Source organism: Emys orbicularis, chromosome 3 (assembly GCF_028017835.1).
Source record: "Emys orbicularis isolate rEmyOrb1 chromosome 3, rEmyOrb1.hap1, whole genome shotgun sequence".
Classification (NCBI taxonomy): Eukaryota; Metazoa; Chordata; order Testudines; family Emydidae; genus Emys; species Emys orbicularis.
In genome coordinates, this window is record NC_088685.1 from 122,376,707 (window position 1) to 122,652,622 (window position 275,916).

At 43.6% G+C, this 275,916-nt stretch overlaps 1 protein-coding gene across 3 annotated transcripts; it reads left to right on the top strand.

Moving 5' to 3' along the window:
- Nucleotides 1-4,133: 4,133 nt before the first annotated feature.
- On the top strand, nucleotides 4,134-237,076 carry TULP4 (TUB like protein 4). 3 transcript variants are annotated; one of them, XM_065401694.1, is made up of 15 exons: nucleotides 4,134-4,385; nucleotides 146,211-146,339; nucleotides 147,250-147,411; nucleotides 183,876-184,056; nucleotides 187,715-187,849; nucleotides 197,484-197,650; nucleotides 214,998-215,222; nucleotides 219,936-220,170; nucleotides 220,653-220,797; nucleotides 222,423-222,567; nucleotides 224,008-224,101; nucleotides 227,356-227,499; nucleotides 232,301-233,387; nucleotides 233,490-234,879; nucleotides 236,960-237,076. In XM_065401694.1, the coding sequence occupies exons 1-15, from the start codon at nucleotides 4,134-4,136 to the stop codon at nucleotides 237,074-237,076; spliced, it is 4,608 nt and encodes a 1,535-aa protein (XP_065257766.1). The 3 variants fall into 3 exon arrangements, with proteins under 3 accessions (XP_065257766.1, XP_065257765.1, XP_065257764.1); XM_065401693.1 differs by having other exon boundaries at nucleotides 232,301-233,384; nucleotides 233,487-234,879; XM_065401692.1 differs by having other exon boundaries at nucleotides 232,301-234,879.
- Nucleotides 237,077-275,916: the final 38,840 nt, after the last annotated feature.

Consider the following 275,916-nt stretch of genomic DNA (forward strand, 5'->3'; position numbering starts at 1 on the left):
ATTGGGCATGGGTTTGTAGCCATGGAAGAGATGATACAAAGTCAGCCTTGTTACTTAACTGTGGAATCAAATTGGAAAAACTATAGGGGAGTGGGGGAGTGAGTCATTTAAAAAAAACAAAACTATTAATTTTCGTAAGTAGCAGACAAGAAATTATATGAAAAACCTGTGCAAAGCTATGTATGCTTGTCTGTGGTTTTGAAAATCCCCTTTTAAAAACATGCTATTCATGCAGTTCAAACAATTGCTATCATAAGTGTTATTTGTGTCTCTGTTATTGATGTTTCAATGACACCCTTTGCAGCATATTAAAAGCAGTTCTGTTGTCTGCCAGTATGTTCTGTTAAGACCTGCATCATAGTACAGGCCCCTGCTGTCAACTGAAGACAAGGCAAAGGGAATACTGTTGAATTTAAATATGTTATCTGTTAGGAAGAGCCTGGCAGGGGATGCAACTAATAGCTCTGATTCACGATTTCAAGGATCAGGATTGTTTACAGTACAAGCAGAGAGTTTCTCTCTGAAGCCATTGCTTTCTAAATTCTGATTTGAGTTATTCTTCAATGCCATGTTCATTCAGCATCTGGTTCAGGAGCAGAATTGAGAAAACATAAAGTGTTTTTTTTTTTTTAAATCCTTACCATGCTATTATGAAAAAACTGTTAGCAACCACCACTTTTAGACCAGTTGTTGCTAGGCAGGTTCTGGTACTGTCTTCCCGACTGGCATGAACAGACTATTTCCTAAGAAGCATGCTAGCTAATTGTGTTGTAAACTACTCCACCTCCTCACCAGGTTGTCCAAGGCATGGATTTATAAACTCTTTGCCAGACACTGTTGACTCTCATGTATCTGTGCTAGACCCCATTAATGGCAATTGTTCTAAATGTGGTGTTAGCACAGTTTAGTGCAGTGGTTCTCAACCTATTTACCATTATGGTCCACATATGCAGAGGGTTGCCAGGCGTCCGTTTTTGGACTGGAATGCCCGGTCGAAAAGGGAGCCCTCACCTCCTCCTGCACCCCAACCCCCTGTCCCAGTCCAGTGAAAGTGAGTGAGGGTGGATGAGGGATGGGAGATGGAGTGAGTGGAGGGAGGGGCCTTGGAGAAGGAGCACGGTGGGGCCTCAGAAGGGGCGGGGCAGGGGTGTTCGGTTTTGTGCAGTTAGTTGGCAGCCCTACATATGTGGCCCACAATGTGTTACATGGGCCGCATCCAGTGCTACCTGTATCGCCCTGAGGATGTTACGTGGGCCGCAGTTCTGTGCTGATTGGGCCACCACTGACCCACAGGCCACGGGTTGAGAACCACTGGTTTAGTGTGTAGTGTAGGCAAGACTATCTTTGCAGCTGTAATACTTTCTTTAATGGAATACTGAACCAAAAAGAGGACAAAATTAGTGTAGACACTAACATTTAAATGCATGTTAAACACATGCCTTTTATCTCATAGTTATGCTCATCTTTTATAAAACTGAATTGAATTGCTTGGTTCTTCCCCCCCCCCCACCCCCAATTCAAATGTATATTTGTTTGGTGGCATCTGACCCTTTTCAGTTCAAGACATCAGTTGTCTTTAAAACTCATGAATATTTACCCGAAGTTCTAGGCATCCTGTTTGGGGAATACTCAGATTTCCTGACAGGTTTCAGTCCCAGTGGGACCAAATCACTCCTTCATTTTTTGGAGGCAGATAAATGGAGTATTGCGCTATGTAGTTTGTGTGTCTCTTACAGGTGATACCTTTTTAAAAACCCTACTTCTGTCTCCTCTGCACTTACAAAAGAGTCATAGGATCTTTATTGTAAGAGTGGGAGTAACCTTGTTTCCCCCCCCCCCCCTTCTCCCTCCAAATTTCCCCTTTCCCCAACTGTGGTGTAGTGTGCTGTGCAGTAGTTAATTGCTCCCTCTCCATTCCAGACCTGGTTGCATTTTATTAGGTTTTGGATGTGTGTAGACTGTGAAAATGTTTGTGATCCTTTGAATGAAAAAAGCTATATACATATAAAATATTGAATCATAATGCTGAATCACTGCCACAATAGCTCTCATATATATCTCAGACTACATTGTTTTGCAGTCTTGTTTTTACATTGTCTTTTTTGTGTGTGCTTTGTTTTACAGAATTGGAAGAATCCAGGATGTTAAGGCTTTGAAAAATAGACATCTTATTAGACTACCATAGTGAAGCTGAAAAGGTAGATGCAGTTCCAAGTACCAGGTTGAGTGACCTTGTGTACACCGTGTGTATGTATATACCCACATATTTCCATAGCCACGCTGACTTGTTCTTGCATACTCCTGGGAGTTTCGCAATTGATGAAAATTAACTTAAGAACCAGATGGAGGAACTTGACAGCACAGGGATCAAGAGCCCATGGAAAGACACCTGCCACTAATGGTCCGCTTTCCACATGGTCTTCACGGGTGAAAAAGGTTTGCAAGAAGAGGAAGAAAGAACACCCTCTGCCACAGAACAAGCCTCACAAATACCTCCACAATCTAAAGGAATAATTGAGAGAGAGGCAGTGTGGGGAGGAAACTGACTTAGATATTGCAAAAGGAACAATGAACTGTCTTTGGCACATTTTTTGCATTGAGCTCAGTAAACTTTAATTGAGTTTAATGTACTGGACTAATAAATAGTGACCATTTATTGTGTGGTAATGACTGGAAGAAAGTAAGTTTAGAAACAATGGGACAAGTTTGGGCATTGAACTGACAAACCTCATCCTCTGTATTGAGTTAACCAGGTCATTGAACGTACTTTGTCCCTTCCTTTTCTTTTCTCTTTCTGCTTAGTATGGTATAAACTCATAAATGTTATTCATCTAAAACCATCAGAACACTACGTATGTTTCCTTCATGTACAGCTGCAAATGTGGTCTTTTGGAACTATGAATCTGAGCTCTAGACAAGCCTCAAGAAGGAAGGAGCCCATCAAACAAGGAAGGAAAATATCTAGGGAAATAGTGAAACTGGGAAGTCAGATTTCTAGTGCTGCTCCTCTTTTTTTTGTTTGTTGATTATTTTTCTTCCTTCCTCGAATCCTAGAAGGTTTGCAAATGAGTGCTTTCTTGACATGCTTTAATTTTGGCACTTGTTTTTGCAGCAGGGTGAAAAATCTGATTCTTTTGTAGCAGGAAAAAGGGAAAAGGAAAAGAAAAACCGCCTGACCTGCAGCCCTGTTCTGTAGGAGCGAGAATTTCATGGTTCACCTGAGGCAAACTTATCTGCTCTAAAAGCTTTAGAGGATTTTTGATTCTGCTAAATGAAAAGGGGTTTTCTTTTTCATGCCTGTGTGGCAGCGAGAAGTGGGAAAGCAGGCGAGATAGCATGATAAACAGTTCAGGTTGTGTTGGGTCTCTGGTGGAAAAAAGAGCTGCAATGAAAATAGGACTGTCTTTGGATTGCAAAAACCATTGAATCCACCGAGTAGATTAGTACCGAGAGGGATTTCCCATCTGGCCTGGCACGGTGGTGCCTGCACAAGCTCGGATCTGTTGTTTCGCACGGTTTGTGTGCCTTTTTTTCCCTTTATGCAATCTCTTTCAGCTTTAGCAGCAGAAATTCGCTTGGCGGAGAAGTTATGCCAGAGGGCAGCTTGGGAAAGATGAATGTCATATATATCTACATGTATATGTGTGTGCGTGTTTAAATTTCTGCGACTGAACTTTTGAAGAAAATCTGACTGGAGGAAATCTTAAAGCCTTAAGTTACTTGAAATCTACACATTTGCAACTCTTTGTCTCTGGAATTGCATTACGCTAAACTGGAATCTCAGGCTGTATAAAGATTATATCAAATTGAGCAAAAAGACGACTTACCACTTCTTGAGCGCCTCTTATGAAGTAGCTGTTTCTCCAAAGGATAAGTGCACCCTCACTCTAATGACTCAAAGACAAAAGGAACCTGATTTTTTTTTTTAAGTGTTACTTTTTCTTAGCCAACTGCCATTGTCTTTTATAGAAGAATTTTTCACTATGCATTTGGTGGATATTTATAAACACTGATCCGTGTTCTCCCCTCCAATGATCTATCCCAGATCAGTCTTATCAATAAAAAAATAGATTTAAATTTTGTGCACTAGACATATTACTTTCTTATGTCAACAATTAAAGATAAAAAAAAGCATGTATGCAGCGGTGGAACATGGGCCTGTTCTCTGCAGCGATTCCAACATCCTCTGCCTCTCCTGGAAAGGTAGAGTTCCCAAAAGTGAGAAGGAGAAACCAGTGTGCAGGAGGCGGTACTATGAAGAAGGCTGGCTGGCAACAGGCAATGGCAGGGGAGTTGTCGGAGTGACTTTCACCTCCAGTCATTGTCGGAGAGACCGGAACACCCCTCAGAGGATCAACTTCAACCTGAGGGGACACAACAGCGAGGTAAGGGAACTACATGTCACATGTAAGGCTTGAATTTAAAGCTAGCCTCGGCAGCAGAAGTTAAATAGAGGATGCAGCATTTCTGCTTAAAATTTGGCATGACAGGGTTGGAGACTTGGGGCCTGAACCAAATCCCATTGGAGTCAGTGGAAGACTTTCCAGTGCCTTCAGTGGATTTTTGGATTAGGCCCATGGAGAGAAAAGGTCTTGGGACACTGCAGGGAATGAATTTATTTTTGTTTGCTCCTTTCTCCTCTTCTTCTCCCAATGTATTTTAATCCCTAGGCTAGTTCAATAAATAGACTGTGGTGGATTTAAAGGCTGTGGTAGTGGTGCTTTACATAATGTTAAACTCTTGCTTAGTAGCCTAGTGAAAAGGAAAGCTATTGAGGATGGAGCGTGGCTCTCTCCTAGAAACTACAAACCGAAGTGCCCTGCAGCAGGCTTGAGTGAGAGATGATGACTGGGGACTTCACAAAACACCCAACTGGTGGTGGAAGATAGATGGGTTGTCCAGAATCATGCAGAGATGCTCTGCGGTAATTTCATGTAATTCCAGGATGGAGAGCATCACCCTTACTCTAATGGCCCTGGGATTTTTGCATTTATTTTTTGTTAAAGGGATATTTTTTGGTTGGTAAAGTTGGGAATGCACAACTGAAACACCACTCTTTCTGGCACTTATTTGTGCCACTGCATCCTGCCTCATGCCACTGCATCCTGCCTCATGCAATCCCTGCTGGGGAAATGGCATGGCATGGGCCACTGATGCCCAAGGGTGGGTACAAAGAGTGGAGTGTAAAGTGTTGAGAGCTTTTGATTATAGATTAATCCTGTTTTTTGATTAGGTAACGGCAGGAAGTGTCCACTGGATAATATCTGCTGGAATTGGAAACTCCACTCTACAGTACAGTTCCACCTAACAAATTATTTCCTATATCTAAAATCCAAGATATTATACTATTTTAACTGTTCTTAGTGATACTTGTTAACTTTAGCTCTAATATGCACTGCTCTTTTGACAGAAGTGTCTTCGAAGACTGAACTGGCATAATCTTTTGTGCTTGTTAGTGTGTAAAGGTGAATGACTATGTTCTTTTAAAAACAAGTTAAAAGATTTAAGATTGTAAATCATTGACACATGCAGAGATGGGGGCTGAACCATAAAGTCTGGAGCAAGTCTGGGGGGGTGTTTGTATCCAGGATTTTGGTTTGAGGCCCATAGCTCTCTGTGTGCTCATGCATATGGCCTTCAATTACAAATACGTTTTATATTTTTAACATGCTGTATGAAAAGCCCTTCTACTACCCACGTTTTCTCCTTCTCCATCTTTCTTCTGAGTTGTCCCCTGCTGCACAAAGGGAACACTTGAAACAGTGCAGGACATTGTATTTTGTGGACAGTGAAGTCCAGTTGTTAAAGAAGAAATGTGGAAACCTGGGACTAGGCCTTGATCTGTACCAGTATAATGAAGAACACACTTCTCCCCTCCTCCTCCTCCTCCTCCATTCTGAATTACTTCCTTTGGCCATTTTTCCTTTGTTTACCCAAGTGGCTGTGGTGGAGTATTTTCTTTCTGGGTCTCTGGGCTGTTTGACTTTGATTGTAGCTGTAGTAACAGTAGCACATTCTCCCAGTTACCTGTAATTGGGCACTACAGAGTCTCACAAATAAAATTAACATGTTTTCTTTGTAATTTTTCTTATTTGGGATCTTAAACATGTTGGGCCCGGTTTGCCATTGGGTTTGTGCTTGTGCAAATAACGGCAGAGATCCCTGGTGCTGGAAACTGAGTAAATGACCAGGTTCTGGGAGTGCATATAGTCCATAGCTCCATTCAGGGCCGCCCTGGGGGAGGGGAGGGGGGCGGGGAAGTGGGGCAATTTGCCCCAGGCCCCATAGGGGCCCCGCGAGCCCTGGCCGAGAATCCCTTTCCTGGCTAGAGGCACCTTTTTAATTTTTACTCACCCGGCGGCGGTCCGGGTCTTCGGCGGCGGGGGGCCCTTCAGTCGCTCCAGGTCTTCGGCGGCATTTCGGCGGCGGGTCCTTCAGTGCTGCCGAAGATGCGGAGCGAGTGAAGGACCCGCCGCTGCCGCAGACTCACAGCGCTGCCCGGTGAGTACAAGTGCCGCAGCGGGTGGCGCCTTTTTTTATGTCCGCTCCCCCGTTTTGCCCCAGCCCCCCTGAATCCTCTGGGCGGCCCTGGCTCCATTTCTATGTTTAGGGTTACAAAATGGGGCAGGGCAGCATTAGAAGTGCCTGGTCCTGACAGGAAACTGGGAAGAAAGTGGCTTTGGGCAGCTAGGATTCTGTTGATTCAGTGGCTGTCATTAGAAGCTCCTGCTGGCCTAGTACCCCGAATGCTGCCTCTCTGGGCTTGGCTAGCATGGGAACTTCTGTGCCAGATTTGCTGCATTTGGCCTTCTTTAATTTTACTCTATTGGAAAATTCTATCTAATTTCCTAGGGATAAAACCAATAGGGCTCTACAGAAATTATTCTAAAAAGCTATAGGATAGAATGGAGAATGAGAACTTTTCTATAGTAGGTTGTGGTTTTTTTAGGGTTTTTTACCTAGCCTACAGCAGGAATATACTACTCTATTAAATTCTATAGGATGATTCAAAAATATTTATAGAAAATAACTTTTCTATCAAGTTAGACTTCTTTAGTTCCACTTTTTAAATAAATGAAATTGTTAAACCGTGGAAATACCCAAAATATTCACATCTTTAATATACACTTATGAAACATTTGGAATAAATTTTAATTGCAAGATTTTACTTCAATTGATGTATGGCAATAAGTAGTATGAAACCTTCTGCAAAAGAGGTTTCCCAAGTATACAAGTAGGATTGAGGGTGCAATCTGTGACATTAACCCTGCCTTGTGGAGTGTTTGGAAATCTCTCAGCTCCAAGATATTTTCTTCTCTTTCCTCGTTTTTATGCTGTCATCCTTTCTCTTCCCTCCCCCTTACACAATGAGCTGACTGCTGATTTTGGAGGCATATCCTACTGTGTACGTGTATCTCTAATTAAACCTACAACTGATGCACAAAGTGTGTGTGATGGGAAGGGATTGACTTCAAGTTTAAGCCTCTAGTACATAGGCATGGTTATTGGGAATTCCCTTGTCCCGCCCTTTGGGTATCATCTTGTCCCTTGATGGTGGTGATAGGCGTTTTTCTAGATACTCCCATTGGGATAAAGCTAGTGCTGTATGTCAAGTTTGTCGTCTTCCTGACATGCACTGCTGCTTTAATATTATGCGCTGAATTATAAATGTATGGATTCCTGTAATGAATAGAGTGTAGGAGGTGAAAACCTACATAGACAAATGCTATTGATTTGGGTATAATTAATTTCAACAATGTATTATTGGCACAGCAAATGACCCAAAGTTTCAATTCTGCGGCTTTTTATTTACGGAGGGGAGTGTAGAGAAAGTAAATATAATAGTGTGCTTTGGGGGAGCACATGAGACCGTTGTTAAATGAATAGAGGAACTGGATGCCATTGCTGTGTTTTTTGAGATATTTTTGATGATCATTGAAAATGTTCATTTGAAAACCTGCTTTTTTTGTATCCAGTGTTCTCTTTCTGATTGTCCTAGCATTCCTGTTAGTGACGAGAGTGACTACCAGGGGAGAGTCTCCAGTAACAGGTTACTGACGTGCATAGAATGGTGGCTTATTTACGCACTGCTTAAATGACTCATGGAATCATACAACAATTGGGTATGGAAAGGCTCTTTGGTGTGAGCCGTGGCTGTGTTTTATACATTTTCTACTGTAAGGTAACTGGAGATTTAAGGATAATTGTTAGAATTTGAAACTGCAGAGTGGCTGCCATCTTACTCTGACTAGCAATTAATGTTTTTGCAGATGCATAAGAAAAAAGTGTATAATGAAATAGCCTGGTCCCATTTATTTTGTTTCAGAAGTCAGCATGTGCAAATGGTCTGTTTTGTGACAGCTTTTGTTACCTTGGGATAAAGGAGACGGGCCTGATTCTCACTTACTCCAGGCTCCTTGACACTACTCTGGTACTACAAAGGGAACTTAAAATGGACTTACATGTAATATATTATAGAAACAGAAAGGATTTAATGGTGAGATTTTTCTGAAGTGCTCAGTGTTAACCTAACTCAGCTCCCATTGACTCGTGGGAGTTTTACCATTGACTTTGGTAGGAGCAGTGTTAGGCCAACTCTGAGCACTTCAGAAAATCCTATCCTTACTTTTGTTTCTATAGTAAATTAAGGGCCAAGGGTGAAATCCTGGCATCATTTAATTCAGTGGCAAAACTTCCATTGATTTCAGTGGGATATCACCCTAAGAGTCTGAAACGCACCATGCTGAATATCCTACAGTTCCATTCTGACCACAGAGGCGCTGCTGTGGCTACTTCCTTTAAGGTGTGTCTACACAGCAGCGGGGTACATGCTTCAGCACAGGAAGACAGATGCATGCTAGCTCTGCTTGATCTAGTGCACTAAAAATAGCAGTGTAGTGGTGGTGGCTTGGGCTAGCCACCCAAGTATGTACTCATGGGGTCGGGCAGGCTTGTACGCTGTGGCTAGCCTGTGCTGCCGTGGCCACGTTGCTATTTTTAGTGCACTAGCTCGAGCAGAGCTAGCATGTGTCTGTCTACTCACGCTGGTGTATAGACATACCCATAATGCACACCATTGTGCCTAGTATAGGAGATGCTAGTGAATTTCCTTGCGTTCAGTAGTTCTTATATTCTTTTAAAATAGTTTTGTATTGTGTGTGTACATTTTTCTTTTTCAAATCTGCAAACTGCAGAGTGAATTTCAAAGCATTTAGCAAAATTTTGTATGTTAACTAACATTCCAGCGTGATAGAACTTTAAAACATAGTGAGGATAAGTATATTCCCATGCAGTGAATCCAGACCACATGTTAAATACCTTACACTTTCGTTAGTCAAAAATTGCTGTTTGTGTTCAGTAAAGTAGGGCAACTCGTTTGTTTTCATTCCTTTTCAAAATATCAGAAGTAATTAACTTCACATGAGAGGCTTTAAATCAGTGTTAAAATTCTAGTTTAAAAAGACAACTGCACCTGTTTTCTCACCCAAGTGGTTTGAGAATTAGTAGAGAATCCCTGCTCAGCGGGACTGTAGCGTGAAATGTATTTTCATATTCAGATTTTAAAGGGATACGATCCCAAATAAAAATAAAATAAAAAAAACTCTGTCCCCTTTTGCTGTCTGAAGGACCCAAACAGAAAGGAAACTGACTCTTCCCAAAGGGCTGTTTCATGCAGAAAGTAAATAAACCGAAAATGAGAGAAAAATAGTTTTTTCTGCAGTTATTCAGTGTTAGTAATTGCAGGTGTTACTTTTAATCTATTGTTACCAATGTTAGACCAGAATGTAATTTTTAACTTGTCCTTCTAAAATTAGAATTGGCATTTTTGAGCCCAAGCATTAGTCCTGTTACTAAAAAGAAAAGATGACACAGTTTCTAACCCTTGACAGGGTCGATGGTTGGTACCAATCCTAACCTGCAAATAGTGATAGAACAGTTCTAGGATGTGAATAGTGAGGAAGTGGGGAGGAACCATAGGGCTGCCTGATGGCTCTAGAAGTTTCAGATGTGCGGCGGGGGAGTAGGGAAGGTCTCTCCTTGACCAGCAGCTCATTCCTGGAGCTGTTCTGGCTCAGCAGGAGAGAGGCAGAGACCGAGTACTTCTGGGGACAGAGGGGATGGAGAGGGAACTTGTAGGGGAGCAGCTCAAGTGTCTGACCTGACACTGGAGGTGGGCACAGTGGCCTTTCTGGTGTGACCAGTAGTGCTGTGCTTGCACTCAGGAGGGATGAGTTCTGGGATTGTAGTCGAGGGAGGGAAGGGGATCCCTGAGCCTTCTCCATGCCATGCACCTTGCTGGGGAGCCACAGTCTGACTGGAATGTTTTTAATTTTTTAAACTCAGTATTAAAGCACATTAGAAACTGTTTTCATTCTCTTCTGTCAAGTTTCCATGCTGCCGGTGTCACCTGGGCCAACGCTCTTTCTTCTCAGCAAGCTGGCCACCCCAGTAATGGGCTTGGACTTGCTCATTGCAGCTGCAACAAATACTTTTCAAAGCCCTTTTATTAGGAGAGTTAACTTGTGCTCTGTTCATTTTCTCCCACCCCAATTGTTAAATAACTCCGCACCGATCCTGTTATTCCCTGTCCCCACCCCCAGAGAGCAGCATGTGAATGCCAGGGATATGGTCCAATCCCTTCCTCTTCATCTCTTGTCCAGTGTGACACCCTCCAAGTGTCATTTCCCCTCCTGTCTTTGACCTCTTCTTGAGTCATGGTCCGCTTTTGCCTTTCAGTCCCCTTCAGAAAATTCTACCCCCGTCACGCTCGCCCTGCATGTTAACATCTCTGCATGTTAACATCTCTACAGCTTCTCTTTGCCTATTTCCCTCAGCCTCCCCCCCCCCCCCCCATAAACTCTGTATCTCTCACCTCTTCCCTCTGCAAGTTCAGATGTTTTCTGGCTGCTACTGCCACCACCAGGGATCTCTTTTTGGAACCTAGAGCCAATTCTCCCTGTATTGATAGTATCCTCTTTAGCGTGGAGCTTAAGGCTGTAGTCACACCAGTAAGGGACTCTGAAGGAAAGGGAGTGTGATGCTCCCACATTCTATGTAGGCGCTAACCTATTGTCTCCACGATTGCTAGACTCCTTGGCCTAGTATGCCAGCAGGAGATCCCACAAACTGACAATAAGGCAGGCCCTAATGCAGCATTCCCAACCTCAAGCGCTCAAAAAGAATTGGGTGTCTCCCCCCCCCATCACAAAATTTAAAACAACAACATTTTGAGTAATTTTATTTGCCTCCTGGTTTCTGAGCCTTTAGGAAGCACTCAAGTCAAATTTTCAATCTTTTCTCTGCAAATGTGAGGGGTAAAAACGTCCTTTTAAAAATTGAAAGTGGAAATTCTCCCCAATCACATGCTGGGGCTTTAAGAAAAGCGCTGGATATCTGTAGACTCGCAATAAAATCACAAGAGCTGGCAACACTGCTTTGCCTTGTTGATTTGAAATTGCTTTTGCGGTACATGCATATAAAGCATATTTCCTGCGGACTGTTGGCCACCTAGTCAATATTTTTTGGTTTAAAAATATGTTACCAAAAAAAATTCATTTTTATGCACTGGGGGAAAAGAATCCAAGGAGAGGAAGTAGAGAGCTTATATGATTTAGGAATAGGATTATCAGGTTTTAGAAATAACTATGTTTTTAAGCAGGTTGACATTGTCCCTTTAGATTTCACTGTGCAGTAGTGTTGTTAAAAAGTTCTTACTGGCAGATAATGGATTCTGCTTAAATAAGAACTTTAGAACTGGAGTCAGACTCAACAGCTTTTCCGTAAATGAACCTGAAACCTTTGTTCGCATCTGATTGTTGAAATATACATATTGTACCTTTTAAGATTTCAGTGCCTGGAGGTTTTTTCTATCACTTAAATGGCAATGAAGATTTGTTACCGGGGAAATGTACATTATTTGTCATGGATGTTCTAATATATTCAAAGAAAATGTACTTGTTTGTTTGAAGGAGGCTTATTAGGGAGCCAGCTATAAAACTAGCAAGATTGCTACCAGATTGCTGATGTGTTGGCTCTCAGAATTTTGATGATAAAGGTCACTTCTAACCTCCTCATGTAACTTTGTCTTGAATATAAATATACTCAAGATACATTGAACATTCAAATGGCAGAGGAATGAGGTTTATGAGCTATGGTAATTATTAAGATAATGGATAAGATGCCCATTAAAAACTATAAACACTTCACAATGTAATTGCAAAGTAATTGCCTGTCAAGTATAGCGGGATTGTTCTAGGACAGACAAAAAATTTATAGACACTTGTCTCTGGGCAACCAACAACTGACTTCTGACAGCATCTTTATGTGCATGTTTAAACTTCTAGGAGAGAGATAAATATTATGTTTGGTTTAGGTACTGTTTTAAACAGAAATAGACTTCCTTTTTAGCCTCCCAAAAATGGGCGAAAAGAGAGGATTGAATCAAAGAAACTACTGTTTCATTTGTTTGTGGACGTTCACAATCAAGTTGCAGTTTTAACTGTAAAAATGGAATCAAGATACTCCAGTTGGAATTACTTGCCAAAAGACTATCTTGTAGTAAATAATGCCTTTTATTATATTCTCCATTCTTTCCATGTTAAGGAGATAAAATGTGCTGTAGAAATAAAATAAGCACGGAGTTGATTATGGTATACAGTACTGGGACAAATTTTGCTCTGTTACCTAGCATAAATCCCACTACCTTCCAAAGAGTTATTTCAGATTTACGCCAGTTTTATTGAGAATAGAATTTGGCCTGCTTATTATAAATATTTTTTTTATTATAAAACAAATTAGAATGTAGAGTGACAGACTAGATTAGAGTAGTGTATAGTCAGATTAGTAAAGTCTCCATGATATAAATAGCACACCCAGTTAAGCCGTGGCATGATATAACACAGCTGCCTTAGACAACTAGGCTATTAAATTATATGTACTAAAGAATCAAAATTCTGCTGATTAAATAGTTCCAAATTTGGCTTTGTCACAATAATATTTATTCTTATCTGTATTACAGTAGTGGCTTGGGGCGCCATTGTATTAGGCACTATAACAGTTCTTGTTTATAGAGAGAGACAAGGTGGCTGAGGTAATATCTTTTATTGGACCAACTTCTGTTGGTGAGAGAGACAAGCTTTTGAGCATACACAGAGCTCTTCTCCAGGTTTGGGAAAGGCGCTCAGACCAGGTCTACACTAAAAAGTAAAGTTGACCTAGCTATGTCAGTCAGGGTTGTGAAAAATCCACACCCTGGAGCAATGTAGTTAAGCCAACCTAACCCCTGGTGTAGACAGCGCTAGAATTCTTCCATTGACCTAACAACTGCCTCTGGGAGAGGTGGATTAGCTACAGTAACGGGAGAACTCCTGTCGTAATGAGTGTCTACACTGAAGTGCTACAGCAACACAGTTGCGCGCTCCTGTAGCCGTTTAAGTGTAGACATAACCTCAGTGTCACAGCTAAACACAAGGTGTAACAGATTGTTTAGCATGAGTAGTTAATGCATATTGTAAGTGACCATTCAAGATGAAGTGGCCAGTTAGCACTTCTGCAGTTATGTGACAAAAGAGGGGGGTTAGTGGGTTGCTGCTTGTTGTATTAAGCCAAAATTCTAGTTTATATAGTCAGTGGCTTATGTATTAGAGTCTCTGTACTGCCAATTTGAGATGTGATTTATCTATTTTTATTTTGTCAATGCATGTACACCTCTACCCCAATATAACGCTGTCCTCGGGAGCCAACAAATCTTACCGCGTTATAGGTGAAACCATGTTATATTGAACTTGCTTTGATCCGCCGGAGTGCGCAGCCCCGCCCACTCCAGAGCGCTGCTTTACCGCGTTATATCTGAATTTGTGTTATATCGGGTTGTGTTATATAGGGGTAGAGGTGTATTTTCATTGCTTCCCTTTAGCTCTTTTAGACTACAAGTTTCCATCATTGTTAATCTTCCTATAACTTTGATTCTTAATATTTAATGTGACAATAGATAAAATCTTCACATATTTCTAAAGAAAAAAAATTAAAAATCTGATCAAAGCCAGTTCATGTGGCACTTCCTTTTATTAGAAAAATTAACCATGTAAATAAGCAATATACAAATAGATTGAAAATGGACAGCTGTTGAAAGGGTTAAGTTAAATAAGTCTGTACTACAGAGAAATAAACTAATGAATTAAATGAATATGTCTATCTGGGGACTTCAAGTAGCTCTGATATGGAGTTTCAAAGAATGGTGGATTTATTATACAGTTAATGCTCTCCTCCCCTTATGGATGTTATGGAGTACACTATGCAAAACATTGGAGTACCACTCCCATTCATTTCTCCAGAGTGAGAATGGCCACCAGGAACAGTTCAATTAAATGACACTAATGTAACAAGAACTCGCAGCTATTTTGGCTTAAGGACAAAAGGCGTGATCGGGAAACAGAGGGTGTGTGTGCACGGTATTCAGCTCTCCAATGAAACAACAAAAAAGAAGCAGCTGGAGACAAAAAGTTGTAACAGCAATTGACAATAGGGATTGTGTAAAACTAGCCACCCCATCCATCCCTTTTCCCTGAACTTTTCTCTGCAAAATAAATGTTTATGTTGTGTTGTGGTAGTGTCTAGGGGCCAGAGCCTTATTGTGCTAGGTGCTATACAAACATGTAACAAAAAGATGATCCCTGCTTCTAAGGACTTCCAATCTCTGTTGAATATTTCAACACCTTCCCTTGTTCTTCTGGCTGATGATTTTGCCTCTCATTCCTTTACTTCCTCCCACCCCATTCCCAGTCTCATTTCTTCTCACAGTCTTAGCGTGTGCTTCCTCCTACCTCCCCCATGTTCTGCCTTTGTTATTCCTCTCTTGTTCATCGTCTTGTTCTCTCCTGCTCCTTACCCATGTGCTTTTTGCTAAGCACAAAGTGAGGGAGTGTTGAGAAGAACACAACACTTGTGCTTATTCCATGTGCTTTAATGCTATCGGCAGCGTGTTGTGTTGTGGCAAAAGCACGGGGGTGCTAATATCAGAAAAGCTGCTTTGTATGAATCACATTTAATAAGGCCATAAGCCGTAGGTTGACAGCTTTGGTACATGGAGCTATAGAAGGAAGATTATCCTTTGCAGCAATTGAGGCCCTTCCCCCATAAATTATCAAATGGTACCAACCATTATATGCAGCACATTTGTCTGTTTACTCAGAACCTACCAAGGGTTCAGCTGCTGCATAATGGTAGAGTGAGTGAATGTGATTTAGAGAGTTATCACAGATGAACCAGAAGCTATCCTAAGTGGAATCAGGCTATGAACATCATTAGCTGAGGAAAGTGATTACAAGACAGAAGTCCGGTGGTGGTGGTTAGACAGTCAAACATTCCATGAGACCTCATGTTCTGATTTCTAATGGCAATCGTGAAAATCTCACCCCACTGATGCTGAGGAGCGTGAGCGTCTGTGCGCTTGAAGCACATATGTCCGTCAGAATCCACTATCCTCTTATGAGAGAAATCACTTGTATGGAGCTATACATTTACATGGCACTTCACAAATATACAGTAGATGAGAGATGCTTTAAATAAAAGGCCTAAACTATTTTGATAGTGACCCTGCAAGATTCTGATGTTACATGTAACAGAAGGGTCACATTAAAATCAGTAGGGAGGTGTGGCATTGGTCATGGGCATCAGCCTGAAATACTGAAAGAGTAAGATTATTTCTTTCCTTTTTTTGGTAATCCCTGTATTTTAGCTTGTTCAGCAGGTATATTAAGAAAATTTATCTTTTGTAATATGGATGGCTGTCCATGCATTTTCCAGTATTATTTTTTCTAACATCAGGAAAGAATAGTACTACTTTCCCCATCTTTACTGCTTTAAAGATGCATAATAATAGTTCAGGCAAAACTAGAGACACTAAGTGCACCCAAGGTGAAGATTACCACCGTATAGTAGTAGCCTTTTGCCATCTCAGCGGAGACATTTTATATCAAGATAGTTCTTTCTAGTGAAGCTTTTATATTGAAGCATCTTGAAAAGTGCAAATAAATTAAGAAGCAAATATCTCCTTTCTGAAAATTGTAAGATATAGATTTAAATAGCTGTTTTAAAAAAATTCAAACTCCAGGCCATCCAAAAACTGAAAAGTCTTGGTCAAAGTATTTGTATCAAAGCCCTGCCTCCTCTATATGGGTGACTTTTTAAGGCTACTTATAGCTTGCCATTTAAAAAATAAAAAAAAATCAACATTTCCGAACAGGTACCATGCAGTGGTATGGGAGACAACAGTTGTTTCCTATTCTGTATGCTTGGGGAAAGGGAGGCGCACTGGTATTTCAGGTACTACTGTATAAGAACAGTGGGCAAACATATTTTTAATGGTGAACTGCATTTACTGTTGCTGGGATTTATTCAGTTAGATGTCTTGCTAAATCAGTCTGCAGGAATCTAATACTTGTTTATGAGGCTTCAATGTTAATTCCCTCCCACCTCCTGAAAAGATACAATGCTTTATTATTACTGGATTTTGAACTGCATTTATACATCAAAAAGAAAAAACCCTACTTCTTAAAATGGGATTCATTCCCATTTATAGGATAATTGGGTTACGAACATCACTGTTTGTATTTATAAATCTTGACTTAAATCCAAAAAGTTGACCAAGTAAAAAGCTCAGGGGGAGCGAAGGTCTTTGGTCCAGCAGCTTTAGAAATATAGCAACCACTCTTCCATGTAAAATACAGAGATTGCTCATTTTTCTTAGAGTGCTGTCGGAGTTGTAATAGAGATGAGATTTCATCTTGAAGAATGACCAAGATATGGTTGTTTATCTTCGTGTTGATAGTGTACTTCATCCTTAAAATGGCACTAGGGAGTCTTGTGGCCTAGTCTAGATCCTGGATGTTGTGCTTAAATAATAAATCCATTTAATGGATTTAGGAGGATTTTTTCCATACCTTGAACTTTGGAGTCTATGCAGTTATAAAAACATCTGCTTCTAAACTTTGCAGAACCTAAGGTGAATTGTTAAACGTTTTACTTTAAAAACAAAACAACCCCCACCCCACCAAAACAAACCACACCCAAGTGACTGGCAAAGGAAAGAAGGGGGGAGATTTTGTCTGTGTGAGAGAGAGAGAGATGGGCTTTTGGTTTTGTTCATTTTATAATGTGCAAAGAAGGCCTCAAATGTGTTCATTGAAAGTTTTTTTCCTACTTTTTTTTTTAAGTATTAGAAATTTAGGTCCTGTCTATGTAAAGGACACTTCTGTACTCATGGCCTAATCACTGCACTATACAATAAGCATCATGAAGCAACTCTGAATGGGGTAGAGAAAAAGTTTCATTCGAAACATCAGTTTCAGAACATTATAACTACATAAGCCTTCCCTACCCGGCCCTCCATACAGTTGCGCAACCCCGATGTGGCCCTCGGCAAAGTTGTTGTTGCAAAAGTTTGCCCACCCCTGAGCTAGAGCCATGGTTCTCAGCCTTTCTAGACGACTGTATCCCTTTCAGGAGTCTGATTTGTCTTGCGTACCCCCAAGTTTTACCTCACTTAAAAACTACAACTTCAACCTCGTTAACATGCTTGCATGCATCAGTAAATTACATAAAATGCATGTCTAGTATAGTGCATGTATGCATGTTACGTTATCGTATAATATAGTATATAGAGCAGTATAAACAAGTCGTATGAAATTTTAGTTTGTACTGGCTTCACTAGTGCATTTTATGTAGCCTGTTGTAAAACTAGGCAAATATCTAGATGAGTTGAAGTATCCCACTGGAAGACCTTTGTGTACCCCTCAGGGGTACGCATAGCCCTGGTTGAGAACCATTGTTCTCAGCCCTGCTAACGATTTATGTGGGGGTCAGCATGTTCCACATGATAGGAATTTTTGTTGTTGTTGTTGCAATTTTAAGTTTTTAAAAACATAAGACATTTCATTAAAACAACCACATTAAAAGAACATTAAGGCTGCAAGTCGAGCACCCAAAACATTAGGAAATGCCAGAATTAAGGTTGATTGTGCAATCTTAATTTGGTGCTTCTGTGCATATTTGTGATTAATTAGATGATCACAGGTTTTCCACAGGACCCAAGCCTCATGTCATGCACACATAAGCTGGTGCTGAGGAAATGAATCAGGGTTGTGTAGTGAAAGAGGCTGTTGTCTGTTGGATCCCTGACTCATTTGTTACAGAAGTTTGTAGATGTGTAGTGAATTACACAGGGGATCGTAGGAAGAGAAAGGATGGTCTCATGGTTAAATAAGTTGAATGCTGGCCTGTATTGGATTCTAGCCTGGCCTCTGCCATAGTTCCTATGTGATGCTAGGCAAGTCACTTAAGCCAGACTTTTCACAGGTAGTTAGTATGTGTAATAATTAAGCCACCTCACCTCACAAAGGTGTGAGGAAGATAAATTCATTAATGTTTGTGAAACAATCAGATACTGTAGTTATGCACTGGCAACTTTAATTCTGGTGTTTCCTAACTTTTGAGTTTTTCAAAAGTCTTATTTTTCTTTTAATATAGCTTTCTGGTTGTTATATAGTATAAAGAGGGAGGAGGCACTTTTTCTCTTTTACAAGTCACCTTTTGAAACAAAATTTTTAATTTTGTTTTTAAGAAAGGTCGCTCATCTCTATCAGGGTTTGATTATGTGAAATGTACAGTTCCTCATACCCAACAAAGCAACATTTCTATGGTCTGCATCTAAAACTAGTGTGTGTTGGGACAGTCCTTGGATTGGGCAATATCATCTCCTTTAAAAAATATGGCCTCAGATGTTTGGTTCTCCTGGGGATAAAAGAGCTCCACGGACTGCTGAGTTGTGTTTTATATGTGAGCTTATTGTGGTTGTGTCACTGTTTGACAGTTAGTGTCTGGCTTGTTTTAAAAACTCTAGCCAAAAAAGCAGCATAAAGTCAGCTTCTAATAATGCCAATCACACTCTAGTGGTATAAAATAAACTCTCAGCAGAGGTATTATATAAACTGACTATACTGTTGTTTGTAGTCAGGGAGATATCTGTCCTTACTTCACCCTGTTGTACCTAAGTTTTGCAGGGCTCTCACAAAATTATATAATTTTCTTATATGCTGCACTGATTGAGTGAGTTAAGGCTTGGAATGACAGCTTTTAAAAGAATCTCAAACTTTAAATTGTAGTTTTCTGAAAAGTGACTGTAAAAATAGCATGGTGGAGTTCCGTGTTCATGATCTGTCAATGATTTTTCATAAAAAATGTGGTCAGTTTACAAAACTTTTTTCTTTCTTTCTAATTGTAAGCACTGCAAACCCCCACCTTGGCTCAGACTCAAACTGGGGTTTTAATCATCATCAGCAATAAAGGTTCTGTAGGCTAAATTAGCCCTGGTCTACACTACGAATTTAGGTCAAAGTTAGCAGCGTTAGATCGATTTAACCCTGTACCCATCCACACGACGAAGCCATTTTTGTCGACTTAAAGGGCTGTTAAAATTGATTTCTGTACTCCTCCCCGAAGAGGGGATTAGCGCTGAAATCGACATTACCGGGTCGAATTTGGGGTAGTGTGGATGCAATTCGACGGTATTGTCCTCCAGGAGCTATCCCAGACTGCTCCACTGTGACCACTGTGGACAGTACTTTGAACTCAGATGCACTATCCAGGTACACAGGAAAAGCCCCGGGAACTTCTGAATTTCATTTCCTGTTTGGCCAGCGTGGCAAAGTCAGCAGCGCTCAGCAGTACAAGTGACCATGCAGTCCCCCCAGACTCTTTCTACATTCCCCCTTTCATCTCCGTCCTTGAGGTTATCGCAGATTAGAAGGCCAAAAAACGCACTCGCGATGACATGTTTTCCAAGCTCACGCAGTCCTCCCGCACTGATAGGGCACAGCGTAATGCATGGAGGCATTCAGTGGCAGAGGCCAGGAAAGAATTGCTGTGTTTGCTTAACGGCAAAAGTATCATGCCTCGCTAACGATCCTGCCTGAGCCAGGTTGCTGTGTCAGCCTTGGGCAGGGGCATGACCGCTTTGTGAGCAGGAAGGCCATAGATATAGACATTGCATTAGGTAGCTTCTGTAGCTAGAGAAAACATTCCTGTGCATTCGGCAAAGTCTGTGGCAAAAAAAGAGAAGCCCCGTAGTGTAGTGGTTATCACGTTCACCTAACACACGAAACGTCCCTGCTTTGAAACCGGGCGGAAACAGGTGACTGTTCCTTTTTCTGACTCCCATCCTGCATTTTTAGTCTTAGAACAGACCGCGCTGTGAAATTTTACATTGAATTATATCAATTATGAGTTAAATAATATGGAAGCTCTCTCTAAGTTATAGTCCCGGGTTCCTTACCCTTTCAGCTGCTCTGATAAATTAACATTTTTGTTAGGGGCGGGGAAAAATTTTCATGAAGCCATTTATAGTGACTAATGCTATCTAGGACTCTGAAATAATCTTAACATGGCCCATAGAGTGCAATCCTTCGTTCTGGATTTGTCATTCCACAAGTTGAACTGCTCCTTACTACTGTCCAGGCTTCATGAGCCATGGGAGCAAGGGGCAGGCTGGGGTAGGTGTGACCGCGTGGTGCTGCCAGCTGGGAGAGCAGCCTGAGGCAGAAGCCTCCAGCTCGTATGATATTCCAGGCAGGACTGAATCTCCATGAGACGAAACTTAAAGAAGAGAATGACCTGGAGTCACTCCCATTCGGTGCTCTAAGAGGAGGATAGCCATGTCTGTCCAGGCACCTCTGATCGACCTCACCGAGGTCTGCCGGCTGAGCGGGAACCCGGCTGGCAGGAGCCGACGGACGGAGCCCCAGACTGGCAGCGGGCTGAGCCGCTCACCCCACTGCCAGTCTGGGGCTCCGTCCGCCGGCCCCGCTCAGCCCACTGCCTGCCTGGGGTTCCGATCATCCAGGCAGGCAGCGGGCTGAGCGGGTCCGGCGGACGGGACCCCGGAAAAAAGGCACAAAACGATTGTCTGCCGTTGCTTTCATGGAGGGGGGGAGGGGCTGACGACATTTACCCAGAACCACTCGCGACAAAGTTTTTGCCCCATCAGGCATTGGGAGCTCAACCCAGAATTCCAATGGGCGGCGGAGACTGCAGAAACTGTGGGATAGCTACCGAAAGTCGACGCTAGCCTCGGTACTGTGGACGCACTCCGCCGACTTAATGGTCTTAAGTGGGGATTCACACAATCGACTGTATCAAATCAATTTTGAAAAAAATACTTATATTAAATCAACCTAATTTCATAGTGTAGACATACCTTTAGTCCCAGAGTGCAACCCCATTGCCTTCAGTGGGCTTGCACGTGTATAATTGAGTGGCTTTTAGGCCTGGTCCACCCCTAAAACTTAGGTCAGCCTGCTTGTGTTGCTTAGAAGTGTGAAAAATTCCCGAGAGAGATGTAGTTAAGCTGAACAAAGCCCCGGTACAGACGCCCCTAGGTCAACAGAAGAATTCTTCTGTTGACCTAGCTACCGCCTCTTAAGGGGATGGATTTACTACAGTGATGGAAAAACCCCTTCTGTCATTGTAGCAAGTGTCTACACGACAGTGCTACAGCACCATAGCTGCAGCTGTGCTGCTGTAGTGCTTGTAGTGTAGACATAGCCTTATAAGTAATTCTTTTGATCATGCCGAAGAAGGAATAGAATCCAGCTTTTCTTCTCTCGGCTGTGTTGGCTGTGCAGCTAACAGGTGTAAAAAAGCAATAAAAGCTTACCTCTGTCACTAATGTCGGTAGCGGTGACTCTGAATACACACAGGGAGCAGATCTATTGAGCAAGAAGTTGTTCCTTTTATATGGCGCACTTTTCAGGGTAGAACTACACTTTAAGGGCTTGTCTATATGTAAAATGGTGCCACTGGGCCACGGTAGCACTTCCCTGAAGATGCTACTTACTCCAACGGGATGGGTTCTCCCGTTGGCATAGGTAATCCTCCACCTCGAGACACCATAGCTAGGTTGACGAGAGAATTCTCCAGTTGACCTAGCATTGTCTATGCCTGGAGTGAAAAATCCACATCCCTGAGCGACGCAGTGAAAACAACTTAATTTCCATGGCTTTAAGGCTATGTCTATGCTACAAAATGATGTCAATTTAACTTGCGTCAGCATACAACCACCACAGTTATTAAATCGCTTGTGTGTGCGCACACTTGGCTCCGTATGTTGTTGGTGCGTGTCCTCATTGGGAACATTGTGGGATGGCGTCTGGGAGCCGGTAACAATCAATTCAAGTAACACGGTGTGTACATTGACACTGTGTTGACCTAATCACATTGACTGTGACTCTACGCTGCTTGGGGAGGTGATGTTATTATATTGGTGTAGAGAAGCACTTATGTCGGCAGGAGCCAAATTTAGGTGCAGACACTTCCTCAGCTGCTTTGCGTCAACCTAGCTTACGTCGACCTAACCCTGTAGTGTAGACCAGGCCTAAGTCTCTTATTAAATTTTTTTATACTGAATTGTGTTATCCCTTTGCACCACTCTGGCAGTGTGAAAGTGGTTGTAAGTGTAATTTAAATCCACTTAAAGGCTGTGTACACTGCCAGATAAGTTTAAAGGGGCCTTTGTCTTTGTTCCTGCTGTCCTGGACAATGTTGACTTCTATTTTCCTGAGATTTTTTTTTTTTTTTTAAAGCTGTTTAGCATGGGTGTCAACTCTATTTCACAGTGCTGTGGCTCTTGTTCTCTAGGTAACATCTTTCTGTCAAGAGCGCTCTAGCTAAAGCTTGTCAGGAGACCGGGATTTTTCCAGCAGAATTTGACAAGGGAAAAAAGCTTCAAATTTCTCCCATGGAAGAAATCTGATTTTTCTGAGGGGCCTTTGGAAATGAAGCGAAAAATTTAATTGAAATGTCCACTTCAGACAAAACAACAAATTTCCATTTTGATTTGGGGATTTGGAGGCACCCCCTCTTTCCTTCTCCTGACCCCTCCTTTCCCCCCAGGAGGGAAAAGTTTTCTAAAATCAAAAGAAAGTGGATGGGGAAATTTAACTTTTTTTTTTTTTTTTTTTAAGTGAAAAAGTTTGAAGATTTCCTTTTAAATATTTAGGGCATGTCTACACTACAAACTTAAGTTGATCTATATTAGTAATTACTGCAGTGATTCATGTCCACACTAACCTCCTTCTGTCAGTGGTGCGCATCTGGGAGCGCTTCCACCGACCTAAGGGGGCAGTGTGGGGGGGCTAGGAACCCAGCTGCCCCCTGCCCCCCCACCTGCCCCAGGGTGACAGCCTGATCTGTGAGCCGGGCTTTCTTGTCAATGTCATGGCTCCAGCGCAGTGAAATTGACAAGAATGATAGCCAACAGCTGATGTAAGTAACCCGCAGTGTGTACACAAACACTGCGTTGCCCTAACTACACCGACATAAACCCTATGCCTGTCGTGGAGGTGGAGTTATTATGTTGATATAGTAGGGCACTTACATCGGCGGGAGCAAGGCTGTAGTGTGGACACTGACACTATAAGGTCAACATAAACTGCTTTCCGTCAGCCTAACTCAGTAGGATAGACTAGGCCTTAGAAAGTCAGAGTAAGCAGTTTCACTCATTTCTTTAAACAACTTTTTTCATACTTTCAGTTACAAAAATAAAAAAGCGGGCTCTCTCCCCCTTTCTCACTTATTTGACTTCCCCACCCCCATTTTCCTTGTTGGGAAAGGGAGAAAGAAACCTCAAAAACGCCCAAACCAAAATGGAAAATTGAATTTTTTTGGTTTCCAAAAACTTAAATAAAAATGGTCATTGAAATGATCAATAAAAATTTTAGGTCAAAATTAAAAGTTTTTTGTTTGAAATGTCAGTTTGATACACAGTTTTCCATTTTGATTTTTCCATTCAGAAAATCAAAAAATGTTGATGGAAAAAGACCTTTTCTGTGGATAATATTTCCACAAACCCACATTTTCCTCTAGGAAATCTTTTCATCCCTCTCTAGCCACAGCTATAAATCTACAGCAGTTTGATCAGTGCACTGCCCTCCGTCAATCTTCTGTTTGAGGGGTTAGCGGAGATATAGTAACTGAATTTTAGCAACTGTTTTCAAAATCCTCTTCCCAACTCCTTCCTACCAGTGAAAGTTGTAATGATCTGTATAGCCTTTGTGAAGCAGACCAGGCATTTATATCACCTTTCCAATAAGACGCTGGTGATGGCAGTATGTATCAATCTAGACCAGTGGTTCTCAACCTATTTAACATTGTGGGCTGCATATTCAGCTCTCTGTGTTATGTGTGCTGCATTCACACAATATATATAGTACCTGTACATCTACAAAAAAATCAGGTTTAGTATTTGTTATATGACAGTGATACAACTCAAATAGATGTAGTACCTTTCATTTCAACACTGGCAAATGTCTAAGAGCATTTTAAATTGGCAAAATAAGTCAAAACATTAACTATTAAAATTAATTAATTTACTGTAAGGGTGTCATGGCATGGTGTATTGCCACCCTCACTTCCGTGCTGCTGCTGGTGGCATGGCTGGGCTGAGCGCCTGGAGAGCACGCCTGTGGAGCCTGCCTGGTGTGGGGTGCCCCCCCCCCCGCCAGGGACTGTCCCCAAGCACTCTGCACCCCAGCCAGGGACTGTAGCCCATGCACCCAAACCCCACACGCAGGGAATGACTTCCCCGCCCCCAACATGGAGAGACAGAGGGCCCTGTCCAGGGCAGAATGGCTGTCCCAGGGACTACCTCCTCCAGCATCCAGTTCCCCACCCAGGGGCAGCCCCCCAGCAACTGCCCTCCAGCCACCCCAAGGACTGCTTGCCAGCACTCAACTTCCCCATCCAAGGACTGCCCCCAGCCACCAGTCCCCCCACCTAGAGTCTGTCCCCCATGCACTGGCTGCACCCACCTCCCTGCGGCCCCAGCCCACTGCATTCTCTCCCCCCTCCCCGCCCCCACGCCCATTGATCTCCTGCCTCAGCTGCATGTAGCTCAGTCCTGCAGCCCACCCGGCCTGCTTGCCGCTGTTGTCCTAGTGCTGGGGATACTGCTCCAGCCAGGGTCACTGGACCCTCAATCCTGCGGGGTCGGGGGTGCCGGACACCCTGGCCTCCTGCCGATGCTGCTGGGCCCGATCTTGCTGGGGGTCTGAGACTGCTGGGCCTAATCCTGTGCTTCCCCATTTTTTTGCACCGCCCTCTTCCCCCTCCCCGACAGCTCTGCACCTGGGGCAGGTGCCCCTCCCGCCCCATCCTAGTTGGGGCCCTGAGGACGTCACAGGGGCCGCAGTTGTGTGCTGATCGGGCCGTGGGTTGGGAATCACTGATTTTAGACCTACATAGTAGGCTCATAGCCATGTTTTGATAAGTGTGATATGAATGTCTAGCTAGTATGCTTTGTAAAGGCCATGTGGATGGCGGAGACCCGAGTATACTTATGGCTCTTCATCACCTTTTGGTGATGATGGGCTGATGCTACATAATGCAATTGCAAGAGCCAAAGTAGTGATATAATGGCAGTGCTCAAGGTAACATTTAAAACAGTGCAGTCTAGCAATGAAGCAGCTGTTCTTGAAACACAACTGCAGGAGACCTTTCATTTGTCACCCCGATCCAGCTGTACATTGTCATCAACCAGGGATCCCAGTGGGAACAAGCTGAATACAAGCTGCAGGACACACAGGTATTGAGAAGAGATCTACCAATCACAGGGATATCACGCAGCTGTTAAATATTGCATGTATGTGACAGACTTGTACAAATAGCAGGCTACACTTCTTCGAATATTAATTTATTTATGATTGCTTTCTTTTATTATATAGCTCATTTGTAGAGCACTCCAGGGTCCATTCAGATAAAAGGCACTATATAATGGTACCTTTGGATGTTTACTTCTTGTCTGGGTCTGTTCATTCATTTATCACTGAAATGGTATATTGTAACAGCTCCATCCTGCCTATACATCATGTGATACCATTAGAATGTCTCTCTTAATATTTATTTTAGCTCATTTATAAGGTCACTATTGTGATGTGTCTATAAGCTGAATAAAAAACAAATGCAAAACATTAAAACCAAATCCCTACCTTAAAAAGCCAAATAAAATACACAGCCTGACAAGAGTTTAAAAAAAAAAAAAAATTGGCACAAGGACAAGCTCAATAGACCTTGTACAAACCACCCACAAAGAGATCAGTTCCTAACCAGCAGAGAAATGAGAAAAACATGCATAGCAGATATAAAACCGCGGGGTGGGGACCCAAAAAATAGTTTAAAATAGGTCATCAGAAATAAACAAGACTTGTAGTAAAGACCGAGAAGAAGAACTAGAGAAGTACATAGTGAAACGTTACACAAAAATAAATTACTGCCCATGGGAAGAAGACAGTTTACAAAGTTAGGCCCTGATCCCACAGTTGATTAGGCGTGGGCAGAGTGCTGTGCCTGCACAGAACCCTGTTGACATCAGTGTACCTGAACAGGCCTCATAGTCAGCCTGGGAAAGAACAATGGCAGAATCTGAGACTTCCAGAGTTCAGACTGGGATCAGGGCCTTAGGACCCAATTCAGGATGGCACTTAAGCATGTGCTTAATTCTCATTTACTTAAATGCTTTGCTGAATTGGGGCCTAAGATTGTGGTGGTGGTTTGTTGTTTTTTTTGTTTTGTTTGGTTGGATTTTTTTAGAAAGACCCATCCTATAGAGATTTCATTATTTTCCCAGCCTTGCTACTTGTCTTTCCTTTCCAAAAAAGCCTTTTATGTCTGCCAGGTTCCTATTGGAAAAGTCTAGGTGAGTGCAAATGCTCACCCAGAACACCGTCTTTTAATAGGAAACTTCTCCCCCAAATGGGCTCAGGCTATTACGCTGATTTCAGTTGAATGATGATATGTTCCGGTTTATAATCTGAGCCTAATTCTTTCACCTGTGTCTAGTTAGGTCCAGAAACAGGTTAAATTATTTAGCAAAAGGGAGGGAAGTGAGAAGCCTGCACAATGCACAATTTGGCATTTCTGATGGGATCCACCCACGCTCCTAGCTCTGAACTTCCAAAACAAACGTGTATTAGTTTCAGTGGACATTATGCTGCTGTTTTATTGTACCTTCTGGCAACCAACGTTTGGTTTCTTCTCTGTGTAGTTGCCATCTTATGGGATTCTTACTGTTGTTTTTTCCACTTGGCCTATTTAGGTCTTTGTTTAATTGTGGTTTAAAAAAAAAAAAAAAAATCTCCTTAGTACTGTAGGCTTTTCCCTGGGCCTAAAGTAACATTCCCTTTCTCTCTCCCCTCCCCCCAACCTCTTTCACAATGAGAATTGTTCTAATTTGCATCCACTTTACTTTTTTCTTCCCTTGTCTGTTCCTGAGTGGTGCCAGATTGATTGTCCTGGAGATTCTGTTCTGTGGCTAATCAGAGGGGCACTAGTGGCAATAAAAACTTCCCCATGTTGCTCCACTACTGTGCCTTCAGCCGGATCTATATAGATGGTGTGTGCCAGCGTTTGTGTAAACATGCCTGGAGACTGCCAACACAAGTACCATGGCTTTGTCATGTGGGCTGTGTCTACACAGCAAAGAAAAACCTGCAGCTGGCCCAGGCCAGCCAACTTGGGCTGCAAGGCTGTTTCATTGCTGTGTAGACTTCTGGGTTCCTGCTGAAGCCTGAGCTCTGGGACCCTCCCGCCCCACATGTTTAGAATTTCTGTGTTGCCCCCCTTCCTAGTATCTTCCGTGTGGGAATTTTTTTAACAGCGTTGAACAGAAATTTTACCCTTTTTCGTTGTTAATTTCCAGAACGACAGAGAAGAGTGTTCCGTAGACTCAGGTCTGGTTTCTCATCACCTGCCAGTATTGCTCAGAACCCTCAGTCTTAAACTTCAAATGGTTCTTTGCCTATCTCTGTTTTTATGTCTGTGATCTGGCGAGCCTTAACTACACAAGCTGCAAATCCCATATAGTTCTCACCAGTAGTTCAGTTTTACTTTTTGGCTTTCCAGACTGATGCCCATTGCTTGCCAATGGTCTCGCACAAACAAGATTTCCACCTTGTTCCCCAGTGATGACATGCTGCAAAAAATCTCAGAAGGCCTCAATTGATCCATGGTCTGAGGCGTTAGGTCTGGAGTGGCTCTGTTCCAGGAGGTCTGTATTCTAGAAGCGGATCTGTGGGTTTAGCCTGCTCGTTTTCTGTCTTTGCTCTTCAACATTTTTTCTGCTCACAACTGCAGCTCTATATTCCTAAAATGCTCTTGTGTCAGCGTGATGACTTAATTATGCTTTTTTAAAAGCCTAACACCATACAATATGTATTTCCCCAAAAGGCTGAAACAGTCCTTAGGGAGCCTTTGTCCACTGGGTAAGTTAAATATTTATTCAACACAGAGTTTCTCAGAGGAAAACACTGCAATTTCTCAGATTTAAAAAAAAAAAAAAGAATTTATTTGAGGTAGGGCCTAAATGTATATTAATCCAAAATGGCATTGTCTTAGATAACTGTGTTTTTAATATAATATCAGGAAAGACTTTTAAAAGTAAAAAATGTAAAGCTACTAATTGTGTTTAAAACAAAAAAACTGCAATAAGCCACCAATATTATGTCAGACAAAAACAAGGAAATTCTAAGTTAAGATTCTCTTTTGTTCAAGGTTGCAGGACTGTCCCATTGGTACTTGTTGGCTCTACGGGGCATCAAGTGAAACAGATGAAAGTGACAGCATGTTGGCATGGCTTCTGTCAGGGCTCAAAAAGACAGAGACTCAGGGTGGTGGAAGGAATTGTAGTCGAGGTCACCTCTGCTCAAGGCAAGAGAGAAAGCAGGTTAAAAACTGAGGCGGGAAAGAAACCCAACGAGTGGTGTGAAGGGAAAGAAGAGACTTGAAAGGCAAGGCTAATGATCACAGCTTTTTGGGGACAGAGAGACAGAAATGGGACAGAATCTAACAGAAATACAGAGAAGGTGAAAATTAAAGCTGAGGCAGGCAGTGTTCTAATTCATTGGCAATGGTGTGTGACTCGTCTGAGGCCATGTCTACAGTGCCACTTATGTTGGCAAGAAAACACCCCCCTGAGCGACATAAGTTTCCCCAGCATAAGTGGTAGTGTGCACAGTGCTATGTCAGATTCTCCCACCGACATAGCTACCACCGCTCATTGACGTGGTTTACTGACGTCAACGGGAGAGCTCTCTCCCGTCAGCGTAGAGCGGCTACAGAAGCGATCTTACAATGGCGTAGCTGCGTTAGTACAGCTGTGCTGCCCTAAGCTCTCTAGTGTAGACATGGCCTAAGACAAAGGTAATGTCCGTAAGGTTATGCATCTCAAAAGCTCTGTCTAAACATCAGTTTTTCTTTAAAAATTTCCACTGTAGCTACCGCCAGTGCATCTCCACGACTGACAGCTGTGGTGAATGTGCTAGTGTCAACAGTGCACCAGCTGCACAGTGGTTAAAATGCTGGTGGCTGCCAACACAGTGTGCACACTTATATCTCCCACTATGGAGGTGTAGGAGGGAAATATGAGAGTAGACAAGGCTAAAAGAGTATATGTAACAGTTGCTCCCTGCCTCCCCACAGCCCGCTCATCTCTGGTTGGCTCTGCTTGCACTAGCAGAATTAAACCTAGAATTCTCCCCCCTTGAGGCTATCCATGCGAGCACTTCCAATGTCAGAATTCTAGTCAGTGTCTAGCTGGTAGTGGTCACAAAGCAGGGGCAGGAAAAGCATAATGCAACAAGAAGGATAACACATGAACTGGGAAAAGATGACAGGCAGAAGGACAAATGTATTGGGAAGTAAAATAAAGTATCACAGGGAGAATCATTTAACTCTTCACGCAGGCAAAAGCCCACACATTTCCTTGATGTTTTAAGTTTCCTTACATGTTTGTTTTACATTGGAAGTTTGTATATGTTGAAACTTCTGACCTGAGGTATCTTGCAGGTTGGTTTGTAGTGAACTAGAATCTGCAATCTTCACTGATTTTAGGCAGTGTTGATATTCTTTCTTTAAAAGAAAGCCAAGGACGGGGAGGTTATTCTTGCTCAGGGAATCAGTCGTGGAGTATGGAACATGGCCCCCAATACGAATCCTCCTTCCCTATCCCACTTCCTATTTTTAAATCTCTGATACAGTAACTGTGAATGATGTCATTGTATCCTCAGAATGGGAAATTAAGTATTTAAGGGCTGACAAGGTCACACACACACACACATACACACACACACACACACACACACACTTCCTGACCTGAATAGCTTACAAACTGAGTCTGATAAAAATGTGATTACGATAAAATATGTCCAAGTTAAGTTTGGGATGTTGATGGTACATCTAGAACCTAGTACTTTGATTTATTTGTGTGTGGAAGAAGTGGAGTTTTTGGCCAGAATAAGAAAAAACCCTATTGCAACTTTCCCTCCCTTACCGCGGCTGTATTGCCATGAGCAAAGCATTCTGAGCATCCTAGCTTGCTCTTTGGGATTATGTATCAGTGAGAACGGGTTATGTTCATCCCTACCATCCTGTCCGCATGAATATCTCCAGTGTTTCTTCATGTTTTGGGATGCATAGAAATCTCTTCATTCATTGGCAGTGAATCTCAGAAAATGCTGACTCTTGCACCCTTATCTAGCAGTTGGTTTATTGTTATTTCCAAAAGAGGAACTAAGGTAAATTCAGTAATTTTGCACTGAAACTTAACTTTTCCCCTTCTAGTGGTAGTTGGGTGCATTACTGTTTTGTCAAGTTATTTTTGGTATATTTGTTCTTATAAAAGTTTTGATTTCCTTATGACATTCGCTTTTTCCCCCGATGTGGATTTTTATAGGCGGGCCAAGGTGTAGAAGTGGCTTGTAGGAAAATATTTTGGTCTCCTTTCCTAGAGGATTGCCTTTTTCAGGTCACATCACTGACAGATCCTGATGCAGGAAAGCTGTTGTCAGCTTGCTCAGATTATGGTCAGTGAACTAACCTGTTTTTCCTTCTGGTATCTTCAGGTGTTAGCATTCATAACAATTAAAAACAAATTCTCACTTAAGGAATGTTGGTCTGGATAGTACAAAATGTGCTGCCGTCCCTCTAAATATTGTTTCTTCCCTAGGTTTGCTTTGGAGGGGATGTCTGCTCTTGTCATTAGTGATGGTATGAAAAATAAACTGTAAGAAGTGGCCCATTTGGTGGTAAATTTGAATAGACCCCACAGAATGTTCTGTTCCTGAGAGATCTGTAGTGACTGGCAGAGTGTCAGTCAACAGGATGAGTGACAACTGACAAAGTTGAGACTGGCTTCACCTGGAACCCTCCCATTGCAATAAGCATCTGTCAGTCCAGTGCCCCACTCATATCCCTGGTTGTGCATGAGGAGGAGACCCTCTGTGTGTATATCTCCTCTTGGCCACGTTGAAAGGGCAGTCTGCTGCCTTGTAGCACCATTCCCGTCCCTGGACTCTACAGAAAGCTCTTTGCAGTGCGAGGGCTCCATGCAAGAGGAGAAGATGGGCAAAGATGTGGGAGGCTGTGAGCTGAGAGCTCTGTGCACATTGTGCCTGCTCCAACCCCATTGGGAGTCCACAGAGAAGCTAATGAAGTTTGAGACTAAATTTAACTTTTTCAGTGGAACCCACAGGTGGGGAAACAGGAGGAGAAGCAGCAGGCAGAGGAGTCCACCAAGCCTTGCTCATGCTTTTGGAAATGGCAAAGCAGTCTTAATCACCAGTAACAGGGGCCCCCTTGCTGACAGCCATTGTTAGCAATGATTCATTTTCCTCATGTACGCAGGGCCTAAGTGAAATAAGGAGTTTCTAATATTTTTAATTGATTCTAAAGAACGTTTTGAGCACAGTCTAGGGACAAAAGCCCATGCCTCCTAAGAGTGCAGGTGTGATAAATGCTGGGAAGTGTGGGGATTTATGGAAGAGAAGTAACAATGAAATTAGGAAGTGTAATTGGAGTTCTGCTTCTCCAGATCCAGTATTACTGGATCTTTTGTGTAGGAGGAGGTACATGCCAGTGCTCCGGATCAACACAGGTCAACTAGATAACCAGTCCCAGGGAAAATACATTCTAGTAGCCTGTATCCTGGAATTATGGGAGGAACTTTTAAATGGCGTTAAAGCCCTATGGCGAAGCAGAACTTGCTTTTCAGTATGCTAGAAGGTCTGATTTTCCTCCATGGGTTTTTGAATTTTTGAGGGAGTTAATTGGAATAAGGTATTGTCCAGAAGAGCAGGAGAATTTTGCTTATAGTGTGTCTATAGCATTTATGCAAATCGTTTTAATTTTATTGGTTATTCTCATTTAATCCTTTCATAGAGTACAAATCTGAGTAACTGGTTTGTTTAAAATTGTGCTCATTGTTTAATTTCTTCTAAAGTGTTCAGGCAGGTGGGATTCTTGAATTTTCTTTTCTTTTCTTTTTCTTAGACAAATAATATGTTTACATTGTTTTGCCAAGATTGTTTCAGGGTAATTTCAATATACTTCCATCTATCCTCTGGCAACAGCTGTTATTACTGCCTCCATGACAGGAAGCTAGTATGTAAGAGGTGAACCCGTGGGTGTTATACAGAGTCCTTCACTTTCCCAGCTTTTATCATGCTGCATTTGACAACTCAAGAACAAAACACCATTACCTCATAGTAAGGCTACTGGAGTCAGCCTTTCAATTGGAGTCTATTATACATCACTTAATAATTCACTTAAATCCTCCTTGAGAACCCTGAACGTTCCTTAACAGGCTTATAAGAAAGGGGTTAAATGGCAGATATCTGTACAAAGGTTCTTGACTTCAGTAAAGCAAATGTAAGGAAATGAAGGGAATTAGTGAGGAGGATCCTATGGGAAGAGATATTAAGATGTAAAGGGTAGCTGAAGGATGGGGAAGCCTTCGGGATACCAGAGCAAAATTATAAAAGAAAACAATCATAAAGAAAAGGCCAATATGGCTATAAAGAGAGTTAGTTTAACGTACTAAAGCTTGCAAGCGAAACATTGTGCGAGGAAATGGAAACGGAGGAAATTCGCAAGAAATAAAAACATTAATATAAGTGAAGTTCTTACAGCTTTATTTGTGACCTACATTTCTTTAAATATGTCAAAGACACTTGTCCTCTCTGACAACTAAGTCCTTGGGAAGTTGGTAGTTTAAAAATGAACCTTTTTCTGAGTAAATTGCTGAAAAAGCCTTTTAATTTTTAGAAAGGAATATTTTTGTTCTCATTTGCATAACTTAAAATTTAGTTGACACTTTCATAAGAAATGTTCACCTTTGGAATGAGGAATTTCAGCCAAAAATACGTGTTTGAGACAGATATGAAGGAGTTGACAAGAGGTTGAGAATGGAAAGGACCTTTCAGCCTATAGAATACTTATGGTCATTGTAATGTCTTTTTGGGTATGTCTACATTGCAGTTAGACCCCCGCAGCTGACCCGTGCCAGCTGACTTTGGCTTGAGCTAAGGAGCTGCTTAATTGCAGTGTAGATGTTTAGGCTTGGGACCCTCCCACCTTGCAGGTTCCTAGATCTTGGGCTCCAAGCCAAGCCTGAACATCTACATAGCAATTAAACAGCCCTTTAGCCCGAGCCCTGCAAGCATGAGTCAGCTGGCACGGGCCAGCTGTGGTTTTTAATTGCAGTGTGCAGTGTAGACATACCCTTAATGTCTTGTCACTCTGACAGAGAAATTGTAGTTTTTAGATTCCTCAGGGTCTGAGGGAATAAATGATTGTCGCAAATGTTAACACATAACACTAATTATATTAGTTAATTAGGGTTAAAAACAGCTAATTAAACAGCTATGTTCTTCTTCTTTTTTCTTTTTTTTTAACCCTAAGTTTGGGAGCTTGCAACTAAACTAATCATTTTCAGCAAAATCTTTGCAGGCCACTTTTTAATGAAACAGTACGGTTGAGAATTTACATGTCTACAAGGAGGAAATGAAAAGTTATGGTTTCTGCACTGATTTATATGTACCTGAAAAGAAAACCTAAACAAACCAAGAGTCTAATCTTGCAACCTGAGCAGACCAGGCAGATCCCCATTTAAATTAATGGAGTTCTTCATGAACACAGAGGTCTCTCTGCAAAGATGAGAGGAAGGTTTGCCCAATGGCTAGGGCACTAAGTTAGGAGTTGAGAGACCTGGATTGAGTTTCCTGCTCTGCTACAGAGTTCCTGTGTGAACTTGGGCAAATCATCTAGCCTTTCTGTGCCTCATTTCCCCATCTCTAACATGGGGATAACATTTCCCTACCTTTACTCCTGGGAGAATTCTGTGCCACTGCGCACACACATAATCAATGAGCCGTGCATATTTTTATTTTTTGTGTGCAGAAAAAAGCTTCTGCAGGAAAGTTGCTGCAGTTCTGCCTTTTGCCCACCAGAGGGTGCTGTGGCAATAGAACAGAGCAGCAGCTCCTAGCCAGCTAGGGAAGAGAAAGAGCTTGCCTTCTTCACAGCACCTGTCAGTCCAGGTCAGGATATAGGGACTATGGGGAGACAGACCGTGTGGGGCTACTGGGGGGTCAGACAAGGGCTCATAAGGGCTAGTGGGGGAGGACAGATTGGGGCAGGGGCTGAATGGGAGTGGAGGTGCAGGGTCACATGAGGGAGAGAGGTGCAGGGCCACATGGTGATGGGGAAAGGGTTGCAGGGCCACATAGGGACAGGGAGTGGCTGAGTGGGGGCACAGAGACACATGGAGCCAGGGGAGGAGTGCAGGGCCACATGAGGATACGGGGAGAGGGTGAGGAACACATGTGGATGGGGGTGCAAGGACACAGGGGGTGCAGGGACACCTGGGGACAGGGGCAGATGTGCCTGACTAAATGGGAGAGTCTAGGGGTCAGCCAAGGTCTACATAGGAGACGCTCCCTAACAGTCCCTCCCTGCCACCTCCCCCTCCCCCCCCCCCCCAAATAACCCTGTTCCATATTTTTCTCACCCATACCCAACAACCCTCCAAGTTCACACCTAGGCTCCTTCCCAGCAATTATTTCCATCTCCTTCAGCTCTTCCATTACCCCTGACTCCCCCAAGCCTTTGCAGTGCTTTGGAGGATGTTCTGTATTGTAGTTTAAATGAATTATTATTCAGAGTTCTGTATTAATATGCCTAGTAAGGAATCTATTTGTCAAAAAACATTTCCTGAATTTTTATTGTTGTCTGTATTGTTACAGACATACTTGCTGACAGGTATTTTGAAATAAATGACCAAAAATAATTGAAACTGGTTACATTGTGTTATTTTGACAAATAAAATATGCAGAATTTTGCAGAATGTGAAAATATTGTGGGCAGAATTTTTAATTTTTTTGGTGCAGAATTCCCCCAGGAGTACTATCTTGCAGGGTTGTTGTGATGTCAAAAACGTTCAAGATAATGAGGCACTCGGTATGGTATTGGGAGCCATGTAAGTACCTAAAATAGTTCAGCTTTTGGGATTGTGCCCAAATGAGGATTACACTGCAACTTTACATTAAAATGTTCCCTATAAGGGAGAATACTCAGGGCCGGAGTGGGGGTGGGTGGGCCGGAACCCATAAAACCGTGTCAGTGTTTTTTTGTACTCTCATATGTTTCTTGTCTTATATTTAGATGGTAAGATCTTTGGGGGGCAGGGACTGTTTTTTTTTGTTTTTTGTTCTGCGTCTGTACAGCACCTAGCACAGTGGGGTCCTGGGCCATGACTGGGGCTCTTGGGGTGCTACAATAATAGAAATAAATTGAAGAAAGTTAGGGGGTAAATACTTAACATACTATTGTGGATCCAGAAGTTCATAATTTGTAAGCATCATTCATTCTGTATAGGGTGACCAGATAGTAAGTGTGAAAAATCGGGACAGTGTGTGAGGGGTAATAGGTGCCTATATATGCAAAAGCCCCGAATATTGGGACTGTCCCTATAAAATCGGAACATCTGGTCACCTTAATTCTATAGCTCATTATGACATATCAGATGTGAAGTCCAATTGTTCTGTATAATCCAAAAATTAAATTAAATTTTCCTAGTCTTCTCCAGTTTGAGTCTTCATAAGCCATTCTATCTAGAGCTGCTGTCTAAGGAGAAAATAAGGCTCCTTGGTGTATATGCTGTAGGAACATTTGGTCAGGATGGGTTCTGGGAGGATGTACAAATATTTTGATATTTTCAGTAAAATATTTACGGGAGATAAAAACAAGGGTTGAATTTAGGAATTGGAATACATTTGACAGAATATTTATTTTAAGAATAAATGACCTCGAAGAGAGAGAGCAAAGACGTTTCACCTTCTCAAATCAGAAGGTACTCTGTGTAAAAAAGGTTTAATGTCTTTGACATCTGGTTTGTTAGTGGGATACCCCAGGTATTTTAGATTTATGGGGACCCAGTGGAAGTTCCAGTGATCAAATGTTTTTCTCATGCAACCTTGAGATAACAACATAGAGAGTAATCTGACTTTTGTAGTTCAATCTTAAAACTCATCAGGGATCCAAAAGCATTGAATCTGAATGTATGGAGTGGACACTTCAGACGGAAATAGAGCATCATCAGCACTTGCTATTTCCAGCCTTACGCCGTTGATGCTGTCGGGTGCTAGCTGCCGGGGGTTCTAAAGCTGTGACAAACAGGGGCAGGGACAGGGACAAAGACCATCTTTGTCATATACCACAGCCTACATTAAAGAGGATGAACATCAGGCTGCTATGGCCTATTGGCCTCTGTGTCAGTAAAGAAAATACTAATCCAGCTTCAAAATGTTAATTTGTTTGCAAAAATCAGATGATTCCAGTCCATTCTGCCCAAAGCTCTTTTATTCTCTAAGTAGAAAACCACCAAGGAGTTATCTGGGGTTTGTGAAATAGGCATCACATTTATTAGTGGTCATAAGTTAGTTACCCAGTAACTCTGCTTGATAAATCTTATCTGATTATGGGGAATAAAAAGAGCAAATTTTGAGTCGTCTGGCAATTCCTTTTTACTGGGCTTTTTCTGGCAGTTTTGAGCAGAGGTATTGGGTGGTAGTTACCACATGGATCTGAGGGCTGGTGATGCCTCATACAGTTCTTAAGTTTTTTTAGAAAGGTCATCTCTTGAATAAAACTGGAATAGGAGAACTGCTGAAAGATCTGTACAAAGCACTACTAGATTGGATTTTTTGTTGGTATAGCTGTCAATTGTAGATCCATTGGTATGGGTGAATAGACTGAAATGACTATTATATTGCTGTATGCAGTGTTGTAACCATGTTGGTCCCAGGATATTAGAGAGACAAGGTGGGTGAGGTAATATCTTTTATTGGACCATTTTCTGTTGGTGAGAGAGACAAGCTTTTTTCGGGTCTGAAGAAGAGGTCAGTGTAAGTTGAAAGCTTGTCTCTCTCACCAAAACAGAAGTTGGTCCAATAAAAGACATTACCTCACCCACCTTGTCTCTCTTTTTATATTGCTGGCATTTAGAGTATTCGTATTTAGAATTATCCATATTAGGAAATAACAGAAAAAAATCCATTCTTCAGTACGAGTTGTGGACTGAAGAGATCAGAATAGTATCTTGCTGTGGGATACAGGTGATATAGATGGAATGTTCTATTGCGGGATGGTCATTGCTAGAGGCATTTAAGAATAGATGAATTAAAACACTTTAGGGAGTAGAGTGGAGGAGAATCCTACTTCCATGCAATTCAGATAGATTGGATAACCCAAGAGGTGAATAAACCAAATGACTGACCTTCTTGAATTTTCTATTAGGTTTGGATTGAAAGGAAGAAGAGAGTTTTACAGTTGAAGGAAATTACATGTCTAGCTCTTTGAACTTTATTCTGTTACTTGCATTTGCAATTACCAGCCTAGCTAGAGCTGAATTATGATGCCTTAAGGGCAGAGTATCTTGTGGTTCCAAATAGTTAATGTATGTACAGTGTTTTTAATATGAAAAGTTCTATGTATGTGCTAAGAATTGTCGTTATGTTTTAGACCACTGGTCTTAATCCACTCTGATTATTTTTGTGGCCCAGTCCAAGTCTCACTGTGATTTCCTTTTATCTTTTTCCATTTGTATTTGTTGGGAAACAGATGTTTTAAAAATCTTTATCTTTTGTGAGTGAGTGATGCTAGAATTGTTTCCTATCACTTTCCATGGTGTCACTATAATTGCTGCTGCTGGTGATGATTTCCGTAACTGATGCATTTTTTTTTTTCTTTTCGTGTTCTAATCTTTGAATTGTGCTCCAGTGGTTTATTGTAACTTCTAACACTCACTTTCTATTTCTGTATGTGCAGGAGTGACTGTTCTAAATTAAAAAGTTGTGTTTAGAAGACATTTAAAACTGTATCTTTTTTTAATCCTATTATGGCCAACATGACAGTCATCAAACATATTGTACCTAAGTCTCTGTATGGCATGGGTTTACATAACATTTCAGGTTTCTGTGGCAGTACAGATTAATAACATTTAGACTGCATCTTTGCTTTGATACAGAAGTTATTGCTTTTCAGAATATGAAATCTTGTTTTTCATATTGAAATTTTTTCATATAGCTAAAACTGACATCTTCAAATCCATCTGCAATTCAGATAAAATTATTCTTCCATCTTACCATATGATGGTAAAATAAATTTAATTTCTATGGAACAAACTTGAAACAATTTTTTTTTTTTTTTAAATTGAGCTATTTTGAACTTAAAAGGGAGGAGGGAGTTGTGAAGGACAGTAAAACTGCCTTTTCTCCTTTCTTTCTTTATAGATACATCAGCAAATAAAAAAAAAGTATATATATATATATATGGCTGTTGTGAAGGAGCGAAATTTATGGACCATAGTGTGAAAGTGGAAGAGAGCTCTAAGCTGCTATGCAAATGAAAGAAAGCAAATGTAGCTTTCAAATGCCAAGAACTTGCTTACCATTTATTTTTATTTGTTGATTTTACGAATAATAAGAGTGAATGCTGTAATGTTCACATACAAGAAAACTTTATATCCTGTGGGTATTTTTAAATAAAAGCAGATTAAAAATATTCACAGCATTGAAACTGGTCTTTATAAAGCTACATGAATATTACCCCCTGTGTCTAAATAACAGTTCCCAGTCTTATTGTAGTTATTTGTTTAAAGGAACCCCATATAGGAGGTGGCTTCAGAATTTTACAAAGAGCCAATCACAAAGAAGATGTTTACACGGAACCTAAACAAATTTGCTTATTTAAAAAAATTCTACAGAGTTTCTTACTGTCCAGTGACGCATGTTATTAGCAGAAGAAACTTTGCTTAGGAAATCAGTGGGACTGAGGCTATGTCTACACTACAGACCTTATAGCGGCACAGCTATACCGCTGCAGCTGTCCCCCTGTAAGGTCTCCCGTGTAGCCGCTCTATGCCAGTGGGAGAGAGTTCTCCTGTCGGCATAATTAAACCACCCCCCAATGAGCAGTAGCTGTGTCAATGGGAGACGCTCTCCTGCCGATATAGTGCTGTCCACACCCCTGACTGACAGAAGTTTTGCCGACGAAAGTACTAGTGTAGACAAAGCCTAAAGCCTTAAGTACTTTGCTAGGTGCAGGCCAGAGTGCTGACTGTCCCTGTGTGGAGCCGCACCAGTGGCAGTGCAATGGTGGAAGGATCCTCCAAAAATGTAGTCTTAGTTCAGCATGGTGATGTTGAAGAAAAGGAAACAAAATGAGGATGGCGAAGTAGAAGGAAGAAGAGATGACAGGAAAAGTTGGTGACAAAAGAGAAATGGGGCAAAGAGTGGGAATATCAAGTGAGAACCTTCTCCATGGAGGTATTTAAATCAATGTTGAAGAAAGTGCCTGGGGCAGGCAGGGGAGTGGAGTCTCTTTTTTTTAAACTATGCCTTTCAGGAATTCCCAGTAGTGAGTAAATGGGTCTGGAGTGCTGCTTTTTTAGAGCCAGAATCTAGTTTCATTATGATCTATTTTAAAAGCTTTATTTTCTTTAATTCGCTTCCTTTCCCTCTGAGACACCTTTAACAGTCACATTTTCCTTGGCCACTGAAGGCTCTGTTCCATTGTTTCAACATTTTATTTTAGTTTTTTGGTTGATGGTTGAAAGTTATGGTAGCTTCTTGTCAAGAGGCCACGCTGCTTGCTGGCTAATGTTCACGTTAGGCTATTTCAGTTTTCTCAGAAACCCTTTGCCAGCCCAATGCTATGTAATTCTGCCAGCATTCTTAGGAGTGTAATTTGAAGACTGCTCCAGGAATAGAAAGAGAAACTTTAGGGATATGTATGTATTTAAACAGCATTCAAGATTTCCATCTTGCCCTTCGCGATGAAGACCTAACACCTGACTCCAGCTTCAAGGTGATTTATATAGCATTTAAAAAGAACAACTAGAAGTTACAAGAATAGTTAGCAGGCCAGGTGACATGGTCATTATGATAGCTCACGTTTACCCTGAAACCCACTGTGCTTACTTACATTGCTTCAAATGTGATCCTGTTTCCTTATGTAGTTGATGAGCTATGTACACGGTGTCAGCATGAACAAAGTGACAGAAGTAATGTTCAGTCCCAGAGTCCATGTCCACATTTCAATTTAGGAAATTACATTCTCATAGATTCTTATAACTTAAAGCCAGAAGGGACCATTAAATCCTCTAGTCTGACCTCCCGTATATCATACACCATTAAATTCCACCTATTTACCCTTGTATTGAACCCAATAACTTGTGTTAAGCTAATGTGATTGGCAAAAGCATTCTGCCCTTCTGCAATTTTGACTGGAAGAGCTATACTCTGCTTGTTTTGTAATGGTGTAAGCTGTTAAATGGCGGCTTCCTTTTAGCGATGGATGGTCTGCAGTTTGAAAACCGGTTTCTGTGAAAATTGTGAAGTCTGTTGGGATATGTCAGGATGAGTTACTAAATAAATGTTCAGTTGTTACACTGTTTACATCTAAAACTATTAACCTGTTGTTAGGTAGGTAAGGCAGGGAAGGTTACTAGAGATCGAGACTTAGCCAAAGCCATAGAAGGAGTCATTAAAACTCTGGAGCTGCTGGTTTCTAGTCCTGTGCTTAGATAATTTGTACTCCGCCTCTCTCATTCTAATGTTGATATCCTGAAATCAATATTTAGTGTTAATGTCAATCTGCTTCTTTTTTTATTTTATGAAAGACCACAGCAATTGCAATAAACCAGTTATGTCTACATTTCCTTTTTGGGGAAAGAGAGGTTAAAATATAGTTTGATGTGATCACTGAGTTGCCTACCAAATGCACCTTAGTTGAATCTTTAATATGCAAAAGCACCTCTATGCAAGCTGTCATATTTCTGCTTGAGTATGTATTGTGGAGAGCCAGAAATATAAATGCAAGCCACTGAATGTGGTCCGAGCCTTGTACCTTTTTAAAATGAATGAAATTCAAGAATTGATTTGGCTGTCCAATGGTTCCCAGAATATTAACTTATTCAGGTAGCATTTTTAAAAAGAAAAAGGCTGGGTATATAATGGATGGTCATGGAATCATAGAATCATAGAAGATTAGGATTGGAAGAGACCTCAGGAGGTCATCTAGTCCAACCCCCTGCTCAAAGTAGAACCAACCCCAACTAAATCACCCCAGCCAGGGCTTTGTCAAGCTGGGCCTTCAGAACCTCTTAAGGATGGAGATTCCACCACCTCCCTAGGTAACTGTGACATTATTGACATGAACTGTGACCATATAGATCATTGTTGCAACCAAGGTCCTATAGTGGTACCAAATCTTGTACAAAGGAGGTCAAGTAGGGTGTCTATGAAAAGGAGGTCAAGTAGGGTGTCTATGAAAAGGTTAGGATTTGCTGGTTACGATTATGCTATCTGTATGCATGTATCATTTTTGTATTTAAAGTTATAAGTATTGGCTCTATACTGTCTGTATTTCAAACTTGTGCTATGCTTCTGGGTGACACCCCAGACAATTTGTAAAAAGCAACAAAGAGTCTTGTGGCACCTTATAGACTAACAGACGTATTGGAGCATAAGCTTTCGTGGGTGAATACCCACTTCGTCAGTCGCATGCTTATGCTCCAATACGTCTGTTAGTCTATAAGGTGCCACAGGACTCTTTGTTGCTTTTTACAGATCCAGACTAATACGGCTACCCCTCTGATACTTGACCCCAGACAATTTGGCATCAGCACTGCCTAGCCCGCTTGATGGCCCATTAAGGACCATCAGCTATACAATTGACCCATTGAGAGAAGGCAGATATGCCTTGTGACTCAGCAAGGCATGCTGGCACATGCCTATGGACAGAACTCTAAGGTTTTTCCACACCATGTGCTGGGTAGCTTGTGTTTGGAACAAAGGAAGCACAAGTCACATGGCAAAAGGACTATAAAAGGCAGCTGCATCATCTCCATTTTGTCTTCAATCCTGCTTCTTACCTCTGGAGGAACTTTGCTACACTGAAGCTCTGAACAAAGGACTGAATGACCCATCCAAGCTGTGGATGTACTCCAGAGATTTGATTGGAACCTCCAGTTTATTCCATCACTGCTACAAGCCTGAACCAAGAACTTTGCCATTACTGTATGTAATTGATTCCATTTAACCAATTTCATCTTTCATCTATATTTCTTTCTTTTTATGAATTAGCCTTTAGATTCTAAAGGATTGGCAACAGCGTGATTTGTGGGTAAGATCTAACTGGTATATTGACGTGGGTCTGGGGCTTGGTCCTTTGGGATCAGGAGAACCTATTTTCTTTTACTGGGGTATTGGTTTTCATAACCATTCATCCCCATAAGGAGTGGCGCTGGTGGTGATACTTGGAAACTGGAGTCTCTGAAGGAATTGCTTGTATGACTTCTGGTTAGCCGGTGGGGTGAAACCAAAGTCCTCTCTGTTTGGCTGGTTTGGTGTGCCTTAGTAATAAAGGACACCCAGCCTTGGGCTGTGACTGCCCTGCTCTAAGCAATTTGTCCTGAATTGATATTCTCAGTTGTGTCTCACCAGATGCCGCATCGTTACAGTAACCTATTCCAGTGCTTCACCACCCTCCTGGTGAAATAGTTTTTCCTAATATCCAACCTAGACCTCCCTGTAGCGGGGTGGTCACCCGCTCTGTCCCAGAAAGGTTTAAAGCCAGCCCTGGGAGAGGGCTGAGGCTGGGAAGGGAAGCCTGGGTTGATTGGGGAAGGCAGTAACAGCTGGGGCCACACCCCCAATCAGGCCCAGCTGGTCCCTATAAGACGCTGCAAGCCAGAAGCCCAAACAGTCTCTCTCTGCCTTCAGAGAGAGAAGGGCCTGGCTGCTGGAAAGCTCAGGGTGCCTAGAGTGAGGCAGGGCTGGGGAAAGGCCAGAGGGGCTGGGGAGCTCCAGGCTGGCAACTCCCCAGGCTGCAGGGCCTTGTCCAAGGCCCCAGAGAGGCACTGGGTTCCAGAGAGGGGCAGCAGGTCCAGACCCAACCTTGCCTATGATGAGTGGCTTATACTGCAGTCTGCCCCAGGGAGTGGGGCTAGATGGTGACTGGCAGTAGCCGTATACTGAGTCGAGGTGGGGATAGAAGGTTGGGGGTTCCCCTGGGAGGGGAGGCCCTGAGAGAAAGGGGTTACTGCCAGGGGGCAGCACCCCAGCTAACAGGGCACTGGAGTCCAGGGAGGGACACGGGGGCCAAGTGGTAAGGCGGATCACTGGCCTGCAGAGGGCGCTCCGGGCTGGAAATCAAGCTAATTCCCATAGATGACCAGCAGGAGGCGCCGCAGGGGTGAGTCTGAACTGCTACACTCCCCCATTGCAACTTGAGACCATTACTCCTTATTCTGTCATCTGCCACCACTGAGAACAACCTAGCTTCATCCTCTTTGGAACCCCCCTTCAGGTAGTTGAAGGCTGCTATCAAATCTCCCCTTTTTTCTTCTGCAGACTAAACAAGCCCAGTTCCCTCAGCCTCTCCTCATAAGTCATGTGCCCCAGGCCCCTAATCATTTTTGTTGCCCTCCGCTGGACTCTCTCCAATTTGTGCACATCCTTTCTGTAGTGGGGGGCCCAAAACTGGATGCAGTACTCCAGATGTGGCCTCACCAGTGCTGAATAGAGGGGAATAATCACTTCCCTTGATCTGTTGGCAATGGTCCTACTAATGCAGCCCAATATGCCATTAGCCTTCTTGGCAACAAGGGCACACTATTGACTCATATCCAGCTTCTCATCCACTGTAATCCGCAGGTCCTTTTCTGCAGAACTGCTGCTTAGCCAGTCAGTCCCCAGCCTGTAGCAGTGCATGGGATTCTTCAGTTCTAAGTGGAGGACTCTGCACTTGTCCTTGTTGAACCTCATCAGATTTCTTTTGGCCCAATCCTCCAATTGGTTCTAGGTCACTCTGGACCCTATCCCTACCCTCCAGTGTATCTACCTCTCCTCCCAGCTTAGTGTCATCCGCGAACTTGCTGAGGGTGCAGTCCATCCTATCATCCAGACCATTAATGAAGATGTTGAACAAAACTGGCCCCAGGACCGACCCCGGGGCACTGTGCTGGATACCGGCTGCCAACTAGACATCGAGCTGTTGATCACTACCCGTTGAGCCTGATGGTCTAGCCAGCTTTCTATCCACCTTCATCCAATCCATACTTCTTTAACTTGCTGTCAAGAATACTGTGGGAGACTGTATCAAAAGCTTTGCTAAAGTCAAGGTATAGCCCGTCCACCGCTTTCCCTATATCCACAGAGCCAGTTATCTCATCATAGAAGGCAATCAGGTTGGTTATGCATGACTTACCCTTGGTGAATCCATGTTGACTGTTTCTGATCACCTATATTGCAAATGTGCACAGAGGCAAGGGGTTCTTTTTAGTCATAACTAGTGTTTTAGAGCTTGGAGTACATATTGTCCAAAACTGGTATGTCAAAAGGAGGGAAGGGGTAACTTTAAACTCCTCAATAATGATCTTGGCACTTTTGCTTTTAAAACTGTTTGTTTGCTTCTATGGCAGACAGTCAGTCTTGTTGTTTTTTGGCTGTTCAAAGAACAGATTAACTTGGTCTAGGAATAGAATGTCCACAGACTAGTACGAATGCTGTAGATTCTGATGTTTCTAGTTTTAAGACAAGTTTTCCAAAACACAATATGTAATGAAAATTAAATCCAAGCAATGGTTGGATTTCATTTGTTTGGATTCCAAATGAAAATCTATTCCATTCTTGCTCACTCTACTTAAACTTGAGTTACAGGCTGCCTGCAGGGTGGCACCATTGTTATTCCTTTTAATAGCATAAAACCAAGCAATTAAATTTTGAGTTCACTTTACAATATCTCTCTCCAATTAGTCCTTCTTACAGATTGCTTGTATTTTTGCTTTGCTTTTTTTTTCATTCTAGCCTCGGTTGAATGGATGGCACACGCTGCAGAGCCTGTCAACATTGATTCTTAATCAGCCAGAAGGGTGGCTGTTGAACCGGGGACAGGGCTAAGGGTCCTGCCTCCATGGCATTGCCAAGTCCCGCAAGCCTGGCAAGTGAGATGCTGAGAGGGCTGGCCAAATTTTGCACTCGGATGGTGAAAATCTCGAGTAACTCCACTGAAGGCAGTCAGAGCTGTGGCTGCTCAGCAGCACCTCTGAAAATCAGGTCACTTATTCAGGTGCCTAAATATGGATTTAGGTGCATAATGGCCAAGTTTTGTGTAACCATCAGTGTGATATTTGTCATAGAAGAGAGGAGGAGAGCTGCTGATTTCCTCCCGCAGCCCCTCCCAAGCAGCGGTGAGGACAGGATGTGTAGTACTGCACAAAACTTGGCAGCTGTGGTTGCTGGAGTGTGTCTGGGGATGGTGAAGTTTTGGGGTGGTGCCTGATGGTGGAGGGCTCTTGGGGGTGGCATGGTACTGGATGAGGGTGTACTTCAGTGACATTACAGGAGGCTGGGGGAGCCTGGGGCCCATATTGGGCCCCTCCCCTTCTGCCTCTGCTGGCCACAGGTTCCACGACTTGCTGCTGCCGCCTCCTCTTTAGATGTTCCGTCCTCATTTGCCTCTAGCAAAGGGAAGACTAAGGGGCAGCAGAGAGATTGCTGGGCTCCCTACAGAGCCGAGAACACACCAGCCCCTGAGGACCAAGAGCAGCAGTCATAGAGCCATCCCTGATGTGTGAACTTCGAGCTGGGCTGTGGAAATGCATGCAGCTCTGCCTAAGTTTGAAAATTGTGGCCATTAAAACCCAAACAATGCCATCTTAAAGTAAGTGTGGGGGGCTGAACTCTTTCCATCAGAATAGAGTATAAATGTGATTGCCTCATCCAGATCATCTGTGGTTGGTTGGCTGGTTACAGTTTAAGTAATCCTGGAACTCTACAGACATGCTCTAAGTGGCAAATATATGAATTAAGGATATTGGATCAAATCTTGGTCCCACTGAGGTCAATGACAAAATGCCTACTGATTTCAGTGGGACCAGAATTTGGCCCAATCATGTTTTAAACTTTATAATAAATACCAGAATGTAATAAGGTGCATGCCCATAAAAATGATTCTGTTCAGGTATTGGCAATTTTTTCTTTCATTTGTTTATTTCTTTATTTTCGGATAACCAGGAGTCTTATTCTTACTGCAATCTTATATCCTGTTTTCCCATGGACCATTCATTAGTGAAAAATATTAATGATTGTAAAGGTTTTGTTATGACTAAGTGTAATGTTGGATTGAACTGCCCTTTTTCTAGGATTTTTTGGCTTATTGTTTAGAAAAAGAAAAGCTTTGGTCATATTTCAGAGTAGGAAGATTATTATTAAACATATGTCACAGATACTTTTGATCCTATAATCATACTGCATTTTTGCCTCAGGGAGGCTGTGTAATAAATACTTTGCCAGCAATGAGGCTTTAGGGCCCAATTCAGCTTTTCACTGAAGTCAGTGGAAACACTGAAGTTGACTTTAAATGGAGTTGTATCAGGCACTTAACTATTACATTGCATCTGTTTTTAAATTGTGTGTGTGTGTTGCACGCACAGTATCTATGTTAAAAGAATAGTAAGGTTGCAAAGTGAAGCACTTAAAAGTTAGGAGATGCTAGAGCTAAGGTCACCTGTGCAACTTTAATTCATTCCTGTTGTGCGAGTGCATTATGATGCAGTCTTTAATAATATGGCTACATACTATTTTTTCCATAGGACTCTTGCCTTGTGTAGTACAAAAGTCCTGATCTGCCTGTGTTGTTTTTTTGTGAGAGCCCCCCAAAACTGGCCTGAAATCATGACATTTGACACAGTAGCAAGAGTGTTGGCAACATTCCCTGCTGCAAAAAGTGAAGGTGTGAGAGTTTCTCAAAAAAAACGTTGTAGGAATCTTTTATAATGGAAAGTGATAGGTCATCTAAAGATAAGGATAACTACCAGCTCCACATATATGTTAAAGTCTCTAGCAAAATATCAATAAACGCCTAAATGCCAAGCTGGCATATAGCAAGGAGTTTATTACAGAGGTTCAAATAGTATCTACATAATATTGCTACTTTTACACTGTAGATAAAATATCTTTTCAAAAATAGAAAACTAAGTGAAATTTGTGCATAATTGGAACCATTAAAGCAAATCTGACTGTGTCCATTTCACATATGAAACTTAATTACTGGAACAATAGGAACAGCAGCCTGTTGATTTCCTCCCCCGTCTACTTTTTATGTTAAATTTCAAATAACTGAGAATATAGAAGATATAGGATGACAGTGAAGTGTAGAGATATGTCCATATGGTAGTGTTAGAGCTGCATTCATAAGGAGAATGTTAGGCCCAGATCCCACTTCTGACTTCGTGCAGGTGGAGACAAGTAACTGCTTGCATGGAGCCAGTTCCTGGATCCTGTCCGTAGTTTTTAAGTACTGTAATGAGAAGAGAGTTGCTAAGGGTATGTCTACACTACCCATGTTACATTGTGGCAGCGCTGTGACGTGGGTAGTGTAGACATACATAAATAAATAAATAAATAAATTAATGGAGATATCCCATCTCCTAGAACTGGAAGGGACCTTGAAAGGTCATCGAGTCCAGCCCCCTGCCTTCACTAGCAGGACCAAGTACTGATTTTGCCCCAGATCCCTAAGTGGCCCCCTCAAGGATTGAACTCACAACCCTGGGTTTAGCAGGCCAATGCTCAAACCACTGAGCTATCCCTCCCCCCCCATGCTTTATTGCCAGGGGAGAGCTCTCCCAGCGATTTAAAAAAAAACAAAAAACAAACCCACCCTGAACGAGCAGTGGTAGCTTTATCAAAGCGCTGTCTATACTGGCGTTTTTCAGTGCTAAATCTTGTCGCGCAGGGGTATGTTTTTTCACACCCCTGAACGAGACAAGTTTTAGGCTGAAAGTGGCAGTGTAGACACTGCCTAAGGCCTTGGCTACACTTGCGAATTACAGCGCAATAAAGCAGCCCCGGGTGCCGCACCTCACTCCCCGTCCACACTGGCAAGGCACGTAGAGCGCCCTGACTCCGGAGCTACAGCACTGCTGGTACTCCACCTTGGCAAGTGGAATAACGTTTGCTGCACCCCCGCTGGAGCGCCGTGGCGCCAGTGTGAACGAGGTGTTGTGTTACTGTGCTGTGATCAGCCTCCGGAAACGTCCCATAATCCCCTTAAGTTAAGTGGCCACTCTTGTCATTGTTGTGAAATCGGCTGCAGGAATGCGGAAATGCCCTTTCAAAGCTCTGTTTCGGAGAAGCTGGCTGCTTATCAACTCCGAGAAAAAGCAAACATTTACTGTTTGCTTTAAGTGAGTGAGAGAGAGGCGGAGCGGGGAGGGGGGGGAAGAGGGGTCTGAACACACTCAGCACCCCAAAAACCCACTCTCTCTCCCCTCCCCCATTTGAAAAGCACGTTGCAGTCACTTGCATACTGGGATAGGTGCCCATAATGCACCGCTCCCAGTGCTGCAAATGTGGCCACGCCGGTGCGCTTGAAGCTGTCAGTGTGGACAGACTGCAGTGCTTTCCTTACTGCACTCTACGAAGGCGGGTTTAACTCACAGCGCTCTACATCTGCAAGTGTAGCTATGCCCTAAGTCAAGGACGCAGAAAGGTAAGCGACATGGGGAAAAGAGTTATATCAAGGCTATAACTGTGTAAAATTCAATTGAAGACTGCTGATTTGCATTCAACCCTGATGCATAATAGATATTTTGGATGCAGTATGAGGAGTGAGGTTCAGGGTGACATATCGTTACCACCCAAACAAGTTTCCAAAAGGTGGTAGCACATGGGGGAGAAGGGACAGAGTGGTACCTATCATGACTGCCCTTACTTAGATTACTATCCAGTGCATTAGTACGCTTATTGCATGTATGAACTCTTTGGAGCAGGAATGATATTATCTTCTATGTGGACAGCACCTAGCACATTGTGGGCACTTCTGTAATACAATAATAAATACCAATTTAAAAACTAGTAAGATAATTGTTTTGCTCTGCCTGACACCACTCAGGCCTTATTTACAGAGTACAGGGTTCAGTTCTTAATGAAAACTGGAAAGAAAAGGAAAACCATAAAACCATTGTGACACTGGACCATTGAGGAAAGGTGGAGTGTGTTGGATATCCGCATCCTAAAGAAAAGGAAGCTGAAGGAAGACAGTCATGAACTACATGTGTGTAAAAGGGTTTTATAAAGATTAGGGTTTACATTATTCTAGTTGTTCAACAGGGTTGAACAAGTAGGAGTGGGCTTAAACACAATCTGGGAAAATAAGCTTAAATACTAGGGGAAAATAACTTAGAACTGCAACAACAGTTAGTCAGTGGAAGAAATTGCCAAGGAGGTGGTGAAATTACCATAATTTAAGATATTAGAGTAAAACGAGACACACATCTCTACTGACAATAAAATCATTCCTGCTACAATGCAGGAGGACAGATTAGATGACCAGCTAGAGTTCTCTTCTAATATTAAAAAATGAACACTTTGGACACTAGCTACCTGAGAACTACACCAAACGGGCTTCTCGTGGGGTTCAGAGTAAGCCTGAGGGGCTGTCAGCTGAGATGTATCTTCAAAAGCCTCATTTAGTAGATTTAGGTGTCTTTGGTAGAATGGAGAAGCTTCACCTTATTTTATCTTTCTCCCTCACCCTAATTTTTCTCACCCCTGTGAGAGGGAAAGCACCGCACTTTCTCTCACATCCTTGCAGTAAATCATTAGCTTTCTCTTTCCCTTCCCAAGAAGAGTTATGTTCCTGGTGTCTTTTCAGGCACTTCATTCCCAGCTCTTTCAGGCCCCAGAGTACCACATAACTTCTCCCACAAGCCATCAGGAACCCCCAGTGGAATGTGTTATTTAGTGCCTACCATAGAATCTCATAGAAAAGAAGAATGATCTTGTAGGTAAAGCATTGGACCAAGACTCAGAGCTGATTTCAGTTCCTGGCTCTTCCATAGACTTCCTGTATGACTTTGGGCAAGTCACTTAATCTCTTTGTGCCTCAGTTACCCCTCTTTAAAATGGGGGTAATTGTACCTCCTTACTCCCACGCTTTGTCAGGCTTGTAAATTAGGAACGTAAACTCTCATGGTATGTCTGCACTGCGCAGTTAACCTGTGCACCTGGGCTGGCCTAGCCCTGGTGTGAGCATCCCCACAGCAAAGCCCTTCCTGTGTTACTGTATCCTCACTGTTCCTGCACTCACCCATGTTTGTCTGGGGATGTATTCCATGCTTATTTGTGCTGAGATACTCCAGGTTTCTTTCCCCCTCAGTTGTGTTAATTGTGGCAGAACTTGTCTGACTTTCAGGGGGAGTTGTGGGAAGGGCACTGGAGGGTGTCAGCACTTGAGCGATTGTTTTCCTGTGTCTTTGCTACAAAGAGGTTGGGTTCCAGCCTGAGTTAAAACAGAGCCCTGGTTCTTCTGTGCCCCTGTTGCCACCAGAGTGTTTGCTAGCCCAGTCCTAGAACACCTCCAAACTTGGTCAGAGACTCTTCTGTGTGGGTTTTGGGTGGTGGGGTGGTTGTATGCAGGTGTGGTTTGCGGGCATTGGGCTAAAACCCAGGTAAGAGCTCAGGTTAACTGTGCAGTGAATACATGCCCTTAGGGACTGTATATCTTTGTACAGAGCTGAACACAATGGGGCCTCAGTCTCAGGGTGGCCTCCAGCAATTACCATAATACACGTAATAATAGAAATAGTAAGCAAGCTCCATTCCTCACTCTTCTAAACTTCAGGAAGAGCAAGAGTGCTCCTGAGACTGTTGCTTTACATAAGACCTAGCAAAGTGCCGAAGGCAGTGTTGGAGAAAATGCTGTCATGCTGTGAGTCAGGAGTGGAATGCACTAACATGGACAAAAATTTAATTTAGTTATTCATTTGTCAACTTCAATTTAATATTCCTAGATAACCTCAGTATGATGGATTTAATGTTGAGAGATACACATCAGTACTTTAGGTTAAAGTTACCTGGAATATATAAATATCCCAAAAAACAGCATTACCCAGGAAGTTCAGAATTAAGGTTATATTTAAAAAATGCAAATATGTTAAAAAGTATGGAAATTCACAGTTGAGGCACTTGGACTAACCTGAACTTCGTAGTGTTCCCATGTAATAAACAGACAATTATAATTCCTGGATAATAGTGATTGTGGTCCCAGATTAGATTAAACTTGTGACCTGAGGTGCCTAGGGTAGCCCACACTGAAAATGCCAAGGTCAGGGCAGGCTGCAAAAGGAGAACCGAAACTGGTGGTTGTAACATTGTAGTTAGATTCACCAGCTAGTCACAAACTATGCCTCTGATCCCCCACACTGGTTGTCAAGAAGCTGAAAAAAAGAAATCACACAGCCCCTTTTACTGCATTTTCCAGTCTCTGGCTCCCAGTCAGCAAATAGGTCCAGTAAAGTGAGAAGTTACTTAAAACTATACAAAATGTTCTTCTGATCACAAAAAGGGCCAGCCACCTTACCAGATCAGTACTAATTTGGATCTTACCCAAAGTACCATGCTGCTAGCTAATCCTTTAGTATCCAAAACCAAAGGTTTATTGTAAAAGAGAATGAGAAGAGAATTGTTAAATGGTCAAAGCAATCAGATGCATACATATGACTTCAGAGTCCAAAGTTTTCAGAGTTTTTAGTAGCATTGGTGAGTTTGCTCGCTTGTAAAGTTCCTCTGGACTACATCTAAAGCTTGGATGGGTCTATCAGTCCTTTGTTCAAAGCTTCAGTTTGTAGAGAAATTACTCCAGATGTGAGAAGCAGGATTGAAGACAAAGTGGAAATGATGCAGCTGTTTTTTATATCCTTTGCCATGTGGCTTGTAAATCCTTTGTCCCAAACACAAACTCACAGCACATGGGCATGGAAAGGTACTTGGAGTCCCCTGTCCATAGGCATGCCCCTATATGTCTTGCTGACTCATAGGTGTAGCCCCTGGCTTCTCTCAATGGGTTCATTGTACAGCTGATTGCCCTTGATGACCTCCTGAGTTCCCTTCCAACCCTGATATTCTATGATGGGCCATCAAGCAGGCTTGATAATGCTTATGCCAGTCTGCCTGGGGGTGTCACCAGTTTGAGATATCAATATACCACACGTTTATAACTCATAATTCAAAGATGATACATATAAACAAGCTTATCATATTTAGTAAATCATAACTTTCCCACTGATACCTTACATACCATATCTTTTATAAGATTCATTGCAATTTTGTAATATTGGTATTGATAATATTATAAATGGTCACCCATATTCCATTCAGCGTTAAAAAACTGATTTTAAAAAACCTAATAGATTATATTTTCCTGTTTCTTTTCCCTCGTGGTGTCACTACAGGACAAAATTAAGGTTGTCTGGGTGCACTAGCTGTATATTTCTAAACTGTGCATTTTTTTCACAGAAGTTATCCCCTAAGGGAAGAGAAGATACTGGCCATTGTAAAAGAAGGTGCCCCATCTTCCCTAAGAATAGACTCTGGCTACAGTTTCCATAACACAAGAACTAGGGGTCACCCAATTAAATGAATAGGCGGCAGGCTTAAAATAAACAAAAGGAAGTATTTGTTCACACAATGCACCGTCAACCTGTGGAACTCTTTGCCAGAGGATGTTGTGAAGTCCAATACTATAACAGGGGGTTCAAAAAAGAACTAGATGAATTCATGGAGGATAGGTCCATCAATGGCTATTAGCCAGGATGGGTAGGGATGGTGTCCCTAGCCTCTGTTTGCCAGAAGCTGGGAATGGATGACAGGGAATGGATCACTTGATTATCTGTTCTGTTCATTCCCTCTGGAGAATCTGGCATTGGCCACTGTTGGAAAACAGGATACTGGCTAGATGGACCTTTGGTCTGACCCAGTATGGCCATTCTTATGTTCATTAAGAGTAGGAGATGGCAGACTTTTTGAAATAGGGGAGTTCTTCTTGGAAATCTCTGTAACAGAACATTATTTATCAGTCTTTGCTGAAGAAGAAGCTTTCCGTAATGAAGAATAATGGGGAAGGGGAGAAATATTAATCCTAAAAAATAAAATAAAATGTAATTTATTTTCAAATGTAGCTAGTGCATGATATTTCAGTGAGTTTTAACTTTATGGGATGTTTGAAGAGGCTTCATTAAGATCATTTGGAACAAATAAATGGGGTGACACAGGGTGCTATGATCTTAAAAGACCCATTTTACGTTTAACTTTAACTCATAAACTAATTAACAGATTTACCTGTGAGTTCTTTTAAAAAAAAAAAAAAAATCATACTTTGCTCAAAGACTGAGTGCTGTAATTTTGGTAGGATATGTGGTGTTCTTCACATATAACAAAGCGGTTGATTTCACATGCAGAACGTAACCCACCCTTAACTAACTGCTGTTGGCTTCCATAATGAATATTATGCATGTGGGAGTATCAGTAACTGAATGTATGAATGCAGGTGTATACAGGGCTCCTTTTTGCTATAAGTTGTGTGCGTTTCTAGATACGCATCTTATAATATCCACTACTGCAGGGGTGGCCAACCTGTGGCTCCGGAGCCACATAAGGCTCTTCAGAAGTTAATATGCGGCTCCTTGTATAGCACCAACTCTGGGGCTGGAGCTACAGGCGCCAACTTTTCAAGGGGCCGGGGTGTGTGTGTATGTGTGCTCACTGCTTAACCCCTTAACTCCACCCCTTTCTGCCCCCTCCCCTGAGCCTGCAGTGCCCTCATTTCTCCCCCCTCCCTCCCAGAGCCTCCTGCACGCCACGAAACAGCTGAGGTGCGGGGAGTGAGGGGGGTGTGCTGATCGGCGGGGCTGCCGGTGGGTGGGAGATGCTGGGAGTGGGGTTGGGGAGCTGATGCGGGGCTGCTGATGTATTACTGTGGCTGTTTGGAAATGTACATTGGTAAATTCTGGCTCCTTCTCAGGCTCAGGTTGGCCATCCCTGCACTACTGGATTAAGTGCCCACTGTGACTAAACATATTAGAAAGCACTTTGTTTCCTGATGACTAATGCTTTTCTAACTACAATATCTGAGCCGACAGGTTTACAATTCAAATTTCATTTGTCTGGTTTCACCACCAGCTCCATGTCTGACCTTTATAAATATACTTGAATAATCTCCAGTTTAGCTAAAATATCAGGTGCCCAGTGGATAGATTCATTTAAGCAAGCACCTGGGAAGACCTTCAGATGGTTTTGCTTATTTGACAGAACAGAGGTAATCTACAGAAATAGAGTCTGAAAGATCAAGAGAATGCTCAGAATGAAGCTGCAGGATTATAGTACTTCTTATTTGTATGGAAATTTACCACCTATCTTCCTGATTTTGATCTCAGAAAGCTGTAAATATGGAAGAGTAAAGGACAGAAAATCATTCTTGGAATTGGTCCAGACAGATATGGTTCAGGGCTATGTAGCCAAATCATGATTTACATAGTTGGGGATTATCTGAACTATCTGCTCATTTGAAAAAGCAGGTTGACTGCTTTGGAGACTAATGAGGTGCAGCATCTGCTGTAATCTAGACTAATGGCCCTGTGTAGCTTTAAATCATGTAGAGACTTTCAAATGCTGGCAAAGGGGTACCTATTGGATCAAGTGTAAGTACCCGCATTTCAGGTACTGAACCTTGTCATTTAGCTGTGCAGAAACATTAGCTGAAGTAATGAAAATGTTATTAATCAAAAGAAATATTTTTATTCAAATTAAATCAAACTTTCTCCGAGATAACTGTGTGTGTGTGTGTGTGTGTGTGTGTGAGAGAGAGAGAGAGAGAGAGAATTGGTAACAGAAAAATGTTGAGTCCCATGAAAATTCACCCAGAATTGGCTGAATTTGTGGCCTTTGAAAATATCCGTAGTTTGTAGAGGCTTGTAGCTAAAATCTCTGAATGTTCAGTTTGCGCTGATTGGGCTCCAGCCCCACGCAGCTCCCTACATGCTAACTGCTCTGAGCATGGATGTGTTTTGGGGGCTGGAGTATGCTCCAGGTGGAGGAGGAGGAGAAGCAGCAGATGCCAGCCCCTGGAGATGTACTGGTTTGTGAGCAAGGATGAGACTGAGTTCTGTTCTCAGAATTAACTGATATTAAATCTGTGCACTTTACAGCACTTATTACTGAGCAAGGTCTAATACCCCAATCTTAATAAGCAGGCAAATATAATTCACCAAATCTACAAATAAGGTAATTAAGAAAACTTGGTTGATGCTTTGAGCTGAGATGTTAAAGGGGAAAGATGGTTTATGGTATTTTTTGTACTTGATGCTTGTGCTTTGCAGGTTGCTCTGTAATACTGCATACTAGAAAAATAGTAATTATGCAAATAGCAAGATAACCACTTACAGAGACTTGACATTTCTTATTTTTTCAAGTGTTGCATATTAGCTTAATGGTGTCTGTCATCAGCGATTTTTAAGTATAAATCCACTTAAAAGCAAAACGGCTTCTTTGTTTTTCAGCCAGTAGAACTTTTAGAACTCTTCATGGTGCGGTTGCAATAATCAACTTCCAGAACTTGTGCTTTAGTTACAGCTCTGTAGATGGGGGACATTTTCTTTTTCAATTGGGTATTGTTCTATGGTACTTGGTGTAAGATAGGGAAGAGCCATCTGAAAAAAGGCATGCCTATCTCAGAAGAAGGAGGAGTGCCAATATATGTATTTCATTGTATTTTTTAATCATTCTATGGCATATTGCTGTCTCCATTATCTATTTGTTCACGTTACAGATGTTCCAGTTAGTTCTATCTGTTCTCTTGCTTCCTGGCAAATAGAAGCCCCTACATAATGAGGCAGCAGCCAGGAAGTGGGGGAAGGAGGAGAAGTAAAATTAAAATATTTTATATTTCTCTGTCCCTAAAGTTAAGACCCTAATTTAGTAAACTTAAAAAATTCAGTTGTGGGTTAAAAACTAGGCTAAACACACTTCAAGTTATTACATTTATTTCTTTACTACCTTTACCACAACATGTTTTGTGTGTGATGCATACAATATTTGTATGTGTTTGTGTGTTTATAAAATATTTTCATAGGGATATAGAATCTTTTATAAAAGATCTTCATTTGCTTATGTGTATGCCAAAAATAAGTCATGACAAACACATCTAATAGTTGCCTTTGTACCCTCTGATTTACACCCCGATCCTGCAAACACTTACGCATGTGCTTACCTTTAAGTCTTTAATAGGCTAATGACATCAAGCACGTATGTTAAGTGTTTTGGATCAGGGTCTTTGGTACATAAAGGCAGTGCAGTGATGTAGAGTATTGGGAGTCAATCAAGGCAGAGAATATAATTTCTAATGCAGTTATCAGTTTACAGATCTGGAGTGACTCCCCAGTAGGTTCCATTCCTCCACATTGCTGAGTTTGTAGGTGTTTTGGCCCAGTCTCAATTCCCTTCTAAAAACTAAGTGGGTAGTTTTATAGTGTGTATTTTTGTTTTGTTTTAAAATAGAAAGTGAGTGAAAAGCGACTGGACAGCTGCAAACTGCTGCTGAAAGGGTGGCTAATCTCATTGTGAGGGCAGGTTAAAAATGCTGACAGACCATAGGTAATGCCATAGATCATCTTGCATTTTAGATCTCCAGGACAATTGCAATAAAAATCCAAACAGCTGTTGTGTACAGACACAAGGGGCAATGGGGAACCCTAGGCCAACTAGGGAGGCAACAAGGTTCAAAATAGAAAAAATGAGGTCAACTTATGTGCAGTAAAAGGTAAATTGAATAAAAATATTGATTCATAAGGTAGGTGGACAGCTGCCCAAGGACAATAGGAATTGAGCAGCTCATTGGTCTAACAAATCTTCAACAGGTGGAATTGCCCTCACAGAAATTGTCTTTCCCTGCTGCCCCCCCCCGAGCAACAGAAAATGCAAAACTATATTTATTCTGACACTGGAAACACAAGCCTTGTGCTTCCTTACATCTCTGCACCAGCTACCTGTGCCATGGGTAGCAGTGTAGAGAGAGAAAGCAGACTCTGCAGAGCAGGTGGGAGGGAGAAGGCCAAACAGGGTGAAGAGTGGTGTGAAGCCCTGGCTGTGCCTCCCAGCTTGCTGGCTGGTTTAGCTGCACTGGTGGGCTGGGGAACATAGGCTGTGCTGGATCCATACCTGGTACAATTTACTCCCTTCATGCTCCTGGGCTGCTCCTCAGGCATAGATTATAGACTTTAAGACCAGAAGGGACCATTAGATCATCTAGTCTGAGCTCCTGTATAACACGGCCACGGACTATCATCTGTTTATTTCTGTATTGAGCCCACTAACATGCTGCTCCTTACATTTGCCTTGTTGAACAGCCATCATTGAACCCATTGTTGTCAGACCAGTGAATGAATGCATTTCCTTCTTTCCCACTGATTTTTTGTCTGCAGAATTTAATCTATATTATATCCATCATCATGGTATGTAGGCACTAAAGGAAGCAAGAAAAATATTAAAAAACAAACAAAAAAAAGAATTGAGCAAGGGATATGTCATTGGCATAAACAGGCTAAAAATTTGGAGGAAAGGTCACATTAAAAAGTGGACTGACTCACTTGATGATTTTGGAGAGTGATATACTTCAGTTCAGTATAATGCTAAGTCCTTGGAGGCGAGGTGTGGGCAAGCATCAGTGGAATCATGAGTATAGAAGATTGACAACTGAAGGTGTGAATGTAGCGGGGGGAATTTTATCCCATATTAGGATGCTGAAAATCCATATTTTCTGCATGAGATTTGAGTGGGGTTTTAGATGAGTTTTGGATTCTTTTATGATTAAGTTTAAAACTTACTCTTAAAGGTGCTGTGGAAAAAGCATACACTCTTCTTTTTGTGTGTGTTGCCGTCTGTCTGTCTGTGTTTAGATGTGTGTATAAATTTGTCCCTTTGAAAGGGCACCTCCTGCCCCTAAGAAGTCATTTTGCTTAATAATATAAGTAATATGAAGTCTTTTCTTCCCTGGCTTTGCTGGATGGCTAGAGAACTGTAATGGGAGCTTTTACAGCCTTCCATGGAAGGGCTGACGGTGTCTGAAATTTTAACAAAGGAAGACTTTTCTCTCAGCTGTTATCAGGTGTTTGAGTTAAATAGATGATAACTAAAACAAAAAAATGAAATGTTTTAAACAGTGTGAGTAAAAAGCTCTTCTCTTGTCAAATCTTCAGGTTTCAGTCTCTCAGGATGGCTCTAGTTCTCCAGTATTTTGACAGCCCTTCAGCTAGCATAGGGTAGATCAGACCTGGTATTTCTGATGTAAAAATAAGTGGGAAAAGAAAACTTTTATAAAAACAGAACGGACCCCAACCACTCAAAAATCAGATCACCTTGTATAGTATAAAGGGATGGAGGATGGGGGTGGGAAGAACCATAAACACAACAGATTTGTTTTCTTTTGCAGATCTCCTTTATATATCTGAAAAACCAAATTGGAATGAATATAGGGCCTTATGAATATAGGGCCACTCTTATTCAGATCAGTAAGTACATGAATACAGGTAACAGAACTGGTCCCATAAGATACTGTAGGTTAAACAGGAGGAGAAATGAAGAACAAGATTTTATGGCCCCAATTCAGGGAGGCATTTGAACACATGCATAACCCACATTCAAGTCAGTGGGATTAAGCACATGCTTAAGTGTATTGCTGAACTGGGGCCTGTATAAACATTTTCCTTTACAGGGTATGTGAACATTGCAGCAGGGAGTGAACCTCTCAGCCTGAGTAGCTGGTCTTGAGCTAACAGGGTTCAAACTAGCGTGCTAAAAATAGCAGTGTGGATGTTGTGGCTCAGGTTGCAGCTCGGGTTCTCAAGCCTAGCGGGCTGTGCGATCTTGAGAGGCCAATTTGCAGCCCGAGCCAGAACATCCACATTGCTATTTTTAGCATGCTACCTCAAGCCCAGCTACTGCAAGTCTATCTACTCAGGCTGGGAGACTTGCTCTCAGCTGCAGTGTAGACAAACCCCCATCGCATTGTTTTGGTTCCTTATCAATTTTGATTTGATTAACTAAACAAAGGGTACAGTCACAGCTGTGCAACAATCAAAGGCACAATTGACATCCCTTTCTTACTCCATGAAAAGGAAAATGTGAATGATATATATTGGAGAAGATGGCTTACATTCTGCACCCTGCCACAGCTGTATAACCCCATTGGAATCAATCAGTTGCATGGGTGTAACTAAGGGCAGAATATGACCCCTTGTGTTACAAAATACGGCATAGATATGTAGAGACACAAGGTGGGTGAGGTAATATCTTTTGTTGGCTCTTTTATTGGACCAACTTCTGATAGTGGGAGAGACAAGCTTTCAAGCTTACACACAGCTCTTCTTCAAGTCAGCTCTGTTGTAAGCTCGAAATCTAGTCTCTCAACAGAATTTGGTCCAATGAAAGAGATCACCTCGTCCACCTTGTCTCTCTAATATCCTGGGACCAACATGGCTATAATAACACTGCATAGAAATGTAGGCAGTTAAAATGATTGCATATGAAAGGATGTCATTTTTATACTAGGCTTATATAAAGTGTGTGCGTGCGCAGTAATGTTGTAATTTTATATGCAGAATGTATTTACATAAACTGTTAAAAGAGCACTGAGGCTGCATGCAGCAAGAGTGTATAGTAATCTTGTCATACTTAAATCTGTTTGCCAATGCACTGCTCCGAAAGCTGTCACCAGGGATATTTTCATCTTGTTTTGCTCATGTCCACTTCCAGGGCAGCCCTGGGCAGACCTCTATGAAATGAGATGAATCGGCTTTATATGTAGCATCACGTTTTATTGTTGATGAAATCAGCTGGCCTTGTGGCTATAACTTAAACAGCAGCTCTTGTTAAGTGGATAAAATGAACTACAACATAGGACAAAAGGGGATAATTGTACATTGCCTTTGTTAGAAAAGTGACCAGCCCCCTAATGCAAAGGGTGCAGTCTGTTCCTTATGAAACACACAGAACTTTAATGCTCTCTAATTAATTCAGTCTACACCCTTCATGCCCAGACAAGTAAGAATATAGGCAAACCCCAGGCCACTCTAGAAGAGTACAGAGAGCCAATTTCATTATTGCACATGTTTAGTCGGCTTTCCGGTGCACCTTCCTGTCCAGAAGATATTCAGATTAGTCAAAATTGAAGGCCAAATTCCACTCTGATTGATTTAAATCCTATGAAATCCCACTGCAGTCAGAGAGTTTGAATGGGGTATAAATCAGGGCAGTATTGAATCCTGCATCTGTAGCTTTAATCCCAAAACAATCTACATATCAGATTTACCTGCTATATGTCATGTTGCAAAGTGTGGCTGCATAAGACTTAGGGACATAATAATAATGTTCCTTCCTAGGCAAAAGGTGGATTTCTCTCCTCTCTCCTCCTCTCTGAATTGAAAGTACAAACGTATTCACGTGTGGATCAGGGTTCTGTATGTAACACTAACGACGCTTGCCTAAAAATTGTGGTAGTTTAGCATGCGTAATGAATATCTCTGCATAATCCTTAATCTTGGAAAAAATTAGGTTTTTAGAAGTCTTGACTGATTAGCTGATTAGATGGAAGAGGGGGTGAAGTTACATGTGTGCTTCTTAATGGAGGTCAAGTGTGATCGCGTATGAAATACAAACTTGTATAATTAGCATGTGAAAAGTCATCCTCCCATTCACCTTTCTCAGAGTGCTTCTATCTGGAGATGGAAAGCTGTAAATTTGTCCCTCTTAATAAGTCTTATTTATTGTTGGTAACCTGATTGAATTGTCCGCATGAAGGGTTCGCTCTTCTAATTGGCTTCCAGTATAATTCATGCTCTGTGGAGTTCAATTAATCCTGTAATATGGCTGTGTGATTTAATCATAAAAAAGCAGGCACTCTTAGAGTGAATGATTTTACAACTATATAGATGTTAGATAATAAGCGCACACCTACAGTGTATCGTTGTGAGACACACTCCTGCTTGTGCACTAAGATGCCTGACCTAAATTTCCTTCTACAACAGGGGTAGGCAACCTATGGCACACGTGCCGAAGGCGGCACGCAAGCTGATTTTCAATGGCACTCTCACTGCCTGAGTCCTGGCCACCGGTCCGGGGGGCTCTGCATTTTAATTTAATTTTAAATTAAGCTTCTTAAACATTTTAAAAGCCTTATTTACTTTACATACAACAATAGTTTAGTTATATATTATAGACTTATAGAAAGAGACCTTCTAAAAACATTAAAATGTATTACTGGCACGCGAAACCTTAAATTAGAGTGAATAAATAAAGACTCGGCACACCACTTCTGAAAGGTTGCCGACCCCTGTTCTACAAAGTTCCCATCAAGGATTTATTTTGTGCTGTTTCTTCTTAAGGCTAGCCCTGGCTTCTCAACACGTTCCTTTATTCTCTTACAACTCTTTGTTTTTTTTTTAACCAGTTGGCATATTAGACAGTGTTCACTTTGAAAGGCAGATTCTTAGGGATGAATGAATCAAAACTGGGAAAGCACCAAAGAAATCATTGATAGATTCACTGTAAATAGGTTTAATTTGTATGAAAGGAAAGAATTAATGATCACTTCTTTATTATTAAAATGTGTTGTTATTTTTTTAAATTCACCTTACCCAAAGGCTAAGACAGAACAATGTTAGAAAAAGAATGGGTTTCAAAATCATTTTGCTGGAGGGAACTTTTTACAGCTCCAATTCAATTCAACATAGGGTTGCCAATTTTGGTTGGACGTATTCCTGGAGATTTAATCATGACATCATCTTTAATTAAAGATTAATCTTTAATTCCTGGAGACTCCAGGCCAATCCTGGAGGATTGGCAACTCTAATTCAGCAGCAGTTCTTAGCAATTTTGGGTTCTGCAGCCTAAATCCATCGCACAGCTTCTGAGACCCTGATTTTCTTATGACAGCCAAAAGAATAAACAATAAGTCTACGAAGGGGATGGTGTGATGAGACTGTCTACAATGGCATGTAGCCGATCTGCGATTGCTAATAAGAAATATTTCCAACAGCTAGACACTAGATGGGGAGAGTTCTGAGTTACTACAGAGAATTCTTTCCCAGGTGTGTCTGGATCTTGCCAAAATGCTCAAGGTCCAAGTGATTGCCATATTTGGGGTTGGGAAGGAATTTTCCCCTGGGTCATATTGGCATCTCAGACCCTAAGGATTTTTTGCCTTCCTTTGAAGCATGGGGCCTGGGTCACTTGCAGGTTTAAACTAGAATAAATGATGGATTCTTTGTAATTGGAAGTCTTTAACTTCAGTAAGACAGCCGGAGGATATGGGTCTATTACGGGAGTGGGTGGGCGAGGTTCTGTGGCCTGGAGGTCAGACTAGATGATCATGATTGTCCCTTCTGGCCTTTAAAGGCTGTCTATGAACATGCATCAAAAGTAATCTCAGTTTTCACTGAGCCCAGTTCAGGGGCAGATGTAGCCTCCCGCTTCAGTGGGTGCACTATGCTAGGAAGTGAAGGATAGGGGTGCTCGGTTGGAGAATGGTGGTTCCGAAAGGGTAGCCGGGATGGGGGGGGCTCTGCCCTGTGGCCAGGGGGGCTGCTCCCGGTCTTGCTTCTCCATGAGCCAGCAGTCCTCATGAAGGAGGAAGAGAGTTGTGCTGCCGTTAGTTGCAGCACTTGATGGAGGTGACTGGGAGGGCTTTCACAGGCAAAGATAAATGTAAGAAGGCAGGGTGTCAGGCCAGGGTCATGGGGGAAAGCCCAGTGTATAGTTTGCTGACCTCCTTTCAGCAGCCAGCATGCTGCCTCTGAACACTGCTGGAAAGACCCTGCTCTCGGCATCTGTCCAGCAGGACTCTTGATATATATTGAATGAAAGAGGAAAATAAATGTATAGATAAATGCCGGTAATCACTGAATGAGACCATGGTTCTTCAGTGTAGATAGAAACCGCAGAGACTATTTTCATAACTTGTGTGTGTGTGTGTGTGTGTGTGTGTGTGTGTGTGTGTGTGTGTGTGTGTGTGTGTGTGTGTGTGTGTGTGTGTTTTTAAAACTATTGCTTCATGTTGCCTGCAAGGCATTTGCAGCATGTTGACATTTAGCTGTGCACCAGGTTGAGAGCTGTTTCCAAATCTTCACCGTGAAGTTCCAGAGTGACTGTCTAGATGACAGGTGAGACTTCTGACCTGACAGCCTAGCAGACATTCTGTCAGATGAGCAGCAGTCTTGCTTATGAAATTGTGCTGTTTTCCCCCTTCGGCCTGTGAATCTAGCTAGAATTCTACCTCGTGATCCATAAATCTAAGGCCAGCACTGGTTCACTGACTCATACGGAGACCTTTGCCAATATGAACCACTTTGGGCAGTGTTGGTACGTGGCCAGACCCAGTTGTCTAAGGCAGTAAGCAGACAAAAAAACATCAAATACAGTTATAAAACTATTGGATTGTCCAAAGGGATCCTTGGAAAAATCAAGCAGAGGCCTTAAAACTTCGGTATAGGTCAAACTTCTCAACTGGCCCAGCATTATTATATTTGTTTATCATTTTTATTGGTTCAAAGCCCTAAACTGTATTAAACACTTTGCAGAGAACATAAAGCTATATGTCCCTGCCCCAAGGATCTTACATTTTAATGTTAAACATGAGACACACCCACAGAGGAAAACCATTACGGCTTTACTGGCCCCTCACACCAGCTTTCAGTGTTGCTATGGAGGAGTGACATGCTATGGATTCAGCATTCCCGCTACATTTTCTTTGTTCTGAGCTAGCTACAAGACCTGCTGAGCACTACATGTTTGTCCTGGGGCAAACTTACACTTCTTTTTTTAGTCTTCTTACCCTGTATTGCATTGAGAAGGGTAAGATATTGTTAAAGTGACATGTCAGTACTGCATATCCATATGGGGGACACTGGCACACAGCGTTGCTTTTGAGTACCTATTGACTTTCAAGAGTTTGAGAGCTAAAATCCACACACAGTTTAAAAACCCAGGAAAGCAGGAGAACCTGTCTTTCCTCCACTGAGCTCCTACACCACCGCCTCCCAGGAGTCCCTGCCTCCCCTAACCGGCTCCTTACCCCTCTCTGCTGGTTTGAGGCTTTCTTGGGGGAAGGGAAACTCAGTGCTGGGCATGCTCCCTCTCAGGCAACTTCTTTTGCCTGGGCTCTCTGTCCCTCCCACCACACTGGTTCTGCTGCTGTTTGGGGCTTTGTTAGTCAATAGGATTTGCCCTTCAGTGTTTGAAAATTCTCTACCTAGATACTGTTAAAGCCAGACACAGCCCTCAATCTGAGATCATCTGTGCAGTATATTTTAAAATATTTTTTCTGGGATCTCATTATATGAGTACCATTTTCAAACCAAAGGGGACAGGTTTTGAAGAACAGAATTCTGCCCCTCTGCCAGAAGTGAGTTCAATTTGCTCACCAGTTTCCTAATTTAGGAGGGCTGTTGTTCTGTCTCCATATTGTTCTTATTTGTTTACCAGTCTAGAAAGCCAAATAGCAGTATGAACAATACAGTGTATCATTATGATTAGGAAAAGACATGAAAGTACCCTCGCAGGTGCCATTGGGAGGGGGGAATGAAATATGCTGATGACTTCTCAGCAACAGAATAAAATACCTACGTGAAAACAAAGACATCAGTAATACCTCATCTTTTTTTTCCAGCATTCTTTCTGGAAACCAGTTAGTGGTAATTCCACTGTGCTTTGCAGATGTGAAATTGGGTTTCTATGGGGTCTTCAATAGAAAACCCCATGTGCTCATCCTATCACGTGGTTAAGTAGCTGCGAACAGATGCCCAGCAGCGAGGAGCAGCACTCCCCTGGGAAGCAGTGCTCTCAGTGTGTCTATGCAGCCCAGGGAAAGAGGAAGCAGCAGGGCTGCTGGCTGTATTATCATAGCACCTGGGAGCCTCAGTCATGGAGCAGAACCCCATTGTGCTAGGCGCTGGCTGCTGACTGAGCTCCTCCCCTGGCACATGGGTTCTGCTTCGCCTTCAGTGCTGCTGGAGTCCCACTCGTAACCCCTGACTCACCTCGGCGGATGGTCTGCAAAGCAGGCAGCAGCACTGGGACTCCAGCAGCAGAGAAGGTGAAGTAGCCCCATGTGGTGGGACAGAAGCTCAGCTGGCAACCAACCACTCCCCTGCTGCATCCTCCCTCCCCTGGGCTGCAGGAGCACAGGGAGAGTGCTGCTGTCAGGGGGAACTCTGCCTCCTTGCTGCTGGGCGACCCCGCCAGAGGTGTCCCAAGTAATCTGGGGGACACGTGACCCTGCATGCCGCCCCATGTCGCCTCTGTAGCCTCGGGCAGGTGTGGAGTGATGGCAGCAGGGGCTGCGCTTCATGGTGGGAGAGCTGATAAAGTGGTCAGCTCTCTGGCCCCTTCTTCTCTGCCCCCCCCCCCAGATCCCTAAGAACCCCCCAGGGAGCCTGGGCTGCTATGGGAAGCCCCGGACCCTCCACCTGCCTGGGTGCTGCCCACGGGGGGCAGGGACACGGGCAGGGGGCTGCTCTCTGGCACCCCGGCCAGGGCAGGTGGCGGATCTGGGGCTCCCCACAGCGGCCCAGGCTACCTGGGTGGCTCTTACCTCGGCCTGGCTCCAGCTTCCGGTGTGGCCAGGGGGCAGGGCTTTAGGGGAAGAGGAGGAGCAGGGGCAGGGCCAGAGTTCTGGTGCTGGTGGTCCTCCCCATTCTACACAGGTTCCGGCGCTCCTGGGGCCCCCAAATTGGCCAGAGCCCTTGGGCATAAGTCCTGTGGGCTTGTGCATTAATCTGCCACTGGCTGCAAGGATAAGGGGAGCACAAAATTGGGAGAAAGAGACTGACAGCAGCAGTAGTGCCAATCCCAAATGTTCAAATATCATGAGTCAGTCTCAAAAAATCATGAGATTATGTAAAAATAATAGATTTAGTATTCTTTTTATTTACCTTCTGCTTTTTGAGCCTCTAGGGTGCACTGGGGTCCCATTTTGAAGCTTTCTCCACAGCCATGAGGGCTAGAAATTTATTTTTTCTTTAAGAATGAAGGCTTAAAACATCACACAGCCATTTGACTCCAGGAGCTGGGGCTTTAAGAAAAACAATAATTATAATGAGACTCATAACAAAATCAGGAGAGTTGACAGTACTGCAGGAGATGGAGGGCAGATGCAGAGAGCACAGACGTGAAACTGAGAGGGAAAACGTACACAGAACTGAATGAAGAAAGTGTTAGGTAAAAAATTGTGCACTCCTCAAAATTTCTTTGAAGCTAGTATCAATTTATTTTGCAGTGTGAAAGGAAGAGAGGTGGCTGGAACTAGCAGGGTTCCCTTTTTTTTTTTAAAAACCAGGATAAATTTAAGTTAATCTGTTTGTTCCATTCAATGAAAAGTGATCCCTCGCCTCCTGAATGACTGCATTCCATCATTATTATTAAAAGGGTTTTGCTCCATACCCCTTTTCTTCCTTGCTCTTTTCTCTGCTACTGTAGATGTATGTCCCTTGTCACCTCAAATGGTGATAGTGGAGCAGTTTTCCAGTTCTAAACATAGTGTCTGAAATTGTGATTTGGGAGCACTTTATATATCAGAGGCAATGCAGTCTGTCTTTTAGCTCTTCCAGAAGGATGCCTTATGCATTCTTGCAACCTGAACTCTGAGAAGCTGGGCTATTTTGCCAATGTGCGTTGGTAAGGGGAAGCTTGAAACAGCAGAACCCTAAGGCAACAAGCCTCTTAGAATACTTCAAATGCATATTTAGACTTCCCATCATTTATAATTTCTGAAATTCTGTAGAATTGTCCTTTATTCTTATGAGATGGACGGAGACAAAAGGTGCTTTGTGGTGTGAACAGCATAGGATGTAGCAGTCAACTCCTTCCCCCAACAGGTCTGTTTCTTGTCCAAATAGTGACTTAGGTTAGAAACTGTAAATAACCTATGGGAGTTAGGTACCCACATCCCATTGAAATGCATATGAGTCTGCCTCCACAAAACAACTTGCAGGATAGGGGCCTTATCTGCTAGTCTGTGGTTAGGCTTTGCTCACCATTGGCTTGAACCTGCTCCTGTTGAAGTCAATAGCAAAATCCCGGTTGACTTCTGTGTGCAGGAGCAGGGCCCTATAATAGAAATCTAAAGGTATGTCTACACTACGGGATTAATCCGAATTTATATAATTCGAATTTTGGAAACAGATTGTATAAAGTCGAATGTATGCGGCCACACTAAGCACATTAATTCGGCAGTGTGCGTCCATGTACCGGGGCTAGCGTCGATTTCCGGAGCGTTGCACTGTGGGTAGCTATCCCATAGCTATCCCATAGTTCCCGCAGTCTCCCCCGCCCATTGGAATTCTGGGTTGAGATCCCAGTGCCTGATGGGGCAAAAAACATTGTCGCAGGTGGTTCTGGGTACAGCCTCACCCCTCCCTCCATGAAAGCAACGGCAAACAACCGTTTCGCGCCTTTTTTCCTGGGTGAACACTGCAGACTCCATACCACGGCAAGCATGGAGCCCGCTCAGCTCAAGACAGCAGTCATGAACATTGTAAACACCTCTCGCGTTCTCGTGCAGTTTATGCTGAGCCAGGACCAGAAAAACGAGGCGAGGAGGCGGCGGCGACGGCAGCGCAGTGATAAGCGTGATGAGGACATGGACACAGAATTCTCTCAAACCGCGGGCCCCGGTGCTTTGGAGATCATGTTGTTAATGGGGCAGGTTCTATCCGTGGAACGCCGATTCTGGGCCCGGGAAACAAGCACAGACTGGTGGGACCGCATAGTGTTGCAGGTGTGGGACGATTCCCAGTGGCTGCGAAACTTTCGCATGCGTAAGGGCACTTTCATGGAACTTTGTGACTTGCTTTCCCCTGCCCTGAAACGCCAGAATACCAAGATGAGAGCAGCCCTCACAGTTGAGAAGCGAGTGGCGATAGCCCTGTGGAAGCTTGCAACGCCAGACAGCTACCGGTCAGTCGGGAATCAATTTGGAGTGGGCAAATCTACTGTGGGGGCTGCTGTGATGCCAGTAGCCAAAGCAGTCACTGAGGTGCTGCTACGAAAGGTAGTGACTCTGGGAAATGTGCAGGTCATAGCGGATGGCTTTGCTGCAATGGGATTCCCTAACTGGTGGGGCGATAGATGGAACCCATATTCCTATCTTGGCACCGGAGCACCAGGGTACCCAGTACATAAACCGCAAGGGGTACTTTTCAATGGTGCTGCAAGCACTTGTGGATCACAAGGGATGTTTCACCAACATCAACGTGGGCTGGCCGGGAAGGGTTCATGATGCTCGCATCTTCAGGAACACTACTCTGTTTAAACGGCTGCAGCAAGGGACTTACTTCCCGGACCAGAAAATAACCGTTGGGGATGTTGAAATGCCAATAGTTATTCTTGGGGACCCAGCCTACCCCTTAATGTCATGGCTCATGAAGCCATACACAGGCAGCCTGGACAGGAGTCAGGAGCTGGTCAACTACAGGCTGAGAAAGTGCAGAATGGTGGTAGAATGTGCATTTGGCCGTTTAAAAGGTCGCTGGCGATTGTTACTGACTCGCTCAGACCTCAGCCAAACCAATATCCCCATTGTTATTTCTGCTTGCTGTGTGCTCCACAATCTCTGTGAAAGTAAGGGGGAGACCTTTATGGCGGGGTGGAAGGCTGAGGCAAATCGTCTGGCTGCTGATTACACGCAGCCAGACACCAGGGCGATTAGAAGAGCATACCAGGAAGCGCTGTGCATCAGAGAAGCTTTGAAAACCAGTTTCATGACTGGCCAGGCTACAGTGTGAAATTTCTGTTTGTTTCTCCTTCATGAAAACCCGCCCCCTTTATTGACTCATTCTCTGTAAGGAACCCACCTTCCCCCTTCCCCCAGCTTGCTTTCAAAGGAAATAAAGTCACTATCGTTTAAAAATCATTTATTCTTTATTAATTGATTATAAAAAGAGGGAGAGAACCCGGGTGGGGTTTGGGAGGAGGATCGGCGGGAAGGAAAAGGCCAATAAAAAAAGGTTAAAAAAATGACAGCCTTTTGCTTGGGCTGTCCACTGGGGTGGAATGGGAGGGTGTACGGAGCCTCCCCCCCCCCCCCCCCGCGTTCTTACATGTCTGGGTGAGGAGGCTATGGAACATGGTGAGGGGGGCTATACAGGGGCTGTAGCGGCACTCTGTTATCCTGCTGCCGTTCCTGAAGCTCCACCAGACGCCGGAGCATGTCTGTTTGCTCACCTCTCATCTCGAGCGTCCCTCCTGTCCTCACGTTGGTCCCTCCTGTCCTCACGTTGGTCCCTCCTGTCCTCACGTTCACTGGCTTCTTTCCTATACTTTGAAACCGTGTCCTTCCACTCATTCAGATGAGCTCTTTCACTGCGGGTGGATTCCATGATTTCTGCGAACATCTCATCTCGCGTCTTCTTTTTCCGACGCCTTATCTGAGATAGCCTTCGGGACGGAGGAGGGAGGCTTGAAAAATTTGCAGCTGCTGGAGGAGAGAATTTTTTAAAAAGATACATTTTGCAGAACAATGCTTATACTCTTTCACGGTGACCAACACTATTCACATTACATAGCACATGTGATTTCTGTGCAAGGTCGCATTTTGCCTCTTAATATTGAGCGCCTGTGGCTTTGCTGCTAGAGATCACAGACGCAGGTCCGGGCAACAGAATTCGGCTTGCATGCGGCCATGGTAAGCCATTGTCTTTCGGCTTCTGCGCCCTCCTTTCCCACACACCAAGCAAAGCCCGTTGAGTGCTGCGGTTTTCCTGTTAACCTTCAGCAGCAGAAAACAAACTACCCCTCCCCCCCCCATCCAATTCTCTGGGATGATCGCTTTACCCCTCCCCCCACCGCGTGGCTGGTATCAGGGAAGATCCCTGCTAGCCAAACGCAAAAAGCTCTGGGCCAATTTCCCCCCCACCCCCCGCGCTTGGCTAACTGCATGGAAGGATTTCTTTTCAGCCACAGGCAAACAGCTCAATAGGAATGGCCACCTCTGTCCCCTTAATTAAATTCCCGTATTTCAACCAGGTTACCATGAGCGATATCACTCTCCTGAGGATTACACAGCGAGATAAAGAACGGATGTTGCTTGAATGCCAGCAAACACCGGGACCATACGCTGCCAGGCTTTGTCATGCAATGATACCAGATTACTTGCTGCAAGCATGGCGCGGTCAAGTGTCCTACCATGGAGGACAGAATAAGGCTGCACTGCCCAGAAACCTTGTGGCAAGGCTTTTGGAGTACCTCCAGGAGAGCTTCATGGAGATGTCCCTGGAGGATTTCCGCTCCATCCCCAGACACGTTAACAGACTTTTCCAGTAGCTGTACTGGCCGCGAATGCATCCCAAATCCTCAGGGCAAAGTAATCATTAAAAAACGCTTGCTTTTAAAACAAGTTTTATATTTTAAAAGGTAAACTCACCTGAGGTCCCTTCCATGGGGTCATGGTCTTGGATACTGTCTTGGGAGGGTTGGGAGGGTACTTCAGTCAGGCTGAGAAAAAGATCCTGGCTGTTGGGGAGAACGGAGTGCTGGGTGCTCTCCGCAAGCTCGTCGTCCTCCTCCTCCTCCTCCTCTTCCCCGTCCGCAGAATCCTCAGGTGTAGCTGATGAGATTATCCCCGCCTCGGAATCCACGGTCAGAGGTGGGGTAGTAGTGGCGGCCCCCCCTAGAACTGCATGCAGCTCGGCGTAGAAGCGGCATGTCCACGGCTCTGACCCAGAGCGACCGTTTGCCTCCTTTGTTTTTTGATAGGCTTGTCTGAGCTCCTTGACTTTCACGCGGCACTGATCTGAGTCCCTATTGTGGCCTCTCTCCATCATGCCCTTGGAGATTTTTTCAAAAGTTTTGGCATTTCGTCTTTTCGAACGAAGTTCTGCTAACACTGAATCCTCTCCCCATATAGCGATCAGATCCAGTACCTCCTGTACGGTCCATGCTGGTGCTCTTTTTCGATTATCGGCCTGCATGGTTACCTGTGCTGATGAGCTCTCTGTGGTCACCTGTGCTCTCCACGCTGGGCAAACAGGAAATAAAATTCAAATGTTTGCGGGGCTTTTCCTGTCTACCTGGCCAGTGCATCCGAGTTCAGATTGCTGTCCAGAGCGGTCACAATGGTGCACTGTGGGATAGCTCCCGGAGGCTAATACCATCGAATTGCGGCCACACTAACCCTAATTCGAAATGACAATATCGATTTTGGCGCTACTCCACTCGTCGGGGTGGAGTACAGAAATCGATTTTAAGAGCCCTTTATTTCGAAATAAATGGCTTCGTTGTGTGGACGGGTGCAGGGTTAATTCGATTTAACGCTGCTAAATCCGAATTAAAGTCATAGTGTAGACCAGGCCTTAGTGAAGAAACATGGTGTTGCTACAGAAGACATGACTGGAGTCAGGAGGTCATGGCTGTAATCCTGGGTCTATCTCTGACTTATTTTTTTGTGACCTTGGGCAAATCTCCTGACTGGTCTATGCCCTAATTTCTGTGAACTGGGTATAGTGATAGTTGCTTACTTCACAGGATTGTTGTGATGCTTAATTAATGATGGCTGCGAAGTGTTTTGCAATTTTGTGCTATGAAGTTGCCATGGGTGTGCCCAGTATTATTATTATTATCATCAGAGATGCCAAGAGTTGGCTGTCCGCAAGAGTGAGATTTACAGTCACAAATAGTGAGACTTTCCAGGTGGAGTGTTAGCTCACTGCTTAAGACAGGGACTCTCATCTTTGGTCCTTGGCAACATCCAATAGTCCAGGTTTTTAATCCAACCAGCACTTAATAATTTGGTTTAAAATGTTCACTGCTTAATATTGCATATGAAACACTTAAATGTCCTAATTCATGCTAAAGTCTAGGGTAGGCTTGCCACCTTTCTAATTGGTGGTAACTGGACCCCTGAGGCCCTGCCCCCTACCCTGTCTCTTCCCTTGAACCCCCGCCCCCTGCTCCACCTCTTCCCTTGAGGTCCCACCCCCTTCTCTGCCTCTTCCTCCAAGGCCCTGCCCCGTCACTCGCGCCTCTACCCTGCTCCCCCCATCACTCACTGGATCATCTCCACCTTCCTTCTCTTCCCCCCCCCCCCCCCCGGACTCCCTCTGCGGGTTAATGATTTTTGGTGTCCAGTCAGTACATCTGACTGGACACTGCCAGGTTCCCTTTTCAACCGGGGTGCAGGAGGGCGTGCAGGGTCTGGGCTCTGGGAGGGAGTTTGGGTGTGGGATGGGGCTCAGGGCTGGGGCATGGGGGTGGGAGGGGGCGAGCGGTGTGGGCTCTGACCAGATGGCACTTACCTCAGGCAGCTCCCAGAAGCGACCATCATGTCCGACTCCTAGGCTCGGGCAGCCAGATGGCTATGTGCACTGCCCTGCCGGCAGGCATCGCCCCTGCAGCTCTCATTGGCCATGGTTCCCAGCCAATGGAAGCTGCGGAGTTGGCGCTTGGGGTAGGGGCAGTGTGCAGAGATGACCTGGTGGCCCCCGTACCTAGGAGCCACAGGGCGGTGCTGGTCGCTTCCGGGAGCCATGTGGAGCCAGGGCAGGTAGGGAGCCTGCCTTAGCCCTGCTGTGCCGCCAACTGGACTTTTAGCGGCCTATTAAAATCTCCTGGATTGCTTTCAATAGGCACCAGGAGATTGGTGCCGATTCCAGTAGACTCCCTGCCAATCCGGGAGGGTTGACAACCCTAAACTCTAGTCTAGGGCATGTGAGAATTGTATATGCAGTGCAAACCAGTGGATTTTAATAAAAACAATTATTTGCGGGTTGGAACAAAAACCTAGATTGTTGGAGATCCATGAGGATATAAAGTTGTCCAGTGTGGTTTAAATTTTGAACTGTATTTTGCAGAACCCGCAAACGTTTGATCAAGTCTTCCTCGTTTTTTGGGTGAACTCATATTTTTTTAACTGTCAAGTGGGTATACACACACACACACACACACACACACACACACACACACACACACACCCTGTGTAGGCTACACATGTGCGTGCATAGAACAAGGGCCTGTAGTCTCCATGGTTACCACAGTACACCAATTTCCAAGCTCTGAGCCCCATGCCTGAGGCCCTGGATGAATTGTTGTCTCTTGCAGTGTCTGAGAAATATCCGAAGAAGTGGGTTGTAGCCCACGAAAGCTTATGCTCTAATAAATTTGTTAGTCTCTAAGGTGCCACAAGTACTCCTGTTATTTTTGCGGATACAGACTAACACGGCTGCTACTCTGAAACCTTAAATCTTTATATATTTACTCAAAATGAGTGAGATGAGCTTAGGAATGTGTTTCAGAGTAGCAGCCGTGTTAGTCTGTATCCGCAAAAATAACAGGAGTACTTGTGGCACCTTAGAGACTAACAAATTTATTAGAGCATAAGCTTTGGTGGGCTACAACCCACTTCTTCGGATGTGTGTGAGAGTGAGATGGCATGCTAATGAGAGAGTCTCACACCCAGTGAGTGAGATTTGACATGCCTGTATTACACATGGATTTGTAATTCTTTAGGTGCACACTTAGCACTTTGGTTGATGTGGTGGTTCACTAGGGCTGCAGTGTAGATAACAGGGTGGAAAGAAGTTTGTTTAAAATAAATCAAAACAGATTGTTTTTGTTTTTAAATTGGGTTTTTTATTTAAATTAAATACATTTTTGTTTTTAAAAATAAACCTATTTAAAATTAAATTTGAAATTGACAACCTATGGTAAGACCTAAATTTACTCATCTATTAAAATTATTTAAATTACAGTCAAAGAAATAATATTAAGTAGTATATGTTTGCTGCCAAAGTGTCAAAGAAAGTCAAACTGGTGAAAGTCCCTGGCTGAGCACCTAGAACTTGTGTTTGTTGAAACACTAAACTAGCTTTTGACTGGATTACCCTCTTCTGCAGGTGCATAGAGACTATATAATTCATTTTGGTTTATTCAGCTGGTTCAGTTCAATGACTACTTCAAAGTTAAGAAACCGACTGGGAATTGAAAAAAGCAGGAAAGCTGTTTCCTTTTCCAATCTATGAACACAAACAAGGTGTGAGATGATGAGATCTGCTAGTTCTAAAATCTTGAAGGACATGGTGACCAGAAACAATTAGTTCAATTCACTAACTATGTATAATACTTCCTTTGTTCAATAAATCAGTTAGTTTTAAATGCAAAACAGGTTTTGATAAACTTTTTTCTTGCATATCCACCATATTTAAGGTAATTTTATTTAACTAATACAAAAATTAAAATGCTGTTTTTGCAGATTTTTAATTGAATTCCAATTTCCCTCCAAATGGAGCTTGACTCAAATCACAAGGAAAAAATTAATCATGATCTATTAGAGTGAGAAATGCAACATTCACCATTTTCTAACATTATAAAAAATGTAAAAATTAAGAATCTGAATAAGTGTGTGTTAAACTATCTAGTTACTTAAATGTATATAGCTACAGTGTATCCTCCTGGTTAGCAAAAAGAAATACCAAATGTAGTATAAAGGAAATATTTATTTGCAAATTGATTGTTTTAACAGTTACTAGCCAATAGCATCAACTTTTCCTTAGGAAAATAACTAGAAAGTACAAAAGTTCTTGCTTGCTAACTTAAATCACTTTGATTTAAATCAATCCAAATGGCAGATAATTGTTAAATACAGAAAAGCGATATTTTAAAATATAAACCAAACCATGCAGGTTGTGTTCATAGATTAATAGATTCCAAGGCCAGAAGGGATCACTGTGATCATCGGGTCTAATGTCCTGTGTAACACAGGCCATAGAACTTTCTCAAAATAATTCCTAGAGCAGATCTTTTAGAAAAACTTCCATTCTTGATTTAAAAATTGTTAGTGATGGAAAATCCACCATGACTTTTGGTAAATTGTTCCAGTGATTAATTACCCTCACTGTCAAAAATGTATGCCTTATTTTTATTCTGAATTTCTCTAGCTTCAACATCCAGCCATTGGATCTTGTTATACTTGTCTCTGTTAGATTGAAGAACCCATTAATAATTGTTCTCCATGTAGATACAGATTGAATCAAGTCATATCTAACCTTCTCTTTGTTAAACTAAATAGATTGAGATCCTTGAGTGTATCATTAAAAGGCATGTTTTCTAATCCTTTAATCATTCTCATGGTGGTTCTCTCAACCCTCTCCAATTTATCAACATCCTTTATGAATTGTGGGCACCAGAACTGGATACAGTATTCCAGCAGTGGTCACTTTAATGCCAAATACAGAGGTAAAATAACCTCTCTGTTACTCAAGATCCCCTGTTTATGCATCCCAGGATCGCTTTAGTTCTTTTGGCCACAGCATCACAATGGGAGCTCATGTTCATCTGCTTGTCCATCACGACTCCCAAATCTTTATTTAAAGTCACTGCTTCCAGGATGGAGTTCCCCATCCTGTATGTATGACCTATGTTCTTTGTTCCTAGATGTATATGTTCACATTTAGCATTTTTAAAACACATGTCCTTTGCTTGCGCCCAGTTTACCAAGCAATCCAAATTGCTCTGAATCAGTGACCTGTCCTCTTCATTGTTTACCACTCCCCCAATTTTCGTGTCATCTGCAAATTTTATCAGTGATGTTATATTTTCTTCCAGGTCATTAACAAAAATGTTAAATAGTTCAGGGCCAAAAACTAATCCCTTTGGGCAGGGCCGTCTTCAGCTTTTTTGCCGCCCCAAGCGGCGAAGGGGGGGAAAAAAAAAGCCGCGATCATCGGCACTTCGGCGGCAGCTCTACTGCGCCGCTTCATTCTTCGGCGGCAATTTGGCGGCTGGTCCTTCCCTCAGAGAGGGGCTGAGGGACCTGCAGCCGAATTGTCGCCGAAGACCCGGATGTGCTGCCCCTTCCCATTGGCCACCCCAAGCACCTGCTTCCTGCACTGGTGCCTGGAGCCGGCCTGCCTTTGGGACCCATCAGGAAACACACCAGCTTGATGGTGATTCTCAGTTTAAGATTGCATTTTAAGACCTATGATTTAGCCAGTTTTTTAATCCATTTAAAGTGTGCCATGTTAATTTTATATTGCTCTAGGTTTTTAATCAAAATGTCATGAGGTACCACATCAAACACCGTACCTGCTAGCTAGAGTAGTTTTTTTTTTTTTTTTAAACGAATGTTAAAGGAGAGATGCACCTTGTATCTTCTCAAACAACTCCAAATGGAATGGGGAATTCATAATGTCATAAGTCTGAAGAATTATTTTTAACACCTACATGCTGTTCTCCAGAAAACGTCTTAAAGATTGACAGGGCCTTGCTGCCCTCTCAGTATTTGTTAGCTGTGTGTTGGGATTTTCCTTCTTGTCTGGTCACTTGATGCCATCACAAAGAACATCCCTTCAGGCTTCCTAACAGAGGAGCTCTGCCTCACGATTGTTCTGTTCTTTCACTCAGAATCATGCGGGTGTTGAGGGGACTGCAGCTGTCCCTCTCATCGCCTGGTTATATGCCAGCACTGTTGCAGTGATACTTCTTGAAATCAGACAGGGCTTCTTGAGAGCAGCAAACTTCTTTCCTCTTTGTGAACTTGATTATGGATTGTATTAAAATGATCTCAGTTCATATTTATACTAAGCTGGGGACTTTTTCGTTTCCAAGGGTGTTTTTAACAACTGAAAAATCTTCTAACTGAATGATTGCTGGATTTGTTTATTTATATTTTAGACATAATGTTGAACGAAGAGCTGCCAACATTTCAGTAAATAGCTTAGCGAAGAAGCCACCATATGGTTATTTGCTTAGTTATGGAGATGGAGAGTAAAATTCTGTTTTCATTTACGTTGTTGTAAATCCCAAGCAGTTCCCTTAACTTCAGTGGAGTGACTAGTTTTACACTAGTATATCTGAGATCAGAATCTAGCTCATAGTTTTAAAAGTTTGGTTTTTTTTTAACTTCAGAAATATACCGTTTAAAAAAACCAGCCAAATATGTGACAAATTCAAGAACTTGTCTATAATATTTGGCATATCTTTCATCCTGGGGGAGGCGAAAGAGGGTGTAACACAGCTGTGTATTTCTTCAGTAGCTTATTCATGTAATGTAGTTACTGTGGATTTATACCAGTGTAACTCAGGTACTGCTTTTCTGCTTCTATTACTTTTGCTTTCTTTTTACATTATCTTTATAAATTGAAGATGGTATTCCTTAGACTATGCCCCATGTTGATTAGTGGTTAAGTGGGTCATTCCAAATGGCACCAAAGTTTAACTGAAAGGAAAGCATACATGTGTAGGTGTATTTGTGTGTGTACAAATACAAACAATAATGTGGAGTGTGTATACAGAGAGAGCTCAAAGGGCAGATCCTCGGCAGGTGTAAATTGTCATAGCTCCACAATATCATAACTCCATCATTAAGCACTCCCTGAGGAGATTTTAAATAAGGCTTGAACCAATACTGGAATATTCACCAACACCTATTGCTGTTGTTTCTCTGCGACAATAAAAGTCCATGTTTTGTCAATTTCAGATGAATATTCCCACTTCCCTGGCCTGTACATGCGATCATACTTTGCACTTTTGTAACCAGTACTCCGTTAATTTCCCAGGCACCAAGGTTTCTCTCTCCATGTTTTGCAGTTGTTACCAGCTGAAATGTGTTTGTATGAAAATGACTGGCTGCTGTGATATTTTTTTCTTTTTGCTGTTTCAGCATTTCCAGATCTTGAATAAGCCAAAGTAAATTAGGCTGTTTTGAAAAGAAAAGCAGCACTATTTTGTGTTGGAAGCCAAAAATAGCTTGAATAATATGCAATACTCCCATAAGTTAGTCATAACTATGCAGAGTCGGGATATACAGAGTTGATTATCCACATCAGAGGTGGGCAAGCGATAGCCCGCGGGCCACATCCGGCCCGCGGGACCCTCCTGCCCGGACCCTGGCCCCTCCCCTGCTGTTTCCCCTCCCCACAGCCTCAGCTCACTGTCCGCCAGTGCAATGCTCTGGGTGGCAGGGCTGCAAACTCCTGCCGGGCAGCACAGCTGCCTGGTGCTCTGTGCTGCGTGGTTGCGTGGCTGCCTGTCCTGGTGCTCTGGGTGGCGTGGCTGTAGTGCCGCCAGCCACCGGCGCTCCAGGCAGCGCAGTAAGGGGGCAGGGAGTAGGGGGGTTGGATAGAGGGCAGGGGAGTTTCGGGGTGGTGGTCGGGGCGGGGGTGTGGATAGGGGTCGGGGCGGTCAGAGGGCAGGGAACGGGGGGGTTGAATGGGGGCAGGGGTCCCGGGGGGGCAGTCAGGAAGGCGAGGGAGGGTTGGATGAGGCGGTGGGGGGCAGGGATTCCGGGGGCGGTCAGGGGACAGGGAGTGTGGGGTGTGTGTGGATGGGGCAGGAGTCCTGGGGGGGCCGTCGGGGCGAGAAGCAGGGGGGTCGGATAGGGGGCGGGGGCCAGGTCACGCCTGTCTGTTTGGGGAGGCACAGCCTCCCCTAACCGGCCCTCCATACAATTTCAGAAACCCGATGTGGCCTTTGGGCCAAAAAGTTTGCCCGCCCCTGATCCACATCTTGATCATGTTGAAACAGCTCAGAGGCTGCTTACCACTTTTTCCATTCTGTATTGATGAACACTTGTGACTTTATCCTATGTTGATTGCTGCCAAACTCTTTCCTCACTTGAAAATTTAGTATTAATTGTTATGTAGCGAGTGCCAGCAGCATACCCAACTTTGTTCAAAATATGAAGCAGGGCATTGTCATTGTCCCAGAGATCTTGAAATCTATGGGGCTGATTCTGCATGAGTGCCCTCTGAGAATCATCTCGCACTGAATTCACTGGGAGTTGAGCACTCTCACCATTTCCCCAGATACTAATCGCAGTGGAGGATCATGCTGAAAATGAACAATACAATTCAGACACATAATAGAGCAGGTGACCAGGAGAGGGAATTTACCTTAAGGCAGTTCAGTGCAGATTCTGCTCTGTTACATCAGAGTAAATCTGAACTAACTTCAACTTCATTGGAGTTTCTCCAGATTTTCACCTCTGTAACTGAGAGTGGTGGGAGAATGTGTCTACTTTTCAGTAAATTCTTACACATTCAGTCATCTGGATTTTGATACAGCTGGATTGCAACTCAGACTAAGCACTCATGGCCTTTTATTACTGGAAGTTGTACTTGATCATATCGAGCTGTTATCGTTGTGCTTTCTTTACACAAGGGGCTGTGCTAAAAACTGCAAACTGATCTATTAAAGTTTGCTCATCATCCTTATATGGGGCCTGGGACTTTTGCATTGACTTAATTGGGAGCAGGAACATACTTAAAACTTCAGTCATGCGGGTTGCATGTAGCTGAGCATTCTGAAAGCACTTTTAAGACTGGTCTCAATCATAGTTATAGTCACAAAAGCTTTATTGTAATCATTAAAGGACACATAATGAAATCCTCTGAGAGTGATTTTTCATTTACATGCAAACAGGAGTTCACTGTCAGGGGATGGCTGTTCTCTCTCCCCCCCCCCCCCCCCCCCATGTGTCTGAAATGTGCAAATAACACACCAGAGCTATGCTGCAGACCAGACACATGTATCTAGGTCATCCACATCCTTATTATGCATTTAGATTTAATTTATTTTACTCCCTGTAGTCCTGGGAACATCACCTCTCAACGCAGTTGGCTCAGACAGTTGTTCTAGGAACCAAAAGCCATATTTTCAGATTCATGACAAATTGCCAAGTCTGTTTTAATTGTAAAGATTAATTAAGTGAGAGGGAGAGAAAAAGAGAAGGTATCTTGTTGATTGTAGATGCCAGGATACTTTCTAAAGACCCTTTCTAAGGGTCTGATCCTCTACCACTGAAGGCAATGAAAGTCATGACTCGGACATCAAGAGTGAAGGATCCTGTTCAAGTGCAGGGTGTCACAAAGCTACTGGTAAAATATCTACCTGAAAATAATGAAAAGCAAAAATAAATAAATAAAACAACACACCACAACAACAACAACAACAAAAAAACATGATCGGGGGGAGAATGGTAGGAAGAACTGTGGGGGAAGAAATCAGAGTGAAATCCTGGCCCATTGATGCCAATGGCAAAACGCCCATTGACATTAATAGGACAAGGTTTTCACTGCTAATGTATAAAAAGAGAGGCTGCATGGTCTCTCTAGTGGACTGATCTCTGGATGAGGAAAGAGGAACTCTTGAAGCCCTTTCACTCACTGAGTAATTATGGTCAAGTTTCTCCATCTGTGAAGAGGATAGTAATGCTTTCCTTGTAAGGCTGTGTGTGTTAACACTGTATTTGTAAAGTGATGTGAAGATGTAAAGTGCTGTGTGTTATTACTGATGGATGGATCTGTGTGGAATCTCTTTGGAACAGGATTATCTGGAGGTGTCTTTCTTTATGAAATATTGTCCCATGTTATATGCATGGCACATATTAAATGCACAGCAATTGTGTCTGAAAAAATAATTGTGTATGAGAACATTTAGGCAGAACAACCTCAGTCTCTTTGCTTTCACTTGCAGAATGTGATTCATGGGTTGTGACACACGAATGAATGCTCAGCCTTTGCCAAGGTAGCAGTGCTGAGCTAGCTTCTTAGACAACGCCAAGGAGTCAGCTAGAGTTTGGGGAGCAGAACAGAGGGGTGATTTGGATCGAAGCATTACATAAAATAACAGGCATCTTTTGAACTACAGGGTTATGATTCTATATTAGGACACTAACTGCATTCATGTGTTTTGTGGTTAATAAGCTTTTATGATTAATGTTTGTATTACACTTTTATATATAAAGCCACTCTGTAAGTTGTAAGTATTGGTGTTACCTCAGCAGAGCATCCCCACAGAATTATATCACTGTCAGTCAGTTGCCTTTGTTTAATATATTACTTGGGTGTAAATACCCAAGGCAGCAGTTAGCTTTGAAACGTTTTGTGCTACCTATCTTAGTATGAAAGATACCATCAAGAAACAGTTTTATTTCCCTTTTCCTTCTGATAGATATGCTTTTGGGAGATTGTGACGGGATCCTTGGGGTGCAATCTGGACTATGGGACCGCTGAGCATCTGTCCCACCAACCTGCCTGCCTCTCGCACTGTGAGGCTGATATCAAGCTACAAACCTCTGACAGGCACTGCACTTACACAGACGCCCACAGGCAGGGACACACCCAACTGTGTTACATGCATGGTCTCTAGCCACTCATGAACCATCAATAGAGAGGCTCCAGCCAATTCCCCCCAGCTCCCCAGTCTTGCACCCCAGAACTGTACCACCTTGCACTGGTCAGAAACCTGACCAGGGTAAGTTCATTGCCTAGTTCGCCACTCCGACAAAAGGGTTGTGGACGTGCAACAGCCCTTGTTACCTGAGCTAAGATTTCCCAAGCACTTCAACCAAAACACACTGTTTTAGGTAAAATATAAAACAGATTTTTTAACTACAGTAAGATAGATTTTAAGTGATTATAAGTAGCAAGCATAGAGATCAAAGTTGGTTACTTAGACTGTGAGTTTATTTTTGTTTCTTAAGTTCTACAAACTAAGCAGGATTTGAATCAAGCAGCGTCTCATCCTGACCAATGGTCAAGCAGGTTACAGATCCTCAATACACAGGCTGGATACCCTTCCAGCCTGGGACCACCCTTCCCCAGTTCAATTGTCTTCATCTTCCAGACCTTCCTCCAGGTGTTGAGATTTGCCGGGTGAGGAGAGGCCAAGTGATAATGTCACTGTCTCTTTTATATTTTCTTCCAGCTTGCTGGAAAGATTTTTGCTGTGACGTGGATTAGTCCACCCCCATGATGTATGTGCCTCCTCTGAAAAATCTATAGGATAGTGGATTGTATGTTGATGAGCCATTAACGCCGTGTGGCTATTGATGGCTACTCCTTTGTTGTAACTGAAAGACTGGTTATGGGTGTTCCCAACCTCACAACATATTTCAGTAACACATATAGCAGTATTTAATAACTTCACATACCATGATAATACATATAATCCAACAGGTTATTAATGTTCAACAGATCAAGACTTTTAAAATGATACCTCGCAAGGTATACTTTGTACAAAACATAATCATATCACAGTAAAAAGCAACAGAGGGTCCTGTGGCACCTTTAAGACTAACAGAAGTATTGGGAGCATAAGCTTTCGTGGGTAAGAACCTCACTTCTTCAGATGCAAGTAATGGAAATCTCCAGAGGCAGGTATAAATCAGTATGGAGATAACGAGGTTAGTTCAATCAGGGAGGGTGAGGTGACACAGTAGTGACTATGGGGGTCCCAGGGTGCTACTTTGAGGTACAGTGTGTCACAGAGATACTATGCTAATTCAATAGACAAATTTTGGCTATATTAGAAGAGTACTGTATGTGTAGGGTAAGCAGTGAACTTAAAGAGAATACTCTGCATGGTGCAGATTTAACCTGCAGTAGCATCCCACTAGTCTTGAGGGACTATTTAGCTTTAGGATCACAATTGTTCAGGTTTCAGAGTGGTAGCCATGTTAGTCTGTATCAGCAAAAAGAACGAGGAGTACTTGTGGCACCTTAGAGACTAACAAATTTATTTGGTCATAAGCTTTCGTGAGCTAAAACCCACTTCATTGGATGCATGCAGTGGAAAATACAGTAGGAAGATATATATATATATACACACAGAGAACATGAAAAAATGGGTGTTGCCATACCAGCTATGATGAGACTAATCAATTAAGGTGGGCTATTATCAGTAGGAGAAGAAAAACTTTTGTAGTGATAATCAGGATGGCCCATTTCCAACAGTTGACAAGAAGGTGTGAGTAACAGTAGGGGAAAAAAATTAGCATGGGGAAATAGTTTTACTTTGTGTAATGACCCATCCACTCCCAGTCTTTATTCAAGCCTAATTTAATGGTGTCCAGTTTGCAAATTAATTCCAATTCAGCAGTTTCTTGTTGGAGTCTGTTTTTGAAGTTTTTTTGTTGGAGTATTGCGACTTTTAGGTCTGTATTTGAGTGACCAGGGAGGTTGAAGTGTTCTCCGACTGGTTTTTGAATGTTATAATTCTTATGTTATAATTCAGGATGACTGGCTATCAGCTGAGGATGCTGCAGGCTGAACATGTAGCAATCCATTCCACTTAAGGAGTTAGAAAGCTAGTATTTAAGAAAGTTAATGAACCAAGTAGTCAGATGTACATGACAGCTGGTCCAAAGTTGAAAGCTAGGAATGTTTACAGGACAGAATTTATAATGCACATAGCATTGAGTTCTCAGTTGAGGACAAAGCTGTCTTAAATTATTAGATATACTGTATTTTACATTCCCCCCACCCCCCACCCCAATGAAGGAATAACTGAGAGGAGAATGTTAGCTCATGTAATTCGAAGTCATTGATCTGCTGGAACTCTGCAAGAATGCTGTACTAATCAGGTACTAAGCACTTATCAGTATGGTTGATTGTATAGTTAAGTCAAATACTTGCCCCCTCATTAGAACACCATTCTGAGTTTTCTGATGGGTAATTTCCTTTACACCAGCAGTCACACTGCATACTTTTGACAGCAATGAGATAAGCTTGCCTTTTCTCTCCCCTTACCCTTCAAGATCTAATTAATGTACTTGGAAGTCAATAGGTTTATATCAAAGATGTATGCTATTGGATAGCTTTAAAGTGAAAGAGTATATCTGAAAATGAGTGTCTCTCTTTTGTTCAGTAAACTAATCACTGGCAGTTTGTAAACCAAGAACTGATACCACTATTCATTGCACATAGCATGTATCATAGACAGTCTATGCTTTGTTACAATTGCAGTTAGGTTGTGAAATCCATATTGTAAGATTTAGATGCAGGTTGTATCTTTTGTGAGCAAAGTAGTTTGACAAATCTTCAGCCAGTATGTGAACCATAGTGGGACTGGACAGCAGGCATTTCCCAGATGTGTTCAGATTTCCTCTTTTACCACTTGGAGTTTGTATGGATATGGTTATCCGATTGTAAACTCCCCTGGGCAGAGAGCTGTCTCTTCTTATTTTCCAGTAAAGCACCATTCACACATATGGTACTATTATACAAGGGGCTAGTAGCACCAGCTATTATTAAGGCTGTCTGACACTTCCCGTTGTAAGACACTGTCGCGACTACACAAGCCACGTGAAAGCGCTGCCGCGGCAGCACTTTAACGTTGCCAGTGTAGACAAGCCCTAAGGCTGTGCTGTCAGTTTCAACGGTGATAGTGAACCGGTGAAAGAAAAGTGCTGGTTTTCGTACTCACTCACTTCCACAGGCGTCAGAGAGTGCTTACATTTGCAGCACTTCCATCGCCAATGAGAGCAGCGCACTGAGAGAAGCTATCCCACAGTGCAGCTCTCTTCATTTTGACAATAGGTCTTTTCTGTGTGTGTGTGTGGGGGGGGGGTGATCGCGGGGCATCCTGGCTCACTGTACAGCCTCCTCTCCCCAAACACTGATCAGCTCCAGTAGCTCAGCATTTCTCCAAGCAGGGGATCCTTTGCTCTGTGGAGCAGGCATTGTCACCTGGCCAGATAAGTGAGCACTTGCCAAGAAAACAGGAAGGGGAGTTTCAAAGTTCCCGGGGCTTTACAGGGGAGGGGTGGATGTCTCTTTACCTGGAGTCAGAGCAGCAGAGCTGCTGGCCAGAGTGGTCACCTAGGCACTGTGGGATATCCTCTGGAGGCTAAAAGCTCTGTAAACAGGAAGAACGGGTCTTCACTTGCACAGCACCACAAAAGCATCACCAGTAAGAGCTGTATGCCTCTCGTGGAGGTGGTTTTCTTTTTGCAGTGAAACTCAGAAGTTTCACCGCAAAATGTCATTGGCAAGTGTAGACACTCCCACGGTTTTTGCACAAAAAAGGGACTTTTTCCACTTTAAATGGCAAGTGTAGACATGCCCTAAGATTGGATAAGGAGTGGGAGTTAGTGGAGTGGAAAGGGGAAAACGGTGTGACCAAGGAGCTGGGAGGGGAACTGGGACTTGCTGGACTAGGACTAGGTCTCTGTGTGAGGAGGGGGAAGGGAGTGGATGGGAAGATTGAAACTGGACAGTGATCCTGGAGTGGGAGATTTGGACTGGCTGGGCAAAGGGACTGGGTTTGGGAGGAAAAGCCTGAGAAGTGGAGACTGGGGCTGGTTGGCAAGAGAATGGGATCGGGGCAAGAAGTAAGGGGTTGAGAAGAGACAGGACTGGGATAGGGTCTGGTTGGAGGGGATGGGGCAAAAGGAGTCAAGATTGGAGGGAATGGGCAGAAGAGTCTGTGTACACTACCTCCACATTCCCCTCCAGAGCATGGAATGGAACCTAAGATTCCTGAGTCTCATCATTACTTTTCTGTCAGCAAATACACTTTGCCAGTGGGTTTCGAAGATATGTCTCATCCCCCATGAGTTCTAGTCCACGTAGACGATGACAACCTACTACTGCTATCAATTACTCCATTAGCTCAAGTGGCAGAGGTCTGGGAGGTGGATCTAAAGGTTCTAACTCTGTTGATGACCTACATGCGTGTCAGTATGATGCCACATGTTGAAATTTTTTTCAGTTTGCTTTTTTAAAAACCTAGGAAATCTCTTTCTCTCTCTGGGAATGAATCAAGGTTGTGCAGTAAAGGAAACTCTTTACTGTAGGACGACCACTTTATTTCTTGCAGAATTTGGAAGGTGTGTAGTGAATGAGATAGGGGATTGCATGAAGAGAAAGGGCAGTCACATGATTAAGGCAATTGAATGGTGCCTTGAGAATTGAATTCTATCCTTGCTGCTGACACAGATTCGCTTTAACCACACTTTTCACAGGTGGTCACTAATTTGTGTTCCTCGTTTTCGGGGTGTCCAACTTGATACCTGGTGGTCTGATTTGCAGAAGTGCTGAGCACTCACAGGTGTAACTGAAGTCATTGGGAGCTGTTCTTTGAACATAAAGTGCTACATAATTCTAAAAAAATAACAGGAGTACTTGTGGCACCTTAGAGACTAACAAATTTATTAGAGCATAAGCTTTCGTGGGCTACAACCCACTTCTTCGGATACATATAGAGTGAAACATATATTGAGGAGATATATATACACACATACAGAGAGCATGAACAGGTGGGAGTTGTCTTACCAAGTCTGAGAGGCCAATTAAGTAAGAGAAAAAAAACTTTTGAAGTGATAATCAAGATAGCCCAGTACAGACAGTTTGATAAGAAGCAAGTGTGAGAATGCTTACAAGGGGAGATAGATTCAATGTTTGTAATGGCTCAGCCATTCCCAATCCCTATTTACATAATTCTAAGTACTCTGAAAAATCAGTACTAGTGGTTTCAGATTGGGCATCCATAAATAGTGGACATTTTTTACTTTCATGGCTCAGTTCCCCATCTGTTCAATGGGAATAATACCATCCCATCATCTCACAGGGGTGTTGTGAAGATAGGTAGATTAATGTTTCCGAAGGACTCATACTATAGTGATAAGCATAATAGAAAAGCCCATGAGGATATTAATAATCCTATATTACATATGTTCACCCTGAGACAGATTATTGAGAACACAATTGAATTCCAAGGCGGTCTTGCCATCAATTTTGTGGACTTTCAAAAGGCATTCAATAGTGTAAACAGAGAAACAATGTGGAAAATTGTGGAACAATATGGAATTCCAACAAAATTAATCACCATTATAAGCATTCTACGCCAACTCAAAATGCTGCATTAAAATGGATTGAGTAAGCCATTCAGCATCAAGATAGGTGTAAGGGAGGGGTGCATCGTGGCTCCTTTCTTGTTTATGCTAGTCATCGACTATGGATTAAAACAATGCCACAGTGATACATATCGCCTAAAAGGGAACAATTCAAGGCTATTTGATCTAGACTTTGCTGACGACATCGCTCTTATCAATGAATATGCCAGTGGACTACAAAAATGCACAAACCAAGTAAAAGAAATAATGGAGAACATAAAGCAGGGATTGGCAACCTTTCAGAAGTGGTGTGCTGAGTCTTCATTTATTCACTCTAATTTAAGGTTTTGTGTGCCAGTAATATATTTTAACGTTTTTAGAAGGTCTCTTTCTATAAATCTATAATATATAACTAAACTATTGTTGTATGTAAATTAAATAAGATTTTTAAAATGTTTAAGAAGCTTCATTTAAAATTAAATTAAAATGCAGAGCTCCCCGACCGGTGGCCAGGACCCGGGCAGTGTGAGTGCCACTGAAAATCAGCTTGTGTGCTGCCTTTGGCACACGTGCCATAGGTTGCCTACCCCTGAGATAGTGTGAGGTTCCCTTCTGGTGTTATTTGGACCGGTGATCTGCTAGGTCACTCCAATCCTTGACTCTGGGAGCCACTCTAACCCTGCTCTGCTGTGAGAACCCCCACTCCTGGGCTGTTCACACACAGCCTCTGGCATGTAAGCTGCTCCTTGGATTGTGCAACCGAATGACACTAGCCAATATCTCCGGTCCCAGACACGACCCTAGGAACCTCCGTCTTGCAGTGTCCAGTTATGCCTGCTGGACACTGCAAGCTTATGAGTTCGTCAATTTAACAAATAAATTGATATGTACCAGGCTTGTTATCCCAAGGGGAGTCTCTGACACGCTTCAAACCAAACGCACTGCTTCAGGTAGAATAAACAAACAGATTTATTAACTGCAAAGATAAATTTTAAGTGATTATAAGTCAAAGCAGAGCAAGTCAGATTTGGTCAAATGAAATAAAAGCAAAACGCATTCTAAGCTGATCTTAACACTTTCAATGCCCCTACAAACTTAGATGCTTCTCACCACAGGCTGGCTGGTTGCCCTTCAGCCAGGCTCTCCCCTTTGATCAACGCTTCAGTCGCTTGGTGGTGATGTCTATAGATGGAGGTAGAGAAGAGAGGAAGAGCATGGCAAACGGCTCTCCCTTTTATCATGTTCTTTCTTCTTTCCCCCCCCTTTCAGAGTCAGGTGAGCATTACCTCATCGCAGTCCCAAACTGACCAAAGGAAGGGGGGTGACTCACTGGAGAGTCCAACAGATCCTTTATTGTTGCCTAGGCCAGTGTCCTTTGTTCCTCTGAGGCTGGGCTGGGTTTGTCCCGTACATGCCCTAATGAGGTGTGAACTGCTGCTCTGCTCTTGGAGAGTTTTTGCCTGGGATTGTTTTAAGCCATGAGGATACATTTTCAGCCTCATAACTATATACATGAAATTATAACCTATAACATTACTGTAACAACAGTTACTATAACAGCACTATAACAACAATACTCAGTGGATCATGAGCCTTCCGAAGACACCCAACACGACAAACTTTGCATTAGATACCCCACAACCATATTATAAGGATGAAACATGGGGGTGTAGGGTGTTCCCACGAGTTACAGAATGTCACAGATAGGTTTGAGATACATTACAAAGAAATGTTAAGTCATGTTAATGGGGACTACAGGGACGGAAATCAAAATTGGAGAAGAGAAACTGGAGAAGGTGGACAATTTTACGTATCTTGGAAGTACTATCAGTCAAGAGGGTACTAGTTCTGAGGAAATAAGAATCGGAATGGCAAACGCTGCGTCTGGCAACATCTGGCAACTCAAAAATATCTCCCTCAAGACAAAACTGAATGTGTACAAAGCAATTGTTATCGCCATCACAACATATAGCAGTGAGACATGGCAACTTACCAAGAAAGATACGCAAAAGCTGCATGCATTTCATCACAAATGTCTGAGAAGAATATTGGGAATAACATACAGAGATAGGAAGACGAATGAAGAAGTCAGAAAAATTACTGGACAAGGCACCCTCTCACAAATAATCTACAAAAGAAGACATTGGCGGCTGGAACATATGCTGAGAATGGAAAAAGAATGCTTACCAAATACCACCCTTGAATGTAAACAAGAAAACGCAAAAAGAAAGAGAGGAAGACCACGAATTACATGGAAACGAACAGTTTTGAATGACATCAAGCACCTCAGCATGAAATGGGAAGATTTGGAGAGAAGGGCAGTTGACAGGCAAGGATGGCAAATGTGGGTAGCCCAATGTGCAGCAAAGCATGGGATGGTCTAAGGTAAGGTAATATTCAGAGCAGGCTTTGACTCGTGTCAAGTAAATAAGGCCTAGGGCAACATATAGATTAATGAGGATAAAACAAAATATTGAATAGTTGCTTATTCAATTAATACCTTCCATTTTGTGCACTAAATGAGACAGGGGCCATGTGGAAAAAATAGTATGTGATCATGTAATTAAAGACTGTATCATAATGCATGTGCACAAAGGGTCTTAAGGTTACACAGACAACCTTAATTGTAGTACTTCCTAACTTTCGAGTCTTGGCTTTGTAACCTTAATAATGTTGTTTTAATGTAGCAGATTTTTTTGGTGTAATATAAATATTATCATATTAGTGTCTGCATTCACTAGTCATCATTTATAAAGCAACATTTACCATCTGTTAGCATGCAGTGGTGTCTGCGCTCCCTCTATCTTAAAATAGGAATTAAGTAAACTGTTGGAGATATCAGTGTGGATTGAGACTCAGGAGGCCTGGATTTATTCCCAGGTCTGCTACTGACCTGCTGCTTTGTGACCTTGGGCGAGTCGCATCACCTCCCTTTGCCTCAGTTTTCCCATCAGTAACATGAGAATAATGATTCTTACCATCTTTTGTAAAGCACTCTGCACTCTTATTGATGGAAAGTCCTGCATAATAAGTAAATGTTGTTGGGATGGAGAGTGTATTTTTGTTTGTTGGCTTCCTGGATCACTGTGTTTAAGTGCTGTAGGACAGAATTGGAGGGAAGGGAAAGGAAGTGCTGTGGATAGTAGATATGGTGCAACAGTGACAGCATTAAATGCCTTATGCATAGCTATTGTTTCCAGCCAACACTGAATGTATTTGTGTCTCTAAGAGGAGTGACTCAAACTTTGTAAGCTTACTTGTTAAGAAACACATTTTGTATCCTTGATTGAAATATCTATGTCCTTGGGGGATCCATTTCAAAAGCATATGGCCTCCCTAATGACATGCAGTTTATATGAAATTGTTTTGAAGTATCTAGCCTTATTAAGTAATCATGAATGACTTTTACTCTTGAGCTAAATGGGTTTTTTTGTAGGCAGTGCGGTAATGCCATTTGTATTGCAGTTATATAAGCTGTTGTTGTGTCATGCAGTTCCATTGGCAAATAGCTGTGGGAGAGTTTGGACTATAGATCTTGGAGTCATCGTGGATAGTTCTCTGAAGATGTCCACGCAGTGTACAGAGGCGGTCAAAAAAGCAAACAGGATGTTAGGAATCATTAAAAAGGGGATAGAGAATAAGACGGAGAATATATTATTGCTCTTATATAAATCGATGGTACGCCCACCTCTTGAATGCTGCGTACAGATGTGGTCTCCTCATCTCAAAAAAGATATACTGGCACTAGAAAAGGTTCAGAGAAGGGCAACTAAAATGATTAGGGGTTTGGAGAGGGTTCTATATGAGGAGAGATTAAAGAGGCTAGGACTTTTCAGCTTGGAAAAGAGGAGACTAAAGGGGGATATGATAGAGGTATATAAAATTTTGAGTGATGTAGAGAAAGTAGATAAGGAAAAGTTATTTACTTATTCCCATAATACAAGAACTAGGGGTCACCAAATGAAATTAATAGGCAGCAGGTTTAAAACAAATAAAAGGAAGTTCTTCTTCATACAGCGCACACTCAACTTGAGGAGGTTGTGAAGGCTAGGACTATAACAGCGTTTAAAAGAGAACTGGATAAATTCATGGAGGTTAAGTCCATTAATGGCTATTAGCCACGATGGGTAAGGAATGGTGTCCCTAGCCTCTGTTTGTCAGAGGATGGAGATGGATGGCAGGAGAGAGATCACTTGATCATTACCTGTTAGGTTCACTCCCTCTGGGGCACCTGGCATTGGCCACTGTCGGTAGACAGAATACTGGACTAGATGGACCTTTGGTCTAACCCACTACGGCCATTCTTATGTTCTTATAGATGGTGAAACTGCAGAATAGTGTAGTCTGTCTTTTTTTATGTATTTATGCACTCTTATTTTCAGAACTGGACTTTTCGTAAAGGTCTCTTTAGTTGGGCAATGTAATATTTTCATTTTTACGTTTACTCTTGCAATATTCAGCTCATGGTTCCCTTTAATCACAAAGAGAGAGGAGAACACTAAAAACACAGGACAGTGCTTGAACTTTGTGCCTGTAATGGGTCAGATTCTCATTGATACTGAAGCCTCTTTCTGCTGCTCTGGATAATTAAAGGGATGTTGGTGTCATTGAGAATCTAGCCCAATATCCTTTGCTGAGAATACAGTATGGCACTTGGAACCAGTTATATAAAAATGTTTCTTAGCAGTGAGTCTCTTTATAGTTGGCATGTGTGCAGTCAGTATCTTATGCAGGTGCATCCTGTAGCATCATTCTGACAAAGCGACATGCAGAAAAAACATGAGGGCATTGCAAAATGTTTACGTACCATAAGAACAGCCATACTGGGTCAGACCAAAGGTCCCTCAAGCCCAGTATCCTGTCCTCTGACAGTGGCCAATGGCAGGTGCCCCAAAGGGAATGAACAGACAGGTTATCATCAAGTGATCCATGCCCTGTCGCCAGATGCGGTAAAGATTCATATGTCCCTCGTGCTTCAACCACCATTCCAGAGGACATGCGTCCATGCTGATGACAGGTTCTACTTGATAATGATCCAAAGCAATGTGGACCAACGCACGTTCACTTTCATCATCTGAGTCAGATGCCACCAACAGAAGGTTGATTTTCTTTTTCGGTGGTTCGAGTTGTGTAGTTTCCGCATCAGAGTGTTGCTCTTTTAGGACTTCTGAAAGCATGCTCCACACCTCGTCCCTCTGAGATTTTAGAAGGCACTTCATATTCTTATACCTTGGGTCGAGTGCTGTAGCTATCTTTAGAAATCTCACATTGGTACCTTCTTTGCTTTTTGTCAGAACTGCAGTGAAAGTGTTCTTAAAACGCACAACATGTGCTGGGTCATCGTCCAAGACTGCTATAATATGAAATATATGGCAGAATGCGGGTAAAACACAGAGCAGGAGACTCCCCCAAAGAGTTCAGTCACAAATGTAGTTAACACATTTTTTTTTTAACGAGTATCATCAGCTTGTAAGCGTGTCCTCTGGAATAGTGGCCAAAGCATGAAGAGGCATGTGAATGTTTAGCATATCTGGCATGTAAATACCTTGCAACGCCGACTACAAAAGTGCCATGCGAACGCCTGTTCACTTTCAGGTGACGTAAATATAAACCAACTTGTTTGTTTTAGCTATTGGCTGAACAAGAAGTAGGACTGAGTGGACTTGTAGACTCTAAAGTTTTACATTGTTTTGTTTTAGAGTGCAGTTATGTAACAAAAACAATCTACATTTGTAAATTGCACTTTCACGATAGAGATTGCACTACAGTACTTGAATGAGGGGAATTGAAAAATATTATTTCTTTTATCATTTTTACAGTGCAAATATTTGTAATCAAAAATAATATAAAGTGAGCATTGTACACTTTTTATTCTGTGCTGTATCTGAAATCAATATATTTGAAAATGTAGATAAACGTTCAAAAATATTTAATAAATTTCAGTTGGTATTCTATTGTTTAACAGTGCAGTTAAAACTGATTAATCACGATTAATTTTTTTAATCACGATTAATTTTTCTGAATTAATCACGTGAGTTAATTGCGATTAATTGACAGCCCAACCCACATCCGTTTCATCTCAGAGCCTGTTTTTTGGATGGGCATTGTCCTTCGAGCAATCATGTTCAGAAACTGTACAGAACTTCCTTTCTAATAGTAGGAAGATTTCCACTAGGAAATTATACCTAGTCAATTGGAAGCGTTTCTCTGTCTGTGTGCATCGAAGACTTATTTCTCCAGAAGCCATAGATATTCCTCTCATTCTGGACTTTATTCTTTCCTTGATGACAACAGGTTTGTCTGTCAGTTCCTTATGGATCCACTTGGCAGCAATCAATGCATATCATCTGCTTTCACAGGGCTACTCGATCTTCGCACACCCTCTGACTAGCAGATTCTGGAAAGGCCTAATCAGAACCCTTCTGCATGTAATAAAAGCAAAAAGCAAAAAATCCCTGCTCCTCAGTAGGACTTGAACTGTGTTCTTTCAGTACTTTCCAAGCCAGCTTTTGAACCATTAGCTTCTTGTTCCATATTTCTCCTATCCCTGAAGGTCCCAATTTGGGTACCCTTCACGTTAGTCAGGAGGATTGCTGAACCTGGGACATGGACGGCAGATCCTCCTTACACTATATTTCATAAGGACAAGGTTTCATTAGGTTTACATCCTAAATTTACCCCCAAAGTAGTTTCCAAGTTTCACCCGAACCAGTCTATCCACTTATCTATGTTCTTCCCAAAACCTCACACCTCCTCAGAAGAAAAGAGGCTCTATTCCGATGATGTTCGGCAAGCCTTAGCCTTTTTTATGAAGAGAACAAAAACAGAGACTATTTGTCACCATAGCAGAAATGGTCAGGGATCAGGCTGTATCCTCTCAAAGAAACTCAAAATGGATCTTGGGCTGTGTTTTGCTTTGCTATCAGTTGTCTAATTTCCCCCCTCCTCATGGGGTAAGAGGTCATTCCACATAAGCACAAGCAACATCTATGGTGTTGCTTCAAGAGGTGTGTCTACTTGAAAACTGTAAGGCAGCTACGTGGAGGTCAATCACACATTTGCTAGACACCATTCCTTGGTACAGAACTCCTGTGCTGATGAATCTTTTAGAATAGCAGTCCTTTGTTCCCCTCTGCCATCGGTGACCTCGCACTCTCCTCCTATTTGAGTAGGGCTTGTCAATCACTCACAGTGGACTACACATAGGGGCCAGCATTTGAAGAAGAGAAAGTTACTTTACCTTATAGTAACTGGAGGTTTGGCAAAATGTGTGGTCCTTATCTGTATTCCACTAGTCGCCCTCCATCTCTTCTGCTTTGGATATTCTCTGATTCACAGTGGAGAAGGAATTGCAGAGATGGTTGGTCTGCCCTTCCCTTTATCTCCTTGGTTGGTGGAATGAGGTAAGACCATGTGTGCAGACCAATGGGCATTACTTTCAAAATACTCCAGCTCTGGGCGCATGGAGCATATGTGTATAGTGAAATACAGATAGGGACCATACATCTGAAAGAAACTCCAGTTACTGTAAGGGAAGTAAGATTCTCATATCCTCTATGTGGAGAATCAAGTCCTTGGCTTTTAGTTTGACCCAAACAAATGAGGCAAAAGAATTTTGCATCCTTGCAAGCACTTGGATTATATAAGTAGGGATATGTCTTAAATGAAAGCCTGACTAGATGGAAAAACTATATGCCTGGGGCCTAGGTCTTGTAGGAGCTGTAGGATTAGGCCTAAAGAAAACCATGGAGGAAAGGAAAAGTTTCTTATCGGGGGAGAGTGGATTCTCACATCCCCCATGTTGGAGTTGTGACGGTGTATGGGTAGTTTGGGCTGCAGCGCTCAGGCCCCTAAAAATAAAGATTTTGCAGTGAGCACTTATGGAGTATCTGTTTCTGGGCGTTAGCTTTTTCTTTATTTCACACAATCCTGGTACAGTGTTTCGACCAACTAGAAGTGTTGTGGGAGATGGAGGGGTTGTGAGCGAAGGAGAGAAGGAATTTTTAGTCATGAATTCTGCCTTTTGCTGTTGCACATTTTGGGCAAGATACCAGAAATTTCACACCTGAAATAGAACCATTAAAATCCCCCAAATTCTCCATTTTCTCAAATTCTGGTTAGGGGTCAAAGCATAGATTCTTTAAACTTCCATGAGTCTTATGATGAAGATGGAATATAATCCCCACTTAATTCAGAAACTTCAGCCTGCTGTCTCGAATTGGCTTTAATGGTTAGAGATAAATTGTGAGTTTAGAAATTGTCAAGGTTACTGGGCTTTAAAATGAACATGTCTTGACAGCTGTTTCTGTATAGTATAGTAACTCTTGCATGAATTTTTTAAATCTCTCCTTGATACTACACATGCCCCTTTAAAACAACCAGCCAACCAACCAAACCCTACAGTGTTTTGTAGTAAAGTTCCAAAATACTTCAGCAACACTATTATGCAGTGGTATCTTTTTTTTTTTTATTGGAAAGACACACAGAGTTCTCTGCTTCCATGTATGCACCAGTTTGTTAAAGTTCATTTTGTTTAGTGGTGCAGTAAGAGTGGGTTACATTAAGATTTATGGTGGTGGTCTTTAAAAGAACTGGAATATTGCATGGGACAACTGTCAAGACAAGTTATTATTAAGGCAAAACAATGCCCTTTAATATAAGTGAGTCAAATGTTATTTATAGTGAGCCCATTTACAGAACAGACCAATAAACGTTAGTTCAGCTCAAAGAGCCTGGAACGTAAAGAAATAAATGCCTACAAGCAAATGAAAAGTACAGACAAATATGAACCCTTTCCCTCTGCACATGTGATGTTTGTCCTCTTTAGCCTTTAAAGCCCTTGAGGGTGAACAGCATAGGTTTGGAACACTGTGTGTATAGGTGCAATATAAAAGTGATGAACAAGGCAGAGAGAGCAAAGGGGGAATCAATTGTGCATGAATAGACTGTGCCTGAGATCATCAGACAGGCCCATTTTCCACCCACACCTAAGCCATTTTCCCCTACTGTTCTTACAAGGAAGGGAACAGGAGAGCAAAAGGCTTAAGAGTCAGACCCTCCCTTCCCCACTGCCCCCCACAGTGTGGAAGATCATGATATGATAGGGTCAAGGACTTTACCCAGTGCTTAACCATACTTACACACATGCATAGACTGTGCTCATTGTCCTGGAGTAAGAGCAGCCTGGCATTCCCAGCTATACATCTTGGAAGGATTTACAGGTTCAAGTTATTACCAAGCATCAGTATCTTGAGAAGGCCCCCCCAAATGTGTCATGATTAGAGGAAAGTAAACTCCATACAATAGCCCTAAACATGTCTTTAATAAGCATTGATTTTATTGTTGTTGTTCCTTTGTAATCCTTGCCTTGTGGTTTGATATGAACGGCCCTTAATCTTAGTCTAGTGAAGCTAATATATAGAAGCATAAATTACAATAGGCAATATGTAAAAGAGATATTAGAAGGACTAAGATGGATTTCGAAGAGCAAATAGCTAAGGGTATAGTAACAAACAATAAGAAATTCTTTAAGTGCATCAGAAGCAGGAAGCCTGTGAAAGAATTGATGTGTCTGCTGGATCACTAGGTAGTAAAAGGAGCAATTAAGGAAAGTAAAGACATTGCCAAGAAGTTAAATGATTTCTAAGCATCAGTCTTCACTGCAGATATACATCCAAGATTTCTGAGGGAGCTTAGGAATAAGTTGCCAGCAAAAAATAGGCCAACTCATTAAAAACAGAGACCCTAACAGAGGATTGAAGCTATATTTTAAAAAAAGCTCTAGCGATGATCTAGGGAATTACAGGCTAGTAAACCTTAAATCTGTAGTTGGTTGGTTGAAATGATCATTAAAATAGAATGATAATAATACACCTGGAAGATCATGATATGATAGGGTCAAACCAAGTGTGGGTTTTGCAAAAGAAAATTGTGTCTCACTAATCTTTTAGGATTCTTTGAATGTATCAGTATGTGGGTGGTTAAAGGAAAATCAGTTGATGTATTGTCGTAGATCAAAAACTGGATAAGATACAGGAAACAAAGGTTAGAAATAAATGGTTAATTTTTAGCATGGCAAAAGGTTAATAGCAAGGGGCCACAGTCTTCCAGATCCTGATAATTATTCCATGTGGGTAGATGTCTGAAGTCAATGGGGCACAGTGCATATGCAGGGTGTAGCTGAGCAGAAAAGCTTGCAAGATCAGGGCCATAACTAGTATTGTGTCGTAAAGTAATTACATTTCTATGATTCAAAGGAAAAAATACAAACATGTGACTCCAGCAGCCCTAGAAATGTAATTATGTCAGGAGCTGAGGGTAAGTAACAGATTTAGGTGGAAGGTGTTGATCTGGATTTTTGGAATATGTATGCTATACATTTTCCATAAAATGCCTCCTCCATTCAAAACTTCCTTATGGCAGGGCTGCAGTGATTTCTCTGCTTCTCATATTCTGGAGTTCATTTCACTTATGATGACCCAAAGGCATGGCATGAGCAAGTGTTGACACATATGATGTCTTCTGTTAATGATCAGTGAAGTGGGCAGGCACACTTACATATAAACAAAGGAAGATCTTTAAAAAACAAATCCTTTTTTATATGCTTCATTGTCTTAATTATAAAGGCACATCTGGATATTTTATTGTTGCCGAAACACAGAGTGTTTGTTTGTGTGCCCTTGTGTATGTGTATTGGTGTATCTGAATATATGGTTGTGAGTAGTGAATTCACAAGGTCCAGTTTTCAATTCTGCCCAATGATATCTATATCTAAATTTAAATAATGTTGACTCGGTGACTTGATTACGCAGTGCCATATAGTAGGTGTACATGTTATTGAAAAAATGAGAGGATCCTACTTGAGGATTTTACTTGATATCTTATATCTGAATAAACCTTACTATTGGTGGATAGCTGCTGAGTTCCCTCTCCTGGCACTTGCTCAGGTGACGTGTTAAAGCATGATGTTTTATGCCTGTTTAAAAAGACAAAAGAATGACTAATGATGATGCATGCAGAACTTGAAGAGTATGGGAGGGCCATCTGGTATCTGAAAGGATTCCTGTAAACTGGTGCTCTGTAACAAAGGAAAGACATGTCTGTAAAAAGAGAAACTAATATCTGCCTAGTTACTAGGGGATGAGGTAATTCTTATGCTAATGAGAGCTTTTGACACTTGGTCTTCAAAAGACAGATAGGACAATATCTGCGGGGTCTCTGATTGCACTGACTCAAACACTAAAGGACCTGATGGGGAGACAGTAAGACAACAGGAAAAAAAATCATGTTTCATAGTTAAATGTAATCAAGGGGTAATATATCATGACTGTGCAGTTACAGTTTGAAAATAGACTTTTGGAAAGGTTTAAAAAAAATCTCTACTTTTGTGTGATACTATTTTAACTAACAGGATCACAGAACACAAATAAAAATATTAACTCTATGAAGACTGGCTAAGTTGCAATACCTCTGATATAACTGTCTCACCACACAACAGCACATACAGTACATGACTTGGCATTGTCTTGTTTTACTTTTAGTGCTGACAAATTCTAATAAAAAAAAAAGTGTGAGACTGGTAGTTAGGCTGGGTATGGGAGTTTACTCTGCAGTCCCACTCTTCTGCACTCGGCCAGGGCATCTGGATTCTGACAGGCAATATTCATACTGCCTGACTCCCCTGAGTAAAGGTTACCAGTTTTGACAAGCTGTGGGGGGTTCATGTTATCAACAATAATGTTGATGAGATTAGATTTGAGTCTCCTTGTGACCTAAGCAATATTGTGAACTCCCATTAGAAACTGACATAGGTTGGCGAGGGTGGTAGTGACCAAAAGTTTCAGCCATCTGATGGTTGTTCAGTGGCCAATATGAAACAAGTTGATCTCACTCCACTTTCTGGTGAGCAGATGTCAACTTCATTAAAACCACTATCACTGCTGTACTGGCTGACATCTTTGTTGATGGTCTCTACAGACATTCTGTGGGCATTTTGACTGAACTACCCTCTATCCTTAGAGGTGTTCTTTTCAGGTCACGGATGGGATATCATAGTGAGGCTTCATGGCGAAGCTTGTACTGCAGCTACTCATGATGCTCCTGTCCAGTGAAGGGTTTCAGTGTTCTTTGCTGTCTGTACCTTTCTGGTTCACAGAGTTGCCTTGATGCCCGTCTATTCTGTGGCAAGAGAGAGAGCCTCATGAATGCTTCACTCCAGTGTGCCAGGCTGTAGCCCCTCTTCTGCCTCCTTCAGAACCTGAACCTCAGATTTTGGTTGCACTTTCTCCCCCAACACCTTTTAATTTTTGATCAACCCATCCCAAAGCCCCTTTAATTCCAGAGACAAGCTCACAACCCCCTTTTTGTCATTAGCCAAGCCAGCCATTTATAAATCCAGGAGGAGGTTGGATCTAGGGGAGACATGGTGTGACTGTGGGTCTATATTCCTTGCTTTCATTTGTTCAGTCATTCGCTGGAATGTTTCTACTGGCTCCTTAAATCTCTTCCCTGAGCACTGTGTACTGTCTCGGGTTCTCTACTTGATGACCTTTTTGTTACACCTCTGATCCCATCTCTGGCCTACACTTCTGATTTGTTGTTCATTCTTTGTTGATCTCTGGTCTTCTATGAACCCTCCCCTCTTTGGAAGAGGAATCTATTGTTTGTGGTGTTGACTGTTCAGGGGCTCTGCCCCTTCTACAGAAGCCATGTAGACCAGTCAGCAGTTTTCACTAGCACTAGATTCACTAGTTTAAAAAATAATTAAACTAAATTGAGCATACTGATCAGCTGTTCATATTATGTGTTGATAAAGGCTTCCAAAAAGTGGATGACTCCCACACTGACTGACTGCATCATCTAGCCCAGGGGTCGGCAACCTTTCAGAAGTGGTGTGCCAAGTCTTCATTTATTCGCTCTAATTTAAGGTTTCGTGTGCCAGTAATACATTTTAATGTTTTTAGAAGGTCTCTTTCTATAAGTCTATAATATATAACTAAACTATTGTTGTATGTAAAGTAAATAAGGTTTTTAAAATGTGTAAGAAGCTTCATTTAAAATTAAATTAAAATGCAGAGCCCCCCGGACCAGTGGCCAGGACCTGGGCAGTGTGAGTGCCACTGAAAATCAGCTTGCGTGCCGCCTTTGACACGTGTGCCATAGGTTGCCTACCTCTGATCTAGCCCATCATATTCTGTTTGCTTGTAAAGAAGCTGTACTCAGACAATGCTACCAGACATGAACCTAACAAAGAGTACCCCCAGATAATAGCTCACTGGAGTGAACTGCTGTTTGTTTGCTAACATGAAAATAGCCTACAGGCCCTTTGCCTTTTTAGGCTAAGTCAGGTACACACAAGAATTGTGCTAGAACCAAAACTATACAAGGACATAGTTAATTTATCTGCAAAATTGGCTTCTTACAGTAGTTGACAGTAGCCTTCCTGTTTCCATGATAACTAGTGTACTGAAATCCAATGACCATGTTTCAAGATATTATATGAGTAACCTGATTAGTAAAATCAAATGTTACAATCACAGCATAAGAAAAGAAGTATGCTTGTCTAAAGTAAGAGATAGCATGAGAAAATAACTTCTTGTTATTATAATTGTTATTTATATTGTAACATAGGTTTTAAAAAAATCTCAGTTAATGAATAACCAGTTAATATTTTAAAAATAGAATCAGAGACATAGGAGACCCTGTTAGGTCAATGGGTGGATCCTGGGAAGATTCTAGTTGGGTTGCCACATCCAGGCCGGATTAGCACATCACTGGGTCCTGGCCTAGACAAACATATGCTTCTCCTGGCCTGGGGCAGAGGGGAGGCCCCAGGGGGAGAGAGCGGGGGAGAGCGGCATTGGAGAGCAAGCCTGCACTTCACTCACACTTCACAGTGGCAGGTCTGGTCCCACCTCTGGACCTTGTGACCTGGCACCCAGGTCACAGTATCACTTAAGTTTGGCCAAGCTGCCCCTCCTTTCCACACCACTTGCTCAAATTTGGCTCGGCTGCCCCTCTGGCATCACTGAGGGATGGCCAGATGAAACTTGAGTGGTATTGCAATCCCCATGCAACGCTCAGAGCAGGGAGCCAGGCTCATCCCCAGTCCCATGGGACAGAAGCTTTCCCTGCAGGATGAGTGAAGGATGGGCTTGCTCTCCAGCCTCCACCCCCTCTCTTCCTGTGCCTCCTCTTCACAGTAGACTGGCATTAGGGTTGCAGTGCTGTGGTGGAGGATTCATATACTTAATGGGGGGGTCGCAAAAAAAGACAAAATGCAGTTGGTGGTTCACCTTAGTAAAACGTTTGGAAAACAATGTATTTAGGTCATCCATGGTCAGTACAAGATTGTTTCCTACAATACATTTTCTACAGCTTTGTGAATTATGTTATTGAATATTTCCAGGGCTGGGCTTCCTTCCCCTCTTCCTTTTGGAGACTGTTCTACCATCTAGATCTTGCATGGAAGCTTCACCTGATATTTTAACCTACATTTTCCTTTTCTTAATATCTTCCAGGTGTGTGTCTGCGCTTAATAATTCCTCTTCTCCCTTGCTGTTTTATTCAGGTATTTGTAGGCTGTTACAATGACCCTGCTTAATCGCTGCTTCATTAAGATATATAATATATTTAGATCTTTTATTCTTTCCTCCTAAGCCAGTCTCTCTGGCTCCTTACTTAGTTTTGTTGCTCTTTGAACTCCCTCCTAATTTTTTACATCTAGATTTTAAAATACACAAAGTTTAATAAAGGACAAAGAAACCCAAACTTCTCTTCCTACATACATAGAGTCAAAAAGGAAATGCTTGTTAAAGCCCATTCTGCAGTTCTCACATCATTGCTTGATAAGGAAATATCCCAGCAGACAGGCTTTATTGCTTTTGCAATTGGACTTTATAGAACCATTTGGGTTGGACAGCACCTCTTGTGGATTATCTAGTCCACCACCTGCATTATGGCAGTGCTGATTTCATTATATCCACACCAAACCCGTGTTGGCTGTCTGTAGCTTTAAATACCTCCAATGATGGCAGTTTCAGAGCTTTCCACAGGAACTTGTTCCATTGTCTAATTTTTCTGGTGGTTATAAATTTTTTTCCTACAGGGAAAGATTTTAAGGAAGGAGTTAAAGGTAACAAATAGGCATCAGAGAATGGGAATGCATGGATGGTGGCAAAATCATTCTGTTTGATGAGAAAGATGGCAGAATTGAAGGAAGCAGAGGACAGATTTGCAGTGGAGGAAGTCTGCCTGGTCAGGGGACCTCTTCCAGAAATGTTCAGTGGCATAGAAACAATAGTGGATATTGGGAGTGAGCCATTACTGGAGATTAGGGGGATGGGCTTTGCAGTGGGAGAAGAGGAGAAAATGATTGGTTGTAAAACCACAAAAATTGGCAGGGGGCTTCAGAAGTCGGTGTAGTACCTAAACCAATTTAAACTCCATGTTGGCATGTACTTGTTTTTAAATGGGTGGTGATATTCCTTTAAGTCAGAGCCTTTTGGTATTTGACAGAGATGTATAAGTTGTCAAGCCAAAGACATTTTTAAAATAAAAAATACCTTTGACCTGTAAAAATGGAACCAATGTTTCCCTTTTACTGGGATAGATTTTTCACTTTCAGAACAGTCTAGCAGCAACCTGCCTCTGGTTCTGTGTTGCATCTGTCCAGATTAATTCCTGATTTACTGAAAGTCTGAGAGGACAGCCATTTGTCCTGAGATTTTTCATATGACAGGAGAGAGGAAAATGGCATCAGGAGATAATGAGAGGCAAGATATGGACTTACTTGCCTAAATGTAATTCATTCCATTAGCAGGTTTTGTCTTTCTCATTTTCCAGATGCTCAGTAGACAAGCCAGTGACCCGAGGCAGAAAACATCTGCATATCTTGCCCAACAGGATCTCCTGTAGGATTTTACTGAAATACACACATAGGCAGGAATTTGTACACTTCTCTTTGGGCTTGTCTACACTGGCACTTTACAGCGCTGCAACTTTCTCGCTATGGGGTGTGAAAAACACCCCCATGAGCGCTGCAAGTTTCAGCCCTGTAAAGTGGCAGTGTAGACAATGCACCAGCACTGGGAATCATTCCCCTTATGGAGGTGGGTTTTTTTTTTATAGCACAGGGAGAGCTCTCTCCCAGCGCTGGTGCCGTGACTACTTGCTAAGGAAGGCATGCCCTTAGTCTCTGTTTTTTGCGGTGGGGAGAAAGATAAACTGCAAGGACGACTTTTTAACAAAGTAAAACACATGGTCTAGATGGCTCAGAGGCTTGGGAATGGGATATAGATTCTTTCATCTCTAGTTCTTTGGTTCAAATACAACTTGAATTGGTAGCTCTTTGGTGGAAAAAAGTTTGATCTCACTCCATTTTCTCGTAGACCTATGTCCACACCACAGTAATTGATACCGTTTTTGGTATTGTCAGCAGGCCAGGCCAGTGGAGTCTCCCATAATTATTTTCTCACTCTTTGAAATAGTCCACCCAGGTTAGGGTCAATCATGGGGCAACATGATGAAGCTTCTTCTACTGTCGGTGGATTAAAAAGGTCTTTAGTCACCAGGACCGTCAATCCATCACTTTTCTTCTGCACTATATTCACATTAAAAAAGGTGAAATGTTTCTAGTGGTTTGACTAAGAGTAGGTCTTTTGTTAGCAATACATGGACTACTGGGAACTACTACCAGAAAGCAGGGCTGGAAATATCACCTCTGGGATTCTTTGCAGTCTACAAAATCTACAAAGTTTATGATGAAAGATGCATAGACATACCCCCTCTGGGATGCTTACAGGAAATACCAAATAATAACAGCCCAGTAAATGGCCTGTTGCTGTTACTGTGACTCCTTCTAATGGAGGGACTTATTTCACCTAGGCATTCACACAGCTATTCTTGGCTAAAACATCCTATTAGGACAGCTACCCATAGCTTTCCTCTGCTCATAGCTTCATTGTTTGTTTTAATAAACTGGTATGTATTGACTTTACCTTGTAAGCTCTTTGGGGGCTGGGACTGTCATTTACTATGTCTTTTTGTGCAATATCTAGAACAATGGGGGCCTGACCCGGTTGAGGCCTCTAGGTGCAATCATTATAAATAAAATAATAATATTAGTACTTTGCTTCTCTGAGTTGTCAAATCCATGTCTGTTGTTATGTTGCTAGATGTGTAGTTGATTGCACCCCTTGATTGTAGCACTCTTGTTGGGTTGTTAAATCAACCAGAAAAAATAGTGGGGGCTGGTTATTGGACCAGCTGCAATTGTAATGAAATTGGTGTGGTTTTTAGTCTATATGAAATGAGGAAAAACTGCCTTTGGGGATTTGTTCTGAATACAGTATACAAAGAATTACAGGTCAAGCACAGCTAGGATGACATTTGCAACAGCTGCCAGATGACATTCCCCTAGAGTATTGTTCTTCATGATCTAATTATCTGATTGTTAAATAATATTTGTATAACTTTGGTATGGCCTCTAATTTTAGGTTTCAACTGATAAACACTGATAAAACACTTCTGGTACTACACCTCTACCTTGATATAACGCTGTCCTTGGGAGCCAAAATTTTTTACCGCGTTATAGGTGAAACCGCGTTATATTGAACTTGCTTTGATCCGCCGGAGTGCGCAGGCCCCCCCCCCCCCCCCCGAGCACTGCTTTACCACGTTATATCAGAATTTGTGTTATATCGGGTCGCGTTATATCGGGGTAGAGGTGTACTACAACAACAAAGGATATAGGTGTTTATCCAATAAATACTAGAATAACACCAGAAATGGTTACTTTGTATCTCAGGGCTTGTCTACATGGATGGAGCAGTAAGATGGACTACGATGGTGTGATTTCTAAAGCACATTAATGTGTTACACATTAACTGGTCTGTGTAAACCCTGCTAGTGTGCACTAAAGTTTCCCTAGTGTGCTTTAATGTAGTGTTGTTTGAAACAGTATTATGTTAAAGCGCACTAGGGAACATTATGAAGAGACTACTCGTTACAGTAGCATAGACTGTAATGAGTAATGCACGTAACATACATTTCTCATTACTGTATTGTGAAAGGTGACCCTGACAGCCAGTGGTCAGGAAGGGGTGGGGCCAGTGATCCCCCTTTCTTCTACAACTCCTTCCTGTGGGGTCGGTCCTTTTTCGGTTCAGCCCTCCGGCTGGGTCACATATTGTAGTCCACCCCTTTCGGGCTACACAGAAAGAAAAGTCTAATAACGGGAGAAGTCTTTTGGTGCCAGTGAGGGCTTTGGGATTTTCTCCTTAGCTCCCGGACTTGGGGTCTGGACGGACCCTTATGTATTCAGGATTTTTCTTAGTTGGATTCCTCACTGAGGGGTAGACTTCTATTGTTGTTCCACCTTCTAGTGTTGTTCCACGCTCTCCTCTGGGCACCAATCCAGGGCTCAGTGGCAGGCAGCTAAGTTCTAGGGTGCTAAACAGTTGCCTGCCTGGATCATTTCCTATCCAAGTTCCCCGTTTTTCCTCCCTGAGGGTAAATTAAAGAACTGAACCGAAAATGAAGTTTCAGCACATGTATATACAAAGAGAGAGCTGAAAACACCAATTTTTGGACCTCTAGATAAAACTCAAAAATTGATTTAAAAAAAAAAAATCAACCTTGAAAAATCAACCCCCACAAAACAGAAGCTGTTCACGTTGGTTACACGTGAAATGTGCTAGTGTGTTTCATGTCTGAATCACAGCACTGTCATGTAATGTGTAAGTTAACACACTCAACATGTACAAAACAAATCTCCTTAGATACCTAATGTCTCAGTATGCCGGACAAAATGTTTTGCCTATAACTGTTAGAAAGTGGGTTGTGGGCTGTCTGGCCTAGTGGTCAGAGTGAGAGTCAGGACTAGTGGGAGAAGGAATCGTGAGCTGGGAAATGGAGCCAAAGGTCAGGACCAGAGTCAGAGGCCGAATGCTAGAGTCAGGGATAGAGTAAGAACCAGGAATCAAACCTAAGGATCGGAGCCAGCGTCAGATATGAAATGCCAGAGCCAAGGGTTGAGTCAGACTCAGAAGCTGGAGGTCAGCGCTAGGATTGGTAGCTGATGATCAGGAGTGAGGCGTAAGGGCAGGAGCTGGAGGAGAGGCATGGTGGGAGTTAGGGCAGGGGTGAGGCAGAAGCCAGGAGTCAGAACAGGGTTGGTTGCAGATTGAGCGAGACAGGCAAGAGCAGGGTCTAGTAATGTGGCAGCATTAGCAGCAAAAAGTCTGCACAATTGCTCAGACAGCCCACCCAGAGGTGCCGACTTCCCAGTTTCTGGGGGGTGCTTGACCCTTGCTCCGCCCCACGCCCCACCCCACTCCACCCCTTCCCCCAAGCCCTCATGCTGTGACAGCGTACCCCATAAGGCTTTATGGGGGGGGTGTTTATAAATGTATGTATGATATAACTGAAATATGTTTTGTGCTGCCTGTGCCATGTAACATATCTCCGTAAAGGTTATGGTCTACTATATCTATTCATCCTTTGTACTTATATACCATTTTCTACTTGAGGTTAAGAATATGGGCTGTATGCTTGCTTGATTTCTAAGTAAGCTTGGTGAGGCATTTGGTCAGCTTCTTTAGGAAGGAATTTGCCAGGTTAAGTACCTGATCGGGAAACACTTGGGGAACAATGCATCTTGGAATGCTCCAATCCACATAAGAAGTCTTCCTGGAGACATGCAAGATACCATGTGGACAATGGCGTCGGCCTGTAAAGACTGAGTCATGCAGGCGCATGTGACTTGCCCAGGTGTCTCCAAAACTCCATCTTGGAGCTGGACTTTGCATAGGAGGGAGGAGGGGGGTCTCCTCCCACAAGAGAGAGCCTATTTATACCTGGGGGAGGCCCCTCCATTTTGTCTTCAGCTGGCTAAAGAAGGAGCCTCTCCACCCCCCCCAGGAGACTTGAAAGAAACTGAAACAAAAGACAGAGACTACAGGGGTTGTGAGAGATTGCTGGACCCAGGCTAAAGGGAGATTAGCCTGTAAAAGGGAGCATTCTGGAACTGGTGAGGAACTTATCTGTATTTAGTTTGATTAGGCATAGATTTGCGCATTTTATTTTATTTTGCTTGGTGACTTACTTTGTTCTGTCTGTTACTACTTGGAACCACTTAAATCCTACTGTCTGTATTTAATAAAATCACTTTTTATTTAGTAATTTACTCAGAGTGTGTATTAATACCTGAGGGAGCAAACAACTATGCATATCTCTCTATCAGTGTTATAGAGGGCGAACAATTTATGAGTTTGCCCTGCATAAGCTTTATGCAGGGTAAAACGGATTTATCTGGGTTTAGACCCCATTGGGAGTTGGGCATCTGAGTGCTAAAGACAAGCACACTCCTGTGAGCTGGTTTCAGGTAAACTTGCAGCTTTGGGACAAGTGATTCAGACCCTGAGTCTTTGGCTTTGTCTTCACTACCCGCCGATCCGGCGGGTAGCAATTGGTCTATCGGGGATCGACTTACCGCGTCTAGTGAAGACGCGGTAAAATCGATCCCTGATCGCTCTGCCGTCGACTCCGGAAATCCACCTCGGCAAGAGACTGAGAAGTCAATGGAAGCTGGATCAGGCGCACTCTGAGCTAGATGGCATCTGTCCTCATGAATAGCCTATCTGACATGTGACCTATTCTGCTCTATGACACAAGCAGAGAAAAGCAGATGGCATCTTTAAAAGCATATGACCACTTTCATGTTAAAGGTTTAATTCATTTAGGAAAACCATCTGCACAAAGTGGGAAGCTTTCAGGGCTAGGTTGGTGGTCATTTGTGCTATTTACACACACATACAACCAATAAGCCTTAAGTTTCTGGGAGGGCTAATGAACTGATTCTTTGTACACCTCTACCCCGATATAACGTGACCCGATATAACACGAATTAGAATATAACGCGGTAAAGCAGTGCTCCGGGGGGCGGGGCTGCACACTCCAGTGGATCAAAGCAAGTTCGATATAACGCGGTTTCACCTATAATGCGGTAAGATTTTTTTGGCTCCTGAGGACAGCATTATATCCGGGGTAGAAGTGTACTTGTTTCCCTCATTAGCCCCCACCCTAAACTAAACGGACTCGTTCAGTAACAAAGGTGGGTAAATTTGGGCAGCTAGTAGCCTCCTCTGCTACAAAGAAAGGTCATCTGCTTTTATTGATATCTTTGTTCTGTTGGCAAGATTTGAACATGTTCAAAGGACAATTTTCTAAATAAGCCTGGACTTTGGGGGTTGCTAGGCAGCCATAGCACCCAGGGGTTTGTGTGCATTTGTTGAAATTTATTTTTTCTGTATTTTTTCCCCCTCCTCCAACTACTTAGCACACGGAACCTTGTGTATAGCTATGCAGCACATTATGCGGCTGAAGTAGGTGGCAAAGCCCTTGATTTATGTGGCAGAACTGCACTGAATTATACAGAAGACTGAGAAGTATGCATCAGTTTAAAGGAGCAGGGCTATGCTCCAGCGATGCTTAGGAACCCTGCATGGCAGCTACCTTCTCCTGGAAACATCCGCTTCTGTCATTAACTGCCCTACTCCTTCAGCTTGCCATATAGCCGGCCGTTTTGCAGATCTCCTTATGCATGGAAAAGGAGAGCTCCTTAAAAGCAGATGCATGCCCCTCCCTCAATAGCAATAATGCTCAGCAGAGGACTCTGCTCAGCATCAGGGTATGTCTACACTGCAGTGTAAACCCAGGGTTAGTTGGACTTGAGTTAGCAGACCCTGGGTTTGTTAACCTTGGGCTTGAGTGTTGACACTCTCATAGTATGTCTACACTGTAGTGTAGATGCAGCCCCTCTGGAATCATGCTCTGGGAGTATACCAAGAGTATCCCACAATCCCATGGGCTGACTTTGTATCCTCTGGACAGTCAAGTTTGGCGGACAGTCAATTTTCCCACATTGCACCACAAACAAAGGGCTAAAGCAGCCATGTTTTGGAAGGGCGCTAGGAAGTCTGGGATGTGGGTGGTTGGACTCAGGCCTGAATAATGCAGTGTACGTGCTGGAGCCCCAGGTTGGGACGTAGGGTTCAACAGTTCCTAACCTGGGATTAAAAATGAGTGTAGACGCTCAAGCCTTAGGTTAACAAACCTAGGGTCTGCTAACTCAAGTTCTACTAACCCTCGGCTTATTTTGTAGTGTAGATACACCATCATTTGCATCTACACTGCAAAGCAATAGTGCTTGAAACCTGGCTCCTGGCTTGACTCAGGCTTGGACCCTCCACCCCCGTGGGGTGCTGTGACCCTGCGTCTGAGCCCTGGGTCAGTGTGATTTGTGTGTAGACAGAAGGGGGTTAGGCTTGAGCCTGAGTTCAAACTCTGGGCTTTACATTGCAGTGTAGACATAGCCTGAGAAAAGATCCAGATAAGCTAGTGACCACTCTTGACCCTGCTGCTGTGTCTGCAGTTTGGAAGGATCTCCTTCTCACTTCTTCGTGTTCCATCCTTGTAAAGGAAGTAGCGTGGAAATAAGCAAAAGAAATCTACTGAACTTTCCATTTTAGGGAGATGCTGCTGCAAAAAAGAAACAGAGGAGAATAAATCAGGAAGACAAAGCGATGGGCGGAGAAGCGCAGGAGCGCACACACACACACACACACACACACACACACACACACACACACCAGCTTCTATGTGGCACAAACAGAGTTTTATGGTATTTGGCAATTTAGTAAAAAAGTAAATTATAAAGTATAACACTTATCCATAGGGCCCAGACTGCAGAATCCAGAATAATCAGCAGCATTAGTATAATGTAAGTACTCATAATAGGCATCCCTTTCTTTCCCAAACGTACAGCAATTTAGGATGTCTGCCAGGCAACTACAATAAAATAAAGGTCCTTAAATTGCTTTTACTAGTTGAAAAGTTGTGTTTCTTGTTTTTCCGTTATTCCATTTCTTAGCCTCCACCCTCTCTTTTTTTATTATTTGGTCTCCTTTCTTTCCACTTCCCCTGTCTCTCTCTGAAAAGCAGCATCTCCTTCCTTTTCACTCTTTCTCTCATTTTTACTCCCATCTCTGGTGTGTCGTCCCTGCAAAGTTAAGTCAAGTTATCCTATACTTATTTCTCTCAAGGTAGCGTAGCTTAAGTGAGAATAGACACTATTCGAGCAACTGTGTCCACGCTGGCGCTGCACTCACTCATGTGTAGTAGCCCTAAGACTTCTAGGGGCATATCCCTTGGTTACTTGTACTATAGTAAGCTGAGCCATTCTAAGAATTCTTTCCCAGTGAATTGTGGGAGAACTTGTTGGTCCTTTCTGGGCACATGGGGGAATTATGGGAAGGTATTGGACAATTAATGGCATTTGAGTGGAACTGTGCCTGTGTCCATACTGCAGAATGGTCGTGTTAGCAATTGACGAGTTGTGCTCACTCGATCTTTAGCCTGTACCCTGTGACAAGCCAGTCAACTTGAACTGAAAGCACCACCACACTTCAGATGAGGGATGTCATGCTATCTGGAGTGGCTCATGACCGTGAGTGCCTACCTCAGGGCAGACACCCCAAACTGGGGGTAAGTTCTATCATTAGATTTCACCAAGCCAGTGGCAAATGTGAACTCCTGAATCACTCTAACAGTCTCACCATGGAGTCACAGACCGTCCCCTAAGACTCTGCAGTCTATCTTGCCACCCAACCAAGCTGGAGTTGGTAATAAATGGACACTTTTAATCCAAAAATCTCACATGCTATTTAGGTTGTCTCCAGTTGCAAGAGACCAGTCACTTACCCCAGATCAATTGGTACCCTAGCTCTTACACCAAAGACAACGCCTGTAGCCAATTCTGTAATAAACTATCTAAAGGTTTATTAATAAGGAAAAAGAAATAAGAGAATTATTTACTGGTTAAAGCAAGCAAACATAAACACAAATAACTTGCAGTGTAAATCCTACAAATGACAGAGTTGTCATGATCTATCAATTCAAAGTGTCTTTCAGGGCTGACCCAGGAGATAGCTCCTGGCGATCTCTGGCTTCAGTTTGGTGTCTCTGGGCTGCTGGCCCTGTGAGAGTTCAACAGCAATTAGAAATGAACATTTTCCTGTGTCTTTACTTTATTTCGTTCATTCATCCTCCAAGTCTGTAGGAGGAGCTTCCTTGTATGTTGCATTTCCAAGGTGCAATAGGGCCATTAACCAATCCTTTGTATTGTGATGTTCCTTGATGGCCCATCTGATTTTGATAGTTGTTCTGGAGGGGTGGAGGGGAATCACTTCCCATCTTAGTTCACAAGTTTAGAGCAAATATTTTCAAAGTTATAAAGCAAAACGTACATATTGCCTTATAGCATGGAATACAGACGTTACAAATAAGATTGTGTGCAGCAACGTACAAACATTCTATAGAGTCTAAACACTGAGTACATTCTTATAACACTAGTATCTGTTTTGAGCAACACTAACACGTAAGTGAACTGGTCTCGTCCCTAGCTATGAGTTTGTGAGTTCTTAGCTAATGCCTGCAGCCTCAGCAAGAACTGGCATCTGGCTTGTCAGCATCTCAAGGGGTTTTGTGTGTGGATCAGATTTGAGTTAGGAGTAACACTCAAGTTATAACTCGAGTTAACTTTGCAATGAAAACAAGCCATCTGTCTTGCACCATCTTACTCTGTTACTCACTTCCTGTGTTCCTTGCATTTTCACATACCTCCCCCATAAGAGTCCCATCTCTTTCTCTGCTCTTCCATTGAGGTCCCCATCTGTCTCTCTCAGATTGCCTTTCCCTCGAGGTGCCTCTTCTATTTATTGAGGTTTGCCCTTTCCTCTTCTCCCCTTTCCCCTTAGAAGCATTGGTGCTGGAGGTAGGAGAGGGCTGTGCTCCCCTTCCTGTGCTTCACCTGCTCTTTCCACCCTGCCACTCTAGGCTGGGAGGAGGTTCAGACAACTCTTCCTTTTCCCTCTGCCTGCTGATTAACTGGCATCTTAATGAGCTGCCTTCAATCCTCTTTGGCTGGGTGTCATGAAAACAATTCTGCGAAGGCACCCACACAGCTGCAGGCTGATAGGGAGTTCACGTGACCTCTTGTATAGCAGGTAGAACTCCAGGCAGCTTTCCCCATTGCGGCACATAAGTTTGGGGTCAGCCTCCCAAAAGATGGGGAACCCACAGTCTTTGTGGACCTTGCAGACTATCCCTGATAATTATACAGATATTCCACAGATGCTCTGGCTCTCTGAATGTGTGTATATAATTTACAATCATTGATGTTCCTTGGGTGGCCAGAAATGTTCTAAAAGCACCACTAGCTCACACTGAGTTCCTCTTGGTTAGACTTTCATTATTGGGCTAATCAGTAATTTATTATTTCTTTGAGAATTGGGGATAGTCAAATAGCCCCAGTTCTAGTGGTGGAAAACCTTGGTGTACTATTTGTCTCCATTCTGTCTCTTATGATCCATGCTAATGTGATTATTGGACAGTTATTACTGTAACTTGGGAAATGTCAGGAGATTTGAAAGCGCTGATCTCTGCTTTTTGTTTGGATTATTGTAAATCCTTTCTTGAGCAAATTGACCAGTTTTGAAGTGTGATAATGGTCCGATAAGTAACGGTATTAAAATGGCACCTTCATGCATAGCATGTCTGCTCCTAGATTTTTGGTGTCAGAGCTGTTTACTGACAAAATTAAGTTTTTATTATGATTCACACTGGGGTGAAATTCTTCTCTGTGCAGAGAGCCAACACAAGGCCAGTGCAACAATCAAATCCCATATAAGTCTTATTTGGAGGGCTATTGTAGCCATTACAGCTGTGGCAGTGCAAGCTAGATTGCAATTTGCCTTGCACATCCATCAGCAAAATTGTCAGTTGAGTTCTGATTATAGAATCTTTACTACAGTTGAGGGTGAGTGTACTCGGAAGAGGCAGAAACAGCACTGCTTGATTTTTCTCAGTGCTGATTTGAGTTTGAAGACCTAGCAGTCGGGAAAATTACTAGCTATCTTGTAGGCTGAGCACAGTTGATCTGTATAGATATTGAGAGGTAATGTGGAACCCAATTATATTTTCAGTCATTTCTCAGAGTGCAACCCATATTGTGCAAAACGTTGTGGGCTGTTGTCTTCCTACTGTTAGTCCAAGCTACATCGGCACATTCCTACTGACACTTTAAGTAGCCTAGACATTGGCTCCTTTGTAAAGTTTCCTAGCAAAACAAACATTTATTTTTCATTAATGTACCTATCACAGTGTCCCTGAGCACATCTAACTGTAAACAGTACAGATGTGGTATTCCACTATTATGTATAAATCTGTCTGAGGAGAAGGGTTTACCCAGAGACTAGGAAGACAAAATGGTGTGGGATGGGGAAGAATAAATGTTTAGTCTTCCAGTAAATTCTCCTCTCTGACCTTCTCCAACAATTCCATTACCGTACTTACGCTCCAGAATAAGATGGTGCTTGCCAAATAAATGAGGGCCTCCAGGAACACGCTGATTCAAGGTTCTCATGTAGCTGATGCTGGCTGGGAATGTGGGTTTTAAAGAAATTGTTTGCCTCTGCTGTCTCCTCTCACCCTTTGTTTTGCTTTCATGTTATCAGCTAGTGGTCCATCCCTCTGCAGTGCTCTAAGATCTGGTTTCAAGTAGTATTTTTGTCTTTTTGATAGCACTTTTTAAAATGAGACACAGAAAACGATCCAGGGAGCTCTGCTGTAGGGTGTCTGGTTTTCTCTGCATTCAACCCACACCCTCTCCAGCAATTTTTTTCTATACTTTTTCAGGCAATAATCTGAAGGGTTTTGAAGGTTCCTTTCTTCTTGAAACTTTTAACAAGAATGTGTCTGACCGCTAAACTACTTTTCAGTGGAAGGGTTAATTTAGATTGTATAAGACTTGATGTTCATTTACTCTAAGACCCTTTTGCATTTCACTTAAATTGGGAGTAAATGTAGAGTTTGTAGTGAGCTTACTTGATCCTGCTGTAAGGCCCCTTTATTCTGTCAAAACGGGATAAAGAGACTGTAGTGTAAATGAGAATCAGGTCCATAGATTTTTTTTTTTATTATTTTAACCTTGCTCAGAATCAGGGCCGTCCCTAGCTATTCTGGGGCCCTACGCAGCCCCCCCGTGGGGTTGTGTGGGGCCCCAGGCCTCTGGGGGGGGGGGCTGGCTTGGGAGGCAGGGGGGAACCACCCCCCAGCACTCACCAGCGGCGTGGCTGGAGCCAGGTCGCTGCACTTCCCGCCGCCGATGAGTGCAGGCCTGGACCTGCTGCACTCCTCAGGGGAGCTGGGGTGGAGCAGGGGTATGAAGAGGCGGGGCTGGGGTGGGGAAGGAGCGGGGGCAGAGCAGGGTGGGGGCTTTGGGGAAGGGGTGGAGTGGGGGCGGAGCAGGGGTGGGGCAGGGGCTGGAGCAGCACGCAGCTGCGCAGGGCACCAGGATATTTGGTGCCCCAAATTTCCTGGTGCCCTACGCAGCTGCGTACTTTGCGTATGGGTAAGGATGGCCCTGCTCAGAATTCTATGGATTTTTAATTTGGTTTTTGTTATTTGGGAGAAAATGTTTGGCCCCTTGAAATTTGCACTCAAGGAGACACCAGGTCTGCACAGCTACTTAGGTTTGCGAACTTTCTACTTACACAAAACCGAACACTCTTGCCCCGCCCCGCCCGCCCCTCCTCTGAGGACCCACCCATGCCCCGCCCCTTCTCAAAGGCCCTGCCCCCTGCTTACTCCACTCCCCACCCTCAGTCACTCATTTTCACCGGGCTGGCTCAGGGGGCTGGGGTGCGGGAGGGGATGAGGGCTCCGGCTGGGGGTGTGGGCTCTGGGGTGCGGACAGGTATGAGGAGTTTGGGATGCAGGAGGGGGCTCTGGGCTGGGGAGTGGAGCCGAGGGGTTCAGAGTATGGGAGGGGACTCTGGGCTGAGGCAGGGGGTTGGGGTGTGGGAGGAGGAATGGGCTCTGGCCTGGGGGTGCGGGTTCCAGGGTGGGGCCAGAAATGAGGGGTTCAGAGTGTGGGAGGGGGCTCCGGCCTGGGGCAGCGAGTTGGGGGGCAGAAGGGGTGAGGGCTCTGGCTGGGGGTGCGAGCTCTGATGTGGGGCTGGGGATGAGGGATTTGGGGTGCAGGAGGGGGCTCCAGGCTGGGGGGGTTCAGAGTGCGGGAGGGGGCTCTGGGCTGGGGCAGAAGGTTGGGGAGCAGGGGGGTATGAGGACTCTGGGGTGGGGCTAGGGATGAGGGGTTTGGGGTATAGGAGGGTACTCTGGGCTGGGACCAAGGGGTTTGGAGGGCGGGAGGGGGATTAGGGCTGGGGCAGGGGGTTGTGGCACGAGACAGGCGCCTCAGGGGTGCAGGCTCTGGGCGGCACTTACCACAAGCAGCTCCCGGAAGCAGTGGCATGTCCCTCCTCTGGCTCCTACGTGGAAGCTTGGCGCTGGACAGACAGCTCTGTGCGCTGCCCTGTCTGCAGGTGCCGCCCTCGCAGCTGTCATTGGCTGCAGTTCCTGGTCAATGGGAGCTGCAGGGACAGCGCTTGGGGGGGGGGGGAGCCCCCTGGCTGCCCCTACACATAGGAGCTAGAGGGGGAACATGCTGGCCGCTTCCCGGGAGCCATGTGACGCAGAGGCTAGCAGGGAGCCTGCCAGCCCCGCTGCACGGTGCCGCCAACCGGACAATCAATGGCCTGGTCAGCGATGCTGACCAGAGCCGCCAGGATCCTTTTTCGACTGGGTGTTCTGATTGAAAACCGGACACCTGGTCACCCTACAACTCTGCGTATGGTACTCACTATGGTAGCAGGACAGTACCTTTCCCAATACAGCTAGTACATGGGGGTAGATAAGTGGGGACATGGGGGGGGGGGTTTAGCCCACCCAAAAATGAGTGGATTGTATTCATAGAAGTTTATCTCATTGTATAAAAGTAGACAAACTTAATCGTGGTACAAAATTACTCATGAAAATAATAATCAAAAGCTGTTATTTTATTATTTTTAACTGTAGCGCCCTCAAATAAAGTTGCCTATGCCCCTGCAGTAACGTTACTAAATGCTTCATTGTAGGAAAGGATAACTGTTTTTTTTTTATGTGGTTTTGTCCTAGGGTAGCTGAAGCAGAACTGTAGTTCTGCCCTCATACAGTGGGTTGCTGGGCACTCCTTTCTGTATTGATATTATTCTGCATATTCAGAAAAAACAAGCAAACAGATAAAGCCAAAGCATTTAAAAAATAATCCAAATTAAAATGTCATCTCATAATATCAATTTATTCATCATATCAACTTATTCCTATCAATTTTGTTTGCAGGTTACTTGGGTTCGAAAAGGTGGCTCATGCACTTCTGGTGGGAGTTAGACAATAGGACTGCCTCTCTATTTTCTCACAGATAAAGCAGTGTACACACATGGGAGACATGAGGGCAAGGGGGGAAAGTATATTTGTGGGGGAGAGTGCCTATGCTGTGGAGGTACACCTCTACCTCGATATAACGCTGTCCTCGGGAGCCAAAAAATCTTACTGCGTTATAGGTGAAACCGTGTTATATCGAACTTGCTTTGATCCACCGGAGTGCGCAGGCCCCCCCTCCGGAGCACTGCGTTACCGCGTTATATCCGAATTCGTGTTATATCGGGCCGCGTTATATCGGGGTAGGGGTGTATATGTCTCATGGAGAATGAGTACTGTATGAGTCCAAGGAGAGTTCATTGAGCAAAGAGTTGTCTCTACTACAGGGGAGCCTTAGGAAGGTAGGGCATGAAGGAGAGTGAGCCACCAGTGGCATCCCCACCCCAATCCTACTGTCTCTGGAGGGCAGGAGAGAAGAAAGAGGCCCTAGCAGCCTTCCTTCAAAGCTCTCCTGCCGACCACGCTAATGCCACTCGATGGGGGTGGACGTTTTTTGTCGGCACGAGAGCTGACAAACAGTGGTTACACTGCACAACTTCTAGTGGCACAGCTGTAGCGACAAAGATGCATAGTATAGACATAGCCAAATATTGCACTAGAGCAGACCTCATGTGGATCTTGTTCAGTCAGGTGTTTTAACTTAGTTCTTGTCTTAATTTCTTTCAGACTTGCATCTAGCTCATTTCTTCTTTAATAATCCTTTAAAATGTTGGGCAGAAATTGTTACTCAAATGAATATTTGTAGACAATGTCAATGTCTTGTCATTTTCATAACTCGCATATCACCGCCACACCTGAACAGAGCCCTGACAGAGATACTCAACTGTCCAAATACATTTTGTAAAAATACTTTGGACAAAGTTTGTATTTGCCTAAAAATGTCACCTGCCATTTTTTTTCTTTGCAGTTTGATTAAATGCAATAGTTTCTATGTGAAACAAGCAGTGATGGGGTTTTCTTTGGGAATGGGACTCTAGGCCTTACGTTAACTTATTCAGAGGAGCTGAATTTTTGTTCTTAAATCTGTTTGCCATTTTTAGGGGTGCATTGGGTATACCTCCAGGACATCTTTTTAGATGATACGTTTTGTGTTCTGTAAACACACACAAAACAATTGCATGGCAAATCCTTTCAATGTTTCGGATAATAGACTTTGTATGTATATTTTTAATTACAAAAAAATGTGCCTTATGGCACATAGGGAGATTTGTTAAGTTTTAGATCTTTTAATGTGCCCCCTGAAAAGCAGTTTAAAACCAAGGTGCCTTTGGGCATTCAGTGACAGGTTGACATCACAGGCATTTTAAAGTAGGCTTCTTAACCACACTGAGTCTTAACGAGCACATTCTGTTCCTAAAGGAGCATTCACAAAGTAGTTGGACCCAAATCCACAAAGGTACTTAAACTCCTAACTTCCATTGATTTCAGTGTAAATTAGGAGCCTAAATACCTTTGAGAAACTGGGCCTTAATCCTTAGAACCAATCTACCTTAGGAGTTGTTCCATAAGTCTACCACCTAGAGTGTTTTAAGATGAGTTTTCAAAGGCACCAAAGGGAGTTAGACACCCAACTGCCATGGCCTTTCTGGGGAGGGGGAGAGGGGGTCAAATGTATAACTCCTTTAGTCACCTTTGAAAATCCCAGACTCATTCTCTTTAGAAAACAGATAGCTGTGGTGTTCAGCTTCAGAGCAACTAAAAGATCACATCACATTAAAAAAAATGGTACTGATTGCCCCCTTATTGGCAGCCTCAGCAGAAAGAGAAAGGACTGAATGGTCAGGAACGCTGAACTACCATCTCCCTTCTAAATGGGGGGAGGGCTGCTTCTGGTGGTGGCTGAGGCAAATTGTCTGGGAAATTTGCATTGCTACTGCCCATTCCTTGCTTGTTCTGTGGATAAACAGGTGAGTAAAGTCTCTTGCTGTCAATCTGGCACCTTTTATGAGCATTATATTTGCATGAAAATTTTTAAAAGGAGAAGGGGTGGGGGAAATCAGTATCACTCTCATCAACAAAGTGGTGCACAGATACCACCTCCTCTCTTAGTTTCATATCATTCGTCAAATTATAGAAATGTGCTGGAAGGGACCATGAGAAGTCATCAAGTCCTGCCCCCTGTGCTGAGGCCTAAGTAAATTTAGACCATCCCTGACAGGTGCTCCTCTCACCTGCTCTTAAAAACCTCCAGTGATGGAGATTCCACAACCTCCCTAGGAAGCCTATTCCAGAGCTTACCTACATTTATAATTAGAAAGTTTTACTTATGTATGTCTTGATTCATTTTCACTTTGCAAATGAAAGGTCCTATCCAACAGCTCTTGCACACATAAGTAGTTGTTATTTGCAGAAGAAAGAAGTTAAGGGATGGGGAAAGTTTTAACTCTGTGCTTTGGGATTTTTTTTAATAAAGAAAAATGGTACAGCAAAGGTTGCTTTAAAAATAAAACAGCCTGGGTATAAATACTATTAAATGGTACAGTTTTACAGATGAAGTCATTAGTATTAGGCCAAACAATCTATATATCTCATCTGGCTACCATATTGTATCTGAGCACCTCACAATCTTTAATGTATTTTTCCTCTCAGCACTTCTGTGAGGTAGGAAAGTAGTAGTATCCCCATTTTTACAGATGGGGAACTAATGGAGAGAGAGAAACCACTTGACTTGCCCAAAGTTACACAGGAAATCTGTGGCAAGGAGTTAAACTGAGATCTCTCAAGTTAGTGCCCTAACCACTGGGCCAACCTTCCTCTCGGTCTAGCTCAGGGGTAGTCAATTATTTTTTGTCAAGGTCTAAATTTCTTGGTCAAGGTCCAGACTCCAGAGGAAAATAATAATAATAAAAAAAAAACCAAACAACCCCACCACCAACAACCCACCACCACAAGTAAATAAAAAGATTTCTCTGTCTGTTCAAAAGTGTCTGGAGGTCCTGATTTGATCTGCAGTCCGCCTATTGACAACCCCTAGTATAGCTGTTGATTTCAGTTGGAGTAGAGTTAGGCCCACGGTTGGTATTGGTGTCTTGTCTAATTTAGTGGTCGCATTAAACTATACTAAAAAATGAGATTTCTTTTTTTATCACTGTGTTAAATGTAATCTATTTTTTTCATTCTTCTGGGAAAAGAAAAAATCAACTAATAAAATAATTTCACCCTTATATAGCACTTCTTATATTTTCAAAACTCTGTATAAACATTACTGTTTTTTAAAATTAATGCTATTAATACTATTCATATTTGTTTAAATAATGTTCATTATTCTCAAGGAGGAAAAACTCAGGGTGACAGCAACTGGCACAATAATCTTTTTTCTCCAAGTAAAAAGTATAATTGCAGGACAAAGTGTCAGCACTTGAATATAGGACTTGAACTGGAAACTGCTGTCCAGTGTAGCAGACATAGCCCTCAGGGTCTGCATGCAGCTGCAGGGCTGTCACTGCATGTTGACAGTGATAGTTCTTTCTCCTAATGCCAGTGGCAGGGGTACGGGTTATTAAAGGATATCCCTGCAGTTCCTTAGATGTCTGAAGGCTACTCCAGGAAGAAAGTTCATTTTGTTGCTATTTAGATTGCGGAAGCATTCAGAATGTGCTAGATGCTTTCCAAACAATGAAAAAGAGTCTGGGTTCTGAGGAGCTTACAATCTCAAATCTGCCAGTCACTTGGCCTTGACCAAAAGATGCACACAACAGCTATCGCATGTTGACAGTTTTTTCAGTCCCTTTCCAGAAATGCCCTGCGCTGTGAAATGGGGGTCCAATCCTGTGAGGTGATGAGTGCCTCCAGCTCACATTGACTTCACAGGAAGCATTCAGCATCTCCCAGAACTGGTCCTGTATAGCCCAAACCATCTCTTTTTGGAGTCAATAGAAAGACTCCCAATGCCTTGCTCATGCAAAAACTTCTGCATGTGTGTCTATGCATCTGAGTGTGTGCATCTGTGTTGTCCCAGTAAAGCCAATGGAACTATTCACATCGTTAAATGCTTTGCTGGATCAAGGCCATAAAGAATACACACTCTCTCTCTCTCTCTCAGCCCCATTAGAAAAGAAGCCTAATCTTTCATATCCTTATTTTATTCTAAGCAACATTTTACTTATTAATTTGTTGGCTGTTGGCATTTTTCTGTTTTTCCCCCTTCATTTATCCCTAATGTATAAAAGGGTCTGTGACAAGGTTAATTTCTGTATGGAGTGTTGTAGCTGTGCTGGTCCCAGGATGTTAGAGAGCCCTCCCACACCATGGTTAATTTCTGATTTTTTAATTGTAAGTGCAATTATTTTTTCTCCACCAGATTTTTTTCTTAATGGACAAAAGATGTTTTGAAACAACCCGTACAACTGATCTTCAAACATCTGAATTAATTCTAGTGTTCTAGAGACTAAACCTTTTGCTATGCACTTCAGCAGGGACCATGACTTCACTTTGATGTGCTTAATAAAATACTGAAAGATGGAGAGAGAGAGCAAGAAATTCTGACTATGACTACTGAAAGTTTGCAATTCTTTAGCTACAGCACAACATTTATTATTCTCAATATAATTTTTCTTCATAATAATTCCTTTATGATCATTGTAACATGAGAGAGGACAGTTCTGAATATAAAATAAAGGCATTGTTATAACTTGGCTTGGCAGAATTAGATATTTTTTTTTATAATTTCAACAGATAATATCAATGTTTGTTTAAGCAATTTTTAGATTTTTGTCAATTTAAATTTTCAATTTTACAAAATTATGGGGTTACGCATTTTTTCTATTTTTATCTATGTGAATTTTCACAATTATGGGAAATTATGGGGGAGTCAGGCAATGGGGGGTTAGACAGCAATTACTTACTGACAGTGGATGTTGCGTTAATTTTTTAAAAACTCATAATAACTGTTAAAACACAAATTGTCAACATCCTGTTAAAATATACAAAGCAAATGTCCTTAAATGAAACTCTAATAAGTTCTCAAGCAGCATTTTTCTTACTTTATCTGTAAATTTCAATTATAATTGATGGAAATATTTTTTCATTGGTTACTGTGTGTGTGTACAGTGAAATTAACATTTACTGAAGGAAATCTAATCCTTCAAAGCCTACTTATAGCCGAGAAGGGAATGTAATGTCTCTGGAAACCAAAAGACAAAAGCATAGCATGTATATGAAAAAGAGTCTGTTATTACTGAATGCAATATAAGAAAAGTGGAAAAGATAAAATACATGTATGTCACATAAAAAACAGTGGTTGACAAGCTAAACTGCAAGCTGTATAAAAAAATTTTTTTGTCATGTATTATTAATAAAAATAATACTTAACACTTATATAGCAATATGCCTTTCAACACACTTTACAAAGGAAGATAAATATCATTGTGACAACATTATCATCTTGGGGGGAAAAAAAGCCAAAGCCATAACTGAATTTTAAAAACAAAAGGGAAAAGGCATGGCACACAATATCTGAATAATAAATTATCATGAGAGAAAATGAAAAAAAATCAACTAAATATCCTTTATTTTAAAATAAAAAATCCCATTTAATAATATTTAAAAGTTTAAAACCATTGAACTCCAGGTTTCACTACACTAGACACAAAGAACCAATTTAAAAAATAATAATTGAGGAATGAATCTTGCTTGACTGGCTGGTATGATGACATGACTTTTGTATTCTAAAAAAACCCTATAAGCGACATGATACTTGCTAAATATGCGGTGTTGGTGTAGACGTGTTGGTCCCAGGATATTAGAAAGACAAGGTGGGTGAGATAATATCTTACTGGACCAGCGTCTGTTGGTGAGAGAGACAAGCTTTCGAGCTTACACATAGCTCTTCTTCAGGTCTGGGGAACGTTCTCAGAGTTCTTGTCATGGTTCCTTTCATGGATGTCATGGCTGTGACAAACATACAACTTTGGGCATGATACCAGAACTGGATCTGAGTGGGCAGATCTCATTGTAGGACGGGGACATGATTTCCATTTTACAGATCGGGAAACTGAGGATCAGAGGTAAAGTTGACTTGCCCAAGGTGAAGCAGAGAATCAGCAGCAGAGCTGGGAATAGAACATAGGTCTCCTGAATACCTCTATCTGGTACCCTGTCCATTGGAATGCACCAAGGGAGGAGGACGTAGAGAAAACTTTGAAATTAATTTTGGTATAAACGTATTGGAAGCAATGTACATACCTTTCAAATGAAAATGTTTGCCAGAACAGCCTATCCTGCCAAGGTGCTTTTTATTAGCATGTCATATAAATCTTAAATCAGGGTAGCAGAGCAAACCATGTAAATGTCTGAAATTCCAAATGGGGAAGGACTTATTGCAGATGGTTGATGTTTAGACTATGCTCTGTGATTGTAACATCAGTAAAATTTGAAATTGCACTTGTCTGTTTTAATAATAAATCTGCCTACTTCTCTTTTTTTCTTCATGCTGTCTTAAAGGATAACTTTCAATTGTCAGCTTTAAATGTGAGGAGTTTACTGGCCTAGACTGCCCAGGCTTCAGTTTCTAATTTAAAAAATACTCTTGTTCTGCAGAGATTTCAAGCTCTTCTGACCAGCATTTGCATTTTAATGATAGGATTATCAAAGTGGATTTGCTTTCTTTTTTGCCTTAACACAAAATACATTTAAATATATTTATTTATTTATTTAATACATTTTAATATAGCAACCTTCTAGAATTGTTTACTTGTATAGGAAATGAAAGGATCCAGACAAATATGATGAGCATGCTGGTCTAACCCTTACAGCTAGTTAAAAAAAAAAAAAAAGACTTGAAATATTTTTTATTTGTATCTTAACTTTGTTTTCACTCAATCTTTCTCATATCTTCTTGCCTTGGAACATGTTTGTAACTTGAGGGATGATATCTAAATTGTCTGGTGGGAATGCTTCAGAATTAAAATAGTTTTATTTTTGTGGAGAAAACAAACGATGTAATCAGGGAAATACACACAGGTGTTAATTATCTTGCAGTTCCCGTTCAGGCAAAACTCAGGTTGAATTTAAATATTGCCTTAATTAGCACTGCAGGATTGGGCCTATAGTGTATCACTGCTCTTTGCTTTAAAAGAAGTTATACTTTCATCTTGATCTAGGTAAGTTTTGTTTAAATAGATTAATAAAGGTTAATGAATAGTAAATCTTTGAACTCATATATCATCATTTTTCTTCTGAGGCTCTCACAGCGCTTCACTAACATTAATTAAGCTACACAGTAACCCTGTATGAGCTGCTCTGGTGAATAAGTATGAAATAGATGACTGAACCAATTTGGTGTGTGACCTTGAGCGAACCATATAAGCTATGAACCAGAAATAGGATCCAAGACTCCTGACTCCGCGCTAACCACTTGGTAACATGCCCATTCAAACTTCTGTATCGTAGATGTTCCAATAATCTACTGGCTTTACCAACTCTATCTGCCTGCTCTGTATAAATTCCACATCTATGTACAGTCTGTAGAGACAAATAGCAGTAGTTAAATGTTCTCGTTGTAGTGTTTGGGGTTTTATTTTAAATAAATCTCGTTATTGGTTAAGAAGTATTAATGTGTTCCATATCAGCATTCCCAATATCACTAGAAATATCATATGAAACATTATAGACAAGGACAGAAAAATGTGTATAACCAAGTGCAATATGCTTAATACCAAGGGGTCAAATCCACCTCACCAACTAATAGGATTTATCCATATGAAGTAAATGGGACCACTTGTGTCAGGCGAATAGAATTCGACCATGTATTTATATCAAATGTAGTATGTGCATGTTTTCTATCAGTTAATGTTGCATTGCCCAATATTCTCTGCTGCAATAGTATCGCATGTTGTGTTAGTTGGCAGGGGGAAGTCTGTTCAGAAGAACATCCTCATCCTCCGGAGACACCTGCCCTCCAGTAGGATCTTGCTGAGGAGCAGAGGCAGATTGACACTAGCTAGCACTGAGTGTAGATCTCTTTTAGTGATACATCCTCCAGTTCATTCCAGGTTTGAGAAGGAATACTAGGAACTGGTTGCTCTAGCTACCCATCCATCTCTAGGCACATGGCCCCCTTCGCTGTAGTAACTAATCTAAGTACCATATGTTAAAAGCAGAGAAGACCTGGAATCAAGGTTGAAACCACAAAGCAGAGATTTCAACACCATAGACTCCTTACTATTTTAGGTCAAGAGGACCATTTAGTAAATTACACCTATCCTGTGAGAACTGGCAGATACTGACCTATTTGGTCATCTGTGCCAGAAATAAGTGAAATCAGAAATGCTAAAGGCAGCAGAAGGCCGTATATTCCACCAAGGCCTAACCTTATGTTATGAAACTGAAGAAAATGTGAAAGGTCGATCTTGCTCAGAATGTAATAAAATAAATATGACCGTATAAATAGTTAAAATCACCATGGGAAGAAGTTCCATTTGGTATAAATCATACACATGTCAACTCAAAAGCATGTAGAGACCCTGTCAAAATGCCTTGTCAAAAGCCTTAGTAATTGCATTGCCTACTGGATGATGATAATTCTGGGGTAGTGTCTTCCTATGAAGTTTCACAGTCTCCAGGGCTAGAGCACGAACTGTGCTTGGACTTTATTTTGTTACCTATAACAATGCAATAGAAGATGAACAAAATAAAAACTAATGTTTTAAAGTATGATTAAACATTCAATCTTTTAAAATAATCAGTGAAACTAACCTATTGATTTTTTAAAAATTAGGCTTACCCAGTTTTCCAGGAAGTGATATGATGTCAGTATACTGAAGAGTAGTTCCCCAAGGTTAGAAAGCAGGGAGAGATTAAACTACAGCAGTGTTCTTATGTTTCTTCAGTCATGGAGCATAGTTTATGTGTAAATAGGGGCTGGTGGGACAAGAGAAGGGGAGAGGAAGTAACTATGGTTCCTATTTGCAGTATATTTGTACATAGCATCTTTCATACAAAAGTCTTATTAACTGCTTCATATTTGATTAGTCCATAGTACAAGCATTAAATGCAAACGACTGTATGTTGTAAAGCAAGGGTATGATAAAGATAAATAGTTGTGTGTTTTACCTGGGAGCTTTGGGGGGAAAGAGAACAGGGAAATTGGGAGGCTAACAAAATAGAATAGGAATGTTTTATTAGATTGAAGGATTGAATGCTAGGCTGAGGAGGAGAGGTGGACATTGATTTGAAGAGAGTTGATCAAGTAGGTAAAGAAAGGAATAGAGGCTGTTCTAGGTGATGGAGGATTGTGGGGGAGAAGAGTTTATTCTCCACTGTCGATAGATGGGAGTAACAGCAGTCTGGTATTGGAAGCACATAGGGGACTATATGAAGTTCCAACAATCGCATCTGCTTTCTCTCCTCATAACATGTTAGGGACAGGGTCCATGACTGGAGCAGCAATGGTTGTGTAGGATCTAAGATGAATGGTGAGGTTGTATGTTCACAGCACAAACACAGAGGAAGACCATCATTGCCTTTTAATCCCTTGTATTGTGCTTTCCATGCTGCCTAGAAGTAATGATATGTAATGTCATCAGTACTGTACTTCCAAACTGCATCGCCTACTCAGCTTTGTGCACAATCATTATTAATGATTTATCTAGAAGTCTTTATATTGCATTTTGCAAAGTCATGTTAGATTTGTGTGTTTATAATATTTGAGTAGGGAGCACAGCACTTTCAGGCAGTTCTATCTGCTTTCTTGATCATACTTGTAAACGAGGTGACTCATCTTTTTATTTTTCTTCTCTAAAAGAAACAGTAATATATTTCTGTTTCCAAGGATAAAGGGAAATGACCAAGTAGTTTAATCGCCAAAATTAAATTGAAATGCTTTTCTTATTTTCATCGGTTTCTTCTCTTTCTTTAGTAAGAGCCTTCAAATTCCAGTTCAACTATAATTTAGATGTGAGTTTTAAATATTGAGGCAAATAACTGCTAACAGACCCACCCAAAGGGTGAGAAAGGAATTTTACCTTAGGAGAGGTTGAGAAAAAAGGTGAAGGTTTACTGGCACACAGGTACCCAAGATGATAAGAAAAAGGCTTCAGTGTGATTGCTGCTCCTGGATTAAATTCTGTCCCTGCTGAAATCAGAGTTTTCCCAAGGACTTCAGCAAGCTAGGATTTCAGAAGTGTCATAGTCTTAGACAATGAATGAGCAAGGTCTCTGCTGACACAAGGTGAACATTCCGACTTTAAGAGTATTGGGACTTGATTCCCCTGTGCTACATGAGGGTTTTGGTATTTTAATTGTCATTAGAGGTGATCAAAATGTTTCAAATAAAAATTTGTGTTTCGTTTTTTTTTTTTTAAATCCTTTTGTCAAACCAGAAAATTTTCATGAAAATTTGTCGCCATTGATTAAATTAGTTTTTTGTGACAAAAATGGTGTCCTTTTTTGATATTTGTTTCAAATTTTTACCTGTTTTTAGTAATCCCCCTCAAAATTATGATAATCATTTAACTCTTTTGATAATATTTTCAATAAAAGTTTCAGGGGGAAATTCACAAAAATTTCCAAAAATATAAAAATTTATCTATTTCAAGCCCTCCAAAGTGAATGCAACTTTGAAATTTTATTGCAAAGCTAGTTTTTCATTTTTCTACCCACTCTAATTGTTGTCATTCTTTTAATCAGTTGCAAAAAGAAAATCTTTTTACTAGAACAGAAAGCTTTTTACATTGCAGTTACTTTAACTTCAGGCTACAATTCTATATACTTCTATATATCTCTTTCAAACATTTCTTCAGGTTTTTTAACATAATAAAATGACTAACCACAGATCTAAAATGAAATTAACAATTGTTTTATTTTTCATGTACCTTTAAATGATTGTTGTTCCACCTAGGATTGTTACCGATGCAGGAGAGTGAAGTAGCAACAAATTGTACTAGCTGCTCATGATTTCTTTCTTCAGCCTGCTGTGTTCAGTCAACCATTCCTCTGCAAATGTCTGTTTGTTTTTTGTTTTTTAAGGTGCTGGGTCCGGGCAATGCTCAGCTGCTAGCACAGGTGGTTTAGTCCATTCTTGTATTTTCCATACATATTGGGAAGTGCTCCCAAGTGGGTGGTGAAGATGAATGTGCAACGGGGAAAGAAGTGCAGTACCTAGTTGCCAACAAAAAGGGGGTTAAAACCAGCTGGGCTTCCCTCTTCTTGCTCTTAGGTGTTAAGAAAAGATCTTTGTGAGACAGGGCTGGAGACTGCTGGCTGGTAGGTTTGTATGGGAGGAAAGCAAGAACGGAAGCTCCATAAGATTGTCTGCTTGGTGATGCTTTGGTATGAGGAGTCCAGAGAAACAAATAGAGCGTATTTTAGCAACTAGCAAGTGTTGGTGTTTCAGTTCTTGGGTGGTCAACTTGAACCACTGGAAAAGGGTCTGATTTTCTTGGGGTGGTACTCAGCATTTTCTGAAAACCAGGCCCCTTTCAGTATCTCAAACTGGGTATCCAAAAATGGAGGTTCCCATAGTCACTGGACACTTCTGGAAATGTGAGCTATGTTTCCTGCCCTGGAGAGCATCCAGTCTCATGCATGTAGAAGCGATAGAAAGAGTGAAGGCCACAAACAGGAGGGAGGGTATGGGTTGAGGAAGAGCAATAGTTAGAGTAATACAGTCATGTGGGGAATAAGTTTAGGCTATTGCTCATAATAATTTCAGTTGAACACAATTAATTATATATATAAAAATTCATATAATAAATACTCATCATATATCAACTTCCGTTGATACAATGGAGCAAGATTCCAAGGGGGAATATTCTAACAGTGGGAGCTCTCCTGCCTTTCTCTTCTCTCCTCACAAAGGAGGAAGGATGGTCAAGGTTCAGGATAGATAGTCAAGGGACTTGGATTTTGTTCCGGCTCTGCCACAGAATTACTATATGACCTTGGGCAAGTCACTTAGGCCAGTATTTTCAAGAGAGGCCTCTGATTTCAGGAGGCTCTGTTTTTTGGTGCAAAAGCTGAGCTATCTTGGGCTGGACTTTCAGAACCATTGATAGTTCACATCTTCACTAGAAGTCATTGGGGCTGTTGATGCTCAACATTGGTGAAAATCTGGCCCAAGGTATCCCAAGTTCAGCACCGAAACTCAGAAGCTGCTTTTGAAAAATGTGGTCTTAACCTTCTGTGCCTCAGTATCGCAATGTGTAAAATGAAGGTGATAGTACTTCATACCTTCCAGGTGTGTTGTGACGCTAAATCATTTACTTTTCATCAATGTGTATGAGATCCTTGGGTGGAACATTCTATACATGCTTTTTTTTATTTATTCTCTTAGTATTTTATTATATTAAACTGATTAAGCTTGTGGTGTTTGTAAACATTAAAAAAGGCTGACTCAATGGTAATAGTCATTTTGTGAGGGTGGGGAAGAGGGTATGTAAGCTGTTTTCCCCCCAATAATAAATGCAATAACATAAATACAGTAAATGTGTAACTGGGCAGTAGTACCATGATCTGCTTGCCTTGGCCAGCACAAGTCAGAGTCCAGCGGTCCAGCCCTGGACATTTGGACAGTTGTCCACCTTGCCTTATATAATCACACAGATCTAAGGCCTGGATGATGCAGACCAACCTGGCTGTATCATTTATCATACCAGACCTAAAAAAGAGCTGCGTGGAATGTAAAAGCTTGTCCCTTTCCCCAACAGAAGTCAGTCCAATAAAATATATTGGCTCACTCGCCTTGTCTACTCTGTATGTATCATCTCGACTCTCACAGATTTGTTTCCATTTTGTAAGAGGCAAGGATGATTCTGTATCATCTCTCCTAAAGACCTGAATTGCCTGTGATGCCTACAATAAATTGCCAACTGATAATGGCTAGGCAGGTGGCCAGCAGGGATTACTGATGTCGTTGTCTCTTGTTTATTTATATCTTTAAAAAAAATCAAACATACAAATTATACACATAGCTAGTCTATTTTAGCCCTGGTGTGTTTCTGTCACTGTCACCCAGTTCTGCCTCCCCTTTCTCCTTCCATTTTTGTTACACTAGTTTATTGCATCTTGTATTAAGCTAACTTGTCTTAAAATGATCTATATGTGTGGACCCTGCTGCCTGTCCATTGAAATTGATGGGGGCCTGGCTGCATGTATTAAATCGCAGAACTGATGCCCTTAGACAGTAAGCCCCATGAAGCAGGGGCTATGTCTTTTCTATGAGTTAGTATCACACTAAGCACAATTGGCTGGCTCCTCTGGGTGCTGTGGTAAAAATAATAATGATGTTTCAAGACTTGCGTGAGCCTATTGAAAGTATAGCTGAAATAAACTTTGCATGCTTGTGTAGAACTGAAAATATATCCTTCAAGTATATTTCAGTGTTGCCAACCTCAAAGATTCCAGTATCATGGAATGGAATATTTTTGGCTGAAAAATCACAAGATTTTAAAAAAATAATAAAATTTGGTCTCTTTTTATTTCCCTTCTGGTTTTTGAGCCTTTAAGATTCATGTTTTCAAGCTTTTCTCCAAAACCAGGAGAGCTAGAAACTCTCTCTTTTTTTTTTAAATAAAAACTGAGATTTTCCTGTCTTTGTATGGCTCTAAAGGCTGGAGCTTTAAGGAAAACACTGAATATTGCAAGACTCGTGATAAAATCACGATAATACTATGGACATATATGTCTCAGGAGTGGTCACCAATTAACTTTTTGCAGGAATACAATTTCTACTCTGGTACTAATCTGAAATACTGATTCTTAAGGATACTGCACCAAATTAGGTGGTGACTTGCCCCAGTATTCCATGTCAGATGTAAATAGGCCAGAGAATGACTGAACATAGCAGTTTAATTTGCTAGGGTTACCATATTTCCACAATCAAAAAAGAGGACACTGGGGGGGAAGCCCCGCCCCCACCCCCATCCACTCCCACTTCCCACCCCCTGACTGCCCCCCTCAGAACCCCAACCCCCCCTGCTTCTTGTCCCCTGACTGCCCAGACCCTTATCCACTCGCATGGGTGGCAGGGTCGTAGAAGTTTTGGTGGTGCCCAGAACCCACCCCCCCCCCACCTGCCTAAGGCTTGGTCTACACTCACCCCCCAAATCGAACTAAGGTACGCAACTTCAGCTACGTGAATAACTTAGCTGAAGTTCGAAGTACCTTAGTTCGATCTTACCTCGGTCCACACGCGGCAGGCAGGCTCCCCCGTCGACTCCGCGGTACTCCTCTCGTCTAGCTGGAGTACCGCAGTCGACGGCGAGCACTTCCTGGTTCGACTTATCACGTCCAGACAAGGCGCGATAAGTCGAACCCAGAACTTCGATTGCCAGCCGCCGAACTAGCAGCTGGGTGTAGACATACCCTAAGGCTCTGGGAGGGGGGTTGGATGGGGGGAGGAGGTCTGGGGTGCAGGTCCTGGGCTGGGGATTAGGGTGCAGGAGGGGTGCTGGGTGCAGGATCCGGGCTGGGGCAGGGGGTGGGTGTGCAGGAGGGGGTGAGGGGTGCAGGCTCTGGGATGGAGTTTGGGGGTGGGAGGCGGTGCAAAGGGAGGGGGTGCAGGCTTTGGGAGAGAGTTTGAGGGCAGGAGGGGGTGTGTGGGAAGGGGGAGGGGGTTTGGGAGGGAGTTTGGGGATAGGAGGGGATGCAGGGGTGAGGGCTGTGGGTCTGAGGATGAGGGGTTCATGATGCAGGAGGGGGCTCAGGGCTGGGGCAGAGGATTAGGGTGCGGGGGGATGAGGGTTGGGGCTGAGGATGGGGGGTTCATCATGCAGGAGGGGGCTCAGGGCTGGGGCAGAGGATTAGGGTGCGGGGGGATGAGGGCTGGGGCTGAGGGGTTTGGGGCGTTGGAGAGGCTCGGGGCTAGGGTGGAAGGGCAGGGTAAGGGCAGCCTGTCTTCCCATTAGTGGATGGGGGACGCTAGGACCCGGGGGCAGCAGACAGCAGTTGCCTCTGGCTCTGGCAGTACAAGCAGGCAAGGGAGAGGCAGGGCCGGCTCTAGGTTTGGAGGGGAGGCTGCCACAAGCAAAAAAATTTTTGGCTCCCCACCCCCACCCCCACTGCACCCTCCTGCCACCCCAGCCCTGGGTCACTGGTAACTCGCTCCCAGGGTGGGTCACTCAACAGGAATTTTGGATGTGCACAGAACACAGACAGGATTGGTTCCCATATGGTTACAGAACTGCAGTAAAGTGGAACAATTTTCAGCTTGTGTGATTGAAGGCTATCTGGATGCATATTATAAGACTGTCCTACATAAATGAGGAAAAGTTGAGGTGCCTTTATTATTTTTTTGTTCCATTCTTTGTTTCTATGGGGAATTTGCCAATGCAATATCACTGTCTTCCTTTTAAACAAATAAAACTAAAACTTAAAAAAATAATAATAATAATAATTAAAAAAAGCAATGGCTGTTGAAAATAGCAATTCCAGTCCTAATAACCACTGGGAAGCATTTCTTGCTCAATTTATTCTACTTTTTCTACAGCAAGTTACAGTGGATCAGTATATTTGATTTGGGAGAAATGAAGTAACAGCTACCCAAACTGAGCTTGAGCACTCCTGAATTTTGAGGGTGTTCAAATCTGGAAGGCAGGTGCTGGATTCCCTTTCTGAATATTAGCTAAATCTGGAAAAGAAAAGTCAATTTCTGCTTCCATGGCTCAGAAGTGTAAATCCTCCTACATGCCTGGTACTGTATCTAAAGCTGCCCAGTCTAGTAGAGCTTCCCCTCCCTTACATTTTATTTTAAATTCTAGTGGGATCCACGTACCTGCCTTGCTAGGCTTCAGATAGAGAGGTGCAGTGTCCATTTAGTCCACCCAATTCTTTCTTTGGGGGAGAGCCCAGGGCTGGGGCGGCAGGCGGTGCGGGGGAGGGGGGAAGAGCCCAGGCTGGGGCGGCAGGAGGTGCAGATGGGGGCCAGAGCTGGGGCAGCAGGGAGTGCGGGTGCAGAGGGGGGAGAAGAGCCCAGGGCTGGGGTGGCAGGAGATGCGGGTGGGGGGAGAGCCCAGGGCTGGGACAGCAGAGGGGTGCAGGTGGGGGCCAGAGCTGGGGCAGCAGGGGGTGTGGGCGGGGGAGAGTCCAGGGCTGGGGCAACACGGGTGCGGGGGGAGCCCAGGGCTGGGGTGGGGGCGGCAAAAAACCTTGAGCTGGCTCTGTCCCTACCATTTACAGCAAGCTGCAGATTTCAGTTCCACACTCCTTCCCTTTCCTGTTAATTGCGGCCGAGGGAATGCTGGGAAATGTAGTTCTTTCCCTGCTCCAGGGCTGGCTCTATAGGCAGGGAGCTAACCAAGGAACTACAGCTCTAAGGGCTCCCTGTTGGTTCTCAGCTCCCATGCTGGATTCTTGTGCCCCTGCAAATTTGCTGCCCCAAGCACCTGCTTGCTTTGCTGGTGCCTAGAGCCGGCCCTGGAGGGGGTTCATGGGGGGGGGGGCGCGGAGGGGGGGTGGCAGGTGGAGGCCGGGGAACCATCCAACACTCCCCCGCTCCCTGACTGGCCGTCCCCCCCCCCGGACTCCCCTTACCATTCTGGCTCCACGTGTTTGCAAAACACGCTGCCCGGTGGGTCGGTTTGTGTATTACACAGGGCTGCAGACAGAGGGAGGGGGGAGCAGGGGAGGGCTCTGGCTGCTGGAGGCCAATGGGAGCAGCTTAATCAGCCAAGCCGCACAATCAGCAGCCGCACTCTGCATGGAAGGGAGGGAGGGAGGTGAGGGAGAAAAAAACCCCGGACATTTTAACTTTGTTACCAATTCCTCCCGGACGCTATTTACAGGCGCAAAAGCCGAACATGTCCGGGGAAATACGGACGGATGGTAACCCTAAATTTGCTGCCTTTTAGCATTCAGTGGAAGTGCAAAATTAGTGTAACTTTCCTACTATGTTGTGGGCAGTGTGGTCTGGCTGGAAAAGTCTGAGCTGAGACTTCCCTGCTTAACATTGTTCATAGCTATATCTGGCTAGAAACCACACTCAGGGTAAAGCAAGGGACTGTGTGTGAGGGGCATGGGGTGCAAGACAGCTCTCTCTGGCTTGGCTAAACAGCACAGCTCCCGTCACCCTCCTCCTGGGTTGGTGTGGTAAGAGCTTCTCCTCCTGTTGCAGTCAAGTTTAATCACTGATCATACACACAGTCAAGAAAACAAAAACAGAGTTCAGGCAAATCAGCTGGGAGCTCTAGGTGCTATCAGAATATAAATAATAATCACGGCTGATATACAGCACATCTTTTGTTTAATAAATAATAAGGCCCTACTTTGAATTGCAGGATGATTATCACATAATTGCGGCTGAGTTGCGGACAAGACATAGAAAATTGCGCAGAAGTAATAATGGACCTTTATTAATTGCAGTAATTTGGAAAAGATGGAGAAGACCTGTTTGTTTTAGAAAAATTGCTGAAACAGTATAAACACTCAAGTATTATGTTATGCCTGCTAATTTTTTGATAACCAGACATTTTGCTGCAACTATATTAAAGTCATTAATGCGTGGGGCTGATAGCGGGAGCCCTGCCATGTATGGGGCTGACAGCCCAAGCCCCAGCCACTATGAGCTCAGCTAAATAGGATTCTACTTTACTAATGGGGGGAAAAGTGTGTGTTGCAAACCTGAAAATGTATGCAAAACTTCAGACAGTGCAAAGTAAGCTAATTAAAATCAAAATTCCAGCTCAAGCCTAATATTGCGGGAATCCGCAATTTCCGCAATACTGCAAATTAAGTAGGGCCTTAATAAACAATATATTTACATGTTTTTAAAAAAAGAAAGAAAAGACGGAAGCATATTTTGTCCCTTGCCAGCCAAATTTGGGATCTAGATAAACAAGGAGCTTTAAAAGTATTTCTTTACCCGTTTAAAGTCTTGTACTAGAGCTTGGGCTCCACATTGTCTGTTGTTGATTTTTCAAATTAAAAAAATGACATTTAATCCTTGCATAAATGTGCTGAGTTTTAATTTATAATATGGAAGCAAAAGATGTGTCACAAGAATAAGAAAGCCTTAATACTGTATGAAAAATGATTTTCAAAGGCTTTCCTTTTTGCTGATGCTTTTGTGTTCATGTCATCATAATAACAATGCAGTCAGTTCTTGTGGAGAGTTTTTAGTGCCTTTTGTATTAATTAAATGTAATTCAACAAAATGAAGTTGACATTGAAGACAAAAACTGTGGAAAATTTTGAATGCTTTTCAAACAAATTCATCATCACATATTGTAGAGAAACGTAACAAAAAGGGCCTGATCTGAAACTCGTTGAAGTCCATGGAAAGACTCCAATTGATTTTGTTGGCCTTTGGCTCAAGCACTATTTAGAATATATTAGAGCTTACTAAAAAAAAAAAAACCCCAAAAGTATTAGCTATGAGTAGCTACATGAGGACACAAGGGCCCAGATCCTAAATACCTTTGAGGATCTGGGCCCAGAAATGGGAGTTAGGTGCCTAAATACCTTTTGAGGATCTGGGCCCAGAAAGCCCAATGGAGAATATTAAAGGTAACACAAGCTTGGAGCCTCTGGGGGTATGTGTACACTATAACGTAAGCCCAGTGTTTGAACTTAGGCACAAGCCTGGCCCACCTTCCATCTACACACAAGTCTCACTAACTCAGGGCTTGGACCCGGCATTCCAGGACCCTACGGGGGTGGAGAGTCTGAGCCTGAGTCAAGCCAGGACTTAGGGCTTACATTGCAGTGTAGCTATACCTTGAGAATTTGCTCTACCATCTACAAGCTGTATGCCAGCTGCCTCGCGGCAAGGATCACAGACTGGTCAGTGTGCGGGGGCGCCGTCAGCTCAGTGCAGAAGGGTTTCATGTCCTGCGAGGGATGCTACGAGCACAACTTCCTCCTTCAGACGGCCATCCAGGAGGCCAGGAGGTCCAAGAGGCAGTGCGCAGTAGCATGGCTTGACCTGACCAACGCCTTTGGGTCCATACCCCACCATCACATCTTTGCCACCCTGGGAGAGTTCGGGATGCCAGAAACCCTCATCCAGATCCTCCGAGACCTCTACAAGGACTGCACCACCACCATCCGCGCCACGGACGGAGAGACGGACGCCATCCCTATCCACCGCGGCGTGAAACAAGGATGCCCCCTTAGCCCCATCATCTTCAACCTGGCCATGGAACCGCTCATCCGAGCCATCTCCAGCGGCCCGACCGGCTTCGACCTGCACGGCAAGAAACTCAGCATTCTGGCCTACGCGGACGATCTGGTCCTGACCACGGACAACCCAGAGAGCCTCCAAGGCAGGCCTGCACAACTCGTAAAGCGGCGAGGGCCATATTACTCCAAAGAAAACAGCTGAGGGCCGAAACCCCCCGGCCCCGCGGAAACACCCCCCCCCCCCAGCACTGCCCAGCCCCGCGGAAACAAACCCTCCTTCCCCAGCACCGCCCCGCCGAAACAGCTAAGGTTTGGGGGGGAGGGTGTGTGATACTTTATTAAGAATTTTTCAATTAAATCAAACAATTTTTTAAATTATTTTAATTTTTTTTATTAATCATGGAAAAATTAAAAACATCTGTTCCGTTGAAAGAAAACATTTGTACTTTTCATAATTACCTTGCAAATTTAATGAGAAATATTACATCTCTTTTCGGCAACAAGCTTGTCGCATTTGGGGGTCATATTTGAAGTGGATATTTTCATAATGTCTTCCAAATGGTCGTCAGTCAGAGAAGAACGTTGCTTGTTTTTATTCATGTTCATGATGGAAAATGTTTGTTCACATATGTAAGTGCGTCCAAAAATGCTGAACGTTTTCAGTGCAACTTCATTGTCCAGACTTTTGTAGAAGTCCCGCAAGCTGCTTTCTCTGTGCTTATTTCGGTAAACTGCTGAACACTGAAGTTCAATAACCTCCAACTGCAAATCTAGTGGCACTTCCTCTGGATCCACAGAAAAGGGATCTTCAATCAGCTTCAACTGGACGTCTTCTTCTTTAGACAAAGTAAGTCTTCTGTCAAATTCTTCAATCAAAAGAATGATGTGCTTTGCGTATTTTTCTCCTAACTCGGCGTGTTTGTGCTGAGGGATACGCTGTGCACAAGTGGGAAAGTGACACATTTCACCTTTTGACAGCTGACTTCTGAAAAGTTTCAATTTCATTTTGAAAGCTTTCACTGCTGCACACATTTGAAATATAAGTTGATTTTTTCCCTGAAGTTGAATGTTGAGATCATTCAGGTGTGCTGTAATATCACAAAAGAAAAAGAGATCTTGATTCCAGGACTCATTTTCAAGCTCTGGGAATTTTATTGGCCCATTTTCTAGGAATTTTGCTACCTCCTCTTTCAAAGCAACAAAACGCTGGAGAACTCTTCCTCGACTCAACCACCTCACTTCTGTATGGTAGATTAAGTCATTGCACTCGGTGTCTACCCCTTCAAGAAAGGCTCGAAATGTCCTATGTTTTAAGTCCTCTAGAACGGATGTAGTTTACAATGGAAACTACCACTGACATTACATGCTCAAATTTTAAGACTTTGCTACACAAAACCTGCTGATGCATAATGCAGTGAAGTTTGGTTATTTCTCTCCCGATAAATTCTTCAAGAAGAGTAACTGCTCCAACATTTTTTTGGCACATAGCTGGAGCACCATCAGTACAAATGGCCACCAAGTTTGTGAAATCTAATCCCGACTTATCATTCGTGCACTTTATCACTTCACTGGAGATTTCTTTTCCGGTTGTGCAACCCGTCATGGAGCACATGCCAGCAAGTTCTTCAGTAATTTCAAAGTTTTTATCAATACTTCTAATAAAAATAAGAAGTTGGGCGGTGTCTTTTAAATCGGTGCTTTCATCCATAGCTAGGGAGTAAAAGCAGAATTCACTGACTCTCTGCTTTAACTGATCACTTAAATTGGTAGAAATGTCAGCTATTCTTCTCCGTACAGTCATGCGTGATAGACTGACATTCTCAAATATTCCCCTCTTTTCTGGACATAACTCAGATACAGCAATCAACATACATTTTTTTAATAACTCGCCTTCTGTCAAGCATTTCCCAGCAGCACCAATTTCCTTAGAAATTTTAAAGCTTATTTTAGTAACTGTATCATTCTCAGTGCTCACTTTCTTGAAAATTTGCTGTTCTCTACTAAGGTTTTTCGCTAAACTGGCTGCTTTAATTATTTTTTCATTTGGGCTCAATTTGGCGAGATTGGGATACTTAGTTTCAAAGTGCCACCGAAGGTTGTATTCTTTCGGAACGGCTAACGTTTCGCGACACACGAGGCACAGTATTTTGTCTTTGGAAATAGTATATAAGTATTTATTCGTCCATTCAGTGTTGAAAACTTTGTGCTCTGATTCTATTTTTCTCTTTTTCTTTTCACTCATGGTATCCATTATGAAGCTCAAGATTTTGTTGAATAAATTCACACACAAGGGAAACACTCACAGTCACACACAAAGAGAAGAGAGATTGGCACACTAGCAAGGCACTGACAGTGTGTGGAAGCCTGTAGTCCAGGGGTCACTATATTACTGCACACAGCAGTCAATCAATGCAGTTGTAGATAAATCTCTGCATTATGCATTTTTGTATAACTTTTATATGACTTTGTATTGAACCTTGGTACTATGTTATAGCGGGCTCCTAAGATAGTATAATTAAGGTAAAAGAAAAATTTCTTCTGTGCAAATTTTTGAAGCAGAGTTCAAATTTGTGTCCCATGAGGCAAATGCGCCCAAGTGAGTAAAATGCTTATACATTTAAAAAGTTTTAATTTGCAATTTGTGTCAATTTATATGGGTTTTCAGATAGACATCATAAGTAAAAAAAGAAAAACAAAAGTTTGTGTTTTAAATTGAAAATTTTCGTAAAAATTATCAATAAATGATTATCAGCCAAGAATAAGATATGTAATTACAAATGCATTTTAATTTCCTTATTGGTCGAAATGTCAAAGACGGCTAAACTAACCTTACTGTTTTTCCCTGCGATCTTTTTCATTTGCCCATTCAATATAAACTCTGTCCAGATCTATCAGTCCTCAATCCAGCTGGTAACTCTTAATACACATCAGCACCCCACATAGAACCCCCCACTCGCTAGTTTCCCAATACACACAGATTTCTCCTCCCTCCCTCCCAGTGCCCTTCCCCACAGCCCCACCACCACAACTAAACAATGCCCCACACAGACCCCCAGTGCCCTGACACACACAGATCTCCCTCACTGCCCAGCACCCCCCAACAGGCCCCCACTGCCTAGCACCCCAAAACACACAAACCTCCCCCGCTGCCCAGCGCCCTCCACACCCTCACAGCCCAGCACCCCCCGCACATCTCCCAGACACTCACTCCACCACACCCTTCCCCCTTCCCTGGCCGCACTCACCAGCCCTGCTGGGAGGTCTCTGGCTCCTAGGGTGAGAGCGGCAAGGGGAGTCTCCAGTGGTGAGCGGGAGCCGGTTCGCACCGGTTCGCGGGAACCAGTTGTTAAATTTAGAAGCCCTTTTAGAACTGGTTGTCCTGCGCGGGACAACCGGTTCTAAAAGGGCTTCTAAATTTAACAACCGGTAAGTTGAAGTGACCAGGACTGTAGCTGGGGGGGAGCAGAGGGAGCGGCTGCTCTCCCTGAGCACATTATCCAAAAGTGGCGCCTTAGGAGCCGACCCCATGGGTGCTCCAGCTCTCCGCCCCGCTCCCCGGCCCCAGCTCACCTCCACTCCGCCTCCGCCTCTGAACACTCTGCCCCGCTTCTCCCCCTCCCCTCCCCGCTTCCCGCGAATCAGCTGTCCGCGCAGGAAGCCTGGGAGGGCAGAGAAGCAAGCGGTGGCTTCGCGCTCAAGCCCAGGGAGGCGGAGACGGAGCGGAGGTGAGCTGGGGTGGGGGGAGCCGCCCGCGCCACAGCAGGTAACCCGGGGGGAAGGGCGCGGAGGGGAACCGCTCCCCGCCCCAGCTCACCTCTGCTCCGCTTCCCTGGGCCTGAGCGCGAAGCCGCCGCTTGCTTCTCAGCCCTCCCAGGCTTCCTGTGCGAACAGCTGATTCGCGGGAAGCGGGGGGGCTGCAAGCTCAGCCTGACCCGGTGCTCCAGGCACTGCACGGTGGCGGCGTGGCCCGGCTCCAGCCGAGCGTCGTGGCTGTAGTGCCGCCAGCCACCTCCAGGCAGCGCGGTAAGGGAGCAGGGAGGGGGTGTTGGATAGAGGGCAGGGGAGTTCAGGGGGGTGGATAGGGGTCGGGGCGGTCAGATGGCAGGGAACAGGGGGATTGAATGGGGGCAAGGGTCCCGGGGGGCAGTCAGGAAGGAGCAGGGGTTGGATGGGGCGGTGGGAGGCAGTCAGGGGCTGGGGTTCCAAGGGTGGTCAGGGGACAGGGAGAAGGGGTGGTTGGATAGGGAATCAGGAGAGGAGTTGGATGGGGCGGCGGAGGGCAGTCAGGGGACAGGGAAGGGGGTGGATGGGGCAGGGGTCCCGGGGGGGGGCATCAAGGAATGCGGGGGGTTGGATGGGGCAGGAGTCCTGGGGGGGGGTGGGCCAAAAGGCGCTCAGGACGGGGGCGGTGGCTGAGCCCCGTGCCCCGCTGGGGGGGGGGGGGGCGAGGGCTCTGTGCCCGTGTCCCGCTTGGGGCAGGGGGGCCGGTTTCGCGTGCCGTGGCCGCTCAGGATCTCCCCCTCCCTCCCAGGTTTGAGAGCCTGGGAGGGAAGGGGAGACCCCGAGCGGCCGCGGCGCGCGAAACAGCTGATTCGCGCGCCGCTGCTCCCCCTCCCTCCCAGGCTTGAGAGCCTGGGAGGGAGGGCAAGTAGCGGCGCGCGAGCGGCAGCGGAGGTGAGCTAGGGCGGCCGGGGCACATTTTTAGGGGCGGCATTCTGGCGCCGGCCATGCCGCCCCTAAAAATGTGCGGCCCCAAGCACCAGCTTGTTTTGTTGGTGCCTAGAGCCGGCCCTGCCCCCACGGGCCGCACAGTGAGCCCCCGCGGGCCGCATGTTGTGCAGGCCTGCTCCAAGGTATGCTAGATGCCACCAGCCGAGCTACTGACTGGATGGGGCTCCGCTTCAATGCAAAGAAGTGCGCAACTCTGCACATTGACGGCAGCAAAAGGGACTCGGTGCAGACAACGGGGTTCCAGATCCAGGGTGAGCCCGTCATCCCCCTGGCAGAGGGGCAGGCATACCAGCACCTGGGCACGCCAACAGGGTTCCGTGTCCGGCAGACACCCGAGGACACCATCCAGGAGATCTTGCAGGACGCCGCCAAGATTGATGCCTCCCTGCTGGCACCGTGGCAGAAGATAAACGCCCTGAACACCTTCCTGATCCCACGCATCTCGTTCACCCTAAGGGGATCCACCGTGGCAAAGGTGCCCCTCAACAAGGCAGACAAGATCATCCGGAAGCTGGTGAAGAAGTGGCTGTTCCTTCCCCAGAGAGCCAGCAACGAGCTGGTCTACATCGCCCACAGGCGGTGCCAACGTCCCCCGCATGGGTGACCTGTGCGACGTCGCGGTGATCACCCACGCCTTCCGCCTGCTGACATGTCCCAATGCCATGGTGAGGAACATTGCGGCGAATGCCCTGCATGATGCGACAGAGAAGTGGATCGGCAGAGCCCCCTCGAACCAAGACATCGCCACCTTCCTGAGCGGCTCCCTTGATGGGGAATTTGGACGGGACGGGCGCGACATCGCTTCACTGTGGTCCCGCACTTGCAACGCCACGCGTCGCCTGGGGAAGCGCATCGGCTGCCGCTGGGAGTTGTGCGAGGAGCGCCAGGAGCTGGGAATCCGGGTGCCACAGATCAGGTCCGACGACAACACCGTCGTTACCCTGACGGCCAGGGGCTTGCTGGAGAGGACTCTGAAGGCCGCCATCCACTCGCTGTACGTGGAAACCCTGAAGCGTAAACTGGACCAGGGTAAAGCCTTTGAGTTGACCAGCAAGTGGGACGCCAGCAACCACTTCCTCGACTGGGGCGGCTTCACCTGTTTCGCCGACTGGCGGTTCATCCACCGTGCCCGGCTCAACTGCGTCCCGCTCAACGGAGCCGTCCGCCATGGGAACCGAGACAAGCGTTGCAGGAAGTGCTGCTACCCCAACGAGACCCTGCCCCACGTCCTGTGCAGCTGCAAACCCCACTCCAGAGCCTGGCAGCTGCGCCACAACGCCATCCAGAACCGCCTGGTGAAAGCCATCGCACCACGCCTGGGGGAGATCTCCGTGAACTGCACCATCGCCGGTACCGACAGCCAGCTACGACCTGACGTGGTTGTCACCGACGAGGCCCAGAAAAAGATCATCCTCGTCGATGTCACGGTCTCCTTTGAGAACAGGACCCCGGCATTTCGCGAAGCCTGAGCTCGTAAGCTGGAAAAGTACGCCCCCCTGGCTGACACCCTGAGAGCGAAGGGCTATGAGGTGCAGATGGACGCCCTGATTGTCGGAGCCCTGGGTGCCTGGGACCCCTGCAACGAGCGTGTGCTGCGGACCTGCGGGATCGGTCGACGCTATGCACGTCTCATGCGGCGCCTCATGGTCTCAGACGCCATCCGATGGTCCAGGGACATCTACATCGAGCACATCACCGGCCACCGACAGTACCAGGAGGCGTGAGCCAGAGTGACATCGTTCTCCCACTACGAGAAAGGGACCAAGTGACCTCCTCCGTTGGATCATATGAACTGGAACCATAAACCCCCTGAACATTAAATCTCACCAAATGAGAGTCAATCCATCCTCATCATCATATCCACTCATTATAATCCACACCCCAACATAGCCACTTTATGAACTTCATACCCTCATATCTCAATGTCTATACTTTGACCCATCAACCTTTTACCTCCAATCGGGGATATTGCAGATTATGTATTCCTCATGCCACTTTATCTTAAACCAAACTTTGCACCCTCGATAATCTGTATGTTATTCCCTGATAACCAGAAACTTCTATGCTCAAACTCTGTTCACTATTTTTTTTTAACATCATCTTAATACCTTGAGAATTTGGGCTGTTAGTGAAGCTTATGCATTGTGGTGGGGTGTATTATATAGGCCTTGGTCTGGCTCTTTGCTCAGGGGTGAGTTTCACCTTTAATTTGTTTTCATGCATTTTAGCCGATTCAAAAGTCATCTGAATGGTTTGGGCAATCTTTCTTCCTTTCTTTATCTCTCCTCCAAATACAGTAAGTGCCAAAAATGAAATTGGAGATATTTGAGCAGCTGTGGAGTCAGCACCTTTGGTCAGATGTTAAATTTAAATGAAGGAAACATCTTAAACATGATCTTATGAAATGAGAACATCTGCTCTGTGTTTTTAAAAAGTTGGATTATAAAATGCTGTCACAAAAATGACTTATTTTGGAGCTAGCTACCACCAGACATATGAAGTCATTGCCCTACTTTCATTTGTAATTATAGAAGTGAGTTTATGATTCTAAATGTCAGAGGCTCTTTGGTATTTTGATCATGGCAGCTCACATTAGGCTGAGATTTGGCCAGAAAGTTACTAAATTGGATAGTTTGGGTATACCAGAGGTATGTATATTAGAGTATACGAGGACCTAATTATTCTAATTGTATGAATGTCTGTATCTAAATGAACTCTTGGACAGTGTATCAAATTCAGAGAAAGCATAGATATTCTGTTAGAGGGTCGCTTGCACCCAATCTTCTTCACTTCCATTTATACCATAATCACGAGAAGGAGAGAGAGAAATCATCAAGTTTCCCTAAGGTTCCATTTGAAAATAGATAAGAGCCAAGGCATTTCAAGTTAAATATTGTCACTGTGCCCTTAGCTCATGTCAGCAGGTTAATTAGAAAGTGTTATCTGTAAAATCATATCCTCTTCTCAAATCCTTATAAGAGCCATGCACAACAAGGTGATCTTAAAATGCAGGAGCATCTTAACTCAGGGTTTTATGGGATTAGATAAGAACTATAATGTTGTTAGAGCAGTTAGTTTATCTCCTATACCTAAGTTCCCCTTGCAGTTTGTCTATCTTGTCTATGAAAAGTCCAGTCACAGTACTATCTAGGCATTAAGGGCCTGATTTTCAGAGGTGTGGAGCACTCATAACTCCATTTAAAATCAATGGAGCTGCAAATACTTCCCCCACCTCTAAAGATTTGGGGAGAAGGCTGTTAGAGAAGGTATTTTGTTGACTTCCTTCATAATACTGTTGAGAATTATTGGTGCATTCCACTACATTAGTGGTTCTCAGCCAGGGGTCTGGAGCCCCCTGCGGGGCTGTGAGCAGGTTTCAGGTGGTCCGCCAAAATAAACCAGAGAGGGGCCGGCGTTAGAGTCGCTGGGGCCCAGGACAGAAAGCCCAAGCCCCACCACCCAGGGCTGAATCTGAAACCCGAGCAACTTAGCTTCATGGGGCCCTCTGTGGTATGGGGCCCTGGGCAGTTGCCATGCTTGCTATCCCCTAACGCTGGCCCTGGCTTTTAATCTACTGGGTATGCAGAAAAACAGTTGTTGTGATACAGGTGAGCTGTGGAATTTTTATAGCGTGTTGGGGGAGGGGACGAAGCTCAGAAAGAAAAAGGTTGAGAACCCCTGCCCTACATGGTTGCTGCATTTCACCCCAATGTGAATGAAGTGATTGCTCTGTATATGTTTAATTTATATAATAAGACATGTTATACATATTTTACATATAATACCAATATTGGCGTGGGGCTACGGTATTATGGTCCTTCTCTGCTAGAGCAGCTCAGGGATGGGGCAGCAGAGCTGTTTCGACTGCAACTCCAGCCCAGAGTGGAGGATGGTTCACAGCAGCCTAGAGCAATGGGCTGCTTACTGCTCTTCTAAAAAAAAGCCGTCTGTGTGCCTGACAGCATTGGATGAGCTATCCAGCTCAGGGCTGGACACCCTCTCCAGAGAAGCCACTTGGAGCTGTGGTGTGAGGCTATTACTCTAGCAGGATGTATGGCCTAGTGCTTTTTTCAGAGTGTTTGGAGGGATTCTGCTCTGCTGTTTGAGAGCAAGGAAGAGGTTCACCACACCCACTTCTCCCCACAACCTTTACTCAAGAGTCCTATATAGTGCACCAGGAGATAATTTCTGTTGGGTTATTTCAGTAGCTACAAGATTGATCCTTCAGGAATGGAAAGCTATGCTGATTGACACCAGCTGGAGATATGGCCTTTACAGTCCATAAACTGGTACAGGAGTTTGTTTTACCTAGTAAATTTAAGTCCCAATGTTGCAAATTTAACTCCTGATCCTGGCTCTGTACAGTGCCTGATTTCAGTGGGGCTCCTCATGGGTGCAAGGATCCTCCTGTGCAGAATCAGCCGCAAAATGGGGCCCTTCAAGAGTACCATCCCATTTTAGTGAAAATCCGAATGAATTTGAGGAAACATAGTCCTGTTCTTTGGGAAATGAAGAGTATTTATTTGGATAGATGTGTGCTGTCTAACAATTCAGCAGGCACCCACCCTAGACTCTGACCATTCAACAACTAAATTTACACTCTCATAATTGTCAATTTAATATTTTTGTCTGTAGTTTTCATGTATTATGCTATTATATGGTGGTGAGTCTGTATGTATACCTAGTTGGATTATTCTGACATTTTGGAAATTAAACTAAATCAGAAAAAAAAATGTGAAAGATGAGAGCAGAAGGTAAATGTTTTTTAAGGCTAATTTCTGTTTAAGGCACTAAGATGGGTGGGCAAACTATGGCCTGGGGGCCTCATCTGGCCCTTCAGATGTTTTAATCTGGCCCTCAAGCTCCCGCCGGGGAGCAGGGTCCAGGGCTTGCCTCGCTCCGTGAGTGCTGTGGCTCCACGCGGCTCCTGGAAGCAGTGGCATGTCTCCCCTCCGGCTCCTACACGTAGGGCAGCCAGAGGGCTCCGCACGCTGCCCCCGCCTCAAGTGCCACCTCTGCAGCTCCCATGGGCTGGTAACTGCAGCCCATGGGAGCTGCAGGGGCAGCGGCTGCGGACAGGGCAGCGCGCAGAGCTGCCTGGACGTGCCTCCACGTAGGAGTCGGAGGGGGGACATGCAGCTACTTCCGGGAGCTGCTTGAGGTAAGCACTGCCCGGAGCCTGCACCCCTGACCCCCTCCTATACCCCTCGGTCCCAGCCTGGAGCACCATCCTGCACCCGCAACCCCTCATCCCCAGCCCCACCCCAGAGCCTGCACCCCCAGCTGGAGCACTCACCTCCTCCTACACCCCAACCCCCAATTTTGTGAGCATTCATGGCCCGCCATACAATTTCCATACCCAGATGTGGCCCTCGGGCCAAAAAGTTTGCCCATCCCTGCACTAAGATGACATGGTTCATTTCAGGTGCATATTGGGGCTTCTAAAGTGGCTTCATTTATTAACTTAACTTCATGCTAATTATAAATGAGAGACCAGTCATGGCAGGTTTTAGCTTGGCTAAGTTCTGTAGGAAGAATCCAAACGTCTCTAATGTGAGAAGGAAGAACCCATACAAAGCCTCATTCCCTCTGCAATCGGTAGCAGAGAAGAAACATTCAAGTTAAATTATGTTCCAAGTTCTCATGAATTAGGGAGTCTGGAATGTTTTTAAAGGGGTTGTTGATGCAGGGGGCTAGATTCAACCTTGGTGAAAGTGGACCTGGCTCCACTGAAGTCAGTAGAATTGAGAATTTGGCCCAGGGAATCTGGTAGCCTTTGAGGTGGGGGCAGGGGAAAGTGGTTTGAGAAAGGCAGATTGTGTGTACAGGGACTTCAAGGTTTGTTTACTCTTTCTACAGTGGAACTCTGGATTACCACATACAACATGTTTTTGTTAGTTTCAGAGGTATCTGATGTCTTCCATAAAGGCCTGATAGTTAGGAGAATTCTGAATTGCTTGACAGCCATAATAAAATGAGTCCTGTAATAAAATGAGTCCAGCTGTTCTTGAGAGCTGCATGATATTATGCCGAAAATTACTATTTTGTAGATCTTATTCAGAATTTAAATGTGACATTGTTTATTTTGCAGTATTAGTTAATTGAGTCTCTTGTAAAACACTTGTTAACACTGTATACAGACATGGTAATGCTGCATTTGTTTGGAATCTCTTTAGGTTGTACTGGTGAGATGGAATGAACCATTCCAGAAACTGGCAACCTGCGATGCAGATGGAGGAATTTTTGTTTGGATTCAATATGAAGGCAGATGGTCTGTGGAGCTTGTGAATGATCGCGGGGCACAGGTTGGTATGAACATTTTCTCTTTAGTCAGGAACAGTCAAATCATAAGAGGTTCAAAATGAAAAAGATGAAAATGCAAAGTGCAATCTTCCTTTTTAAAAAACATTTCTTTATTGAAATGACTAAACAGGTAGTGTCATAGAAATTCCTGCTACACTGAGCTGCTTGGGTTTTACAAACAGGATGAAATTTGCTATGAGGCAGAAAGCAAGGACAAGATTCACACTCTACTTAAGACTTCAAAACAAGGCTTAAGTAAGACTTAAGTGGGACTTTAGTGGCCCACTGGTGAATTTCACTCCGAGGGAACATGATAAAGGAATAGTCCTTTTTTATCCCATTGTATCTAGTTAACAATCTCAAGAATTTTTTTTTTTTTTTTAAACTCTTGTTACTGGTTCTCAGTGTATTAATGAGTTTTTCACTGGTGGCACAGTATGAAATTGCTAAACCCTCAATTAATTACCATCAGGAACTTCTGATTTCCATTGCCATGTGATAAAAATGCGCTATTCTAAGCAAGTTTTATGACACCGTATATTAATTCCATGTTAAACTTCTCCATAATAAATCATATATAAAATGGGTATAGTAATACTTGCAGGGCTAACTTAACATTTGAAAAGCACTTTGAGATCTTGAGATGAAAGGTAGCATGAAAATGCTAAGTATTAATATTGTTGCTTTTTCATTGTTGGGAAACATCCATGAAACCACAAAACTGCTATAAGAGAAGAAATTAGCACATTAACATTTTACCAAAATTTCATACAAATCCGTACCACACTTCTAACTGTGTAGCCCTTTGGCTAAGCTATCCTCATTTGGTGCTATACAATGGTGCCTTAATTATAATAACTTGGAAATTATTGCATGATTAATGTCTAATCTCTTATCTATGTATATGTTAAGGTGAGCGACTTTACATGGAGCCATGATGGGACTCAAGCACTCATCTCCTATAGGGATGGATTTGTGCTGGTTGGTTCAGTCAGTGGACAGAGACATTGGTCTTCGGAGATTAACTTGGAGAGTCAGATCACCTGTGGCATATGGACTCCTGATGATCAGCAGGTAATGGAACTTACAGAAGGGAAATTAATACCTATATTCATGTTTTATGAAATAACACATCTGAAAATCAACATAAACAATAGAATGAGCACATTGTAAGAACAGTTTCCCTCAGAACTGAGACTAAGAGCCCATCTAAATATTATGAACATACCTCAAAAGGTCATTCTCATGCACTAGACCCGGGGTCGGCAACGTTTGGCACTCGGCTCGCCAGGGTAAGCATCCTGGCGGGCCGGGCCAGTTTATTTACCTGCTGACGCGGCAGGTTCGACCGATCGTGGTCCCCACTGGCCGCGTTTCGCCGTCCCGGGCCAATGGGGGCGGCGGGAAGCTGCGGCCGGCACATCCCTCGCCCGCGCCGCTTCTCGCCGCCCCCCTTGGCCCGGGACGGCGAACCGCGGCGAGTGGGGGCCGCGATCGGCCGAACCTGCCGCGTCAGCAGGTAAATAAACTGGCCCGGCCCGCCAGGATGCTTACCCTGGCGAGCCGAGTGCCAAACGTTGCCGACCCCTGCACTAGACAAAAGCATTGGACAATGTGAATTCTAAATTACTGTGTCATCTAGGGCCATTTCACTCCTGGTATACTGAAACATTTGTGGCCTCATTTCAAAATTAGTCCTGTGCAATTATGCATGCAAAAAGGGACTGTGCTGTTATGCACCTAATGCGTTTGTGCAATTATCTCAGTGATTCAAGTGAATTGGGATAAGGCATGTGAGTTACTTATCTAACTGGTCATTAGAACTTGCAGTTGTCCAGTTTGCACAAGCAATAAAAGTGACTGTGTCTGTGAATTATGCATTAGTTGTGCATTTGCATTTGCATCTTTGAATGAGTAAATGGACCCACCAATTTTTGAAAATAAAGCTGAGAGAGACGAGGGCCTGAAGCAATCAATCTCCTTTAAAAATAAAAATAAAAAGATTTTTTTGAACCACAGAATACCCCTTGCTGAGCTTTGAAAAAGTCAGATGTAAAATTCTCCATTACTGCTTTCCTAATTCAACATAATATGTTGGTCATGGTGTCAATTATAGTGGGCACTGAGGTAGCCCTTTGGTTTTCATTTGTAGTGTATCCAATGGCTCTTTCACTATTCAACTCATGTCCTTACTTGAGTAGTCTCTTCTTCCACAATGTTCATCCACTTTATAATTAATATGTCTGTCATATAGCACTGAGAGAGAGGATGGGGACAGATTACCTTGTGCAAATAGAAGTTGCATTTTATCAGGATTGGATCATTTTATTTATGTGCTTTATAATTCCTTAAAAATTGTCAGATCCAGACTCTAGGTGCCTGTGACATAAATTTGGAATATAAATCCATGCAAAAAATAACAGTCCATGCGAAGCTCACTAGGGAATTGTTAATGGGATATTATAATAATAATAAAAAAAATACTTTATAAGCAAGCTCTGTGGAAATACAATCATAGAATCATAGGACTGGAATCCCAAAGTACTTTGCAAAATGTAATGAATTAATTATCGCAACACCACCCTAGTGAGGCAGATCATTTCATATTCCCTTTTTGAAGCTGAGGAAACTGAGGAACAGGGATTAAATGATTTGCTTGAGGTCAGTGGAAACAAACTAGCAGCAGGTATCAGAGGGGTAGCCGTGTTAGTCTGAATCTGTAAAAAGCAACAGAGGGTCCTGTGGCACCTTTAAGACTAACAGAAGAATTGGGAGCATAAGCTTTCGTGGGTAAGAACCTCACTTCTTCAGATGCAAGTAATGGAAATCTCCAGAGGCAGGTATAAATCAGTATGGAGATAACGAGGTTAGTTCAATCAGGGAGGGTGAGGTGCTCTGCTAGCAGTAGAGGTGTGAACACCAAGGGAGGAGAAACTGCTTCTGTAGTTGGATAGCCATTCACAGTCTTTGTTTAATCCTGATCTGATGGTGTCAAATTTGCAAATGAACTGGAGCTCAGCAGTTTCTCTTTGGAGTCTGGTCCTGAAGTTTTTTTGCTGTAAGATGGCTACCTTAACATCTGCTATTGTGTGGCCAGGGAGGTTAAAGTGTTCTCCTACAGGTTTTTGTATATTGCCATTCCTGATATCTGACTTGTGTCCATTTATCCTCTTGCGTAGTGACTGTCCAGTTTGGCCAATGTACATAGCAGAGGGGCATTGCTGGCACATGATGGCATATATAACATTGGTGGACGTGCAGGTGAATGAGCCGGTGATGTTGTAGCTGATCTGGTTAGGTCCTGTGATAGTGCTGCTGGTGTAGATATGTGGGCAGAGTTGGCATCGAGGTTTGTTGCATGGGTTGGTTCCTGAGTTAGAGTTGTTATGGTGTGGTGCGTGGTTGCTGGTGAGAATATGCTTAAGGTTGGCAGGTTGTCTGTGGGCGAGGACAGGCCTGCCTCCCAAGGTCTGTGAAAGTGAGGGGTCATTGTCCAGGATGGGTTGTAGATCACTGATGATGCGTTGGAGAGGTTTAAGCTGAGGGCTGTAGGTGATGGCCAGTGGAGTTCTGTTGGTTTCTTTTTTGGGCCTGTCTTGTAGCAGGAGGCTTCTGGGTACACGTCTGGCTCTGTTGATTTGTTCCTTTATTTCCTTGTGTGGGTATCGTAGTTTTGAGAATGCTTGGTGAAGATCTTGTAGGTGTTGGTCTCTGTCTGAGGGGTTGGAGCAGATGCGGTTGTACCTCAGTGCTTGGCTGTAAACGATGGATCGTGTGGTGTGTCCGGGGTGGAAGCTGGAGGCATGAAGGTAGGCATAGCGGTCGGTGGGTTTTCGGTATAGGGTGGTGTTAACGTGGCCATTGCTTATTTGTACTGTGGTGTCCAGGAAGTGGACCTCCCGTGTAGATTGGTCCAGGCTGAGGTTGATGGTGGGGTGGAAGCTGTTGAAATCATGGTGGAATTCTTCCAGGGTCTCCTTCCCATGGGTCCAGATGATGAAGATGTCATCAATGTAGCGTAGGTAGAGAAGGGGCGTGAGTGGACGAGAGCTGAGGAAGCGTTGTTCCAGGTCAGCCATAAAGATGTTGGCATATTGTGGGGCCATGCGGGTGCCCATAGCGGTGCCACTGGTCTGGAGGTATATATTGTCACCAAATTTGAAATAATTGTGCGTGAGGATAAAGTCGCAGAGCTCGGCAATAAGTTGTGCTGTGTCATCATCAGGGATACTGTTCCTGACAGCTTGTATTCCATCTGTGTGTGGGATGTTTGTGTAGAGAGCCTCTACATCCATGGTGGCTAGGATGGTGTTTTCTGGGAGGTCACCAATGCATTGTAGTTTTCTCAGGAAATCTGTGGTGTCACGGAGATAGCTGGGAGTGCTGGTGGCGTAGGGTCTGAGTAGGGAGTCCACATATCCAGACAGTCCTTCAGTGAGAGTGCCAATGCCCGAGATGATGGGGCGTCCAGGATTTCCAGGTTTGTGGATCTTGGGTAGTAGATAGAATAACCCCGGTCGGGGCTCTAAGGGTATGTTGATTTGTTCCTGTGTTAGTGTAGGGAGTGTCCTGAGTAGATGGTGCAGTTTCTTAGTGTATTCCTCAGTGGGATCTGAGGAAAGTGGCCTGTAGAATTTGGTATTGGAGAGTTGTCTGGCGGCCTCCTTCTGGTAGTCAGACCTGTTCATGATGACAACAGCACCTCCTTTATCAGCCTCTTTGATGATAATGTCAGGGTGGTTTCTGAGGCTGTGGATGGCATTGCGTTCTGCACGACTTAGGTTATGAGGCAAGCGATGTTGTTTTTCCACAATTTCTGCCTGTGCACGTCGGCGGAAGCATTCTATGTATAGGTCCAGACTGTCATTTCGACCCTCAGGAGGAGTCCATGTGGAGTTCTTCTTCCTGTGTTGTTGGTGGGAGGGTATCTGTGTATCAGTGCGCTGTTCAGTGTTATCTTGAAAGTATTCTCTGAGTCGGAGGCGGCGAAAGTAGGCTTCCAGATCACCGCAGAACTGTATCATGTTCGTGGGGGTGCTGGGGCAAAAAGAGAGTCCCCGAGATAGGACAGACTCCTCTGCTGGGTTGAGTGTGTAGCTGGATAAATTGACGATATTGCTGGGTGAGTTAGGGGTACCCCTGTTGTGGCCCCATGTGCCAGGTAGGATTTTAGACAGCTTACGGTCCTTTTTCCTTTGTAGAGAGGTGAAGTGTGTAATGTAGATCTCCTGTCTTATTTTAGTAAAGTCCATTTGTGTGGAGGGTTGGTTATTTATGAAAGTCTCCAGGTTGGAGAGCTCTTTCTTGATGTTTATCTGTTTGCTGTATAGGATGCTGATCAGGTGGTTCCTCAGTTTCTTTGATAGTGTATGGAAAACACTAGCAGCAGATCTACCAGCTCCAAGTCCTATGCTTTATTCCCTGACTAAACTATCCTCTCCATGGGGTCCTTCACCTCTGTTTCATTGGTTAAACTCTGGTCACCCTTGAGCTTTTAACTCAAGTTAATTGATTGCCAGCTAATTCGAATTAGCTATCACATTTGTATGTTCCAGGGTACAAATGTTTGTGGAGTGCCAAGACTAGCATGTACAAATGTGTTAGCTAATTCAGGTTAGCTAGAAATCAGTTAACTTGAGTTAAAAATCTTTACTGTAGGCAAATGCTTTTTCTAGTAACCGAAAATTGACACTATATGAGTGCTGTTGTGTAATCTGACATTTTCCACTCAACCCCCATGTTTGCACATTTAGCTGATGCTGTGCATATTTGTATGCATTATCCAGAGACAGTGTGCAGACGGGGGTAGCTTTCAGTATGCACTTCAACATAATACTCTATCCACGTAAAGGGACTGGGATTACATGAGGTCCAAGGGAACGAGACTGACCAGGTGATTACTAAGGACATGAACAGACTATGCACTTATGTGATAAGGACTTAGAGGGAATGGACTGTATTTTTGTTACACACATAGACATGTATGTACAGGACTGGATTCTAATCTCACACCAGTTTTATTCTTGCGTAACCTCACCGAGTTCAGTAGAGTTATGCCTAATTAATACTCATGTGAGTGAGATGAGAATCAAGCCCACGGTATTCTATTCTACAGTAGCTTCAGGACCTTCTCTGTTACCTAAAGCAGCGCCACTTGGTAACACAGCAAACAGCAAGTAAATGTCAAATTTTGAATGTTCATTTTCCTATTTTCTTGATTTCTTTCACACCTGATACTCATGAAAATTGATAATTCCAGGCATCCCTGGAAATGATACTGTGACCTTTAAAACAGTGCACTGTAAAGGTTAAATTTCCATGGTTGTTTATCTTTTAATTTTTCTGCTTGTCCTCAGTGAAGTTTTAGTGTCGTCCCTCCTTCACTCCCACCCCACCTCCTCTGCTTCCTTTCTTTTCTATGCTAGAACTGCAAAATGTTTTTTTAAGTTTTTAACAGAGAAAGGAGGAAAACCTGAATATTTGTTTGACACCAAAAGAAATGTGTTAGTTCCATGCTGTAGCCAACATATATAAACTCAGGGGTTCCATTTAATTTGTTGGGAGAGGAAATCTTCCCCAATACTCTTGCAGATGGGAAGGTTCTACATTTTGAAGTATTATATGTTTGCCTGATTCCCCTTCTAGTTTGCGCTTTAATCTCTTCTCTTCCCTCTCCTACTCTCATACATGTCCTCCTCTCTTCCTCCAGTTCAGTCACACACTTCTCTCCCCCAGTCAGTTCATCACCAACAGTCAAAGATGACTTGTCCTATCCCTCACCCCTTACCATTTTTTCCTCATTGGAAAGGATAAAGATACTCTCTCCCCTCTTTGCCTGAAGCAGCCACTCAGAGCAGCTCCTGCTAGTGCTATTGTCTTATCCATCTATTTTAGGGCTAGTCTACACTAGAAAATTAGATCAGCCCAGCTATGTCACTCAGGGGACATGAAAAATCCGCATCCCTGAGTGCCTAAGGCTATATCTACACTAGCACTTTTGTCGCTAAAACTTTTGTTGGTCAGGAGTGTGAAAAAAACACACACCCCGATCGATATAAGTTTCACGAACAGACGCGCCGGTGTGGACAGCGCTCGGGAGATGCTCTCCTGCCGACATAGAGCGGCTACACGGGAGACCTTATAGCGGTGCAGCTATGCCACTATAAGGTTTCTACTGTAGACATAGCCATAGTTAAGCCTACCGAAGTCCCCATGTAGACAGCGGTAGGTTGACGGAAGAATTCTCCCATCGACCTAGCTACCACCTCTCGGGGAGGTGGATTACTCTGACGATGCAGAACCCCTCCCTTTGGCATAAGTCGTGTCTACACTGAAACAGCACTGCTGTAGCGCTTCAAGTGTAGACAAGCCCATAGGCTTTGATACAGCCAACAGTTGCTGTAGTATCTGAGTGCCTTCTGCATAAAATCAATAGCAATAGCGAAGTCCCTGGTGGACTTCATGGAGTCTCTTGTACTTCTTCCTTTTTGCGGTTGAAACACTGCCTGGGGCAAGGTTTTTGTTTGCTTGGCTTTTTATTTTTTGTATTTTTATTAAGGTGGCAGGGGTTGGAAATAGAAGAGAATGTTCATATTGTGTGTCACAGTAGAATAGTTTTCTCAAAAGTTTTGCAACATTTCCTAAACACAGTCAGACTGGATGTGTCTGATCTCCTCGGGAAGACTATTCCATAGCCTGATTCCCTCAGCCAAGAATGCTTTATCCCAGCTCTCAGGCATTCCGTCTGGGGCTTTGCGATCTGCATCATCCCAAAAGAGCACAGCTGTTGCAGTGGGTCACAGATTTAAATTTGTTCTTTGATGTATCTGGGGCTTGATCCATAAATTGCTTTCAAAATGATGACCAAAACCTTAAACTGGCATTGGAAGTTGACTAGGAGCCAATGGAAGGACTTGAGCATGGGCCTGATGGACTCACGGTGGCTTGACTTATGGAGAAAATTGGCAGCTACATTCTTCACAAGCTGGAACCCATGCAGCTTCAGATACAGTGAGTGACAGTAATCCAACCTGGAGATGACAAATGCTTGGATCACTGCAGCCGGGTCCTCATCCAGGAGGAAACAATGAACTTCCTTAGCAAGCTGGAGGTGAAAGAGGGCATTTTTGGAAACTGATGATACCTGGTCATCCACATTTAACAAAGAGTCAAAAAGGACCCTGAGGTTTCACACCACTTTGATGAATGAGAGCTATATGCCTTCACTGGAAGGTGGAGAGAGCATCTTGGCCAGTTTCCAACCAGTGTCATTTCAGTTGTACTTGGGTTCAGCTTGAGCCAGCTGGTCTTCATCCAATAACTAATTTCCTGTAGGATTTCTAACATTATAGTAACGGTGGTGATTGCATCAATTGAGAATGAGATATATAGCTGAGAGTCGACAGCATGGGCAACTAAGCCTCTACCATGTCTCTGTCTCCCAGTGGTCTCATGTTGCTATTGAAGAGAAGTAAGGATAATATGGATCTCTGAGGGCCTTTGGCGAGGAGGAGCTGTTACTTGTGTCTATCACCATGAGGTGGTCACTTTTTAGTGTCACAAGAGCCATCTCTGTGCAATGCCCAGATCTGAATCCTTATTGTGAGGCACCCAGGAGGTTGGCTGATGCCACATATTGTTGAAGCATGGTGGTTACTACTTTCTCAATTATTTTGCCTAGGAACAGGAGTTTGGAGACGGGATGATAGTTGGAGAGAGCTTCAGGTTCAGGCTTCCTAAAGATTGGAGGAACTATTGCATTTTTCAAGGTGTTTGATAGATGTGCTTCTCTGAAGGAGGCACTGACTATTTCCATTAGTAGTGGGCATAGTTGTTCTTCACTGGCTTTTGCCAGCCATGAGTAACATAGATTGGTTTTATATGTTGTAGCCCTAATATTTTTCAGGGCATCTTAAACTTTGTGATGTGTGAGGAGGCCAAACTCAGTCGGGGCTGGTGGGGTCAATAATACGATCTGGTCAGGGGTATGTTAGCTCCGTATGTATTCAGTTGATCCTGTCAATGAAGTATGCTGACAGTTTTTTGCAATATTCGATGCTTGGATCTGATGTCTGGGCTATGCAGTCTGGGTCGGTTACCTGTTACACTATGCAAAATAGCTCTTCTGTATTGACTGTGGAGGAATAGGAGGCTCATTTTGCCTGATTTTCTCCAGTGGCTAAGTTCTGTAAAAGTTGTTTGTGCTGCTGGTGGAATGATTCAGAATGTGTTTTGCGCAACTGGCAATCTAACTTTCTGTGTGTGCACTTCATCTGCTGTAGTTCATCTGTGAACCATGGTGATCTTCCCACTTGGTGTGGGGGAGAGGATGGTTTGGGGCCAACGCATTGATGGTAGTGGATATCAGGTGACTGTACTAACTCACTGGAACCTTGGTCTTGTAATTGGATGGCTTGTTCTCCTTGCTCAAGTTGAAAACCTTGTGAGTTCAGGAGTCTTTGAGAGGCAGACCAGCTTTGTTTGCTCACTGCCCTGGTTAGAAGGCACTTTGACCCCACTCCACTTGGAATCATTCATTTGTAGGAGCAGGCCCCATGCTTGTAACCTCTGAAATCTATGGGAGTTAGGCACCTACATACCTTTGAGGATCTGGGCGTTAGACTCCAACAGCCAGGGCACAGGAATCTAGAGGTGAGTTGTAAACCCCGATTTCTTGCATATACTACAGTAATGCAAAACTGCTGCTTCAGGAATTAGTTACCAGTAAGAAATGGGATCTGTTCCTCTAATTTTCTAAAGAGAATGACATTTGACTGGTTGTCGCTTCAAGTGGGACATAATTATACGGCTTTTTTCATCTCCAAAGTGCTTCACAAACATTAATCAACACTCAGTAGCAGGGCTTTTCAGTTCAGTGAACAATCATGGGGCTCACATCATTTTTCAGCCTGTCCCCATTTATTCTCCAAGCCCTCCTTTGGCGCATCTGACCTCATGGGCCGGAACCCTTATTACTGGACATTGCGCATACTGTTGCATAGAGCCCCATCAGCTGCATGGGACTACTCATGATAGTAAGCACTACATACTCAGTAGTAAGACTCTGCAGGGTTGGGCCCTTTGTCTGGAGAGCAGCGCATAGGTGCTGGAACTGGGGGTGCTGCCACACACCCTGGCTTGAAGTGGTTTCCATCATATACAGGGTTTACAGTTTGATTCAATGGCTGTCAGCATCCCCTCTATAAAAATTGTTCCAGCGCCCCTGAAGCAGCGTGACCTGCTACAGTTTACTTCAGTTCCCACTGACTGAATCATTCAGGGGTATGACCTCGTGGCTTCTTGGAAATGGCTGCTTTCCTGTTCGTCAGGGTCCTGTGAAGTCCCTTTTTGGTAGGAGGGAGAATCTGGAAGGATAATGCAGGAATGAAAATGTAATTTGAAATGATGGACAGTATAAAGTCCTAGCCTCTGCCCTGAGACCAAGGGTGTTGGAGCCTTCCCCAAAGTGGGGGGGCCGCCCCCCCCCTCTTCTCCCAAGGGCCTGCCTCCTTCCCTCCTGTTCCCCTGGAGGCCCTGTCCCAGGCCAAACCAGAAGCCGGAGCGGGGCCAGGGATACCCCCTCCCCTCCCCATGGTGAAAGCAGCCCCCTGTCCATGTCCCCACCCCCGGAACCCCTGCCCAGGGCAGGTACCCAGGGTCTCCAAAGCTGCCCACACGACTCTCTCCGACCTGGCTCTGGCTGTGGGTGCCTCGGAGCCTCAGCCTGGCCATGATGAGAGCCAGGCAGCTGTGGGGAGCTGTGGCGGACCCTCCACTTGCCCTGGGAAGGGGGCCTGCCAAGAGTAGCCCCCGTCTTGTATCCCTGCCCCCAGGCCTCCCCGGCCAGGGCAGGTGGAAGGTACACAGCTCCCCACCTTTCTCAGAAAAACTCTTTGGGCATCAGTCCTTGTTAGAGTATCGTTAAAATGTGTCCACAAAAAGGAATTATTTTAATAGTTGGTGATAAGAAATCTTGTATCTTGTTACCTGGAAGGATGCACTTCTGGATTTTAAAATCATGTTTGTGATGGTTTTTGGCCATGTATAGAAGTTTATCTCGAGATACTAGAGCTGGGAGAAGGCTTTGACATATCTAATAATGACAAGGAGGTGCTGTATTGCCAGAGGGTTGTACGAGAACTGCACATGGGGCTCAGTTCTTTCACTTATGACTGTTTGCTACTGGTGTAACTCCATTGACTTCACTGGGGTTACTACCGAGCTCTGCTGGTGCATGTGAGAGAAGAATCAGACCCACTGTCTTCAACACAGTAAAGTCGTGTTGAAAATGAATGAATTTGTTTTAATTCCTGGAAATGCCATATTCAGTTGTTGCTGTTAATATTCCAAGAGGTACTGTTTACCTACATTTACTCCCTGCATTACCAGTGGAGTAAATTATTAGACTTCTTTTTTTACAGTCATAAGATCCACTGTCTAGTTTCTCCTTTCCTACTATTAGTTTTTCATTATGGAGATTCAAGGGCTTATTAATATTCTGTTTGACCTGGGGGAGTGGTTGATGTGAAACATCACAATGTACTTTCTTCAGTTTGATATGAAAATAAATATATAGGCAATTAGCTAATTTAGATTCCACTCCTGCAAATATTACCAGGCACATTGCTTACTACCACGAGTAGTTCCATAGGCAGCAGTAAGGATGTATAGGATTGGGTTCTTGGTTATGCCTCAATTAGCCATTTATATCTGTATCACTATTGTTACTAGTGGTGCAGAAAATAAGCACAGCATTTGGAACATTGGTAGTTTGCAGTGCAAGGCCGTGTCGGACGTTTAAGGGGGAGAGGTTCATTATTGTCCCCAGGACTCGCCTTCTCTATTTGCATAGCAACACTGGCTGCTGCAGCATCATATTTTGTTTCATCCAGCAAACAGAGGCAAACTTCAAATTCTAAATCATATCTTGAATTTCCTGATGGAATCTGGAAACATGGGGCTCCCAACAATCCCTTCCCTCCTTCCACCCCCAACCCCTCCTGTTTCATACTTCTCAAAACCATACCCCAAAACCATCCAGGTTCACTCCCAGGCTCCTTCCCTCTCCCTCAGCTCCTCCATTACCCCGACTCCCTCCAGCCTTTGCACTGCTTCTGAGGGGTAAAGGAAATACATTTCTGTATTGTAGTTTAAATGAATTTTTCAAAGTATTAATTTGCCTAGTAGGGAATCTATTTGTCAAAGAAACATTTCCTGTATCTTTTTTTTTGCCTGTATTGTTACAGACATACTTGTTGATGGGTAATTTGAAATAAATTACCAAAATAATTGAAGCTGGCATGATTATATTGTTATTTTGATAAATAAAATATGCAGAATTTTAAAATATTGTGCGCAGAATTTTTACTCTTTTGGCACAGAATTCCCCCAGAAGTAAAATTGCAAGATTTGCACCCTAGAAATCTATGTTCAGGTCCTCCTAACTGAGTACAGACTTAAAACCTGCAGAACCAACATCTCTTACTAGCTGAAGGTTTCATACTTGTTCCACAGTCCTTCAAATATCTGAGGTTGAACTATAATAATAAAATGTGCTGAGTGCCTCCTGGGAAAGTCTCTGACAGCCTTGCAACCTTGATTTATGAGTTCCCAATTAATAGTTTAAAGATAAGGAATAGAAGCAAACTGAACTCTTTAAGGTTTGAGCCTGCGGGGCAGTTACAGATAATTTTATTTAGTGGAGGACTGTGAATGACATGAGTGATAGAATTAAAGACTATTTAAAATGAAATAATTGGTTAAAGCAAACAAGCCTTACTGTCTAAGCATACACTGCATTTATACTCGCATTTCAAGGTGAAATGGTGCGTCCAGGGATGTTGTGTCCCTGGATGAGAAGAATGAGTATATATCCTTTCTCTAACAGTACCTCCATGGTGGATGAGCATTCGCTAATCTAAAATTAGTGCACTATCTTTTTTTATAACCACTTATAATAACACTGCTTAACTAATTAACTTCCCTTTTACTATATCTTTATTTACACTGTCATGTTTAATCTTCCATACCCCCAAATCCAAATATCTTCTACTTCTTTACTGGCTGTTAATATCAAACACCATTTGAATTCTCATTTGCATCAGTTTAAATTCTGCAGTTACCAATATTCCAAAACATCCCAAAATTCCCCTATAACTCCTGCTAAAGCCAGTTAAAACAAAACCTTATTTACTACATGACCCAAGGTTATGCCTTACGTCATTTCTATTAATACCTCTTATTGATTCATGCTAAAAACAGGTTTAGCTAATATGAAGACTAAGCTTTGGGCCTAAAGGCCTGCTCCCTACTTGCATTTCAGCACATTTTCAATTACCATAAGCAAACTTTGCCCTATAGGCTACACCGGGGGTGGGCAAACTATGGCCCGGGGGCCGCATCCGGCCCTTCAGATGGCCCTCGAGCTCCCGCCAGGGAGCAGGGTCCAGGGCTTGCCCCGCTCTGGCACTCCAGCTGGGGAGCAGGGTCGGGGCTTGCTCCGCTCTGCGTGTGCTGTGGCTCCGCGCAGCTCCTGGAAGCAGTGGCATGCCCCCCTCCAGCTCCTACACGTAGGGGCAGCCAGAGGACTCTGCACGCTGCCCCCGCCTCGAGCACCGCCTCCGCAGCTCCCATGAGCCAGGAACTACAGCCATTGGGAGCTGCAGGGGCGGCGGCTGCGGACGGGACAGTGTAGGAGCCAGAGGGGGGACATGCAGTTGCTTCCGGGAGCTGCTTGAGGTATGCACCACCCAGAGCCTGACCTCTTCCCATGCCCCAGCCCCCTGCCCCAGCCTTGATCCACCTCCCACCCTCCGAACCCCTCGGTCCCAGCCTGGAGCACCTTCTTGCACCCCCAACCCCTCATCCCCAGCCCCACCCAGAGCCAGCACCCCCAGCCAGAGCCCTCACCCCTCCCACACCCCAACCCCCAATTTTGTGAGCATTCATGGCTCACCATACAATTTCCATACCCAGATGTGGCCCTTGGGCCAGAAAGTTTGCCCACCCCTGGGCTACACCCTCAGCACCCATTGAGTTTAATGGGAGTTGAAGACACTCAGCACCTCACAGAATTGGGCCCACAGCTACCAACTCACTAACAAGAAGCACACTCAAGTCATAACCGTGCAGTAGGATCATGAGTCGGATCCTCAAAAAATCATGAGATTTTTAAAAACATCATCAAATCAGGTTGTTTACTTTTTAAACCCTCTCTACTGTTCTGGCTATGTATGATAATTTCAGATTGAAAAGTCTCTCCCTGGCTGCTCAGATGGAGACTCCAGTTAGTTACCCTCTCATCTCTATGATAGGGGACCTCACCTGCCATCCATTTCCTATAACCGTCTTGATTCCCTCCCCCCACCTCCTGGCTTGCTGCCCTCAGGTTTCTCCCCTTCCCTGGACCCACCAACATTACCTCACTGACTCCCCGTTCCCCTGACATGCTCCCCTCCCCCCGGGCTCCTCCTTTACCCAGATCCCAAGTAGAGGGGAAGATCCAAAGTAGGGGAGGCCCTGGACCCAACAGCAGCTTTTTCCCTGGCTCCTCCCCTTCCCCTCTGCTGTAGGCTATACATGAAGGCAGGTCTCCGTGGCAGGGCAGGTCTGTGTCCTTAGCCCCAAGGCTGCTGCACAGAGCTCTGTCACATGACCAGCCCTGGAAACCACAGGGCTGGAGGAGCTTCTTGTGTCATCACGACAGCTCCTCCTGCAGGCGTCAAACTCCTTTGTCGCTACCTTCAGAGCTGGGCACCCAGCCAGCAGCTGCCACTCTCCGGCTGCCCAGGCCGGGCTGTACAGGGAGGAGTTTCTGAGCCCGGGGGCTTCCTCGGACATACACCCCATGACCACCATGCCTGCGGAAAGGGGAGACCTAGAGGCTGGTCCACTGGCTCTGCAGGGGCGAGCCCTGCTGCCTACGCCTCCCCGCCAGGCTGGTAGCTCTGTGCAGCATCGCCCTCACTCATTCCCGCTCTGGCAGCCCTGCCAGCTTGCAGCTCTCAGACGGCACCCGGCGCCCTGGGTGGTCGTCCGCGTGGCCTACCCCTAAGGCTGGCCCTGCCAGTAGGAAAAAAATCTTAAGATTTGGCAGGTGTATTGCGAGATCATGAATGATGCTTAATTGTACTTGGAAATCGTGTCTGTCGCGATAGATTCGCAAGAGTTGGCATGTCTGCCTATGGGATCAGCCTGCCAAGAAGAATGACCTCAGTCCCTCTCTCAGCTCCCTGAAATACCTTGGTATGCTCCTAGTTTTGTGGAGAGGAATCTGACAGACAAATTTGTCCTAGTCATGGTGTAAACTGCCATGGTTTCTCCCACTGTGCTTGTCTTGGATCTCCGTGCCTTCACATATAGCACGCAGATTGCATTTGCTTCTTCCTAATCAGGGAAGGAGCTCTTTTGGACTTCATCTGAAATAAGGACAAGTAGCTTTGACATAGCTGAAAAAATCTGGCTTAGAAATAATGGCGTTCTAAGTGTTCGGAAATTATGCACCACACATGGTCCATTATGCCATTTCCCCCTAGTTCTTCTTTTACACACTGTACTGACATGTGGTGCTCCAGACTTATGGATAGTGTTTCCATTTATCATATCACTACTTATTAGTCAGGTGCTGTAGCAGCAGCATGATTCAGGTACTTGTTACTACTGTAGTGCTTGCATTTATCAAGTTTAAATATGTACATGCATCTAACTCTGTGAAAAAATCTTGAAGATGGGACTCTAATGAGCTGACAGAATGATGAAAGGCAGCTATGTACATGTGGCAGTGGCAGTGATGGGCAAATTTGCCCTAATTATGTTAGATGTGGGGGTGGGCGGAAGGACATAAAAAATTGCAGGATGTAAGAACTGAAAGTATAAGCAATGCATTTGGTCTTTCTTTATTAAAGTATCCCCCACCTCCTATATGGTTCTTTATAGGCTTATATAAGCAGCTTTTAAAAATGCCAAGAAATAGCTATATTTTTGTCTCTTTGCACATGCAAATATATTTTTCCCCAATCAAAATTTTCAGTGCATCTCACCTCCCAATGTGCTTATCGTACATATTTAGGATGATTAGAAATGCTAACAGTTGTAGTGAAGACATTGTAACCTTTAAGAAGGCACAGCAAGACATTTCCATTGATAGATACAGTGCACAAATCACTGGGGGGAAATGGCTGCAAAATTTTCATGGCATATAGGAAGTGTTATTAATTAACTAGGCAATTTATTCAATCCACAAGGAATGCAGTGGTTAAATTACATATAAAAGGGACCATGTGCTTTGTGCTGCATAACGGAGCAAAAAACTGGTAGCAGTACAATCAAAAAAGCAAATGGACAACAGGAAAAGTATACGTCACTTGGCTTTCAAGACAAGTTCTTTTATTTAGAAAAACAATCAGATAAACCCCTGCACAACTTAAATATCTTAATATTTTGGACTATTTTAGAAGCATTTTAAGCTTTCATGGCAGGCTTGTCATTAAAATTAATGACCTTAGGTTGTTCGTGCTACGAGTTTTATGAATGTTTAATATCCTAATGCAGTCCTTTCTAGACAAAACATGTGGGATTTTTATATATACTCAGAATGTTTAAAGGCTTTTGGTGAGACTTCGCTATTCTTGATATATATATTTATAAATGTTGGAAACAAGTAACATGTATTTGTTCTTTGCTTAGTAACTTGACTGTTAAAACACCAAATAACAATGTCAGAGCTTTATGAAAGGAAGTGATGCTAGTTTAGTGAATGTTGTTTGGCCTCCCTCTCTTCTTTTTACTGGATTATTTTAAGATGCATTATGCACTTATTCCAGAAATAATTGGTTTCTCAGTGCTTTCTTGGGTCCTCTAAACAGTGTTTAGTGTTTGTTCCCTGGTCTTTCCCTTGCCTTTTTTTGTATCAAGTGGATGCTGTTGCACCATTTTCTGAGCACACAGCTTTCGAGGATAAGGATGATAGAAGGTGGGAGAGCTCAGAGCACAATGCTGCTTTGCAGCCAAGCACTGACAGTTCATTCTGTGTTGTGTGCAACGAGCAGCCCCTGAGCCAGCACCGGCTGCTACAGAGGTCGCGGAAAGTCACGGAATCCGTGACCTCTGTGACAGACTCGCAGTCTTAATCTCAGCTAGCTGTTCAAAGTATTTCTCTGTTCTGACTAGTATCACTTCCGTCTTGCCTGGGTCCCATCTTAAGGCAGCTGATGTTCACCCAAGAGCTTATTTCTTGTCAGCATTCTGACATTTTAGTAGTGGCGGTGGTTGCATCAGTTGAGAAGGAATGATTCCTTCCCTGCTTTCTCCTTGCACCCAGGGAGGTAGTCACCCCATCTCCTTGCTGACTCAGCTCCACTTGCCCCAACCTTCTCTGCACACTCCCTGCCCACTTGCTCAGTTTGGAGAGAGGTGCAATGACTGTTTACCCCTCCAGATCTCCAGACTCCAGATCTGGGGAGCCTGTATAGTGGGCAGGAGTTAAGGCACTTACTGCCTCTTACATCTTGCATGGACATCTAAGCTGGGCCATGATCTGACCCTGTGTAATAATAATGACCTATGAATTCTGAATTAATAGAACCAAAGCAGTGTAGATTTTATCTGCCAAGTCTTTTCTCCATTGCAGTTTCGCTAGTTCAAAGTGTCAGCCTTGTTGCTAGGGCCGTCTTTTGGGATGGCGTTTCTAGCCTGCCTTTTCTGTCTTCATACCAACAATTCCTTAGCACTCTCTCTGAGGGAAGTAGAGTAGGTTTATGGTAGCTTTCAGGAAATTGCTAAGGAAGTCTTGGTTTGGAGACAGTACAGGAGGCTGCCAAGTGTGCGTGAGAATGCTGCTGAGTGTCAGCTAGCTTCCACTGCCTGATTGGGTGTTTTTTGGTAGAATTAATGGGACTTGCACATCAAACAATTAGCAGAAAAAATTACCCTGTATTTTACACTACTACTATCCTGATGTATGTGAAGAAAATACCTTCCTATGACCATATGTGCATTTCCTAACAACTAGGACTGGCAAGTGATTAAAAAAATAATCATGTGATTAATCGCACTGTTAAACAATAATAGTATACCGTTTATTTAAATATTTTTGGATGATTTCTACATTTTCAAATATATTGATTTCAATTACAACACAGAATACAAAGTGTACAGTGCTCACTTTATATTGGCTTTTGATTACAAGTATTTGCACTGTAAAAAAAATAGTATTTTTCAATTCATCTAATACAAGTACTGCAGTGCAATCTCTTTATCATGAAAGTTGAACTTACAAATGTAGAATTATGTACAAAAAAACTCCATTCAAAAATAAAACAATGTAAAATTTTAGAGCCTGCAAGTCCACTCTGTCCTCCTACTTGTTCAGCCAATCGCTCAGACAAACAAGTTTGTTTACATTTGCAGGAGATAATGCTGCCCTCTTCTTATTTACAATGTCATCTGAAAGTGAGAACAGGCATTCTCATGGCATTGTTGTAGCCGGTGTCACAAGATATTTATGTGTCAGATGTGCTAAAGATTCATATGTCCCTTCATGCGTCAACCATCATTCCAGGGGACATGTGTCCATGCTGATGACTGGTTCTGCCCGATAACAATCCAAAGCAGTGCGGACCGACGCATGTTCATTTTCATTATCTGAGTCAGATGCCACCAGCAGAAGGTTGATTTTCTTTTTTGGTGGTTCAGGCTCTGTAGTTTCCACATTGGAGTGTTGCTCTTTTAAGACTTCTGAAAGCATGCTCCGCACCTTGTCCCTCTGAGATTTTAGAAGGCACTTCATATTCTTATACCTTGGGTCGAGTGCTGTAGCTATCTTTAGAAATCTCACATTGGTACCTTCTTTGCGTTTTCTCAGATCTGCAGTGAAAGTGTTCTTAAAGTGAACATGTGCTGGGTCATCATCTGAGACTGCTATAACATGAAATATATGGCAGAATGTGGGTAAAACAGAGCAGGGGACATACATTTCTCCCCCAAGGAGTTCAGTCACAAATTTAATTAACGCATTATATTTTTTAACAAGCATCATCAGCATGGAAGCATGTCCTCTGGAATGGTGGCCAAAGCATGAAGGGGCATACGGATGTTTAGCACATCTGGCGCATAAATACCTTACAATGCTGGCTACAAAAATGCCATGCAAATGCCTGTTCTCGCTTTCTGGTGACATTGTAAATAAGAAGACGGCAGCATTATCTCCTGTAAATGTAAACAAACTTGTTTGTCTTAGCGATTGGCTGAACAAGTAGTAGGACTGAGTGGACTTGTAGGCTCTGAAGTTTTACATAGTTTTGTATTTGAGTGCAGTTGTGTAACAAAAAAAAATCTACATTTGTAAGTTTCACTTTCACAAGAAAAAGATTGCACTACAGTCCTTCTATGAGATGAATTGAAAAATACTATTTCTTTTGTTTATCATTTTTATAGTGCAATCAAAAATAATATACACTTTGATTTAAATTACAACACAGAATACAATATATATGAAAATGTACAAAAACATCCAAAATATTTAATGAATTTCAATTGGTATTCTATTTTTTAACAGTGCGATTAAAACTGCGATTAATCGCAGTTAATTTTTTTAAGTGCGATGCATTTTTTTGAATTAATCGCGTGAGTTAACTGCAATTAATCGACAGCCCTACTAACAACCCTTCTGGTTTGAAGAGTTGATTGAAAGGGGAAAACCACGCTTCTTAAAGAAACCTCACTATTATTGCAGGTTTGTAAGCTCAGTGGTCCAGACTCTGGAATCCCATCTCTATTATCTAAAGATTTGTGGAAACAGCTGATTATCTACCCAAAACCTGGAAGCTATTATATGTTTGTATAATATTTTATTGAGGTTTTAAATGTAACACAGTAGAAAAAACTGCATGCCTTATAGGGTGACCAGAGGGCAAGTGTGAAAAATTGGGATGGGGGTGGGGGGTAATAGGTATAAGAAAAAGCCCCCAAAATCAGGACTGTCCCTATAAAATTGGGACATCTGGTCACCCTAATGCCTTATAACAGTTGTCTCTGTATATTGTAACTGAGGCATATTGTTAATCAAGAGTCAGCATGTTAAGCTAAGTGTTTCTGTGGACGGTCATTCTCTTCATTTAATAATCTAATTGGTATGTCATGATGTGCTAAAGTGTGTCTCGAGAGTCATGGAAGAATGTAGAGATGTATATGTACTTTGTGTGATAAGAGAGTCAAAACTAGCCCAGATATAATTGATTTATAAAGAAATCAAACTTCATAGAATTTGTCTGCCTTCAAACAGTATATACAAGATTATCTGTTTCAGGTGAGCAAGTGTCTCCATTCTCTCATGTCCAAAGTCAGTTTGCTGTTTGGGATCCAGAAGTTGAGAATATAAGTATTTTTGGCTGTAGGAAGAAGCTATTAAAAGTCTCTAGATAATTTACATTCACTCTTTTGTAATATCATTATGTTAGATAGGAGTAAAGCAATATTGGCTGGGTACCCTGGTTTTAGTATTTCACTGTTTCTTAAACAGTGTTGTCACCAAGATCTCCAGTGTATTTGCTTTGTTTTCTTACTTGAGAGCTTTGTAATAGTTATCTTTACTCTCAGGACTTCTCCTGTGAAAGTATGCAGCCTATCCAGCTGCACCTGTGAAAACTGTTAATGGCCTGGAATGAGAATTTGTCTGCTCGGTGTATATGGGAGTAAGCAGCAGGATATACTAGTATATAATCCATGTGTTGGCTGTTGCCTCTTTCTCATTCCTGAAGGAAACTGAAGCCTTGCTTTCAGTTTTGTCGAGGTTGAAAGACAGTGATGGAAAATCTAACACATTTTCTTTAAAGTTTTTGTGCAAATTGTGGTGATGTTTCTTTCTGTGTCCTCTTTAAAGTTCAGGAAATCATATTACAGCAGCTGAATTTGTAATGGAAATAAAAAGCACTCTGCAGCAGAGCAGCTGTCTGCTCCTGTCCGTATCCCACCGCCCTGCATTTTTAGAAGGGAAGTGGATAAAGAAGCCAGAAATGCTGCTCTGAATGTGTTTGAAGAAAAAAAAAATCCTGAAGTTGTTTCTCAACACCAGAGGAGCAGCTGATTATTGCTGTTGTGTTGTCCACAATTTGCAGGTGTAGCACCTATAAACAAGGGACGCACAAGGGAATGCACAATGCTAATTTGATGACTAAATGGACTATAAAATGGTCTAATCAAAACCTTTCTGGAGATTCAAAATTTTAAATTAGAATAAGGAATGAAAATGTTTAGAGGTAATAGTTTTCCATATACCTTGTCTGTTATTAAATACATCTTCGTAAGCAGATGTTTGTAAGTTTGTTTTATGTTTTAATCGGTTTATAGTCATTTAACCGTGGATCACAAAAATAGATTTATCTTTATTAATATGACGGCGTTATGGCGAAGGTTGTAATGTGGATTCTTAGATGAATACTAATGTTTGGCCAGATGGCTGAATTAAAGCAAACAGAGCTTCTGATGCAGCCTTCTTGAACCATGTACTGCATTTCTGACAATGCAGATACGGTTGGCATTAATGCCTCTTTTTGCAGAATGTCATTTTTGAGGTATCGTCCTGTGATGAGCAATACACATACGCACACACACATATATATATTATAGTTCAGCAATGCCAGAGCAAATCAAGCCAGAAAGTGTAGGATACCAAAAAGTGTCACTAAACTTAAGACAGGAAGATTTCAGTAAGAAAAGATGATTAGTCCAAAAAAAAAAAAAAAAAAAAAAAGCCCTAAAGTTAAATAAATGAAGTAAAACCCTTAGAGGTGAAATGGATGCTACTTAGAAAATCAATACTAGAGTTTCAAGAGATATGTGTACTGATGAACAAAAGGGAACCAGAAAGGCAAGGAGTAAATCAATATGCCCTAATGGCAAGGTTAGAGAGGCTGTTCAAGCAAAACAGAAATTCTTCAAAATGTGGAAATCTGACCCTAGTGAAGCCAATAAACAGGAGCATAAATTACAGCAGTTAAATTATAAGAGGGAAATTAGAAGGGCCAGAATGGAAGAGCAAATAGCTAAGCATGGAAAAACAAACAGCAAGAGATTCTTAAATGTACCAGAAGCAAGAAGACTGCAAGAATTGATGGATCATTGGATCACCAGAGGGTAAAGGGAATAATTAATGACGATAAAGACTTTACTGAGAAGCTACATTCTTTCTTTCTTTCTTTATTTCTACATCAGTCTTCACCATCAAGAATGTTGGGGAGATTCCTGCCCTAGACATGCTCTTTCTTGGTAACAAAGATTCTCTCTCGGTATCTCGTACTCTCAGAGATTGAGGTGACAGAAGAAGAGGTGCTGAAGCAGATTGACAATTAAAATGCAGTAAATCACCAGCCCAAGGTGGCACATACGGAAGGCACTTAAGTATGAAGTGGCTAAGTTGCTAGCAAAAACATGCATCTCTCATTAAAAACAGCTTCTGTCCCAGAAGATTGGAGGGTAGCAAATGTACCTGTATTTCAAAAGAAATGTAGGGATGATCTAGGGAATGGTAAACCAGTATATTTATATACCTGGCAAATTGGTTGAAATGATAGTTAAAAACAATTACAAAACAACCAGAAGATCATGATATGATAGGAACTAACCAGCATGGTTTGTGCAAAAGAAAATTGTGTTTTACTAATCTTGTAGAAGTCTTTGAACATGTCAGTAAAGTAGTGGATAAAGAAGAATTGGTTGACATAATTTATATAGACTTGCAAAAGGCCTGTGACAAGGTCCAGTTCTAGAGGCTACTAAAAAAAGTAAATAGTCATAGGGTTAGAAGCAAATTATTGTCATGGATCAAAAACTGGCTGAGATGCAGAAAACAAAGAGTAAAATTAAATGGTTAATTTTCATAAAGGCAAAGAGTTAACAATGGGATAGCCCGGGATTCTGTACTAGGTCCTGTGTTGTTTCATATTTTTATTAATAATCTGGGAAGGAGGGAGAGCAGTGAGGTAGCAAAATTTGCAGATGACAAAGTTTTATTTAGGATAGGACCAGAGAGAATTGTGAGGAACTACAGAGAGACCTAAACAAGCTAAGTGAATGGGCAACACAATGGCAAATGAAAGCCATTGTCAATAAATGCAAAGTAATATACGTTGGAGGGAAAAATTTAAAGTACCGTATATATTTGTTCATTAGCCCGTTCGTTTATAAGCCGACCCCCCAAGATGGTTGGGTAAAAATAGCAAAAACTGTATGACCCTTTCATAAGCCGACCCTATATTTCAGGGGTTGGCAAACTTTGGCTGCTGGCCTGTTAGGGTAAGCCGCTAGCGGGCCTGGACGTTTTGTTTACCTGGAGCGTTCACAGGCACGGAGCCCCTCAGCTCCCAGTGTCCGCGGTTTGTCGTTCCCAGCCAATGGGAGCAGCGAACTGTGGCCACAGGGAGCCGAGGGGCTCCATGCCTGCAGACACTCCAGGTAAACAAAATGACAATGGATTAGATATTAATGCAATGATTCCATAGAGTTTAAAATCATCAAATTTTGGTGTCGACCCGTTTATATGCCGACCCCCGCTCTTTGATGCGTCACTTTTTTACCAAAAATATTCGGCTTATGAACGAGTATATATGGTACCATACACACCTTACAAGGTTCTAAATTAGCTGTTTCAACTCAAGAAATGGACCTGGGTTATACTGTAGACTGCTCAGTGAAGATCTCTGCTCAATATGCAGCTGTGATCTAAATAGCAATCAAGATGTTAGGATGTATAAGCAATGGGATGGAGAGTATGGAAAATATTATGATGCCTTTATATCAATCAGTGGTGCAGCCTCATCTCGAATACTGTGTGCAGTACTGTTCACCATGAATCAAAAAGGGTATTTTGAAACTAGAGCAGGTTCAGAGAAGAGCAATGAAAATAACGAGAGACCTGGAAAAACACTCATATAAAGAGATATTGAAAAGATTGGAATTGTTCATCTTAGAAATGAGATGAATAAGAGTGGATATGATATCATATATAAAATGAGTGGTCTGTATGAGGGAAATCAGTCTGAATGGTGCAGGGATGGGAGATTGTTTATGTGACGTTGTGCAGTCTATATGGTTTTATAAAAATATGATAATAAGTGAATATAATGTAACTGGGATAGTTTTATAAAGATTTGATAAGTGAATATAATGCAGCTGGGATATGCTTCGTGCAAAAGGTCTCTTGTAAGGTATCATTACAAAGCTCATAATCTACTGAGTGTGATCATCCTATTTGTAGAAATGTACCGCTCTTGTATCTAAAACTAGAAATATAAAACATAACTCTGAGGGCCTATTGTAATTATGTAAAGTGTGGGCCATTAATGATGGTTTGGAATCTTGATGACTCCCATTAACCAGGACCATTGTCTGCAGATGGCTGTGTTTACCTGTTAGTCTTCCTGTATATGTGTGTGCTGGCAAGTGGGCAATGAAGTCTTGCAGTGACATGTGATCATGTCACCTGAATTGGAATCCATCTTTAACCTGGTGCTTTTCCAGTGAGGGGGGGTGGAAACCCAGAGGGACAAAGGGTTCCCGCCTTATGCAAAAGATATATAAAGGGGTGGAAGAGAACAAAGAGAGAGAGGAGCCATCATGAAGAATCCCCTAGCTATCACCTGAGCTGGAACAAGAGCTGTACCAGGGGAAAGAATTGTGCCCAGGCCTGGAAGGTGTCCAGCCTGAGAAAAAAAACTTACTGAAGCATCTGTGAGGGTGAGATTATCTGTATTCAGTTTGATTAGACATAGATTTGCGCATTTTATTTTATTTTGCTTGGTGACTTACTTGGTTCTGCCTGTTACCACTTGGAACCACTTAAATCCTATTTTCTGTATTTAATAAAATCACTTTTTATTTAGTAATTTACTCAGAGTATGTATTAATACCTGGGGGAGCAAGCAACTGTGCATATCTCTCTATCAGTGTTATAGAGGGCGAACAATTTATGAGTTTGCTCTGCATAAGCTTTATGCAGGGTAAAACGGATTTATCTGGGTTTAGACCCCATTGGGAGTTGGGCATCTGAGTGCTAAAGACAAGCACACTTCTGTGAGCTGTTTTCGGGTAAACTTGCAGCTCTGGGACAAGTGATTCAGACCCTGGGTCTGTGTTGTAGCAGACGGGAGTGTCTGGCTCAGCAAGACAGGGTGCTGGAGTCCTGAGCTGGCAGGGAAAAAAGGAGCAGAGGTAGTCTTTGCACATCAGGTGGCAGCTCCCAAGGGGGTTTCTGTGATCCAACCCGTCACAGTTTACCGTAGAAAAGAGATAAGTAAGAGGGGACATGATTAATATAAAAATAAAGAATGGTTTAGAGGTGTAGAAAAGGAAATTCTGTTCTCCCTGTCTCATAACACAAATATCTCTGGTCTTATGAGATATTAGCTAAAAGCAGATGTGGATGGGCCATATGCCATTGTAGGCAGTCTCATTATACCATCTCCTCCATAAACTTATCAAGTTCAGCCTTGAAAAAAGTTAGGTTTTTGCTCTCACTACTCCCCTTGGAAGGCTGTTCTAGAACTTCATTCCTCTGATGGTTGGAAACATTTGTCTCTAATGAAATTTAAATCCTAAACTTGTTGATGATCAGTTTATATCCATTTGTTCTTGTAGCAACATTGGCCCTTAACTTAAATAATTCCTCTCCCTCCCGGATGTTTTTATAGAGAGTAATCGTATCTCCCCTCAGTCTTCTTTTTGCCAAGTTAAACAAGCCAAGGTCTTTGTCTCCTCTCATAAATCAGGTTCTCTATTCCTCCAGTCATCATAGAATCATAGAATCATAGAATATCAGGGTTGGAAGGGACCTCAGGAGGTCATCTAGCCCAACCTCCTGCTCAAAGCAGGACCAATTCCCAACTAAATCATCCCAGCCAGGGCTTTGTCAAGCCGGGCCTTAAAAACCTCCAAGGAAGGAGACTCCACCACCTCCCTAGGTAACGCATTCCAGTGCTTCACCACCCTCCTAGTGAAATAGTGTTTCCTAATATCCAACCTAGACCTCCCCCACTGCAACTTGAGACCATTGCTCCTTGTTCTGTCATCTGCCACCATTGAGAACAGCCGAGTTCCATCCTCTTTGGAACCCCCCTTCAGGTAGTTGAAGGCTGCTATCAAATCCCCCCTCATTCTTCTCTTCTGGAGACTAAACAATCCCAGTTCCCTCAGCCTCTCCTCATAAGTCATGCGCTCCAGACCCCTAATCATTTTTGTTGCCCTCCGCTGGACTCTTTCCAATTTTTCCACATCCTTCTTGTAGTGTGGGGCCCAAAACTGGACACAGTACTCCAGATGAGGCCTCACCAATGTCGAATAAAGGGAAACGATCACGTCCCTCGATCTGCTGGCAATGCCCCTACTTATACAGCCCAAAATGCCGTTAGCCTTCTTTGCAACAAGAGTACACTGTTGACTCATATCCAGCTTCTCGTCCACTGTGACCTTTTAGGTCCTTTTCTGCAGAACTGCTACCTAGCCATTCGGTCCCTAGTCTGTAGCTGTGCATGGGATTCTTCCGTCCTAAGTGCACGACTCTGCACTTGTCCTTGTTGAACCTCATCAGGTTTCTTTTGGCCCAATCCTCTAATTTGTCTAGGTCCCTCTGTATCCGATCCCTACCCTCTAGTGTATCTACCACGCCTCCTAGTTTAGTGTCATCGGCAAACTTGCTGAGAGTGCAGTCCACACCATCCTCCAGATCATTAATAAAGATATTAAACAAAACCGGCCCCAGGACCGACCCTTGGGGCACTCTGCTTGAAACCGGCTGCCAACTAGACATGGAGCCATTGATCACTACCCGTTGAGCCCGACGATCTAGCCAGCTTTCTATCCACCTTACAGTCCATTCATCCAGCCCATACTTCTTTAACTTGGCAGCAAGAATACTGTGGGAGACCGTATCAAAAGCTTTGCTAAAGTCAAGGAATAACACATCCACTGCTTTCCCCTCATCCACAGAGCCAGTTATCTCATCATAGAAGGCAATTAGGTTAGTCAGGCATGACTTCCCCTTGGTGAATCCATGCTGACTGTTCCTGATCACTTTCCTCTCCTCTAAGTGTTTCATAATTGATTCCTTGAGGACCTGCTCCATGATTTTTCCAGGGACTGAGGTGAGGCTGACTGGCCTGTAGTTCCCCGCATCCTCCTTCTTCCCTTTTTTAAAGATGGGCACTACATTAGCCTTTTTCCAGTCATCCGGGACCTCCCCCGATCGCCATGAGTTTTCAAAAATAATGGCTAATGGCTCTGCAATCTCATCCGCCAACTCCTTTAGCACCCTCGGATGCAGCGCATCCGGCCCCATGGACTTGTGCACGTCCAGTTTTTCTAAATAGTCCCGAACCACTTCTTTCTCCACAGAGGGCTGGTCACCTTCTCCCCATATTGCGCTGCCCAGTGCAGCGGTCTGGGAGCTGACCTTGTTTGTGAAGACAGAGGCAAAAAAATCGTTGAGTACATTAGCTTTTTCCACATCCTCGGTCACTAGGTTGCCTCCCTCATTCAGTAAGGGGCCCACACTTTCCTTGACTTTCTTCTTGTTGCTAACATACCTGAAGAAACCCTTCTTGTTACTCTTAACATCTCTTGCTAGCTGCAACTCCAAGTGTGATTTGGCCTTCCTGATTTCACTCCTGCATGCCTGAGCAATATTTTTATACTCCTCCCTGGTCATTTGTCCAATCTTCCACTTCTTGTAAGCTTCTTTTTTGCGTTTAAGATCAGCAAGGATTTTACTGTTTAGCCAAGCTGGTCGCCTGCCATATTTACTATTCTTTCTACACTTCGGGATGGTTTGTTCCTGCAACCGCAATAAGGATTCTTTAAAATACAGCCAGCTCTTCGGGACCCCTTTGCCCTTCATGTTATTCTCCCAGGGGATCCTGCCCATCTGTTCCCTGAGGGAGTCAAAGTCTGCTTTCCTTTCTTCCTCGTGTCAGGATCCTGAACTCGACCATCTCATGGTCACTGCCTCCCAGGTTCCCATCCACTTTTGCTTCCCCTACTAATTCTTCCCTGTTTGTGAGCAGCAGGTCAAGAAAAGCTCTGCCCCTAGTTGGTTCCTCCAGCACTTGTACCAGGAAATTGTCCCCTACACTTTCCAAAAACTTCCTGGATTGTCTGTGCACCGCTGTATTGCTCTCCCAGCAGATATCAGGGTGATTAAAGTCTCCCATCCTAGTACCCTTCTCTGCACCTGTTCCAGTTTGAATTCATCTTTCTTAAACATGGGAGACCAGAATTGCACACAGTATTCCAGATGACGTCTCACCGGTGCCTTTTATGGTGGTTATAACACTTGTGTATTTCTACTGGAAATATCTCTCCTGATGCATCCTAAGATTGCATTAGCCTCTTTCATGGCTGCATCACATTGGCAGCTCATAGTCATCCTGTGGTTGACCAATACACGCAGGTCTTTCTTCTCCTCTGTCACTTTCAACTGATAAGTCCCTAGCTTATAATAAATACTCTTGTTAGTCCTTAAGCTCATGACCTTGTACTTTGCACCATTAAATGTCATCCCATTTCTATTACTCCAGTTTTCAAGGTCATCCACATATTCTCCCATCTTTGTGTCATCTGCGAATTTTATTAACACATTCCCACTTTTTGTGCCAAGGTGATTAATGAAAATGTCAGATAAAATTTGTCCCAAGATCAAGCCTTGAGAAACTGCACTAGTAATGTCTCTCCAGCCTGACAGTTCACATTTCAGCATGACCCATTGTAATCTCCTCTTTAACCAGTTCTTTACCCACCTTCTGAATTTTGTATTAATCCCCATCTTCTCCAATTTAACTAATAATTTCCCATGTGGTATCAAATGCTTTCCTTACTGCTACAGTAGTTCAGCTGCCGAAAAATCTCATTTTGACAACATTATTGCCAAGCACCCACTGTGCTTGGTACTTTGTAAACAAATAGGAAGGAGCATTCCCTGTAACTGATCATATTTAGTCAGTTTTACAATCAGATCAAATTCAAAGTAGATCAGTCAAAAAAAAAGTCTGTTTTGTCGCAGCATGACGTGAAGGTGGTGATTATCTGTGGAAGGCTTTGTGGGAGATGAACAGTTAGAGGAGGTATTGGAAGGCAAAGTAGGAGGTTTTTTGTGCATGGGAAGATGGGGAGGGGGGGTTCAAATCTCAGGGCAGCCTGAAAGGAGACAAGAAGATGATAGTGGGAGACGAGTACAAATGGTGACAAATAAGAGGGAAGGTTTGGCTGAGCAAAGGGAGAGAAGTTTCCAGCCTAATATTTAAAGATGATATTGGCAGGCTGGTAACCAAACCATTATTTAGCATATACATTCATCAGAATTTAGCACACAAGCATTTGTATCACATAGTGATTATAGTTAATGACCAAATTCTACTTTGACTTATAGCAGTGCTAATGTGGAATAACGCCATTGCCTTCAATAAGGCCTTCATTGAAGTTCCCTGTGGAGTTACTCCAGGTTTGTACCAGTGTAAGTGAGAGCAGGATTTGGCTTGCATTGTTTAATATATTTTTTTAAACTTCCAGCCATGAAAAGCTTCCCCAAGCTCTTCCCCCATTTCCATTACCTCCTCTCACTTTCATTTTTCTGTAGCTGTTGCTCACCTAGGGCCAGCGCTTCCATTTAGGCGACCTAGGCGGTCGCCAGGATTTGGGGGGGGGCGGCAATTCGGCGGCGGGGTGTCCTTCCGCGCTCCAGGTCTTCGGCGGCAGTTCTGCGGCGGGTCCTTCACTCGCTCTGGGACCCGCCACTGAAGTGCCCCGAAGACCGGGAGCGCGGAAGGACCCCCGCCTAGGGCGCCAAAAACCCTGGTGCCGCTCCTGTGCTCACCACATGATGGGAAATATGGAATGTGTCCTCCTTTCATCTGCTTGGAAAGAACTTTATAATTACATTTCTGCCTGAAACGTTTTAAAGTACTATTTGTATCAGTAGAACCTAGGATCACTGTAGCAAATAAGAAAATAAAATATGTATTTCCCCTCTCCCCAGCTTGTTTAATTTGTACATTTTCACTGTTTCCCCTGTGTAGTCAGTCAGTTTCCCCTTTTATTTATATGGGTGTTTCACACAGCAATAGGATAGAGAAACACATTTGAAATAGTGAAAAATGTAAGGGTAAACCCACAAAATTACGTAGTGCACTAAGGGGCAGATGTAGTACATAAAACTACTTTTAATTCCTTTTTGGAAACTCACTAGATTTCAAGTTGTTCAGTTAAATTTGCCTAAAATATACTTGTCTCGGTTAGAACTATGTGGTAGCAGCAGCCGCCTTGAATAATACATTTGTCATTTCATGGATTCATTATTATAACTTATTTATTGTTGGTTGCTAGTCTTCTAAAATTCTCTAAACATAAAGACCTTAACTTGTTCAAAACATAAAGGCACAGGACATGCTTAAGGGAGAGAGAACTGTAAGTTCCAGTTTCTGTGGACTTAGTGTGTCATAGTTAAATGCTATTTTAAACAAGAAAAATCCTCACATCATCCATTTTGTGTTTGATATAGTGGGTGGAAGCTCTCCTCTATCTTTTCCTGAAGGTGTAACATATTGCCTTCCTCCTGGGCTATAATGATCTAGTTCCAGTTGATTGATTGTACAGATACTCCCCGGGTTACGCAAGACTCGACTTACGCAAATTTGCACTTACGGAAAAAGTTCCATAAGCCAGAAATAGGATTTTCGAGTTGCAGAATTTTTTGCGTAACATACGGGTATACGTTTCTGACTTACGCAAAATTCGAGTTACGCGAGGCTTTCCAGAATGGAATGATTGCATAAGTCGGGGGGCGTCTGTATTGTCTTTTGTCACGGTTGTCGGAGGACATTCTCCCACTTTCTCCCAAACTGTTGCTCATCAATTGAATAGTTCATCCTCCTCTATCCACCTTTGTGTTTCTCATAATCCATTTGAAATCTCTGCTAAAACTTCACTTAGTCATCTGTCCCTTTAGTATTGTAACAGCGGACACATTCTCCTTTCTCCACCTCTTGGTGTTCTGGATTATATAAACTCTATAGGTATTGTAAACACTCTTAGGCTTGGTCTACACTAAACCCCCAAATCGAACTAAGGTACGGAACTTCAGCTACGTGAATAACGTAGCTGAAGTTCGAAGTACCTTAGTTCGAACTTACCTCGGTCCACACGCGGCAGGCAGGCTCCCCCGTCGACTCCGCGGTACTCCTCTCGTCTAGCTGGAGTACCGCAGTCGACGGCAAGCACTTCCTGGTTCGACTTATCGCGTCCAGACAAGACGCGATAAGTCGAACCCAGAACTTCGATTGCCAGCCGCCGAACTAGCGGCTGGGTATAGACATACCCTTATAATCTTTCTCACACATGCCATTAACAGCAGTAAGGGCAAGGTTCAAATAATGTGTAGGGGTTCCATTTAAAATAAACAAATAGTTTGTCCTGAGTCCTCACCTGAAACCTTACTCAGGTTTTAGGAACTTAAACTTTAAACCCCCTCGTCATCCTTAAAGGTAATTTAATTGTCTTCCCTTCTTCCAAATACACTCAGAGTCTGGGTAAGTGAGGAACACAATCAAGTTTATTTAGGGATAAATAGACAATCAAATAAACTATTAAACTAATGAGGCCAGCTGGTTGTTTTCCAGTCCCTCTAAGGTTCTGCCTCCCAGCAGAATCCCCACCTAGGCCTCACCTGAAAATCCAGTCCACCCCACTTCAATCAGGTGGGCAGAAAGTTCTCTCTTCTGTCCCGCTCTCATTGAGGTCAACAGGAACAATATCCTAATGCATAAGCACAAGGGGGTAAATTAAGGTTGCACAGGCAGCCTTATTTCTTGCATTTCCTAATTTGAGTCCTTGACTTTGCAACCTTAACAACATTCTTTGAACATGTTTTTTTCTGGGTTGTAGTACAGTAACTCCTCGCTTAACGTTGTAGTTATGTTCCTGAAAAATGCTACTTTAAGTGAAACGATGTTAAGCAAATCCAATTTCTCCATAAGAATGAATGTAAATGGGGGGGGAGGGTGTTAGGTTTCAGGGGAAAATTTTTCACCAGACAAAAGACATTATATACATATACAGTATAAGTTTTAAATAATTTTAAACAAACTATTTAATACTGTACTCACCAATGATGATTGTGAAGCTTGGTTCAGGTGGGGCATAGTGGGGTCAGGGTGCGGGGGCTTGCCCCACTCTGCCTGTCCGGCGCTCCTGCTGGGGAGCGGGGTCGGGGGCTTGCCCACTCCGTGGCTGGAATGCCGGGTGGGCGGAGTGGGGTAAGCCCCTGTGTCCTGACCCTGCTCCCCAGCTGGAACGCCAGGTGGGCGTAACGGGCAAGCTCCCACTCCCTGACCCCGCTCTCCGGCTGGAACACCGGGGCGGGCGGAATGGGGCAAGCCAAACAACCTTATAACGGAACATTGCGTGACTTTAAACAAGTATGTTCTCTAAGGGTATGTCTACACTATGAGAGTAGTTCGATTTTACTTAAATCGAATATGTGGAATCGATATAACAAAGTCGAACGTGTGTGTCCACACTAAGGACAGTAATTCGACTTTGTGAGTCCACACTAACGGAGCAAGCGTCGACATTGGAAGCGGTGCACTGTGGGCAGCTATCCCACAGTTCCCGCAGTCCCCGCTGCCCATTGGAATTGTGGGTCGAGCCCCCAATGCCTTCTGGGGAAAAAAATGTGTCGAGGGTGGTTTTGGGTAACTGTCGTCATCCAACCGTCACTCCCGCCCTCCCTCCCTGAAAGTGCCGGCGGGAAATCAGTTCGCGCACTTTTCTGGTCAGTGACAGCGCGGACGCCACAGCACTGCGAGCATGGATCCCGCTGCGACCATCGCTGCAGTTATGGCCGTTATCAACACCTCGCACCTTATCATCCACCTTTCCCAGAGGCAGATGCTGAGAAATCGGGCGAGGAGGCTACGGCAGCGCGGTGAGGACCTGAAGTCTGAGAGTGGCACAGACCTGTCACAAAGCACAGGACCCCGCGCCGAGGACATCATGGTGGCAATGGGTCATGTTGATGTTGTGGAACGGCGATTCTGGGCCCGGGAAACAAGCACGGACTGGTGGGACCGCATAGTGCTGCAGGTCTGGGATGAATCACAGTGGCTGCGAAACTTTCGCATGCGGAAGGGGACTTTCCTGGAACTTTGTGAGTTGCTGTCCCCTGCCCTGAAGCGCAAGGACACCCGGATGCGAGCAGCCCTGAGTGTCCAGAAGCGAGTGGCCATAGCCCTCTGGAAGCTTGCAACGCCGGACAGCTACCGGTCAGTCGCGAACCACTTTGGCGTGGGCAAATCTACCGTGGGGGTTGTTGTGATGCAAGTAGCCAACGCAATCGTTGAGCTACTGCTCTCAAAGGTAGTGACCCTGGGAAACGTGGAGGTCATCATAGATGGCTTCGCCGCGATGGGATTCCCAAACTGCGGTGGGGCTATAGATGGAACTCACATCCCTATCCTGGGACCGGACCACCAGGCCAGCCAGTACATTAACCGAAAGGGCTACTTTTCAATGTTGCTGCAAGCACTGGTGGACCATAGGGGACGTTTTACAAACATCAACGTCGGATGGCCGGGCAAGGTTCATGACGCTCGTGTTTTCAGGAACTCTGGTCTGTTTAGACGGCTGCAGGAAGGTATTTACTTCCCGGACCACAAAATAACTCTTGGGGATGTGGAGATGCCTATAGTCATCCTCGGGGACCCAGCCTACCCGCTACTGCCCTGGCTCATTAAGCCCTATACAGGCGCCCTGGACACTGAAAAAGAACCCTTCAACTACTGGCTGAGCAAGTGCAGAATGGTGGTGGAGTGTGCTTTTGGACGTCTCAAGGGGAGATGGAGAACCTTACTGACTCGCTCTGATCTCAGCGAAACCAATATCCCCATTGTTATTGCAGCTTGCTGTGTGCTCCACAATCTCTGTGAGAGCAAGGGGGAGACCTTTATGGCGGGGTGGGAGGTTGAGGCAAATAGCCTGGCTGCTGATTACGCCCAGCCAGACAGCCGGGCGATTAGAAGAGCCCAGCGGGACGCGCTGTGCATGGGGGAGGCTTTGAAAGCTAGGTTCCTGAGTGAGCAGGGTAACCTGTGACTATTAAGTTTGTTTACAGAGAAGCTGAACCTGCCCCCGTTTCTTTACCCAGTAAATGTTCACTATCCTCTCCAGTTACATACCCCATTCACCCCGTTCCCCCCCTTCCAACACACGTTTAAAAATAAAATCACTTGAAATTTGTTAATGAACACCGTTTTCTTTATTACTGTTTTCGCGGGAAAGTGTTGAACCTGGGACGCAGACTGTGGTGGGGAGCGGGTGTAGTGTAGTGATGCAAAGGACGCTTCTAAACTCCAGGAATGACAGGCTCCGCACTGGTGGACTGGTTGTTTCAACGGAGCCTGCCACCCCTCCTGTTCGGGACTCTGTGTGTGGGGGCTATGTGACTTTGTGGCTGGGGGAGGACGGTTACAGATCCCCTGCTGCGTGGCTCTGTGATCCAGGATAAGGACCGCTGCATAAGATCTCTAACCGCCCTCCCCCGCCACAAAGTCACATAGCCGCCCCCACACACACACAGAACATGAAAACCACCTCCCAGACTGACCAGGGTAACTAGTGAATGCAATGTGTGTGTGCCCTGCTGCTGAACCTGCCCCCGCGTCTGTACCCTGGTAAAGGTGACTGTCCTGTCCAATTACCAACCCCCTTCCCCCCCTTCAAACAGACTCTCCTCTAAAAGAACATGATGGAAACAGTAATTAACAGAAACGTATTTTTTATTAGCAACTACACATGAAACTGGGGGATGAAACTGGGACGGGGGCTTGGGTGAGGCGGGAAGGAAAGGACTTATCAAATTTTGGGGAATGAGAGCCTTCTGGTACTTGAGCAGTCTGCAGGGGTGGAGTGAGAGTTTTCACGGACTCTGCCGCCCCTCCTTCTTGGGACTTTTGGTGAGGGGGGTATGGGACTTTGTGGCGGGGGAGGGCGGTTAGAGATAGACTGCAGCGGGGCTCTGTCCTCCTGCCTCCGGTCCTGCAGAACATCCACAAGGCGCCGGAGCGTGTCCGTTTGCTCCCTCATTAGTCCAAGCAGCGTTTGAGTCGCCTGCTGGTCTTCCTGCCGCCACCTCTCCTCCCGTTCCATGTGTGATCGGTGCATTTGGGACAAGTTCTCCCTCCACTGGGTCTGCTGGGCTGCCTGGGCTCGGGAGCAACCCATAAGTTCCGAGAACATGTCCTCCCGTGTCCTCTTCTTCCTACGCCTAATCTGCGCTAGCCTCTGGGAGTGTGATGCCAGGGTAGTTCGGGAGACAGTCGCAGCTGTGGGATGGGAAAAAGGGAGTGAATTCCTCAGAAAGATAAATTTTTGGGTGAACAAAGAACATAGTCTTTCTCTGTGAACAAGACCATGCACAGCACCTATCACATGCGCACTCAGGACAAGGTCGAATTTTCGGCCTTCGCATTCAGTGCCTGGGGACTTGCAGTGCAGATCAGACAAGCGGGACAGGACAGCGGAATTTGGGTAACAGGCTGACATGGTAAGCCGTAGACTTGTGGCTGCTTAAAACTTTAATAATAGCACTGGCCTCCTTTCACGTTCAAAGCAATGCCAGTCCCTGCTGCCAGCAATCCGGCAAGCATGAACTCTGCCCCGTCCCACCCCCTCGCGGCTGTCCCAGGGAAAGATCCCTGTATGCTGCTCCTCTCCCGCCTCCACCGCGTGGCTCTAAACCGCCGGTTACAGTTCTGTAAAGGAACAGGCAAGCAGTCCCAATACTAACATTCCCCTACCTAATTCAAAGCAGGTCACCATGAGCGACATCACTCTGATGAGGATTTCAGAGACGGAGAAAGAACGGATGCTTCGGGAAAGCCTGCAAAGACCAGGGCCGTATGCCGCCATGCTCTGCAAGGCAATGATACCCGAGTACTTGATTGTCTCCTGGCGCGGAAACGTTTCCTACCACGGAGGACCCAATAAGGCCGCTCTCCCCAGGAACCTGATGCAAAGGCTTTCCAATTACCTCCAGGAGAGCTTCGTGGAGATGTCCCAGGAGGATTTCTGCTCTATCCCCGGACATATAGACCGGATTTTACTGTAGCTGCACTGGCAGGGACTACACAGTAGAGCGCCTAGGGCAAAACAATCATGCTAAACCGGACATTGTTAGATTTTTTTTCAGTAGTTGCACTGCCATGGACTGAAACGTTAAGCGCCTAGGGCAAAGTAATCATGCAAAACCCATTGTTAATATTGTTAATATTCCTGTTCTGTTAAAAATAAATGTTTACATGTTTAAAACACTTACCGACTGATCCTTCCCCTGATTCTGTGTCTGGGTTAACGCCTGGGGACGGTTGGTAGGGGATCTCTGTAAGGGTGATGAAGAGATCCTGGCTGTCGGGGAAATTAGCGTTGTAAGCGCTGTCGACTGCCTCGTCCTCCTCATCTCCTTCCTCATCTTCCCCGTCCGCTAACATGTCCGAGGAACCGGCCGTGGACAATATCCCATCCTCAGAGTCCACTGTCAGTGGTGGGGTAGTGGTGGCGGCCGCACCTAGGATGGAATGCAGTGCCTCGTAGAAACGGAATGTCTGGGGCTGGGATCCGGAGCATCCGTTTGCCTCTTTGGTCTTCTGGTAGCCTTGTCTCAGCTCCTTGATTTTCACGCAGCACTGCGTTGCATCCCGGCTGTATCCTCTCTCTGCCATGGCTTTAGAGATCTTCTCATAGATCTTTGCATTCCGTCTTTTGGAGCGCAGCTCGGAAAGCACGGACTCATCGCCCCACACAGCGATCAGATCCAAGACTTCCTGATCAGTCCATGCTGGGGCCCTCTTTCTATTCTGAGATTGCATGGCCATCTCTGCTGGAGAGCTCTGCATCGTTGCCAGTGCTGCTGAGCTCGCCACGATGTCCAAACAGGAAATGAGATTCAAACTGCCCAGACAGGAAAAGGAATTCAAATTTTCCCGGGGCTTTTCCTGTGTGGCTGGTCAGAGCATCCGAGCTCGGACTGTTGTCCAGAGCGTCAACAGAGTGGTGCACTGTGGGATAGCTCCCGGAGCTATTACCGTCAATTTCCATCCACACCTAGCCTAATTCGACATGGCCATGTCGAATTTAGCGCTACTCCCCTCGTTGGGGAGGAGTACAGAAGTCGAATTTAAGAGACCTCTATGTTGAACTAAATAGCTTCGTGGTGTGGACGGGTGCAGAGTTAATCCGATGTAACGGTGCTAAATTCGACATAAACTCCTAGTGTAGACCGGGCCTAATAGATCAGCAGCTTAATAATGAAACAATGTTAACTGGGACAACTTTAAACTGGTACAGTAACTCCTCACTTAGAGACTGACCCTTGGAACACCTCACTACTTTGCTTTGGATTCATTTTCAATGCACCTAGTTAATTGACAAGATGTATTCTAAGAAATCTTAAATCAGTTACATTTCATGGAACTGTCTCTCTCCTAAGTGTCCCGTTCTGTTGTTTTCAGGTACTGTTTGGCACTGCTGATGGTCAGGTTATCGTCATGGACTGCCATGGCCGAATGCTGGCACATGTTCTCCTTCACGAGTCAGATGGCATCCTCAGTATGTCTTGGAACTACCCCAGCTTCCTGGTGGAGGACAGCAGTGAAAGTGACACAGATTCTGATGACTACTCCCCACCGCAAGGTATGTTGCCTTCAGCTTTTTTCTGTTTAATGTTTGCTAACACTTAACTAACAGCAGTGCCATGGAGCAGTCATGCTTTATAGTAGTAGTGGAACATACGTCTTCCATTGTTTCATCCACAAGGGGCAGCGGATAGAACACTGGACAGGGAGCGAGAGCCCTGCATTTTATTCCCACCTCTGCCACTGACCCACTGCAAGTCACTCCCCTCTCTGTGCTACGGTGTCTTCGTTGGTGAAGTAGGGATAATGATACCTTCATAAAGTGCTTTGAGATCTGTGAGTGAAAAACATGGCATAAGAGCAAAGTAGTATCATTACTTATCGTTACGGAGCATGTCTGACACATTTTAGCAGTATAAGCCAGTAGTCCTCATGCATATTGTCAGAGGACAGGTAGTCAGACAAACTAGTGCATTATAATATAGATCCATATAAAGGGTCACCCATGGCAATAATATTTCCAGTACTGTTAAACATATCTATAAATACTGTGAGTTTATTTCCAAGAAATCCTGTTAACCAGTGATCATGCTTATCAGTATGCAGTCCATCCCTGAGCTTAGTATGTTTCATAAAAGGATTAGACGTGAAAATAGCCTGTGGTTACACTAGCTAGGAAAAGGGTGATTGGGGTTATCAGTCCTCATGCTTCCAAGCATACATTAATTGCCAGTTGTGGTCAGGATGAAGTCCCTCCCTCCTTACCATGGTATAGTATCACATGATTAGGTGCACCATTTGTTTTTTAAACCATCATAGAAGTTAGAGTTGGCAAATACCTAATAGATTGTTGTGTCCATTCTCCTGCAAGAGCAGGATATTGTCCCCCAGAAAAAGGACAGTTCAGATACTAAACTGAAATTCCTCTTGGCTAGTGCTGGGGACAAAATTGTTATTCCAGTTATTCAAGTATATCAGCTAATTTAAAGAATGATGTAAATGTTGATGGGACGGTGGAAAATTAAAGTACATATTGACTAAAGATGAATCTGAACCAGCACCTCAGATCTGACCTGTTGGTTCCAAACATGCCCTGGCAGGTTAGATCTACTTCAGATCCACTCCAAAATGGGCATGTTTTCTGTAACCAGTTTAGGTGTAACTTAGAGTGGCAGAAATCTTGTGAGATCAGCTAGTGAGAGTTTAGCTCAGGCTTTCATATGGATATGAATCATCACCTCAGCCCCTCTCCAGGAGTGGTGAAGCCTTGCCTTTGTAAGAGAAGAGGATGAAAAGGATTTCAGTCACTTCAGATTTCCAAGGAAGCTTTAGATGAACAGCGAGAAAAGAGTTAGATGTATTTTGTTGCCATTTTGCAATATCAAGGGTCCAATTTTGGGGTGGTGGATTTGGATGAAGGATGGGAGAGAACTAGCAACTCAAAATGATCCTTCGTAGAGCAGGAAACATGCTTACTGGTGCTGAGTCAATCAGGAGTGGGTGGACTCTCATTACAGGCCTGCTTCTAATGATTATTCTAACATGATGTGTTCTTTTTAAAGCTTTACAGGTGCATCAGAAACTTCTCAAAGGTGACAAGCCTTTGACTCACACAGATGTGTGGGAGGGACTTGACGTTTGATGGATTTTTACTCATCTAAAAAACAATGCCAATTTATATATTTATTTTTTTAATGTACCAACTATGGGACAATTCCTTTCCTCCAGGTACTTTTTTGATCACCCCTCTTGTGAATTCTGGAAGCAGTGTTGTTCTTAGCCAACTGTGTCATATTTGATTACTCAAAATACACTGTGCTTGGGTCCTGATAACTGTCTTATCTAGGGACTGCAATGTCTTCTGTCAGAACCAGTCAAAGAGAATTAAATAATGAATGATACAGATGGTGCTATTGGTCATTAATTATTAAATACAAAGGAACTTTCACATGAACATTGAAAAATAAGCTTATGGAGGCAAGGACATTTTGAGAAATGGTCACCAAAACACCCTTTCATAGAATCATAGAATATCAGGGTTGGAAGGGACCTCAGGAGGTCATCTAGTCCAACCCCCTGCTCAAAGCAGGACCAATCCCCAACTAAATCATCCCAGCCAGGGCTTTGTCAAGCCTGACCTTAAAAACCTCTAAGGAAGGAGATTCCACCACCTCCCTAGGTAACCCATTCCAGTGCTTCACCACCCTCTTAGTGAAAAAGTTTTTCCTAATATCCAACCTAAACCTCCCCCACTGCAACTTGAGACCATTACTCCTTGTTCTGTCATCTGCCACCACTGAGAACAGCTGAGCTCCATCCTCTTTGGAACCCCCTTTCAGGTAGTTGAAAGCAGCTATCAAATCCTCCCTCATTCTTCTCTTCTGCAGACTAAACAATCCCAGTTCCCTCAGCTTCTTCTCATAAGTCATGTGCTCCAGCCCCCTAATCATTTTTGTTGCCCTTCGCTGGACTCTTTCCAATTTTTCCATATCCTTCTTGTAGTGTGAGGCCCAGAACTGGACACAGTACTCCAGATGAGGCCTCACCAATGTCGAATAGAGGGGAATGACGACGTCCCTCGATCTGCTGGCAATGCCCCTACTTATACAGCCCAAAATGCCGTTAGCCTTCTTGGCAACAAGAGCACACTGTCGACTCATATCCAGCTTCTCGTCCACTGTAACCCCTAGGTCCTTTTCTGCAAAACTGCTGCCTAGCCATTCAGTCCCTAGTCTGTAGCAGTGCATGGGATTCTTCCGTCCTAAGTGCAGGACTCTGCACTTGTCCTTGTTGAACCTCATCAAATTTTTTTGGCCCAATCCTCTAATTTGTCTAGGTCCCTCTGTATGCTATCCCTACCCTCCAGCGTATCTACCACTCCTCCCAGTTTAGTGTCATCCGCAAACTTGCTTAGAGTGCAGTCCACGCCATCCTCTAGATCATTAATGAAGATATTGAACAAAACCGGCCCCAGGACCGACCCTTTGCTCATATCTCCCTTGCATGTAGGCATCAAGATATATTTGGACTCTGGTCAGAGGGTACACTAGTTAGCTCTTAACATTGAAAGCACTGTAATCTGTAAGGGGCTAGTTACTATACTCAGATGCACTTATGATGTTCCTGGTGTCATCAGCAGAATCCCCCAATGTGATAAAATGTAGCAAGCAAATAATTTTAAGTATGATTATAAGATGTATAATGCAGTATTATATGTATAGTACTTTATAGATGTGCTGTGGTAAAAATGTCTAGTACCTAGTCTCAGTCACTTCTTGGTAACACTGACTACCCAGTACTTTCAAACTCCAGCTGAAATGAATGGCGCCATCAGGGAGGGTGGAGTGGTTGTGGAGAGAGAGAGAGAGGCGTAGGCCTAAAATGGAATAACAATAGAGTTTCAGGCAAGGAATGTTAGAATACCGTAGAGAAGTGGAAAATTTGCTTTCACTTTCTTGTGATCACACTCTAGAGCTATTGTCCTTCGGATGGGGAGGGTACAGGTCAGAGGTTGGTTTCATAGTGTCAGTGAGGCAGACTAACTAGCCAAGTGTGTTTTGCCTTTGCTCATGTCCATGGGGAAAAAATAACCAGGCAGAATTCAAGTCTCAGAACTGGTCACTGTGACAGCAGGCTGGACTGAAATGTGTTTTTACCTGGATTTAATCGCATTTGATAGCTCCTTTTTTGCTTACTCAACAATCTTGTTTTCGCAGATGGTCCAGCTGCATATCCGGTCCCGGTGCAGAACACCAAACCACTACTCACTGTCAGCTTCACATCAGGAGACATTAGTTTAATGAACAACTATGATGACTTGTCTCCTACTATCATCCGCTCAGGGTTGAAAGGTACAAAAGAGAGACATCCTCTCCCCTCACATACACAGTTTTTCTTCTGATGTTTTAATTTATTTATTGTCTATATGGTTGTGTTTAGTGTCTTGCCTCTTATAGCCTGGTACCTGCTACAGTGATTCTCATTGTCAGTAGTGACACCTACTGATATAAAAGCAAAGCACAGCTATTAGACTTCTTGCTTTTGAAATAAGTTGATTTTATATTTTTAAGAGGCATTTCTGATATTAAAACCTAATTAAACAGTTTGCTTTCCTCCAGGCTAATGCCATAATGGTCCTGTCTATATGTGGTTGTTTATGAATGCCCAGGTAACTTAGTTTTCTTTGTATCCTAAATTCATTATGGGATCAGTCATTCTTGTAGCAGCCAAATGTAAGTTATAGCTGGTAGAGTTATTGAGTACTAGGTAGAAATATTAAGATGCAAGTCATTGTGAGAAAAGGAAAACTCCAGTGATTAGTTATAATACCTTAGACAGCTAAATATTTACTAAGTTCTGTTTGTCTATGTGCGCATGCACACCTCCTTGCAGAGTAAGACACTGTCATCAAACTGCCGCCCCAACTGGGAGTGGTGTCTTGTTGTGTTTTGGTAGGCATATGCCTGCCACAGATTCCCCTTTCAAACTCCCCAGAAATAGTCCACAGAGTCTTTCTGCAGATAAATAGGCCTTGTGGGGTCAATTTTATTACAAATGTCCCATGCATATTAATCATAACAAAAGTCCTATTACCATAGTCCAGATTTCCCCAGCATAGTCTGAACAGTGTAACATACAACCCTAAGGTCCCTCACTGTGCTCCACTTCTTTGGTGCAGCCCTCTCCAGTCCTCATACTAGGACAGCTGGGAATCATTAGGAAAGGGACAGATAATAGTAAGAAAATACCATATTGCCTCTATATAAATCCACGGTATACCCACACCCTGAATACTGCGTGCAGCTCTGGTCGCCCCATCTCAAAAAAGACATTGGAATTGGAAAAGGTACAGAAAAGGGCAACAGAAATGATATGGGGCATGGAACAGCTTCTATATGAGGGGAGAATAAGAAGACTGGGTCTTTTCAGCTTGGAAAAAAAGACATAAGGGGGGATATGATAGAAGTCTATAAAATCATGATTAGTGTGGAGGAAGTAAATAAGGAAGGGTTATATACTCCTTCTCATAACACAAGAACTAGGGGTCACCAAACGACATTAATAGGCAGCAGGTTTAAAACGAACAAAAGGAAGTACTTCACGCAATGCACAGCCAACATGTGGAATTCTTTGCCAGAGAATGTTGTGAAGGCCAAGACTATAACGGGGTTCAAAAAAGAACTGGCTAAGTTCATGGGGTATAGGTCCATGAATGGCTATTGGCCAGGATGAGCAGGGATGCAAAACCATGCTCTAAAGTGTCCCTAGCCTCTGTTTGCCAGAAGCTGGGAATGGGCGACAGGGGATGGATCACTTGATGATTACTTGTTCTGTTCATTCCCTCTGAAGCACCTGGCATTGGCCACTGTCTGAAGATACTGGGCTAGATGGACCATTGGTCTGACCCAGTATGTCCGATCTTATGTTCTTATCCCTTCCAGCTGGAGTGCCACCCCGTTCTTCCCAACAGAAACCCCCACAGCCTCTCTGCTGAGAGCATCCTTGCCAGGGGAGCATGCCTCATTCCCCGGCCCTCTCAGTTTCTCTGGGTCTAGCTCTCTGGTCCTGGAGATGTCAGCCAGTTAGCTTCTCTGTTGCTGCCCAGCCGTCAGCCCTCTCCAGCCCTTGTCTTCAGCCCTCTGGCTTAGAGCCAGCAGGCAACTCTCTTCCCTGCTTCTCCTGCCTTCAGCCCTCTGGCTCTTGCACTCTGGCTTGGGGACACCACCCAGCAAACCCATCTTAATGCTCTCCTGCCTTCAACCTCCCCCCAGGTCCCAAACATACAGTCTCCTAGCCAATTCCTCCCTCTTGAGCTTTCCCCAGAGACTTCTTCCAATCTCCCACCTCTCCTGACTGACTCTCACAAGGCCTCTCTCCCTCATTGAGTCTCCTCTGACTGACCCCGGCAGCCCTTACCTGCCCTTCCTGACTGAACCAGTCTGCTCTGGCACCGGGGAGCTGGACCTACTTCATTTACTGGGACCAGCTTCCCTGTGACAGGCCCCAATTCAACGAAGTACTTAAGCACATCCTTAAAATTAAGTGTGTGACTAAGTCCCATTGATTTCAATGGGACTTAAAACAAATGCAAAACTGCTGTGCTGAATCGGGTCCTAAGATACTTCTCAGGGTGGGTAAGAGAGGCAGAATCTGGCCTCGAAGATAGTGCATTGCAGTAGGAGTCTGGAGATTTGGGCTCTGTTCCTGGCTCTGCTGCTGGGTGACCTTGGGCAAGCCACTTCAGCTCTCTGTACCTCAGTTTCCCCATCTGTAAAATGGGGATAATGATACTGATCTCCTTTTATAAAGCACTTAGTGCTCTATAGATGAGAAACAATATATAAGAGCGGCATGTTGTTATAATCATAGATAGGCAAAAGTGCATTTTCAGTCAGAACTAAAAAGAATTGAAGAAATGAGTTTATTGATCTCCTGATATTTACAATATCCACACAAACAAAAGCTACAACTTCATCCTTAACAGCTCTATTTTAGGAATTAACATAAAACAAAATATTTACACAAAATGCACTATGGTCATTTCACCCTTTGCCATTTTCTATGCATATATGTAACACACACCATGTACAATTATAGTTCTAGTTATACTATATGTACTATTGTTACAATAGTGGGCTGAAATCTTCAGTGCTTGAGCTCAGACCATGGATGAGGGGGTTAGGGGCTGAGTTTGCTGGGGGAAAGTGAAATCACTTGAGTAAATTTGGGGGACTTTTTATTAGGATTTTTTTAAATTATGCACTTTCCCAATGTTTCAATCAGACATTTTGCACGTGGTTAACTCAAATCAAACATTTCTGATTTTCCAGACCTGAGAATAAATTCAAGCCTGAATGCAACATGAAGTGCATTTCTTAAGGATTTGCCAATTGTTTAACATCATAATATTTTTCCAGATTCAAATGATTTTCTTTAAACATGGTTTGATATTTCAAGTCCCACTGAGCCAGGGCTGAGTATTCAAGATTCAGATTATATAAAGAATAGCTAGGTTTAGGTCGCCACTATTAACAATGATCTTTTAGGAGCTCCCCATGTAGGGTGACTTTTATCATAGTAGATCCAGATACAATGATCCTGGAAGCCCCCCTAATAAAGCCTGGTAGCTCTGCAGAGAAAAGCGCCCTCAGTCCAGGAAATCTTTGGCATAGGCTTCTGATCAAGGAAGTTGTTAGCTTTGGTGAGTTCAACAAGACAGACAGCCTCAGGTTTCATTTTTTCTTTTATTTCCACCAATATTATGTCTTTAAAAGTCTGGAAAAATACATATTAAAAAACTAGTGGTATCTCAGCATTAATCTTGAATTATCAAAAACTTCAAAGTCTGGAGGTTGCCGTAATTGAAATTGGTCCTCCAAGATTAACTCAGCCACCTTTCATACTGGTTGTATCTTCTAGCCTGTTTTTTTTTTTAAATATAACCTTTAGTATACTATTGTTGGTTTGTTATTCCTGTGTATAATAAAAAAGAACATGAGTTTAACGCTGCTGTAGTGTAGGGGCCCTACATTTTGGAATTTCCTGTCTTTTGAGCATTAGCTATTTCAGCCCTAACATTGCATTAAATGTAGGTTTTTGCGTAGAATTATACTACTACTTTCTGGGGGCAGATCCTTAGCCACACCATGGTAGTTTGGCACAGTTGGTGTAAAACTGCCCTGAAACCAGCTTGTTACCTTTGGGAAGATCCACCCTGCATAGGGGATCCTTGGGTGACATGGAGGTTCCTATGCTGCCTACCCTCGTGCCCTCTCCAGCCCAAGGGGTTCAGTCAGGGAAATGGTGTCATGGTGGGAGGAACCCCTATGATCTGGGAATCCCGAGGCTCCCAGAATGGCTCCTTAATGCCATAGGGAGCTGGGACAGTTTAGAGCTGCTTTCTGGTCTAATGTCCACCAGGGGACTGGCCCAGCACTCAGTCAAGGATCAAGAGGCACAAGCCATACCCCGTTCCGTTTCCAGAGCTGTGCTTAGCCCAGTGCTGCCATGGCCTGGGATCTGGGCCTATGTCTGTCTTTCTCTTCTCCCACTACCCTTTACTAGATGGAATATCAGACCTGCTGAAGTATGTATGATCATGTAACCTCCCCACCTCAAGGGCTAAATGCTAGTGTGCAAGCTATAGTACCAGCATCTTTATTGTGAGCCTGATTGTGTGATTGATTTCAGTTGGAATGGAGGATGCTTAGCACCTTTTAGGGTCAGGCTATGGAGAGGCAATGGGGGAGGTAGCGAGAGAGAGAGAGGTCATATCACCATTTTGTGGCTTGAGCCTACCTATGATCTGCTGTATACCTGTAGGTATTTCAGGGGTTGCTGCGGTAAGTCTATTCATATTTCCCATGTTTTTTCCTCTTGTCAAGAGAGTTGTCATGCATCTTTGTAACTTTTGGTGGTTATCATCCCATGCTAAGAATGTGGGAGAACTTGAGAACAACACACAGAGTTTCTCTGTGCTCTCTAGCCACAGAGGGCACTACTAGAAGTGCCTCATATTAACTGGATAGTCTTCAGTATTGCATGTGAACTCTCGTCTATGGGTCTGTGTTTGAAATATGCAAATATTGCTCTGTGGACCCTGCAGCAGGCTCCTCCGTCTGTATAGACTGCTGAAGGCTGCTCTATGTATTTTCTAAACAGGCCTCTGTGAAAATATCACACCCAAAGCAACATCAACATATTTTTGCTGTTATATCAGCTTTGCTTTAGGTGTAAAAAAATTCTGTCAGTCACTTTGCCAGGAACATTCATATTATGTTGCATTAGGAAAAAAGCTGCTTTCGCTGTGGGAAGAAAATTTGCTTTTCCCCAAACTCAAATTCTTCTTTCCATCCACCAAAGACTCATGGAAATTCTAACAGACCTGAGGCAAGTTAAATATAAAAAGCAACAGAGGGTCCTGTGGCACCTTTAAGACTAACAGAAGTATTGGAGCATAAGCTTTCGTGGGTGAATGCCCACTTCATCAGACGCAAGACATTCACCCACGAAAGCTTATGCACCAATACTTCTGTTAGTCTTAAAGGTGCCACAGGACCCTCTGTTGCTTTTTACAGATTCAGACTAACATGGCTACCCCTCTGATACAAGTTAAATATAGACTCATAGACTTTAAGGCTAGAAGGGATCATCATTATCATCTAGTCTGATCTCCTACACATTGCAGGCCGCAGAACCGCACCCACCCACTCCTGTAATAGACCCATCCTGAGCTATTCAAGTCTCCTTTAATCCTTACATTTTACCTTTTAATTTATGCTCTAGATGCAAGCTGTGTCTCTGCCCACACTGAACCCAACTCTCTGTTACAGTGAGTTGCTTTTCTTTCAGGCCTCAATTGTCCCCTGTGGGCACGGCCCAGAATAAGAGTTTGTGTGGAGTAACGTTGTCCCAGAAGGAATGTGTCCCAGAGCTCCGGGGCATTTAACTTGTATCTGCTACTACACCTCTTCATGGGAGGCAGCTTACTATCCCTCATGTGGCAGGCCAGTTCTGGTGGCTTTTATCATCACCAGGAAAGCTGAACTAACAAGACACATTAAATATAGTCTTTACCAGGATCACTCTGCTTGTGATCCTTCCACTTCTTCCCCCCACACATACACCTCCCATCGGTCTCGGTCTGTTTAAACATTAAGCTCCTTGGGGACTGTCTCTTCTGCATTTGAGAAGTGCCAGGCCCATTCTGTGTGAGACCACAAACTAAATAATAATGATATAAACTGTAACTGTAATTATTCAAAGGCCAGATGTTCTAAACCCAGAAATCTACATAAGCCACACTAATGTCCTTGTTTTTTTCTTGAAATGAGGACAAGAAAGAGGCCAAAAAATATTAGAAATGAGATCCTCATCTCTACTCTGGCCTCTTTGCACCAGGTAAAAGAGGGGGAGCAGCATAAATGGGCTGTAAAAGTCCCAGTTGCTGCCAAGGAAGATTCCCCTGGTGCAGGAACTGAGGAAGATAGCGGTGAGGCTGTTATTCAAGGACACCCCCCCACCCCCCAAGTCCTGACATAGGGATATGTTGTGTGTGTGTTTGGGGGGGGTGGGGGGGCCTATGGGTGGAAGAGGAACATATTAGGGGTAGGGCTGCAGCACACAGCGTTGTGCAGATTCCAGAGAGGCTGCCATCGCTTAGACTTCAAAGCTGTCTAAATTATGCTGGGAGCCACTCCAGCTTCTGGAGCAGGCCAGGATCAAGAGGGCACAAAGGTGGCTTAAATCCACCATAATCCCCCTCCTCCTACTAGGTTGAGAGTTCAAGTATGGCACAGCATCTCACCTAGGACTTTTGCCCAAAAGAGGTTGTTCTGTTCTCTTGGGTAAACCTAAAATTAGTCAGGTTATTAGAAATGGGGTTGGTCTGTCTGTCCCATTGATTTCTAATATGTCTGTCATAATATCCTAGAAAGAGAATTAAATCCCACTGTAGAAACATTTTCAGGGAGAGAATATCGAGGAACATCATGTGTGCTAGTCTATGAAAAAATCCTCTTGAGAAACAAACATCCTGCCTCTGATATGTTCAGAAGCATAGTCCCAATGAGAAATATCATCAGAAAGGAAACAGTTGCAGTAATACAAAACCATATTAAAATTGCACATAGAAGTCCCTGAAAATGACAAGTTGCCAACTTAAAACAATTCTGAGATCCTTTCTGCCAACTCTCATTTCTCTTCTGTGTCTTCATTTGAAGACCGCTTCTTGCCCATAAATGTCTTCAAAAGTTCTTAGAGAAACAAAGTGGGTGAAGTAATATCTTTTATTGGCTCAGTGTCTGTTGGTGAGAGAGATAAGGTGGAACAGATTGTTTCGCATAAGTAGTTAAGAACATAAGAATGGCCGTACTGGGTCAGACCAAAGGTCCATCCAGCCCAGTATCCTGTCTACTGACAGTGGCCAATGCCAAGTGCCCCAGGGGGAGTGAACCTAACAGGTAATGATCAAGTGATCTTTCTCCTGCCGTCCATCACCACCCTCTGACAAACAGAGGCTAGGGACACCATTCCTTACCCATCCTGGCTAATAGCCATTAATGGAATTAACCTCCATGAATTTATCCAGTTCTCTTTTAAACCCTGTTACAGTCCTAGCCTTCACAACCTCCTCAGGCAAGGAGTTCCACAAGTTGACTGTGCGCTGTGTGAAGAACTTCCTTTTATTTATTTTAAACCTGCTGCCCATTAATTTCATTTGGTGGCCCCTAGTTCTTATGGGAACAAGTAAATAACTTTTCCTTATTCACTTATTTCCTTACTCACCTTATTTCACATCACTCATGATTTTATATACCTCTATCATATCCCCCCTTAGTCTCCTCTTTTCCAAGCTGAAAAGTCCTAGCCTCTTTAATCTCTCCTCATATGGGACCCGTTCCAAACCCCTAATCATTTTAGTTGCCCTTCTCTGAACCTTTTCTAATGCAAGTATATCTTTTTTGAGATGAGGGGACCACATCTGTACGCAGTATTCAAGATGTGGGCGTACCATGGATTTATATAAGGGCAATAAGATATTCTCCAACTTATTCTCTATCCCCTTTTTAACATACTTCAAGGAATCATTCATGGAATAGTGGCTCCACTCATGGAAGGGGAGGGGGGGGAGCAGAAATAGGGGGTTAGTGGGTTATAGATTGTTGTAATAAGCCATAAATCTAGTGTGTCTGTTCAGTCCATGATTTTTAATGTCTAGCAGCGTTATTAATTTAAGTTCCCAGACTCATCTTTTGAAGGTGTTGTGCAGGTTTCCTATGAAGATGAGGACTGAGAGGTCAGATATAGAGTGATCGCTTTGTGAAAAGTGTTCACCCATAGGTGATATGGTGTTTTTGTCTTTGATTATTGTTCTGTGAGAGTTCATTCGAGAGTGCAGCGATTGTCTGGTTTCACCCACATAGTTGTTGTTGGGGGATTTAGTGCACTGGATGAGGTACAGCACATGTTGGGGAGTTGTTTGAAGGGCCAACCTCTCCGAGCTCATCAGAAGCAAGCTCCCCACAGACCAGCACACATCAACTCACAGTGGCACCAGACCCTGCCAGAACAGCAGATGCAAAATCTGCAAACATATTTCTACTGCTACGATGATCAGTACCCTCCACAACACACTTTTCAAGATCGATGGGTCCTACACATGCCTATCACATGTTGTGTACCTCATCCAGTACACTAAGTACCCCAGTGACAACCATGTGTGTGATATGAGACTCTCACTGCACTGTCAAATGAACTCTCACAGAAAAATAATAAAAGACATAAACACCATATCTCCTGTGGGTGAACACTTGTCACACAGCAATCACTCTATAGCTGACCTCTCAGTCCTCAGCTTCGTAGGAAACCTGCACAACACCTTCAAAAGATGAGCCTGAGAGTTTAAATTCATAACTTTGCTAGACACTAAAGATCATGGACTGGATTTATGGCTTATTACAATAATCTGTAACCCACTAACCACCGGCCATGGCTTTTTTCCCCCTCCTTTATGACTGGAGAGGTGTTAATGGGCCACTTCACCCTGAATGACCCCTTGAAACAATCTGTTCCACCTTGTGTTTAGCTGTGACACTCTGAGTACATTTCTCAGACCTGAAGAAGAGCTCTGTGTAAGCTCAAAGGCTTGTTTCTCTCACCAACGGAAGTTGATCCAATAAAAGATTTTACCTCACCCACCTTGTCTCTTTAATATCTTGGGACCACCACAGCTACAACAACACTGTATTCAAAAGGTTCTTGGCAGATTGAACATCCCCGACTGAGCACAGAGTTTGTCTGGCCTGCCTTCCGTCTCAGGTTTAAAGGTAAAACTATCTACAGGCCTGTTCTGTATTCCTTGCACACACATAACTGCCATTGACCTTGAAGGCAGAAACACAAAATATTATTCCTGTGCTCTTGCTGAAGTAGATAGGGGGCTGGAGGATGTCAGGGACAGAAATCAGCATCCCAAAATGAAGGCCTGGGCAGATGTCTGTAGGAGAGGGATCCCTATCGATCAAAAGAGATTAGCTGTGTGTGTATTGATATGTATATTGTATATAACATCTATAATACATTATTTTGCTCCTTGCTGATACTTACATCCAAAATGTAGGCCCTGATATACATTGTAGACTCTTCGCAAAGGTAAAGAAGGCAATATATTTTTAACACACCTGTTATATTTTATTAAAGATAGAGCGGATAACATTTAAAAAGTGCATTAAGTGACATATTAGCCTAAGTTTCATTGAAAGTCAGTGGGACTTATGCCTCTAAGATCTAAGTTTTTAAAGGTGTTTAGGTATTGCTCTATTAAGTGTTGCAGCACCTAACTGACCTTGGAGTCTAATTCCTATTGACTTTCAGTGAAAGTTGGGCTCGTAAGTAACTTTTGATAATGGGACTTGCTACCCATATTGGTTGTGATTATTGGTGACAGTGTCCTACCCCACAGATGTCTTATCTTTGTGATTTCAGATGTAGTGGTGCAGTGGTGTACACAGGGAGACCTGTTGGCTGTAGCAGGCATGGAAAAGCAAAGTCAGCTAGCTGACCTTGGTAGCAGTTCCATTCTGAAAAGTGCGCTCGTCAAGTTCTACAATGTCCGTGGGGAACATATCTACACGCTGGAGACTCCTGTGCAGGTAAGGGAGGTTTTTGAAGTTAGCCCTGGTATTAATGCCAGAGCTTCAATAATTTTTCCACTTACATTATTCCAATAATATAGGCACACATTACTGAAGTGCTCAACTGAATGTGTTTAACGAGTTCTAAGTCTTTGGAGCTCCTAGAATCTGAATTGCAGGAACGTATCATATAATTAATTATTATTATTATGAGTATTATGGTCAGGCCTTGAGGCTCCAACTGAGATCAGGACTTCATTGTGTGAGGCACTGTACAGACACCTAGTGAGACACAGTTGCACCAAAGACTTTACAGTCTAGACAAGACAGACAAAAGGATGAGAGATGAGGAACTAAAGAGCAGAGACACTAAGGCCCAGATTGTTAAAGATATTTAGGCATTGCTGTGGCCAGTGTTGCAACGCCTAAGTGATTTAGGAGCTTAAACCTCATTTTCAAAAAGGATTTATGCATTTAGGAACCAAAATTCTAGTGACAGTTAATGGGATTTTGGTTCTTAAGTGCCTGAATCCTTTTTGAAAATGAGATTTAAGCTCCTAAATCAGTCAGGTGTTGCAATACTGAGCACAACACCACCTAAATACCTTTAACACCCTGTGTCTAAGTGCCTTACCCAAAGTCACACTGGAAATCTGTGGCAGAACCAGGAATTGAACTCATATCTCCTGAGTCTAAATCCAAAATCTTAACCACAAGACTGTCCTCCCTGTCTATTATCTCCTTACATATACAGGACAATTCTGTCTTAGTGTAGGGGTAGGACAACCTGATAGAACAGGAGGTCCTACGATGTATGAATCTTTTATTACTTTTATGGGCACGGATGGTATTATGGGTAAAACACAGAATTCTGAGTTGGGAGGGCTTGTTTCTGTTCCCAGATTCACCACAGACTTCCCACGTGACCTTTGGCAAGTCACTTAATCTCTCTGGGTGAACTTCAGCAAAAGACCTATATGCCACTTAAGTCCACAAAATAAGACTTAAGTGGTGCATATGTTTTCTGCTGGTTCTCTGAACAGGAATGAATTTCACCCTATGCCTTGGTTCACTGTCTATAAAATGGGGACAACACCTCTTTCATTCTTCTCCATGGTGTTGTGAGGCTTAATTAATGTTTAAGTGCTCTGAAATCCGCAAGCGATGGAATGTTCCATAGATATATATTATTATTATTATTATTGTTGTTGTTTACTTTGTTTATTCTGCAATACCAGGAAATGAAGTGGGTACAAAATGCTGACTTAAGGACTTCATAGCAAGCTAACTCCTGAATTTCCACATTTGTATTTATTTATCTCTCAAGGGTAGCATACAGTAATTAATTACATACATTTTAGTTTGGATTTAATTCTTCTGTAATTATTTTTATTTATAATAATATGCTCCGCATCCAAGCTTGGGTGCAAAATATTAGGGACCCAAATGTGTATATAGGCATCTAAGTGATGATTTAGCTGCTGAAGGGCTTGTCTACACATACAGTTTGTACCACTTTAACTATATCGGTATAGTTAAAACAATACAACCCCCACCACCACCCAGGTGGATGCAGTTATGCCAGTATAAGGACTTGTCTACATGGGGACACTTAGGAAAATTAATCTGAATTACCTAAAGGTGTGAATTTAAAGTGGATTACTTAGATTGCTTTAAACCCCAGTGTGGATATCTCATTCAGAATTAAAGTGGCCTTAATTCAGTTTAGCTTCCAAATAGAATAAAGCGAATTAAGGACACTTTAATTCTGAATAAGGTGTCCACACATGGTTTTAATGTGCTTTAACTAAAACACTTTAAATGCACACCTTTAGTTAATTCAGATTAATTTTCCTCAGTGTCAGTGTGTAGACAAGCCCCAAAAGTGCTTATACCAGTATAACTATTTTGGTTATAGCAGTATAATTCCCCAGATAGGAAGCAGAATAAACTATATCAGTACAAGATATCTTTTTACTGGTATAACTGTGTCCACACTATGGACCATACTGGTATAACTATTTCAGTAAAAAAAAATCACATCCTAACCAAAATAATTATACTCATACAAACACTGAGTGTAGACCAGGCCTAAGATTAGGGCCTGATTTTCATCTCACATTGGTTTGTGTAATTCTGTTGACTTCAGTTAAATTAATTTGTCGTTTACACTGGTGAAATTGAGAGGAGGGGTGCCTAAACAAGGTACTTCGGATCTCTTTCTCCTGTCCTTTGTCCATTTACATTGTATGTGTCCACACGTTTGAACACTGGGCCTAATAATATTACCATCTAAGGCCGGGATTGGCAACTGGAAGGTACTAGAGGGCCACAAAATCCACTAAAATCCTTTGGCTGTTGGGGGAGTGTTGGGTCCTGCCCCAGGGGAGGGATAACTTGGGTGGGAGGGTGTCCTGTTCCTGGGTGGTGGGAGGCCCCAGGCGGGCAGGGTTAGAGAGCGAGCCCACCCTGCACTTACCCCACAGCAGTAGCTCTGGTCCTACAGTGCTGGACCCAGCTCCCTCCTCCAGCCCATTGGATCTCACCACAGGGTATGTGATGCGTGCATATGTGCAGGCCAGCTTTCCCCCACGCCCCGTGATGCCCCACCCTGCCATGCCCCCTTCTTAGCCCTGGTGCTGCCAGACCTCCTAACCTAAGCTGAGGCAGTGGCAGACCAAATAAAATGATCTGGTTGACCAGATGAAGCCCCCATCCCTGATCTAAGTAGCAGTGTACTAGAATTTGTAGATCATTTGGATTACTGACAAAATCAGCTAGAACTTGTTATTGCACAAAAAGGTTGTTAGTGACATTTATTATTCTACATGGCTGCTCCAAAGATACATGTAGTGGACAGACTGAGTCCACGGTCCCGGTAATTTGTCTTATGAACACCAGCCGCAGTAAAATCAATACTCTGCTGGTGAATGGCAGTCAGTGCTGTGATGGGATTTTATAAAATTGACCATTGGCAATTGAAAGGGAATGCGTGGGAAGAGGAGAGTTTGTCACATCTCAAACCCTGCTATGAAAGCAGTTTCCTCTAGAACAGGCAGTGTATGAAGGGGATGGTGCATTTATTTAATATCAGCACAGTTCCTGATTTAATTAATGGCAAGAAAGTTAAGCAGCACTGAACATTGCAGAGATCAGATTACTGGTGCAAAATTGATTTAGTGTGAGGCGCTCCTGGTTCGTATGTCTGATAAAGCAGTTACCTGGTGTCTTCACTGTAAACTACATTAAACTGTTATTGTTTATGCTGTTTGTATATTCTGGATGTTTTGGTGGGGATTAAGTGACAATTTATTGGGTAGTTTATAAAAATAACTCCGTGAAAGCTGCTGTCGAATTTATATTCAGTTTAGTTAGATCATACATTACTTGGTGTAAAGCCACAGCTAGCCACAGAGTAGGAATAAGAACCTCAGAACTGTTCACTTTGGTTTACTCCTAATGATGATGATGATCATTGTCACAGTTTCCCTTGAGAACAAACTGTGCTTTATGTCCCCATCTTCTCCTCCTGCTTTGGTACAATTTGGTGTCTAACATCTGGTTATAAACTCTTAATCCCTGACCATCAATGAGTGATTATATTGTTCATAAATGGATAACCTAGTTTTCTGGCTACGATCTCTGAAGATAAATAACATCATAAGCAAGGGGATCATGCTCGGTTAGAAGCATTCAATCCAGCCTAAGATTTATATGAAAAATAATTCACAGTTGGGAGAGTATAGACATCAAGGTGTAACAGCCTTTGGCATATTGCCCTGTCAGTGGCATTAACCCAACACCCATAGCTCCCCTTAACATCACAAAATGGCATATACAAAAAACCTGGATAGACTGAACAACAGTGGCAGGCCTTGAACCAGTATTGGAATTTACCTTGTGAGGCACCATGTATTCTCAGCTTCTGTTGAATTCACTGAGAGTTGAGGGTGTTCATCACCCCCACGCTACTGAGCCTTCATACATTAATCTTATTGGAACCATCCCCTATGCACTGTTATCTGAATAAAAACTCAAAGATCTGTAATGTTGGGGTATCGACTGCACTTGCGGTTTCAGTGCTTGTTTATACAAAGAATATATTTTAAAGCAGGGGTTCTCAAACGGGGGGTCAGGACCCCTCAGGGGGTTGTGTGGTTATTACATGGGGGGTCACGAGCTGTCAACCTCCACCCCAAATCCTGCTTTGCCTCTAGCATTTATAATGGTGCTAAATATATTAAAAAGTGGTTTTAATTTATAAGGGGGGGGTCGCACTCAGAAGCTTGCAATGTGAAAGGGGTCACCAGTACAAAAATTTGAGAGCCACTGTTTTAAAGGCTGCCCATAAACTTTAAACTAGTCAAAGGAATACTGTCTGTTCCTGTAAACCTAATTGTTTAACATTTCTTTCCCCCAACCCAAATCTGATCAAGCAAAGATAAGCCAAATTCCTTTCTTTAGTGGTTTTGTTTTTCAGTAATGCTTCTCTTGCATTTTAAAATAGAATAAAAATAGTGAAATGCCCTATTCATGCATTCTTTATTGGAGGAACATTTACAAACCTTTTGTATTTATTTGTTAAACCATCATCACCCTTTCTCCTGCATTAAGCAGAGACAGTGATAATAATAATTGGACTTACTCAAGACTCTCATTACAGTCTTGCTAAAATTGTTTATCAGGAATGCTGCAACCCAATTCTGTCACTTCAGAATTACTCATTGGATGTGTGGCAGGGTCTCCAGTATATCAGTTTACTATACCTGCTGTCATAAAGCCATCCTCCAACTGGATACAGTTGCTTCATAGCTTCCCAGTAGGGGAGGCTCCTACCACATCACTCCACAGTTGCCTCACTGCAGACATTACAAAAATCTGTGAAGTTGTGATAATTCATTCTGCTTAATGGCTCAGATAATTTGCTTAGGTGCTGATCCTTTCTAGGGGCCTTAAAATTCTCTCTTACATGGCCCAGAGAGGACCATAGCAACAGGAATTGGGGCCTGGAGATCCTGATTGTGATCTCATTTACATGAGTGTAGATTGAGAGTAACTCCACTGTAGTGTATGGAGTTACACCAGTGTAAAATTGGGGCAAGTAAAGCAGAATCAGGCCAAAGTGAACTACCTGTATGGAGGGAGTGGAATCAACATGGCATACTCTATGCTTATACTTAGCAATATTAGGTTTACAGCTGATCTTGATAGACAGTTTTATAGTGTGATCACATTTTTCTCAATGCATCAGTTATTTAAATGTTAGTTCAGTAGGATGCTCAGTTTAAAAGGTTCTAGTTTTGTGCGTAATTTTTTGTTGACTGTTACAGAATCTTTTATTCTGATATTGTTAGAATAGAAAAGGAGCTGTACAAATTCAGGAAGGTAGACATAGTATAAAATGAGATAGAACTGAAAACTTTCTGGAAAGAATGAAGCTAAATATTTTTACCCCAGTTTTCTAGTTGGCTGTTGAAAAGCTATAGGTTTCATCTATAAATACTGGGTTTGCCCCTGCTCCTGTTAAAATCCGTGATAGAACTCGTACAGACCTTAATGGGAGCAAGATTAGGCTCAGAAGTTGGCTCTTCTTTTTCTGGTTAATTCATTAATCAAAATATAGCCATTTAGTACTGTGGTTCTCAAACTTGGACAATCTCCAATACCACATTGAGCAATATGGGAAAGGCAGTGTGGCTCAAAACCTGACACCCTATTGGAGGTTTTTGACTCCCTATGTTGAGCTCCCCTGAATTGGCATAATGTAACAGCTTTTTGTAACAAGCAAGCAAGCCCTGCGCTTATATCAAATTCACCTGGTTAAAAAAAAAGCATTATGATTCCTCCAGCTGTGTAGTAAAAGAGGAATTAATTCCTGTCCTGCCTGTTTCAGACAGATTATGGGTATGTGCAAACTCCTAATTGGCCTGGGCCTAACCGTCTAAGAATACTAGAGTTTTTTGTTGTGTACAGACCTTGTGTTATGGACTATGGAACTTCCTGTAGGAACAAGTGTTGGGTGTTTAACAAAGGTAAGTTTTTATTTAAAATAGCTCGATTCAGCAGAATATGGTATTCAGGGATTTCTTTCACCAAATTCACAAACTGTGTTGAGCTATACAGAAATAAAGTGACTTCCTTATGGCTTTACTTTGAGTGGCATAGCTTGGATATAAAAGCAAGATTCTCCTGCTTCCTAGCACTTTACTATAAGCACAAGGGCTCTCTGCCTTTTAAATACTGTTTCTGTCCCATAAAAGTCTGGCATCTGAATTGGTGGATTAAAGATCAAGGAATTTTGCAGATAACCTGTAATGGTATAAAATCCATTCAACTCAGGGCTCCAAGGAGATAGGTAGAATTTTAGGTTAACTTCAGATTTAAAAGGACAATGAGGGAAGAGTCTGCCTTTTATATTCTCCAGCTGAACTGACATCCTGTACGTGGTCCTAATTGACATCACTTATAGTCTTCAGATTCATTGCTTCTGTGTTATTGTGGCCTTTTGCTTATATCCACTGAACTGAATCCTATTTGGGGGTTGTTGGCTGATTGCCACTAAAGCTTCAACATGACTTTGTTTTGTTACAGAAATAGCAACAAGGCAATTTGGAATATGTTTCAGGATCTCAGTAAAGGTCTTGATGTGTTCAAGTAAGACAAGCCATAATAACCCATGTAAATCGGTCACTGTCACACCTGGCAAATGTGTTCAGGAATCTTCAGAGTTGTTCATGTCTGAGAATTTGAGTCTCTTTTTCTGCAAGTTCATTATCTTGTGTTGGAAAAGACTCGTTCAGTTAAAACTGATGTATTTCATCTGGATTGAGGTGTGAAAAGATGCTTTATTATGGAAACTTTGAGCTGAAATAACTAAGAAACAAACAGCAAACTAACTGTCAGTTCTGCAGTTTGAAAAATCTTATATGTCCCCATCACTGTGGTATCAGAGTGTCTCTCAGTCATTCATGTATTTATCCTCACAACACACCAGTAAATTAACTGAGGCAGAGAGGCTATGTGACTTGTCACACAGGAAGCCTGGAGCAGAGCAAGGACTTGAATCCATGTTTTCTAAGTCTCAGGCTAGTATCATAGTCACTGGGCCATCCCTCCTCTCTTTTTTTTAAGAAAGAAAGAAAGAAAAAAGAGATCTAGGAGTTGAACGTGTGTCTGTAAAACTTCAACCTTTCTTAAGTGAAGGAGAGAATTAGCAAGCAAAATGTTGTTTAGTTTCTTTTCAGTTGTACTTAAACATATCATCATTCATTAGTCAGACAGATTCTCCTTTATAACTAGGTGCTCATTGCTGAAAGATTTGAAATCCTGCGTACTTATCAACGCCAAAACCCATCTCATTGGTTCATGTCCGGCAGTGAGACTTCCTCCCCAGAATCTAATTTTCATGGATACTGTATTTCACAACTAGTGGAGCTTCCAGTCCCAGTAGGCAAGGTATTGGTTCAGACAGTGAGCAGGCCTTAGTGCACAGGATTTCTGAGCACATGGGAAATCAATAAGGAGCATATGACTTTCACTAAATTCAGATTGACTGAACTGTGTGAATGGGATGAAAGGTTTGTATATTATATTTAGACTTGGCAGAATTTGATTTTTATTTTTTAATGATTTCAGTGGATACTATCTGTTTATTTTTTAGCATTTTTGTCAATTTCAATTTTCACAGTTGTGGGAAATTATGAGGGGAGGGTCAGACATTATTTAATGACTGTAGAAGTTGATTCACCAAGTTAAAGCTTTATAACGGTTAAATATAAATTGTCAACATCACATGTCAAAATATACAAAGTAAATACCCTTAAATCAAACTCCAAGAAGTTCTCAACCAGCATTTTTCTTTCTTTTTCTGTTTGCAGATTTAGAGTGTAATTGATGGAAATATTTTTTTTATCAGTTTGTGTGTGTGCAGTGAAATGGATGTTGACCAACATTTACCAATAAAAATCTAATCCTTCCAAGCCTAATTATACTGGTCCCCTGGCAGGGGGAAGAATGAGTCAAATAAGAAAAAGTAGCAGAGGAAGCTAACTTAATTAGGAGTATCCAGTCCAGCACACTGCTGTAATATAAGCAAGGACATTCCCAGCTGGGATGCACGTAGCCACAGAGACATACTAGAGTCTCTATCCCCCTTTCTGTTTCTAAAACAATCTAGCTCATTGTTACCCAAGTTTTGAATCTGTGTTTGCACTCAGTGTGCTTCTTGTGTAAAACATCTCAATAATTGCCCTTCGGTGTACTGTGTTTAAAATTAGCATTGCTTAGCCCTAAAAGCCTTTTTATTTGTATAGAAATTAAACTTTTTCTGGTGTGTTTGTATTTGATCCCTGGGATTCATTCAGGCGTTTATATTTTCTGATGGGATCCTTATAAAATCTGCTGGCATTTTGTATGATAAAAAATAGGGCTGTCAATTAATCGCAGTTAACTCACACGATTAACTTAAAAAAATTAACTGCGATTAAAAAACTTAATCGTGATTAATCGCACTGTTAAACAATAGAATACCAATTTAAATTTATTAAATATTTTTGGATGTTTTTCTATATTTTCAAATATATTGATTTCTATTACAACACAGAATACAAAGTGTACAGTGCTCACTTTATATTATTTTTGATTACAAATACTTGCACTGTAAAAATGATAAAAGAAATAGTATTTTTCAGTTCACCTCATACAAGTACTGTAGTGCAATCTGTATTGTGAAAGTGTAACTTACAAATGTAGATTTTTTTTGTTACATTGTTTTGTTTTTGAGTGCAGTTATGTAAAACTTTAGAGCCTACAAGTCCACTCAGTCCTAATTCTTGTTCAGCCAGTTGCTAAGACAAACAAGTTTGTTTACTTTTATGGGAGATACTGCTGCCTGCTTCTTATTTACAATGTCACTTGAAAGTGAGAACAGTCATTCACATGGCAGTTTTGTAGCCAGTGTTGCAAGGTATTTACATGCCAGATATGCTAAACATTTGTATGCCCCCTCATGCTTCAGCCACCATTCTGGAGGACATGCTTCCATGCTGATGATGATTGTTAAAAAAAATAGTGTGTTAATTAAATTCGTGACTGATTTCCTTGGGGGAGAATTGTATGTCCCCTGCTCTTATACACCCGCATTCTGCATCGGTCCGCTCTGTTTTGGATTGTTATTGAGCAGAACCCGTCATCAGCATGGATGCATGTCCCCTGGAATGGTGGTTGAAGTATGAAGGGACATATGAATCTTTAGCATCTGGCACGTAAATATCTTGTGACACTGGTTACAACAGTGCCATGCGAACGCCTGTTCTCACTTTCAAGTGACACTGTAAACAAAAAGCGGGCACCATTATCTCCTGCAAATGTAAACAAACTTGTTTGTCTGAGCGATTAGCTGAAGTAGGACTGAGTGGACTTGTAAAACTTTTGAGCCTACATTGTTTTATTTTTGAATGCTGTTTTTTTGTACATAATTCAACATTTGTAAGTTCAACTTTCATGATAAAGAGATTGCACTACAGTACTTGTATTAGGTGAATTGAAATATACTATTTTTGTTTTTTTTACAGTGCAAATATTTGTATTAAAATAAATAGAAAGTGATCACAGTACACTTTGTATTCTGTGTTGTAATTGAAATCAATATATTTGAAAATGTAGAAAACATCCAAAAATATTTAAATAAATGGTATTTTATTATTGTTTAACAGTGCGATTAATCGCAATTAATTTTTTTAATCTCTTGACAGCCCTAATAAAAATGGAAATGAAAGTATCAGAATTTGTGGCTGCATTTCCCTGCTCCCAGCAAAAAACAAATGTCCACTCATGTTAAACGCTCTATGGTAGATCTGCTTGCACATTCCCTATAAAGTGTACTAGAATGTATATAAAGTGGTTATAAACAGCATTTACCCCCCTTTTTTTATTGGAACTGCCCTAAATAAATGGAATGCTTTATGAGAAGCAAGGACATCTCAGGCCAGCTACTTCATACTGCAGAATTTGGATAGAGCACTGTGGCAGGTTGATAATTGACTTGCTGCAGTAATCGATCCACATCTTCACAGTTCAGGGAGGAAGCGTGTGAGGGGCAGCTATTGAGAAATGCTATTCTGATCAATGCATTTAAAGGTCAGGCCACATCTGGCAGTTGGGTTTTTTTTTGTCTTGTCTGTAATAATGAATTATTTTTTTTTTACTGTACCTCACTTTGAATCCCTATAGTCCTTCACCTTGTGTGAAGTGATGCTGGATGTTAGATATGAAGAATGCTGTAGAATTGTCCTACTGCAGTGCTGTCCTGAAGAAAATGCCAGCAAAGCATTTCTGCAGTATCCATAAGCAAAAGACAAATCGATACCAGCATGAAGATTGGCTGATGGCATAGAAAATGTTGAGATAAAAAGATGTAAAGATCTGTGGGAGGAAACTGTGCTAAGCCATTTTATATGATAGAGGGACTACCTAGAGATAGCAACGGGAGTGGGTAAGCGCTGTGATTTGAATAGAATATAATGTACATATACATATTCGTGTGTGTGTGTACATACCTGCACATCTGTATATTTATAAACATCACATACACAAAAACTACATTGGAAAATGTAGTCAAGTCAAGCATGTAAAAGTTAGGAAACAACAAAATTAAGGTTGGGAAATTGAGACTGAAACTGCACCAGGCCACACAGTGAGTCAGTGGCAGAACCATGACTAGAACTCATGCCCTCCTAACTTCCCACCTTGTATTGCCTACGGCACCTTCCTGCCAGAGGTGCCACCCATGGCTTCAAAAGTCATGAATAATGTGTCCATCCTACCCACGTGTTGATAAAACCCCAGTGCTACACCACGCAATTGTGTATTCCTTCTCTCTCTATTATATACACATCTTACTCCTGGAGGAATTCTGCGCCACTGTGCAATGCAGAATTTGCGAAGAATTAATGTTCTGCGCAGAATTTCATGTTTCCCTTGTAGAATTGGTGCTGCTGGTCGCCCCTAAGGTCCACTGGACTCTGCAGAGCCCAGCTTGCAGAGTGCCCAGCCCGGTGGGAATGGAGGCTCTGCATGCTCCAGCTGCCTGGCTTGAGCCTCATCTGCCTGGGGGATGGGAGAGCGCCTGGGAGACCCGGTTCTGGCAAAGGGTGTGGAAAGGCAGGGCCGCACCGCATTACCTGGCAGGACTGTAAAGAAGCTGGGGGGAGTAAAGGCTGTGGGGTGAGGGGAATGCAGGTATCTGGGATGGGGTGATGCCCCATGGCTGGAGTGAGGAGGGGTGCAGGTGTCTGGACTGGGGGGTGCCCTGCAGCTGGGCTCTGGGGGGAAAGGGACTGCAGGTATCTGGGCCGGGGGGACCCCACGGCTGGACTGTGGGGGAATGGGACTGTGGGTCTTTGAGGTCTGGGGGCCCCACGCAGCCACTTCTAGCACCCCCAAACTGGAACTGGGTTGTTGTAGGGTTTTCTTTAACTCTGTACTCCTGGGGGGGATCTTCCCCCCCACCCATTGTCTGTATTGTTGACATACTTGTTGACAGGTATTTTGAAATAAATTACCAAAATAATTGAAATTGGAGTGATTATTTGTCAAAATAACACACTATAAAATATGCAGAATTTTAAAATATGGTGCACAGAATTTAAAAAATTTTGGTGCAGAGTTTTTAATGTTTTTATGCAGAATTCCCCCAGGAGTAACATGTTGATTCATCCAGCATGTAGAAAGGGGTGTAGTTAGACCATCTGTACTGCCAGGGGAAGCTGTACCCACAGTGGGATTCATCCCTTGGAGAAAATAGGGGCACTTCTGCCCCTGTCCTCTCGTGGGCTCCACAGCATGAATCAGCACATCCCCATGTGCCCTGGCCTTGCCCCTTCCCTGTCCAGTCCTCCCTATTTTATGAGCTGCATTGGCCAGTTCTGAGTTCCCAACCCTGCTGCACCCTCCTGGTTTACAAGACCCAGGCTGTAACCCCTGAGCTACGGAGCCAGGTCCCAGGTGCCCTCAATACAGGGTGGAGGTTGGTTCTGGCTGATGAGCAACCGATGAATGACCATAAGGGACTACAAGGGAGATTCCTGCTGGTAGTGGCCCAAGGCTAGATTCTGCCATGAGATAATACTTAGTCCTGCTATGAGTGCAGAGGACTGGACTAGATGACCTCTCGAGGTCCCTTCCAGTCTCATGATTCTATGTAGAATCTACTGCCAATGGGTTTCCTACTTTTAAAAAAGTACCTACAATTAAACATAATTTAGAACAGACAAAATCTCCTAAGTGTGTGCTTATGCTGTTGTTGATGATACTTCAGGGATTTCTCAGTTCTTTTAAGTGTGTTGCCCAATCTTTAGATTATGTATTAATTATATTGATTACTTAAGAATCCCCAGTTATCACTTTGAGGGTTGACAGGTTCTTGTCCCAAGATCAGGCCCAGTATTATTTCAATTATTATATAGTTGGGAACCCCGATGTGCACAGTTGCAACTCACACTATAGGAACTCTTATATTTACAAATATAGTTTATTAATACATTTAGCACAGTCACAAACAGCCCAACTTAGTAAGATAGATGGAGATATAACATAATGTACATCTACACATCCATATAATCACACCATCTCCTGTAGAACAACCTGAAATGTAAGCCATCATCTTCCTCATCACCATCCCCTTCCCCCTCATCACCTGTGGCCATCATTCTGGCACCTCCCAAGGACTATATCTCCTTCTCTTACTGCCTCTAGGCTGCTATGCCACTTTTATAATATGTTGGCTGATACCTCTATGTTTGATGCATATTCAGTAAGGGATTTTCCCCCTTTTCCTTATTTGTATTTCCTCACCTTACTAATGTTGGAGTGTCTTTTTCCTATTGATTAGTACATCAGTGATCTAAACTTATTATTATATACGTCAGTTCATTACCATGGCCCTTTTGTGGTTAGGTATCACATTTGTTATTTCTGTCCTAACCGGTTATTTTGATTCTTCCCAAGTTGTGGTGTACCTGTTAAGTTTAAAAGGGTATGAATTTAGGAAAGCCCCTATGCCAACCTGCTCAATGCATCCTTTATCTATTGCTCCGAGCCTGTATTGGTGGGTCCTGTGCTTCCAGGCGGATTCAGTGGCCTCAGAAGCTCACTGAGGCCCTCGTTATCATAGAATCTCAGGAGGTTATCTAGTCCAACCCGCTGCTCAAAGCAGGACCAATCCCCAGACAGATTTTTACCCCAGTTCCCTAAATGGCCCCCTCAAGGATTAAACTCACAACCTTGGGTTTAGCAGGCCAATGCTCAAACCACTGAGCTATCCCTCCCCCCTGGACCTCCCTTTCTCAGTACAGCAGCAAAGGTCACAGCTTATTGAGCTACTTTCATCACAGGCCAGTATGGGAAGTGGGAAGGTGGAATACCCACAGTCTCTGCTGCTTCTTAGAGCTCAGTAGGCGCAGTTTGGACCAAAGTCTGCATCCCCTCTTAAGGGGATCTCTGTAGAGCATGGGGGGAAGAGAGGAACCCTGGCCCACCCTCTACTAGTTTGAGCTCATTTTGTGCCTTTGCTTTTCTAATCTTGCCCCTGCATTCCTGTGTTGTTTGCCTATATTCATCCTTTGTAATTTGTCCTAGTTTCCATTTTTTATATGACTCCTTTTTATTTTTTAGATCATGCAAGATCTCGTGGTTAAGCCAAGGTGGTCTCTTGCCACATTTTCTATCTTTCCTAACCAGCAGAATAGCTTGCTTTTGGGCCCTTAATAGTGTCCCTTTGAAATACTGCCAACTCTCCTCAGTTGTTTTTCCCCTCAGTCTTGATTCCCATGGGACCTTACCTATCAGCTCTCTGAGCTTACCAAAATCCGCCTTCCTGAAATTCATTGTCTCTATTTTGCTGTACTCCCTTCTACCCTTCCTTAGAATTGTGAACTCTATGATTTCATGATCACTTTCACTCAAGTTGCCTCCCACTTTCAAATTCTCAACGAGTTCCTCCCTATGTCTTAAAATCAAATCTAGAACAGCTTCCCCCTCTAGTAGCTTTTTCAACCTTCTGGGTTGAAGCCAGGGAAGATAATGGAGCAAGTAATTAAGGAAATCATCTGCAAACACTTGGAAGGTGGTAAGGTGATAGGGAATAGCCAGCATGGATTTGTAAAGAACAAATCATGTCATACCAATCTGATAGCTTTCTTTGATAGGATAACGAGTCTTGTGGATAAGGGAGAAGCGGTGTATGTGGTATACCTAGACTTTAGGAAGGCATTTGATACGGTCACATGATATTCTTATCGATAAACTAGGCAAATACAACACAGTTAATTGAGGTCAGGTGCTGGCATTAGTCTAACGATCTTAACTGGTTAAATTGGCATCAGGTGTCTCGAGTGGCCTGGAGTAGCTTTTGTTTGGCTATCCAGGAACAGGGACCTGTTCATTCCGAGGCTGATATACCTGCCTTCCACTACTCTTATATCCTTCTGGGCTGAGTCTGTCACACTATCTATGGCAAAGGTTGCAGCCATATATGGAACTTATGCTTTAGCTCATCATCATCTATCTAGGTGAAAGGTCCCAAACATATGCATGCTAACTTTGCCGTAGCTCAACATACAGGATGTAGCCTGTAGGTCTCTTGCGTTACAGCCAAAATATACTCTAATATAAATCTATAAACCTATTCTAATAAAACAAATAATCAATCCCAAGCAGACTAGTCTTAGATGTATCCCATGTACCTGTTATGTATGTCAGTTCGTTTCCAGGACACTTCTGTGGTTGAATCATGTACCTGTGGTCAGAACATTCCCATAAACTCTATTTTCAGCTCCCCAAATACTTGGGGTTTTTCGTTGGGCCGTTTATCTATGCAAAGTTCATAGGCCTCAAGCCTTATGCTAACTTGCTGAAGCTAATGTCTTACAGGATACAGGCCAATGGGAATAGAATGCAAAGCAGTGAATATAATAAAGGCAAGCTAGCCCACTGGCTTACAAGTGCCATTGTCCACTACAAAGTGCCTTTAGTGGTCACTATGAAAATAGTGATGTTCCCCTGTTGCAGTTTCCCATTTGCATAGCAGTCAGCCTGAAGGTTGATACCTCCGCAGGAGTGTGTGTGTGGTGTCTGGATGTACTTCATCGTAATCCTCCCATCTTAAAACCAATATTTTCCTTTAAATTTAAAACCAGGGTGAGATGGCACAGCAGGGAAAATCCTCTCTTTTAGAAAGTTGCTTCATCCGCCCCTTTATCTTGACGGTAAGCATTGAGGTGGTGTGAAGCAGCTGCACTTGCTGTCTGTCATTCACCTAAAATCATCTTGCCCCAGTTTCTCCTTTTTAAACATTCTGAAGTTGTAACCCAAGGAAAAGTCTTTCTTCTGGGCTAGATTAATATTTTCTTCTTAGCAGATCTGACCCAGATATCTACACTATGAAATCTTTCAGATGGAGACCTCGTGTTCCTGATTACTAATTCTCTGTTGCTGCTTGCCTTCTGCATGCTCAATTCTTGTTCAGTGTGTTTTGGCTAGAAGTTGAAGACATTTTTAAGTGACCACTTTAAAGTATACCTAGCCTTTCAGTAAATTCTGTTCATTCTTTACCTAAAGAACACTTCTAACCTAGACATTTCTGGGATTAGGACCTAGTCCATCAAGACCAGGATTGTGTCCAGCAGTGGCCCAGGAGCTAGTGCTTCAGAGAAAGGGATAACCCTCTCCAATGCACTCACTATAGTCTCTTGTGCAATGTTATTTCCAAAGAAAACAATTTCTTTCTCACCCCTGTTGTGTGTTTGTATTGTGTGAGCACCTACAGGCCCCAATCCGGAATCAAGACTCCATGGTGCTAAGTGCCCAGTGCTTCGAAATGGGAGTAGATCAAAGCACACTGGGGAACTTTTAGCGCACGGCAGCAGATCCATACGGATGCTAGTGCACAGCAGGCTAGCACAGGGTAGATTTACACCCCAGCTTGCTGCCAACTAAATGTTAGTGTAAACAAGCCCTAAGAGGAGAGAGGAGAGGTCGGTACAGCAAACATGGCGAGAGCACAGGTAAGTGAGTTGATTATGAGAAGCACAGGAAGCAGTTGTCCCAACACACCTGCCTGGCAGTCATGTAGACTAGAGTGTTTTGGAGGCATTGGGACAGAGGTGACTTGTAAGGAGGATAGAGTGTAGTGGCTTTGCAGATGTTTCTGGGGAGCCCCTTCGTTGCATAAGGAGCAGTGTGGGAGAAAGCTCAAAGGGGTGTGTAGGAAAATTTGACAAATGGGGATCAGTTTACACCCTGAAGCACGAGGTTATCCTTAGTACAGATAGCTATAAAAGCTGATGGTTATAAAAGTATACAGTCTATTTATTTTTTAATCCAGCTACATGAATTAATTTCACAGCCAGATGATATACTATAGGAAAACTGGTTCCTTTTATTTGTTCTACATTTCCCCATGTGAGCCTTTCATGTCCTTGTGTTATGGAAGTGCAAAGGATGGCCTGATCTGGTTTTTGCTGTACCTTTCAGGGGCTTACCTTCTTCAATCCAGTCTCCTCTAACTCTTTATTCTTGTGTTTTATTGATATGAATTTGGACAGTTAGCACCACAAACAAATGGGTGAGTAAAGGGCAATAGGTGCAGTTTGTTTATGATAGTGCTTTAGATTTTATTTTCATCTGGAAATGTATCCTGGGGAGGCAGTATGGGGTAATGACTTCAGTTTGGGGTAATGACTTCAGTTTGGGACTCTGAGGCAGGAACTCCTGTGTGCTAATCACAGCTGTGCCACTGATTCACTGAGTGCCCTTAGGTGAGTTGCTTAACTTCCCAGTGTCTGTTTTCCAAGCTGAAAATGTGAGTTATACCACTTACCAGGTAACTCTGGGTGTTGTGAAGTTTGATTAAATCTTTGTAAAACTCTTACAAGGTAGTCTGGTAGCACACAGGGTGCTGAACAGGGAATCCAAAGACCCGAGTCCTGTTCCTGTTTCAGCTATTGATGCAGTGAGTGATTCTGAAGGAGTGACTTACCACTTGGGGCCTCACCTTCCTCATCTGTGAAATGGGGTGAAGAATGCTTTACCCACCTGTGTAAAGAGCTTTGCAAACTATGGCTGAATAATGCTATATAAATGCGAAGTATTGTTACTGAAAATAAATGCTCAATGTTACTGTATACTAGCCCCCTTTGAGGGCAGTAACATAATGCACAGTTATGTTTATTTTAACTTGTTTTTGAAGGCCTTTGCTAATGCTGCTGGTGCTAGATTAAACTGGCACTACAGAACATATGTCTTGCTGCACTGGTGTGTGGGAGAAAATGCCTCTTGTGTTAAGTTGTGCAATCTTCCTTTCTCGCAGCGTCCCATAATCTCCATTTGCTGGGGCCACAGGGACTCACGCCTGCTCATGGCTTCCGGCCCTGCACTCTATGTTGTCAGAGTAGAGCACAGGGTCTCCAGCCTGCAGCTCCTATGCCAGCAGACCATCGCTAGCTCTCTGCGGGATGACAAGGATATCAGCAAACTGACTCTGCCTCCTCGGCTCTGCTCATACCTCACCACTGCCTTTATACCAACAATCAAGGTAAAAGGAATCACAGCCTTTTCTTTTTCTTCTTTACCCAACACTTCCCAAGAGATAATGGCAAACCTTTAATTGACGTCTGTGAGGCCAGGATTTCACCCAGTGATTCTCAGTTAGAAAAGAGGAAGATAAAACGAGGGAAACTACTAATGGATCAAAAGCTTTTATACATATCAAAACCAGAAATTAAGGCTAAGAATGCTTCAGAGATGGCCTGTAAAGGAAAAGCCTGTGGTTAACTAGCTATCTCTCTCAGAAAAACTCAGAAGAACCTTATTCTGGTGGCAGCCTTGATTCTCACTGTATTGTTTCTTGGGTATTTTGGGCTGCATGTGAGGAGGCCTCATGTCACAGAGTAGTGAGGTAACAGTCTCCTCTCTATGCAGCTCTATGCAGACCTGGGTATTCTGCTCAGTTCTGCTCACAAGTGTAATTGAGAGCACAATTAGAAGATAAGGGGGTTGAGCAAATGGCCCCGCGATTAGAACTTGGTAAGCAATTCTGTTGATGATACACAAGAAGGGATACTATTTAGATCGTTTTCTCTTATCTGTTTTGACTCAGCGAGGCTAGCAGGAGTGAATGGCAGTAAAAACTTGTCTTCATCATTCATTTCAACAGATGTGATTCTGGATTTACACAGGGAATGGGTCTGCTATGTAAGGAGGTGCCATTTTGTAAATAGTCACTTTCCAGAGTAGAGTCAGACTGTGAAATTATTTAATTTCACCCATATTCACAATGATTTTTCCAAAGGGTATAATAGATTCACCCCAACTATAACAGAGTCTCACTCTGTGAGTCTCATGCCACTGGTAGATAACAGCTACTTGAACAGCTCAAAGGTCTGAGTGATTGGATCATTTACCATTCTAATGGCTGGTAACACCGATTCTTCAGTTCTTCTCTTTCCAGGGATAGAACTGCAAGCTCCTCTTAAGTGCTGCTGTTCAGTGCTTCAATTTTCACCTATTTTCTAGCTTAAGCAGCTTGATGCTTTAAAGTTGCTGCTTTGTTCTTGTGCCTTTCAGTTCCTACAGCTAAGTGCTCATTTTTATACTTTCCTGTTTAAAAGAACTAAATTCTTTGATTAGTAGCTGGAAGTCAGGGCTTTGGCATGCTAAGCCTCTGTCATGTACTTCTTTTATTGATGTGTGTCCAGTCTGTTTAGAGAGTATATTTTGGTTTGGGTCACTTTTTCCCCCCTTTTTAAAGAATGTACCAGATTGCATCAAATGCAGTGTACTAGTACTTAAAAAAAAGATTAATACAAAGGGGATGGATTCCCCAAGACTCCGTACAAAGGCTTTATCCACCCCACTCTAAGGGCTTGGCTACACTTGCGAGTTACAATGCAATAAAGAAGCTCCGGGCGCACTAGCTCACTACCCGTCCACACTGGCAAGGCACGTAGAGCGCTCTGACTCCGCGGCTACAACTGCTGGTACTCCACCTCGGCGAGAGGAATAACGTTTGCTGCGTCTTGGCTACAACGCCCGGGCTTCAGTGTGAACGAGGTGTTGCGTTACTGCGCTCTGATCGGCCTCCGGAAATGTCCCATAATCCCCTTAAGTCAAGTGGCCACTCTTGTCATTGTTTTGAACTCCTGTAGGAATGTGGAAATGCCCTTTCAAAGCTCCGTTTCTGACAGCCGGCTTGCAAGCCGTTACTGTGGAATGCTGTGTGAGAGAGAGAGAGGCGGGGGGGGGGAGGGGAAGGTCTGCTGCTGTCTGAACTTACAAGACAGCATGCTGACATGCTCTCAGCCCCCCCAAAAACCCACTCTCTCCCCCCCACATACACACAACACACTCCCTGTCACACTCCACCCCACCCCTCCCATTTTAAAAGCACATTGCAGTCACTTGCATGTTGGGATAGCTGCCCATAATGCACCACTCCCAATGCCACTGCAAGTGCCACAGATGTGGCCACGCCAGTGCACTTGAAGCTGTCAGTGTGGACAGACTGCAGCGCTTTCCCTACTGTGCTCTACAAAGGCTGGTTTAACTCAAAGTGCTCTACATCTGCAAGTGTAGCCATGCCCTTAAAAACTCTGTATTTTGTGGACTGCTGAAATTATATTGCTGAGGTCACTTGCACCTGGCAGACCATATTTTAGGATTAGAAAATATGGTTTATAGTGACAGATTCAAGGCGCTCAACCTATTTAGCATAACAAAGAACATGTTATGGGGTGACTTGATTACAGTATCAACATGGGGAACAAATATTTAATAATTCTCTCTTCGATCTAGCAGAGAAAGGTATAAGACAATCAAGTGGCTGGAAGTGGACAAATTCAGACTGGAAATAAGGTGTATTTTTTTAATAGTGAGAGTAATTAACCATTGGAACAATTTACCAATGGTTGTGGTGGATTCTCCATCACTGGTCATTTTTAAATCAAGTCGGGATATTTTTCTAAAAGATCTGCTCTAGGAATTATTTTGGGGAAGTTCTATGGACTCTTACACAGGAGATCAGACTAGATCAGTGGTTCCCAAACTGGGGTTCGCGAAATGTTACAGGGGGTTCTCGGGAAAAAATTCCCTAATGGCGGATAGAGCTGTCCCTAGGCCCCCCTGGCAGCACGTGGCCAGCAGCCTGGAGCCCCTGAACTTCCAAGAGCTAAGCAGATCAAAGCAAGCATATCTATCACACTGAGGAGATTTAAACTTCAAGACTCCTTATAAGAAATGGAAACGGAGGTGGATATTTTTTGCTGTTTTTAAAATGAAATAAGCAGCTAGTATTGTTTTTAAAATTATTATGAAGAACAAGTTTAAGCTTTGTTGTAACATGCGTTGTTTGCCTGGACTGCTCAAGACCTGAATGCTTGTGTAGGAGGAACTCTGTGAGTTGGCTTCTCAAATACCTTCATGCTGTTTCACATCTGATACTCCTTGATGAAACATAGGTGCCTTGTTTTATAACAGGCTTATTCAAAGTGATACAAGCTATGAAAGTGAGATCTTGGAAGAGTGTGGCCGTTTTCATAATGTAATAAAAATACTGTAACGATAAATAATAATTAATAATAAATAGTGTGTAATAAGCATGTCATAACAACAAATTTTATATTTCCAAGATCACTGCTTTTATAATTTATACTCAGGTAAAGGAGAAAATCCCTGGAAATACTCATTTTTAGGAGGGGGTTCACAAGACTTGACATTTTAGTGAAAGGGGTTCACAGGTTGTTAAAGTTTGGGAACCACTGGACTAGATGATCACAATGGTTCCTTCTAGCCTTGCAATCTGTGACTCTTTCCTCTTTCCCCTAGGATGTCTCTTAGCTCCCAGTCCTGCAAACATGCATGTGAATAGTCCCAAAATGGACTAAAAACTTATTTTAGTCACTAAAGTAAGCATTAAGAGGCTACTCATGCGCAGAGTTCTCACATGTACCAGTCTTTGCATGATTCGGGCCTTAGGTAGTATATTTTGTGTGTTCAGGTGCATCTTATCTCTTTCTTGTTCCTGTTTCATTATATTGGGTCAAATTCATCCCCTGTTTATACCAGGGGTAGGCAACCTCACACTGCCTGGGTCATGGCCACTGGTCCGGGGGGCTCTGCATTTTAATTTAATTTTAAATGAAGTTTCTTAAACATTTTAAAAACCTTATTTACTTTACATACAACAATAGTTTAGTTATATATTATAGACTTATAGAAAGAGACCTTCTAAAAATGTTAAAATGTATTACTGGCACGCGAAACCTTAAATTAGAGTGAATAAATGAAGACTCGGCACACCACTTCTGAAAGGTTGCCGACCCCTGGTTTATACCAATGATATAGAGTAATTACATTGTAGACAATGGAGTTAGTCCAGCACTGTTTAAAACGAGAGCAAACCATGCCTATAATATAATGCAGTGTTGTTACACTGTGAATCATGCTTGTTTATGAAAAACCGTTTTGTGTACTGCTAATTAGGTAATTTGTGTGCACAGAAATCCCAGAAATATCCCAGTGCAGGGTTCTATTATAACTGGTACCTTTGCAGAAGACTTACTGTACGTGTAATTCTTTGCTCTCAGAAGGTATGTAGTATATAATAGACCTCTACTAACCTGGTACCTGCCTTTCTCTCAGAGTTAAGGATACTTATTTTACGTCCTGCTCAGTTTTTTTCTTTATATTCATTTTGAACCAAACTGAGGAGTGTTGATTTTATGTTATTAGCAGTATTTGTTTTACTGTAATGTCCAAAAGCCGCATTGTACAAGGCACTGTACAAATACAGAGACAGTCCTTGCCCATAGAGTTTACAATCTAAATAGACAAGCCAGACAAAGGAAGGATTATTAGCCCCATTTTACAAATGGAAAACTGATCTGCAGAAAGACTGAGGCCTCAGTTCAACAGAGCTCTTACATCACTTGCCTGAGGTCACATAAGTAGTCTTGGAAGAGCTGGGAATTGAACTCAGATTTCCTGGATCCCAGTCCAGCGTCATCTTAATCACAAGACAATCCTTCCTCTTAAACTGTAGCTAACTTTTATAGTCTGTGTACAATAACCGATCGAATGAGCAGGCACGTGAGTCATGGTGGTGGGTGATTCGATAGCTCAGACATTAATCTGTGCTAATTCTGAGCTATCCCAGGCCATATTCACTGGGTAGGGATGGTATTATATAACAACCTAACTCCAGAGAATAAGAATGACATACGTTTCTCTTTCCTCCCTCCATTCAATTTAGCCTCCTATCCCAGACCCCAACAATATGAGAGATTTTGTCAGCTATCCAACAGCTGGCAATGAAAGGCTTCACTGCACGATGAAGCGGACAGAAGATGATCCGGAGGTCGGAGGTCCATGCTACACGCTGTACTTGGAATACCTAGGGGGACTGGTACCTATCCTAAAAGGGCGCCGAATCAGCAAACTGCGGCCAGAATTTGTCATCATGGATCCTAAAACCGATGGAAAAGCAGGTATCATATTTTTATAAGTGGATTGTTTATATTTGTAAAAATGCTTATTGAGAAAGGGTTTAGACTGAAAGTCAGAGATTGAAATCCTCTTTGTCCACATAACTAGTATAGCATGAAGCAATTGCAATGCTGTTTTTTGTCATGTGAAAATGTCTCCACTGTGGCCTAGAATCAAGCCACCAAACTCATTTCATGTTGGCTTTTGGTTTATAAAATATAACTTCTTGCAGATTGGTTGGTGAGGAGTGGATCACTAATTAACAATAAATATTTTTCAATCAATGTCTGGGAGTCACCTGATACAATTGAACACTATTCCCCTGAATTCAGGCCATTGGAAATTTTGAGTTTATACTTGGCAGTAAACACTCCCTGCTAGACTTTTATCTTAGCTACTGGTTTTTCCCCCTGATGACTGACAGTTGTAATTGAGATCAGGTTTCTAAAACAGTTCTTACATTTTTGGGGGCCTGTCTTGGTAGATGAAATCTATGGAAACAGCTTGATTTCCACTGTGATTGACAGCTGCAACTGCTCAGATTCCAGTGATATTGAACTGAGCGATGACTGGGCTGCGAAGAAATCTCCCAAAATCACTCGAGCTAGCAAATCACCCAAACTCCCCAGGTAATGGTTTCTTGGGCATTTTTTCTTCTTTTCTGTGGGTCTGTTTTTTTGGTTTTTTGTTTGTTTGTTTTTGGTTTTTTTTAAATCTTGTCATGACACAACCTAAATTAAAGCAAAGGAGGATGTTCTAATGCCTTTCATAAGAAAGAATTTGCCTGTGGAAATTACAGCTTTTCAGGGGCTTTTTTTTTTCTCTGAGGAAGAACAATTCAGACCTTCTCTGTGGTAAGCTGTAATAATAATAATAGGCAAACTCCACTGCCTTGGTCTGCCTCTCACAAATAGCTAATCAGATCAGAAAAAATAGTCTAAGGCACACTCTGTGTCCAAGATAGCAAAGGAATAGTCTGTAGCTTCTCTAGTTCATTCTTTAGCCTGTTCTGTTCGCTCCCCAACACGCACCCAGATGCACACTCAATATTTAGATGGAAACTGTAAGGGGAGTGGAGCAGGGATCTGTTTTTGCTTAATAGAAAGTATTTTGGATCTGTAATGAAAGTGCTAAATGTAGAAAGATGTGTCGACTGAGTTGTCTTGTCCCAGTGACTGGAGGAAAAATTGTGAGTGTTTCATCATGTGCTTTCTAAGCAGCTGTCAATTGTTGATAATTCATTCTGCAATAATGTCCATCCAGGCTTTGCAGGACGGGCAGAAAAAAAGTAAAGAAAATTACATCAAGTTCAACATTATTAATTATTATTATTATTATTATTTGTATTGGAGTAGCACCCATGGGCCCCAGTCATGAATGAGAGCCCCATTATGATAGGTGCTGTGCAAACATTGCCCCCACTAGCCAGGATGAAGGGGCATTCTACTCAAAGAAAATTATTTTTTTTCCAGCTCTGTGTTACGTGATATCTTAGGTACACATATATGCACACAACATAATTCTGTATTGTTCTTTTTGTTTTGCATTTCACCGTTAAACAGGGCCTGACCCTGCAAGCCTGGGCCCTGGTCCTCCAGTGCCATGTGCACAGGCAGAATCCTGGAGCCCTGTTGATATCAGTAAGGCTACCTGCATATCCAGGGTCTACCTGCATGCATTGTGTTACATTTGTTTCATTATTTTCTCCACTGATGGCCCTTTTCACCCCCTCAGACTCTCACTCTGGAACATCATTTACAATGTTTATGTACATGAGGGAGGCGTAAGTAATTTTTTTTATGCTCAGAGGAGCACTGACCAAGTTTGTGAAATCTTGGTTTTCACTAGTGGTACAGGTGTCCAGTAGCCAAAGTATCCTCTTTATGTTCTCATGGACACTGTCTAAAATCAGTGCAATCTAATAATATATTCTTATGCCTTTATGTGGAGTATAAATTGCATCATCTTAACCTCCCTTTTGCATCACTAATCAGATCTAAGGGAATCTGAGTCTGTCAGTGTAACAGAATCTGATTTATATCTCTTTACATATTACCTTTGAATTTTGCCCATAAGATTTAAGATTCTATCCATTAAACTAAGCAGACTTTGTGTAATCCTACCACTTTCTACTGTAGCGTACATCACCTAAAGAGAACATGCCAGTTTTCTTCACTGTACTTAGTGTATACAGAAATGTTAAGTATGTCCATCTGTGTGTGCCTGATAACTCTAATTATTGCTTTACGTGAAGAATTAATATAGATGCCCGCAAATCTCCAAAGTTGTCGCGAGCTGCTCAGGAGATATCAAGATCTCCAAGGTTACCAATAAGGAAACCTTCTATTGGTTCACCAAGCCTAACTCGACGAGAGTTTCCATTGGAAGATATCACTCAGGTATTGCATGACTGCATAATTACCAGACCTGTACCTAAATATATCTTCTCTTTCCAGAAACAACAGTTTATAATATATATCCAGTGGTGACCATTGAAAATCTGTCATTTAATCGAGTTACTATGCAATGGTATCTGAGATTCTAGTTATGTCTCTGTATTTATAATAGGAGACATTGGTGGAATCTCAGATAGCATTATGTGGTAATAGCTGGTAAATGATGAGGGTGCTCGCTCCATTGATTTCACAGGGGCTGCGATTTCACCCTGACTTTTTAAAAGGCAACCATTTATCTTAGGAATCCTTATATAACAGACTTTTAAATTCCAGTTGATATGTTCTTGGCTGTCGAATGGCCTATGTAGAATTATTTTCTAGTCCTTATTCAGTTCTTTGTGGTTAGGTATTGGTATCATAATACCAATATAGTCACCAGCTTTGTTGTCAGTCTACAGAGACAAAGGAGTTTAATGGGTCAGGGGACAGAACCATCCTGTCCTCCACAATTGGTTCTGACAGGTGATGGTGGGAACACCATGTTGGGGAAGCAAGCACTTTTGCTGTTTGTGTTGTGCACAGTCCATGGGTAAATGAAACACTCCATGCCCCAGGACTGCCTAGCTCACCCATTTCACTAGCACTACATTTATCTTTTTGTATTTCTTTATATATTTTCTGTATTTAAAATACGCAAATGGTAATGCTTGGTTTTTGAAATGTTCTGGATCACTTATAGCAGCAATAGAAAATAGGGCAGAAGTCCAGTGGGCATGATACTTACCCATCAATTAAAATGATAATATAATAATGATACTCACTGTGGTACAGTGCTTTGGGATCTCTGGAAAAATATGCTGTATAAATGTTTATTAATAATTCCTTTCTATGTATTTATTCTTCACTAAGTGGTTCTTAAACATAAAATCCAATGAGAAAATTATATGCTATCTTGTGATTGTTTACTGCAAAGATATAGAAATGATACACTATGCTATTGTGTGGGAGAAGCAAGGATCAAAACTATGCCGGTCTTACTGGCCAGCTGCAGTGCTCTCCAGTTCTCCCTGCTGCCAAGTCTTCCACCAAGTTGTTTGTGTGGTTGCCATATATCTGATTCATGCGAGCTACTGTGATGGTGGCCAGGTAGCAAAATGCGACAGTAGCAAAATACAGCCCTGAATGAAGGATGGTTAGAGATGTTAGGACACTGCAAAAAAGAGAATGAGATGCAATTGTCTTATACTTGAAATAGCTTTAGTGCTCTGAATATTCTCTCACAAGAGAGCAGACAGTAATATTTATAAGTGAGTTACGTGTAGATATTTCATTTAGTTTCTACAAAGCAGTGCTATATTATTTTTTGAAAACAAATCTTTACTTTTGCTAATTTTGTAGGAGCCAAATAAACTTTAAACCTTTTTTTTTTTTTTTTCTTTGCAGCACAACTACCTTGCTCAGGTCACGTCTAATATCTGGGGAACCAAATTTAAGATTGTGGGTTTGGCTGCTTTCCTACCAACTAACCTTGGTGCAGGTAAAACTGACCCCCCTTGATTTTTCCAACCTTGAGCTCTTGCTAACAAATAACAAACACACACTCCCTACAATTTTCTTTAAAGTGATGAAGAGGCTGCTTTAGTAATGCTGTTAATCTGAGTCACAGGGAAATTTTAGTGTAATTGCAATTTAAATCCCTAAATCCAACAACAACTCAGTCAAAAAAAGATCCATTAAGAATCAAACCAGAACCTGCCATTTTGACAGTTCAGTTATTTGAACTAGGATTGAAAGAATAATCTTTCCAGTTAGAAAGCTTCAGAAATCAGGGAGCTTCTAAGTTATTGTAAGGAAGTGCTATAATTTAAAAAAAAATGTATTATTTTTTACAACTATTCTAACAACTATTATACATATCAAAATAACTTTAAAAAGATCTTACCTTACAGCAACTTTTCCAGAGCTTTTAATGGGGGAACTCAATTATTTGCACTGTCACACAGCTCTCTTGCTTAGACAGACAGCAGCAAAATGGTTGCCCTCACTGAAAGAAGCCTTATACACTTTGGGCCCTATTCTCCCACCCTTGTGTTGGGTAGGCCTTATCTCCAAGTGTGGTCCCTTTGATGTCAGTAGGAGCAGAGTAAGGTCCCATTCAGCATGATTAAGGGTGGCAAAATTGGGGTGTGGGTGAAGATACTGAAGCAGTTATAGGAATTTCTAAAAACTCTTTTGAAAACCCCCTTTTTTAATTGTATATTCTTATTTAGTAGAGATGGGACCAGGCAACAATGCCCTGAATTGGATCCAGATCAAAACTTCCCCATGGCCATTTGGAGTTTGGGTTTGGCCACATCTTTGTTACTTATGAAAGATTTATACAGAGTAGCTTTTTAATGGTCTAGCTTTTTATGGTCTAGACAGTATTTGGTCCTGCCATGCGGGCAGGGGACTGGACTCGATGACCTCTCGAGGTCCCTTCCAGTCCTAGAATCTATGAATCTATGAATGGGATGTCACTAATCTCTGGAGTTTTCATTGAATCTCTTGTTGAAAGTCTGAACAATGTAAATATTTAACCCTAAAGTGGATATTATTGCCGTTAGCTTTCAAATTTATTTCATAGAATAATAGAATATTAGGGTTGGAAGAGACCTCAGGAGGTCATATAGTCCAGGGGTGGCCAACCTGTGGCTGCGGAGCCACATGCGGCTCCTCAGAAGTTAATATGCGGCTCCTCATATAGGCACTGACTCCAGGGCTGGAGCTAGAGGCGCCAACTTTCCAATGTGCTGGGGGTTGCTCACTGCTCAACCCCTGGCTCTGCCATAGGCCCTGCCCCCACTCCTCCCCTTCCCCCCCCTCCCCTGAGCCTGCCATGCCCTCGTCCCCGTCCCCCCCCCGCCTCCTGCATGCCACGAAACAGCTGATCAGGAGGTGTGGGGTGGGTGGGAGGAGCTGGGAGCAGGGGTGGAGAGCTGATGGGGGGTTGCTGATGTATTACTGTGGCTCTTTGGCAATGTACATTGGTAAATTCCGGCTCTTTCTCAGGCTCAGGTTGGCCACCCTTGATCTAGTCCAATCCCTTGCTCAAAGCAGGACCAACACCAACTAAATTATCCCAGCCAAGGCTTTGTCAAGCCAGGCCTTAAAAACCTCTAAGGATGGAGATTCCACAACCTCCCTAGGTAACCCATTCCAGTGCTTCACCACCCTCCTAGTGAAATAGTGTTTCCTAATATCCAACCTAGACCTCCCCCACTGCAACTTGAGACCATTGCTCCTTGTTCTGTCATCTGCCACCACTGAGAACAGCCTAGCTCCATCCTCTTTGGAATCTCCCTTCAGGTAGTTGAAGGCTGCTAGCAAATCCCCGCTCACTCTTCTCTTTTCCAGACTAAATAACCCCAGTTCCCTCAGCCTCTCCTCGTAAGTCATGTGCCCCAGCCCCCTAATCATTTTCGTTGCCCTCCGCTGGACTCTCTCCAATTTGTCCACATCCTTTCTGTAGTGGGGGGAACAAAACTGGATGCAATACTCCAGGTGTGGCCTCACCAGTGTCAAATAGAGGGGAATAATCAGTTCCCTCGATCTGCTGGCAATGCTTCTACTAATACAGCCCAATATGCTGTTGGCCTTCTTGGCAACAAGGGCACACTACTGACTCGTATCCAGCTTCTTGTCCACTGTAATCCCCAGGTCCCTTTCTGCAGAACTGCAGCTTAGCCAGCAACTATTTGAAGAAGTATCTTTATTTAAAGCCCGCCCATCCTGAACTGGAGCCTTAAAGTAACTACTACTATTTAATGCAGGGCTTGACTCTCCTGCCGGCACAAGAGAGGTGCAAATAGCACCACCCTGTACCAGTGGGGAAAATGTGCCCCTGAGGGGATTAACCTCCTCGGGAGGGCAAGAGTTTTTGGAGTTTATGCCAGAGGAGGGCAGCTTTACATTGCAGCCAGGGCTTCATCTCTTGTCATGGAAGAATTAATGAAATTACAAAATAGTACCTATCTAATTCAACTAGGTCTCAGTCCTGCACCCACTGAGTGTTGCTATTGATGTCAAAGGATGCAGGATCAGATTCCTAGGTACTAATGCCATGCTCGTCACTGGGCTATGTTAAACAAGCTTCCTGAGTTCCTCTGCTTGGGATAGGAGCAATGTTTGTCCTGACTAAGGAGCGGTATTGCGTAACTGTACAGGATGATCCCTACATTTCATTATTATTATTTATATGCAGCGCCATGCCCCCAAAAAGCTTACACAACAATATTTTTACAACCCCCATGTTTGCAAGGATTGACCCTCACATTTTTACATAGTGAGATTTAGGGGGAAACAGGACAAAAAATCCTTTAGGAGGTGATGGTAACAACCCTTTTCCTTCTCTCCTTGATCCAGTGAAAAATATTAACTGGCTCCAATGGCCTGTTGTACTGACGTGTAGAAATTCAATATTTGTGTAGATCTAAACTCCTATAGAGTGGATAACTAAAGCGATGCTGCCTCTAGTTAAGGACGAGTAACTAAAAAAACAATCCCAGAAAACTTCCATGTAGCAAGGATCCACCTCTGAAGTCCTGCTACTGTAATGTATTTCATGATTGTTTGGTTAAACACAAGTACATACATTTGTTTGTTAACCAAACTACATAAAATCAATTCCAGCCCTACTCTCTGCTTTAAATTGATTTCTCTTGATTCTCTGTTCTGTTGAACTCTGGATCTTCTTTTAGCCTCTCTATCTAACAAGTATTTTTCCTGTTTTCCCCCCTCCCCCTTTCCAAGTGATTTATAAAACCAGCTTGCTGCATCTCCAGCCCAGACAGATGACTATTTATCTCCCTGAAGTGCGTAAGATTTCCATGGACTACATTAACCTGCCTGTCTTCAACCCCAATGTTTTCAGTGAAGATGAAGATGATTTACCAGGTGAGGTTGAATTCAATGTCTACACCATTCCATGGGCTTGGCTAGTTTTGAGGACAGATTCTTTCACTCTCTGGCCCCACTCCTGTAAATAAACAAACAGAGTGAGTTCCCTTTATGGAAAGGTCCTATAGAATTTCATAGGATTGAAACTAAAAGGGTTCTATAGACATTGCTTTTAAAAGCTTATAGAATTTATTAGAGAATTACATCCCTATGAAAGAATTCCATTGCTTAGTTTAAAGTGCAGCAGAAAGCTAAACATCCTCTATTAAATTCTAAGGAATTCTCCAAAGAGTGAAGCCCTTTATATACATCTATGGGGAACTAATATTGTAGAAGCCTCTCAGACCCATTCTTGTGATGTGACAGCAGCAGCACTGCTGTGTAAGACACTTGGGTTTGAGAGCAGCTGAGATTCCCAGAGCAGCAAAGACTCTGCCCAATTGGGAAATGTGATATGCTCATTCAGTTTTTTATTTATAATTATGATTACAAGGATGGCAGGAATATTCACGTAGCCTCTTTTTAATGTTATAATCTGGGAGGATATTTACATGATCATCCTGCCCAGACATGAGAGACATAATGGGAGACCCCAGCAATGCAAGCAGAATTGAGGATGTAGACATGGCAAATGAAAGCGGGTGGAGGCACCAGGATCTCCTTCTATAAAATGAAGCCATGCAAATAAAGAGAGGCTGGCGCAGCAGCAAAACATTTAAATTACTTTGTTTGCATCATTCCTATAGTGTAGAGGGCAATGGGGAAATTCCTGTTCCAAGGTCACGTTTCAGGGGAATCCAAAGTGTGGCTTCATGGAGACTCAAGTCTCTTTAAGGAGGAAGGTGTGGAAGAAAGTTGAAAAATTACAAACCAATAAGGGCTTGGTCTAAAGACCAATGGGAAAGGCTCCTGTTGCCTTTCCTGGGATTTTGGATTGGGCCCTAAAGCCCTGATCAGTTAAAGCACTTGACAATGTGTTTAACTTCAAGCATCAAAGTAGCCCCATGGACTTCAATGGGACTAATCAGATGCTTTAAGTGCTTTGCTGAATCACCAGGCCTTTGATGGTATTCAGCCAAGAACACTGAAGGAACTAAAGCACAAAGCTGTGGAGACATGGAGGAGGGGATTTAGTATGTATTTGAATATAAATGCTGTTCTCAGCATTAGATATTTCCTAACATGGAGCTCGATCCAGCTGCCATGAACATCAATGGAAAGACCCCCATGGACTTCACTGAGAGTTGGATGGATCCATAATGCCTATTCCTTTTATTTGAAAGGAGCTAAAAGACGTGCTGTGTGAGCCTCACCTCAGTTTTAGGGAGACTGGGGGAGAGTTAAGGAAAGTGCAGTGCAATATTTGAACAAGTATAACCTAATCTGATCAAACTACCATGAGATCTGATAGAACTCTTTAAAAGCGAATAAAAAAACTTACTGTCCTGTTCTCCTCAGCAGTCTTCCTCTTCTTATCCACTTCTCTTTTCTGTCAAATTTCTCCTGAAAATTCACTTCTGACCTAGCAAATAGAATTTATGTAGATTTTCAAAAAGCTTCCCACAAGGTCTCTTATAAGAGACTATTAAGGAAAATAAATAGCCATGAGGTAATGAAGAATATCTTGTAGCTTACATAGTGCGTGAGCACTAGGAACTAAAGCTATAGTAAACAGCTGCTCTTGGGCTGAAGAGCAGTCAATAGTGAGGTGCCCCAGGGGCAAGTTTAATATAACCACTAATGATTTTGAAAGGAAAATGAACAATTAATTGATTGAATTTGCATATTATGCAAAAAATCAATTAGGAAAAAGCCATTGAGGAATGTGAGAAACTCCTGCTAGATTTAAACACTTTGGGATATCTGACAGCATGATGGCAAATGGAAATTTTACTTGGATGAATGTAAAGTACATATAAAGCTGTTCAAGCTAAGATAATAATCAAATCTCATGCTTCAGGTAATAGATTGATAACCTGTGGACATCAGAAAAAATGTATGACAAGCCAAAAGTATATTTTGCACAGCTGGCCAGATATTTTATGGTTCTGTTTGTTTATTTTAGCTTTTTCCCTTCCTCTAAAACAACCTGGCAGAATTGCCCTGAAAATTTACCAGCCCAGCCACAAAAATCTACTCACCTACCCTTTGCCATGATGATTGATGTTGATGAAAAAACTAATGCTATCAGAACAAAAGTTATCCTTGGTGAGTGGGTGAGTAGAATTTTGCACAGATATTCTAAAGAATCAGGTATTGGCCATGACTAGAGTATTCCAAACTAGATGGATCTGTGGTTTGATTTGGTCCCATCTTTCTATGGGTATCATACATTCTAATAATCATGGAGACAAATGTAATAGATTTACATACAAATGTAAGTTCTAATTCACCAGTCATCCTTCATGTCCTTTATTTAAGAAGAATCATCAGGGAAGTTTGCAAGATTCTTGGGGTAATTACTATGCAACAATTATCCCTTGCTTATCATATTGTCCATTTAGGTCAGATATTGCCGGAAATGAAACCTGTACTTGTACTTTGTACAGAATTAATTGCACTGTAAAAAGGTGAAGTCTAACAAAGGGGAGAGTCTAATAAGGCTTCTGTGTTAATCCACATCACAGCGTGAGTTGACTCCCTTACTCACTGCAGTGGTGATGAAACTAGTCTCTTAGCTTTTTCTTTTCCTCTCTGCCTTCATTTCCTTTTGTTGGCACCATGTGTTTCCTTTTAACTCTGCCACTTCTTTTCATTTTGACTCCTTTTCTTTCCCTTCTCACATCACTGTCCCAACCACTAATCCCTACCCTTCGCGCTCCACTCTCATTCACTAATTCTGTCCCTGATCCAAAGGTACCAACATTTTAGAAAAAAACTTTTCCAAGATAATCCTATGAAGGTGAAAGGACTTTAGGGACTCTAGGGGCAAGAATGTGTTTGGGTAGGAGGATGTTAAGTTGAGGCTTGGTTGGGGGTACAGGAGGGGTTGAGAGGGAGAGAGGAGGATATCTTGTGGTTTGGGATGGTCTGAGGGAAGCAGGAGGGCAGTCGATAGCTCATGGGGAGTTGCCAGAAATGAAAAGGAGGTACCTGATTTGGCTTCTGACCTTTCCACTCCATTGAAACAATCCTGGCCAAGGTCACTAATCCTCATTTGTCGTTGTGATTTATCAGCTGCCCTCAGCACTGTAGAGCACTCTTTCTTCTCCCATCTATTTTTGTTCTTTTCTTGGCTTCTGTGAATTGGTGCTCTTTTGGTTCAATGGCTCCTCATCACCTCAGTCTCTTGGTGTCCCTTATGACCTGGGCTCTCATTCACTCCCTTATTTTCAACAACCAACATGTATGTGGGTGTGTTCCAAATCTACCCCTCTATCCCGAACCTCTCCCCATCTACCCAGTTTTGCATCACAAGCTACCAATAAGCACTTCCTCTAGGAGCAGCACCACTAGTTCCAAGCTCAGTCCTGAAATTCTTGGGCCACACCATACATTGGTGTAAATTGAAATCAGTTGAGTGACAGCAGTTTACATCAGCTAAGAATATGGCCCTTTATTTTTCCTCCTGACCTCTTTGCACCTTCTCCTTTCTCAGTCTCCATTGACAACTTTATGAACTCTTCTGTCTCCTGTCCTCAAAATCTCAGTGTCCTTTTTGACTCTTCTTTCTCTTTCTCCTCACATTATAGTCAGTCTCTCGCTAATGATCTGATCCTGTTCCCATTGAAGTCAATGGGAACATTGCTGTTGATTTCAATGGGAGCTGGATCAAGACCCATGTCTTGTTGCTGCTTTCTAGTGAATATCACCAAAATCTATCCTTTCCTCACTATCTCCACTGCTAAACCTTCATTCACACCTGGGCCCTCTTTCACATTTGATTATTGTAACCTTCTCTTACACTTGACTTTTCACCTATCCCAGTTCCAGTCTATTCAAAATGTTGCTGCTAAAGTCATCTTCCCTCCCCAGTGCTCTGACCACATTACCCTATCCTTGAATTCTTTCATTGGCTTCCTGTCTGTTACGGCATCAAATCCAATACCTGGCAATCATAGTGACTGTAGCTGCATGTCTGTTTCATTTCCTTCATCCCACCCTTCCGCTCCCTATGATTCTCCCATTTCTCTTGTGGTACTGTTGCCTTTGTCAACCTTCCCATGCTGTCCTATGCTCTTGCAATACTCTAACTTTTCTTGTCCATCTCTGTCTCCTCCTTCAAATGCCCCCTAAAAATCCACTATTTCCAGGAATCATTGTCCTCACCAGTAATAGACTCAGCCTTCCCTTTCCTGAACAGTTGTTCTGTGTCTTGTCTACCTAGGGTGACCAGATGTCCCGATTTTATAGGGACAGTCCTGATTTTTTTGGTCTTTTTCTTATATAGGCTCCTATTCCCCCCACCCCCGTCCCGATTTTTCACACTTGCTGTCTGGTCACCCTATGTCTACCTTAGATGACAAGTTTGCGCCTTCCTGTCTGTTGGGAAATTGCCACATAAATTTATGGTGCTGTACAAAGCCCTAACCCATCAAAACACTTTAACCAGTGTTTCTCAAACTGGGGTCGTCGCTTGTGTAGGGAAAGCCCCTGGCGGGCCGGGCCGGTTTGTTTACCTGCCCCGTCCGCAGGTCCGGCCGATCGCGGCTCCCACTGGCCGCGGTTCACCGCTGCAGGCCAATGGGAGCTGCTGGAAGTTATTTTGCAGCACATGAGGAGAGAATCTAATAATCTCCAATTTTCCTTTTTTATTATAACAGTCTCTAAACTGTGTTTATTTTGATTCTTATTGCAGTAACTGGAGCATCTGGAGTCCCTGAGAACAACCCCCCCTGCACCGTCAATATCCCTATTGCTCCTATTCACAGCTCAGCACAAGCTATGTCACCGACTCAGAGCATAGGACTGGTCCAGTCCTTGTTAGCCAATCAGAACGTGCAGTTGGATGTCTTGACCAATCAGACGACAGCAGTGGGGACAACAGAGCACGCGGGTGATAGTGCAGTGCAGTACCCAGTCTCAAGCAGGTACTCCAATCCAGGACAGGTGATTTTTGGAGGAGTGGAAATGGGGCGCATCATCCAGGCACCGCCTCAGTTATCCCTGCAACCGCAGGGTGCAATACAGATGGCGATAATGGATCACAGAGACGGAGACAGAGACCACGAACATCACCAAAAGGCAAAAACTTTACGGACAGTGCAGCAGCTGGCAGAAGGGGACGCTGTTGTCTTCAGCACTGCACAAGAAATACAACTGAACAAAATGAACCCGCCCCCTCCTTACCCTGGAACCATACCAGCCGCTCCCACTGCACCACCGCCTCCCCCGCCTGTCCCGACCCAGCCACCTATGGATCTCTGTCTGAAAAAGGGAGACTTTTCTCTTTATCCAGCAGGACATTATCAGACCCCTCTTGGCTACGAGCGAATAACGACCTTTGATAGCAGTGGGAATGTTGAAGAGGTATGCCGGCCTCGAACGAGGATGCTGAATACTTATACCCTGCCAGGTCCCGGCAGCTCTGCCACTTTAAGGATTACAGCAACAGAGAAGAAAATCCAGCAGCCCTGTTCCAGTGCTACCCTGAACAGGCTGACAGTTCCTCGTTATTCTATACCGACTGGGGATCCACCACCTTACCCAGAAATTGCCAGCCAGCTGTCACAGGGCCGTAGCATCACACAGAGGCTGGACAGTAGTATTATCCATGCTACTCTGCGGAGGAACAGCAGAGAGGCAGCTCTGAAAATGGCTCAGTTGGTCGACAGCCAAAGAGCCACTTTACAACATCCATCAAAACCTAAGAGCAATGTTGTGACAGCACAGTACCAGCAGAGGGCACCGACAGCTTTATACACCTGTAGTCAATGCAGCAGCAGCAGTAACAGCAACACGAGTAGCAGCGGTGGTGGGAACATCAGTAATGCCAATGCTAGTAACAGCACTTCCAGTATTAGCAGTATGAGGCCTGACGTAACCACTGGGAGCAGTTCCCAACACAGTTCTGTCATTGCTCACTCAGTCAGTACTTCGCCCTTGGCCTCCCAGTCCTCATACAATTTGCTGAGCCCACCCGATAACTCTCGTGATCGGACAGATTATATCAACTCTGCCTTCACAGAGGATGAGGCACTTTCTCAGCACTGTCCAGTGGAGAAATCGATAAGGCACATGCCTGTAGCCTTGACAGAGGCTGCCGTTGGTGTGAAGCGGCCACCCCCGTACCAGTGGGACCCTATGGTGAGTGAGGAGATATGGATTCCTCAGGAAAGGACAGCTCAAAGTTCAGTGCCCAACCCTCTCAAACCTGCTCCTCTAATTGGTCAAGCTCAGCATCTTGATATGTCTCGAGTGCCATTTGTTTCCCCCAAATCTCCAACCAGTCCCACTGCCACTTTCCAGATGAGTTATGGGGTTGGAGTACCTTATCCAGGAAGCTACAGTGTCCCTCCTCTCCAGGGAATGCAGGCTCCCTGTTCCCCCAAAGAAGCTCTGGCCCCAACACAGTTTGCACAACAAGAGCCAACTGTAGTACTTCAGTCAGGTTATCCATCTAACCTCTCCTATTGCCCTTTGCCACCCATGTATCCAGGAAGTAGCACTTGCTCTAGTTTACAGCTGCCACCAATAGCCTTGCACCCATGGAATTCCTACAGTGCATGCCCGCCTGTACAGAATTCCCAAGGCACTTTGCCCCCCAAGCCACTTCTAGTGGTGGAGAAGCCAGTTATGTCTCCGCCGCCAGCAGAGCTTCAGGGTCATGTGGGCACAGAAGTAATGGTGGAGACAGCAGACACCTTCCAGGAGGTTCTCTCCCTCACAGAAAGTCCCATTCCTCAACGGACAGACAAGTTTGGGAAGAAGAACCGGAAGCGCCTGGATAGTCGAGCTGAGGAAGGAAATGTGCAGGCTATCACAGAGGGCAAGGTCAAAAAGGAGGCAAGGACACTGACTGACTTCAACTCCCTAATATCCAGCCCTAGGCTAGGAAGAGAGAAGAAGAAAGTCAAGAGCCAGAAGGACCAGCTGAAGTCAAAGAAGCTGAACAAGACGAATGAGTTTCAGGACAGTTCAGAGAGTGAGCCAGAGCTTTTTATCAGTGGGGATGAACTGATGAACCAGAGCCAAGGCAGCAAAAAGGGATGGAAAACCAAAAGGAATTTGAGGACAGCCAGTGAGCTGGATGAGTTCAAGTGCCGGAAGGCCAACGAAAAGGAGGATGGGAGGCTGGGAAGCCAGGGCTTTGTGTATGTGATGGCCAACAAGCAGCCCTTGTGGAACGAGGCAACACAAGTGTATCAGCTGGACTTTGGAGGACGGGTGACCCAGGAGTCTGCAAAAAACTTTCAGATTGAGCTGGAAGGACGACAGGTAGGATGGCAGGAGCAATTGCAGTGACAAGCTCCCTTATCTCAGAGAGGGGGTGCTGCACTGTGCTTCTAACTTACACAAATCTTCCTGCGCTTCTATAAAAAGCTTCTTAGTTCTGCTGGTAGCTCTGTGATCAGCAGTTTTTAAGAATGAGGTTCAGTGTTTACGTATATATAATGAAAGCATGTTTATAGCCTTTTCCTGTCAGACCTGGGGACAGGCCCTCTTTTAATCTCACTACTTATCACTTCTAAAGAAATGTACTTTTAGTAACAGTCTTAACTTGCAGCATTACAGGGAAAAATCCAATAATTTTGCTCTTAATACTGCAAACTCCAATTGCATCTCAAGTTAGAAATTGCTCATGATAGCTGGTTTGATATCGTTAGTGAATCCCAGTATACACTCACTTTCTCTCTCTCTGTCTCTCACACACTCTCTCCAAATACATAAGGAAGCAGAGATAGAGATGTGGGCAAGCAACTAGTCTCCCTCCAAACCCCAAATCACTCCCAATGAAGGGTGAACAATAGCACCTGAGAGGAGGCTAGCTGATTCTTCTTTCCAGAGGAGCAGAAGCAATGGCCCTCCCATTGGAGTAGAAGGATCATGTGCTGCTCATGAAGAGGAGGTCTTTAGATATTTCAGAAAACCGAAATCAGAAGAATGAGGTTCTCTCAGTTTGTCCGAGTGAGACATTAATACACCAAAACCAGACCCCAGTGGGCTGCTGACAGTCTAGTATAGTGGCTAAGGCATTGGACTGGAACTCAAGGGAGCTGGGTGCAGTTCCTGGCTTTATCACAGACTTGCCTGTGTGACCTTCAGTCAGTCACTTTGTCTCTCTGCATCTCAGTTTCATATTTGTAAAATGGGAATAGTACTTGCCTCCCTCCCAGGGTGTTCAGAGGATAAAATATGTTAATGACTGTGAGGGGTTCGGATACTGCAGTGATGAGGGACATAGAAATACCAAGATAGATTGTCAGTATAAACCCATGGAAATGTTACTTTGCTTACCTAGCTTGACCACTGATACTGTCCAAAAAACAGATGGCTAACAACTTCAGAAGGACAAATACGAAAGCAGTGACATTGGTTTCCGCCCAATATGATATATGCCAGTTTCTCTTTCAGCTTGTACTGCCCTTGTCTTGGAGGCCGGGGTCCAGATTTATAGATCCATAGATGTTAAGGCCCAAAAGGGATCATTATGATCATCAGAGAGAGACAGCAAAGAAATAAGCGTGAGTGTCATGTAAGGGGTGTGACCTTTGGCAGGTCTGCACGCCACCACCAGAGATTATAGAGGCCTCTTCATACTGCTCAGGAGCTGTGCTGGGGGAAAGGATGGAGATTGGTGAGCTACAGGGAGATGTGAGCAGACTGGAGTGATGCAAATTGTCCCCCTTCTGGTCATATAAAAATTAATAAAAAAATAATTTTTTTCCCTCGGAGCTCCCAGCCTATCATTTCCTTGGTGTGCTGTGGCCACATGGAAGCCCTGGTAGCAGTTCCCAAGGAATTTGGAGGGCCCCCAGAGGTGGTGTAGAGTCAAAGGGCCTCTGTGCAGATGGCCCTGACCTTAAGGGACCCATGTGGATCAGAGGAGTTCTGCCAGGTTTGGGGCAGGGCCTGCTGTGGCTTTCTCCTGGGAGCAAACTGCCTTCCTGATAGGGTGATGCAGTGGGATCTCTCTCTGAGGATCCCCTGTGAAGATCCTCCTCTAATTTTTCTGAAGGAGCAGATGATACGGACCTTAGTCCTGACCCAGCATCAATGATTTCAGTGGAGTTAAGTCCCCTTACACCAATCCTGAATCTGACCCTGGGTCTTTTAAGGCTGTGTATTTCCTTGACAGAGTAGATTTCTATGGGCCAGATTGTGATGTCCTCACTCATACTTGGTAGTACTTTGTTCTGCGACTGGCCCCATTGATTTTGTATGGAGTAAGGTACTATTCAGTGTGAATAAGGGTATCACAGTTTTGCTTTTTTCCTTGTTACTTCTTGGTCTCTCCCTTCTATTGACCTCTCGTTCCTTATTTTTTTCCTCCCCTTCACCTTCCACCCTTCCCCAGGTAATGCAGTTTGGAAGGATTGACGGCAATGCTTACATTTTGGACTTTCAATATCCGTTTTCTGCAGTGCAGGCCTTTGCAGTTGCTCTGGCTAACGTGACTCAACGCCTCAAATGAAAAGAGCAGAGACTGGAGAGAGAAAAACCTTCTCCTAATGTCCGAACTGGAAAATGTCAGGGCGGCCTGTTTTAGGTGCACAAAGGCGCCGGGGAGTGAAGAAGGCAGTAAAACTGGAAAAATCTCTTGGTGCCCAAAAGAGGGCATTAACTTTAGTCATAATTGGGGTGGGGGAGCTGTTTGTTTGGGTTGTTTTTTTGTTTTTTTTTAACATCGTGCTGGGGTTTCAGAAAGAGCACCGGGAGAGAGCCATTCAGTGTTATATTGGGAAATGTGGCTTTTGGCTTGTTGTGGTGGTTCTGCTGTGTTTGCTGCAGTAGCTGACGTAAGCTCGTAGGGGGATTAAAAAAGACTGCTCTCTTTGATAGACTGCCTTATATCATGCTGTTCTTTTTAAAACAGGGAACATAACCTTTTTTCTGGTCCAGTTTGTACTACTACATCAGTGATAGCAGGAAAAAAAAAAAAAGCTATAATACTTGAAGACACATGTTTCTTCTCTGATCATAGCTGAGCACTGCAGGTACCAAGGAGGTTTATGAAGGTCAATATTTAATTTATAAATACTGATGTATTATTCAGAAGAGAAACAAAACTTACCATTGGATGGTTTCAAAACACATTTCATCAACGAAGTTGGTGTCTGCTTTTTTTCTGTGCTGTTACTTGGGATAAATGTGTTTCACTAGATGATGGAGAACAGAGGCGGGAGGAGTTGTGAGAGTTGCATACGTACATGTATAGGTAAGCAGTATTCTTTGATTTGTACTACATGTGTGTAGTACATAATGCAGCCTGGTGTAGCACATGGGCAAGGGCTACACCTCTTCACTAAAAGATGTTTACATATTAAGAACAGAATTGTTAAAATAAATAAAATGGGCCCAGTGAGTAAAATGCTTCTAAATCTATGGTGAATCAGAGCATTGCATTAATTGGGAAAGAGAAAGGCATGTGGTGACAGTAGGGGATTTCTCATCACCGCTGGTTGGAAAAAAGGGAGAAAAGGAAGGAAATACTGGAGAGTACCGCCCCTTTCACCCACCTCCTATTTGAGTACAGCATTATAGGCTGTCGTTTGAATGGTTAACAGTCCAAAAAAAGAATGGGAAGCCAAAATGTATATAGCTGGTTATGGCTTTTTAATCAACTATATACAGGAACAAGACTGTTTCTAACTGCAAATCTGTCTAATATAAGTCAAAGCCTGTGTTAGGTGTTTCAATGGGTAGAGAGAGATTCTGTTATTGCTCTAGTGCTCTCTCTCTCACACATGCACACATATTTCTCTGTTGAATACAGTTTGATTTGGAAATGCTTCCCCAGTAACACATGAAAACCCTGATCGTTCATTAAATTAAATTCATAGTAGGTTGCAAAATGTAACTGTCGATTTCCTTTAAAAATACTCTTTCAAATCAGGCCACATTTAGAAAGATGGGGTGGTGTCTGGTTTATCTCTGTCTGTAAACCTCAGTTTTACTCCTTACTAGGAAACCCTTCATAACTTTGTTTAAAACACAAACCATACACCAAGAGAGTAAAATATATCACTGTGATTGTTTGAAATGTCTGTAAAAGTAGGCTAGACTAAGTAGGCTTGATTCATTGCAGGGAACCCATCGGGGGCACAGGACCCCCAGTGGAGGAAGGGATGCAGCAGCTCCCTGGCTCCAACCTCCACTGGGGACTCTGAAGCCAGACAACACAGGGTAGGTAATGCTGACCAGAGACAGGTTTTGACAAGGATATCTAGGGATGTGCTGATTCAGATGATCTCCCGGGCAACCTCCACCAGTGTGGCCCCAGAAAGACCCACCTGCAAGATAATACTGTCCTTCTGTTATGGAGCCCCTGGGGAGGATGGTGGTATAATCCCTGTATCATCTTGGGGCTCAGCAGTCTCTGCTTGCACATGGGAGTGGATCAAGCCCAATATTTCCCTTGGCATTAACTCTTCTATTTGCTTTTATGTATTCACTTTTGTTGAAACCCATCAATTAGGTGTATATCTTTCTGTTACAGAGGAACCCCACCTCCACAGTTATTTAGTAGCTGATTTTAGTGACAGCTTCTGGAGTGTGTGTGGAGGAGGAAGTAGACCGAGATCAAATGGGCTTGGTCCTGCTGACTTTGAAATCAGTGGGAGTTTGCCATTAACTTCAGTGGGAGCGAGATTGGGCCCCAAGTCAGTGCAGAATTACATGTTGTTTAGGAAACAGGCTTATTTCTTACTCACACGATTTCAGTGGCACTACCCATATGAGTGAGGATTGCGGGGCTTGACCCAATGGTGCTCCTGAAGAGATCCTAATAGCTCTAATTAATCCCATAAGCAAGTCATAAGCAGTATTGGAATATTGAGACGTGTGCACTGAACACGTTGAGGTCAAAAGCACATTGATTCATTTCTTCTTTTAGGAGGACAGGTGTTCTGTTGCTTTAGAGAAATAATCCTCTTAAAGAGACATTGTCAACTAGTTTTAGGCCAAGAATGCAGATTTAATGGAATTAAGTATGTTTGCACATGTGTGCTCAACATACCTCATCCAAACAGAACTGTTTTCATACTGCTGTTTTCTTTAACTTTCCAGGCAAAGATTTGTCGTCTTTTTTTTTTTTTTTTAACATTCCCCTGCAGTGTTATGAACCAAATTAACAGCAGAAATGTGCAAATGCAGGAAAACCAGAAAGCAAAAGTGGTGAAAACTTAAGTGAAACCTGCCAGTCTAGTTTTATTATCCAGGATCCATTGGTATTTGGTTCTGGTAGCACACACAGTGTCTTCGATCTTTCCAGACATAGAAGAAGAACTTGTTCCCACCTCACGGAAGCACAAAAACAAACAACACAAATGGTGAAAATGGTGATTTCTAACTTTCTTTCTGTTTTTATGTTATAAGGTAAAGAGTTTTTCTTCTGTAAGTATGTTGACAGTGTCCCTTTAAGGCAACAGTTTAATGGCATAAAGACTACCTACGGTTAGGGACAGATTTTGCTCTCAATTAAGTATACACAATTCCTGCTGAAGTCAATTGAGTTGTATATATGTATCTGAGTGTACAATTGGGTCCTAAATTATGAAGACAGCAGGTCACAATGGTCATTCTCTTTTCTTTTTTTTTTCTTTGTATGTTGAGAGAAAATTTAAGAAACAACTTTAAAAGCCCTCCAAACTAATACTTCCACTAGGATGATTTTAATCATGAAGATTGCTGTTGCATTCAAGCCAAAACACTAATTTTACATTTTATATTTAAGTGTTGCAACCTAGTTTTTGTGTAGACAATTGTAAATTCTTCTAGGAAGAAAATGGCAACATGTTCTGAATTACCTAATTCTTTTATACATACAATAGTTTCCAGTAGTTCAATATGGTTTTCAAAAGCTTTTGTTTTTAGTTGTGCAATAATTGTTAAGCCAAAGGGCTTACGTTTTGTTGTTTGAGGGGTTGCGTTATTTTTTTAAGATAATTTAATGCAAATTTCCTGTTAATGTCTGAGTCAAATTATTTATCTTGCTTAATGTAATAAGTGATTTAGGGATTATTTTATTACTATGTACCAGTGAGTTATACACACTTTCTTATTTATATGAAAAGAGGATCTTTGTAATTAATTGTTTGCTAGCAATATGTTTTGCTGCAAGAAATTGTTTAAGAATGTGTATAGGACAACTTTTTTTGCTGGACAATATTCAACATTTTATAATGTAGGGAAGAATCTTGTTTATCAGGCAGATGAAAAAAGCAGATATGCTATTGGGGATTCTGTAGACTACATACAGTGTAGATTTTTGGGGGGGGGGGGACCTGCAGAAATCTGTCCTCTATACTGTGTATTTTCCCATTGTGTTTTAACTGGCTTTTCAGTCACGGAGATGGTTTAAAAAACACAAATCATGATTTGCTTTATCTTTTCTTAGAGCTAGCCTTGGTTTTGGGGTACAGAATAGAGGAGGGTTCATGTATAAAATAAGTGTTTTATATATGGCTCACTTTGGGTGACATTCATCTCTGTGCAGAGGGCCTAGTACACAGCCTGTGCATCACTGAAATCCTAGTTAAGGGGTCAGATTGCCTGTTGTGGTCAAGCTCTGCTCCTATTACAGCTCCCTGATTCTGAGGCTAATCTGAGCTGACACCAGCCCTGGGAATGCTTAGAGTAGCTGAGAAGCTTTAATTGGCCCTACAGTGGAGGATAGGCAGAGCGGAGCACCTTTACACCAGCAGTGACTTCCCCTATGCCAGGGGATTTCCCTGCTGGCCTATTTGCAGCCAGAATCCATCCCCATTGCACTGCCTGAGTGGCACAAAGGGGCCAGATTTCATTTGACAATTTGGCTCTAGCCCTCAAAATGTGGTGTAAGTGGGTCCAAAAAATAATACACAGACCTTGTCGGCCCTCTGCAGAGGAGTGAATTTCATCCTGAAAACCCCTGGTACTATTCAGCAGTAGTACTATGGTTCTAGAATAGCAGAAATAAATAGGGGAGGGAGATGAAAGTAGCATAAAGGAAAATTATTGGGTCAAGTTAATAGTTTTACATTCATTCCCAGAGCAGGCAATGGCAATTTCCATATGCAGTCAGAATGATTGTGCGTATTAGTAGCTGTACAGTAAATTTGCACTAGGGGCCACCTCAAATAGGTAAACTCCATTTTAACCAACCTCTTTGAAGTATCCCCAAGGTTTACAGTCCACTTCTGTTCCATGTTTCAATGAAGATTCACTGCCACTATGAGGCAATCAGACTTTGCTTGTGCTTTGAGTTGTTGCTTCAGATAATTTGAGTGCAGTTATTTCTGAAGTCTGGTTTTTGTGGCTATGTTACATCTGGGTGCCCAATGAGCACTTAGCAACTGTGTAAATCTTCATCTGAAAGGGTGAACATGGTGGAGGAGCAGCTTTGACAAAAAAGAGAGAAAAATTTGGCTTTTACTAGCTTGAAAGATGGTGTTTGCCAGAGCAGTAGTTAGTTGCACTATAATAAAAGCAGCTATTTCTGCAGGGCACAAACTACTCTACACTGGCAACCTAGTGCTAGGTTGCCAACACAGAGTCCTATTGACTTTAGTACAATCCTGTATGGGCACAAGGGTCTTCACGCATGAATCCTTCTCCGGGATCAGGGCTTAAGGCTGTTGCTACATGTATCACACTGGAGTGAATTAAGCTATATTACCATCTCCCAGGAATGGTCTCAAAGGGGAATCGTTTTAAGATTACATTTTTTCCAAGTGTGCACAAATACACAATCACACACACAAACTTTAAGGATTAAAAAATCCAACCCAGCACTGAGCATTGCATGTTGAGAAAGAAGTTTTAGGAAAGAATTGCTTTGGGGTTTTGATTGTTTTGGGCTGTATCTGTGCAAATAGGAAAATATAGCAAGAGCAGTTAAAGTAAGAGGACAAAGGAGGAGTCACTGAAGCAATTTTTGTTATTAAAATTAAAAAGCAACAACTCTAGGCCCATAATTCCACAAATGTGTCCATGCAGGCAGCCTCCTGCACTATACAGATTGACTTGAATTGGGCTCTGCAAGGGTCTCTCCACACAGATACAATTGAACAATTGGGACTATTATGACTTTGTGGGATGAAAGACAACCCCAAACCACTTCTCTCTCCAAAATGTGCACAGAAAAATTGGATTCATAATGGTAGACGGATGTAAAGGCTCTGTAAATGTTCCTAATTGTTCCCCTCCAATTTACACTAACTCCAAATGTAAAAATAAAATCTGATACAGGAGTTTTGGATAGTGACAAAGCTGTCTGTCTGTCTGAATGTTTACTTTGTTGGCCAGATAACTGATTGTGAAAAGATGGCCAGATTAACATTGGTTCAAATAATAAAAGTGTTAAGATTAAAAATAATAATAAAACCAAGAGAAACATTTTCGTATAATGTTAGCAGATGATTGCGTTTTCAGTATTTCATCAAAATAGTGCTCAGCATAGTTCGCATCAATCTGTTATTTCTGGTTCCTTCTTGATAAGACTTGTAATTTTCCTTTCTTTTCTTTTGTTAGCTTGGTCTATGTTTTGCCTTTTGCTTCCTATTCTTTTTTTCTTACTGCGTCTTTCTCTTTTCTTTGTGGGTATGTATGTGTGTGTTGGGGGGGATGGTGTTTAAGATCTCGTTTGTTGTAGATACAAAATATGTAGTGTTGTTGAATCGCATGGGGATGCATTTGATTGAAAAAGGCACGGTAGTATTTCCTGAAAAAGGTATTTTTTTGCATTTGTTTATAAATGCATTATTTTGGTACTGTAACTTTGGACATTTTTTCTGAAGCTATTACTACTGTTTTTGGCTTTATTTTTTTTAAACAAGTGTGCAGTCATGCGGGTGCCGAGATCCCTAGCCAAATGACCCAGCATGTTCTTTTCAAGCCTTCTGGGAAATTGGTACACTGCTGCGTACTATTACATAGGTACACTATTTTAAAAACATCTTTCTGGAAATGTTGAGTTTTTTTTAAATATGACATTCAGAACCAGGTTTTCATTGTAATTATAGACTTACCCTGATCTGCCTCTCCTTTTATGTATCTTGTGTAATAGAGTGTACGGGTGGTACCTAGAAAGCATTAATGGTTTCCCTTTAATAATGTGGTTTGTCCAAATTCTTTACTGTCTACACGATTGAGAGATGGACTGATAGCCCTATTTTTCCTTGATGATTTGGAGTTGTAAGAGTTGTCCAGCTGTTGCTTAATAAAATTTTGCAGACTAGAAAATCTATGACTCGTTTGTTGTATCTTGCTTCTTGTTGAACATCCCGAATGCTTTTAAAACAGGAGACTAGTCTTAATCAGAAATACATTAATATTCCAGAGCCAGCTTTCTTATCATTTGCTCTCCTGAAAACTACATCTCTAGACTGGGATTTCCCTGCCCATCATACCTGCTGTCATTCATGTAGGAAGATGAAAGACAAAGAGTTTTTACAATAATGTTCTACTGTGCTTGGATATTAGGCAGTTTGCTCTTAATTGAAGGAAATTACATACGGGATTTATGTTATTTTTCTTATTGCCACTTATATACTGGAAACTTTAATGTTACCTCAAATGCTCTCATCTTTAATAAATACAAATGCTATGATGGCTGGTAGTGTGCCTCTGTTGTCTTTTTTTTTTTTTTAATTGAAAAACAAGCAATGGGCAAAAATAAGACTAAAGTGGATTACCTTGTTTTGTGGTGCTAATATTTATAAAACATTAAATGTGAACTACAGTACAAAGTGTAATAGGGCAGGGCTTTTTAAATCCACTCCCTTGTATGTCACTGTCCAGTGAGAAGGACCTGCAGTCCCACATCATCATTAACTTCTGCAGATTTTCAGCTTTTTAAAAAATTCTTGAGCCCTTATGGCTGCAAAGATAACCTTGATCCAATTGTAGCCTGATGCAGTGTTGTCTGCCGAGTCTGCAGACAGCTCTAGTGTTTATGCTACTGTAGTTTCCCCAAGAATCAGTGGAATCAAATAAACAAGACTTTAGTCCCTTTCACCACTGCAGTTCAGAACTCTGTGGTCAGCAGTGAAACTGACAGGAATCATTTCACCCAGAGAACTGCATTGGAGGAAGCTGCTGCCATATAGAGAGGGGAAGAGGACCCAATGATGGTGGCCAAACAGGGATGGAGGCTAGGCAGGTCCTCTTTGCCGGCCTCTGAACTTGGGAAAAAAGAAAAACTCCCTCTCTTAGCAACCAGATGGAGGTAAGACAGTTTCAAATTTATCATGCACCCATTAGCCAAAGACTGTCTAAGTGTTCAGGAAAAGCATCCTAGTAAGAGTCCAAGCACCTTCTGCATTCCCATCAGATGGGAATGAAGAGCTCCAGTGGATCCCCTTGTGTATATTTGTATGTCTCTCTCTTTGTATTTGTTGTAGACTGTAGTGGCATTAAGTCTATGCCATCTAAGTGGACACATAGAGTCCTTTGCCTTCAGTGCCCTCTGGTTACACCACCTGATCAAGAGGTTGTTGGGGGTGAGATCACAGACACAGAGGTGGGAAGGGCAGTTGCAGGTGGAGAGGGAGCTGGATTGGGCAGCATTTGTCTTCAGATAGGGACTACAAATCCTACAGCTGCCCTGATTGTAGTAAACCTATATTTATGGTTAAATACTTAATATGTAGCCCACAAGTCAAAATGAGTGATTTTCTAGATCAGTTCTCTAGTAGTAGTATTCTCTGGTCATCAGGTTATACACTCTATCTCAGTGTGGCTGGCATACTATTTTGCTAAGATTAGTGTTAACAGTGAAATGAAAGGAGACACCCTGCCTTCATTCTTAAATATTTTAAATTATTTGACAGCATTTAGCGATACTGTTGATACAGCATGAATGGGACAGGCTGGGGAGCTAAAGGATTGCCTAGTTGTGGAAGAAGCTGCATGATGTTATAAAAGGAAAAACAGCAGCTTCCACCAAGTGAGGTTCATTTCAGACCCTTCATCCAGTTCCTCATCCAGGACAGTTGTGTGTTCTCTATTTCTTATTTTCTCTTCTGTTCACAAGAGGCAATTTTTAAAAATCTATTTTTTGCTTGACCAAAAGGCAACCTATTCATCCTTGAAAGTGGTTTTACTGTGTTGCAGCCCCTGATATGTTCATCCTTTCCAACTTCACCACGTACTTCCCCTGGACAAAGAGGAAAGCCATACAAGTTACATTTTAACTACCATAAATAACATGTCTTTGTTCTCCTTCTTTCTGATTGCTTTCCAGTTGGATGGCTTTTCCCCCCCTCAAAACAAAGGTGTCTTTGTTCCCTTCAGTGCATAGCTTTGGTGAGATTAATGTCTTCCTTTTGCCTTGACCCCTCTGCTGTGTGACTCTTTGATTTCAAAGCCATTTAAGTCATCTGTTATTTTTTGTAAACTGAAATAAATGTTTATCTTGGAAGAGAGGCATCCACAACATGTGTAGAAGATGTAACGGTAATAACATTTGTCCAGGTGCAGCAAAGGAAAGACACTAAAGATAACATAGAAGATATAGTGGCTTTTCTCCCATCCCTCGGAGCATTCAATTAAAAGGACTCTAGGATAGTGGACCCAATCACAAGGCAGAGACAAATAATCAGCTATGCCCAGTTCAGTCTGTAGCCCTTTCCTCAGGGCTCTGTTTAGTCTTTAACACACACACACAAAAAAGGGAAATTGGAACAACAACAAAAAGCAACAGTCCTGTTCTTTAGCTCAGATTGTGAAGCCCTCTGCCTCCAATAGCTTAATGTGCTGAACCTTCCCAAGCCTAAGGGCATCTGCAGGGCTTCCCTGTCCTCTCTCAGCCTTCTGCAGTAGCCACAGGAGAGTGCACTCCCAGTCCTCTCCTGGTCACAGCCAGTCTCCTGGGGCAGGAGCTCTCCTTTGTATCCCTGGCTGGGAATTCTCAGACCCGAGCACTAGATTCTGTCCAACTGGGTCAGATGATTCCCAGCAGCTGCTTGTGGGCTCCTCTCCAGAACAGGGCTGGCCCCTCCGCAGTCCCACAGCCCCTTAAAGGGGCAGATCGCCCTGTGACAGACTCCTTTGTATAACTAGTATGATTCTGGTTTGTTTTCTTAACTGACCTTTCCATTTCACAGGTTAATTTACTCTTTGATGAAGAAAACATGCATGGTTTCAACACATCTCTGGGCTGGATCTAGCCTTGAGCTGAATACTGATCACAGGAATCCGTGCCTTGAGGATTACAGATGATGCAGTCAGGGTGGATAAAAATCAATGATTTTTTTTTTTTTAATTAAAAAGGGGTTTTTTTTATTTAAATTGGATTTTTTTGATAAAATGCTTTTTGAGGGGAAAAACCTATCTAAAGATACTTTTAATTAAGATACATTATAGCTCAAAGATCTCATAATGGAATAGGGATTATAAATTCTAATTCTATAGTATGAGACAGTATATTCATGTAATGTTTAAGAAAAGTTTTGTTAATGAGTTCCAATAGTTCATGGATTAGGGACCCAATTTTATGGGGTCCCAGGGGCTTCTGTCTAGAATATTTAGGTTAATCTTTCTATCTACCCAATGGGACTCAGTGCTCAGTCTAGACCCGTGTTTCCCAAACTTGGGACGCTGCTTGTGTAGGGAAAGCCCCTGGTGGGCCGGGCCGGTTTGTTTACCAGCCGCGTCCATAGGTCCAGCCAATTGCGGTTCCCACTGGCTGCGGTTTGCCGCTCCAGGCCAATGGGAGCTGCTGGAAGCGGCGGCCAGTACGTCCCTCGGCCCGCGCAGCCCCCATTGGCCTGGAGCAGTGAACCGCGGCCAGTGGGAGCCGCGATCGGCCGGAACTGCAGACGCAGCAGGTAAACAAACCGGCCAGGCCCGCCAGGGGCTTTCCCTACACAAGCGGCGTCCCAAGTTTGGGAAACACTGGTCTAGACGATACCATCAGAGATGCTTAGTTTTGCAGTTCTCAAACTGTGGATTTGTGTCTCCAGAGATAACATGCTTGTTAACAGCAAAAATGTTTTTAAATAAATAATATAGAGAGGTGAGAAATAACAGACCTCATTCCTATTGTCCCTCTGCAAATTTGTGTACACAGAGTCAATCCCTTACCTCTCTCTAAAAGTGCAAAGTTTCAAAAAGTTCAATGAATAGATCTGGACAAGAAATCGTCGTCTGGAGATAAATGTGAAAAGGGAGGGAAATGCAAGGCCTGGTTGCCCGAATGAAACAACATCATGAGAAGTGTTCCTTCTCAGGAGGAAGCTGCGTTGAAGATGATGAAAGGAACATGTCTGAACATGCAGGATCTTCAGGTTGGTAAACTTTTTTTATTTCATACTTTTTTTTATTAAGGCCTGCCTGTCTTCCTTCTGGACTATTCTTGAATTCTCATGTTTGAGCAAAAAATATAGTTCTTACTCTATGATACTATCATTTTACATGCAGTTCTGATAAAAAATAAATAGCTGAAATATGCAGATATTCCTTTTACAATTTCACCTTGAAAGTAGTACTTATTGTCAGTGAATGCAATGAGTAATACTAAATGAGCAGTCTGGTAATAATAATTAAATAACTGCATTGACTTATTTTGTTTATGAGAATCCATCCTCAACATACAGGATCCTGAAGTCTATCCACCTTCAAGATCACCATCATTTTCTATAGTTTCAGAGGTCTCTGCCAATGATAGTGTTTCAGTCACATCATGTATGTCACATAGCCACAGTATATCACCTGTAGCAAAAAGAAAGAAAAAATCTCCATCATCCAGAAACAACCATAGAGAAGTATGTGATGAGAACCAGCAGATTACAAAAAGAGATAATTGATGAAAAAATTGCCCGGGTTGTTTATGCAACAAACTCCTCTTTCCATATGATTGAGAAACTACACTTCATTAACATGGTTCAGTCATTAAGACCAGGATACAGTCCACCCAACAGAGCGGATGTTGCAGGCAAATTGCTGGATAAAGGGTATGAAAGAGAAATTGAGCAGTGTGCAAAAGGTCTAGAGGGTAAAATCGTTAACCTGAGTCTTGATGGGTGGAGCAATGTCCACAATGATCCTGTTGTATGTGCGTGTGTGATAACAGAAGAAGGGAATGTCTTCCTAACAGAAACAATTGATACATCAGGAAATGCGCACACAGCAGAATACTTACAAGAAGTAGCAGTAAAAGCTATAACTGTGGGGGGAAAAAATCAAATGTCTAATATGCAGCTTGGTCTCAGACAATGCTCCAAATGTATCCAAGATGAGAAGAAATTATTTAGAAGAGATTCCCAAACTAATAACGTACGGTTGCACTGCTCATTTGAAGCACCTCCTAGCCAAATACTTCAGTGTTCCAGAAATAAAGGCTAATGTTGAAATTGCAAAATACTTCCATAACAACTACTTTGCAGCAGCTGCTCTGAAAAAAATGGGAGGAACCAAGCTAACTCTCCCACAAGATGTGCGATGGAACTCAGTAGTGGACTGTTTTGAGCACTATATCAAGAACTGGCCTAATTTGATGACCGCTTGTGAACAAAATCGTGAAAAAATTGATGGCACTGTCACAGCCAAAGTTCTCAACATTGGGCTTAAGAGAAATGTTGAACACATGCTGAGTACCCTGAAGCCTATTTCTGTAGCCTTGAACAAAATGCAGGGAAATAGCTGTTTTATTGCTGATGCTGTTGAAATTTGGAAGGAACTGAGTGAGATCTTAAAAAGAGAAATATGCAATGACAGAGTTAAATTACAAGCATTAAAAAAACGAATGGGACAAGCACTATCTCCAGCTCATTTTTTGCAGATATTCTCAATACTCGGTACCAGGGTCAAACCTTAACTGCTGAAGAAGAGGAGTTGGCTATGACACGGACATCCAGCAATCATCCCTCCTGTCATAACTATAAAGGGAAGGGTAACAGCTCTCCTGTGTACAATACTATAAAATCCCTCCTGGCCAGAGACTCCAAAATCCTTTTACCTGTAAAGGGTTAAGAAGCTCGGGTAACCTGGCTGACACCTGACCCAAAGGACCAATAAGGGGACAAGATACTTTCAAATCTTGGGGGGGGGGAAGGCTTTTGTGTGTGCTCTTTGTTTAAGGGGTTGTTCGCTCTTGGGACTGAGAGGGACCAGACATCAATCCAGGTTCTCCCCATCTTTCTAAACAAGTCTCTCATATTTCAAACTTGTAAGTAAAAAGCCAGGCAAGGTGTCTTAGTTTTACTTTGTTTTCTCAACTTGTAAATGTACCTTTTACTAGAGTGTTTATCTTTCTTTGTTTGCTATACTTTGAACCTGGGCTAGAGGGGGGTCCTCTGAGCTCTTTTAGTTTGATTACCCTGTAAAGTTATTTTCCATACTGATTTTACAGAGATGATTTTTACCTTTTTCTATAATTAAAAGCCTTCTTTTTAAGAACCTGATTGATTTTTCCTTGTTTTTAGATCCAAGGGAGTTGGATCTGTATTCACCAGGAGTTGGTGAAAGGAAGGAGGGGGGAAGGGTCAATTTCTCCTTCTTTTAAGATCCAAGGGGTTTGGATCTGTATTCACCAGGAGTTGGTGAAAGGAAGGAGGGGGGAAGGGTCAATTTCTCCTTGTTTTAAGATCCAAGGGATTTGGATCTGTATTCACCAGGGAATTGGTGAAAGATTTCTCAAAGCTTCCCAGGGAAGGGAATGGTGGCAGCGGACCAGAACTAAGCTGGTAGTTAAGCGTAGAAGTCCTCATGCAGGCCCCCACACTTGTACCCTAAAGTTCAAAGTGGGGATACAGCCTTGACACCTCCATAATGCCAGTTATAATAAACTTCAGAGCTAGGGTGAACCAATCAAGAAATATGTTTGCTGATGGTGTTTTAAAGAAAGTCACACCAGTGAACTGGTGGAAGTCACTTAATCACTTGGATTCAGAGACTGTTGAAGTGATAATCTCACTTTTAACAGCAGTAGTTTCTTCTGCCGGTGTAGAAAGAATATTTTCTTCCTTTGGACTAATTCATTCCAAACTGAGAAATCGTTTGGGACCTGAAAAAGCAGGAAAGCTTGTTTTTTCTTTTCCAGATTATGAACAAACAGGAAAATGAAGGTGAAGACGACTGAGTTGGCTGCAGAAGCCAATATTTTAAGTTCTTCTTCGAGTGATTGTTCACGTCCATTACACATTAGGTGTACACGCGCGCCGCGTGCACGAACGTCGGAAACTTTTCCCCTCAGCGGCTCCCATCGGGCCTGCAGGGTCTCCCCTCCCGCCAGAGCGGTGCCCCGCTCTAGCGTATATATATCCCTGCCGGCCCGACCCTCCCTCAGTTCCTTCTTACCGCCCGTGGCGACGTTGGAACAACTCTATCTCTCGTCTGAGAGTGTCCCTTAGCATAGTACTCAGTGTTATCTTCAGTTATCAGTTCTTCAGTAGTTAGTGTTAAGCCCCTGGCTATTTAGAAAGACTTAAACTTCTGTTGTGTCGGGTGTTTGACCAACCCCGGCACCGGTCCTGGGCGGTGGGGCATGCCGCACGCCCAAGGCTTTCGCGTGCCGCAAGCCCATGCCAGTAAGCGACCCACACGACTCGTGTCTCCGTTGTCTGGGGGAAGCACATCAAAAGGAGCGCTGCAAGATCTGCAAGGCTTTCAACCTAGGACTGAAAAAGAGAGAGACTTTCGCTTGAAGCAGCTGCTCATGGAGACGGTGTTACAGCCCTCTACTTCAACGGCACAGTCAACCTCGGTGCGGAGTGCCCCGGCATCGGTTCGTGATCCGACGCCGGCGGGGCAACCTAAGCCCATGGCACCGAATCAGCGGGAACACCTCCGGCACCGGTCGTCTTCGCCGGCTAAATCGAAGGGCCAACCCAAGGCCCGAGGACTACCGCACAGGAGGGTAGCGCCCGCGAAGACCGCAAGTGCTCCTAAGGCCGTTGCGGCCCCAGCACAGATCCCAGTACCAGTGGCTCCGGCGCCGAAAGGCCCGTTGAGCCGCGGGATAGGCGCGTCGAGTGAGGAGGAAGGGCTGGAGGAACTTTTGGAACAGCCCTCCACCCCGGACACATTTGAGGCAGCAAAGGACCTCATTGAATTGTCCGCTGAGGGCACCCTCCGCGCCAAGGACATTCCGCCGAGACTGCCATCCAAAGGCAAGCCGGCGATGATGCGCCCATCACGGTCGCCATCTCGGCACCGTTCACGGCGCCGGCGCCGGTCCCAGTCGAGCTCCGCCTCGGTGGACTCCCGGCTTCCCTCCGCGCAGAGGGCCGCACAACAGTCGGGCCCCAACAAGCGCAAGGCACCGGCCCAGCAGCCCTGCTCGAGTAGGCACCGGGACGTATCGGTTGTGCGATCCCCAAGACCGTCCTCCCGCAGTCGTTCCCGGTCCCGGGGTCACCGGTACCGATCCAGGTCCAGGTCAGCAAGGCGCTACTCCCGGTCCCGGTCACGAAAGCACCGCTCTCCGACCGCGGACCGGCACCGTCCCACGGCACCGCCGTGGCCCTCTAGATCACCGTCCGTAGTTTCGGAGGTAGACTCGGGCCATTCCACCAGATATGCCCACAGAGCACAGACCAGTAGGGAGCACGAAGCCACTTGGCACCCACAGTGGGGCCACCCAGGGCAATGGCCATTCTGGACCCCTTGGGCCTACCACCAACAAGGCCCCCCGTCCAGGACCTCGAGATCTGGCCCCTCGGGACACCGGTCCCGCTCTCCACAGTGGCGCCCACCCTCTCGCAAAGAGGCCACGGTCTCCAGGCCGCCAGAGAGGGAAAGGGCTGACTCGTCACCGAGCCCGGCACCGTCCCAGACCCACGTCAGGGAACGCACTCCGGAGGAGCAACCAGCCGATGAGTTGCAGGAGGAGGAAGACGCGCAAAAGGCCATGACCTCCTCCTCCTCGCCAGACGAAGCCATGGCGGGCACAACCGTGTCCGGTCCTCCCCCGATTGACCATCGGGCACACCAGGACCTGCTCCGCCGAGTAGCCCTCAATTTGGGGTTGCAGGCAGAGGAGACTGTTGAGCAGGAGGACCCTATGGTCGACATTCTAAGCCCGGAGGGCCCCTCCAGGATCGCGCTCCCGCTCATAAAAACGGTCTAGTCTAATTATAAGACAGTATGGCAAACACCAGCCTCCAGTGCGCCTACTGCAAAGGGCGTAGAGAGGAAATACTTCGCCCCATCTAAAGGGTTTGATTTCCTATTCTCCCATCCAACACCATGTTCGCTGGTCGTCTCTGCGGTCAACGAACGGGAGCGACATGGCCAGCAAGCCCCGGCCCCAAGGCCAAGGAGGCTAAACGCTTGGACTTATTTGGGAGAAAGGTCTACTCGTCCGGAGGCCTTCAGTTGAGGATCGCAAACCAACAAGCGATTCTGAACAGACACAACTTCAATTCCTGGGCATTGGTCTCCAAGTTCAAGGAAGCCTTGCCTCAGGGCTCGCAACCCGAATTTGCGGCCATAGTAGACAAAGGGAAGGCAGTAGCCAAGACCTCTCTACAGGCCTCCCTTGACTCCGCGGACGCAGCCGCCAGGACAGTCGCGTCAGGAGTGGTAATGAGGCGCTCGGCGTGGCTACAGGCTTCCGACCTTCCCCCAGAGGTGCAAAACACCCTACAAGACCTTCCGTTCGAGGGATCAGGCTTGTTCTCGGACCAGACGGACGCCAGACTGCATAGCCTCAAGGACTCTCGAGCTACCCTCAAGTCGTTGGGGATGCACACCCCAGTGACGCAGGGGAAGCCCTTTAAGCCCCAACCTCCGCAGAGGCAGTACCACCCTCATCCTAGACAGGAACCGTACCTCAGGAGGGGCAGGGATAACAGGCGTAGACGCAACAACACGCCTAACCAGGGCCAGAATCATGGCCAAAGCAAGCCGCAGCCGGGAAACAAGCAAGGGTTTTGAAGCTGCGATCGAGGACAGAGTACCAACCTCTATTCCGGATCCCCCTCTGTGTTTCAGGGACCGCCTGTCCCATTTTTACCGTGCTTGGTCACATATAACATTGGACCACTGGGTCCTGCGCACGGTGGAGGCGGGTTACACCCTTCAGTTCTCCTCACTCCCTCCCTCCCACCCCCCATCCCCGTCCCTCTTCAGGGACCCCTCTCACGAGCAACTCCTCATGCAGGAGGTACAGACCCTCCTCACAGTAGGAGCGGTGGAAGAGGTTCCTCCGGACCTCAGGGGGAAAGGGTTCTATTCCAGATACTTCCTCATTCCCAAAGCGAAAGGGGGCCTCCGTCCTATTTTGGACCTACGCAAACTAAACAAATACTTGCTCAAAACACGTTTCCGTATGGTCTCCCTTGGTGCTATTATCCCATCCCTGGATCCGGGAGATTGGTACGCTGCCCTCGATATGAAAGATGCCTACTTTCACATCGCCATCCGCCCGGCCCACCGGCAGTTCCTGCGCTTCACTATCAACCAGCGCCATTTTCAATTTACGGTCTTGCCCTTCGGCCTGGCAACGGCCCCGCGCGTATTCACAAAATGCATGTCCGTGGTGGCAGCTTTTCTTCGAAAAAGACAGATGCGCGTCTACCCATACTTGGACGACTGGGTCCTTGCGGGCCGGTCGGAGGCCGAGGTTCGCTCCCATGTGACGTTGGCACTACAGGTGTTCCGCAAGCTCGGTCTACTGGTCAATGTACCCAAGTCATCGCTGGTCCCCATGCAGAGACTGGACTTCATAGGGGCAGTCCTGGACTCAGTGGCGGCACGGGCGAGTCTTCCCGCATCGCGGTTCTTGGCCATTCAGAAGGTCGTGAGCTCCATCCAGCAATTCCCCACGACCACGGCCAGATGCTGCTTGCAGCTTTTGGGGCACATGGCGGCCTGCACTCATGTAGTTGGACACGCCCGCCTAAGACTCAGGCCATTGCAGTTGTGGCTGGCCCAAACATATCGCCCCAACAGAGACCCCTTAGACCTGGTCGTGACGATCCCGGCTCGTGTGTCGAACTCTCTCCGTTGGTGGCTCGATCAGCAGCAAGTTTGCGCAGGGGTCCCTTTCGCCACCCCGCAACCCGATCTGACGTTGGTAACAGACGCGTCGGACCTGGGTTGGGGGGCGCACCTGGGGGACCTGCGGACTCAGGGCTTGTGGTCCAGGGAAGAAAAGTTGCTTCATATCAACCTGAAGGAGTTGAGGGCGGTTCGCCTCGCCTGCCAGACCTTTCACGCTACCATAAAAGGTCACAGCGTGTCAGTTCTGACGGACAACACTACCGCCATGTTCTACATAAACAAGCAGGGCAGGTCCCGGTCCTCTCCCCTCTGTCACGAGGCGCTCCTCCTCTGGGACTTCTGCATAGCCCATTCAGTCCACCTACTAGCGACATATCTCCCGGGGGCCCAAAACGGGTTAGCGGACCGCCTCAGCCGGTCCTATCACGTGCACGAGTGGACGTTGAGACAGGACGTCCTGCATTTAATCTACCGGAGGTGGGGGTTTCCCCAGGTGGATCTCTTTGCCACCAAGGACAACAGCCAATGCCCTCAATTTTGTTCATTCCAGAACCTCAGTCCGGGCTCATTGGCAGATGCCTTCGCAATTCCGTGGGACGGGAGCCTGATGTATGCCTTCCCCCCCATTCCCGCTCATCCACAGGGTCCTCCTCAAAACCCGCAGGGACAAGGCGACAGTCATCCTCATCGCCCCGGCGTGGCCACGCCAACACTGGTTCACGACCCTGTTGGAACTGTCCGTGACCACTCCGATCGCCCTCCCCCTCCATCACGACCTCATCACGCAAGACCGAGGTCGCCTACTCCACCCGAACCTACCGTCGCTACATCTCGCGGCATGGTTTCTCTCTGGCTAAACGATATGGAGCACAGGTGCTCCCACCAGGTCCAGCAGGTCCTCCTTGGTAGTAGGAAGCCCTCCACAAGAGCGACCTACCTCGCCAAATGGAAACGGTTCTCCCACTGGTGTGAGCCTCATCACATCCAGCCTCTGCAGGCCTCAGTCCCATCGATTCTGGACTACTTGCTGCACCTCAAGCATCAGGGGCTCGCCCCCGCCTCAATTAAGGTGCATCTGGCTGCCATATCGGCGTTCCACCCTGGGGAGTTGGGGGCTTCAGTGTTCTCTAACCCCACAGTAGCCCGATTCCTCAAGGGGCTGGACAAGGTGTTTCCCTACTCGCGCCTGCCGGTCCCTGCGTGGAATCTCAACCTGGTCCTCACCAAGCTCATGGGGCCGCCTTTCGAACCCCTGGCCTCTTGCTCCCTCATGCACCTCTCATGGAAGGTAGCGTTTCTCGTGGCCATCACATCGGCTAGGAGGTTCTCGGAGTTGAGGGCCCTCACTTCGGAACCTCCCTATACAGTTTTCTATAAAGATAAGGTGCAGCTCAGACCGCACCCGAAATTCCTCCCGAAAGTGGTCACGCAGTTTCATACGGGACAGGACGTTTGTTTACCGGTGTTCTTCCCTAAGCCACACTCGGACCCAAGCCAACGCAGCTTGCATACCCTCGATGTCCGTAGGGCATTAGCTTTCTATCTAGAACGGACCAGGCCATTCCGCAAGTCGACTCAACTGTTCGTTGCCATTGCGGAGCGAATGAGAGGCCAACCTATCTCGACGCAACGCTTGTCGGCATGGATTGTGCTTTGCATACGCACGTGCTATGAGCTCGCTAACGTACCAGCCCCGAAGATCAGGGCTCACTCTACTAGGGCCCAAGCGTCCTCGGCGGCGTTCTTGGCGCAGGTTCCACTCCAGGAAATCTGTAAAGCGGCCACCTGGTCGTCGGTGCATACGTTCACAGCCCACTACGCGATCCATCATCAGACCAGAGAGGACGCGGCGGTCGGTAGAGCTGTGCTTCAGTCGATTATTCCTTGACTCCTACCCTCCTCCAATGGTAAGCTTGTGAGTCACCTAATGTGTAATGGACGTGAACAATCACTCGAAGAAAAAACGGTTACTTACCTTCTGTAACTGTTGTTCTTCGAGATGTGTTGTTCACGTCCATTACACTTCCCACCCTCCTTCCCCTCTGTCGGAGTCACCGGCAAGAAGGAACCGAGGGAGGGTTGGGCCGGCAGGGATATATATACGCTAGAGTGGGGCGCCGCTCTGGCGGGAGGGGAGACCCTGCAGGCCCGACGGGAGCCGCTGAGGGGAAAAGTTTCCGACGTTCGTGCACGCAGCGCGCGCACACCTAATGTGTAATGGACGTGAACAACACATCTCGAAGAACAACAGTTACAGAAGGTAAGTAACCGTTTTTTTCTCATGTTGACCTGGCTGACATAGTCGATATAATTTTTAAAAAAAATATTTCATTTAACTATTTTAGTTAAAAACACTTTTAACAAAAACAAACCTGATTTTAAAAAACTTGAATGTTTAGCTAAATTCAAAAATTCATATGCTTGTTTTTGTTAAAATATTATATATTTGCTGTTGAAGAAAAAAATCCAGAATACATAATGTTATTGTTTTAGTTAAATAAAACAATTTAAATGTCTGTCTGATGATGTTCTCCTCCTAATACAGCATGGTAAGAAAATCCTCCAAACATTAATGATTAACCTGTTGAATTGGAGATAGTTCACCTCCCAATGACTTCATAAATATCTGCTTCAATTATCTTTGGGAAATGAAATAACCAAACAATCATTCATTTCCTGATATAGCTGTAAAACTGATCTGAAACATTTTCAAAATAAATCACTGTTTAAAAATGTATAGTGTGTACCTTCTAAAAATGAAAGCTACATTTATCTCAGAGTTGTGAAGAATATGTATTAAGGTTATAACAACCAACAAGAATGCACATTTATGTAGAAATCCATGATTAAATAGGGTCTTCCTGACTAGTGAGGATCACTAGTAAAATCAAATCCACCATGGATGCAATGCTGGGATTGCTGGACAAATGAACTGGAGCTCCCTCCCATGTGGCTCCTGGCAAAGTTTCTTCTAATGCCGTAAAGCTGAAGAGCACCGCAGTAAATGTTACCCCTGTCGTATCCAGAGCAAAATCTGTTCAGTGGCTAATCGATCATTGCAATTCACCAGTGCTGCATTCTGTGACATAGTGCACCTGGCCCTTCATGGCCCCCTACTAGAAGCCCCACAGTCATACCACACCCTGCCCCAGTAAAGAAGCAATGAAGATGGGTCCTCCAGGCCTGCCTAGAGAGGGTACATAGAAGCAACCAATCAGAGCCCAGCAGGCTCAGATAAAAGGAGTGGGTCACTTCCTGGCTGGGGCCAGAGGCACAGGGCTAGGGATTCCCTGCTGGTCACAGGTGCTCAAGGGAGAACCAGAAGGTGGGCTCAGGTGGCATTGGCATGCAGCAAGGAGGAAGAGGATCTGAGAACTTCAGCCCTGAGGTCAGGGGTGAAATGAAAGGGGCTACAGGGGAAAAGGCCCAGGGAACAGCTGCAGTGAACTGGAGGCAGCAGTATGTGGTTGCTATTCATAGGGTCCCTGGGTTGGGACCTGGAGTAGTGGGTGGGCCTGGGTTCCCCCACCAGCCACTAGCGAAGTAGCCTAAGCCCCAAGAGGGGAAGAGGCTTGTTTAGAAGCCCCAGTAAAGAGCAGGATTTAAAAGGCCCAGAGACCGGGCTGAAGACCCTAGTGAGGGCAGATAGTTTTGTTGGACTTTTGCTACCCTGGAAAGGGTGCATCCATTTTTGCTTGTGTGACTTGGCTGGAGGGCTGATCCATTGAAGACCTGCCTACTAAGGTCAACAAACTACAGGGGGTGCCAGCAGCAGGACAAACATTGCAGTACCACATCCAGCCACTAGGAGGCACTGGAGGTGAGTGCCCTGTTAAATGTTCTTACAACTTTCCTCCTAGCTTCTCTATATTGTCTTTTCCCTGATGTATGCATCAAGCCATAAGAAATTAAAAAGAAATTCATCTCTGTCCCAACCCTGAAAAAAGCCGTGCTTCTGCTTGTAACATAGTGCTTACCACCTGGCCTTCTAAGATTGGAGACTGTATTAAAAGCCATGCTGCTACTGACAACTAAGGAGTTTTAGAAGTCAAAGTGGCTTCTATCCCTGTGGGCACTTGTGACGTATGCTATCCTCAAGATATAGCTTTAGTATGGCAATAACTGGTCCCATTCTGCATCTGTGCCATTTTTTGTTAAGAAGCAAAGAACAACAGGGAATCTTGGAAGTGAAGCTACTCAAAGGAAAACTAAAGGTAAGTAAAATCATCAGCCTTTGAACCTTCTCAACTGACCCCTAACAACACTCACCTAGAATGTGTCTTAGGCCAACATTAGTGTTAATAATCTTTACTGGTGCTGTTCAGAAACCTGTGAAATGGCCATGAATTGCATCAATTTCACTTCAGTGCTTCTTGGGAAAGCTGGTGCTGGGTAGCGCAGGGGAGACGTCCTCTCTCTCACAAGGCAAGGGGTAAAGTAGTGGAGATCCTCCCTCCCCACAACAGCCTCAAAACTCTGAGGTAGGAGGGCAGAGAGTGAGGGCTTCCAATTTAACCCCTTCTACACTGAAGCTGATACGACAAATGATGCTCCAGTGTGGAGCCCAGGATCAGTACTTGTAGGAATCCCAGCAACTTGGGTGGACTGGGCTCCTCACTAGGGTATTGCCCCTAGATTGCAGGAGTCCTCTCTTTTCTTATAGTAGCATCTGCTTATGTTTCTAGCAGACTTCCAGCCAGGGCATCACATCAGAAACATTGATGAATTATGCTTTGCCTTAGATTCCTGGCATCAGTTGGTCCAATTGTATCTAGCATCCCCATGCATTCTTGCTCAAAGCTACTAGGTGATGCTGCCATCTTAGCTAGGATTGTTTGAATTCACCTTGAAACTCTTCCACAGGAAGTCCAATCTCTCCATTTTAGACACCTTATATCTGCTAATATCAGGGGAAATCCTGTGACCAGATCAGTTCTGTGCTTGGTCTGTAGCTGGGAAGGGAATGAACACTGATGAGATCTGTATTAAGGACCTCCTAGACCAGGGGCGGGCAAACTTTTTGGCCTGAGGGCCATATCGGGTTTCATAAATTGTATGGAGGGCCGGTTAGGGGGTCATGGCCCGGCTCCCATCTCCTATCTGGCCCCCCCACCCCCAGGACTCCTGCCCCATCCAGTTCCCTGATGGCCCCTCTGGGACCCCTGCCCCATCCACACCCCCCCGCTCCCTGTCCCCTGACTGCCTTCGGACCCACGCCGCCCCATCCAACCCCTCCTCTCATTCCTGACGGCCCCCCCGGGACCCCTGCCCCATCTAACTACCCCTTCTCCCTGTCGCCTGACTGCCCCCTGCCGCCCCATCCAACCCCTCCTCCTTCCTGACTGCCCCCCCCCAGGACCCCTACCCCCATTCAACCCTGTTTCCCCCCGACCACCATTCACACCCCCGCCCCCTGACCACCACCCCAACTCCCCTGCCCTCTATCCAACCCCCCCCCGCTCCCTGCCCCCTTACTGCGCTGCCTGGAGCACCGGTGGCTAGCGGCGCTACAGCCGCACTGTCCAACTGGAGCTGGGCCACGCCGCCGCCACCACGCAGCACAGAGCACCAGGTCAGGCCGGGCTCTGCAGCTGCGCTGCCCCAGGAGCTCACAGCCCCGCCACCCAGAGGACTGTGCCGGTGGCAGGGCAAGTGAGCTGAGGCTGTGGGCGAGGAGGGACAGCAGGGGAAGGGCCGGGGGTGAGCCTCCCCGGCCAGGAGCTCAGGGGCCGGGAAGGACGGTCCCGCGGGCCATAGTTTGCCCTCCTCTATCTTAGAGAAAAAGACTGGCTTAGTTTCACTTTAAGAAGCCCTTTCCTGACACTGTCGTGCTCTTTCCTTGATAGAAAGACATGGATGAGATACTATGTAGCTGGGAGATAAGTATTCTCTTCTTGATGCTTTTCAGCATTATCCCAGTCACACCAGCTATAATTGCTACAAAGACAGGTGAAAGGAAGGAAGGAAAGCAGTGCTCTGGTCATAGAGATTAACTGAAAAAGAATATTGTCAAGCCATGAATCAGGGCCCAAAAAGTTTTTTTTTTTTTTTAAATAATATATTTTGGGTTCTTTTCTTTACCTTCTGGTTCCTGAGCTTTAGGATGCACTCAGGTCACATATTCAAGTGTCTAGCCACAACCACAAGGGCTAGACACTTCCTTTCTTTTTGAATGCAAGTTGAGATTGTCACGTAATCCCTTGTCTAAAGTAGCTGGGCCTTCCAGAAAAACACCAAATATTGTGAGACTTGCAATAAAATAGCAGGAGTTGGCAACCCTGCCGGGGGGTGCACAATTCTCCTCACGTTCAGGCAGGTCCTTTTCCAAAAGGGGAAATGGGGAGTGTCTGCGGGGTGATAATCAAAAAGGGTGGAACAAAATGTGGAGTATGTGAATAAACCTGCTGGCTCATTACTAGGCAATAGTGCCCCCACTCCCAGTTCAACAGCCAGCCAGTGGCAGGCTCCCTAATTGCTCCAGCACAGGGAAGGGAAGGGAAGTGATATCCAGAGGTCAGAGGAGGCATGGCAGCAGGAGGAACAGGCTAGAGGCAGCAGCTTGGGAGCTGACAGTGGACAGAAGGCTGAGAGCTGGAGTGGGGAGCAGCCTGTTGCAGGCAGGTGGCCAACGTGGCTGGTGAATACTTAGGAATGCCCTGCAAACAAGAGGGTTGTGTGGATGGTCCTTGTGGTGGACAGACCTTGATATTTATGCAGAAATGATATTCATAAATTATACATTTGTCACTAGACTTGCCTGTGCCTTTACTGAAGTTTACAATAGATTTATCACTAATTTCATACCTAAGATGCTTGGAGAAATGTACCTCCATGAATATATTTTTTTGATTATATGAAATATTCAAGCTAACAAAAGGAATGTTTTACCTTCTCTTCCCATGGACAAGTCTCAGGAATGTAACCCCTCCTTAGCCATAAAACCATGTTTATTACCAGTAAGAGTATTTATACAAATTCAGAAAAACAGAATTTTAAACTTTCTTAGAATCATAGAACCATAGGACTGGAAGGGACCTCGAGAGGTCATCTAGTCCAGTCCCCTGCACTCATGGCAGGACTAAGTATTATCTAGACCATTCCTGACAGGTGTTTGTCCAACCTGCTCTTAAAAATCTCCAATGATGGAGATTCCACAACCTCCCTAGGCAATTTATTCCAGTGCTTAACAACCTTGACAGTTAGGAAGTTTTTCCTAATGTCCAACCTAAACCTCCCTTGCTGCAGTTTAAGCCCATTGCTTTGTCATGCTTTCACTTTCTATGCCCATTTCTCTTATGCTGTGTTTTGAAAAATGGATGTAAGCTTGGTTGTGGTGACTGGTGCTTTGTATGGAATGTTTGATAGGCGTTAATTGTAAAGACTGCAACTAGTAAACACAAGAGGGACTTGAGAAGTAACACTAAAAACCCTTATCAAACAATAAAACCTTGGTTGGTAAAAGGGACCTCTGCCAGCCCCCCTTTCTTTTCAACGAAAAACTTCTACTTCTGTCTTTAAAACCCTCTAGGGAAAACGTGAATCTGGAAATATTTCAAACTTTTATTTGTTAAGGTTGAAATGGCAAATGCCTTTGTAAAATGCATACTTCCAAATATGTTAACTGAATACAAAGTTCCTAATATCATTGCTATGTAAATGGTAAAATGCTTTATATACCAAAAAGGAATCTAATGAACTTGCTAAACTAATTACTATTATAAAAATCCATTTAAGTATAGAATATTTATATTCATGGGAAATTAATTAGTGGCAGTGCTCAAGCAACTCCCTCACACAACTCAGGAAGACAAGAAAAATAGTCTTTCCAAAAAACTGTCATGTGGTATCAACTTAAGACAGAGACTTTCTAAGGGTTATTTAATGTAAAGATTTTGAAAACTAAAAACTTCCTATAAAGAAGAGGAGTGTTTGGACTTTCTGAAAACAGAATTTAATTTCCTGTTGAACTCTAATAAAATTGAAGGAATAGTTCAAAATGAATTGAATAAAAAGGAAGAGTTACGTTCTAACTGTAAAAGGTTATCTGGATTTTTCCCTCCACAAGAAGAACAAAGGCAATTAGAAATGATGCATAGTCATTAAACAGACTGCATATTCAGGAACTGAAGGTGTCACCTACACCAGCTTGTGAAGGCATGGAGCCAATGAAAGAGTAACAACAACCACATTGATTCTAAACAAGCCTGAAAGAGGTGTGTTTTCCTTCCTGTTTCCATGAAATTATGAACAGAGCATAAATAAATCTGAAATGACCACTCCTCATATAACCACTCGCCTTCTGCTACCCTGCTTAAACAGCAAGCTCTCAATGTATCCTGTCCATCTCAACAAGCAAGCTGCCACAGCAGCTAGGAAAAACAGAAAAGCCTCGAGAAGAAACTAACCCAAGGAAACCTGGCAAGACTTCAACGTGGACTGGTGAAAGAAAGTTAACTAAGACACGGGGAAGGAGTTATATTTAAAAACTCATGTAATGATTTTGTTGGAATATTGAAATGCTGTTGTAACTTAAAATATTAACAATTTCTCCTGTTAATCACCAAATGGTTAGACCGTGTATTCCTAGAGAGGAGATGGGCAAAAGACTGATAGAAAAATAGTGGGTTTTAATTGATTTAATATTCTTAATATTTGTTTACTGGCCTGTCTCAAGACAGCTCTTAAATGGCTTCTCCTAAGTAACTGATTTAAATATTTTCTTTGATATCATAGGATTTAGTTAAGATTGCTTACTATGCCCATCTATAAACTGGCTGCTGGTGGTGATTGTTGTTGTTACTAATAATTAGCCAGGTTCCACCCGCCCTTAAATTGTCTTGCCCACACATAAAACATCTTTTATATATCTGATAAAATACTAAGACTTAGTTCACAATAACTTTGGGAAACAATATACTTTGGTCTTAACTTACCAAATGAAGAATATCTCAGAGCCAGTCCATTCGCAAAGGTGTAATATCTGCTAAAAGCTCGCCACAGAGGCATACAGAAGAGATTGTAATAGAAGTAACCAGTTTATCATTTGTGTTTGTCTAATGTTTTCTTTTCCTTCTTGTAATAATAAATAGCCATGGTTAATAACTGTGATTATTTTGCTTAGTCTTGAATCTGGTGTCCCCTAAGGTATGTAAAAGAACCCCGGGACAAAATAGTGAGACTCACATCCCCTGAGATAGTCTCATGAGTAGCCTGTATCAATAATGCCATCTTTTGATGTGGCTTTCCCAGATTTGGCAGTAAGAGAAACAGTGAGAGCTGGCCTACCATTTCTTTTTTCTCTAAACTAAATATTTTTAGAATAAAATTACTTGGCATCCCGTAATTGAAAATTACCCCTTTCTACCTCACAGCTTGAACAAGATCACAGCTTACAGACAGGAGGACTGACTTGAGGATCTGCTGGCCAGTGCGTGATTGCCTGGAGTGTTGTATGTAAAACACGGGAGGTAACTGTCCTACTCTACTCAGCACTGAAAGGCCCCAGCTGGAGTACTCTGTCCAATTCTGGGCACCACAGTTTAGGAAAGATGTGGACAAATTGGGAAGAGTCCCAAGGAAAGCAACGAAAATAATAAAAGGTTTAGAAAACCTGACCTATGAGGAAAGGTTAAAAAAACTGGGCATGTTTAGTCTCGAGAAAACAAGACTGAGAGGGGACCTGATAGCAGTCTTCAAATATGTTAAGGGTTGTTACAAAGAGGATAGTGATCAATTGTTCTCCATGTCAACTGAAGGTAGAACATTAAGTAATGGGCTTAATTTGCAGCGAGGGAAATTTAGGTTAGGTATTAGGAAAAACTTTCTAACTCTAAGGATAGTTAAGCTCTGGAATAGGCTTCCAAAGGAGGCTGCGGAGTCCCCATTAGTGGAAGCTTTTTAAAAACAAGTTGGACAAACACCGGCCAGGGATAGTCTAGGTTTACTTGGTCCTGCCACAGCACAGCAGGCTGGACTTGATGACTTCTTAAAGATCCTTCCAGCCCTACATCTCTATGACTCTCCCTGGCAGCCCTAGTAAAGGAATTCTCTGTTGTACCCAAAACATTATACCATTGTGGGAACCCACCTAGGGCTAGAGCCTAGTGCTTAAATCACCTAGAGCATTCGTCTCTGTGTCTGTGCTACACCCAGTATGCTACCAGACCTCAGAGAGGAGTGGTGCAATGGTGACAGAGGAGGGATCCCATTAATAGCCCAAGAGACAAAAGAAAATAGTGTAAGTTTCAAGATACTGACTGAAATGAGACAGAGGTTATGTGCCCCAGGTGGGGGAAAGTAACAGCCTACCTTCATGCTCAATGCTACCTTCATGCTTTTTGAATTGATCAGATATAATATTTAATGTATTGCATGACAGGCAGATATGCCGTGGAGTTGCAAATAGGGCCTTGTTTCACTCAGCCAATTATTCCAAAACCAGGCATTATACATAGGGCCCTACTAAATTCACGGCCGTGAAAAATGCGTCACGGACTGTGACATCTGTCTTTTGTGTACTTTTACCCTGTACTATACAGATTTCACAGGGGAGACCAGCATTTCTCAAACTGGGGGTCCTGACCCAAAAAGGGGTTGTGGGGGGGTTGCAAAGTTATTGTAGGGGGGTCATGGTATTGCCACCCTTACTTCTGTGCTGCCTTCTTCTGGATGGCAGCGGCTGCTGGTCAGGTGCCTAGCTCTGAAGGCAGCGCCCTGCCAGCAGCAGCGCAGAAGTAGGGGTAGCAATTCATACCATGCCACCCTTACTTCTGTGTTGCTGCCTTCAGAGCTGGGTGGCTGAAGAGTGGAGGCTGCTGGCCGACGGCCCAGCTCTGAAGAAAGCAGCGCAGAAGTAAGGGTAGCAATACCATACCATGCTATCGTTATTTCTGTGTTCAGAGCTGGGCTCCCGGCCAGCAGCCACCGCTCTCCGGCTGACCAGCTCTGAAGACAGAGCTGCTGCCAGTAGAGGCACAGAAGTAAGGGTGGCAATACCGAGACTCCCCTACAATAACCTTGTAACCCCCTCACAACTCCCTTTTGGGTCAGGACTCCTACAGTTACAACACTGGGAAATTTCAGATTTAAATACACCTCTACCCTGATATAACACGGTCCCCGGGAGCCAAAAAATCTCACTGCTTTATAGGTGAGACCACGTTATATCGGGTATGGTCCAGTACGGCGTGCCAGACAGGACCAGCTTCCCCGGCGGTGATTTAAAGGGCCTGGTATTCCAGTCGTGGTGGGGAACCCGGGCCCTTTAAATCACCGCTGGAGCTCCAGCAGCGGGGCTCGGGCAGGGACTTAAAGGGCCCGGGGCTCCCCGCAGTGGCCAGAGCCTCTGGCTCTTTAAATCACCGCCTGAGCCCGGCTGCCGGAGATTTAAAGGGCCTGGGGCTCCAGCCGCTGCGGAGAGCCCTGGGCCCTTTAAATCACCTCTGGAGCTCTGGCAGCGGGGCTCGGGCGGCGCTTTAAAGGGCCCAGGGCTCCCCGCAGTGGCCGGAGCCTCTGGCCCTTTAAATCCCCGCCCAGGCCCAGCTGCCAGAGCCCCTTACACTTAGATCTACTCCTCCTTAGATACTTTAAGGCTAAGGTTTAATACTCTGGGTGGGGATTAAAATAATCTTGGTGGAACACAGAACAGATATGAAAACACTAGGGGCTGTCCTCTCACAGCTGTCAGTGGGAAAAGAAATGTTGGGTTGGAGCAGTGGTTCCCAAACTGGGGTTTGGGAACCCCTACGTGTTCATGAAATGTTACAGGGGGTCCTCAGGAAAAAATTCCCTAATGGTGGACAGAGCTGTCCCTAGGAATCCTGGGCAGCCCGGGGCCAGCAGCCTGGAGCCCCTGGACTTCCAAGAGCTAAGCAGCTCAAAGCAAGCATATCTATCACACTGAGGAGATTTAAACTTCAAGACTCCTTATAAGAAATGGAAACGGAGGTGGATATTTTTTGCCGTTTTTAAAATTAAATAAATAGGCAGCTAGTATTGTTTTTAAAATTATTATGAAGAACAAGTTTAAGCTTTGTTGTAATGTGCATTGTTTGCCTGGACTGCTCAAGACCTGAATGCTTGTGTAGGAGGAACTCTTTGATTTGGCATCTTAAATACCTTCATGCTGTTTCACATCGGATACTCCTTGATGAAACATAGGAGCCTTGTCTTATAACAGGCTTATTCAAAGTGATACAAGCTACGAAAGTGAGTGTTGCCATTTTCATAATGTAATAAAAATACTGTAATGATAAATACTTAATAGTATGTAATAAGCATGTCATAAAAACAAATTTTATATTTCCAAGATCACTGCTTTTATAATTTATACTCAGGTAAAGAAGAAAATCCCTGGAAATATTCATTCTTAGGAGGGGGTTGGCAAGACTTGACATTTTAGTGAAAGGTTTGGGAACCACTGGGGTGGAGGACTGGGCGAGCTGCTCTGTAAAGCCAGTAACACCCCAGTGAATCTGTCCAGGGTGCTGAAATCTCCCCAGCTCCTGTTCAGACTCCCCTGGCCACTCCTACCCCCCTTCGCGTGTCCGGCCATCTCTCCTGTTCGCAACACGCCCAGGGGCTGCGGCATCAAGCCGGGGGAGCACCGCGGCGGGGACGATCCCGCTGGTAGGAACGATTCCCGGCTGCCGGGGGTAACGCAGCTCTGCCCCCACTAACTCACCTCAGCAGCACGTGTGAGGAGGGGGTGAGGCGGGAAGCGGGGCGGCCCAGCCTCGCAGCTCCTCCCCCCGGCCAGCAGCGCCACCCATCGCCTCGGCCCCGGAGCCCGCTCGCTCAGGGGGACTGGCTCGCCGGTGTCGCGGGCTGGGCGTGGGGCTGCAGGCAGCGGCGGCGGGATGGACGCGGATTACCCCGCCTTCGAGACCCCGCTCTGTGGCGAGCTCAAGCGCTTCTGCCGCAGGGTCAAGGAGACCTACAAGGAGATCAGAGAGGACCTGACCCCGTACAAGGATGACCGCTACTACCGGTAAGGGCTGGGGAGTGGCCAGCGCTGCGCCCACCCCCCGCAGGGAAGCACGGAGGGGCTGGGGCTGGGCTCCGGGGGCGGCCAGGCTCTTACAGAGCTGCTTTGCAGCTGCAGCCTCCCGGGGGCGGGGAGTGTTTGTTTTGCTCAGCGGGGGAACCCGAAAGCAATCCCGAATTGCCTTCAGCTGGTTAAATACGTGCACGCCCCCCGCCAGCTGGACTGCCCTGGAGCGGCCTGTAAGGACGTTTGCAGGTGGCTTGGCTAGGAGGAGAGGGGCTTTTCGGAGCGCCAGGCTCTACCATGGCTGTGTTAAGGAAGGTTGCCGGGTCTCTGCTGCCTCATCTGTGCTGGGATTTGATGGGGCTGGATGATGATTAGTCAGGAATCATGGCGGCGGCGGCAACCGCCTAGGCTAGATTGCTTAGTTTGGTCCGGGCAGCTGAAGGAGAAAAGGCCATTTTAAATAGGGCACTGGAAAGTTGGGAGGGGTTTGCAAAAAGGCTCATCCTCTTGCAATTCCATAGGGTGAATAGGCTGACAGGAAAGGTGTCGCCTCTCCGGGATCTCTCTGGTTCTACTGTATATGAGTTCCTTCTACCTTCCTTTCAAAAAGATCCCAGGCCATTTTATTTCCTTGATTACTGTGGAATAACTTATTTTCCATGACATGGAAACACCAGATAAGGACCTTTGGTGATTATGGGAGGAAAACCTAGGTCAGGTTTTTTCACTGAGCCCAAAACAAATTAATCATCCCCTAATATGGAACCATCTGCAGTAAGAGTCTATCAACCAGAACCACCTAGATTTGGCTTTTGTTTAAAACTACTAATGCTGTAATCTCACTAATAAAACCTAGACATAGATTTCCATAACACAGAAAGATGGATCCAAGCCTCCCAGGATCTTGAACACTCAGGACAATATAAAAGAGGTTCCCTACTATTGTGAACTAGTCTATCTCTCCTTGAAAAGTGCTTTCTAGGAAAACCTCTGTGCAGAAGTTCCATCACCTGCTTCTCTGCTTTAAGTAATATAAACTATTATATAATAGCTCTTTCTAGCCTATGCTTATCCCTATTGTATCTGAGCCCAGTATGTGACTACATCCATTTAAATATTTGTACACAATGCACCAGATCCTCAGCTGGGGGTAAATCAGCATGGATCCTTTGACTTCAGTGGTACTGCACCCATTTTCACCAGCCAAGGATCTGGCCCATTATATTTAAATTGTCACTACATCCACAGCAGCCAGAGCTGTTGAAAGCAGTACCAATGTCTGATAACTTGGCACCATCGATGTATCCTGGCAGGATTTAATATAGCTGCATTTTTCCCCAACAAAACAGTGGCTTGTTGTTCCAAAGCCCGGTTGTGGGAAATCATTAGAAATGGGGCAGAGGAAGGGGGGCAAACATGTCAGCACTATAATTGTTACGTTAGAGTGTTGTCTGCGGCAATATAGTGCTTATATGTAGGCTCCAACTGCTGGTTCTGCTAGGTTTTTGGATATGGGGCTCCTGATGGTCACTGTCTTGCAACTTGTGTGGTCACTTTTACTTGTGCAAAGTGAATACATTGTGGCTGTAAAAAGCTACCAGTCTGATTTGCAAAGGGGTAGATGAATATAGAATGTATGAGACCATGGGGATTTGGGCCTAGGGATAACAAACATGTGATATGAATAGAGCCTGAGAGATGGCTGCATCCAGGCAGCAGCTGTGCTGCTTTGTTTTCAGTAGGAAACAGCAGCTCTCCAATATAAACTCTCTTTAACCCCGTTTTGACCAACACTATGTAGTAAGGGGCTTTCAATACTACATGGCAGAGACTATATTGGAATGGCCCAAATGTAGTTGTAGAGTTAATTCTGGGCTGCCATTTTCCAGTGCCATCATCTCCTGACAATAGCAGCTGTAAATGCTTGCACTTGCTGTAGAACCAGTGGGGTGAAAGATGCTATAGAAATGTAAAATGTTATGCTGTTACCTTTGTGGTTGACAGGGAAATAGCTTTTTGAATCAAGAATGATGCTGTGGGTTCTGCTGGTATTAGCTCTTCTAGAATAACACAGCTGTATATTGCCTCTGAGGAAGCTGGGGCTTTAGTTCATTCAGGGCTCCTAGCCACATAAGCCTGCAGATCAAGAATACCTGTCAATTTAAAATCTTCCACATAGAAATATATTCCACTTGGTAAATATGGAAGGGGAGGCAGCATGGTCCAGTGTACATGGCACTGCACTAAGGACCTGGCTCTGTCACTGACCTACTGTGTGACTTTACCCCATCTGTGTCTGTTTCCCCATCTGTAAAATATGGATAATTATACTTTGTCTCCTTTGCAAAGGATGTTGAGATCTATGGATGACTTGGGCTAAGTATAGTTACATTTATTGCTGAACCACTAGGTTTACATATGCTGTTTTTATCCACTATATATCTAGCAGTCCATTGTGCATGGCACTTTTCTCTTTTAGTTTCTTTAGATACAGCTCACTCAACGAACTTTCATGAAACTCTTGCCCCCCAGACTAACTGCGGGGGTGGGGGAATTCAGAAGTCTTAAGCCTAGGTTTCTATATCATGCTGCATTGGGCTAAAAATGTAAACGTTAGCAAGTTAGTTTTGCCCAACTAATATGTATTTTGATTGTGCAACTGCATGGAGCCAATGACCACTGTGACTTAAGTCACTTGCACCATACTGGGGTGGAGACAAAACAATCAGCCACCTCGCAGGGCAATGAAGTTACAGCTGTGTCTAGACTGGAAGCGCTTGAGGGCAAGCAATGCATTTTACTATATGCTTGTAAAGCACCATGTATGTGATACTTAATAATATTGTAAATAATATAATTAGTATCACCACTCATGGTATTTATAGAGACCTAGTATACCTAGGGCCAGGTTTGTCAGAGAATGCTCAGTGCACTGGGGGAAGGGGGAGAAGATTGGTGGCTTACCATCATGTTTAATTCTTCTCAATCTTGGAGACTGATGTTAGCCATACTGGCCTCCACACAGGTTAAAGCAGCTTTAGGGTTGCTCTAACTGATGCCAATGAATAATGGCTCTCAAGAAGCCACTCCCCCCTTCCACCCTGGCATGCTCCTTCTTGACCTTGGAATACCTCTGATGACAGGTAGGAAGGCAGGAGCAGAGCAACTGATGTACGGCTGGTAGTTGAAGATTCCCCTATACTAGGAGGACCCTCTGCTGCTGCCTAAAGGCAGCTTTAAGCCTTCCCGTGATGCACTGGGGATTTAGTAGAGGCTCTACATTTGTGCCCACTTAGAAAATCTCAACCATTGTGTATGTTCAAAGCCAACTAGGAGATCTAGCCTTACAACAGAACTTCTATTAATTTCAGTGGGTGTTGAACAGCTAAATCCCCTAGATGGTTTTGAAAATCTCAACTTTCATGACTAAATTTTGGAAGGGAATTTATAAGTTAATTTGCATGGCTGTTTGGAGGAAATGGCAGAACCACCATGCTTCAAATGGTAGTGTAGCGGCCAAATTATGCAACTCCACTGATGTCACAGCAGATCTATAACTAAAAGCAGCATTTGGCTTGATACTACTGAAAATCAATAATTCTAGGCGACATGCACACATTATTATTGGCTAACCAGCTTATAAAGAGAAGTTCTGTATTCGAAGTGCTCTCCCGATGCTGAGCTTTGTAATAATACCCAGAGATTAAGATAAATGACCTACAGTGAGACTGCAATATTTTTTTCTCTTTTAAATAAGACATCATTCTGTCCATCAAAAAGCAGTAGGCTCGTATGTGACAGTTGTAGTTCATTCATTATTTTACTTAATGTAAAATGTCTCTTGTATGTGTAATGAAATAAAGAATGAATTATAGTTCGACTTGGACCACTGCCTATTGTTACAGTTGTGCAACACTTCCCAGTATAAGAACCTATTTTCAGTTGCTTATAACTTGCCAAATTTCAACCATTTGGGAAAATCTCAGTCAAAATGATTCAGCTGTTTTTGAGAATAAGGTTAGGCTCACCTATGACAAAAAGGCTCCCCCCTTGCAAATTTCAAGTCCCTATTCCAAAGCGTGGAGGTGCTAGAACTTCTCAAAGTAAAGGTGGCTGGGCTGGATTCCCTGCTATGCCACATACTTCTTGTGTGACCTTGAGCAAGTCACTTAATCTGTCTGTGCCTTATCCCCTTCTATAAAATGACAGTAACATTTCCCTGTCTCTCAGGGGTATTGCAAGGATAAATCAATTAATGTTTGTGAGATACTGAAGGTGTACATAAATGAATCGTAAAAGCTATGACTCTGGAGCTTCTCTTCCCAACACAGTAAAAATGCTCACAGATATTGTAAACATATTGTTCCATCACTTTCTCATCTCCAAGGTAGAAGGACTTGTTGAAAAACCTCAAAGGGAGTGCGAGCTGCAAGGCTGCATATTCCTGACCTAGTTGCTTCAAAGTGTTATTTAGCAGTGCCATCCCAACAAAGGCCTATTCTGGGTCAGAAATAATCTCCTAGATCATTCTGAGTCCTCAGGTCCTTATTCTGTGTCCTGGACTATCTATTTTTGTCCATTAAAATTCACAAATGTGTTCCCTCACTTATTTTGTATTCCCAAATACTTATTCTGGGTAAAATTATATCACTTCTTTTAACTGTATTCAAAACTATAACAACAGCAGAAGACAACGAAATCATCAACAATGCCATAAATCATAGTTCTAATTGCCTGTACAAATATCGACATCATTGGCCAAATTCATCCCTGGTATATTTCCACTGAGTTCAGTGGAATTACAGTAGGGATGAACTGGGTCCCACATGTCTGTAATAATATTCTAAATCACACAGGCAGACAACTTAATATATAATGCTATCAATGATAAGTGAAATTAGAGGATGACCATAACATAAACACTACACCATGTAAGTAAACTGGCACAGGAAGTACTGGGCTTGTTTAAAAGATGTGATAAACCTTTATTATACATTGGCTTGTGCTGCCTGAACCATCTATGAATTCTTGGTGTAATGCACGGGGTTCATCCTGAGATGATCTATCCTATGTAGATGATAAACCTCAAAGCTGGGGAGTACTTTGAACTTTATCCTGGCATAGACAGCAGGTTTCTCATGTCTATAATTAGTAGCAGCCTTGACATTTTATTAATATATTACTAGATACTTGCTATTATTAAACGCAAAGAGTAGTACGAAACATAGGGTGAGTTTAGGGACTTGATAAACTATCTACCCCCATGCCTTTCTGCCTGCTCAGTGGGTCTTTGACAGCCTTTGCTGTCCAGTCTCTCAGAAGACTCAACAGATAAGCATTGACATTTGTGCAAATGATTGTTCATAAAGCAATAGTATATGCAATATTGTTATATTTTAAGTAGTGTGTTTAAAGCAATAGCTTACTAGATAGGCTTTAATTTGCAACTACTTGTAATCTGACTAGATTCTCTGTAACATGGCACATTAAAAACATTTTCACCTCCTGTACACTGAAGGTGGTCCCAATGTGACAACAATGTTGACACTATCTTTCTATTGAAAGAGCTATTCAAAACTCATTCAAAAAACAGGATGCTGTCTCTAAGGTGAAGTGATGCATCCATGAACTCAACACACAAAGACTCAAAATATAAGATGTGTCAGTCCTTATACCTTAGATCAGAGGTGGGCAAACTATGGCCCGCAGGCCACATCTGGCCTGCGGGACTGTCCTGCCCGGCCCCTGAGCTTCCGGCCGGGGACACTAGCCCCCGGCCCCTCCTCTGCTGTCCCCTGTCCCCCGCAGCCTCAGATTGCTGTGCTGCCAGCACTCTGGTCTTCTGGTCCTGCTGGGAAACGCGGTGGCATGGCTGCGAGCTCCTGCTACTCTGAGCAGCATGGTAAGGGGGCAGGGAGTCCCAGGGGGCAGTCAGGGGGCAGGGAGCAGGGGGAGTTGGATGGGGCGGAGGTTCTGGGGGGGGGGGCGGTCAGGGGACTGGGAACAGGGGGGGTTGGATAGGCATGGGAGTCCTGGGGGGCCTGCCGGGGGATGGGGGGGTGGATAGGGGTTGGGGCAGTCAGGGGACAGGGAGCGGGGGGGGGCTGGATAGGGGTTGGGGCAGTCAGGGGACAGGGAGCGGGGGGGGGGGGGGGGCTGGATAGGGGTTGGGGTTCCAGGGGGCGGTTAGGGATGGGGGGGTCCCAGGAGGGGGTGGTCAGGGGACAAGGAGCGGGGCGGGGGGTGTTGGATGGGTCAGGGGTTATGAGGGGGGCGGGAAGTGGGAGGGGGCAGATAGGGGGCAGCGGCCAGGCTGTTTGGGAAGGCACAGCCTTCCCTACCCGGCCCTCCATACAGTTTCACAATCCCGATGTGGCCCTCGGCCCAAAAAGTTTGCTCACCCCTGCTTTAGATGAATAGGTTTGATTCAACCTCAAAAACACCTGGCTTTTTGCTTTCTAAATATATGGTTAATTTTAATGCAATAGCTCGTGCCATTAATCCCTAACTTTCACCAGAAATACAAGTGGATGCTACCTGAAAGCTGATAGGCAAAACTCAACAGGTGTGTTCAGAGCCAGTTTGCAGCAGCAGATAAAGATCATACAGAATCTGACTCAAAAGATGGTAGGTAAATCTTATCCTGCCAGGTATAAGGAATCTCATCTGGGCTATAGCAAGTGTGGGCAAGTTTGATGAAGGCTCCATCACATGACTCGTTCAATATATCTCTGTCCTGACCTTCAAGATTCAGTTCTGTGCCTCTCCTGAAAACACAAAGCCTATGATGTTAGACTGCTGTGTAATTTTGTAATATGGAAAATGTCCCCTGGCAACCAGAATGAGATCATCAAACTCATTTTACTTGTGGCCCCAGCCAGTTTCAAACCCAGATTTTTACAGTAGAAAAGCAAGTGCATTTAAGGTACTTTGTCACCTAGCCTGCACTCAGTTATCGTAATGTAAAAGGGGTGTGCGTGGGCAACTCTCATTGACTAGTGTTCTATAGTGCCATATGGGAGACCTGGTTTTAACTTCCAGTCCTGGCCACATGTGCTTAAATGGCAAAACTTCCATTGTTTTCTACAGGATCAGGATTTTACTTCTAGTCTTTAATTTGCTAGCCAGTTAGGGTACATCTATATGGCAAGCAGAAACCCGCAACAGCAAGTCTCAGAGCCTGGTCTACAGACATAGGCGGGTGCTATTGCACTAAAAATAGCAGTGTAGATGTTTGGACTCGGGCTGGAGTTCAGGCTCTGAAGCTCACCCCCTCTTCTTAGGCTTCAAAACCTGAGCTTCAGCCAGAGCTTGAATGTCTACACTGCTATTTTTAGTGCCGTGATGCGAGCCCAAGTCTGTAGACTGCGCTCTGAGACTTGATGCCATTAGTTTTTGCTTTGCTGCGTAGATGTACCCTTAAGGTCTTGGAGTACTGTCAAGATCCTGGAGAGGTAGGAATGTCTCATATCATTTAAACACAAGTGATTCAATCCTCAGTTGTTCCGTTTGGTGCATCTGGGAAAGAGGACTACTCATATAAATGAAATAGGCACATGATTATTTGCAGAATTGGGGCTTTAGTCTGTAAAATCAGTACTGCCAGATGTAGTAGGAATCCCTGATGTTACTTTGGTACTTGCTTCAATAAAAATTTTTTTTTAAGAAGCAAAGTAGCTTCAGAAAGGTGTAAGTATAAGGGGTCCGTCTGCTGGCTTAGCTCCTGGCAGATCCAAGTGCAGGAGCAATTTCAAAAGCTAGAGGAGGCTTAGAGTGTCATATATGTGACACTCTTAATTCTGGAGAGGTGGTAGACTCAGCTTGCATCACTCTGCAGTGCCTCCAGCAGCCAGTTCCTGGAGCAGAATTTAGAGCAGTTACAAGAAGCTCTTTGTCCTGTAGAACAGCGTTGGCAACTTTCTAACATATAGTGCATAGCAGTGTAGGGAGTATGATAAAAAGAGGCATGTGGTGTTTTAAGTAAGTTATATAACATCAAAGTGTGCAGAATGCCAGGTCTTGATCCAATTCCCATTGATGTCACTCCTCTACTTGGGTCTGACACTAACAAACCATCTAAGCAGTGAGCTCTTAGATATTACTACTGACATGCCTCAGGTGCCTTGTGAGACATGAGGCTTAAGCTCAAAGGCCATTGACTTTCCACTGACTTCACTGAGGCAAGCTCAGGCTCTTAAACAGCTAAACCTTTTCTAGTGTTTTTATAGATACCACAGATCTAAATCAGCATTGTATTACTCCAGTTGTCAGGTGATGTAACTCCATAAAAATCAATGGATTTCCACTGGTATGAGCCTGGAGTAACACAATGCTGAGTCAAGCCCTACATATTTAATAATGGCTAAACTATTCTCTTCTAACCTATTTTTAAAATA

Excerpts from the sequence above, each read along its gene's own strand:
- TULP4 (XM_065401692.1), top strand. The coding sequence starts at position 4,134 with ATGTATGCAGCGGTGGAACATGGGCCTGTTCTCTGCAGCGATTCCAAC. Across the intron at positions 146,340-147,249 it reads TGAATGATCGCGGGGCACAG|GTGAGCGACTTTACATGGAG; the intron begins GTTGGTATGAAC and ends GTATATGTTAAG. Across the intron at positions 227,500-232,300 it reads AGATGAAGATGATTTACCAG|TAACTGGAGCATCTGGAGTC; the intron begins GTGAGGTTGAAT and ends TTCTTATTGCAG.